At 40.2% G+C, this 283,982-nt stretch overlaps 24 protein-coding genes across 36 annotated transcripts in view; 16 read left to right on the top strand and 8 right to left on the bottom strand.

Moving 5' to 3' along the window:
* Nucleotides 1–2,425, top strand: part of LOC147181700 (parvalbumin beta-like) — a 5,219-nt gene extending 2,794 nt beyond the window's left edge. Inside the window, exons 3-5 of one of the 2 annotated variants that reach the window (XR_015096783.1) lie at nt 1,028–1,168; nt 1,369–1,478; nt 2,169–2,425. Coding sequence is in view for 1 of the 2 variants with exons in the window: in XM_086092205.1 (XP_085948331.1) it covers nt 1,028–1,160; nt 1,369–1,478; nt 2,169–2,191 (266 nt within the window). In the remaining variant the exon portion in view is untranslated. The remainder of the gene's footprint in view (nt 1–1,027; nt 1,169–1,368; nt 1,479–2,168) is intronic. The other variant, XM_086092205.1, reaches the window with a different exon arrangement.
* Nucleotides 2,426–5,558: 3,133 nt separating this feature from the next.
* Nucleotides 5,559–9,464, top strand: LOC147181699 (parvalbumin beta-like). Its single transcript, XM_086092219.1, has 5 exons — nt 5,559–5,695; nt 6,093–6,165; nt 7,161–7,293; nt 8,751–8,860; nt 9,202–9,464. Exons 2-5 carry the CDS (start codon nt 6,105–6,107, stop codon nt 9,225–9,227), a joined length of 330 nt encoding a protein of 109 aa, XP_085948345.1. The 5' UTR covers nt 5,559–5,695; nt 6,093–6,104; the 3' UTR covers nt 9,228–9,464.
* Nucleotides 9,465–10,317: 853 nt separating this feature from the next.
* On the top strand, nt 10,318–12,994 carry LOC147181698 (parvalbumin beta-like). The gene is made up of 5 exons (XM_086092192.1): nt 10,318–10,437; nt 10,988–11,057; nt 11,155–11,287; nt 12,412–12,521; nt 12,626–12,994. The coding sequence occupies exons 2-5, from the start codon at nt 10,997–10,999 to the stop codon at nt 12,649–12,651; spliced, it is 330 nt and encodes a 109-aa protein (XP_085948318.1). The 5' UTR covers nt 10,318–10,437; nt 10,988–10,996; the 3' UTR covers nt 12,652–12,994.
* Nucleotides 12,995–18,593: 5,599 nt separating this feature from the next.
* On the top strand, nt 18,594–20,875 carry pvalb8 (parvalbumin 8). The gene is made up of 5 exons (XM_086073353.1): nt 18,594–18,678; nt 18,860–18,932; nt 20,159–20,291; nt 20,374–20,483; nt 20,723–20,875. The coding sequence occupies exons 2-5, from the start codon at nt 18,872–18,874 to the stop codon at nt 20,746–20,748; spliced, it is 330 nt and encodes a 109-aa protein (XP_085929479.1). The 5' UTR covers nt 18,594–18,678; nt 18,860–18,871; the 3' UTR covers nt 20,749–20,875.
* Nucleotides 20,876–29,202: 8,327 nt separating this feature from the next.
* aimp2 (aminoacyl tRNA synthetase complex interacting multifunctional protein 2) lies at nt 29,203–32,079 on the top strand. The gene is made up of 4 exons (XM_086092179.1): nt 29,203–29,467; nt 30,827–31,051; nt 31,118–31,352; nt 31,437–32,079. Exons 1-4 carry the CDS (start codon nt 29,345–29,347, stop codon nt 31,823–31,825), a joined length of 972 nt encoding a protein of 323 aa, XP_085948305.1. The 5' UTR covers nt 29,203–29,344; the 3' UTR covers nt 31,826–32,079.
* Nucleotides 32,080–32,856: 777 nt separating this feature from the next.
* Nucleotides 32,857–40,034, bottom strand: zbedx (zinc finger BED-type containing X). The gene is made up of 3 exons (XM_086092171.1): nt 39,660–40,034; nt 36,383–37,723; nt 32,857–35,199 (listed from the first exon to the last, which is right to left on the bottom strand). Exons 1-3 carry the CDS (start codon nt 39,849–39,851, stop codon nt 34,831–34,833), a joined length of 1,902 nt encoding a protein of 633 aa, XP_085948297.1. The 5' UTR covers nt 39,852–40,034; the 3' UTR covers nt 32,857–34,830.
* A 3,820-nt stretch (nt 40,035–43,854) lies between these two features.
* cacng4b (calcium channel, voltage-dependent, gamma subunit 4b) lies at nt 43,855–64,394 on the top strand. The gene is made up of 4 exons (XM_086074395.1): nt 43,855–44,372; nt 58,577–58,660; nt 61,303–61,443; nt 62,028–64,394. The coding sequence occupies exons 1-4, from the start codon at nt 44,147–44,149 to the stop codon at nt 62,558–62,560; spliced, it is 984 nt and encodes a 327-aa protein (XP_085930521.1). The 5' UTR covers nt 43,855–44,146; the 3' UTR covers nt 62,561–64,394.
* Nucleotides 64,395–69,744: 5,350 nt separating this feature from the next.
* cacng1b (calcium channel, voltage-dependent, gamma subunit 1b) lies at nt 69,745–80,506 on the top strand. The gene is made up of 4 exons (XM_086083547.1): nt 69,745–70,049; nt 75,089–75,163; nt 75,985–76,122; nt 80,098–80,506. Exons 1-4 carry the CDS (start codon nt 69,809–69,811, stop codon nt 80,328–80,330), a joined length of 687 nt encoding a protein of 228 aa, XP_085939673.1. The 5' UTR covers nt 69,745–69,808; the 3' UTR covers nt 80,331–80,506.
* Nucleotides 80,507–110,363: 29,857 nt separating this feature from the next.
* On the top strand, nt 110,364–162,202 carry pitpnc1a (phosphatidylinositol transfer protein cytoplasmic 1a). Its single transcript, XM_086092143.1, has 9 exons — nt 110,364–110,783; nt 143,093–143,241; nt 149,568–149,656; nt 150,160–150,167; nt 152,564–152,635; nt 156,894–156,989; nt 158,767–158,922; nt 159,121–159,184; nt 160,225–162,202. The coding sequence occupies exons 1-9, from the start codon at nt 110,736–110,738 to the stop codon at nt 160,536–160,538; spliced, it is 996 nt and encodes a 331-aa protein (XP_085948269.1). The 5' UTR covers nt 110,364–110,735; the 3' UTR covers nt 160,539–162,202.
* A 581-nt stretch (nt 162,203–162,783) lies between these two features.
* Nucleotides 162,784–168,950, bottom strand: slc25a19 (solute carrier family 25 member 19). Its single transcript, XM_086080411.1, has 7 exons — nt 168,827–168,950; nt 168,151–168,311; nt 167,803–167,958; nt 167,008–167,178; nt 166,254–166,434; nt 166,026–166,156; nt 162,784–163,743 (listed from the first exon to the last, which is right to left on the bottom strand). Exons 2-7 carry the CDS (start codon nt 168,280–168,282, stop codon nt 163,525–163,527), a joined length of 990 nt encoding a protein of 329 aa, XP_085936537.1. The 5' UTR covers nt 168,283–168,311; nt 168,827–168,950; the 3' UTR covers nt 162,784–163,524.
* Nucleotides 168,951–169,214: 264 nt separating this feature from the next.
* On the top strand, nt 169,215–172,465 carry mif4gdb (MIF4G domain containing b). Its single transcript, XM_086081046.1, has 6 exons — nt 169,215–169,311; nt 169,792–169,872; nt 169,936–170,045; nt 170,258–170,413; nt 171,446–171,538; nt 171,824–172,465. The coding sequence occupies exons 2-6, from the start codon at nt 169,794–169,796 to the stop codon at nt 172,049–172,051; spliced, it is 666 nt and encodes a 221-aa protein (XP_085937172.1). The 5' UTR covers nt 169,215–169,311; nt 169,792–169,793; the 3' UTR covers nt 172,052–172,465.
* Nucleotides 172,466–173,193: 728 nt separating this feature from the next.
* mrps7 (mitochondrial ribosomal protein S7) lies at nt 173,194–176,354 on the bottom strand. The gene is made up of 5 exons (XM_086092097.1): nt 176,189–176,354; nt 175,203–175,394; nt 174,548–174,611; nt 174,240–174,407; nt 173,194–173,830 (listed from the first exon to the last, which is right to left on the bottom strand). The coding sequence occupies exons 1-5, from the start codon at nt 176,263–176,265 to the stop codon at nt 173,609–173,611; spliced, it is 723 nt and encodes a 240-aa protein (XP_085948223.1). The 5' UTR covers nt 176,266–176,354; the 3' UTR covers nt 173,194–173,608.
* A 95-nt stretch (nt 176,355–176,449) lies between these two features.
* Nucleotides 176,450–187,118, top strand: gga3b (golgi associated, gamma adaptin ear containing, ARF binding protein 3b). 2 transcript variants are annotated; one of them, XM_086092074.1, is made up of 18 exons: nt 176,450–176,498; nt 176,771–176,855; nt 176,933–177,008; nt 177,093–177,191; nt 178,996–179,119; nt 179,194–179,297; nt 179,457–179,537; nt 180,410–180,547; nt 180,618–180,699; nt 180,855–180,971; nt 181,117–181,380; nt 181,449–181,534; nt 182,721–182,854; nt 184,267–184,541; nt 184,651–184,820; nt 184,999–185,109; nt 185,202–185,261; nt 185,505–187,118. In XM_086092074.1, exons 1-18 carry the CDS (start codon nt 176,459–176,461, stop codon nt 185,511–185,513), a joined length of 2,055 nt encoding a protein of 684 aa, XP_085948200.1. In that variant the 5' UTR covers nt 176,450–176,458; the 3' UTR covers nt 185,514–187,118. The 2 variants fall into 2 exon arrangements, with proteins under 2 accessions (XP_085948200.1, XP_085948192.1); XM_086092066.1 differs by having other exon boundaries at nt 185,202–187,118.
* A 36-nt stretch (nt 187,119–187,154) lies between these two features.
* On the bottom strand, nt 187,155–196,021 carry nup85 (nucleoporin 85). The gene is made up of 19 exons (XM_086092087.1): nt 195,479–196,021; nt 195,209–195,299; nt 194,308–194,464; nt 194,168–194,238; nt 194,042–194,085; nt 193,849–193,912; nt 193,642–193,763; nt 193,443–193,577; nt 192,246–192,368; nt 191,973–192,104; nt 191,788–191,894; nt 191,536–191,619; nt 191,391–191,456; nt 190,641–190,792; nt 190,280–190,397; nt 190,082–190,182; nt 189,729–189,880; nt 189,204–189,314; nt 187,155–187,327 (listed from the first exon to the last, which is right to left on the bottom strand). Exons 1-19 carry the CDS (start codon nt 195,509–195,511, stop codon nt 187,229–187,231), a joined length of 1,962 nt encoding a protein of 653 aa, XP_085948213.1. The 5' UTR covers nt 195,512–196,021; the 3' UTR covers nt 187,155–187,228.
* Nucleotides 196,022–196,054: 33 nt separating this feature from the next.
* LOC147181686 (small ubiquitin-related modifier 2) lies at nt 196,055–202,022 on the top strand. Its single transcript, XM_086092108.1, has 4 exons — nt 196,055–196,247; nt 197,961–198,092; nt 198,794–198,865; nt 201,310–202,022. Exons 1-4 carry the CDS (start codon nt 196,227–196,229, stop codon nt 201,370–201,372), a joined length of 288 nt encoding a protein of 95 aa, XP_085948234.1. The 5' UTR covers nt 196,055–196,226; the 3' UTR covers nt 201,373–202,022.
* A 956-nt stretch (nt 202,023–202,978) lies between these two features.
* On the top strand, nt 202,979–213,215 carry LOC147181685 (jupiter microtubule associated homolog 1-like). The gene is made up of 5 exons (XM_086092041.1): nt 202,979–203,187; nt 206,237–206,379; nt 211,271–211,425; nt 212,274–212,304; nt 212,682–213,215. Exons 1-5 carry the CDS (start codon nt 203,129–203,131, stop codon nt 212,816–212,818), a joined length of 525 nt encoding a protein of 174 aa, XP_085948167.1. The 5' UTR covers nt 202,979–203,128; the 3' UTR covers nt 212,819–213,215.
* Nucleotides 213,216–217,864: 4,649 nt separating this feature from the next.
* LOC147181684 (uncharacterized) lies at nt 217,865–219,756 on the bottom strand. Its single transcript, XM_086085178.1, has 2 exons — nt 219,597–219,756; nt 217,865–219,107 (listed from the first exon to the last, which is right to left on the bottom strand). The coding sequence occupies exons 1-2, from the start codon at nt 219,688–219,690 to the stop codon at nt 218,518–218,520; spliced, it is 684 nt and encodes a 227-aa protein (XP_085941304.1). The 5' UTR covers nt 219,691–219,756; the 3' UTR covers nt 217,865–218,517.
* Nucleotides 219,757–220,063: 307 nt separating this feature from the next.
* On the top strand, nt 220,064–229,955 carry armc5 (armadillo repeat containing 5). 2 transcript variants are annotated; one of them, XM_086058848.1, is made up of 8 exons: nt 220,064–220,326; nt 220,594–220,930; nt 221,339–221,369; nt 221,489–221,599; nt 221,932–222,820; nt 223,734–224,437; nt 225,662–225,794; nt 227,780–229,955. In XM_086058848.1, exons 1-8 carry the CDS (start codon nt 220,307–220,309, stop codon nt 229,041–229,043), a joined length of 3,489 nt encoding a protein of 1,162 aa, XP_085914974.1. In that variant the 5' UTR covers nt 220,064–220,306; the 3' UTR covers nt 229,044–229,955. The 2 variants fall into 2 exon arrangements, with proteins under 2 accessions (XP_085914974.1, XP_085914965.1); XM_086058839.1 differs by having other exon boundaries at nt 220,422–220,930.
* A 166-nt stretch (nt 229,956–230,121) lies between these two features.
* Nucleotides 230,122–242,097, bottom strand: cox6a2 (cytochrome c oxidase subunit 6A2). The gene is made up of 3 exons (XM_086093337.1): nt 242,010–242,097; nt 231,871–232,013; nt 230,122–231,761 (listed from the first exon to the last, which is right to left on the bottom strand). Exons 1-3 carry the CDS (start codon nt 242,095–242,097, stop codon nt 231,672–231,674), a joined length of 321 nt encoding a protein of 106 aa, XP_085949463.1. The 3' UTR covers nt 230,122–231,671.
* Nucleotides 230,750–251,393, top strand: LOC147181681 (uncharacterized). Of its 10 annotated transcripts, none has more exons than XM_086092005.1 (27): nt 230,769–230,821; nt 231,646–231,777; nt 234,578–234,689; nt 234,915–235,138; nt 241,985–242,202; nt 242,867–242,914; nt 243,948–243,971; nt 244,054–244,113; nt 244,227–244,262; nt 244,649–244,720; nt 244,798–244,875; nt 244,975–244,998; nt 245,071–245,115; nt 245,483–246,211; nt 246,619–246,681; nt 246,769–246,807; nt 246,900–246,956; nt 247,050–247,085; nt 247,163–247,198; nt 247,608–247,652; nt 247,749–247,790; nt 247,873–247,944; nt 248,018–248,080; nt 248,710–248,736; nt 248,932–248,973; nt 249,338–249,394; nt 251,056–251,393. In XM_086092005.1, the coding sequence occupies exons 5-27, from the start codon at nt 242,136–242,138 to the stop codon at nt 251,079–251,081; spliced, it is 1,788 nt and encodes a 595-aa protein (XP_085948131.1). In that variant the 5' UTR covers nt 230,769–230,821; nt 231,646–231,777; nt 234,578–234,689; nt 234,915–235,138; nt 241,985–242,135; the 3' UTR covers nt 251,082–251,393. The 10 variants fall into 10 exon arrangements, with proteins under 10 accessions (XP_085948124.1, XP_085948096.1, XP_085948117.1 ...); XM_086091952.1 differs by having other exon boundaries at nt 247,032–247,085; nt 251,056–251,391; XM_086092013.1 differs by lacking the exon at nt 251,056–251,393 and adding an exon at nt 249,543–249,735 and having other exon boundaries at nt 247,032–247,085.
* LOC147181680 (perforin-1-like) lies at nt 249,740–254,117 on the bottom strand. Its single transcript, XM_086092031.1, has 5 exons — nt 254,034–254,117; nt 252,192–252,754; nt 251,971–252,109; nt 251,697–251,908; nt 249,740–250,876 (listed from the first exon to the last, which is right to left on the bottom strand). Exons 2-5 carry the CDS (start codon nt 252,716–252,718, stop codon nt 250,018–250,020), a joined length of 1,737 nt encoding a protein of 578 aa, XP_085948157.1. The 5' UTR covers nt 252,719–252,754; nt 254,034–254,117; the 3' UTR covers nt 249,740–250,017.
* Nucleotides 254,118–255,939: 1,822 nt separating this feature from the next.
* On the top strand, nt 255,940–265,237 carry paqr4a (progestin and adipoQ receptor family member IVa). The gene is made up of 3 exons (XM_086095928.1): nt 255,940–256,920; nt 259,067–259,285; nt 260,954–265,237. Exons 1-3 carry the CDS (start codon nt 256,647–256,649, stop codon nt 261,385–261,387), a joined length of 927 nt encoding a protein of 308 aa, XP_085952054.1. The 5' UTR covers nt 255,940–256,646; the 3' UTR covers nt 261,388–265,237.
* A 1,924-nt stretch (nt 265,238–267,161) lies between these two features.
* coro1a (coronin, actin binding protein, 1A) lies at nt 267,162–274,626 on the top strand. The gene is made up of 11 exons (XM_086091873.1): nt 267,162–267,325; nt 268,259–268,465; nt 270,125–270,247; nt 270,325–270,454; nt 271,620–271,801; nt 271,873–271,992; nt 272,085–272,189; nt 273,404–273,549; nt 273,622–273,679; nt 273,921–274,142; nt 274,333–274,626. The coding sequence occupies exons 2-11, from the start codon at nt 268,268–268,270 to the stop codon at nt 274,423–274,425; spliced, it is 1,377 nt and encodes a 458-aa protein (XP_085947999.1). The 5' UTR covers nt 267,162–267,325; nt 268,259–268,267; the 3' UTR covers nt 274,426–274,626.
* A 42-nt stretch (nt 274,627–274,668) lies between these two features.
* On the bottom strand, nt 274,669–281,794 carry cldni (claudin i). Its single transcript, XM_086091885.1, has 3 exons — nt 281,638–281,794; nt 280,188–280,320; nt 274,669–276,064 (listed from the first exon to the last, which is right to left on the bottom strand). The coding sequence occupies exons 2-3, from the start codon at nt 280,317–280,319 to the stop codon at nt 275,561–275,563; spliced, it is 636 nt and encodes a 211-aa protein (XP_085948011.1). The 5' UTR covers nt 280,320; nt 281,638–281,794; the 3' UTR covers nt 274,669–275,560.
* Between the last annotated feature and the right edge of the window lie 2,188 nt (nt 281,795–283,982).

Raw genomic sequence — 283,982 nt, 5'->3', positions numbered from 1 at the left:
TACAGTAGGCCTATGTATAGTGGTGCCCAAAGTTCAAAGTAAACATGGTGAAGCTGCATTTAGCTGTTATGCTGTACACAAATGGAATAAGCTGCCAACAGAAGTGAAGTCAGCCCCGAATGTAAATGCTTTTAAATCCAGGTTAAAATGTTTGCTTTTCCCCCCCGATACCTTTGATTAAGGCCTTCTAAACATGTTTAAATAATGTTTTTCTTTACATTATTTTAGAAAATGAATCATTTCTTTACTCTTAAATATTTTTTTCAAAGCGTTCTATTAATGTTTTTCAACATTGTCAAGGCATGTTCTTTTTGTAATTTTTGTAAGCTGCTTTTGTTTTCTCTGTTTTTCTTCCAAATGTCGTTAACTGTTGTGTTTGTTGATGCTCGTAGGTGTTGTGTCTTTACTTGTGTAAAACACATTGTGTTGCCTTGTGTATGGAATGTGCTATAGAAAAAAATATATATAAAAAAAAACGTTGCCTTGCCAGCAAGCATCTCTTATGTAACATGCATTATCTTACAGCCTGAATTGTGTAATTATATACAAACTAAAAATAAAGAGAACTATATGATGACAGTAAATCCAACTTTGATTAAACTTTGCAGCATGTAGCAAAATTCCTTCTACCTCAATTGAAGGTGATACCGTGGCCTTAACAATTTTAGCTGTAAATGTTTGATGCATTTTAAAATGCAACCAAAAACTATACTTTTTCACACACTTAGGAAAATTCACTACAGAAAACTAAAATAAACACTTGTGTTGGTGTTAATGTTTTTTATTTATTTAACTTTAACCTTTATCCAAAACGTTTTGTTTTGCTCCAATAATAAGCTTAATTTAAAAAAGTAAACTGATCTACACAATTACAATGAGTTATGCATGTGATGTTTCACATGAGAAAAAAAACTAAAACATTAATTACTGGAAAGAATAGGATGAGGAACAAATGTGTTTTTTGCACTACAGTGTAGTCTAATCTTGTCTTTATTTTTTATTTTTTTATTTTTTAACTATTTCACAGCTCCTGGCACATTCAACTACAAAACTTTCTTCTCACAAGTGGGACTGGCTGCCTTGCCGGAAGCAAGTTGGAAAAATGTGTTCACAGTCCTGGACCAGGATTGCAGCGGATTCATTGAGGAGAAGGAGCTAAAGTATGGCTGTGCGTGTTTCGTTTGAGTGGCTTAAAGTTTTAAATAAGCATGGAGGGTGTCTGAGTTAGATGCATTTAAGAGCCCTCAAGCAGAATGTTACAACTGTTAATTATTGCACAAAGGCTGACTAAAGGCAATCAGATAAACCTGTAGCATAAAAGGTCAAATGTCAACAGTACAAACTGACTCAATTTTGTTCATCCATCAGACTATTACTTCAGAATTTCTCCCCTAATGCAAGGGAGCTGACGGTGGCTGAAACCAAGACGCTGATGGCGGCAGGAGACAGAGATGGTGATGGCAAGATCGGGCTCAAAGGTATGGAAAATGTGGACATTAAAGAGGTATAGAGCTTGATTGAGCGCGTTCTTCCGCCAAGGCTGAGCAGGAATCCTAATTTGGACACCTACTTCCTGTATACATTGGGTATAAAAAGTATACACACTCCTATTCAAATGCCATTTCTACCAGTGTACTCAATTGAAAAAAAATTATAGAGAGAAAATGAAAATAAACAATTCAATAATATGATGGTACATACCCTCTTCTACGTGGAGATGTGGCTGCGTTCAAAATTAACTAGAGCTGCAGCTAACGATTATTCTAAAATCTGTCGATTATTTTTTTAATTAATCAATAAACCCAATAAAAACACAACCCCCCCACCCCCACCCCAGAATAAAATACTTTTTCACTGTATGTCAGAAGGTACAACAAGCCTGTTTATCCACCTATTACTATTGCAAAGAATCCCTTTATGCTCAAATAAACAGGTCCTAATTTTATATTATGCTGCTATGGCCAGTCAAGGCATTCACTTCAATGGCCAACTACTTATCTGTTTATTCTGCTTACAGCTTATTAAAAAAAAAAAAGTAAACGTGGAGGGGCTAGAAGGAGCTATCCACTATCTAGTGCTGAACTCACACACTACATTATGTTCCATTTACTCAAGCCGTCTGCCCACCCATGTTGTGTTTAAACTCTTCTCATTTCTTTTTCTATCAGAGTTCTACAATCTCCTGAAATGAAGAGAACTGCATGCACTAGCCTTGACTGTCTTCCCCTGTGAAATAATACCAGATGGAGAATCATAACTTTCCAGATTTGTTGAAGCAAAGACCAGAGAACTCAGATAATCCAAACCTGCTTGTCTACCTGCTGCTCTCCTTGTTGGTTTGATGGATTGTGGATTGTGGAAGCCCATGAGTGTTACGATGAATCAAGAACGTTTCTGGAAATAATCAATAAATGATTTGATGAAATTCTCTGGAGTGTTTAATTACCCGACATTAGACAGTGGATAAGACGAATGATCTAAAAGTAAACCATGAAGCTTTTTAAATTCATGAAAATCAAGCTATTTACAGTAGTTGCTGTAATTGTCTAGCCTGGCAAGCCACACACACTTTCTAAATAGAACGTGGGTCTGGTCAGGCGGCCATAGACAGCGATTCGGCTCTGTCCGAAAACAGGACGGCCCAATCAAAATCATCTATTTGCGTGACGTCGTCTTCGTGAGCAACTCTTCAGTCATCAAGTTTTTCCCGCAACGACGACGTTCAACAACGACGTCATTCACTACTGTCTCTCTTCGGCTAGTAGCCATGTTGGATTTTAACTCCGTCTTCGCAAAAAAAAAAAAGAGACTTCAACGAGTCGCTTTTCTGACGTCACGTCCGCTCTTTGCTTGGTTCATTCCACTGTCTGTTAGCTGCGGTTTGCCCCGCCTCAGAAATGCGACTGATAGGGCGGTTGACCAGACTCACTCTCCGGCAAAGTCGCGAGTGAGTCTGTATTGCCAGGCTAGTAATTGTCCATACCACATACTGTATGTCTGGACCCTTGCTTTAATACATAATTGAATTTGTACCGCATGATATAATGTGGTTATAACTTAGCGTAATGGAGCAGAATACAGTATATCCACATTTTGTCCAGCTATTGGGATTGGAGAGGTATGGAACATTTCCCGTTAATTTCCAGAAAATTTCCGATAAATTTTCGTGGCAGATCAGGCTGAGGAATTTTGGATTATTTACAGATTGAAAACTTTCTATGGCAATTATGGGGAATAATAACTGGGGATTGTTTACTAGCAAGGAAACTATCAATATATTGAAAGTAGTTTTGGATGAAGTTATGATAAAGATGTAAAGAGCACCAAGCTGTCAGCCTTCCCGAAACCCACATGACTGATGGATGGAGAAACTACAAGCCCACTGGGTTATTTCAGAGCAAACTGCCTGTTTATGAATGAAATACACAACAAGTGATGACTTTTACTTGCAGGTGTTAATCTCATGTGCTAGAGCGAGGACAGCACCCAGACTGGAAGCAGCACATCATCTGAAGGTGTCGAGGGGCCAATCCCCTCACATACGAGAATAGATTGACAGCCACATGAGCCTGACTACACACATTCTAACCAACAAATATGCATGCATAATGAAGAACATGGACAGATGTGAGCATGAAGTCATCTGTTCGATTAGTAGCTATTATAAAGTCTTCCATTCCAATTAGATGTATGACAGGCATGTTCATGCAACTTCATATTCGTGTTTCTTAACCATGTTTAAGAGCTATCCATACTACAACTTTATAACATTTGATTTGAAATAGGTAGGCATATATTTTTTTGTACTTCACTTTATTCAGCTACATCATTACATATCTTACTTTTTGACAAGGCGAGGCAGGGAAGACTCAGGCGCAGGGATTTGGTTAGCTTCAACGGCTGCAGTTTAATTAACACAAATCAACTCTGGACTGAGGGGAAAACAACTGAACAAAAGACGCTCCAAACTGGAGGAAAAACTGGATACAAAAACACACGGGAGCAAGACTAGACAAGGCAAGAGCTGTGGCTATTACAGAACGTGACACTTCGGCAACAAGACAAGGGAGACGCAGACTATTTGACACATGAGGGTGATTGGGAACAGGTGGACACAATCAAGGAATGGGGCGGACACAGACACCACATGAGGAAGGGCAAGTGACCTGAAACGGGAGGAGTTAGACTTTCAAAATAAAACCTGAAATGACAAGTAAAAAAAAACAACCACCCCATTGCGACATGACACTTTCTACACTGTAAAAAAATGGGAGTAATATTTACTTGAAAATAAAAAACTAGTAAAGTAACAAGGAGAGTTTTTAGTACATTCTACTAGTTTATTAAAAAAAAATAAAGCTATGTAATCATTGAGGAACGAACTCATGACCTTCAGCTTAGTAGACACATGCAAAACCGCTGGGGGGGGGTTACGTGCAAGGATTCCATCTGATACCACAAATATACTAATAAACATACAGAAGGAGTGGCATGGCTTAGGTGGTAGAGCGGCTATCACCCAAGCTTAAGGTCATGAGTTATTTCCTCAACGCTTACATAGTTTAAATAAATAGATAAATAAATAAAATGTGCTCAAAACTTTCCTTTCGAATTTCTGAGCGAAAAAAACTTTACTAGTTTTTCCCCCAAATAAATATGACTCATTTTGTCGATCAATTGTTGTTTTTCGTCTTAAAAAAAGAAAGAAAAGATTATTAAAAATTTGGGGCGTCAGGCGATTAAAGTTTTTAATGGTAATTAATCGCATGACTTCACTAGTTAACTCGCGATTAATCACAAATTTCTTATTTGTTCTAAATGTACGATAAAAAAATTCTAGGTTTTCATACTCTTGTTAGCAAAAGTGGAAAAAAATGTTAAACTAATAGAAATAGTTACAATACATTTTTGACATTTATAGCCATTTATTCCATGTGGAATCAAACAAATGAGTGACTGGGTCTGCCTGTTTGTGGGCCAATCAGAAGTCCGCTCTTGGTTGCAAATGACAGCATCCAGGATGTGTTTATATATACATATATATATATATATATATATATATATATATATAATTGTCATAATTGTCATAATTGTCATAATATATATATATATATAATTGTCATAATTTTCCTATAGTTTGGGGGGAAAAATATATATAATGCTGACATGCATAGCAATAAAGTTGCCCTGACTTTTTGCACTGTCCTTTGAGCCCCGATATAAAAGTGTCAATGAGCATGTGGCTGTAATATGAAGATAGAAGTCATTATCACAGCGCTAAACACATCCTGGATGCTGTCATTTGCAACCAAGAGCGGACTTCTGATTGGCCCACAAACAGGCAGATCCAGTCACTCATTTGTTTGATTCCACATGGCGAATGACGCTTGAATCATCTCCAAAATCACACGTTTGCAATTTGTCTCGTGAAGTAAGCGGAAGTCGATTAATTTGCCTTTTTCGGGTCCTTCATTAGCTTACGAGCACATGGAAGCCCGATCATTTGTTGCCCTAAAAATAGACTGGACTAGTTGACACATTTTTTCGAGAGCCAGTGCATCTTGGCACCCGATACCAGACCCCAAAGCTCCGTAAGCTCTGGAGGATAGGCTATATAAGAGGCATCCAAAGCTCTATTGGGACATTCACTCGGAATCCGCCTTGGTGTTTTCACTCGCCTCAACGCAGGGCAAAGGTGAGTGCGCACTTCCCAAAAAGCTCCACAAAACTGAGGATTCACACAAGGACACTTGTTGCGCCCTGGCCTGGACGACAATGATAATGAGAAGGAGGCGAATGTTCCAATTTGGATCACAAGACACAAGAGGACTTGTGGATGATGAGCATTTGTGCAAGGGATGGTGTCATCCAATGCGCTCGCTCAAGATGTATCTTGTTGGGAAGACTCACTTGATAACATATGTTTGGCATAAACTAAGTTATTCTCACGATTTGTTGTGTTTACATTGGAACGTCTGTGGCAGGTTGAGTTGGATTGAACAGACATGGAAGAAGATACTTTGAAGTTTTGAATAATGTCACTAATTCATGTTTTTTAACAATTGTTGATCTTGTTTATCCTTCTCTTGTAGATAAGAAAAAAAATGGCCTTCGCTGGTTTGCTCAATGAAGGTGACATAAAAGCCGCTCTGAATGGCTGTGCAGGTAATCTATCTATACATCATCTATATTTGTCTTTCAACATTGGCTATATCTGTACGGGCCATTCCGCTGAATTGGTTCCTCGCTCGTTGTAGCACTGCCTCTTTTCAACTCAATATCTGATACTGACTCATAATATGTAGTAGCCATCTCAGATAACATTATTTCATTAAGTCATTTTTTATTGTATTGAAAGTCAGAGCAAGTTTGAGCATAGAATTAGAAAATATGGATGAAATGTAACAACGCGGCATTTATGCAAGGAGCATGTTGATACTATATGATGAGCTCATTGACATGATTCAACAAAAAGTTTGATTTTAAAAATTAATAACAAGAAAAAATGATTTCGGTAACAGGAATGAACCAAAATTGTATCTCCTGAGTCATTGGGATTGACTATTCTGAACATCTGAGCATTTCTTATATTTCAACAATGCAACAATTATATTTCCACGGCGTATTGTACTGCTTTTGTCTGTGACTAGCATACTCACCGGGCATAATGACATTTGATCACATTTTCAAATCCAAATAATCATCACAAATCAAATTACAACTGATTTGCTTTCCAATGCTTATCAATGATTATATTTTCACCGAGGATAAATGTTGCATTTGGGGAAAGAGGGAAATCGGATTTTAAGTCAATCCAAGGATTGTCAGTTACGACCTCAAAGCATTTGAGGCATATCTATCTATCTATCTATCTATCTATCTATCTATCTATCTATCTATCTATCTATCTATCTATCTATCTATCTATCTATCTATCTATCTATCTATCTATCTATCTATCTATCTATCTATCTATCTATCTATCTATCTATCTATCTATCTATCTATCTATCTATCTATCTATCTATCTATCTATCTATCTATCTATCTATCTATCTATCTATCTATCTATCTATCTGTTTTGTCTAGTGTTTAACAGTTGTTAGTGTAGTTGTCTTTTTTTTTCTTTTTTTTTTTTCACTTGACTGTTTGCTTTGCAGCCGCCGACTCGTTCAACTTCAAGTCTTTCTTCAAGGTGTGTGGTCTGGCCACCAAATCTGCCGATGATGTGAAGAAAGCCTTCAAGATCATCGACCAGGACAACAGCGGCTTCATTGAGGAGGAGGAGCTCAAGTAAGATGTCCAAACATGTGTGAAACATGCATTTCGATAGCATAGTTCCTAAGTCACGTTTGAAAGTTAGCGGAAAATAACAGTGCAAAATCAACAAACAAAAATAGTTCAGTTGCCTCGATTCAACGTTTGCGGATTACAATGACCTGGATGAGTGACAAGCAAACATAAAGTAAACAAAACCTTTTTTGTTTTGTTTAGCAAGCATATGGGTGTTCTTTGTTGCTATTGGGACAATAAGTTAAAAATGACCGGTATCTGGGAAATTATGCGATAGGCTAACCCCGTGATACTCACTTTTTATATTTTATTTATTTAATTTATTTTTTACACAAGAGCCATATTATCAGAGCAAATATAGAATTACTCCCGCCCGTATACATGGTCGTTTGTGCTCAATTGGAATACCCCGTTCGTAAGCGCGACGTGCGGACGACGTAATTACCTAAAACGACTTTATTTCTGCTTTTAGCTTTCTACGATCAATAAAAGTCATTACATGTATTTTCATTTCATCACCACGCTAAATAAAGTAGTCGGTTTCCTGCTCGCTTACATACAAACTAATATACATTTCCAGGAAATGATTAGCCTAATGATAATTAACGGTAATTAATGGTAATTAACCATATTTTCAAATTTAAAAAAAATAATGTAAATGGGGGCAACATGCATAGAAAGGTAATGAAATGAAATTTGTAAATGTATCTTACACATTTTATAAATTGTGTTTTTGCATATTTTTTTGTTGTTCTGTTTTTTTTATTTTTATTAAATTAATCTAATGGTGATGAATAATTTGTAAGTAAATATGGTGGAAGGTTCAGAATGCAACACTGTGAGAAGTGAGAGTATAAAACTGATTTCCCCCATACAAAGCAGAGAATGAATATTCTTTTAACAATAAAAAAACAAAACGTTAGGATTAAAAAAAATAATAATAAAAAATAAAAACCTAGGCGGCACGGTGGGTTACTGGTTAGCCCGTCCGCCTCCCAGTGCTGAGGACATGAGTTCAAGTCCGGGCTTCGGCCTTCCTAGGTGGAGTTTGCATGCTCTCCCCGTGCCTGTGTGGGTTTTCTCCAGGTTCTCTGGTTTCCTCCCACGTTCCTAAAAACATGCATGGTTGGTAGGTTAATTAAAGTGCCTAAATTGTCCCTAGGTGTGACTGTGAGTGTGGTTGGTTGGTTGTCTATGTGTACCCTGCGATCGGCTGGCAACCAGCTCAGGGTGTAAACCGCCTAATGCCTGAAGCCAACTGGGATAGGCTCTAGCACCCCTGCGACCCTTGTGAGGAATAAGCTGTTCAGGAAATGGATGGATGGATGGATTGAAAAAAGACACAAACGTAAACATCAAATTTAAATCTTTCAGTCAGTGATAAACTACTTCAAAGTCAATTACATTTGCATATATATTATTTTTTTAAATGTGCCAATTGATTTCCTGGTTTGCAGGCTCTTTCTGCAGAACTTCTCTGCATCTGCCAGAGTGCTCACCGACAAGGAAACCAAAGCCTTCCTCGCCGCCGCTGACGATGATGGCGATGGCATGATCGGAATTGAGGGTAAGCTGTCGTTCAGTACTTCGATGGACACTTATACAACAATAGATTTTGGTCCCAATACTGAATTTCCTCCGCAAAATTTAATTGGGAATGTAATGTTTGTGGAGTTTTGATCATGTCCTTGATATTTAATAAGAATTGAGGTTCCATAATTAATCAATATCATACTGAAGTGAAGTGAATCGAATAGAATCGGGAATGGAACTGAACTCTAGTGAATCAAAGTCGAATAAATTCAGGAAATTAGAATTGATACCTAGCCCTAATGAGAGACGAACATAACTTGCAATTAGTCAGCCACCAAAGCACTCCCTAACATCTGTTCCTTTCTGCTTCTACAGAATTTACTGTCATCGTCAAAGCATAAATTCCCCCTGGCCAAGATCCTCTTGATTTCACGGACGTCTTCGCGGGATCATCAACTGAAAGAATATTTTTTATAGCTTAATTATGAGTCTCCTGCGGACTATTCCTCAACATTGGAGCGCATGCTTTCACTGCTGTGTGTGAATGTTCTGAAACTTGTGCAAGTTGTACACCATCTGCACTTTTGAGGCAGAGTGAAAAAAAATGGGAATAAATACTCTTTTGGTGTAAAAAATCATCCGTCTTGTGGCCCGCTTGTTTAAGCACCGAGAGACGGTCGACACATACAGACAGTGATGATGTCACTGGAATGGGCTCTGGAATTTGGCAGGGAAAAACAGCGACTACACCTGCCAAGCTTTTTGAATACAAGAGCAAGTGACCTCGCCAGTGCTTGTTTTCTTAATTGGTTTGTGCTGCCACACATATTGGATACAGTTCCAGTGGCATGGAGATTTCCATTGAGGCTGGTCAGTTCAATTCAAAACATATTTTCTGTTTGTACTCTCATTGTGTAAACCCTGCAGTGCAACCTTGCACGAAAATAATCTTGGGACAGCTCAGCCCCTATCAAATTCAGACTCTCTTTGGGGCTTGTTAGCGTTAAATGTGACAGCTGCCAAGTGAGACCCCCAACATGGGACAGTAGTGCCACCTAGATGTGAATAATAATCTCCAATGTCAAGGCCAAAATCGTTGTCGGTCCATGACTTTCCGTTTATTTCTACCAGGGGTGCAAAATCAGCTATTCACAGTGCAGTTCAATTCTGCTCTAATCTGCAAAGTTGTTGCCATTTACAATTTAACGCTGGCCTGCCCATTCAAAATCAAAGCTCCACTTGTTGAATATGGCTGAGTGTTGCCAGCACCACTTCCAATTCGTCCCCCTCCCCATAGCCTGGCGTCGCACTATTCTTAGCAAGGAAAGGGTGAAGGGGGGTGACCACAGACTTCTTCAAACGCACCTTTTAAGCGTCTTCGGTTGTGAAACTTTAAAAATAGAGCGTTCCCTGGCTACGGGACAAAATGTACACCCCCCACCTCCCCACCTCCCCTCGCCCCCTCCCCATTTCAGCGGTGTCAATTATCTCGTGGCTCCGATTTCGATGGGGTGAACCTATAAAAGGTCAGCGGTGACACCGGGGCGATCACTGCAGTCCGACTCCTGTCCCGCATCATCCGTACCGTCCAAAACAAAGACCCCCTCAGAGGTGAGTTTGATTCAGCAAGATGTTAAATGTTGAAGGAGATTTTTTTTAAACATACCATGAAATTTGGGAAGGATAAGCGTCAGCTGCTTTAGGAAGACTCGTCGCTTTTGACACCTTTTGAGTTATAAACTCAAATGGGACCTGTCATTCACGACGTCCATTTGATGAAAATAGAATTGAAAATGATAGCATGTTTAGTATTGAGTCCTTCTAATTTGGGTGATTAAGAAGTTCTGTGATTTTTTTTTCTTTTTAAACTTCCTCTGAGTGGATATGTGCATGATAGGCTGGATCAATTGATGTGGTCGTCCATTAATGGGGACCCCCCCTCACCAGCAACCGCATTCCAAAAAAATTAATACAAAATAAGTCAATCTATATAACTGACTGTAATAGTTATATTTTACTGTATGCTGCTGCAAACCCTAATTATAGGAACATCTCATTTACACAGCACATGGCATATCCATGTTGATTTGTTTTAAATGGAACATCACTATGGCTCATTTGCAATATGCGTCCCTAATGCTACATTTTGTTTGGAAAACAGCACATTACAATGGCCCTGCACGGTAAACTGAATGATGCTGAGGTCTCTGCAGCCCTGGATGGATGCAAAGGTGGCAAGACAACTCACCTTGACACACACAAACCATTTTCTGTTTGCACACGAAATACTCTGGTCTTGATGATGTTGACATCCTACTTGAAATTCAGACGCCGGATCGTTCGACCACAAGAAGTTCTTTAAGGTCTGCGGCCTGGCTGGCAAGTCCAAGGAAGACTTGAAGGCGGCTTTTGACATCATTGACCAGGACAGGAGTGGTTTCATTGAGGAGGATGAGCTCAAGTAAGATAACAGACACAAAATAAAGGACATACTCATATGTGATAAGAGTCTTGCAATAAACCCACATTTAATGTTCATGACATTTAAAAGCGCTTTTCTGATGTTTAATTGACCCACAAATGACTGATTGACATATTTCAAATGGCTCAAAATTGTATTGGGCAGGGTTACCATACTGCATGTTTTTCATACTTTAAGGTTAGCTGTGGTGCTGTTACTGACACCCATATACTATCGGCTACACTTATACAATACAATTTTGCTAATCCTAAATGGCACAACATATCAAATAGAATTGATTGATATTATGTATTTATTTATTTTTGAAACAATGCAGTAATTAAAAAAAGAAAGAAAAATATGTACCCTTAAAACTGATGGGTCAAAAATTGGACCGACGCGTGGGTCAATTTCACCCAATATTGGGGTGTTTTCTGTTTAGGTTGCAAAACAACCCAGAAAGGTCAAATTGGGTCAAATGGATCCAAGTTAGCAGATCAGTCAATTTTTTTTACCTACCGTAAGTTTTAAGTATCACGTATCACGTCTTAGCTTATGCTGATATTGCAAAAATAGCTCATACACAGAATCAAAAGGAACCAATCAATTTAAACACATTAATCAATAAATAATAATATCTTTAAGAATACATTAGTTATAAATTAGAGAATGATATGATAAAATGCTTAACAATAATAAAATCAAAAATAAATAGATAAGTAAATTGCAAATAAAAAAATCACATTAAAGAAAAATAGAATACAATTCATTATAAATTACGAGCATGAGAAAATGCTTATTAAAGTAAAAAAATAATAGTAGATTTTTTTAGGTATGAAAAAATAAATATAAAAAAAGGAAATGAAAAATATTGAAAATAAAAAATGAAAAAAGATTAACATTAAAGCATAAATAATGAAATAAATTCATATACAAATTGAATATGTTTGATATCATATATTTATATAATATCATGAAAACAAGTAAAGAACAATTAAAACAAACAATAAGAATAAAATAAAAATAAAAATAACGAAAAAAATAGCAATGACGCAAACTAAAGAATGAGGCAGCAGCTGAGACGTCATTGATTACGTAATGACCGACGATGCGCGTGTCCCCAGGCTGTTCCTGCAGAACTTCAAGCACGGCGCGCGCGCCCTGAATGACGCGGAGACCAAGGCTTTCCTCAAGGCCGGTGACACCGACGGCGACGGCAAGATTGGCGTTGATGGTACGACAAACATTCTGCGCATGCGCTCGCTGTGGGCTAATTAACGCTGACTTTTTGTTCTCCTATGTGCACCCCCCCCCCCCCCCCCCCTCACCTGCCCGCAGAGTTCACCACCTTGGTTAAGGCGTAAGGTGGCAAGTGACCAACAGCACCCGCTCTCATGGAACAACAACGCCCACCTCCCCCCTTTTCATCTGAATACAAATCATTTTTATACATTTGCTCCAGAGATGTTTCCTCCTACGCAACACACACTGTCCAACAAAATGATGATAGTGATTGTCGTTCGGTTGTGTCCATGTCTTAAATATGAATTTTGCTTCTTGTAAAATCTATGCACTTTCCAGGAACGTACGGTAGGAAAGAATAAATATTATTTTGCTACGGTCGCTCGGTCTTATCGGAGATTCATCATGTGTATGTGACAATCTGACTGAAAAAGCACCGAATAAACTTGAGGACAGGAAAACTAACACGTTACTCGCCATTCAATCATGCTATGAGAAAGAATTTTGCACATCAACTCAAAACACTTTACACTTGACCACCAGGTGGCGCCATCTTTGCTGAATTGGAAAGGATGCGCCTGACAAAGTCAAGTGATAAAAAAAAGAGTCCTCTTAAAACAAGGTATCCAGGCCTATATTTAGCTTCGAATTTTTTCGACACAAAAAGTCATTATGATAGTAATCAAATAAACTAAATAATCAAGCAATGTCATGGACCCTCCAACTAAAACAATGACACATTTTAAAAATATTAAAGGCCAAAATAAAGCTTGTCCTTCCACTGCACCTACCAATTTTTTTGTTGCTGCGCAGATGCAGCTCACATTTCTCATATTCATTCTCATATATATATATATATATAAAAAAAATTTTTTTTAAAGGGTTGTCAAAGTTGTAATATCCAAATTACTCCACTAGGTGACGCAACATGTTTATGTTTTTTTCGCTGCATATTGAAATGCATGAAAACAATTCTTAATGCAAAATCCAGGGGAATACAAAGTCATTGTAATTAAGCCTCCTCATTATGTGGCCTGTAAATTTAATTTTTAGTGCAACTGTAACATTATGCACACTTTGAACATTAACACTCCACTTAAATATAAGGGGGGGGGGGGGAAACTTACTTAAATGATTTAATTGAAATTTATTGCACATGAAAGTTAAACAAAAATGTACCCAAATAAATGTATCGAAACAAACCTTAAATCAGGGGTGCTCAAGTTCGGTCCTCGAGAACCCCTATCCAGCCTGTTTTCCATCTTTCCTTCCTGCAGCACAGCTGAATCTAATGATCAGCTCATCAGCAAGCTTTGCAGAAGCCTGATAACGATCCTGATCATAAATCAGGTGTGTTAGTGGAGAGAAACATGAAAAAAACCAGGCTGGATATTGGCTCTCGAGGACCGAACTTGAGCACCCCTGCATTAAATGCACACATGAACCACAACCAAACTGCACTCAAGCAGGGATTCTTTCACGTAGCACTAGAGGAAGCCCATGTAACACTAGTGGTTCTGCAATACATAAGTGGAGTCTCAATAAATTTGAATATTTTAGAATAGTTTATTTATTTTATAGTAAACGTGTTAGTAATAAATTATTAATTTCACATAAATGCACTCTAACGATTTCAACATAATGTCTATGGTAAATATTGTTCATCTTATACCTTATAGCATGCAATAAAAAAAAAATTCCATCCATCCATTTTCCAAACCGCTTATTCCTCACTAAGGTCGCGTGCATGCTGGAGCCTATCCCAGCTGTCAATGAGCAGGAAGCGGGGTACACCCTTAACCGGTCGCCAGCCAATTACAGGGCACACATAGACAAACAACTATTTGTACCAACAATCGCATCTACGGAAAATTCGGAGTGGTCAATCGGCTTACCATGCATGTTTTTTGGAATGTGGGAGGAAACGAAATGCCCGGAGAAAACCAACGCAAACACGGGAAAAACATGCAAACTTCACACAGGAAAGCCGGAGCCGGAATCGAAACCTGCACCTCAGAACTGTGAGGCGGACATAATAATAATAATAATAATATTATTATTATTTAATTATTATTATTATTATTATTGTCATTATTATTATTATTATTATTTATTATTATTATTATTATTATTATTATTATTATTATTGTCATTATTATTATTATTACTATTATTATTATTATTATTATTATTATTATTATTATTATTATTATTATTATGGAGAATTTGGCATTTTCATCAGCAAAGCTACAATCATAATTATATTGCAAAAATATCAATATACTGTGTAGTTTACTCTTATATAATTCAGGGCTAAGAAAAATTCAGAGACCGTTCATACTGACCATTTTTCATTTTCTATGAATTAACGTCATTAATTACTAGAGTTGTCAAACGATGAAATGTTTTAATCAGATTAATCACGTCTCAGAATTTTGATTAATCACGATTAATCGCTTAATTAAAAAGACTTTTTATCAAAAAAATTTGCCCGCCAAATTCAAAGAGCACTTGTTATGTGTTAATTATTTTGACATTTAATGTTATGATGACGTTTTCAACGTTTTTTGATCCATTGCACACGTTCATCTTCCTCTTTTTCTAATCAGTTAATTACTTGCATAATTTAAAATGGAAACAAATTACCCCGATAGTTTGACATGAACAAATATTCTGAATGTCATCCGCAAACATTTATTAAAGTATCTTTGCGCAGTTTGTCCCTTTTTTACTATTTAATTAATTAGTTAACGCTTGAACTTTGACAGTACTATTAATTACTTCATGACTACATTTGCTTTTAAAGTCCTAATAAATAGCCAACAGTCTGTCTGAGAGTATGAACAGAGGACGGGCCGCGCATTTGGCCTAAGGTTCCAGAAGCCAACACGATGTGGGAGAGCATTAGCAAATGTAAATAAATAAATGATCGTGGGTAACAGAATAGCGTGCAAAGGTATCTCCTTGGCACATGACATCATGCAGCGACTGCACTGCGGCGGGTTGAGTCCAGCTGTCGATCCGGTGTCCACTCCGCCGCTCGTCTCTTTTCTGAGGGACACGATTGAGTTTCTCCCTCAGCTTCCTCCGCACTCACGAAACAAGGAGGCAAAGGCGAAGGATATGAACTTATTTTCAGTCATGTGTCGTGTTCCCTGTTATGTGTTCCAGTTAAGATTAAGTTAAGTTTAGTTTGTACCAAAAAGTATAGGTCATAAGTAGTGAGTAAGTTAGAGTTGAATTCATTCTCTGACAAATCCCATACCGATAATACCGGATAATAGGCACACAATTTTCAGATTTCTTCTTTTCACAAACAAAAAATGTATTTGGAGGCTCTCAGGTCTTTGAGTAACGTTTAGTGCGAACGTAATGACACCTCCGATTCCTGACTTCCCCAGCTGCAGGTCAGCTGCTGCAAGCATGACAGGCGTCCATGCGCAAACAATTAAAGTAATCCTTCCACCCACAGGTTTGTATACTCTTTCTGTAACACCACAAGAAAACCCTCGTAGAAAAGCAGAATGCTCTGTTTGTATGCTTTGCTCCATGTGTGATTAAAAATAGCCGTAGTTCGAAGGTTTAGCATGACCACAACGTCGATGCTAATTTCACATTAGCATTATTAAGCTAGCTGGCTTTCATTAGACAAAATGATATGGTGAAAAAATGGTTGCAAAAATGACATTTGGAAAAGGAAAGGATGCATATGCACACGTTTGCCAAACTGTTTATCTCTTGTTGTCGCCACTATGCTCAACCCCGGGGCCCCCCCTGTGAACGAGAGGGATCCATTCCATTATGCATCATCATCATCATCATCATCATCAGCAGCAGCAGCAGCAGCAGCATCAGCAGCAGCATGCGAGGGGTGACTTTTCATCCCTTAATCAGCACAGATGACAAAGCTATTCTGCGACAGGCTGAAAAAAGGCGACGCAGCAGTTGTCATATGTATTTGGGGATTACTTGGGATCAGAAAAAGACATGTTATAGCTATGTTATTACGCTTAAATATAGGAAAAATAAATAATAAGTAATAAATATGGACTGTATGTTGTATGTCAAAGGTGGTTTAATTATGTATCATTCACAGTTTCATTATTATGATGAACTTATTCTGATTTCTGATTGGCTAGCTTTTTGTAAATAGTTCTACCACTTTTCTGTATCCATTTTTGTTTAAAAATGAAGTCATAAAAAAAAAATTGATTGCCTTATAAAGCACAGCACATTTGTTAAATAAATAATAAATCTCTATCGATACCAGCAATTCAGGGATTTTAAAATGCAAAGTAGAAAATGTGGAAATCAGCTTTTGAAGGGAGATTTTGACGTGTGTATTACACTCAAGAAATTATGGCATATTTATCGATACTGCTATACTGGATATCATCAGGCAAATTCACACTTGGCTACAAGCTGGTGCTTAAGCTTGAACTGCCCTTTTGCTTGAGACGGAAAAGAAAAATGTCCATTTTTCTATAGCCCACTTTTTTTCATTCATTAAAATAAAATAAAATAAAAAAATCCAAACCTCTTCATTCTTCCATCCATTCAATTGCTGAACTGCTTACAGAGCTTGCTGATTAGCTGATCATTTGAGTCAGCTGTGTTGGAGGAGGGAGACATGGAAAACCGGCAGGACAGTGGCTCTCGAAGACCAGGGTTCCCAATCCCTGATTCAAAGTGTTCAATGAACCTGCCATGCATGTCTTTGGAATGTGGGTGGAGACCAGAGCACCCAGGGGAAACCCACACAGGCACTGGGAGAACATACAAACTCCACCCAGGAAGGCCGAAGCCCAGACTTGATCTCACGCACTCTGCACTGGGAGGTGGACGTGCTAACCAGTCAGCTACTGTGCCGCCCCTCTTCATTCTCCCCTACAAAATAAACAAATAAATAAAACACATGCATACATACATACATACATTACTGGCTGCTTGCAGAGTTGAGTAAATGAGTCACCTCTTTAAAGTTATTTGCCTTTGAACATTTTTGTCCCCTTTTCGGCGAGCAGAGGCATGAGAAGCTACGCAAAGAGGAGGGAGGGAGGGTTGGGAGCAAGACGAAAAACATTGTCTTTTTGGTTTGTTGATGAATGTGCATTATCCTAAAAAAATGAAAAAAATGGTCCAAGCGGGTACTTGTTAGCCCCAAGGAAAACATAAGTAACCCACAAGTCTATTTTAATTTTTGACTCACTAAGAAGAATTAAAATAGAAGCGGAATGCTAGATGGTGCACGTTTCTTCTGCATCAATTGTGCATTTTGTTAAAAAAAATTTTTTTGGTTACCCACTGTTTTTCAAATATTTATTTAGTAATAATAATAATAATGACTTATATATAAAGGTATATATATTAATATAAAATAATTGATCTTGGTCACATTTTTTTTAACTTGCCATCAATTAAACAGGGGTCAGTTGATTTCACTGTAGATTCCCTTCACCTCTTTGGTAGATAGTTGTATTATTGTCAGTTGTGTTAACAGAAATAAATATAAATACATACGTTAAATATGTATGACTGTTTTTACTTAAGCGTACGAATCATTTTGGTGAGGTTTGAGCACCTGCTGCTCAAAAAAAGTCTGTGCAAGTCTGTACTGTACCTTGGAGAGGAGAATATATTTACATGAAATAAGTCCAATTTTAACCAAAGATGCAATTCGTATTACCATTCTGTGTTTAAATTGTCCATAAAGAGACATTGTGTAATCTGTTCTGGTGCTGGGACTGCTGCCTGTAAAAGGATATTTCCATGAATTGATATGGTGGTGGTGGTGGGGGGGGGGGGGGGGGGGCTTACTCAGGACCAGCAGAAAGAAAGACAAAAAAAAAAGTTTTTTTTTTTTTTTTGCATTGTGTCTTCATAAAGTAGACAGGCAAGGGCGTTCCACATGTCCACGGGTCCCATCTCTTTGGCCGTGGGCGTTTATAAATAGTAAAGGTTAATTAGGTAGCTGGGAAACTGGATCGGGGCGGCCAGTTCGAATTTGATCCACGGACAGGTAACTCAAGTGAAGCCCATTGTCAGTGCAGCCGGGCCTATATAAGCCACCTTGACGGACGGCAGTCACCACTCAGCCCAACATCCTCTCGCTGCTGCATCACCAACTGGCCCTCCAGCCTCCACACCTGGTAAGTTGGACACTGGTGTTGTATGGTGAAGTTGAATATGATTTTTTACCCTATAGCTTATTATTTGAGTATCAGCGCAAGAAGGACATTTCCATAGCTTTCTGACGATTGACACTTCTTGCCCCTGCAGCGAAATATGGTAATGATTCAATAATGATTCAAGGTTTGCATGCACCTGCAGGTAAAAAAAAACATGTCGCTGTCATCTATCCTATCTGCTGATGCCATCGCCACTGCGATCAAGGACTGCCAAGGTATCAGCTTGCACCTCATCATCGCTGTCGTTTTCATTTATGTGTATCTGTCTCACTCGGTGTTTGTGTAATTTTGTCCTGCTCTACATTTGGGCTTTCCTTTTAGCAATACTATCATCGTTATGAGTAAATATTAGTCGTCAAGCCAGATTCTATAAGGATTTAACTGAAGGAAAGTACTTAAATAGATCAGGTCAATCTTAATGCAAGTTTCTCTTCTTAACAGGTTAAAATGCACATTCCACGTGGTTGCTTTTGTACAAATAATGCAAATTTGACAGGACAGGAGAAGTCAGAGTACATATCCTGCAGGGAAGGCAAATGCAAGCCACACTTGTCACCTGATTGCGACACTAGAACATTCATATAACTCATTGTACCGTACAACATGTATAATACAATACAGCACAATAATGTACATTACAAGCACTGTACCAAAAATGAGACTACTTATTGTTATGGTTGCAGTTCATGCTATTCACAGACTTGACCGCAAATAGCAAAAACTAAATATGAATAGTAAATAACAAATACTTAAATAATTGTTGCTCTCTTATAAATAAATGCATCTGAAAAAAAAATTGGGAGGGGGAGGGTTGGTGAGGGGCTTAGGTCATAAAAACTTGATAAATAGCAGGGGATCATGTAAAAAACAAAATGGCAAAGTGGGGTGATCAGGTATAGAAACGTTAATAAGCTGGGCAATGGTTTTAAATAAAAATGCTAATAAGCGGGGACCAATTAAAAGCAAAAATGAGAATACGCGGCAGATTGGGTAAAAAAAAAGCGTGGTTTCTGTGATTAACAGGAGACAGGTTCCTACCCAAAAAAAAACTGTGAATAGATGAATTATAGAAATCATAAAATAGGTGAAAGTTTTAAAACGTGTTTTCATTTTTTCCCCAACTCAATTACTGTAAGACTGTAACCGAGCTTTGCTTGTGAATAGCAAAACTCTGCAAGTAACTCACACGCCTTAAAATGGCTCCCTAAGATGGCGGCCTCGGACGACCATTGTCTAAATGATGCTCCTCGACTCACGTCAACATAGTTCCTTGGCAACAAAATGCCACCAGATTGGCCAAATGAATAACTTACTACTGGCCTGAGCGCAAAAGTCTGCAAATATTGCAAATAATCACAATAAAGTGATTTGACAGAATGATGCGGACTTCAAAGACAATGTTGTTAACACTGCTCTGTGTTCATCAACTTCTTGGCTTTAGCACCAGAGTCTTTCTGCCCCAAGAAGTTCTTCCAGGTGTGCGGCCTCGCCAAGAAGAGCCCGCAGGATGTGAAGAAGGTTTTCAGCATCCTGGACAACGATGGGAGCGGCTACATTGAGGAGGAGGAGCTCAAGTGAGTCGGATGCCAAATAGCAACATCGAACCCTTCCAGATGGGATTTGCATCTAGACCGTTTGGATGTCTGCTCTTTCCAGGTTTTTCCTTCAGAGGTTTTCTCCAGCCGCCCGGGTCTTGACAGACACAGAGACCAAGGCCTTCCTCAACGCCGCCGATGATGACAGCGACGGGCGCATTGGGGTCGAAGGTACGAGCGATACGCAGCTTTCATTTTCTGCAAATAAATGCTGTAAAGGAAAATACATTTCTGTTTGGAATATGGATGTTATGTTGCCAAATGAAATAAAACCTTAATAGTAAAATTGATGAAACTGATCATTTTGATAGGTTTATATTTTCAATAAGAATGCCAGTGGATTGCATTGCACTTTAATTGTCAGCCTAATCAACAGTTCTTTCTATTTGATTGTTTCTGTTTCTCCACAGAGTTTCAAGCTATGGCCCTGTCCTAAACATGCTTTTCTCAGCTGGCTCTCATTTTCCACGGCGTCAAGAACTCCCTTCATTTAGGCATCTGGTGCACATCATCATCACGGTTTCCACCCCCTTTTGTCATCATAATTTACTGCCCAAAGAAATGTAAAAGTCATCTAATATACCCATAATAATAAAACTGATGAAACCCATGTATTGTGGCTTGTTCCAATTTTTCCCAGTGTGTGTTTTTTCTTATAAAAGACAGCAATTACAATATTACTTGGAATTGCACAACTCACGGTGGAAGTCAACACATTCCTGTACTAAAATTTCAAATGCACAATTGATAAGCGTATGCCGTGTGTGTGTTTGAATGTGAGTGGAGGAGGTGACCTTGATGACCACTGTAGTCCACACTTGGGCTGGATCAAATGTCACCAGATCTCAGCTTTGTGAAATAAAGCCAACCCAAGCTGCTGCGCACTAAGGCAGCAAAACCACCAACAATGAACACATAAACACACTTGAAATAAAATTAATCAAAGTCGTATCTCGAAGAAGCACAGTTGTCCGGATTTGTGATGGGGAGCTAAAATTAAAAAAAATAATAATAATAATTTTCAATAAAAAAATGGGCAAGCAAGGTCTTTGGAAAACTCCAAATACTGAGTCAGCAAAAAACAAGACTTAAAATCACATAAAAAAATCACAAATAACAAACCGTAACAGGAGACAGCAATGAACCAGCACAAACTGAAAGAAAGCAAAGCGATTCAATACGATTAATCCCGATACGAATTTATAAATTGATTATTGCGATTTTTTTAAAACTCAAATTTAGAAAATACAAATCAGTAAACTTGCACATGTACACTGTAAGATTTGTATGAAAATGTATTTATTTATCGGAAACTTCAGGCTTATAACTGAGCCACTGCATTTAACAAACAGGTTGCAGTCTGTTTCATGTTTGAACAGCACTGAAATTAAATATTAAGGCTTAATGTTCCATTAATATAACATTCTTCCATGCTTAATGTGTGAATCCTAACCCTAAGTAAGACATTTTGTTGAATATTCCCAAAGAAAATTGATGTTTAAAAATCAATTCGGCCGCATATTGAATCGATTCGAGAATTGTGCGCTGTAATAACGCGATATATTGCCGAATCGATTTTTTCTAACAACCCTAATAAAAACAATAAATGAAGGCAAGTTTGCTGGAGGTCAAAATGTGTTTTGAGGACCAAAATAAAAAACTATTTATCACTATCCACCATTTTGGTTGTTTACTTTCTCCTCAAACGCTTTGAGGTCAGAACTGGGAAAAGCCAACTGGGATAAATCTGATTTCCGACCATCCTCAAATGCAGCATTATTAGTTGACACAAAGAACAGGTGGAGACGAAAAACACACACATAGACAAAACATGAAAAAAGGACACGGGAAATTGTGAGACAACATGAAAGAAAACTAAATGGAATCAAAACCATTGATATGTCTGTTTGCCTGGCAGGCTACTTCCTGGTTTGCTGATAACGACGTACACTTGAACATTTCTGGTTGAAACGTGCAGTGCTTTATCATCTTCAGGTTTAGTGGGATTTGAACTAACAACCACCACGACACTCATCCGCCAGGTGGAGGAGGCCAAATAGAACAAGATCTTTCACTGATCCTTGATCATAGCTCCATCATGGCTATTACAGCAAATCCCTGATATTGAAATTAGTTTATTTTTGACACTTGACTAAGGTGCCCAATTTAATAATAGTGTTTCCTTCTTTGGACATGCTCCAACTAGAAGGGCATTCATTAGAGCAGAGGTTGCTTATATGAATGAAAAACTACCACAAACAGCTTTTGTTTTCACCACATCCGACTTCAATGGAGAAAACGTTCCACAAATGTGTCAAAATGACAATGGTTGTGTGGTTAGTAGAGCCGAGTGAGAAACAGGAAGGAAATGTGAGCCAACAGGTCAACATTGAATGACTGCATGCAGGACAGCACAAGGTTCAAGTGTCTTTCTTCAAACAGGTAAAGCAGACCTGTAACAGGATGGTCCAATCCAGGGGTGTGCAGACTTTTGCTTTGCATAGTCACATACAGAAAAATCGAAGGACGCCGGGGCCGCTTTGACGTTCGTCATCTTGGAGTTATGAAACACACGAAAATCAATCCATCAAGTATTTATACAGTGTGGTTTGTCAAGAACAGATCCTGTTTAAAGAAACGTGTATAGTGTTAATTGTACTACACGCCATAGAGATTCTTAAAGTGGCACTGAACAGCAGTTGGAGACTGAAAAACTTCCTGCCAAGTGGCAATACAGCAATGTCCTTTTTCTGCGGCCGAATCTCATAGTAAAATAACAATCTGTAGAGGTAATGTTTACATGACGATCATTAACTCATTCACTGCCATTGATGGCCAAAAACGTCAAAAATTAATTTGAACTATTTTTAGTTTTATTATTAGTTTAACATTTTTCCCCACTTTTGTTAACAAAAGTTTAAAAAATTAACTATAAAAAACATTTAGTGTACATTTAGAACAGATATAAAATCTGTGATTAATCGTGAGTTAACTAGTGAAGTCATGCGATTAATTACAATTAAAAAATTGAACCACCTCTGAAGCCCCAAATTTTTAATAAACTTTTCCTTTCTTTTCTTTTTAAATTAATTCACTGCCATTGACGACTATAAAAGTCAAAAATTCATTTGAACTATTTCTATTAGTTTAACATTTTTTGTCACTTTTGTTGACAAGAGTATGAAAACCTAGAATTTTTTTTATTGTACATTTAGAACAGATATATAATTTGTGATTAATCGTTAGTTAACTAGTGAAGTCATGTGATTAATTACGATTAAAAAAATTAACCGCCTGAATCCCCGAATTTTTAATAATCTTTTCTTTTTTTTTAAAAGAATTTATGGCAGTCAATGAGTTCATGTGTTATACCCACACATTGGGGAAAAAGGAAGGATATTTTACACAGCAAAATCACCAGTGTTAGATTAACACAGAGCGTGTTAAATCTAACACTAGAAAAGTGTTTATATGTGTCCTCACCAATGAGTGTAAATCTGACACTTTACAAAGTGTTACTTTTTTCACACGTAAGCAGTGTTACTCCAACACTGTATAGTGTTAAAAATCTACTGGTTAACACTGAGCAGTGTTGAAAGTACTCTACATTAGTATGAGTGTTGGTTAAACATTTAATTCTGCCAAACTACACATAAAAACTCTGGTGTTTAAATAATGATGAATTAATTGCACTAGTGTCAGTGTTAAAATTCAAACTACACTTTACTCTGGTAAGCCCTCAAAGTGCTTTACATTTTGACTACTGATGACACGGCACCAGGAGCTCAAAGGATACTTTGTCATAGTCACACTGGCCTGGGATCAAACCCACGCTCTCAGGGTTGCGAGACAACCACTCTATCACTGCCCAGGCTTAAAGGGGGCACATGAAATGCATGGGGGTTCCAATTATTATGATTACCCTAGAGACAGCATTAACTTGCCCCATATAGTTGGATAAATTCACGTAGCACTGCCGTGCATCCATCCATTGAATGGCGCCCGCTGACAAGTATTACCATTGACAGCAATTACAGTACATACACATACAGTAGACGGCAACGCCGTTGTAGTACATTGACGCTGAAGCCATATTGGATGAGGCAAAGTGAAGCTATTTGTTAAGATGCCTCGTTCACTTTCATCAACAATTGCCACATCCAATATGGCGGATGCGCTGACATATCGCTTTAAATGGGCCACCCGTTTGAACGGTGTCTGCAGCAGAATGAAAAGAAAAAAGGAAAGCAAAATCCGACCTCATTTTAGATACCCAAACGATATGTGGCTCCCGTGGTTACTTTTTTCTAGTGGCTCTTTAGTTGCTGACACGAATGTAGTATGTCCCTCCTCACTTGCCGTACGCCGGTATTGTGCGCCAGCGTCCTCGGAACGCCTTATTTAAAAAAGACGTACATGTTATACAGACATGTCTTGCAATACCAAACCAAAAAACTTGCAGCTTCACTTGAAAAAATGTACATGACTCTCGCACGCCAACATTGACGTATTTGTCGCGTATAAGCCAGCGTACCTAACATTATTTTCAGTTAAGGGCCATCAATCAAACAAAATCACTCCACTGTTTCTTCATATGTTTTAATGTCTTAGAGATAAACAACTCAACATTTGTATTTTAAAACACAAAATTAGCTACTATAAAAAATATAATAATAGAAATTTATATTTTTAGAGATCAACAATCATCTTGGTGGGCGGGCACGGACCCCTATGGCCCGCCCATGGCGACGGGTGTGCCTGCAACAACAACTGGATGTATCGCTATTGAAATGTCGACAGCGCGCTGGAAAATTGGAAGGTTTCTCCTTCATTGGAAATTAGGGTGCGGTCAATTGAACACTCAAGGTAGTGCTATTCAGGTTACACTCCACATTCACCCCAACATTCAAGGACACTTACTGTGACAGTGTAACTTTTTATCCTAACAGTGTTAAGATGACACATATCTGCATATCTGATCCAACACTGGAAATTTAACACTGACCGATTTGCTGTTTAGGTATTGTTTCTTCTAAAGGATCAGCTGTTCACAGAATGAACGAATGAATGATTTATTTTCTTTTTTTACGGATAAGCCTAGTAGACACTTGAAATTATGTCTTGAATCATGTTATTAGTAAAATAAAATAAAATAAAATAAAATAAAATAAAGTGGTGTGCATTTTATTTGATTGGTCTAATCCCCAACCCAATGCGCTGGGTATAAATAACCCAGCATTGACTGACCCTTTAGGACGCAGTGCTGGGTTAGCTATTTGACCTGATATGGGTTACTATAGACCCAGTGTACCAATTATATTACATGCATTTATGTAAATTAGATTTATTTTACGTTTGACGACTGGCCACAATTGCTCATCCAATTTTTAATGCTCCAGTGTGTCACTTGCTGTGATCCACTTTTTATCTACACGCCTCACCTTAAATATTCTTTGTGTGTAAGAGTGAGCTGGTCTGAATAGGCCGCATGCGGGATGGCCTGCTTATCTGCTTAGGTCATCAATTATTGATGCGCTCATCACATTGTCTCCAAAAAGAAAAGAAAAAAGTCATATCAAGAAAGGTGGGCCAAGCTCATCTTACTTATTAAGGCCGTTTAAAAGTTTAATGTGCGTCCCATCTTCAAGTGTTATCAAACAAAGAGGGAAGGGATCCCCGCACACAACTTGCTCTTCGACCACAAACGGCAAAATTCACATTGTGTTACATTTACAAGGATGCCTTTCTGTGACTCTTCCAGTCTCTCTGATGCAATCTTCTGAGGACATATAAACCAGGGGTCTGCCAACTGCGGCTCAAGAAAAAGCATTTCATTTAAATGTAAACAATTTCCTTCCTCGTCGATGTGCACCTTGCGCCGAGATTTACTGAGCTATTCGAACCATGGATAAATTCAAGAAAAGAAAATAATTCTGGAGAAAACATGTCATGCTACTCGCTACATGAACTAGATTAAAAACAAACATGACTCAGGCCTCACAGATGACAGTTTACAAACGTGTGTGGAAATCAAGGAAACAGCTACAGCCTGATGTGCCGACACTGTATGCTCATTAACCAGGTGAATATTTTGAATGGCTATTATTTTGCAAATATACCGTATATTTTACATTCTTAATAAAGTCAAATAGTGCTTTCTAATTCGAGTCGACAGCTGCATGATCCACACACGACAAAATGACACAATTACATCAGACTCTCCCTTTAAGCTCACCTGGAAAGGTCATATAGTACATTTTAGTTTCATGTGGAAATTTCACCCAACAGCCCAACTTTTTGTGAGTACTGTATATTGAATCCTTTCCAGGCTTTGCAATGACGGTGGTTGCCATCCTATACGTCGTGAAAGATTGAAGCGGCTGTGTGACTGAATGTCTTTGTGGGCCCCGCACAGGAAGGCCATTCATTATGTACGAGACCACAGCCCGGCCTGCCGATACGACAACTCCTGACCATCTATTGAATGAATGACAGTCATGTGCATATATGACATATTTACAACACAGTAGAAGGACAGACGGATTATGTAGCTTGTAAATGGGCCTTTTGGGGGATTGTTTTCTTTTTTTACTTTTAACACTGAATTTTGATTGGTATTTATAAAATGCATGTTGGTTGATGACATCATATACTTTTTTCTTTGTAGTATTCCTCCTATTTTGAATTCCTACCATTTTGCCCCTCCTAAGTAGAGTTGTATACACTGCTACATCACTATGAATATGAATATCATAGAAAATATCATTTGTTTCTTCAGTTAAATTCAAAAAGTGAAACTCGTCAAATTCAAGTTTTTCATTTTCACCTTAAAAGGCTTACCTTAACCAGAAACCATGTTACAAATGTCGCAAAAGGTCACAAATGAAAATTTGCGAATAACCGAACTACAAAGTAGTGAGGGGGCACTGTTTTACAAAATACACATTTAGGACACAAGTACACAGAGTCTTTAAGGCATTAAAAACACAATAAAGAATGCATTATTAAATGGATACCTTTCTGATTGTGTCCATCAAAAATGAGCATGATTAACTTTTTGGCATTCAATATTTGCATCATTCAGAAAATGTTAAGAACTTTCCTCATTCCAAAATTTGCCGCTTTTCCCACAATTCTATATTTCCCCACACATATACAAATAAAGTGAATGAGATATCTACCGAAGAAGAAGAAAAAGACGTAGTCAATCTTTCCCATTCAGAACCACACGGGAACTATTTTATACATTACAATAACTCCCATATTTCCAAAAATTACACTCACAGCCAAATTTCGAGTTAGTTTCATGTTTGCATTTCAAACTTTTCCTCCTCTTTCCATATGCATGCCTTAAATGGTTCAAAGCATTTCCACTTCAAAATATGAATTAATTCAAAATCAAACACAATCAGGATGTCATAAGAACAATTTAAAATTCTCCATTTTCTCAATAAAAGTCTAAAATAAAGAGACAATGTGCCCTTAATTATTTCAATATTGATTTTCATGGTTTCAATATCATTGCACTAAATATTGAGCGAGGGATATTGACAACTGTTAAAACTGTTTGACAAGCTTAAGGCTTCCTTACTAGACCGACCACGCAAGCTAGCCACCGGCAGCATATGCACCAGTGTAACTTGCTTTATTCATCATTAATTGTTCGCACGTGTCTTTGAGATAGCAAACCAACAGGCTCGTTACCCAGAATCAACATGACACACTTCATCAGTGTCTTACGTACGCAAGCTTTTAACAAGGCCCACGTCGCCTCAATCGTCCACCTTTGTGACCCGGCGGGCCTTCACAAAGTCTGTATTCCTTGTTCCTGCATCATTTAAAGCTCCTGCTCGTCACTGTCAGGTTTCAGCAGTCCTCAAGTTTCACGTGCGAGCATTATGTGCCAGAGAGTGGATGTAGCTCAGGTGTAAAGCAGTGACGGGAGGCCACCACAAGGGGCCATGTCAATGTAGACGACTAGGCCAAGTGGAGGCCTCTTGAATTGCTTCCTGGTGCAGGATTGTGTTGCCGTGTCTGATCAGGTCAAAAGACCACTCGTGATTGAAACGTTAGCCTCGCACAGACTTATTGTAAAACTGCTTTGTTGATCTACAAGACATCACTCAGTGGTCAAGGCTAGCAAGATGAGAACTGCTGGTCTAACCTAACCACTATCAGAAGCACCTGACCTACATTTAAAAATTGACGTATATTTGTTCCATGAAACTGTATTAATTTATTCCCAATAATTTATTGTCTTCAGTTGGTAGCATTTCTCTTAGCTGCACTCCTTTCAGGACATTAATGTGGAGGATGGATTTTTGTTGTTGTTGCCCAATCAGATTTCATCCATCATGTGCTGCCATGTCAATCTAATCTGCCCAGTGCCTTCACAGCCAGTAGTGGATCTATCTAGCCATCCATCTATCTATCTATCTATCTATCTATCTATCTATCTATCCATCCATCCATCCATCCATCTATCTATCTATCTATCTATCTATCTATCTATCTATCTATCTATCTATCTATCTATCTATCTATCTATCTATCTATGCATCTGTCTGTCCGTCCGTCCCTCCCTCCCTCCATCCATCCTTCCATCCATCCATCCATAGTGTGAGTACTTGCTCTCTTAGTCAGACGTCCTCTTTTGACTTGTGACTTCAAACAAAAGTGAAGTGACGTTCGAGCGCCCTCTGTCGTGTATAGAATACATTACCAAATCCAATTTGTAATATGGTACAATCATTTTCGAATTATCGCAGTGTAAAATAAAATTAATGGAAAAATATATATTTAAACGCGTACTATATTCGAACTATTTAATAAAAAATAATAAAGTAACAAAAATAAATATAACGGGATGTGACGTCAGTTGTTCTTTTCGGTCTCTTCCGGTGTGTGGGCTCAGGCTGTTTCCTGCTGGCTGTCAACCTCACGCTTCTTCCATTTCAGACCTACGTCCCCGATTGCTTATTTTTCCGTCTGTTTGTTTGTTTTTGCCGTGTGAAACACTTGTGCCCTCCAGCATGTACCAGGTAAAGCCGATGTGCGGGGGTGACATCAAGGTTGATTTGCCCACCTGCATGTACAAGCTAGCAAATATCCACGCGCGTCCGGGGAACAGCTGCAACTTCGAGCACGCGCTTCAGGTAAACGACAAGTCATTTATTATCAACGAGATTATTTTTACTTCCGCTTTGCTTTCATATACGCCGTCACGTATGTTTTACCTACGTAGTAAATTTAGAGCCAGCCCTGCCAGTTACTTGCGGTGTGGAGATAGCTTTCGGGCTGCTGATGCAAGTCACGTTTACTTTCACCGCCGTCTTCAAAATGGTTCTCATCAGCACGTAATATTAATTAGAAGCAAGCATCTCGTTGAAGGTTCTTTTGCAGCCGCCTTGCTTAAACAAAAAACACTAACGTCTCGAGTCTCGACTTTAAACACTTAATTTTAAAGTTCAATTCATTTTGTGACCAATTTAACGTCTAATTTCTGCTTTGAAATGAATTGAAATCCCATGAATCCTTTCCAGACAGCCCCAAAACATTGGTTTGATTAAGATTTTTTTTTTATTGAATGAAAATGTAATAATGGATAGGGCCTTGCAATTTATCGAAATTCAATTACAATTATTCACTCCACAATTACAAAATCAGCATAATCGTAAAAAAAGACAATTTTTTTGTGTACATTTATACATTTGCACCATTATTACATTTTATAATAACTAATTTAATAATATTTGTTTTCATTCAAAAGGAACTTACATAATTCTAGTGTTTAAAATAATTTTATTTGTCTTAATATTTATATATTAAAAAAAAATAATCAGTTTTTAACATTTTCTTGTTTTGTACCCCCCAAAAAATCAACGATCGTCCGACTGCACAGTGCACATGCTGCACCCCAACTTCAAGTTTTTTTCCAACATAAATAAATATATATTATTATAAATTCTGTTTGATCCAAAAGTAACTTACATAATTATAGTGTTTATATATTTCGATTATTGCCAAAATAATTGTGATTACTAGTCTTTCCGTAATCGAGCAGTTCTACTAATAGAGAATGTAAAGAAATAAACTGGTTTCATAAAGTGCTACTACTGTAGTAGTGACATGTTGGATGTTTGCCTTTAAGGAGTAGAGTTAGAGCTGGAGTCATTGGCGTTTGAGCGTTGAGAAAAGTACCATATAATTTTGATTTGTATTTTGTGTTGGTCAGCGGCACGGTGAGTGAGTGGATAGTTAGTGGTCGGTCACAGTTCTGAGATTCGGGGGTTTGAATCTCAGCGTTTGTGTGTGGGGTTTGCATGTTCTCTTTGCGCTTGCTTTGGTTTTTCTCAGTGTGCTCCTGCTGCCTCTCACCTTCCAAAAACATGCTTCTTAAATGTGCGTGTGATTTGTTTGACGATATGCGCTCTTTGATTGGATGGCGACCAGTCCAGGGTGTATCTCGCCTCTCTCAAATTTAAGTTGCGGGAATTATTATTTCCTGTATGCAGAATGGCGAGGTGGACCCGGCTGTCAGAGCCCTGGAGGCCCGTCAGGACGAGATCATGCGCAAACTCTACGAGCTGAAGGCGGCCGTGGAGGGCCTGGCCAAGACGGTGACCACGCCAGACGCAGACGCAGACATGGACCTGACAGTCAGCGGCAGCCTCTCGTCCCAAAGCTCCAGCTCTGCCGCCTTCCGGGGCGCGGCCGACCTAGACACGCTACTGGGAAAGGTAGGACGTTTGAAATGAGATATCTTGTTAAACGTGTATTAAATTGAAGTCACCTCCTCCCTCAAGGACCTCGGCGCTCTCCGTGACATCGTCATCAACGCCAACCCGGCGCAGCCCCCGCTCACCCTCCTGGTTCTCCACAACCTGCTGTGCCAGCGCTATCGGGTGCTCTCCACCGTCCACGTCCACTCGTCGGTCAGCGGCGTGCCACCTCAGCTCCTCTCCTGCCTCGGCCCGCGCCATCCCGACAGCTACGCCCGACATCTCTTCCAGCTAGGCTTCACCCTCATATGGAAAGACGGTAAGGCGCCCCTGGAGAGGTCAAACGTGTAAACTCAGTTGAGGCAAAGTGTGTAACCGCCAGATGTCCTATTTCCCTCCGCAGTCCCCAAACTGCAGATGAAGTTCAGCGTTCAGAACATGTGCCCCATTGAAGGCGAGGCTAACGTGGCTCGCTTCCTCTTCAAGCTGCTTGCGCCGTACCCGTCCGATGCCGCGTCGGCCACCCTGGTGGACAGCTGGGTGGACACGGCCTTCCTCCAGCTGGCCGAAGGCGGCGCCAAAGAGCGCGCCGCCGTCCTGCGCGCTCTCAACTCGGCCCTGGGTCGCGGACCCTGGCTGGCCGGGCGCGACGTCTCCCTGGCCGACGTGGCGTGCTACTGCTGCTTGCTGCTCGCCGGCCCCGCCTCCTCGTTGCCCGCCAACGTCCAGCGTTGGCTGGAGTCCTGCGAAAACCTGGGCCACTTCGGCCCCGCCAAGGTACTCCTACAGTGACCCCGGCCTCTGGCGAGGAGGACAAAGTGAGAGAAAATGGGCCAGCCATGTCAGGAACACCTTCTCATGCTTACCTCTTGAATAAAATCACTCTCCTGACAGTGAGGCACACGTTGGTCTCTTTCTGCCATGCTGCTTTTGTATAACAGATTCGAAAAGGGAGGAAGCACGAGAGGACTGTGAGGACAAGGATGTGCAAACACCTTTTACCCACTTTGTGCCTACAAAATAAATGCCACTTGGGAAAAAAAAAAGGTTGTGTGGTCACGTGGTATTACTAGTTGTTCTCAAAGGTAGCGACACACTGATTATCGGCGCCAGTGTTTGGTAGGGTTGTGCAGATCGATCCAAGTATCGATACTAAAGTAAATATTGTATTGATACCAATGAGCTAGTGTCGATCCTTTACATTTATGTATTTGTTTTACTAGTTACAATTTTATTTTTCATTTATATTTTGAATAAAATATTGATACTGAAGGTGTCCAATGGTACGATGTCATCAGAATGGCGGCCTGTACATTTTGCTACCTGAATCTCAAGTGGGAATGATCCTTTTAATACCACAATTATCGAAACCAACAATACTCTACTGAAGAGCCAATAGGCTTTGACAATAAGATGGCGTGGTAGGTACTACGATACAATGAAGCATAAAATGTATGTCATCCAAATTTTGCATTATCATCTTTGGCAAACCAGCTGTGCTAATGTGCGAGTATATAATGTATGCGATGAAACAGGAAGAGATTTCCTACTCTTGGGATTAGGCTTTCAGATATGTCACATTGTGAAATACAATCTTGGTTGTTGCTCTCGAGGCCACTACGTGACGAGATGAATGCTCTTGACAGGCGTCGAACACAAAGGCCAGGCAGCACACTTGGGAGCAAAGCGTACGGGAATTCTGCTGTTTGTTTTCTCACAAAGACACACAGCATTAAAAATGTGACTTACTATCTGCTGATGTAGGCAGCGCATGCTAATGCAACATTTTTGTTGTCCAAAGGGCAAAGAGAGGACATTAAATGATCTTTTGTCTGATCCCTGTATTTTATAAAACATACACGATATTCTCATTCAACAGCCATAGGAAGGGGGGGAAAAAAGGGAGTGGCTACTTGTGAAATCCTAATCTCACTGTGTTTTCATCATTGGCTTGATTGTCAATTGAATATTTATATATACATGTTTGATTAGAAAAGGCTTGAATCACATTTTACATTGATCAGGAAGACCGTATTTCCTCAGATAGTGCTCACTTTTTGTTGACGCTATTGTGGAATGGTGCCGTGTGTTCGCTATGGAGTGATGTGGAGAGGACAACGACAACGCTTGACATGATCACTCCATCATGTTGTGTGCTTTGTCAGAGGAGCTACATGACTTGCCGTTTCGCCGCATTTCCCTTTTTTTTGTTTTAAATTGCAGTTTCACGTGCCAGATAGCGTTTCCCTAAAAATAATAATACAAAAAATATTTAATGAAAGATGTTGTTTACCAACTGATTTGAATGACATTGCGTTCAATCTATTTTGATAATCAATTGTTAAGAGACCTTGTTTAAAGGGGAAGGCAACCTTAAAAGGAACCCCGACTGGCATGACAAGTTTGCTCTCGTCTATGTTAGTAACATAACTATGATATTCAGTTTTCAAACACTATTTCCAGTTTAATGCGTTTTGTAGAAACTTGATTTGGACGCCGCAACGCATCCAGTGCGTAGTAACGTAGAATGGCGGCTGGCTCTCTGCCGAGCAATGTGAAATTGAAGAAAGCAAGGTAAGCCTCCGTAGCGTTCCTAAAGGGACGATCAAAACTCTTGAATGCGTCTGGTGAATAACGAGAGCACAGCGCGAGGGACGGTGACGCTCCCGATCGCATCTTGTTTCTTTTTGCTTTCTTTGTAGGCATTTTACACACACCGCCATTTTACGTCACTATGCACTGAATGCTTTGCGACGTAAATAACAATGGCGGCGTACGTCCAAATAAAGTTTCTACAAAATGTATTAAACTGGAAATGATTTTTGAAAAATGAATCTCATAGTTATGTTAGTAACAACCAAATAAATAATATAGAGCAAACTTGTCATGACAGTCGGGAATCATTTTAAACATTTCTTGACAATATGTTGTATGTGACCTCACTATTTGTGGAATATGAGATACGCAGCAAAATCCAGCTGTTTTATCCATCTCCGGGGGCTGCCATTTTGCCACTTGCTGTCAACTTAAGATGATATCATAGTTGCTCAGCTCAGGTAACGACCAATAACAGCTCACCTGTTTTCTGAAGCGATGCTGTGATTGGTTGTACCTGAGACCTGAAAAACTGTGATGTCATTTTCACTTGACAGCAAGTGGCAAAATGGCTGCCATCCAACCAACAATTTCCTGAACCGCTTATTCCTCACAAGGGTCGCGGAGGGTGCTGGAGCCTATCCCAGCTGGCTTCAGGCAGTAGGCAGGGTTGCTAACCAATCGCTGGACAATGGCCGCCATCTAATATTGATAAAAACTGCTGGATTTTGCTGCTGAACTCATATTCCACTAACACAATATTAGCCAAAATACTGTAATTAGACAAGTGGGGCTGCATAGAACATATTACTGTCAATATTTTTTTTGAGGGGGGGTTAACCTCCCCCCTTTAACTTAAAATGATCCAAATCCTCCAATTCCAGCCTCTCAACAGTTAATATTAGATTTATTTAGTCCTCCATGAAAGCAGACTGATTATCTTTGTGTTGAATAAAAATAAGACACTGGCAAACATATTTTACTCTGGAAAACAATGATCAACATTTTTGCCCATTTCCCTAAATGTTACCAAATTAAATCATTATAGTGATTATTGATATGAATAATCGTTAGTCGCTGCCCTACTTTCAATATTCCACCAATGCCATTGCGACCTCCCGCCCAACTAAAGAGCCACTACATGAGGAAGTACGGTATGTTGTGATGAGGATTGTTTTTGAACACCATCAATGCAAACGCGTTCAGCTGTTGAGCACAGAGCACACGTTGATGTTGTATCTCAGCAGCTGAATGCGTTCAAAGTAGTCGTCGGTCAGAAAGTTTCTTTGCGAGGTGGCCAGGTTGCCTTTCTGGCTGAAGAGCCTCTGGATGGGCGCGGTGGACGGCAAGGTCGTGTTGTACTTGAGGAACAGCTGCTTCACCCTGGGGAAGTCCTGCAAGCACTCCAGGCTCTTGCCGGTTCCTTCCACGTACTTGCGGATCTCCTCGGTGACACCGCGCTCCTGGATGCCAGCCGTGAGCTTGGCCGAGCCGTAGCTGAAGAAGTCGTCTTCGGATTTGATGGTGATGTTTTGGCTGGTGGTGATCTCGATCAAGTCGCAGGGGTCCACCTGGGAGTAGTGTTTATTTGATCAGCCTTTTTTTTTTTGTCCAGTTTCAATCACGCGTGTTAGTTTTTAACATAGTCAACCTTGTCCCGTTTTTATTTAGTCGACAATAAATCTAGCATTTTTGTCTTTATTTTAGTGAAAGAAAACGGAATTTTATTTGTCAATAAAAAACGTCAACATTTTAGTCTAGTCATTTTTTCAGATTTGTCAGCAGATAATGTTGAACATTTCAGATCTAAAACGATTTCACATAAACTTTTTGATGACTTGACACACAATTATAAGTGGCTACAATGACTCCATGCTATGAGCTAGTCGGATAATCAGTCGGATTAACATTATTGTTGGAACGTTATAGCCGTTGGATTAATGTTACATTAAAGTTATAAGTGACTTCTTTTTTTGGTAACCTTTCACCGTAAATCCACTTCCGGTCTGTCCCATGTGTTTGTGCATGTTGCACTCGCTAGCTGCAGATTTGAAAGGGTGTAACGATATCCAAACATCACGATACGATAACTATCACAATATGAACCTCATCACAATATTGTGGGAATGTTGGAGATATAAAAAAGCCCACGATAATGTGTAAAAACTCACAATATTGTAAAAATATATATATATATATAACTCATTCACTCGCAGCCATTTCACTGAAGCAGCCCCCTTTGCTCCTGGCTGTTTTAGTGGATTTTGACTGATTTTGCAAGGCCCACAGAATATTGTGTTCCGTTGCTAAAAAAGCATGGAACCTACAAAAAGAAACATTAGAGTCTTCTTTCATCAGGAAAAGTATATTTTCCATCTGTTTCTATAAGTTTTCGTCATTATTCACAAATCTCTTTAAAACATTGAGGAAACATAGCTCTGGTTGATCTCGTATACTCCGCTTCCACCTGCTGGCCGTTTTTGTAATAATTACCATTGCTTCATGCATTCTCTTCAGTTCAGAGGCTGCATCAAAGCCTTCTGTATGCTCTAGTATAAAAAAAAACATAATAAAAAACATATAAATACGTCTTTTGGAGCATGGTCATATTTAAAATAGAATATATTTATACGTTGTTGGGAGCAAATGAGTTAATGAGGGTTTTAGTACAATCTAGTCTAGTCCAAATTTAAAAATGTGTGTTGACAAAATTGTTTTTGTTTAGTATTCGTTAACGACATTAACACCTACTACCTGTGAGGCCTCGGTGGCCAGCAGGGAGCACATCTCCTCCCGCTCGGAGGCGGCCAGCCACCACAGGCGGAACTGGGGAGTGGTGGCCGTGGCGAACTTGGCCTCGTCGCTGGTGAACAACTCGCGGAAGCGCACTTCGATGGCGCTCACCATGGCCACGATGACGTCGCCAAAGTACTTGGCGGAATCCTTGTGCTCGTTCAGCTTGTTTTTCAGACTGAGGACGGTCGGGATGACCAGGCCCAGGTAGCATTTCTGTTCGGCTTGGAAAAGCTCCAGCGCGAACGCCAGCGGGTGGAACACGGTGACGTATTCCTTGAGGAAGTCCATCTCCTCGGGCTGCAGGCGGCCAACGTCCAGGCGGGCCGACAGCTCCGTCAGCTCCCGTTCTGTGAGGGAGACGATCTTCTGCAGGGCGCAGTACTCCACGTTCCAGCGGATGACGGCCGGGACGAACAAGGCCATCTTCTTGATCTCCTCCGCCGCTTCCATGCCGACCTGAAGGTGGTGGCATTTGGTCCAAATGGAGTAGACCTTGGACATTGTGCTGTAATACAGCTGGCACATGGGTCCCTGCGACACGGCGCGCCAAAAGTCCTCCGTGACTATCTGCTCTAAGGTGTGCGAGGCGCAACGTTGGATGGTGGGCAGGAACAGGAGCATGTCCTGCTCCGGCTCGCCCTCCAGCACGGCGCAGACGTTTTCAAAAACGCCGACGTCGTCGCCGCAATCCGTGCCGTCCAGCGCAAACTCTTTGAAGACGTTGACAAAGGGGCTGGCGTTGTCAGTGACGGTGGTCTGAACTTTACTTTCGATGCCGTACGCCACGTGGATGTCGTGTATCCTGGCGGCCACCGAGTCGTACGTGAGCCGGCCCTGCATCCTGGCGAAGCCCAGAGCCGCCGACTTGCGCTCCAGCGAGCCGCTGTCGATCCAGTGGCACGTCATGCCGAAGAAGCTGCCGCTGCCGAGGGTCCACAAGTCGGCCGTGGTGCACACGTACTGGACGCCGGCGAGCTTGGCGATCAGCTCCTCGCGCATCCCGGTGAAGCTGACGATCACCTTGGAGAACAAGGTCCCACTGTCCATGGGGTGGAGACCCTCGGTCAGGCCCACGATCAGCTTCTTGAAGCCGGGCTGCTCCAGCACATGAAAAGGCTGGCAGTCCTCCACGATGTAGTTGAAGATGAGGTCGTCGATCTTCTCTTGCGTCACACATTTGGAGAGGATCTCCGCTTTGATCTTTTTCAGTTGACCGTGGCTACTTTCCTCGCCGTTGTAGTCCTCCTTCTTCCTCCCTCGCTTTGGATCGGGCCTGGCGTCACATCCTACATGTGCTCTCTGAAAGACATCATAGTTTAAAGCTTTGGGTATGTTCCTTCAACTCGATGTTGACATGACACCACCACTAGGCGGGATTGGACATTTGCTACCTACACCTTTGTATGAATTTACCAAACCGAATCCACCCTATAGAAACCATTAATACTAAACAAAAAAAATAAAATAATACAGTGAACCCCCACATATTTGCATTTCTGCCGTGACAATTTTGGGGGGGGGGGGGGGGGGGGGAACTTAGCTACCTTTTTATGACATTTTGTTGCCAAAGAACTATGTTGTATTGAGTTGAGGAGCTTCAAGTAGCGCTTTGTCACCATCTTATGGCATCTATAGGCAATTATAAACCTTTTTAGAGGGGTGCCAATTAATTGTGGATTTTGGCTATTTGTGGCAGCGTTTTATACCAATCCACCGCAAATAGTGGACGGTCTAATATTAACTGTGGCCTGGGGGTCACCATGTGACTGTGTCAGGTCACCTAACCAGGCCACCAGTACAATTTTTATAAATAAATGTAATTAAATCTGCATATTGTTGGGGGTTTTTTCATAGTAATATTAATAACTAATATTCAAAATTCTAAGTTTTATCCGCTTAAAGTGGAAAGTCAACCTTAAACATTTATTGACAATAATATGTTATATGTGACCTCACTAGTCCAAACATGACATTCTGATTAATATTACATTTGTGGAATAAGAGTTATGAACCAAAATCCAGGCATTTTTATCCATCTCAGGGGGCGGCCATTTTGTCACTTGCTGTCAACAGAAGATGACATCAATGTTGCTCAGGACGACCAATCCCAGCTCATCTGTTTTCTGAAGCTACGCTATAATTGGTTGTTACCTGAGACCTGAGCAACTGCGAACATCTTCAGTCGACAGCAAGTGGCAAAATGGCCGCCCCCTGAGATGGATAAAAACAGCTGGATTTTGCTGCTTAACTCATATTCCACTAAGGCAATATTAACCAGAATACCATATTTAGACCATTGGGGTGGCATAGAAAATATTATTGTCAAAAAATAAAAGGAAAAAAAGGTTGACTTCCCCTTTAAATGGATCAATCATCTGTGCTCTTTTTACTCCCACTGTGCAAATTAGATCGCCCCCAAGACTACACGCTTCTCTACTTCATCCACTGGTAGACAATATATATAATTATGAATTTCATTAAGTATTATTTTAAATCACCATGATCTATATAATGGGGAGTGGGGATATTTATTTAAGCATGAAAAGTGCTATATAAATCTGATGATTATTATTAATTTAATTGTCTTTTCTATATAAAAGTATTTTATAAACAAATACAGAAAATATAAAACATACATTTCATGCAATGTTAAGGGAAAATAACCTTCATGGGAATGTTAAGTTTTGTCCACATTGCACAGCGCGAATGGGCTGTAACAAGTTTTACTGTGAGCAACCAATAAGATGTTGGAAAAATGCAACTTCACTGGCTAGTGAGGACGAATTAGAAATCGGATTGGTGAAAGAAACAATCCCATTGCTAATAGAATTGAAAGTTATGTGGCCAGCAATGCTGCTGATTGTGAAGGCTATGGGAAGATTCCATTGACAAGTCAACACTTATTTAGACTGAAATCTAGTCGGATGAGAACATCTAACATCAACACTCAAGTACTGGAAGCAGTCAGCCAAGAGAAAAAACAACGAAAGAAAATGGAACAAAATAAAAGAATGCATTGGAATACATATTTCAAAAGAGATTGTAAATGTAGGCGAGCGCTTCCGGTACTGATGAGGCCAGTCGAGCAGACCTTGTTGATCCTGACCGCCCACCACTGATAGTTAGCATGCAACCACAGTCGTGATGATTAAATGGACAGTGTTTATTTTCAAACATTAACCTGGCGACGAGTGAAAGCAACGTTTTAAAACTTCATGACGGACGCGCAACTTACGTCCAAGTGCTTCTTTAGGTTTGACGTGGACGTCTTGGACGTGGACAGCAGGTTTACCCTCGGCAGACACAGATTACATTGCACGATGACATTTTTTCCTTGATCTGCCTTGTACGAGAAATGGTGGCGATAACGCCAAGAATGTATGGCCGATTTGGTCTCGCCACAGCTTGCATTGAACTCCAGGTCCATTTGGGAAGCCGCGTGTGAGCGCCAAAACCACTTAAAACACAATATAGGAGTCGTAATCCGATTTAGTAATCGTGATTACACGTAAAAGTAACGACGGGCGACGGAGAAATCCTCATGGAGGAAAAAAAAAAAGGGGGCAGGTCTTTGTTTAGACGGAACCAGGCAGGAGTGGACAATAAGATACGTTCCGCCAATGGCGGCTCGGAGAGGCGACGCGCGTGCGCAGTGTGGGGGGTTCACGTGATGCGAGTCAACAAATCAACTGTAGTGCGCATGCGCAGTCATGTTGCCTTTTCCCAGCCACAGCAGCGAGCTAGCCCCACCTTTTGGAAAATCAAAGGTAATGCAACTTTATTCAACATTTTGATTTTAATTTCCAAGTATTTCGAACGAATCCCGAGCATAAGAAAAGAAGCAAGCAGTGAGCACGTTTATAATTTTAGTGATATTGTGACAGTAATTTAGAAATTACTAAAGCATCTAAGGGAGTTTACTTTCATTCAATGCTTTCCGACCTTTATTGACCCAATGCATATAATTTACATGAGAAAAATCTCACAGCACACCACCCAAAAAAGTCACAAAAAGCGAATACACATGTTAATTATGTACCTGGTGCAGTGGTTGTGAATTTATTTATTTATTTATTTATTTATTTATTTATGTTTGCAAAGTAAGACTAAATGTTAATCAAAAACAAAGCCTGTGAAGTATATTTAATGTTATATTATATGCACTTTATTTATTTATTTATTCATGTTCACATTGTAGGACTAAATGTTAATCAAAAACAAAGCCTGTGAAGTATATTTAATGTTATATTATGCCCAGTTTGAATATTAACTTTGTGCTTCAATTTTCATTTAAAAATATATTGCATATATAAGTTTAATTTGATAAAATACCTAAATAAATGTTTTAAAACAAGCAATTCTTAAAAATGAAATGCAGTACAAATGCACTGAGCAAAAAAAGTTAAATACAACTGAACTGTTCTTTGTTGATTCTTCATACCACTTGAGGTCCCATAGTAATCAGGTTGGGAATCACTAACGAAACAAGGATCCCCAAAGAAGCAGCGACACAAATCAGAAGGCTATACATGGCCATTACTAGGTGCATTCATTGTTCATAATTCATAAATAATGCAGTTTGCAGGTGTACTTCGTAGGGTTCAATGCATGCACAATTGCACATGCCTTTTCTCTGTTTCTGGGATATTTTGTTTATAAACAGATATTGCTTGGGATGGGGGAGGGTGGGTAATCACAATGAGCATTTGTGATGAATGGTCTGTTAGGTGGAGACATGCTTCCTCCCAACCAGCATGCTGCCTTTTAATGGGCGGTCCCAAAGGGACTTATTGGTGATTTTGGTATCCACGGTGATTAGTTCCTGCAGCAGCTGCCACAAGTCTTCCCATGATACAAGAGATGCATCACAAATTTTGCTTCACCAAGATAATAATGCTCACATTGCTCAGGTTTGATGATTATGTAGTTTAATTTAACACTTGATGTATTGTTGTGGTTGTAGTTTGCAGTGGCCAAAAAATGACAGGCATGATTTCTTATTATTGTAACATCTGATTGCACATTTAGTACAGCATGTGACAAACAAATCATGTTATTCCAATTCCATTATTGATATTTCTTGTCGAGCCGATTCCTGGTTGATTCTCTTATCAATTGTCATTGGGTGATCAAATAAAATAATACAATTGATATATTATGTTTGATTTTATATATTATATGATCTGAATCATCTGATAATACAGAAGATGTTCTCTTGGAAGTATTCCCACACTTAGATGAAATTATCTTTTCATATAGCCAAATTTTAGATTGCTTCTGCCTTGACACCATGTCGAGAAAGTTCAGAATCAGAACCAAAATGCATTTCTGGCGCATGACGTCATTCATTTGCGTAAGAGGAATCGATACGCAGCATTGTCAGGCAAGCAAACAAATTATTCAGATCCTAGGAATCAAATTATAATTATTGTCTTGGAATACAAGTGACACAACTCACCAGTTTTTTTCAAATCAATTTTATGCTGTGATTGACTTTGAGTGCTATAAGACAAAGTGAATTATACTTTGTGTATTTAAAACAACCATGTAGTCTAGCCTTTCAGTCTGCTAGCTTAATGCTAACGCCAAATAGCATCTGTGTTGTGGTGTTTTAACCTTTTAGGCACCAGGCTGAACACAAGCAGTGCAGCAGAACATGTACAAAAAATATAACAGTACTCACTGTCATATATTCTTGATCCACTGTGTAGAGTGATTAATATTAGTGCTGTATTGATGAGTGAGAGGGGAGTTGAGATGTCTCCAGGACCTCTATGTGGCCAAGGGGAGCACAATGGCCATTCAATTGATAATGTCATGACTAAATATTTTTTATTATATTAAACAATCCACATTATAATATTATGGAGTGCTACTTTTCATCATTAATGTTACAACAATTTTATGTTTTTTCTTCTTTAAAAAAAAAAAACTTTTAAAGAGGCAGTTTTCAATCCCAATCCCTAACTATCATTATTATAGTAAATAAAATAGAGAAACTATTTTGTGTGCAGTTTCCCCCCAAGTTGAGCCAAAATAAAGCTTCATGGACCACTTACTATATATATATATATATATATATATAGATAGATAGATATGTATATATACAGTGGAACCTCGGAGTTTGAACGTCTCGGAACTCGTACAATTCGGACTTCAGCCAAAAAATCTGTGTAAAAAATGCCTCGGAGTTTGAACTCATTTTCGGAGTTCGAACATTCAAGCTAAGCCAAACATACCTTGAAAACGGGTAGCCGAGGGAAGTTGAGCGAAGCCGAGCAATGCCAAATAGTCACGTTGCGGTAGTTGAGGTGATGCACTGCTCATTTCCCGTCAGATCGTGAATGCTCCCGGAGGTGCTCCATACTCGCGAGTACATTTTGATTTTTCCACGACAATTTTCTTCGCCATGGGCCCAAAGAAAGACAACAGTGCCAGTGGCAGCAAAGAAAAACATACAGTGCTACGAACCACAGTGGAATTAGGAAGGAGATTATCGCGCCGTTGTAACTACCGTGACTACTTCTGTAAATAGTGGCAGGAGGACCCCCCTTAGCTGTTCAACAACGTGCCTGACGTTAAACAACGCACGCAGACCGCTTAGTAGTCTAACAATATGCCCAATGTAAACTACACAAACTCAGCACTGAACTAAAGCTAACATTAACATAGCATTTATCATCCACTGATGCCATCACACCACAACAAAAAAGGTAAGGTATTTTTATTGTTTAAATATTGTACTGTACTGTAAATGTAAAAAACATAAATATAAATTAAAATATGAATTTTCTATTTTTAGACCCTGGGGAACGGATTAATTGCATTTACATTATTTCCTATAAGAAAAAATGTTTTGGAGGTTGAACAATTCGGACTTTGAACATTCCGCAGGAACGAATTATGTTCGAACACAGAGGTACCACTGTGTGTGTGTGTGTGTGTGTGTGTGTGTGTGTGTGTGTGTGTGTGTGTGTGTGTGTGTGTGTGTGTGTGTGTGTGTGTGTGTGTGTATATATATATATATATATATATATATATATATATATATATATATATATATATATATATATATATATATATTACTCCTCTAGATGGTGCTATTGATTTAAAGATGCAGCGGAAATCATTTTCTAAATCTAAATCTAGAGGAGTAAAAATAGTAAAAATATATATCGCAAGTGGTTCATAAAGCTTTTGTTTTCATTACTAATTGACAGTGAACATGTATATTTTTTTACTTCTATATTTGGGTACATTTAAGTCTGTATTTTTTAAATTAAGCAGTCAAATCTGTATACTTCTACCATAGGTTTTTTTATTGTGACAAGTAGCCTATCTTTACTTTAGTGTGAGTACTTGTACCACCTCTGACTATCTCTCCTCCATTGGTTCCATTTTGATGAGGGTGGGGTCTGTTTTAAAAGATATTGACGTGCTCCACACTGGAGTCGTCAAGAGGATTCTTTCCGACAATTGAGATGTTTTTTTGTTTTGTTTTTGTGGAGGACTTGACACATGAATGCTTTAAGAGCATTTCTGCGTCTGTGGCCATTACTGTCGCTTCTGTTGCAAAATAAGTGAGCGCACGCCTTAACAAGTAGGCGCATGGCCCCCTCGCATTGACGCGCTCCGGTGCGCGCGCGCGCGGCTCGGTGTCCGGACTGTGCTGTAGGCTACACCGTATACCGTACTGTGTATTTCCGTATAGCATGAGGAAACATGGCTTGGTGTGAGCGCGGGGTTCAGACGCTCTTGGCCACCGTGGGGGCTTTCGCCGCCTTCAGCCTCATGAGCATCGCCATCGGCACGGACTATTGGCTCTATTCGCGGGCGTACATCTGCAACGTAACCAACACCACGGCCGACGAGTCCCAGCCGCCGCCGCCCAGGAGCAGGAAGGGGGACCTCACGCACTCGGGACTCTGGAGGATCTGCTGTATTGAGGGTGAGTATGGAACAGCGTGGCACTTTTCTCCAGTATGTTCCAACTGGCATTTTACGCACGCGAAATGGTTTCATTGCGCTTTGGGGGCGTCTGCTCAAGTGGTAAAAGTGATCGTCTCCCGATCTAAAGGTTCTGGGCTCGATCCTAAGCCCCCGTGACAATGTTGAAGTGTCTTTGAGCAAGACACGGATCCCTCTGTTGCCCAGTAAACACGGCTAAAGCGCTTTGAATGTACAGAAAAGCACCAAGTTAAATGTCTTGTTGTCATTTTATGACAGATGCTTTCAATCACATTATTTTCAGACAGGAAAATCCCTCACCTTTCGGCGAAATTCGCCGTTTTGAATCCAAAATCGGTCACCTACGTGAATCGTACATATGCGATGAGAAAATCTTTCAAAAGGAGGGGGGATAACCAGAGAGTCAGTGCATCAGTGAACTTCGGGTGGGATGGGTACCGAAGAAGGCACCGATTCACGTTAAATCAAACGGTGCCATGTTCCGAAGCGCGTCTTAAATTGTGTCTGTCCACATTGGGATGTGTTAGAAATGTTCTATGGCTCACTCGAACGCAGTAGTGTACCCACAGCCAACGTGCTGACGTCACTCGTTCGCGCGAGATTTAATCTATGATAAAATGCATTTCCGGGATTGGGATTTGGGTTAATAAACAAGTGTACACCGGCAAGACAAAGGAGAGTGAAGCTTCGCGGTTCTTAGTATGATTTGCTTGAGGGTGGTGCCCCACACCTGAGTGGACTTCTTGGGGCTAAAGGCCGAGCGGCGGCTGGGAAGTCCCCGTCATCGGCTCGCCATATGCGGGTAGCACCGCCTCGACGCCTGCCTTTTCTTGGCGCGAACCACAACGCGGACATAGCAGATGTCCGTCTTCACCCACCGATTTGAATCATGTTATATAAGGTGTGCGGCTTTACCATCGTTACAATATATTACTTATGCCATATTTATAATTTCATGAGTAACGATAAAACTGCAAAATCTTGTGGCCAACCTGTAGCACTAGCAAACATTATGGGCCGCGTGGGATACAGTCTACATTGAGTTTGCTCCCAAATCCCAATTATTTTCTTCATTGTTGTTTATGTCCTTTTCCAACTGTCATTTTATTTTTTTGCGAGATTTCACTCCAAGTTGTGTTTGAATTCATCGGGCTATATGTGCGCATGCACGTTCTTGAAAAACAACTGCACAAGGAACCAGAAAAAAACACGTAATACAATTATTTATCTTCTGTTCTTGTATTACTGTTTAATTTTGTTCTTTATGTTGTTCATTGAAAATAACTTCACTTTGTTATTTGTAATATTAATTTATGGTATTATTTATACTTTATTAATGTTATATCTTGATTATTATTATTTTTTACTCCTTCCTCTCTGGCTCATGTTTTAAATTCATTATGTTTTATTATTTGTCAGAAAATCTCACATATAGTAAAACATCATGAATCTGACTTTGATTTTATTTAATGAAAAATTACTTTTTAAATGATTTTTTTTTTTTAAATACTATTTTATTGCTAAATAAATTAACATTTATTACCACAAACAACAGAACAAAAGTACCGAAAATTGGTATTGTTCAGTAAAGGAATCGATACCCCAACACTGACAATTGGAACCAAACCGGTTTTAATGCGAAATGTACCCATCCCTACTTGAATGCAGCACGTACTGTTTTTTTCAACATCCATCCACGGTCCCAAAAATGTAGCAAAGACGTTCGTATTTTCGCAAACTGTTTTTCTTGACGCCATAAAATCTTGAACATTAAAACTCAAAAGCCAAAAATATTGGTGCTAGTCCTTCTCACCTTCTTCACCCCTAACCCGTTTTCATGCCTGTATTTTCCCTCCAGGGGTTCAGTGGATTGTCACTGGGGTGGAACACCTCCTATGGACACAGCTTTTGTACCAAATTGTCACTCGACTTTTACAAATTGGAAACAAGAAGGGACTCCTGTTGGACTGTTAGAGTATGGGCACAATTTACAGTTGGGTTTAATGTGTCATATATTGAGCAATGAAATAATTATGACTGGCATGCACACCTCAGAGTTCTGTTGTCATGAGATCCTAATGAGCATTAGAGCTATTAAAAATGGATGGATAGACCTTTTCACAGCTGTACAAAACAAACAACAACAACACAAAACCTAAAGTTACACTGGAGCCCAATCATTAATTTAATTTCATAATTTAATTAATTAATTCTAGAGAAGGACAGTTCCATGCAGTGTCGCTGGACTGCATCTGAAATTCATCAGTATTTCACATCTCCCTTCAAAAGCTCATCAAAACTTGTTGTCTGGTAGCATTGAGAAGTTTAACATTGTTTTATGCTGCCTTTGCCTATGATTAACTCATAATGGCCTTAAATAAAGGCTTTTAGAGAGAGAGAAGCACTCAAAATTGACTTGCTTTATACATGCACCCCTTAAAAGCTCCACACCTCGATTTATGTCGTTGTTATGCATTCCTTGTCAAAAGACCGACAACACAGTAGAATAGTTCGTCTTGTACTATTGAGAAGTTCAGCATTGTTTTTTGCAGCTTTTGGTTGTAAGTGACCCTGATGCCCTGAAAGACAGTGAGACTATTGGGGCTTAATTGCGCTTTAATCCTTTAATATTTTCAAAACCTTGGTCCTCATCAATGCACACAGTTGTCTTTTCAAAACAAAAGACTATGCAAGATAAACTGTGTGAATGGGAGACCTGGTGCTATGAAAGTTTAAATATGCTGTACAGTAACAAAGGAAAGCAAATGTCAACAGATTGCGTCCTGCTGTGCTTGTTAAAAAGCTGTGACATCGCCTTGTGCACAAGTGGGTGCGCACAATAGCAGCCAAATTATTCTCGTTAACCAGAGAGAGAGAGAGAGAAAAGAAAACTAAAGTGGCGTGTCCATTCACTCTGAGCAAAGTGCCCACTGATTGTCAACTTTCATTCACGTCTTCCGTGATGCTGTTGCTTGGCAACATCCCTGGAATTGCTATGGAAACATGCCCGCTGATTTAAAAATAGATGACTCGGAGACATGTCATGTCCGAGCACAACGTGAAAATAAATATTAAAAATGTGCCATGTTGTGCTTAAGCTACTTTTATACACAGTATGTGTCTTTGTGGAATTGTGAGAAAACGGAGGTGTGCTTATGTTGATGTCTCATTTTACCTGCAGACAGACGCTCATTCATTGACCGGCCTTCACTCCTTCACTCTTTCCTTCCTTCAGGCCGTCACTTGATTTGTCGTCTCCCATTGATGAGGTTGATGGGATGTATTCGCTCACATCATCAAATGTATGTGATGACACATAATTAAAATAAGTGGCAAATAATCACGTGTGGCACAGGAGATAACCTCCCCAGTCAGTGGGTTGCACATCTGTTCTACTGTAATGTTACACTCTAGCCTCAAGCTTGGGTCCTCTACCAGAGGCCTGGGAGCTTGAGGGTTCTGCACAGGATCTAAATAGCTGTTCCACCAGCTTGGGGGTAACTGCCCCCAGTGCTCTGATCACGAATGGCACCACTGTTGCCTTTACCATCCAAATTTTCTCTAGTTCTTCCTTCAGTCATTGGCCTTTTTTCATGTTTCTTTTTCCTTATGTTGCTATCAATGATGATTCCTACATCTGTCACGACTGCTGTCTTCTGATATTTGTCCACCACCACTATGTCAGGCTGGTTGGCGATCACCAGTTTGTCAGCCTGGATCTGAAAGTCCCACAGGAACTTGTGCCTCTGATGGTGTCTGCCATCTTAATTCTGGGACCTCTATTCCATATTTGGTACAGAGGCTCCGGTACACTATTCCTGCTACCTCATTATGTTTAGCGCCTATTATTGTGCTGCCTTGATTAGCGCCTCTGAACTGTCTCAGTCCAGCCTTTTCCAGCCACTGATGTTTTCTCAATGTCAGCCACTTCTTCAATTTGTCAGTGGTACATGTCTTTCCATGACAGTCCATCTGGCTCCTTCTCCTTACAGGGCTTCTGTTTCCTGAGGCATTCACTCAGCAGTTTGTCCCCGGGGGCCATCATCTTAATGTATTCTTGGAGGCCTGTTTTTTCCTCCTGGATAGTGACTCCTGATACATCCTCCTCCTGATATATGGTATATGATCTTTACTGCTGGCCAAAGCGCACACACCAAAAGGAGTAGCACAATGTCCGTTAATTGAGGCAAAAACATTTAAAAAAAAGCATAATCTCTTTAGATTTTATTTAACTATGCCATCACTGTATGTTTTTTTTATTTTTTGCCACACTTAAGTTTTTACAGCACATTTTTTCAACATCACGCTCCACTGGGTCCTTCGGCTCTCTAAAAAGAAGCTATGACAAATGACCAAACACGACACATTTAAATGCCACACATGTTTCTGCTTTTAGTGACAAGAAGTAAATGAACAAAAGTTGATGAACAGCTGCAGCAATAGAGATTGAATTGTGATGAGTTTCGTGACGAGAATTGTTTTTTAAAATTATTTATTATTAAGTCTGCAAACAAATGCTGCTTATTAGCACATCACTCTATTCGATGCTTCTGCCTTAAAGCTAGTGGACGTTGGCTCCGTTGTCATGGTGACTTATAAGTATAGAGGAGAGGACATGGAAGGAGGACCCACCCCGTCTGCACGCCCGCACACACACACACGCACGCACGCACGCACGCACGCACGCACGCACGCACGCACACACACACACACACACACACACACACACACACACACACACACACTTGTCTTTGTATCATCGTGGGGACATCTCATTGACATGATGCATTTCCTAGCCCCTCCCCCTAATCCCAACCATCAAAACTGATTGCCTACCTCCATTCCTTACCCTAACCTCAACTATAACCTAGTCCAAACCTAAACTAAATCTAAACAAACCAAATTTTGACCCCCCAAAAGAGGTCTGAACTTGTGGGGACCACCAAAATGTCCCCACAATTTCAAGTCGGTAGTTAAACCTGAAAAACTTGCGTGTATGGGCCCCACAATGTAGCAAAGACAAAGGCACATTCACATACACGCACACCTGCGGTCAATATGAGCAACACGCAGATTATTGACAGTGATGCCTGTGTGTGTTTTACCGCTTCTGAGGACGACATCATTGCTTTAATATACTGTTTGCGTCAAATTTGACCCGTTTTGACATTTGACAGCAAAAAAAAACAAAAAAACATCATGTCATACTTTTAACCTGAATTTTGATGTTGTTGTAACTTTTGGCCAGTTTCTGCAAAAGTTTGTGTGCGGTGAGAGTCCACTAAAATAGCTTGAGTTTTGCCACAGTGTGTTAAATCAAGAAAAATGGTGTTGTGCAGGCTGCCAGTCTCCCTCAAGTGGTACTTGAAAAGTTTACTCAATCAAGTGTATAAACAGTGCACAATTGTTGCGGCTGTTTTATTGAAAATCCATCACAGTATGCATTAATGTGCAAAACATTTGAACTGATTTATTATTTATGTCATGTTTTTTTTAATTGTCCTATAGAGCCATGTGTTTAGAATGTTACAGTGGCCTAAACGTTGGCATTTAATAGGGAGGGAGAGAGAGACTTTAATGCAATGTATGTCCCTCATCACAAAACAAACTGAACTTAGTGGAAAATTCATTATTCAGCTAGTCACACACACTGTAAACTACAAACAAGGCATACACTCTAAAAAACCAAGATACGAACAAGACGTGGCAACGTGTAACTATTCTAGAAAAACGTCACCCACAATTACGTATGTACTACCAAGTCACTTAACTTGATTTTATAAAAAGCCACCATGTGATACAAGTGTCAATATACATACCTTTTTTGTTAAAATGTTTTGTTAAAATTGTTGTAGAAATGTCAGAAAATCCCGCCGTTTCTCTCTGCACTCTTTCGTCATGACTCTCTTCCCTGGCTTCCGTGAGGGGAGGGTTGAAATTACCATAATGACAGTAGTTTTGCTGTAAGGTGCAAGGGCTTAGCTTTCAGACGCCATTGGAATTTTTCAGATAGCACAAACGGTGCCAGAGTTACGGTAATCCAAAGTGTGTCGCTGGCAGCACGCTCGGTAACAAAGCGTTCCACAGTAGCACAGGGGACATTTTTAGACTGCAGAATTAAGGATATCAAATTAGCTTTTGGCATTCTTCCTAAAAAAAAATGGGACAAATTGTGTCCCGGGAGACATTTTTATTTTCCCAGCACAGCTTGTAAAAAAATAGAACAATTCTGGGAAAAACAGGATGGGTGGCAACTCTATCGTTGAGTCCTGTGATTCGGGCTCCTGGCGCGTGTCTCCCTCTGCTTTGTGCTCGCTAGCTTTTGTTAGCTTCTCCCGCTAGCCACTCTTGTTAGCCGCTCCAACTAGTTCTTGCTAGCCACTCTTGCTTGCACTGTTTTTGTATAAGTTGGGATGAGTCCAGAATGAGGACACATTTAGGAACAACTGCTGATTCAGTGGGGTCCTTTATGACTTCAGAAATTTCTGAATAAATCTCTTGCAAGAAAGCCTCTTCTCAGATCTCAACTTTGGGTTTTATTTTAACACGCAAGAAAACAAAGAACGTTTTCTATCACTAGCTGGTTCACTAGGTGTGCGGAGTGTGGTCTCTCTGAGGTACTGTAGTGCAAGTGCTTCAAAATGTTCAAACTGCATGTTTTATGTTGGTTGTGATGGTGGTACTAGTAGAGCGAAGAATTGTCTTAGGTGGTAGTTGATGTGAAAAGCTGTATATGCATGATAAATGAACAGCGTGTAAGGGTTCAGACAGACGGCTTACACTGACTCATCCTCAACCTATAGTGCATGTGTGTCTCAGTATCCCTAAACGCCCTGTTCAACAAGCATCACCTCTTCACCCGCAGGCCTGCTGTGACATTTAGCCAGCAGCGGCGCCAATGATAAGCTTGCTTTATGAAGTGCCGTGCTTTACTTAACAGCTTTTTTACTGCTTATTAATCCACACTCAGGCCAATTAGGTCCCCGCCCGCTTCCTTTCAGCGCACCGCAGTCAGGTCGAGGCTCACGCATGCCACCACGGTAAATAAAGATGACTCTGAGATGGAGGAATAATGGAATGAATCAAGCAATTAGCAGTTTTCGATAAACATCCCACGCCGTGTTGGCTTGTGACGGAGCGGATGTGTTTGTAGTGAGAAGGCGGTGTAAGTGCACATTTGCAGGGGTTGTGGGTGTGTAGGTAGAGCCGGCCACACGATTGTGTCCTTTGAGCATGTGGGCGCTAATTAGTCAGCAGACTCTTCTTTTACTGGTTAATTAGGGTACAGTATTTGCATATAGTGAGCTGCGAGTATTACCGGCTCCCTCCCTAAAAATTCTTAAACACATTTCACAGTTCACATTTGAATGAACATACACAATTTTACAGTTTGTGTATCAATGTCGAATAGACGATGAGCATTCCCTTCAACGATATTCAAATTGCATTTGATCAAAAATGTAATTTACAATTGAATGCTCTTACAAGAGCACAATCATTGTTTATTTGAAATTGTATGTGAACATAAAATGGACAAAAAGAAACCAATAAGCAAATGTACATTAAAAGGGATAATACACTTTACAAGACACACTTACCAAATTAAGTTAAACCAGCAACATTAAGGCAGCTAACACTGTACTCTTATTTTTGAAATGTATTCTCACCACTTCTGGTGCACTACTGAGCTGACTGACCCTAACTTGAAGAGAGCAACAGTAATCGTAGGAGGCTTTCCTATCATGTTTTGTTGCTTTTAGTAACACTTGTGATTGTGTTTGGCCTCTTTCATGTGTTATTTTTGTACAGTCAAGGTTTAATATAGTTATATTGTTATTGTTTCTATTCGTGGATTCAAGTTTTGCTACTTTTGACATTAAATTATTGTAACTCGGTGACAACCTTATCAACAAAGGCAATCAGTCAGTGCTATATATAATATAATGACCTGGAAGGCGGCTTGTAGTTACAGTCTATTGACAATGAAACAGTCAGTTTAAGATGACGTGTTTACTCTTTTTTACGGGCTGATTTCAAAACGACATGTATAATTTTTACCGAACTTTAACGTCACCTAAATATTTTGCCCTAGTGTTGTTGCCGTACTTATTGACCTTGTGCGCATGCGCCGCAGGTCGTGCGTGGGCCGCAAATAAATGCTTCGCAAATCCAGGCGTGGAACCATAGCTGCCATTGACTGGGGTTTTTACTTTAAGTAACTACTTTACTACAATTTAGATTTTAAGCAGAAAAATTGTCAAAACAACAAACGCGGTCAATGTTTGATGATGTGACACAATCTGTCCCAAGTCTACAATTTTCTCACACTCGTAACCCGCGCTCTCCAACACTTCGTGCACCTCTATTAAGTAAAGATGTCATTGAAGAGCGTTGGGCAGGGTTCACCATTTCCGGTCCTCGAGGTCCGGAGTCCTACAGATTTGAGATATTTCCACCTACCAGCACACCTGATACTAAAGATCAGGATCGTTATCAGGCATGCTGATAAGCTGGACTCCGGATCTCAATGACTGGAATTGGTGACTCCTGGCATAGGGTGTGGTGTGGGTATTGAGACTGGGCCAAGGACCGAATAGAAACCAGGAACTAAATACAAGCAAAGTAACGAGACAATGACAAACACCTGGGCATGACACAAGTGGCTGGGGGATCTGATTGGTAGACACAAGCGACAGGGGCTGATAAACAGGTGGACACGAAGCCTTAACGAGAAAGACAAGAACCACAAGACATTACATGAAGCAAAAACAAATATGAAACTAAACAAATAAGGATCACGACAATCTCTTTGCAAAATTGTTTTTCTTCATCATGACATGCAAAATGCAGATTTATAGACACCCGATGATGTATTTCTATTGTTCCTCTGCCTTTGTAGAATCAAATGACAGTCTTGCGATATGCACAGTACGTCTGCAATTGATTTACGGCCCCGGCGACACCGTTTAATCTGTTTACAGCTTTATAAAACCTCCTCATTCCACAAGCTGTAAAAGCCGGCCGCGGCCTCCCTAGCCAGTCTTCACGCTATCCTCACAGCAGCTTGTTTTCTGCTCCCGTTTGGCGTAAACGTGTTAGATGAAGCCAGAGCCGCCGGTGGAACAATATCACCCGGCGGAGGCTAAGCTGACGAGGCTTTCTTCACACTCACTCTATTTGCAAAAGTGAGTGTGAAGGCTTTTGACAGACAGTTTACTGTCCGTCCAAGACATACATACATACAGTCACTACGACAAAAACATCACAAACAATATTACCAAACATCTCCTGTGTTAGTTTGCTGATACAACACTCAACTTGGAAAAAGGAACATCAGCAAAACAACAAGTGTCCGTTGAGAATGCTTTTGAACACATTACCATTTCACTGAAGATAAACACAAACAAAAATTGCAAAAACCCACTATGATCGCCAGACCCACACCAAATTCAACTGTGGTTCTCTGTTGATATGTTTGTATGGTTTGATTTGTTTGGATCCCTGCTGCATATTCATGGTTTGGTATTCACTGATTGTTTTAGGGAACCTATTCTCATATATTCCCCCACTTTTTCCCGTGTTTTGATCCGATCCCCAGTTTATTCATGTTTTATTTGGGGAAAACATTTTTGGGACAATGTACTGCCCCACCCCAGCACATACAGATAAATAAATGTTGGTGTGTGAAAAGTAATTAATACAGTCTAATTATGTTACAATGTGCCCGTCCACATGTTAGGGATAAAGAAAAACTCATGCGCACATTGAAACTACACTTTGTGCTAGACTTGCTCTGGGCACGAAAATAAGGCCCTATATGTTCATTTGCACCCAACTGAAGCTTTGGGCGCATGGAGCAACAATAATGACAATGTTCCTGTCAACAGCATCCTGTTGCTATTGGCAACACAGCTGTTTCCAACATGTCTGGCGTGTGCTGTGTATTTAGGTGCGTCCGTGTGGGTTTGTGTTTGGATGTGCCTCGTCCACGTGTCGTGTTTGCCGGCTAACAAACAATAAGCAAAATGTCAGAGGCATCCTACTGTCACGTAAATGAGCTTTTTTAAAGATTAACGGGGCGTTGTCATGGAAAAAGAGGCAGAGTTGCGTAGTCGGGAGGCTTTGCAACTCCACTTAAGATCTTGTTGCATCTTCAATATTACGTTTTCATTTGTTAGTTTAACATACGACTTTATATTATCTGTTGACCTTTTTCCTCTTGTTTACATTACTGCTCCAGAGGCAAAAAATTTAAAAAAATACCCACTTGCTGCTCGACAGAGTTCATAAGGGTCATTGACAACTGCCCAGTGGCCAAAGGAATCAGTCAACGTGTTGCTAGGCAGAGTTCATAGTGGCCAATTACATCTGCCCAAGGAGATTAATACACAATGTCCACTTGTTGCTAGGTAGAGTTTATGGGCTCAGTCATAATTCCCCCCAGAGGCCAATGAAAAAAGGGCCAAACTGCCCCTGAAGGCCAATAACAAATACTTACTATGTTGCTAGGCAGAGTTTATCGGGATTTATCATAAATGCCACATAGGACATTTAAGAATATCTATTTGTTGCTTGGCAGAATCCATTAGCCTCAATCGCACCTTTTGTTCGATGGAGGAGCCCCCTAATTAAGGTAACACTGTCATTTGCGTTTTAAATAATGGCCGGATTTCTCTGAATGTTACAAACTCTTCCGTGCAAGTAATTTTTTTGTTTTTGATGGAGCTTAATTTACTCTAGCAGATACCCTGTTATTATTACTGACAAGTGACAAACATAAGTATTTGGACACTTTTTTCCCCATTATCTGCCAGGATGGAGCCATGTACTGTATCTATTTTTTTTTTCTTTCTTCCAGCAGGTACAAATTGTCACATCACATCTTAAAATAGAGCAGCCTTGTTTTCACATCTGCGGCTAGACACAGAAACTTGTGCTCCATTTCTGATATGACACTAATTCATTTGGATGTCCCCCATTAAGCAGCAGACCTATTTAATAGCCCCTGAAAGATTTTAACAATGACATGGTTGCTAAGCATCTCACCTTGCCTTGTACTGATGTACTTTGTGTTTGCTATAAAAGTCCAAGCAAATGTTTTCTAAATGAGATTTTCATCATCTCTTATGCATCCAAGAGGACAACAAGTAATGAGTTCATACATAAGCTCAACAAATTAAAGCTGGTTCCAATTCATGTGACTGACCTGATTTATATTGATGTCATGTCACAACATGAATCACATTCACACAAAATTTGCTTGAACAGCTTCTGTATAGACTTTTGTTGCAATTTATGCTCATACATTTTTTTTTATTTAATATGACATCAGTGTGTAGAGTCTAACCAATATAAATTGTCATAGTGCTGTCAAAGTTAAAGCGTTCATAAAATCATGTATTAATGCAGATTTATCGCACTATTAATTTTGTCCGCAGAGGATCCTTTAGCTTGACAGCGAATGGTTATGTTATGGATAGCACAGGTTGTGTTTAAACAATAAACATAACTACATGCAATAAAGTAAAGCATTTAATAAATGTTTGTGAAGGACATTCAGAATATTTGTTCATGTCAAACTACTGGGGTCATTTGTTTTTCATTTTAAATGATGCAAGTAATTGACTAATTAGAAAATGAGGCTGAGAGTGTGCAGTGAATCAAAAAATGTTGAAGCTGTCCTCATAACATTAAATGTCGAAATAATTAACATATAACAGGTGCTCTTCAAATCAGGTGAGCAAAATGTTTTGATAGAAAGCCTTTTTAATTAAGTGATAAATTGTGATTAATCAAAATTCTAAAATGTGATTAATCTGATTTAAAAATATCGTTAATAAAATACACTTAAATGAACGCACCACTATTAGTTTTTTTACGTAAAAAAACATGATGAAAATTGAAAAACATGAGGCCACTGCAAAACATAAAAAAAAAAATAAAAAAAAAGAGATAAAAAAACAATATAGCCTATAACCGCTACGATCAAATAAAAAAACTTAATAAGTAAAATAAAGGCAAAGCAAAGTAATTCGCTGACCTAATAGAATCCTACACATACTTAACAATTGGGGGTCCCAGGATTGACCCCTGGGGAACCCCACTTGTCATCTTCATTTGGTCTTAGACACAGTTGCCAATTTCAACAAAGTGTAGTACATCCTGCCCTCGAAATAAGAATTGAACAAGTACAACATACAGCCAGCAGAGTGTAACTTGAACTTCCACTACAGAGATTGGAAGCAAAATAAAATAAATCTGTTTGCGAGAAAACAAAAAAAAGCTGGGACACACTAAAGTGCTGTACACATCTAAAACTTTTCTTGTACTTTTATAAGAAAAAGTCATGGTATGAGGAAAAAAATACATTCAAAGTCATTCAGTTTTGAGACTGAAGTTTAATTTTTCCAACTAAAAAACATTAGGGGGGAAAAAAGAAGCATTGTTTCTGTCATAAAATCGTACTGTGGTTGCAGTGGATTGCAGGCAAGAGGCGAAACCAAATGCAAGGATGCAAGGAAGCAAGGCAGGGGAACAGGTGTACGGTAAAACCAAAAAAAAATGCAAATAAGGTTCATTCGTGAAAAAAATCAAATTTAACAACAACAAAAATACTGTCATCAAAATTCAGAGTAACACAAAATAAAAACAGACAGCAGGCAAGACATGAACATTGGACACAAACAAGCCATAACATGAAACAATGTGTATCAAAATAAAGTCAACAAAAACAAATCTTGACAAAAAGTATTTCTCCTTTGAGAATCAAATCATAACTTTGTTGAGGTTTCGGTGTCCAAATGTTCCTCCAGAATACAAAAACTGCACATGAACAAATGCTAACATGACCACCTTCTTGGTAGACGTAGCAATTGAAATGCTCTATGCAAATTAGATGCTAACACACCTTTAATCAAGTGTGGCTGGTATTTACAGCTACACGGGAGCTTGTAGCATTATTCCAGCACCTCCATTAACCCTACCAACCCCCTTCCCTTCTTCTTAGACAAATTGTTTTTGTTTTTTTAACTCTCCTGTTCGACTACAGCTACAAACTGGCACTCCCACTCAACGTCCACTCTATTGTCCAATTACGATTCACCTATAGAGTTAAAAGCTTTCGACGTGAGCTTTTGTGTTCATGTTCCTTCAGCCACAATGCACCATTGTGCATAGGAGGGCACCAGAAAAAAAGCATTGGTACTTGTCAACGAGGTCTGTGATCTATCGATTGGGGTTTTTATAGGGCATTGACTTGCTTTGTCAGCGAAAGGTGCTTTTTAAAGTCAAATGTCACCTTCTCAAGTACTCACAGACTTTTTTTCTTTAAAATTTATAATAGACATTGTCAGCAAATTTAATGTTGCTAAGATAAATCAGTTTTGGGAGCTGAATTTGGAAAATATTCAAAGAAAGTTTGAAAATGTCCAAAATTGGCCTAAAATGGACGCTTCAAACCAACATGGTAGCTTCATGTGTATTTTTTGGTATATTTATTGAGACTTTTGTTGTGGATCTACTCACGATAGACATGCATGCTTTATTTGATATTGCTAATTCAAACTAGCTTTGGGAGCTGAATCTTGAGAATATTCAAAGAAAGGTTGAAAATGACCATAATTGCCCTAAAACGGACAATTCAAACCAGAATGGCCGACTTGCTGTGTGATTTCAAGCAGGGATTTTTTAGGCTTTTTTTGCGTGTACAGTCATTGTAGACATGTTTACCAAATTTCATATTGCTACGTTAAACAGGCTTTGGGACTGAGCTTTTAAACATTCAACGAAAATCTCAAAATTTATATAAAATGGATGCTGAAACCAAAATAATTTTTCAAATAGACTCTTTGAAATAAATTAATAGAATTCATGGAACAAATATTAAAATTTGGGATGTAAATGTAGGTGAGTGATTCTGAAATTGTTTAGGCCAGCAGAGAACGCCTTCTGTTTTCTCACAGACTGACATTTTGCTGGACAAATTTGTCTTGTATTGGCTCTCAATAGATGTGTACCTAATCAAGTGTCCATTGATTGCTACCTACTCCAAAATGTCCTTGACGCTGATTATTAACGAGACAAACAGGCTTTGTTATGTTTATGTTACATCATATCACCTCAATAAATGCTGAAAGTCTTTTCTGTCTGTCAGTTTTTGTTTGTTTTTTTGTCTTTGTCATGCAGGCATCAATCAAGGCAGCTGTTACAGAATCAACCATTTCCCCGACGACAACGACTACGACACGGACAGCTCAGAATACCTGTTGCGTAAGTGCACCCAGCACCCGCATAGAACACCCTCTTATTTATCATCTTCATCATCATGGCTCATTCCTCAATCAACGCAACATTTAGGCACGTTATTTCTGAAAAAAAAGGACCTTTTTTGATTATTCTTTTTTCATGTTTGCTGGAAAAACAGCTGTTAAGTCTCATATAGCCTAATGTGATTTCAAAATGATGGCCAGCCCAATTATCATTGGTACGCTTTTTAATGAGATATTTTATTTTGGTGCAACTGTTTTACAGGTACCCAAGCGCCTGAGAAACATATTTCAAATGTGATATGTACTGAAAAAATGTGTTACATAGTTACATTTTTATTTGAATCTATCGAAATCGCTAGCTAGTTAGCGATCTACCTTTATAGCTTGCGATCTAGTTAGCTATTTAATTTAGTGTTAGTACTATTTTAATTAGAGTAGCAAACTTGATCAAGAGTATATGCTAAGCTGTGCTAGCTGCTATGCTAACTGGTCAACACAAACTTAGATTTATGATAAAAACAAGAAAAACTGACATGATAAATATGTATTTTTTTGATGAGCTTGATTATGTCATTGAACAGTTTTTTTTCTTTTTAATCTAGATCATGGGTGTCAAACGTACGGCCCGTGGGCCGGATCAGGCCCGCGAAGGGGTTCAATCTGGCCCGTGAGATTTTGTAAAAACAAAAAAAACAAAAAAGTAAAAAAATTAGTAATGTAAACTAATTAACCAGTCAGCTGCAATCAAAACATATAAATTTGTAATTCCACAAGCAATCCTCAGATACGCAATGCAACTTGTACATTGAATTGCCGTGGATGTCATTATTTTACACATAACCTAAAGTTACGGTTTGTTAAAAAAAAAAATGTTAACAGACCAACATAAATCAAACTTAAACATGCTAAATACACATTCAACTATTGGTAACACAAACACATATAACAAGGATTAACATCCTTATAACTTCATTAACTGCGCCCCACAATGCATTCTGGGAACAATATATATGCAAAACAGGTAGATATAACATGGCCGAAACTCATACGGACAAAGTGTTGCCGTGTACCATTTGCATTTGTGTTATTTTTTGGAACAATATGTTTACAGTTGAGTCCCGCAATTTAAGGCTTGCCAGCAAATAGCAAAAAACGGTGGATAACTGATGCCAATTGTTTTTAAGTTATATTCTATGATTTTTATTTATCCGGCTTACTTGGTAATATATTTTCCTCCATGTGGCCCCTGAGCTAGTCTGAGTTTGACATCCCTGATATAGATGGTAAAAATTAGGGGTGTGAATTGCCTAGTACCTGGCGATTCGATTTATATCACGAGTCATAGGTCACGAATCGATTCGATACCGATTAATCCCGATACAAATCTATAAATTGAGTATTGCGACTCAAATTTAGAAAATACTAATCAGTAAACTTGTACACGTACACTGTAAGATTTGTATGAACATTTATTTTTTTATCTGAAAATTCCGGCTTATAACTGAGCCACTGCATTTACAGGTTGCAGTCTGTTTCATGTTTGAACAGCCCTGAAATAAAATATTAAGGCTTAATGTTCCATTAATATAACATTCTTCCATGCTTAATGTGTGAATCCTAACCCTAAGTAAGACGTTTTGTTGAATATTCCCATAAAAAAAAGATGTTTAAAAATCGATTCGGCCGCATATCGAATCGATTCGAGAATTGCGCGCTGTAATATCGCGATATATTGCCAAATCGATTTTTTTCTAACACCCCTTGTAAAAATACAAGTATTTTAGTCACTGACATGAGTGCATGTTGAGGGACAACTATGGAGCATTCAAATTTTGGAATGAGCCATATATTTGACTTAATCTTGCTACTGTGGGGAAGATCCTGTAAACAGTTTTCTTGATTTTTTATTTTTTTTAATCAAGTGAACAACAATCAGTAATGTGGGAGTTTACAAAAATAACTAACTAAAAATAAATACACCACACCAGAAGCAAGATGTTTATTTCTTAATTATACTCCGGTGCAGTATTTGCAGCATTGTTGTTTTCCCTATCAAGGGAAAATTATTCAGTAAGATATTAAAATGATATGGGCTTTGCAGATGGAAAAACAACTACTGTGCTGGGAGAGTAGACTATTCAAAATATTTGAAAAGCACCAATGTGAATTTACAAAGCATCACGAAGTGAAAAATAGCTCAAAGTTACACACTGGTACACTCAATCACTAAATCACGTTGCTGAGCTAACCCAGGGTATGAATATAAAGGACCACTCACAAGTTTGACAAATTTCAAATCCATTAGCCAGACAAAGTAAAATGCGGCTTGCCAATCGATGTCAAGACTGAATGGATTCATCCATTCTCACAAACATGCACAATGGATGATGTCGTGATTAATTTCAGGGCCTCCATTTGTTACCTACCCCTCACACGTGGGGACTCCCAAGTACTTAAAGATAACGCTAACAATATCAAGTGCACTTAAGTTAAGAGCTTGCTTAGTCACCAGCAGATATTTTTGAAGCAAATGACTCAAATGTAAGAAAAAAAAAAGATTTCTTGGTGAAAATTCACGCAAATAAATGGCGCTTTATTTGACGTGAAGCGTACGACTGAGTGCGTATTTGGTCTGCATGACAGGCATCGTGCGAGCCTCCAGCGTGTTCCCCATCCTCAGCACGGTACTGCTCATGCTGGGCGGCTTGTGTGTGGGAGCGGGCCGAGTCTACAGCAAAACCAACAACATCCTCCTCAGCGCAGGGATTCTCTTTGTGGCCGCAGGTGAGGCGTCACACTCCAGGAGCTAACCGCCATTTATGAGGCGGGTTAGAATGAAGATTGGTGTCACGCTTTATGGCAGGGCTGGCAAAACCGTTGTGTGTCATTTCATTTTGAAACTGGAGAGAGCTCATTTATATCAAGTACATACAAATGTGTCTATATAAATAAATGTAACCCAGGAGAAAATTGTTAAACACAGCGAGTTATGGAGGACCGAAACTGCCAAAATTAAAAATAAATATATATATTTTTAAATGGAAATTCATTTTAAAAAACTATTAAATTTTTTTATTATATTTTTTACATCCGTTTTTATTTTCACATTCGTTTGTTTATTTATTTATTTAGTCATTTATTTACTTTTCATTTGAGCAGTTTTGGTCCTCCATACCCGTGACATCATGCACCTCTTGACTTGCTCGTGGCCGCCATGTTGGAGTGGGCGCCTTGTTTTATTGCAGCTGTTTGAATTGATGGAAGAGAAAAGGTCTCAACGCAAAGAGGCAGCACTAGGCATCTATCCGCGCATGCTCTCTTCCCACCGCTCATTTGATATCTGCCCCTTGTCTCGCTTCATCTACCAGGTCTGAGCAACATCATCGGCATCATCGTTTACATCTCCAGCAACGCGGGAGACCCCAACGACAAACGGGACGACGACAAGAAGTACACGTACTCCTACGGTTGGTCCTTTTATTTCGGCGCCCTGTCCTTCATCGTGGCCGAAACGGTGGCCGTCCTGGCCATCAACATCTACATCGAAAAGAACAAGGAAGTGCGCTGGAGGGCGCGGCGCGAATTCATACGCTCCCTCTCGTCATCGTCCCCGTACTCCCGCATCCCCAGCTTCCGCTACCGCCGGCGGACGTCTCACACCAGCTCCCATTCCACTGAGGCGTCGCGGGAGAACTCGCCCGTGGCGGGCCTGAAGGGGGGCGGGGGGGCGTCTCTCGGCGGGCCCCTGGACGAGCTGTCCATGTACGCCCTGGCGAGGGACAGCGTGACAGACAACGCGTACAGCCCCGAACACGAGGCGGCCGCCGACTTCTTGCAGGTGCATAACTGCTTCCCCAATGATTTAAAGGACGGTGTGAATCGCAGGACCACGCCCGTGTGAGACGCACGACGAGGAGACGACGGGGAAATGAGGACAACCCGGCGGCTTGACCCGCTGGAGCCCGACAGCTTTGCCAGCTCGCCGAAGGATTTCCACAGACACAAATGCTCAGCTGGACACCACAGATGGAAAAAGTGACTCATCATCTGTACTTAAGTAGATCTGTGTAAAAAAAAGTAGAAGTACTGATTTGACTCTTGTACTTAAGTACAAGTACAGACTGAAATGTATTCAAGTACAAAAGTAAAAGTGAACGTTTACTGTCTCGTGTGATCACTTGGCACAATGAAGAAGAACGTTTTTCCTCTACTACCACTTTTCACCCACTAGCACGCAAATGAACCTTACTAGCTGCGCTAGTTACACTACTATACCCAACTAGTAGGAATGCATCACACACTTCCTTATCAAGAATATCAAATGAATGCTCAAACAGCTTTCTGGCCTTGTCATCCATCATAAGGTCCATGTGCTAGTACTCGTAAGCAAAACAATTCCGTGCACTAGTACAACTAGACTCCACTGGTAGAACAACACTTTCTTACAGACAAAGGCTTTTTCCACTACTAGTGCCATTTTTGACCTACTAGTACACAAATAAGCCTTACTAATAACTACTGTGTTTACAGTGTAACACTACTACACTAGTATGCTCTTTGACCTCAAAAGAAAGATAACTGGAAGAATGACAAGGGCGCACTAGTAGAACAGCTGTGTCTACTGCTAGTTACACATTTGTTCTAGCAACTCTTGCTGCACTAGTAACATTACTACACTACTACTACCAGTGCACTAGTAACATCTAGAGTGCACTACAATAAGTAAACTACTGTCCTGTACTAGAAACACTACTAGGCCCAATTAGTGGGTATGTGTCACACACTAGTAGCCTCTTACACCCGTTTAGTCCCAACAAAATGTCCACCACTGTAACTGATTCCAGTGTAGCTAGTATGCAGAAATGTGTAAACTGTCAGACACAATTGTTCTACCAGGGGCCCTACTTTTTTTCCCAACTGTGCCTTGCCAGTGAGGACAAAGTGCATACTAGTACATGGACCTTAAACGTTTGAAATAAAAGCTCCAAGGACTTTCCATTATTATAAGCCTGTCACCTGCATTCCAAAAATGATTTTTACAAGTGCATCCTTGAAGCGTGCACAAAGCAAACATTAGCGCTCCTCCTCCTCCTCCTCCTCCTCCTCCTTCTTCTTCTTCTTCTTCCAAGGAATGGTGATTTCAAAATCAAAATGACCTCCTCTCTCTGTGTTATGTCCACTTGACAAAACAAAGACAGCACCTCAAATAGAAAATAGCTTTTTGCCCTGTGACTAAACTGTAACTGAACAATATATGCCATTTTTTTGAGTCACTTGTGGAAATGTTTGATATGATTTAATATCATCAAAGTGCATTCTGACAAATAAGGGCCTAGCCTCAAACACGCGCCTTACACTTAATTCTTGCTAGATGCCTTGTGCTTCGTCCATTTGAGGGAATAAATGCCTTCAGCCATTACATGTTGAAGCAGTTTATAAAATGGACACCTCACTATGAAGCCATAGGTCCACAATAGTGAACAATTTCATATCAATATGAATGTATTATCAAATATCAATTACATATACAAAATATGAGGATTATACAAATAGCATATACACAAATTTGTGTTTTTGAGTTGGACTTATTTTAGCGCCCTTTAAAAATATGTTTAGGGCATCATTTGATTTCCTCGTGGTTTTTAGAAAAAAAATTGTATTTGATTGTAATTCATGTGTCCGATAGAGATTCAAAACTGTCAATCCTGCTGATCTCAAGTCAGAGAAAGCCATGTGTATGTACTTTATTATTACAATGTGTGTGTGTGGGGGGGGGGGGGGGTGAAGTTATGGCTTATGATTGCAATGAAAGTTGCAGAAATAAATGTGGACAAAAGACTTGTACAGGATTGTGAGCATCATTTATTGAAAAATGTCACACAACGTATTCAAAAAAATATTATTTTGTTTTTGCCAGATAGGAGAAACAGCTGTCAAGTGTGTCCATTTCATAGCCTACTTTTACCGTGAAATAAGCACATTCACATTTAAGGCCTGATTAGATAAGCAGAAGAACAATATGTGCACAAAGTGATGACGCTTCCCTATTCAGAGAGCATTTCTACATTGAGTTAAGTAGTGAAGTGGCTCTCCCATCTTGCAGCCGGCTTCACACTTGAGTTTCGTGTTTATTGAATGTGGGCTCATTAGCGCACAGCGCTCGGCACTCCAAAGGAGATTGATGAACCAAAACAGGTCAAACGGGCGAGGACGCCGCCAAAACAAACAAGCGCTGTGCTTTGTGTCGCGGCGACGAGTATCCATCTAACGGGACTCGAGAGTGGCCCGTAGGGCCACGGCTAATCTAATTTAGCTGGAGAGATGTTGTCTGTCATTAGCAAATGAATCGCCTCCGAAGGCTGAGCAATCTATTCCGCTACGGGGTAAAATTTGCCACCAATTAAAAGTGTTTTTCAACCCCGGTGTAAAAAAAATAAATCTTCACAGGATGGCTGGCAGCTGTAATTGAAGTTAATCACGGCGCGGTTTTGTGGCGTCAATCATTGATGCTCGTTTTCCTCACTTGAGTCTAAAAAATCTGGATAGCTTTTGCACTTGATTGGTGGTGATGATGCGTCACCATGGTGACCTTGTTGCTTAGAGACCATGCCAATGTTGATTTGGTCTCATAAGCCATGCACAGAATGAAAAAGTTCCAAAGGGTCATGAGGCCAAAAGCAGTGATGGACAGTCAGGGGCAGAAAGGCCTTCTCTGCTAGTCAGGTTGCCATCCAAATGTTTCGACATTTGTATGCAAATTTTGTGAAAATGCACAAAACGGACGTGCGACTAATGCCCGTTTCCATCCGCTCTTCTTTTGCGAATATGCGCCGCGAGATGACGTTGCAGTGACGGAACTTTGGGACAATGGAGAGTTCCAGGTGGGAATGTTGGTTTTGACGGACTGAACGGAAGTAGTTTGTCTTGTTGGCTTCCCTCCCGCATGGAAGTGAAGTGTGTCGTTACATTGAGAGCTGATGTTAATAAAGCCGGCTAAAATTGCATTCATGTTTTTTTACTTTAATTAAATATAAAAAGAATCGTGTTTCTTCGTATCCCCAAACATATCTTACTTTATCATCCGTCATTTATTGTGACTACAAACGTGTAGTATCGGTCAAAATGTGTGACGTATATCCGCTCTTGTAGTCGCTTATTGGCAAAACCTGTTTCCATCGCCAAAATGCGCATTTTCCTTTTTTCGATACGCTTCAAAAACCACCACCTCCAAGCGTAAAAACTTTTTTTGCGAATTTTGGGCCTTTTTTTTTTACAGATTTCTGGTGTTTCCATTCAGTTTCTTGAAAATTTGAATACAAATAGGTAGATGGAAACCCACCTACAGACACTCGTCTCCATTTACAGGTTAAATTCTAATACAGCAGCACCTTGACGAACAAGTTTAATTTCAAAATTCCGTTTTTCCAATTGAAATGAATCCATTCTAGTTCCCCACCTGGCACACAACATAAATCCCAAAACTCAACCAACTGGAAACATAATTAGCATCTCTGCTAAGAGCAATGGTTTTAATTTTATTTTTGAAGTGTTTTGTCATGTTATTAGATAAATATTGATTGTAAACTGCTCCAGATTGTGTTTTCTATAGAATGATGGTTTCTATAATTGTGACATGATGGCGGTTGCATGAAAAAGGCAGTTAAAGTCATCTAAATCCTCACTGAAGTTGCAGCTACCAAATATATGACACAAAATGAAAGGGTTCACCGGGTCACAGGTCCAAAAGACACCATTATTACGCACTTATCAGTCTCATGTTCCAGGGAGGAACAGTGATTCAGCCGCAAACACACTCAGGTGGAACGTGACAATGAAACAAACGCCTCTCTGCCGCCTGCTTCCCCCTCTTTAAAAGCCATCTGATTTATCTGTGATGATCAATTTTCCGCTTCGCTTAGCTAGTGATGGTGTTTACAGAGAGCACTTTCACAGCACGCTCGCTTTTAAAATAGTATGACGTGTCCGAATCGAATGGCACAGCTGGGATACACAAGAAATGGCTGGCTGCATGTTACACCTGCAAAATGGAGGAAAGCTGACTTGGTCTCACAACCACACGCATATCGTGACAATTTTTATTAATAAAAAAAAAAAGAGTATTTTTTATTAGTATTTTTGGGGGTGAGGCTGGAACAGATTAACTCATTCACTGCCATATATTCATAAAAAAAAAAAGATTATTAAAAATTAGGGGCGACAGGCAATTACATTTTTTAATTGTAATTAATCGTATGACTTCACTAGTTAACTCACGATTAATCGCAAATTTGATATCTGTTCTAAATTAACAATGAAAAAAAATTCTAGGTTTTCATGCTCTTGTTAACAAAAGTGGAAAAAACTAATAGAAATAGTTAAAATGAAGTTTTTAACGTTTATAGCCGTCAATGGCAGTGAATGAATAAAGAAAAAGAAAAGAAAAGATTATTACAATTTTGGGGTGTCAGGTGATTACATTTTTTAATTGTAATTAATCGTATGACTTCACTAGTTAACTCACGATTAATCACAAATTTCATATCTGTCCTAAATGTACAATAAAAAAAAATTCTAGTTTTCATACTCGTGTTAACAAAAGAGGAAAAATTGTTAAACTAATAGAAATTGTTCAAATGAATTTTTTACGTTTTTAGCTGTCAATGGCAGTGAATGAGTTAATGGCATTTCCATTCATTTCAAATGTGATTTGAGATGTGTGTTTTGCGTTAAGAAATAAATCAACGGCACCAATGTATCTTTAACGTCTTCTTTCCAGAAAGTGTCTTCTTTAAGTTTGACAAACACAAGCGGCTTCGACTGTTGACTGTTGCTTCCAAAGATAAGTAAGTAACTGATTTCATGACTTGTGACTTGCTTGGCAAAAAAACTTCTGAAAGTCTAGACCTGACTTTGACTTGAACTCAATAACATTATAATGAGGCTGCCTCATTAAGCAAGTGGCAACATTTGGGTTCAATTATCATTTTTGATGGAACAGGGGAAAAGACAATTGCAACATTCAAGGTTTGCAACTCAAGGATAAGAAACACAACATCTACGACTACGATGTTTGCCAGACGTGGTCACGTAGGTAAGCTCGCTGTGTGAACTGTGGTTCTGTGAAACAAAGCTAGCTAGCTTAGCTTGACAGTTTAGCTTACCAATAGCTGACCAAATTAAACTAAACTTCATGTCAGTTGTGCATTTAAATGAGAAGACAATAAAGTGCTAGATTAGACATTACGTAGACTGTTATCTTAAAACGCTACAACATACAACAAACATACAAAGTGCGCAACGTTAATGCTCCTCATTCGCCTATTGATTCACACAATTACATTGGCACAAAAAACAACATAATTATGTAGCTTCTAATTCTGATTATTGCAGGACATGTTTACTCCCATATGTAGTAAAATATGTCAATATTTATCGACACAGTCAGTGTTTGATACATTTGAAGTTCTAAACGCAATGCAAACGAAAAAAAAAAAATTCTTCTAAATAAGAATACATAAATTAATCTGTACCCTTAAGTCGTTTTTTAAATTCCTAGAGCTCAAATGTATATTTTGTGTGTGTATAATGATCAGTGAAATATATTTTTATCCCACCAATGATATATTTTGAGACTGTATGACTTGACTTACGACTTGCTTAAACTACGTAAAAACTTGAGTGTGCCGAAAGTGAAGCGCATTGCTTTAAAAATAAAGAGCATGACCATTCACAGGAACCTTTCATATGGATGAAAAGTATGATTGTGCCTGTGAGATTAGTCATTTATTTCAGTGCAGTGAGCCTCTCTTCTTTGAGAATTTTCAATATTACATTTTGAGTTGGTTTCATTGGCGCGATGAAAAGCAGCTACAGCAGAACCCCGGTCGTTCTAATTTCAATTTCTTTATTTTTTTTAACAAAACAAATCATCCATTTTCAAAGTTGGAGTCTATCCGCAGCTGCCTGAAAGGTGGGGTACAAGCAGGACTGGTCGCCAACCACTCGTTGGAGACATCTACTTTTCACTTCACCAGGGTAACTCCGCTTCATTCTCACAACCGTGCCAACAAGTACATTTTGCTATCTTCTTCCTGTTTGAAAATTAAATACATTACATAGTCAATTACTTAAAAGAAAAAGCAGTAAAAACGATTAAGACAGATTAAGCATTTTTAATGGGTTTTCAAGAATTTAGACAATTAGTAATTACTTCAAATGGACAAAAACTTTATTAATAATCAGGTTTCATGAGACGTTTCGAAATTGCCCCAACAACCCCCCCCCCCCCCCCCCCCCCCCCACCGCAATTGCCTGCACTTCTTTGCCTAATGGTAAGTTAGCCCCTGCTTGTGCCCTCTATAGTGGTATCACACACTAAAAACACAACAAAACCAAAGACAAAAAAAACTGTCAGTTGTGGAGTTAATCTTTTAGATATTCACAAAATGTTCTTGTACTTTTCCAGAAAATGTTGGCCGAAATTGCAAATCATACCTCATTTAGGCTTAGCTCAAACATGTGAATACTATACAATTTTTGTTAACCACATAAAACCAAACACACAAAAAACGATTTAATATTCCTCGCTTTCTATTGTGCTATGTTGCATTATATACAGTAAACTCATTGAGCGTTTATTTTACATGTCTCTAAATGTGGATCATCTCCTGCCATCAGGTGGGACCCTCTTCTGAAACTGTGACTCCTGATTGGCTGGGTAAGTGGATCAGCTCATCTGACAACTAATAAAGGAAATCTCCCCCCCAGGGATCCCCTGACACGCAAATGAGTTTTGAAGCTACTAAGAATATGAGAATGTTCCACATAAATGACAACATTCTTCTGCATGTGTCAAAACGGGAGTGCGGAGGGGGAAGAGAAACAGGATAAGGTGACCTTACGTTGACTTTAGATTGCTTCTATATGAGGTGTAAGAAGTACATCATTTAGCGCACGGCTTCCACTCACCAAACAGAAAGTGGTGAGGGAGAGCAAGAGTGGAGAGGTAGAAAGTAGGGCGCTCCTTTCAGGTCCCCCCTTTTTTTCTCCGGAACGAAACAGCAGGCATAAGACTGAGGGCGAGAAAGAGTCGTAGACAGGGACCGGAGGAGCACGGCGACTTAGGAACTCGAGGCTTCCACTGCGCAGCATGTTCGAGGAGCAGGCCACCAAGGTGAAGATCACGTCGGTGGTGATTTTGGCGGGCATGGCGGCCATGCTGGCCGCCGTGGTGACGGACCACTGGGCCGTCCTCAGCCCCCGCGTGGACAAGCTCAATGTCACCTGCCAGGCCGCCCACTTCGGCCTCTGGAGGCTATGCAAGAAAAATATCTTCATGGTGGAGGAGGACCCGCAAGGCAAAGGCTGCGGCCCCATCGGCTTACCTGGAGGTAGGATTAAAAGTGTGATTGTAGGTCAGTCAGTTGATCTGTAGGCAGATAAGTCCGTCAGGAGTTGGTCCGATTTGTCGGGCGAATGGCCAGTTGGTTGGGCGGACCGGTCGGTCAGTCCATCGACTGTATTTGTTGATGATGCGAAAGTCGGACGGTGAATCGGTCCATCGCTCAGACGGTCGATAGATACAAGAACTGGTAAAACTTTATATCAACAATATGAAGTAATATTTTAACACTGATCATTTTAACATCATCAAGCTTTTCATGCAGCTTGAAGGTCAAAGCGGAGGAAGCGTAGAAAATGAAAGCCCCCTTTCACATTGGCATCTCCTTTGGATGCCTTTGCGCCAGAAATAGAGGCGACAAAAGTACTCACAATCTGTACTTGAGTAGAAGTACGGATACTTGGAAATGGAAGGAAAAACTGACCACCATTCTGATGCAAACTGAGAAGAGCGAGGTCGGTTCTCAGGTTGCCCAGTTTCTAGGATTGGAGTCGATCTGGCAACACCAAACTACTAGAGCAGGAAATTGCACGATGATCGGGAAAGTCTCTCCAGACGACTGAACAAAAAGTCCACAAGGTGAATCCTTTTTAAAGTGATAATGTACGGACGTCAGGCTTTAAAAAAAAAAGATTTTGATGCTCAACAATCTGAAGTCGATGAAGATTTATCACTCTTCGAAGCGTCCACTGACTCAAGCTCTTCTTGATGCTGTCAAATGCGGGCAAACAGGAATGACAGGCAATGTGAGGAACATTATTAACACACAGTGGGAAAGGTAAGCAGACAAACATGACAGAACATGGACTGGACGCCTTGAGTGGACTAGTCACCATGACTGGAGAGTGACGTAACAGTGACGACTGGGTTAGCTGCGGCGATGAAGATGATTTGGCAGTGACGAAGACTTCTTAGCGGTGACGATGAAGGTGGCTTGGCGGTGAGGACGAAGAAGACTTAACTGAGACGAAGGGGACTCAACTTTGCCGAGACAAACCCGCACAACTTCTACATATGGCTTCGACAATGCTCCCACACGGACTGGACCAACACAACAGACTAAATACATCAATACTAATGAGACACACCTGGGGACCACTGATTGGTCACACACAGTGAATGGGAAGGAAAGAAACACACAGGAGGACGTAGTCAGACATAACGAGACACGGGAATAAATCAGGAACACGTGACGAACAACAACCACCGACAAAAACAACAAGAAAACACCCAAAACTAAACAAAAAGTACAAATTGTGAGTACTTTTACCACTTGTAGCTCTTGGACTACAGCTGGCCTTATGGGAAGCTTATCTTTTTTTAAAGCCTCTGGCTGTGTGTGCGTGCCTGGCCACTTCGGTTTTGAGATTTCATTCATTGACTTTTAGCCCGGCGGCTCCTGCTGCGCCACATCAGGACGAGCCTTAATAAAGTGTGCCTTAGCGCTTCAACTCGCCACTTAAAAGCACACCTGGGAGACCAACATTGGAGGGAGTGGGAGGTGGAGAGGATTGATGGGTGGCGGGGAAGGTGGGGGGGCTGGGATGAAGTTTAAGAATGTTCAAAACGTCCAATGGGAGCTTTTAAGTGGGTCTTGAATGTTCATTTTGAATGTCTCCGGATCGTCTTATTGGATGATAATGGAGGCAGAATTTTCTGTCAAAGTACATGCCCAACCAGTACGACGCATGCTTTCTTTAAATGGATTTTATTGGACAGAGCTGAGCGTGAGAAAAACAACAGGCAGAATCTTGTAAATTCACTGGGAGAATATTTACGTTAATCTGTTAGATCAAGTCTAGTTCTGCTGTCTGTGGACAGCTTTTATAACTGTGTCGATTAGCTGCCATTAATATTTAAATGGATGGCGACAAAAGTGAGCACACCCCTTAGTGAAATGTATTCTGTGTTGTCCCATTAAACGATCTAATAAAATATTTGCATAAATGTGATGATTGCTCACTTGATACTTAAAATGCTGTTTATTTTGCCTCGGCGTACTCTTATTAGCAAGTAAAATTACGAACTTTAACTCATTCACTGCCATTGACGTCTGTAGACGTCAAAAATTCATTTTAACTATTTCTATTACTTCTAAAACTTACTAAAAATCCACTTTTGTTAACTAGAGTATGAAAACCTAGAAAAAAATATTGTACATTTAGAACAGATATAAAATTTGTGATTAATCGTGAATTAACTAAGTCTTTTCTTAAAAAAATTGCGTCAGGCGATGACAATTTTTTATTGTAATTAATCGCATGACTTCAATAGTTAACTCACGATTAATCACAAATGTAATATCTATTCTAAATGTACAATAAAAAAATTCTAGGTTTTCATACTTTTGTTAACAAAAGAGGAAAAAATTTGTTAAACTAATAGAAATAGTTCAAATTAATTTTTGACATTTTTAGCCGTCAATGGCAGTGAAGGAGTTAAATGGCAACTACACCCAATGAGTCTGACTGACTTGAAACTTCGCACCAATCTCTCCGTCCGTCAGTCCTTGACAAAAGAACTTCTGGAATTTGTTTTGAAATAAGTTTCCGGATATTGTACTTCACAAACAAACGCAACAATAACAATTTAAAAAATGTTTTTCCACCTTTTCGTTTTGTCACTCGTATCTTAAGCCCACACTGTATATAATACCTATTACGTATAAAATGCAGCAAAGAACAGCGGATACTTTTTTTTAAAGTCCACACATCTCACCACCGGCACCCGCAGGATATGAATGAAGTCTCTGAAGGCTCTGTTGTGTCCCACTTTATCCGAGCTCCATGGCCATTTAAACACCAGCGGCAACCCTCATTCACATTGACCCAGAATTAAGCTGTCATTCCACACCAAACATGGCTGACGACACTGAGACGGATAACAGACTGCTATACGGAGCGTGAACTGCACCGAAAAAAATCCCTTTGAGTGACAGGTGCTCCCCCGCAACTAAAATGTCTGTATCTGTTGGATGAAAGGTCAATGATGTGGTCGAACGTCCTTCAATTGGTTTCACCTTCGCTCGTTACAAATCGGCAGCTTACGTTTAATGAGCGCCACATTTCATATGGGACACACTCAACGACAAGCGTGAGCGTGTTGGCATGAAGATAACGTACTGATGCAATCTTGCAACCTTTATTGCATTATTGGCAAGTTTCCCCATGGGGAAGTCAGCTAGCATGGTCATAATGGTTTGCTATCACAAGAAACACAAAAATAAATAAGAAGACTTTCTCAGTGGCCCTGTGAGGACAAATCTGAAGTTTTCAGTGTACCGACGCTGTTTCCTTTGACTAAACATCACGCCTGCTGAAACCACATCTAAGTATTGGCACAGGTAACGTAACCCAATTTTGGTGAATTTTATTGAAGTGCATCATAATAATATAATCAGCATTATATATATATATATATATATATTGTTTAAAATCATCCCACTGGCCACCACATAGCCACGGAGCTCCTTTGACTTTCGCAGGGACTTCAGCAAATCAATTTCTTCTTCGACCGTGTGAGTGCTGATTTTAAAGAGAATAAGAGGGGCCACGTCTATTGGCAGATGTGTTCACACCCACAACGGTGCCCATTTAAAAAAATAAAGAAATACCACAACAAAGTCTAACCTGCCCCTGTGCATGTTTATGTCACACTTCGTGTCCGACTTGTGATGGTAATAATAATGATTATGATAATAATTATAGTGATAATAATAATAATAACAATAATAATAATAATAGGGGTGTTAGAAAAAAATCGATTCGGCAGTATATCGCGATATTACAGAACGCAATTCTCGAATCGATTCGATATGCGGCCGAATCGATTTTTAAACATAATTTTTTTTATGGAAATATTCAACAAAACGTCTTATTTAGGGTTAGGATTCACACATTAAGCATGGAAGAATGTTATATTAATGGAACATTAAGCCTTAATATTTTATTTCAGTGCTGTTCAAACTTGAAACAGACTGCAACCTGTTTGTTAAATGCAGTGGCTCACAGTTATAAGCCTGAAGTACATTTTGTATTTTCTAAATTTGAGTTTTAAAAAAATCGCAATAATAAATGTATAGATTTGTATTGGAATTAATCGTATTGAATCGAATCGAATCGTGACGTGACCTATGAATCGTGATACGAATCGAATCGCCAGGTACGAGGCAATTCACGGCCCTAAATAATAATAATAATAATAATAATAAATTTGTATTTGTAATGCACTTCACGTTTCAAGAGAAATCTCAAAGTGGTCAAGAAACAAAAGCCCATAAAGGCCAAAATCTGACAAGTAAGTAAATAAGTAAGTAAATAAATACATAAATAAACACACGCACACACACATACAGACACACACATGCAATCATGTCTACAGTCCTCTTGCTATGCCTTAACATGTGGCTGAATTGGACCAGGCAGAACCGGCAGCAGCCTGTTGCTAGGTAACCTCTTTAGTGATTCTTTCTCATCCGGAGTAACAAACGGCTCCTCTGTTGCCTGGTGTGTACACACACACGCACACACGTACACACACTCATACGCGCTCACGCACGCACCAATATTGTCCATGGATGCGAAAGCAAGCACCCGTGTGCCTTCTGGTTTGAATCTGAGGGAGTCAAGATGGTTAAAAGTGGTGATGTTTGGCTTTTCTAAGGCTCCTTTCAACTGGGCTGTCCTGAGAGACAGCAAACACAAGATAGATGGGAGGGATGTGACTTGCATTTTCTTTTCAATTCCTTGGGGATGCACATTGTGATGAAAAGAAGGTTTGTCAAAATCTGCAAATGTGACATTTACATCACTGGGCAAGAGGTCTGCAATGCTATAATGAACTTGGATTGTTGTTTTCTCACTGTTTTTATTAGAATATTACAAATTGGAGTTTACTAGAGACACAAAAAAGACAACAAAAACAAGTCATCAAATTACAACAATACAGTTAAAATAATACGAGGATTAAGAGGAATGTCACTCCAAGTATGTCACCTACTACTTGTCTTTCCTGTTTGTTCCGCTGCAGCCAAGAACTGCTCCTACTTCAAACACTTCACGTCAGGAGAAGAAGCAGAAGTTTTTGAAGTGAAGACCCAGAAAGGTAAAAGTTGCATCACCTCCTCCACGACATTATAGAGCTGAGTGTATCGTGCATGTATGCATTGTATATATTCATAAGAGCACGTCTGCAAATACAAACATGCACTTTCTGCTCATGATGAACAACAATCAAATATGATGCCGTACATCCCTGCAGTAATATGCTTTTCACCTCAGGCGAGACTTTTATTCCCGCTTTAATTTATTGCAAGACCAAGGCCAACAAGGCCACAACATTAGGTACACCTGCACATATCTAATGAGATCGACGAGAGGAGCCCTTTGGGGAGAAAATCTGCATTTCGTTACAAAGATTATACAGGTAGTTAATATATTTAATGATATGTTTATCATTGTGGTTGTGTTTTGCAGTGCTTACACATTTAGGCACAGAAGTATTTGGACAGTGTTTTTAGGAGTTTGCCTTATTCACCAACAAAATGGATTTAAAATAAAGCAATCAGTGTGTAGCTTTAATTTGTATTGTTTCCCACACCTCGGCTAAGGAACCTCAACATACTGACAAAAGTGTCATTCAGTAACTCACGCGAGGGTAATGCGCAATTCTAAATGACAGAATAAAGGCTTATATGACAAAATAAGCGTCACAAATACTGAAGCTAAAATACAGGACCACAGTCATAACACATAGCATTGTGTGTGTGTTTTTAATGTGACAAATGTGTCATGCAAATTGAATCACGGTATCTTTGCAGAAGCGCCGCTTGTTTTCAGCTGCAAGCTAATTAAGTGTGGCGTAAGTCAATTATGCGAGTCGCTCAGCCGCCACAAGGACTTTTCACTGTTTTTTTTTATTGTCAGAATACAACATCTCGGCGGCGGCCATCGCCATTTTCAGCCTGTTCTTCATGATCCTGGGAACCTTGTGCGTCATCTTCTCTTTCGGGAAGGGCCGCGACTATCTTCTGAGGCCTGCTGGGATGTTCTTTGCCTTTGCAGGTGCTAGTCGCTTCATTTTCTGTTTTTAATGGTGAAATGTTTGAAGGGGGGGAAGGGGGGGGGGTCAAATCAGTTTTTTTCCACAAGTTTTATTTGTACTTCTTGTATCTAAGTATTAATTTTTCAGACAACTTTTAATTTTTACTCTCTACATTTGAAAACTAAACTGAAACTGTATTTTGAACACCTTACTTTGTCAAAATAGGTTTGCGGTTTTTGTTGTTGTCGACAGTAATATGTTCTATGCAGCCCCACTGGTCTAAATATGTTATTTTGTTTAATATTGCGTTTGTGGAATATGAGTTAAGCAGCAAAATCCAGCTGTTTTTATTGATCTCAGGGGGCGGCCATTTTGCCACTTGCTGATGACTGAATAGGACATCAATGTTGCTCAGGTCTCAGGCAACGACCAATCACAGCTCACCCTGAGACCTGAGCAACATTGATGCCATCTTCAGTTGACAGCAAATGGAAAAATGGCCGCCCCCTAAGATTAAAAAACAAAACAAAAAAAACACGGCTGCATTTGGCTGTTTAACTCATATTCCGCAAATGTAGTATTAATCAAAATATCATGTTTAGACTAGTGTGGTCACATATACCATAATATTGTCAAAACATGTTTAAGGTTTACTTTCCCTTTAAGAGAATTGTTTTGCGTTGTCAGCCACAAGAATAGAATGTGGTGAAAACTACCAGCTTAATAGATAAATTCTTCATTTAAATTAAAACAAGAAAAAAATAAAATACAAATTTTCACTTGACATGAACTAATTTATGTCATGCGTTGCAGGAAATATTTAGCTCAGTATACATTAACCAGTCCTAACAGATAAAACAGATGAAGCTGGATTTTAGTAATGAGGAAGGGGGTGTACCTAATGAAGTGACCTGGACGTAATGTGAATGTGCCGATTTGAAAACATGGCGCCCTCATGTGGTGACATGCTGTATATCAAATTACGTCAACCAAATGTTTTCTTGTTCATATTACTGCAGGATTTATGTTGGTTTGAAAAATTACACTTAACCACATTTCATCCATATTTACCCAATTTGTGAAAATATTGGATTTAAATGTGAACCTATTTAAGTTGTCTTAAGATCAAATGTACTGTAGGCACTATGCAAGCTATTCATCAATCAAAATTATTTGAAAGCATAGTTTGTACACACACAACACACTTAATTCATTACACGAGAAAAGATCCCTACTAGCAATAATGCTGAGCTGCCCCCACAGAGTGTATTTGTCGTCATACCTCGAGAAAGAGTACGACAGAGCAAAAAAAAAAGAAGACTATCTGCATGACTGTAGTTCAGCTCTGGTACTTGAGAAAATAGAAACATTTTATAGTTACAGTTGCATCCAGCCTACATGTAAATGTTATAGTTATAGTTTGCAACCAGCCTGCAGGTGTAACGTGTTATACACCAGTTTCTGTATTGTAAAACCAGAGAAACGGATATTTCAAGTGTATGTACTTTCATTAAGTATTATTTAAGTAACCAGTTATCATTCTTATGTTGAGGGAGCACAGGGCGGAAATTGGTAAAAAAAGTAACTGATAAGTTACTTTGACAATAAAGTAATCATAAATAAATAAAGTAAATAGATTACTTTTTTGAGCAGTAATCAGTAATCACATTACTTTTTCATGTAATCGGTGACAACCAGTGTTGGGAATGTTACTTTAAAAAGTAATTAGTTATAGTTACTCATTACTTGCTTAAAAAAGTAACTGAGTTAGTAATTGAATTACTTCATAATAAAAGTAACTTGCTACCAGGCAAAGTAACTATTTTCACTGCTTTTTTTTTTAAATATCAAACAATTTGGATTTTGGGATTTTATTATTATTATTATAATTATTATAATTATTATAATTATTATAATTATAATTATTATTATATTTTTATACAAGGAATTCAAATTATGTCTAGGCTATCTAGGGTGTTTTCATTTTATTTTGTGAGTATTTATGTTACACAAATGTCTCACTCCATAATATGACACATCATACAACAACAACAACAACAACAACAACAATAATAATAATAATAATAATAATAATAATAATTCATTAAATTTTGAATGGTAATGAATGTTCTCCCACAGCCAGTTACTACAGCAATCAGAATAATAATAGAAATAAAATAAATAATGGATAGATGGTGATTTGTGGCACATATGTCATCTATAGGTAAATTGTAGACAATCCTAGCCAGTCCCTCCAGGATTGTTGCGGGCTAAAATAATCAATAATAGATCAAAGAAATTGCCAATGCTATTAAAATATACAGTGCTTAATGCTATCATGGCCAAAATCATAGCCATAACTATTACTAAATTTACTCCTCAGAATCATCAACTTCCACTTGATCTCTCTGGAAAAACATGGTGATATATCTTCAGTTTATAATTCCACACATATAAAGACGTGTTTAATGATTGATTTACGTCAGAAAACTGCCCAACTCAAGGCTTAAAATGCATCATTCACATACAAATGTCGCCTCCATGAGTGTGAGCATATTTCTTTCAACACTTTTCACATGTTTAGCACTCGTGAAATAAGAGAAATACAATTGTTGGTGCTATTAATTACACTAGCCGAGCGTGTCGCTATGATTTACCGGTATCTTTATCGCTGTTATGGTGCTTGTGGATTCGCAATATGTCACTCAGTAGCTAAGTTGTCAAACCAGTTCCAGGCGAGGACGTGGACTCTTTGCTAAAATGCTAAAGTATGCTAAGCCTTAAGGTCCAGAAGGAAGAAAGATGACACGTCCGTCACGTCGTGACACGCTTCCTGCGGCACCTCCAAAATAAAAGTCACTCTACATTTCGGCTGTCAAGACACTTTTATTGTGACGAGGTCCAACGACAACAACAGTGCCTCTAATTGTGCGCAACTGACATTTTCAGAGCTAGTTACCGCACAATGTCTTGTAAGCTTACTTCGAGCCTTGAATCTAATAAATAAATTGTAACGCAACACATTTCTCATACAATAACGATAACGCCGTTTCAAATATGGGGAGAATATTTAGTTAGATTAGTCCGTTTATGAAAAAAAAATGGAGTTACCTAACGCCGTTAGTTTAAACGCCGTTATTCCCAACACTGGTGACAACACTGTTCATCATGAATGTCAAATTTGTGTGGTTTCAATGTGGTTGAGTGTACGCAAGAGATGGACCCAAATGCCGGGATGTGGGAGAAGCAAAACAGGGGAGCGGGCTAAATATGCCCCCAACAGCAAACAAGATTTTTGGTCAAATATACTGCTAAATCCACAAAGAAGGAAAACGCCATTGCAGTCTATGGCCAGGGTTGGGAGGGTTACTTTTAAAATGTAATCCGTTACAGTTACAAGTTACCTGCTAAAAAATTTAGTTAGTAACGTAATCCAAGTACCATAATATTAAAGTAATGTAACTGGATTACTTTTGGATTACTCCAACATTGAGTATGCTCATGAAGACAAAATAAAAATAAATATCACCACAATATATATTCTATACAATGTGCTCCTGCTATTTGCGGGTGATAGGGACCCGGGCAGCCTACAAATAGCAAAAATCCTTGTGTAATTAAAAAGCATGTAGACTATAGATAGATAGTTAGATTGATTGATTGTTTGATTGATTGATTGTTTGATTGATTGATTGATTGATTGATTGATTGATTGATTGATTGATTGATTGATTGATTGATTGATTGATTGATTGATTGATTGATTGATTGATTGATTGATTGATTGATTGATTGATTGATTGATTGATTGATTGATTGATTGAAGGCCATATGCTGTTTTCGAACTGTCACTGAAAGCAACCACACCTCACAGTTAGATAGATAGATAGATAGCTGTTTCCAAATGTAGGGAGCAAAAGTCATCAGAAAAATAAATCCTTGAGTAAAGTACAGACTTTAGTATGGGGTTGAAGTATGTGTTATCTTGCCCGCAGGCCTCTGCATCATCATCTCGGTGGAAGTCATGCGTCAGTCGGTCAAGAGGATGATCGCCAGCGACGAGACCATCTGGATCGAGTACTACTACTCGTGGTCCTTCACGTGCGCCTGCGCCTCCTTCACCCTCCTCATCCTCAGCGGCGTCGCTCTCCTCCTCATCTCCATGCCGCACATGCCCAGAAACCCCTGGGAGACCTGCATGGACGCCGAGCCCGACACCTTAGATTAGCTTTACACCTGCTCGCATACGGTGCAAGCAAGAAAAACAGTTTGACAGAGAGTATGCAGAAAAACTAGTGAAAAATTATTAGAAATTTCCAGGAAATCTGATTTAAAGGGAAAGCCAACGCCCCCAAAAAATTATTGACAAAAATGTGTTCTATGCAGCCCTTAATAGTCTAAAAATGGGATTCTGGTTAATATTGTGTTAGTGGAATATAAATTAAGCAGCAAAATCCAGCCGTTTTTATCCATCTCAGGCGGCGGCCATTTTGTCACTTGCTGTCGATTGCAGATAACATCACAGTTGCTCAGGTCTCAGGTAACAACCAATCACAGCTCAGCTTTAAAAAAAAAAACAAGTGAGCTGTGATTGGTCCTTGCCTGAGCTTTGAGCAACATTGATGTAATCTGCAGTCGACAGCAAGTGGCAAAATGGCCGCCCCCTGAGATGGATAAAAACGGCTGGGTTTTGCTTCATAACTCATATTCCACAAATGTAATATTCATCAGAATGTCATGTTTAGATATAACATATTATTGTCAAGAAATGTTTAAGGTTGACTTCTATTTTAAAAATGTTTGAACTTTATTAGCACTATATTTAGCAGTTTTGTGGACCACACTGTAAAAACTATCATTTGGATCATTATTAAATACAGTGATAACATCACTTAGAGTGCCGTGAAAAAGTATTAACCCTCTCAAATGTAATAATTTTTTTAATGTTTTTAATAATAATGGCTCTCACCGTGGTTCACTGGAATCTGAAAGCTGAACAGTTTGGAAGTTTGTACAGACTAATAGATGTCAATGACTTAATTTCACATTCAAATTTCTTTGATGGCATTTTGTTGCAGACTTTGATTTGATTTTTGAGACATTTTGGTCAACTTCATTTTGTCAGACAGTTTCTGTTGAAGCAATTACTTGATTAAATACGTGTGGGCGTAATCAGGCTTGGGTGTGGTCAAATTACATAAAAAATGTAATTAGCCACAGTTCATTTATGATTTAACTGGATGGCAACTTTTTTCACCCAGGGCAAAGTAGCTTTGAATAGTTATATAAATCAGCATTTAACTCATTCACTGCCATTGACAGCTATAGACGTAAAAAAAAATAATTGTAACTATTTCTATTAGTTAAAAAAAATTAAATTCAAGAGTATGAAAACTGTTTTTTTTAATTGTACATTTAGAACACATGTAAAATTTGTTATTAATTGTGAGTTAACTTGTGAAGTCATGCGATTAATTACGATTAAAAATGTTAATCGCCTGACGCCGCAAATTTTTGATAATCTTTAAGTCGCGTCAGTCGATCACATTTTTTAATTTAAATAATTAATCACACATTTTATATCTGCATTAAAAAAAATCTAGGTTTTCATACTCTTGTTAACAAAATTGGAAAAAAAAGTGAAACTAATAGAAATAGTTCAAATGAATTTTTGACGTCTATAGCCGTCAATGGCAGTGAATGAGTTAAAAACTGAACTTAATGTTTGTTTGATGATCTTTGGCATTAAAGTGGAGGATCTTTACAAATAAATAAGAGGGCATAGAAGGCATGTATATATATTTTTTAAATTCCATTAATGTGTTCCACAACCCCCCTCCCCCCCCAATAGAAAAAAAATAGTTTGCTAAATTTTTAGTAAAGAAACAAATACCACTGAGTGTTGTATAAAAACACAATCAATCAATAAATTGGTTTTATAACATGTGATTACAGTATGTGCCACAGTAGAAATAAAGACATGAGAAATCACTTTAATAGGAGGGGAAAAAATATGAGAAATTAGTTCTCATGTTAGAGAACTAAATTGGCAATGTTATAATATTAGGAGAAAATATAAGAATATTTGTTTAGAAATATGTCATATTACATACAAGAAAGAAAGAAAGAAAGAAAGAAAGAACGAAAGAAAGAAAGAAAGAAAGAAAATGATCCTAAAACCACAATATTAGGAGCTGCTGTCTGCCACTGCTCACATCCAGACACTCATGCTTTCACTAGGCACCGCCTCTTAAAGGCGCATGCATGTATCTAACGCAGACACTACGATGTACAGTATTTTCTATGCATTTTATTCTTTTTTTGTCTTCAATTTACGTTTACAATCTGTTAAAAGTGTCTTTTAATAACTTTGAAACGTTTTAATATGTGTGAATGTGTTCAAAGCATTTCGGCATTTCAAAAGAGTATTCTCGCGACATGAGTAGTGAATGGTGATCATGGCCCACCTCCACCGCAGTATTTTCTCTTCTCGAAAGACTTTCTCCAAACAATGGGACTCAAAGAAAGAGGCAACACTGAGCTGGTTCTCAACACCTGTCTCGTCCGAAAGTCATTGATTCTGCAACACCCCCGCTGACTCGAATCCCGAAGGCGCCGTCCATAATATTGGCCTTATCAGTCATTCATCCTGCGCATTGAACTTCATGTGCTCCTCAAAGCCACACTGCGTGCAAAATCAGCAGGGAGTTAAAAAAGTCTACACACCCCTAGTCAAATGCTAGGTTTTTGTGATATTAGAAATATAATTTACACCAATAATGTGACCAATAACCTGTACAACTCAACTGAACAACAAAATGTATCTTTTAGACAGGAAAAGCCTATTAGAACATCTAAACATTATTTGGTGCTCTTTTTTTGCTCTTTGAAATGTTTTAAGTGTCCCAAAGACGTATTTATATGTTTTGGGTAGTTTTTTTTATTATTATTCTAGAGCATACAGAAGGTTTTGATGCAGCCTCTCAACTGCAAAGAACGGTTAAAGAAATGGTAGTTATTACACAAAAGACCAGCAGGTGGCAGAAGAGTATAAGAGATCAACCGGGGCCATGTTGCAAACAAGCTGATTTGCCCACAGTTCTAACCAGATTTGTGAATAATGATTGCCAATTGCTATAAAACGGAAAAAGATACAACTATACCTTTTTATTCTGTTGAAAAAAAAAAATCTAATCTTTCTTTTGGTATGTTCCATGTTTTTATAGCAATAGAACACAATATTCTGTGGGCCTTGCAAAATCAGTCAAAATCCAGTAAAACAGCCGGGAGTGAAGGGGATTGCTTCAGTGAAAATGGCTGGGAGTGAATGAGTTAAACAGCGGCAGGTGTGAGCTTACTGACTCGCATTTAACATGAGTTTGAATGGGATTGCTTGATCATTGACACAGTCCCATACCCAGTTATGAGAGGGTGTGAACATTTATGCAACCACATTATGTCAGAAAATGATTTGAAACGATCACACAAAAAAAGGCAATTAAAGAGTAGTGTGCAGATGTTTTGTATCCGCTGTAAAAGTTCAATTTCCACCTGATAAACTTCTAAATGAGCTCATCATTTTGTTTATTGTATCGCCCATTGCTTTAAGACATATGAAAAATATTTTCGTAATTTCATTGCTTTTGTGAAGTGTTAAAGGATTTTTTTTCCTGGCGAACCATTTTAATCATTGCCAATTGTAATAAATAAGCAAATTTTTGTGTACACATTATTAAATTAGCAATTGAACATGATTTTGGGGTGTTGTGTTTTGCTGTGTTTGATGTTGGTGCGTAACTGTATGATAAAAAAAAGCATGATTGTGTTTTCCGACAGCTATGACATTCAACCCTATCATATTTAAGTGACTTAAAGCGCCTTCTACCAATAAAAAGAGATTTCTCGTTCCTTTAATAAACCCATGTGGATATCTCGGGGTCGTTGCCCACACACTTGCGTCAAGCAAGAAAATCTTCGTTGAAGCGAGAAGACGCAAGCTGAAATCTCCAGGGACGTCACACACTGCTGACGGCAGCTCTGGAGGAAATGTATGCAAGGAGCTGCCTTAATCTTTCATGAGACCTTTACCTTTGGAGTGATGGATGCAGCCCGTCTCGTATTTACTCACTGTCATGTTTCATCCCAGGAATTCACGCACACGCCGCGGGGCTCCTGCTGCTTCCGATAAATACGTGGCAACATTTTGCGGTACCTTAACATGCATGGGAAGGATTCCGTGCGATGACAACAAATGTGTTAGTGTGTCCGTTTCAAAAAGGTTGTGCTCATGCGCGTGTCGCTGTGTAAACAATAGTAATTATCTGTCTGCTATTGCAGCATGGAGCATCGCTATTGGTTTTTCTGCTTGCTGGTTGGAAAGGTCACTTAGTAGGATTGCTTTGGTGCCTAATTGGCTTGTGGAGGAAACAACTCATTCATTATGTGAAAAAACAAAAACAGACTTCATTTCACTTCTCATATGCTACAGTTGACCTGCATTTACAACGTGAATTCTAATGTTTGTTCGATTAAATTGTTTCAATTCGTTTGCAGCAATCTATTTGTAAATCTGTTTCTCTTTGGCTGTACTGCTGTCCAATCAGATTTCAGTGTCTATGTGTTCACATTTAAGTCTAATCTGCCTTCACAGTCAACTATATGTAAACTATATTAGCAATGAGACGTTTTGATGATGTCCGTTTTTTCCCGTGTCTTGATTGGTCGTCTAAAGCAAAACTGTTCGATACAAATAAAGCCTAGCAAAACACATCAATAGCGATCCGCAAGTCCTTGTGAATTGAAAAAAACGTTTTGTTGATTTCACACAGCACACCGGAGAGTGTTGTTAACATCCGCCACAGAGAGCGCCCTCTGAAGGAATAATGAAAAAAAATAAAAATAAAATATTAAAGCAATCATTCTTTTAAAAACATAGCAGAGATCAAACTATTCAGCTAAAAATACTAAAGCATAAATTATAGGAATGTCAGGTGATTTTTATTTATTATTATTATTATTATTATTAATATATATATTCTTATATTATTATTGATTCTTTTTTAAATCATAATTAATCGCATGACTTCAAATGTTAACTCACGATTAATCGCAAATTTTATACTTGTTTTAAATGTACAATAAAATATTTAATATTATTTGATAAAGTTTTCATACTCTTGTTAACATAAAAGTGGGGGGAAATTTTTAACTAATATAAATATGGCTGCACTTTTAGTCATTGAGACAGTCATTTCATAATAATTGATAAAATTTAGTTAAAATTAAAAAGATGTACTGGACTGTAAAGAAACGAGTGTGATATTGATTTGTGTTGAGGTCATTTTTCTGCCACTAGATGGCATAATTGCATTTTTAAAACGTTGGTGACAACAAATGCATTTTTCTTTTTGTATTAAGAGCTAACTAGTCTTTAACATGAAGTAAATTCTGCCCATTTTTAAAATTGTAAAACACATCTTGACCCCAGTCTCCACAAATATATGCATTATTATTACATTTATTACTGCAAAATTTTGACATGGACGTGTTTGCTATGTTGCGAGTCCGCGACTGGAATTCCCCCAGCACAGGCTTTCCAAGTAAGGGGCAGTCATTAATCACGCATTAAAAAAAATAAGGAATAAGGTAAATACAAAATGAAAGAACGCAAATAAAATAGAAATTCAAAAAAATTAAGCAGACAATATTAAAAGCTGCATTAAGAGGTCGGCATAGATCCTGGCCTTAAAAACACAAACATTGTCTGCAGCCCGGAGGTTCTCCAGCAGGTTATTCCACAAACGGGGGCCGTAAAACTGAAACGATGCTTCAGCGTAAATGCGTGTTCTGACTTTCGGAATGATTAAAAGGACGGTGCTGGAGGACCTCAGAGCTTGCAAGTGTTCATTCTGTAAAACTAGTTCTGAAATATAAGAAGGCCCTCTTAGACAATTAAGCCATTTAAAGACCTGTAATAAAAGCTTAAATCAACCCTGGAACACATGGGGAGCCAATGCAGGGATTTTAAAATTGGTGCTGTTGAATTCTGGAGAAACTTGAAACGCTCTTTTTTAGAAAGACCAGAGAGCAAGCATTACAGTAATCAATTCAGTTAGTGATAAAAGCATGCATTAGTGTCTCCGTGTTGACCCGAGAGAGAAAGGGGCAGACTCTGCCTGTAAATTTCCACATGTGAGCTCAGAGTCCAAAATAACATGCAGGTGTTTCGCCTCATGTGAGGGATGTAGAGACAGTTTATATACTTTAGCTCAATGTTTCTCTCTGGGCCTCGGGAACGATGAATAAACTAGTCTTTCTTGTCCTGGTTAATCAGAAAGTTCTCTCTCTCTCTCTCTCTCTCTCTCTCTCTCTCTCTCTCTCTCTCTCTCTCTCTCTCTCTCTCTCTCTCTCTCTCTCTCTCTCTCTCTCTCTCTCTCTCTCTCTCTCTCCCTCTCTCTCTCTCTCTCTCTCTCTCTCATTCTCTCTATATATATATATATATATAATATTTTTTTATATGTATATATTTTTGGACACATTGGCTGGGGCATTTTGTTGGAATATATATATTTATCATCTATATTAATGTAATTATTTCTACCACCGACTGGCTGGGCCAATTTATAATCATATGTAATTCTTTAACATTTCAATTGTATTCATTATTTGGCCGCTGACTGAGTGGGTGAAGTTGTTTTAATCATGAATTTATCCATTTTTAATTATCATCCTTATTTTTGCCATTGTTAGGCTGACATTTCCATATAATTGTAATTATTGTAATCATTTTTGCCATGACTGGGTGTGACAAATTGTTTAGAAAATGTTGATTTCTATTATTTTTCCTGTGGATTGGCTTGGATTTAGTCATTGTTGTAATCATCTGGCCTATGATTGGGTGAAGCAATAATTATTTATTTAACATTTTAGTGCTGCAGGTATCATTGTCGCTTTTGTGTCACCTTGGTGTCCAGTATTGATATAGGAACAATTTCCGGAGTCGTGCTGTCATCAGTCTGACTGGAAGCTGTCACCAATCCTTTCCTGACCTCTGATTGAAAACTGCCAGACGTGTTATTCCTCTCAAACGCACAGGCCAAGCCGTCATGCATTTTCCATCCCCCTGAGAGAGTGTGAGCTGGCTGAAAGGGTGGTGAAGAAAAAAATCACAGGGTTCTTACCAGTCTGCTGGATAGAAGAAATTAATCTGAAATGAGAAGAGTTTGCACTCGCTGAGGGGTGAAGGACTAAAGATTTCTTGTAGTCGACTATAATGTGACGAAAGTCTAGTCAAAGTTGATTCATCAATTATCTCACTGGTATTTTTTAAGCACAGTACAGTCATGCCCAGACTTTTATTTTTTTATTTTTTTTTCATTTATTTAACCAGGTTGGTCCCATTGAGATTAAAAGCCTATTTTTCTGGCCAAGACAGGCAGCAGCAAAAAAACACAAATTTACAGACATACAGTACAGAGTGGGAGAAACTGAAAACATGTAAAAAATTTACAAAGTACACATTTTGGATTAAATAATCAATAAAATTGTTCAAACAGCTAAGCTAAAATCATGGACATTCTGGAAGCGGTTTCCACGTCTTTGATAAAATTTAGTTAAAATTAAAAAGATGTACTGGACTGTAAAGAAACGAGTGTGATATTGATTTGATTTTTTAAAAACATTTAAGGAAACCAATTCCTTGAGCTTTAAGTCATTCTGCTGAAGATCCCAAGCTGAGGCTGCTGAGTAGCCAAAAGCCTTTTCCCCAATTTCTGTCCGTTGGGCTTGGAGCCCAGGGGTTGTGCCCTGGCGCTGCCGCGGCCTGGGGGTGTGTGCTTGCCCTGTCCTGGCCGGCGTTGACGGCTCCCTTCTTTGGTGGAGGTCCTCATGCATGCCAAATCCACCACACCAGCATCTACTGAAATTCAAACACAATCTGCTTCTTCCTCTTGTCGCTGAATCGGTGGAGGCTGATGTCTCTGGATCTCACTCTGCTTCATCTCTACTTCCTTCCTTTCTTTAGTCTTTCCTTTGGTCTCTTGAGGTCTCCCTAATAGGAGGATGCTGTGTGACGTATTGTTTATGTTTCGCGCGTCGCATCACGGAAAACTGTGTGGCAAGAAACGGGTTTTACATGGAGTTTGATGGTTTTGCACATTTGGAGGAGGATAAAGAGAAGAAGATGGTTCATTCTTGTTATGCCATCAATTGTACGGCCTGTCGGGAGCCTGATAAAAAATTTTTTTTTATCGCATTCCCACCAAAAGGGGCTGCGAAAAATGAAAGAATTGGCTGTGAGCCGGGAGGGTATAACTTGACGATCAAAGCCTGGATTCCAACTGATGCTGACGGGTTTGTGAGGCTCACTTTATTGCCGGTAAGTACTTGTGACTATATATTTGTTATTTGGAGAGGATTTAAAGAAATAATAAATCAAGTTTGTGCATTATAAAATTCGCTGAGTCATATTGTTTTGCGGTCTTATTCGGGTGTTCCAAAGCACGATCGACAACCACCCTGACTGGTTCCTCGTCTTGAAATGGGTTATCCTTGATCGCTAAACCTGAAGGCTAAAGAAAAAGCCGTCCAGCGTCACGAATGAAGTATCAAAAGGCAACAAGTATCAGAATTTTCCTATGGACAAAATATATTTTTGTGCCTAGTTTTTCACTTGAGTGTCCACATATCGTTTATCTTATCCTCATAAATATTGCATTCTGCATCTGTGTTTTGATACCTGCCGACCTCACTTGTGTACGCAGTAGCTATAGTTGTTAAGTCCTATCCTGACAGCTGCATTAAAGGTGCCACAATGCTAGTATGCTAATGCTACGTAACATGACTGCATGTTTGTCCAAGACTGGATTTGAAAAGAAGAATTGTGTAAGCTGTGATATTTAGTTGTTAACTGGAGACCAGATGCCATTTCTCAATTCTCACATCACCGGACAAGTGACACTGTACTAAAGTCACTGCATTTTCAAAAATAAATAAAGAATAAGGTGTGCTGCTTGTTGACATAATTCCTACTAATGATTGTTGAGTGTGTTGGGGGGAAGGCTTTGGAGTGACGTACTTCCACAAACTTAACTGTAATGCGATAGACCCTCCTTCCCTTTGGCACCACAAAGAACACTTCAATGAAGAATAATTACCCAGCTTTGGACAGGACTTTGTATTAAATAAGAGTAAATGTCACCAAAGCAGATGTGTGGCCAGGAAACAGGTGAGTTGGACCAAATTTGGTCATCATCCCCCGTCTCATATGGGCCTTCAATAGTTTCAGTTTTGTCGCTAATACATACATTAAGCTTCTCCGAAAACCCCCTTGGCCCTTCGGCCGTTAAAGTGCTGAACTGCCGGCAATTTTGCCCCCTAACTTTCTTCGTATACGCTGTGTCTATACAGCCAGCCATGTTTTCTGTCAATCAACCATCGCGCATGCGCTAAAAAAATGTCAACAAGGGATCCTCCTATTTGTTGGAATTTAGATGTTTCTGGGGTTGGTGAAAGATCTGGTTTGTAACCCTGTGGGTAGTAGGTGGTGTCTGGTCGGTGCTGGATTTCACTTTTCTTCCTTTTTCTTTGATCCTTCCTCTGGTCTCCTGACAACTTCACGACTAGCGGGATTCTGAAGTCTTCGGTTTAGGTGAAGGGTATGGGATTTTTAATGGGTTTCAGGGGAATTAATGAGCACAAACTCGCACGCGCGCACATATGCACACACACACACGCACATATCACGCACACACAAAAAGAGAGAGAGAGAGCGAGAGCAATGATGATGACATGTGGAATCGGTAGGACTACCGAATGAACAATACTGAGCTCTCTCTCTCTCTCTCTCTCTCTCTCTCTCTCTCTCTCTCTCTCTCTCTCTCTCTCTCTATATATATATATATATGTATATATATATACTAGAGGGCCCCATAAAAGTCCTCATGCACTGATAGCCAATATAGCTTTTACTTATATTACACACATTAATTATGTTTTTGATCAAAATCATTTTGCTAAAATGCCAACAGAAGGCTTCTTGTATCGTATGTCTCTTAGCCCCCTCAAATGTCAATATTTATTACTATGTGAATGAAAAGGTATCATTTTTCTCTTAAGTATTTTTTTGTTTTGTTTTTGAGAAATGAAATAACCCTCACTCCTAAAGCCAGTCATTTTGAAATAGTGGTAACATCTAAAATGTTTCCTTCCATTGCAGGTATAATTTCCGTACTTAATCATTACAGTACTCAGTGTATCATGTTTAGACCCTGAAAAAGACAGATTTGTTACTGGGTTAGACAGAGAAGTAATCAACAATGATGCACTTTAAAATCTAATGAAATAATTGACATAAATAGAGATGAGAACATAAGGGGCCCTGGGACACAACCTTGAAGGAGGCCACAATAGTGATGATTACCCGACTACATTAAAGTTGCAGTCGCACGGAGGGAGTTTACCAAGATGCTAGATCATCTTTCCAAAATGAGCTTTTTGACTGAACTGAAGTTAGCGTCACATGCTGCTAATTGCCACATCTTTTTCTGTATGTTCTCATCACTTGCCATCTTTACATCCTCATCCCCATATGGATGATAAGATTTAAAAGGCACCTTCATAATAAAATCCTGTCGTCTTCTTTAACACTGAACATCTTTTATTGATATGGCACCTCTTTTGCTTCCACCGCTTATAAATCTTCTTCACATTCCGATTGTTTTTGTTCGTTTTGTTCCATCACTGCTGCGCTGCTTTCTCGATCTGTTTTTCTTTTATCTGTTTTTTTTTTTTGCCCATCTCCCTCGGTGTATCTTTTTTGCTCACTCAAGCAGGCACTCGGCTGTCTAATGGCTCAGATCGGCTGAGACAGATGTGTAAGAAGGCAATCCAACCATGCATTCCGCCAGCACTTCACATGTACAAGGGATATGCCGCAAAATGCACTCTGGCTTGGAGGGTGAGGAGCGATGGACGTGAAGATAACTTGAGTGTGCTTGACTAATTCTGCCATGATAGTGGACAGAAAAGAGAAGGTCTGTGTTTTTTTGTTTCTTTTTTCTTTTTTTAATCAAGAAGCAAGAGCATCTATAATATCTTACAAGTGAAGCACTTGTTGATGGTATAAGGACTTTGGCCAATGGCGAGTATGGCTTCAGTTTCCACAAGGGGCAGAACACTTCAACGCCCAGTCTGAAAAAGCAAGTCCAATCGGTGGAGCCACATTAACTCATTCACTGCCATTGACGGCTATAGACGTCAAAAATTAATTTGAACTATTTCTATTAGTTTCACATTTTTTTCCACTTTTGTTAACAAGAGTATGAAAACCTAAAAATATATATTTATATATTGTACATTTAGAACATATAAAATTTGTGATTAATCTTGAGTTAACTAGTCAAGTCATGTGGTTAATTACAATTTTTAAAAAAAGATCGCCTGATTAAAAAGAAGAAGAAGAAAAGATTATTAAAAATTGGGGGTGTCAGACGTTTAAATGTTTTAATTGTAATTAATCGCATGACTTCAACAGTTAACTCACGATTAATTACAAATTTTATATCTGTTCTATATGTACAATATATATATATATTTTTTGAAGGTTTTCATACTCGGCTATAGACGTCAAAATTCATTTGAACTATTTCTATTAGTTTCACTTTTTTTCCCAATTTTTTTAACAAGAGTATGAAAACCTACAAAAATATATATATATTGTACATATAAAACAGATATAAAATGTGTAATTAATCGTGAGTTAACTATTGAAGTCATGCGATTAATTACAATTAAAACATTTAATTGTCTGACACCCCCAATTTTTAATAATCTTTTCTTCTTCTTCTTTTTAATTAGGGGCATCAGGCGATCTTTTTTTTTTAATTGTAATTAACCACATGACTTGACTAGTTAACTCAAGATTAATCACAAATTTTATATGTTCTAAATGTACAATATATAAATATATATTTTTAGGTTTTCACACTCTTGTTAACAAAATTGGGAAAAAAAGTGAAACTAATAGAAATAGTTCAAATAAATTTTTGACGTCTATAGCCGTCAATGGCAGGGAATGAGTTAAAGACCGTAAAAGCTTGGATCTGTCAATTAGTATAGCAAATCAGTGGACAAAGCATACTACATAATACAGTGGATGCTTTCGTCAACCAGAGTATCCACAATATGGAGTAGTGGAGCTGGCACTTGAAAGTGGCTATGGACCTTCCCCCAGCCTACAAGTAATGGTAATAGAAACTTACAAATAGTATTATGTATATTACCCAAGTATTATTGATGCAACAGTAGGGCAAAATTCAGAACAGCTTTAGAATTTGCAGAAATATGCAGCTCACAGAGGATTTATTTGGTCGTACTATTTGGACACAAAAAAATCCATAATATGTTCCCTGCACAACCTAAAGTCACCAAATCAGTTTCAGTATTTCAGTAGTAGTTTTAAATATCTTGTCTAGCAGTCAATACACAAACTTATAATTCAGCCACTTTTACAGAAGTCAAACCAAATTCACACAAGCTACAACAAATACTAACCATAATAATATCTATAACATGAGCAATTTTGTTCAAACGGCGGACCAAAATACAGGTTCACTCATCATGTTGCTGCCAGGGGCAACTAGACAAGCGTAAATGTTCAATGCTTTTGTTGTAAATTACTGATCCAAGTCTGTTTTTACAATCAACGGAAGGGCGGAGGAAAAGGTCAGGAAATCATTGCGCAAACACACACAGACGCACAAACGCAAAGGAAACAATTGTTAAGAATGACGGGCGCGGAGGCGTTATTTTGCTCCACTCTTGTGGAAAATAGATTTTAGCTGCGCCATTATGTTTTTGTGTGTGTGTGTAATTACATAATGGCAAAGCACACAAGGCAGCAAGGCAAACATGATTAGAGGTCACACAGGCTGCTGCATTTTGGAAAAGTTCATCTCTGGTCAACTATTTTCTCTATTGTTTGAAATGAAAAAGAAAGACAAGTCAAAAATCTGCTTTGCAGATGCGTTTGATGCGCCCGCAGTACGCTAAACATGGTATTGTGATTGATTAATTGCATTTGTAGAAAATGAAGCGGCAAAATCCACTCATTTCTATCCATCTCAGACGGTGGCCATTTTGCCGAAATGACATCACAGTGCCTATGGGCTCAGCTTGCAAATGTCACATGACCAAACCCAGCAAGCTGGAGAGCCGTGATTGGTCGTTATCTGAACCTTTAGCCTGAGGTGGGTAGTACGAGTTACATTTACTCCGTTACATTTACTTCTGTGAGCAGTTTTACCACACAATACTTTTTACTTTTACTTGAAAAGATGTGTGAAGAAGAAACGCTACGCTTACTCCGCTATATTGGGCTACACTAGAGTCATTACCCCCCATTTCATATATTAGATCTACCGTATTCGTATGGCCATAAAGCACACTTTAAAGTCTTACATTTTCTCAAAAATCAACGGCATGCCTAATAATCAGATGCGCATTTTGTGTGCACCGCGTTCCAAAATCTGTAAATATTGTTGTGCGACTTTGGTAAGCGATCCGCTTGACAGACTGTGGGAGCATTTCTGCGGATACATTGCTTATATGCAGGAAATGCGGCCCTGGTTGAGGACTGGCAGGCATGATGAGAACCCGAAAAAGTCAACTCAAAGATGACCTCTTGGTGCTAAATAGAATTCTTTGCACTTCACTGTATTCCTTAAAAGGAAGTTGTACAACCACATATTTTGATTGGGACTTTTTTTCTGACCACTGGATTATTGCCATTAATTTCATTCAATTTTAAGACAATTTGCTATAGTTGGGATATATATATGTTATTTAGAAAAAAATTGTCATTGTTTTTTGGGAAATTGTATGTGTCATAAGTACTAATGGTATCGGTGAGTACTGAAGGTTTGAGTATCGGTATCAGTATCGGTTTAAAAAAAGTGGTATCGAACATCCCTATTTTTTTTATTTAATGATTTGAAGATGCCAGAATTAGCGCATCATTTTATTGGGGGTTTTCTGTCTGATGACATTGTTTTAAATCAGACTTCATGTTCAAGTAGTTACTCAGTACTTGAGTATTCTTTTCAGCAAATACTTTTTTCACTTGTACTTGAGTGATTTTTTTTATGACTACTTTTTACTTTTACTTGAGTAATATTTTGAAGTAACACTACTCTTACTTGAGCGCAATTTGTGGCCACTCTACCCACCTTTGCCCTTAGCACTGTGATGTCATTGATTTGATTTCACGTTTGGTGGATGTCATCACATTTCATTCATAAATGTGACAACGGCATGGGGCAATCAATCAATTAATTGAACAAATAATTGTCATTACCATCTTAAAAATGTTTTAATTTGCCTTTTTGCTGACTTTGTTTTGAATGATTGATAAGTATAGTTTTGCTTAAAAAAAAGAATTCCTTGGAATTGAATTACTGGGAGCTGGTTCTCAAAAATAAATGTTAAGAATTTATCTTTAACTGCATGCAAACATTTCTATAAAGTTATACAGATATTGAAGAATTGATAATTACCAATATTTATAATCAGGATGTATTCATTTATTTCTCCTTTGTCAAAATGCCAAGACCGGAGTTGGCCCACTCGAGATCTCAGTGGCTCATTCAATTTGAACTCACGTAAATTGAGGCGACGGAACCAATTAAACTCATCAAGGTACCACTGTGTTGCCATGGAGGCAAAAATGACATTAAACAAGTAAAAAAAAACGAAAGCACCAGAAGTGTTTTGCATTCAGGTTGGACTACCAAATAGAAAAATAAAGCTGATGCTAATTGCCCTTTTTTGAATGACGCCTGCGGAATATTTTCTCACTCGCTGGCTGACTAAAAGCGCTCATCTCCATCATGCAGGCCTGTTGTGGCTCATTCATGGGCAAAACGTGGGAGGAAAGAACATACTGTAAGTACAGGCAGTTTTTGCAATCTTCATTTGAAAATATTATCTCCATACACTGCTTCCTCTTTGGAAAAGCATCTCTTTTTTCGGTCGCTATGGTAACGGCGCGGGAGCGAGACCCGACGGTAGCGAAAGAAGGAGCGCTGGGTGAAAAGGTCGCGCTGGCTGGGTGACTTCTGGCGTACGTTCCTCCACAGAGGATCCACTAAAGTTATTCTGGATTTCCAGGATTTAGTTGCCCGTGTGGTGCCAAACTAAATGATTTCAAAACTCCTCAAACTGTGTGGAAAGTCCTGGCAGCACAACATGTAAATAGGTAGAGAGGCAGTTTACCTGCACATGTTGTAGATGCACTTTATATTTAATACAGAGTACACTGTTCCTCTGATATATTATTATTATTATATGCTCAGCTCCATCACAGTTTTGTTTTGCTTGTTTGTTAGATTTTTGAGTGGGGTGGGGCAGGGATTTAATCTGGAGTAGACATTGTTACCCTGTAATAATTTTGCACTTTATAAAAATGTACAGTAATGAAGAATAATTTAAGTTGTTGTTTTTTTGGGACACACTGTATCAATTGAATAGCCACTTGCTATTTCTGGTGTGCCCACTTGGGCTCAGTATAAGACAGACTGTGATACAGTTCACTGAGACGTTTCTCATCTCAACTCTCAGTGCAGCACTAATATTAGTAGTTCTTCACAGAAGATAAAGAATATGACTAGGAGTACAGTTTAGTGTCTGTCAACATTTGTTGCCATTACGCATTAGGACTGAGCTAGCTATTAAAGTCTCAGCTATGTGGTCGTTTTAAATACACAAATGTGACATGACAAGGAACAAGATTGAGCAGTTTTGGTATGCCGCTGTCATGTCTGCCTCATAGTCATGAGTTTTGGGTTTGAATCTCCGCTACGGCTTTCCTGTGTGGCGTTTGTATGTTCTCCCCGTGCCTTCCTATTTTGTTTTATACTCCCACATTCCATAAACATGAATGACATAATCGCAACCAGAGCAAGCATGGATCCGGTCTATTTTCCTCTGAGTGCTTCAAGGTGGACAACTGATGTCAGAGTCCAAATAATGTCAGACATCTAATCAAATGGAGACAAATGAAATTAACTCTATATCCCAATCCCAATCTCCTGTTTTAATTTACTTTGTCCCCGAGTCACAGGCGTGAGCAGAATAGCCTTTCTCGTAACATATTTACACAATGATTTATTCATTGAGTCTGGTGCCACTTCATTACACTTTACGTCTGAATCCTTCACAAAAAGATTCAATAGAAATGTGATCTTCTCTAAGCATATTTATGCATTCACTCCTTCCACGTGAACTCCAAGTGATTTAAGCAGACAGTCAGCAGGTCATGGTTCACTTCAATGCACTTAGAAATATAACTATGATAGTACAGCGAATGTGTTATAAATGCGAGAGGAGCATAAAGCATCGGGGCCATGCTTGTAGCATGCACACAATCAGGAACCCATGTTACATTAAAAGACCAATCTCACTGGCGGCTCAGGAGACCAAAGTACTGCCGTTTCCTCACCAGGGTGATGTCTTTCGTAGACCACTTTGACCAGAAGTCATCTCAGCGATGTCACAGAGACCTTGCAGAGAACTTTCCTCAGATGTGGAGACAATGAATTTGTCTGCAAGATGTTGCTGAGGCCTGCTAAAGATTTGAAAAAGTCGAATCAGCGTGTGAATTTACCGCGACTCCCTGATGATGACCAACAGAGACTCGTGTCACCATCAGGTGGCCAACTGCAGTATTCCAGACAATAGCTAGCGTGCTAGCCTGCAGGGTTGGGAGGGTTACTTTTAAAATGTATTCCTTTAAGGTTACAAGTTACTTTCTAAAAAATGTAGTTAGTAGCGTAATCCAAGTGCCATGATATTAAAGTAATGTAACTTGATTACTTTTGAATTACTCCAATACCAAGTATGCTAATGAAGACAAAATAAAAATAAATATCACCACAATATATATTTCCATACAGTGCGCCCCTGCTATTTGCAGGTGATAGGGACCCGGGCAGCCTATAAATAGCAAAAATCCTTGTGTAATTGACACACATTAAAATGTATGAATAGATGCGTTGGTTGGTTGATTGATTGATTGATTGATTGATTGATTGATTGATTGATTGATTGATTGATTCAAGGCCATACGCTGTTTTGAACTGTCACTAAAAGCAACCACACCTCACAGATAGATAGATAGATGGATAGATGTTGTTTGAATGAGGAGACGAGGGGAAATTATGCTTTTGAAAGCAACATTTCTAATTGTAGCTTATTTCACCCACACATGCACTAATACTGATATGAGGATGACCATGTGTGATATCAACTGTAAAACCTTTCTCCCAGTCACGAGTTTAGCCGTGTATATTGTGTATGGGCGTTTAAATAGTGAATAACTCACATTAAGCCTATGGTTAGCAAGAAGCTCAGCGTAGCATGCCGCAGAACTCTCAGCTCAAATATTTTCTTTGTTAAAGATAAATCGGTCCTTCAGCAAGTTTCCAAACAGTGAATAATGGTCGCAACTTCCTCCTTTCGTCCGTGAAGCTTTTTAAACAGGTGTGGAAGACACGACATCAACTCAAACACAACAGCAGTGTCTCTCTCCCCCTCTCTCTCTCTTTCTCTCTCTCTCGCTCTCTCTGGCTCTCTCACTCTCTCCCTCTTTCTCTTTCTCTCTCTCTCTCTCTGGCTCTCTCACTCTCTCTCGCTCTCTCCCTCTTTCTCTTTCTTTCTCTCTCTCTCTTTCTCTCTCTGGCTCTCTCTCTCTCTTTCTCTCGCTCTCTCGCTGGCTCGCTCGCTCACTTGCTCTCATTGTAGAAAATTGTAATCCCTCGAAGTAATCCCCATTTTAAATAAATGTACCTAAAATCTGATTACATGTTGTTGTTTTTCTGTACTGTAATGGAATTAGTGATGGGCATGACAGTTATTTTAAGTGGATTGAATCTTTAGAATCAGTTCATTAAAAAGAACCTTTCAAAAAATGTGTTCATCGAATCGTTCGTCTACGCAGCAAAATGCTTTGGCAATAGCAACCAGCAAGAACAATAACTTGGCAATCTTCCTCCCGTGAGTCCTGTGTTTAAATAGCCTGCTGATTAGGATTGTGTGCAGATGAGAATCAGGAACTTCGCCCATTTACACTCCAGAGTAACGTTTTAAAAAGACAGGAAACAAATGACCAGCAGAGGACAGAACGAAACAAGACATTGAAAATAAAGTGGCAAATTGGCGAGAACATTTTTTTTTTTGCAAGAAATTGCTAGAAAAAAAAACCCTCAGAAACTTACAAGAAATACACGTAAGAGATAGTAATTGCTTTAGCAGAGGTTAAATATACAATTTGACATTTACATTTACTTGTACATTTATGTTTCCAGAATGATTATTTAAGCATTTATACCGGCACATTTTGGATTTTTTTTGTACAAGTAGCTAAATTGATGTGTCAAGTCTGCCGTTCTCCGCTGTTGCATTTACTTCAAGTATGCTCACTTCTGATTGGTTAGTATTAGTCAGCGGATAAGGTGTCAGGAAGTGTTGTCACTCTAGTTGCCACCCATCCATCAATTTTTTAAACCTCTTATTCCTCACAAGGGTCGTGGGGGTGCCGGGACCTATCCCAACTGGCTTCAGGCGGCAGGCAGGGCACACCCCAAACTGGTTGTCAGCCAACCCAGGGCTCTAGCTGCCGTGTATGACAAATAAAGTTTAAGAAATCCGTCTCTATCCTGCCTGTTCATTTTATAAAGAGTGTTTCATTAACCACTAAGGAATCCTCACGTTAGCTCCTGGTGGACAAAAGCCAGCACCTCGTCCAGACTATAGCTACGCTACATGCATTTCTTGCAAGTTTCTGAGTTTATTTCTCGTGAATTTACAAGTTTTTTCTTGTAAATTTGCCACTTAATAAAATCGCAAATTTGCCACTTTATTATTGACTTTATTGATCACTGAGTGGAGCTGGGGCAGGTAAATGAGTTTGGCTGGCTACAAAGACAACAAAGTGGTTGGAATGCGGAGATGGATGCTAACGCCCCCACCGCATGCAAGCACGCACAAACCATCATCACCATCACCTCCACCCACCTGCCGACACTCTGCATGACAACTCGGCACATGCAAATGTAATTTCAGACTTCAGAAGCAATTTGAATTGAAAAGAGGAAAGTCAGCAACGTGTGTTGTTACATATATAACATTTCCTCACGCGAAAGTGTGTTATTTATGAAAACATCAAAGTGCATTTGTCAATAAAAGGGAAAATTCATCCAAAAATATGGAAATGAAGGACTAATTGAGGTGCACATCAGGTGCTCTCAATTAGATTGGCATCTCTTTTTTTTTAATACTGGAGAGCATTCTGTCAGAAAGAGGGCTTTCATTCTATTGCAATCAATTGCGTGGGTCGATCACTTTTGAATATTCACCGCACGCAAAGTTGTTTATGTGCTTTTGCACATTTTGAAAGGAGGGTGGCTGAACTTTCATCAGAAAAAAAAGATGATTACTGAGTCAGTTATGAAATTCTTCTTCATGTGTGTGTCGCTATATGTCTGTATTCGTGGCCCCAGGTGTCTATGACATGCACTCCAGAAGGAGCAGCACAGAGTCCATTAAATTGAAGCAAAAAAAATAAAATAAAAAGTGGAAAAAACTGTTTACATTCTATTAAATGGTGTCATATTGCATGTTTTTCCTAAAAGGCAATTTTGTTAAATTATTTTTGGGAGAGGCTGGAACGGATTAATGGTATTTCCATTCAATCCAATGGGCAAAGATGCTTTGATACGAGTGTTTTCAGTTACCCTTGTATCTGCATTTCTACTTAAGTCTGAGTACTTTTTACCCCCTCCGCAAGGCACCCTAATTATTGCACTGCGAAGTAACTGTTTGTCCATCACGCTCACAGCACCAAAAGTGCACAATAAACTTTAAAGGTCAGACTTGCAAAAGCGCGACCACTTCATTTCCCATTTTTTTACATTTTTGAGAACAAAAAGCTTTCTATTCCTGCTATGCTCTCAGTGTTTGCAGTGCGCTTGACTGATATTTGGACACATTTTGCAAGGCCCACATATTGTGTTCTATTGCTATGAAAACATGGAACCTACCAAAAGAAAGATTAGAGTCTCTTCTTTCATCGGGAGAAAAGTACATTTATATCTGTTCCCGTTTCGCAACAATTAGCATTAGAATACAGCTAAGTTTCATCATTATTTTCAAACCTGTTGAAAACCTTGGGGAAAAAAGCTTGTTGCAACATGGCCCTGGTTGATCTCTTATACTTTGCTGCCACCTGCTGCCCGTTTTTTGTAATAACCACCATTGCTTTAAGCGAACTCTTCAGGTCAGAGGCTGCAGCAAAGCCTTCTATATGCTCTAGTATAAAAACAAAAAACGTAGAAATATGTCTTTGGGAAATATAAAATATAACGTTTTTATACGTTTTTGGGGGCAAATGAGTTAAAGTGTAGGATCCTGAGCTTTAAGGTTCATTTGAGGTCAAAGATTCACCACCCATGTTGGAGCTGTTTAACAAAAAATTTACTGTTTATGCTAAAACATACGATCCATGAATTTTAACATTACCATAAAAGGTGCATTGTACCATTTAAAAAGGTAATGTTAAAGTTTTTTCTACATCATGCATGTTCCACTAATGCCCAGATGAGTACGAAGAGCCCTGACTGTTTTACTCTGATTGCACTTAACAGCTTTTATATTCCCTTTATAGTAGAGTGTGCGGACCCTCACACTCCACAGTTTCTTTGGGGAGGGGCGGAGTTTTTCTTACCTCGTTTGAAGTCATGTCTTTGTTTGTCAACTGTGGCTGTCGCTTTAAGATCGCGCACGTACTCGCACGCGCACCATGAAGGAGCCTGACACAGGTATTGCAGTTACGCTTTGAGCCAGAGGTGGCAGTTGCGAGTAAAACAGTGACAAACTGCACAGAGATACTTTAAAAGGAAAGAAAAAACAGAAAGTATTGTAAAGCACAATAATATTCCAGGATTAAAGCGGAAGTCAATTAATATTGCGTTACGAGCCCAAGGGCACACTGACATCAATCTCAGTCAACAGCAGGGGGCAGTGCTGTATAAAATGTCAGCCTTTTTGGATGGCTGAAAATGGGTGGATTTAGCCGTGCAGCAGTCATGTCATCCGTTCTTTGCAGAGGATAAAAAATATCTGACTGTGAGTATTGTTATATTGTCTGCTCAAATATCCACTGCTTAAAGGGTTAGAACACTGCCACAGATGCTATTTGTAAGCTCGTCTATAGCCTTTCTCTTATTAGCATTAATTTACCAGCGTTAAAGGCTAAGTTATGTGGTTGTTTTACACGCACTCTTTAAGTTTGGTTGATTTGACAGTAAACTTAACTGGGACTGACAGCCTCTTTTTGGAAGAATTGTTCACTAATTCTATGCGCCAAAGTGCTACTTGTTGTGAAGTGATGTGCCACTGTCTCCATAGTGACGAGAAGGCGGCAGATTTGAGGGGCGTAGAACTGGGGAGGGTAGTGAAGGGATGATAAGCACACCGAAATGTGTTATGACCACTGTGACGCTCTGTGGTAGACGCCACTCACACCCCCACACACACGTTTGCGCACATTTTCAGCACACCCTCACACTTGTGTTACTGAGCAGTTGTCATTTAAGTGGAAATGCAAGCTGAGCCACAAGATGGGATAGATAGCCTCAAATAAATAAATGAATAAATAAATAAATAAAAGCAAAAACTTTTTACTGGCAATAAAGTGAGATTTGATCATCCATTATGCAAGAGACAATCTTCCGCAGTCAGATCCGTCTGAGAAAACGGGAAATGACCCGCATCCAAACACATCGGAGCCGGCTCATCTGTTCAACTTCACTTCCTGCATGTTTGAGTGTAAGTGAGTGGATTGCGTTGCCATGGTAACGGCACGGATGACAACGCGTCCGTCGCCACTTTGCTGAAGGATAAGCATGCAGAAATAAAATAAGCCTCTGCTGCTTTATTTTCTTGGCTGGGTGTTTATTAAATATTTATCTTGCACATTTTGGACTCAAAGTGCAATTTGCAAATAAACCTCGTGCAAACCCTGACAGTTTTTGGGTGTTACACTTGATGGTGCAGATTGTTGGCCTTGTGTTTTTGGCAGCATTTCATCAATGGTTTTTTTGTCCATTTGAGAGTCAAAAATTGTATGAAAGGAAGCTCAAAAATGTCAGTGGAAACCATCTCAAATCTGGAATGCTGATTGGCTCTACTATGCAAAAAGACCCACCCTCAACCTGTTGCATTAGCAATGGGGAATAACAAAATTTGTTTTTGTGAGAGAGAGGTTTTTATTGGTCTGTGTGTGAGACGTTTGCTGTGTGTGTGTGTGCGTGTGGGTGCGTGTGGGTGGGGGGGGGGGCGTGCGCATGCGTGCGTGCGTGTGTGTGTGACAGGAAGGTTTTTTGGTGTGTGAATGAGTTTTTAGGTGAGGAATTTTTTGTAAGTGGGAGTTGTTTTTTTGTCCTGATTTTGGTGCTAGTGATTTTTTTTTTGTCCTTAAGAGATTTTTTGGCGAGCCAGTAATGTTTTGTTATGTGTGATTGTCTTTTTGTTTTTTTAAGTTAGTGTGAGGGTTTAGTGTGAGTGACTTTTTTTTATTAATTAATTAATTTATTGGTCCATGTGAGTGGGTTGTTTGTTTGTGAGAGAGGTGTATTGTGTGTGTCAGAGGTTTTTTTTTGTTTAGTTTTTTTAGGGGGGGGGGGGTTAGTGAATGTGAGTTTTTTGGGGCTGTGAGTTTTTTTTAATTTGTGAGAAATGTTTGGGGTAAATATGAGTTTTTAGTGTGAGTTTTTTTTCGTGTGACGGTTTTGTGTGTGAGAGGTTGTTTGATGTGTATGGGGTTTTGTTGTGTGTTTTTGGGTGTGTCTGAGTGGTTTTGTGGCAAGTGTGAAAAAATGTATTGTTGGTGCATGTGAGTGGGTTTAACGTGTGAGTGAGAGTTTTTATAGTGACTTGGGAGATTTTTTTATGTATGTGGGGGAGTTTCATGAGTAAGGGGGCTTTGATTTGTGTATTTTTTTGGTGGGGGGGTGTGACAGCGGCTTTGGTGAGTGTGACATTATTATTTTTTTATATATATATATATAATGTGGGTGTGAGGTTTTTAGTGATCAGACAGGTTTGCTGGTTGAGGATTAAGATTGATTGAGATTGATTTTTTTGTTTTGTTCAGAATGACAGTTTTGTTAGCGTGTGAGTTTTTCTGGCTTTTAAAGAGACACAGAGAGAAATGGTTTCACTTCACACTGACTTGCGCTGCAAATCCCATTCAAAAGACCCATGCACAAATGCTGAGCGGCTCAACATGTGAGTCTCCGCTAAGACAGCCGTTTCCAAATGATGAGGAAAGCGGCGCACTTTTTTTTTTAAACACCTGCTTTCACACAATAGACAGCGACCTATCAGACACGTCATTAGTTGCACCTGAACAAATTAATGAGATCCAATACAAGAGCAAAAGAGTGTGATTAATTTCATGATTGGAAGTCTTACTGTCATTTTTGTACACTTTAATAGGTTGCATATGCAAGCTGTATACAGAGAGACAGTATTACAAGTAACGCAATATTTTGTTTTTGTTAGTATGCACACTTGAGTGTGCTGTGAGAGATCATCAGGGTTTTATTTTATTTGTCCAAAAACGAGTTGCTATTACACATAATATCTTTGTCCGGCTATTTATGCCAGAAATTAATAATTACTGTCAGAACAATATTTGTAAAACCACGCCCAAATTTCAATGATTAAAAAAACGGATATAAAATGGCACTTAAAAATCGTGAAAAATCACGTCTCTCCATCTCTCCTCTCCTTTAAAAAGAAAAACAAGATTTGTATTTTATTTTATTTTTTTGCTGTGGGCGTGTGCTGAAACCACAATCCTGTCAGCTGTCAATCAAAACAGACTTTATACTACAACCTGAAAATGGTTGCTACATTGTCTAGCATGACTTGTGCTTACATAACTACATATGTGAGCCACAAAAAATATATCTGTTGGCAGCCTCTGGTGACTGGCGCATACGGCATCCCTCCGGGTCATTGTGGCCACAACATGAGGCACTCACTCTAACACGGCCATGCCAACCTGAACCCCTGGTCCACATGCTGGCTGTCAAGTTGGACTTAAAAAGATAAATAAAATAAAAACTCACCAGTGCCCACTCTTCTGCGCACACTCACAGCAGACAATGAGGCGCTCTAAAGTAGCCACGCCAGCCCAAAGATCCTACCTACACATGGGCTGTCACATTGTACATGAAAAATGTTTCTACCCTCCTCGCACTTCTGTGTGCACTGACGGCCTACAACGAGGCGCTCTAAAGATGTATTTCTGGGGTGTTGGCATAGCTAGCTATACAATGTTATCATGAAAATCATGTCAAGTAAAATGTATAGTATTTCTACAATACATCCAGTAATTCTCAGTCTTGATTTCTGTTATTGTCCTATTAGGGTGACATCAAAAGAAACATAAAGAGCTGCACAACTCAAAGCAAGCCTCACACGCCTCTTCTACTGGAAGTCATGCCAACATTAAGCTGCCACCACACCCGACTTCCACTAGTCTTTTTTTCCCCCCTCCCCCTTTTGACTGATGCCTCCAATAAGGCCCCTTATGAATATTGTCCCCGCTGCTATGGAACGTGCTGAGAAAGGAGGCGCTTTCTGCACGGTAACAGAGCGGCTGCGAGGAAGTGACGGGCGCTAAAGGCCAGCTAATGATGTTGAGAGGCGAGGAAGGCGGGTCTCTTAGCAACAGCTTCTCCTCGCCGCCACCAGCTGGAACACACGCTGTTTGTTTGCGCGTGTGCGTGCGTGTGTGTGTGTGTGTGTGTGTGTGTGTGTGTGTGTGTGTGTGTGTGTGTGTGTGTGTGTGTGTGTGTGTGTGTGTGTGTGTGTGTGTGTGTGTGTGTGTGTGTGTGTGTGTGTGTGTGTGTGACAGCAGATCGGAATGTGCCGGACGAACTCTTGCAGGTATCATCAGTGACAACGGTGAGAGAAAGAGCATGAAACAGATCCTGGTTATCTGCTCTCAATCCAATTAGAGATGTTGCCTTGAGGTAACTAAGGACATTGTGCAACATTTCTATTCGTCGCACTTTAATTTGCCTTGTGCCTTTGTGTGGGAGTCAGATGATCAAAAGTATCAATTCAATCTAGTGAAACGGTAATGCGTGATAAACTTGATTGCAGCTGCACAGTAATTGTTACAGAGAAATGCCTTTTTTTAACATGATGCAAATGTGACTCATTCATTTTTCTTGCTAAATCCACCCATTATAAATGAATGAGGGATTATTTATTTGTTTCAAACTGCCAAGCTGTTTACTGCCACTCCCGTTTCAAGTTTTTTGTCAAACCAAACATCAGAGAAATACACATGTATTTGAAACAACCACACAATTTTGCTTTCTGCCAAGCGGAAGGGGGTGGGGGGGAATGCAAAACGCCATAGATGACTAACCAATCACATCAACACAGACAATGCAACAGCACCCACATACATATATTCTTTATCTTCTAATAGTGGCTATTAGCTACTGCGTCTTACTGGGTGAGATACTTTTTCCTTTCAACTATATTAAACTGCCCCCTGGTGGCCAAGTCTCAAAGACACCAGAAAGAGTCACAGTGAAGTAATCATGATGCTCCGACTGTTTCATTCTTTACAGTCTTTTTAAATTATATTATTGATGTTGTTATAAAATATAACGTAGTTATAATGTTTTTCCATTCATTTGAATGGAGAAAGATGATTGTATCTCAAGGCACCATTGTTTAAGGTTTTACAGTCTTAACGACCCTCTGGGGGACGCCATAATTACAATGTGACCAGTCACAAAATGAGTTTGGCAGTTATTACTCAATAGGTCTTTTATTTCAAGTCTTTTAAAATAAAAACTTTAATTCTATTTATGATGGTAAAGTATATGAGACTTAATACTTTTACTTTAATACGATTAAGAACTTTATATCGTTGCAAAAACGTCCATCAGCTACAGCAGCACATTTGTGAGAGCATGGCGCCCTCATGCGTTCAAATCTCGAAAATGCCAGTCACCTGCCAGAAATATGTTGTCTTCTTATCGTTATCATCAGATTTTAAAGCAGTTCCACATGAAAAGAGATTATATGTATCTGTTACTTTGTGTGTACCAGCCTATCAAATCAGAGCCTCCTGTTGGTTTGATGTGCTTTAGTACTATTTAATTATGTAAAGGTTTGTGAATTCATTGCTATGCATATGCATACATACAAATGTGTTGGGCATGAGTCTACCTCAAAGGTTTGATGTTCTGGGTTTGAATTTTAACTCTGAACATCCTGCGTGTAGTTAGGGTTAGGGCTAGGGATTCCCGCTGCCGGCCGCTGCTTTTGTGAGTTTTTACTCTCACGTTCCAAAAATATGCAAAAACACTCGGATACATTTGTTGCTAGAGCAAATTGTCATATAAGGTCACTGGTTGGGAAACTAACAAAATAAGGAAATAAAGTTTTGAACTAATACTATCAAAATGACAGATGAACAAAAATGATGCAAGTAGCTTCTTTCCCTGCCTCAGCCCTGAAATCTGAATGTTGGCCTGTTTTACTGCCACTTCTCCTCTTGACTTTTTGTTGCTTTTTCAATGCATGAAAATCTTGACCATGGTGGACATTTCTATCATCTCATTTGTGCAAGGTGCAACAACACACATTCATTTGAGTTCTACAATAGCAAAAAAAGTTGTAAATGTAAAGTCATTCCTTTAAAGACCTGGCCTACCTTTTTTTTTTTTTTATCTGGCTTCTATGTTCCTTCAAATCAATGATTTGCTTCTTTAGTGTGCTCCATTCAAGCATTAAGAGGAGGTTAAGGGGATAAACCTTTTGACAGTATTGTCAAGAACATATTTCCACATGTACTTGAAATGTGACTTTTGCTTCCAACTCATCAATGCATTGGGCAGTATGTCAATGTTCAGGGAGCAACTGACGGGAATTAAGGGGCTCAAGGGCACCACACACCCCGACAACCAACACCACCTATCTGTATGATTGTAGCTCTGTGTTTAGTAGACTGCATGTACAGCATGTACCTGTTTCTGGAAGAGAATTGAATACGCCTTATTAAGGATGTTTTAAACTCTTCTAATAAAAGTACAAATTAAAGCTTATCAAGTGACTGGGATTTGCATCAATGAGGCGACCGACTGAAGTATTCTGTTGGATGCACAGGTTGCTTAGCAACGGATTGTTGCGGACAAGATGCAGCTTGAATTTGTCCAAAGGCCAACAGAGCAGAAAATCCATCCATCCATCCATCCATTTTCTGTACCGCTTGTCCTCACAAGGGTCGCGGGGGTTGCTGGAGCCTATCCCAGCTGGCTTCGGGCAGTAGGCGGGGTACACCCTGAACTGGTTGCCAGCCAATCGCAGGGCCAGAGCAGAACATAATGTCCAAAGTTGGAATGGATCAACATTACTAGAAGGAACAAACCTGTCATCATTTGCTTGTTTATTGACAAATACCTAACATGGATTTGAAAAGCGATCACATCGTCCACTTTGAGACTGATAACAACACCAGAAGCGTATTTATTATTATATCATTAGCCGAAGAACATAATTGGTTAGGCCATTTTTAACTCATTCACTGCCATTGACGGTTATAGACGTCAAATATTCATTTGAACTATTTCTATTAGTTTAACATTTGTTTCCATTTTTATTAACAAGAGTATGAAAACCTAGAATTTTTTATTGTACATTTAGAACAGATACAAAATTTGTGATTAATCGTGAGTTAACTCGTGAAGTCATGCAATTAATTACAATTAAAATTTTGAATCGCCTAACACTCCTAATTTTTTAATAATCGTTTCTTTTTTTTAATCACGTCAGGCGATTAAAATTTTAAAATTGTATTAATCGCATGACTTCTTCCTCTTCATCCCTGGGCTACCCTCCAAACTGGACATACTGTACATTACATCTGAGCGTCTTCCAGCCTTTTCCCCTTTTTGCACGGGAAGCCTGAAGAACATCACTTGACTACCTCCTACCTTTCCTTCTTTTTTGTCAATAACTTTGTATCGTTTCATTATCTACTTTTTATTATTTTTTCCTTGGTTGCGTGACCCAACACTACATGCAAGCGTGAACATCACCAAAGGTCAACCCAAGTTTGGCCTTCCAGGTGCGCTCCTCTAAAACCAGCAGCTCAGATTCCATCTCGTCATTATTATTATTATTTTTTTAAGTTTTACCATGTTTATTTAGAAACGTTTTCAATGAACAACATGCAACCAACAGAGACTCAATTTCTGTCAATTGTTGGCTCACAGTTTGACATACAGGAGACAATATATACACACACATAAAAAACACACACACAACAAAAAACACACTTAAGGAGAAAAAAAATCACAACATGAAAAAATATATATCAAACTATACATCTGTATACTCTGCACGTGTACATTTCCCCAAAAATGTGCACTAGATACACAAAAACTTAAACACCTACTTATCCCATAAAAAAAAATACACGTATACATCAACTGATGACAGAAGGAGAGGAGTAGGGGTCTACTATAATTTCAAAGAGATTCCATAATCGTCATTAACTGGCCTGTCTGCCTGCGAGACCCTATTCAGGGCAAACTTCCCAACTTTGCCCAACCTGCAACGTTGTACAAATCGGTGCTTTAAATTGGGTTGATGAGTGGTCAGATAAACTTTTCCAGTCCCCTGTTTGCCTGATTAGGGAAATTCCATCATCTCCTATCACGATAGTTGGTGTTTTGCCCCACCCCCTTTAAGTTCCCAAGTAGATTAGAAAATAAACGGGCACATAATTAGAACTTGATTGCCATGCAACAACTGTCTGACCTATGTACCTTATCTTTATCTTACTCAATACATTTTATTGTATGAGATATTAGTTTTGAGTAAATGGGAACATGTATTTATTTTATTTTTATAAAGTGTTCCGTCAGGCTTATAAAGTACAATTGAGAAGAGCGGAAGAATGAGATGCAATTGCGAACAGTGCTCTAGTGACATCTACCATTATAAAGGAGAACTGCATACAAAATATCCTAAAAGCTTTGACGTACAAGAATGTGTTTACTACCATACATTCAGGAGATGCAATCATGCAAGTATTAAAATGTTATTATAACAACTATCAAGCATATACAGATTTTGTTTCCATAGTTGCACGCAGGCAAAGCTACGTGTTGCATATAACCTACAAGGTATATACATTTAGTTGTTTTCACTGATTTATTTACCACTGCTGTGCTGACACTGCTGATGTAGTTTTGTGTGTGTGTTTTTTAACTTGCATTTAAGCAACCATTTAGTACAGATGAGATTTTTGACCTTCACTGTAAGAGCTAAGGAACATCTGGAATTTGATTAATATTTAGATTGATGTGAAACCTTGAAGGTTATTGCGGTCAGTTTTTTTTTCTTTTCTTTAATGGATGACAGTTAGCATATTGGCAATCCATTTTAAAATCTTTTAGTTGTTTTTTATTTTTTTTAATTTTTTTATTTTTTTTAACTACAGTAGTTGGTTATTAGGCTATGGCTAAAGTTCAGGACCAAGGTCAGCTCCCTTTAAATTCATTTGATACAGCCGATGTCATAGCAGTAGAGAATAAGAACAATCGTCACAATGTACATACTTATTATTAGCACTATGTATTTGTTTTGGAACACACACACACACACACACACACACACACACACACACACACACACACACACACTCATTATGTAACATTATTGTTCTTTTTATTAATATTTTATTTACAGTTTAGGTATTGTGTAGTGAGATTTTAGAACGCCTCGAAGTGTATTTCAGTTGTTTAATTTGTTGCGTTTTCCGCTCAGTTATAATCTCGTTTGTGACTTTTAAATCATTGAGGTCATAAAGCCTTATCTGCAGTTCTATTTAGGAAAAAAACAAACACTATCAAAGAATCCTGTTTAGGATTCCAAAATAAGCTCTAACAGACTATTTCATAATTCGACTACTAAAACAGAAACACAGATTTAAAGACGTATGTGATTAATTCTGAGACTAAGAAAAACCGCTACTTCAACACGAGTTAAGTTGTTTTAGCTAGCATTTAAAAGCACTATGACGTTTTTTTATTGCGAAATCCCCATTGCTGTACTTCCTGTTCCGCCTCTTCACTAACTTCCACTTGACTGCGTCGCTTCAGTTCAGACTGCCGTGTTCTTTCGCTGCTCGAAGCTGCTTGAACCAACTGGGGAGTGGAGTTCTTGAAACGCGGTGTTGGCGAGTCACCGTTGGGTTCGGCTACTGTTCTCATCTTCTTCTTTTTTTTGGGACATATTATCCTCACTTTGAAACTTCCCACTCGACTGATCCCAAGCGAGAGAGCATAAAAAAGTGAGCGTAATCAAGGTGGCATCTGTGAACTTTACAGCATCTTTGGGAGTGGAGGAGGGTAAACGGGGGGGTCAAATGGCTGTCATTCCTCTCAATGAATGATTTCAACCGAAAGCCTCACTTGAAGTTCCACGAGTGAGACGGAAGTGTGCTTGTATACGAGAAGAACATTTTGGGCTCAAGACTATGTTGATGAAGGAGTACCGCATCTGCATGCCCCTCACCGTGGAGGAGGTAAGGCACATTTATGTGGAATTAGCCACAAAAGCTTAATACATTGTTGTCTTTTAAAAAAAAGTATTTATATTCATTAAAAAAAAAACACTCATATGTTAAATCTTTTTTCCCCACTGTATGAATGAAAATTAGTCCATTCCCGCAACCCAAAACAACAACAAAATTACTAATGTGCTAAAACAACAACAACTATATAGTACTTTATACAAACATACGGTAAGTAAAGAGATGTAAATGATTAAACAGCATCTTGTTTTAATGCTTCAATTCATTGTTGATTGTGCCGCTCCTTCTGGTGTGCCTGCCTTGGCCATTTACTGAGAAACATGAAGTAGACGCACTTGATTCGCGTTAGTGGGTCACCTGAAAGGATATGTCTGATCTAATTTGGCCCCTAAACATTGAGTTTGATACATTTCACTATTGTTGTGTTCATTTGGAGATTGTGAGGCCTCTGGCACCAGGGGGCGCTGCTATCCTCTCCAAACCCTCTGTTTTGGCTTCAGTATATGAGATTAGAGGGGGATTTTGCTCAACATCAGCAGTGTTGGAATCATTTGGTTCAATATAAGGCTTTAAGTACATCGAATCATTTGGACTGACGGTTTTGTTTCGCTCACTGCACCATGGTTGCATGTCTTTTCCTGATCTGGGTTACTATTGGAATGCAGCGGTACAATGATGCTTATGAAACACATGCTCTTTTTGATCTAAAGCCTTGTAACCAAAAATCGACACAGTTGATCACGAGTTCCTGTAGGATGGATAATATCAGATGTTTGTATTTTGTGCTCATGCTTGGCCTAAAAAATGACGTACATGCACATCTTAAATTTCTCCAACCAGTTTAACATAGTGTCTTGACACCAACATGCCACAAGATGGCGCCAAAGCAGTAATTTTATATAAAATATGGCTTTGGCCTGAGCACAAAAACAACTACAGCAGTCAACTATATAGTCCACCATATAAAAATCCCTATGCTGTATAGTGATTATGTATGGAATGGTAGGGAGTGTTTATTTCCTACGCCCGACCACAATACAGCATGACGATGATGATGATGAATTTTCACTGCGCCTGAAAGTGAACTCCGTTTCCTCCACAAGTGGTTTATTGAGCGCAGCACTTGGCCTAAAGGTTTTAACGGTTTATGGTGCGAGGTAACCTTCCACCTTATGGAATCATTGCGTCTATAAATAAGCGCGTTGCCATAGAGGCTCATGGTCGTTAGCTTGAAATCGCATCGTTGTGAGGCTATTGACTTTGTTTTATTGTCTTTGCATTGGCTTGAGTTTGAAATTGAACTCATCCATATGTTGGGCCCGCACCTTGAAGTCTATTGTTCCTAATCTTGCGTGACGGTGACGTTTTAAAGCCTTAAGTGGTTTCTCCGAGTTTGATGTTTGTAATTAACGGTAGGCAACTTTATCACATCGTAAGTTTCACTCAAGTAAAAGTGGGGGATACAAATGTTCTTAGACCAGCTAAAGGCAATCACAGTTTTGTTTCCTAAAAACAAAAATGTGTGTGCATATGCTGACCTGAAATTAAACTTGAATTGCTAATCAACTACAGCTTTCGATAGGTTACTCAGCTCAATTTATCCCATGTTCCAAAAACATGCATTTTAGCCTTGAAGTCTTCATAGGTTTGAATGGTTGTTTGTCTATTTGTGCCCTGTGATTGGTTGGCAACTCCAATGAGGATGAGTGGTGCTGCTTTGAGTGAGTCGTGGAACTTGCTGCCAAATTTAGTATAAAGGAGACAAAATATCAGCAAGTAGTTTGTCTTTGAAGGACCCCGGGAGATATCCAGAATTGAACCTTAAAGGAGGGGTCTTAAGTTTACACACTTCATAAACACTGGATGCCATGGGAGGAGTCCGTTTTGAGTTGTTTGTTTACAAACACAAACTTTAAATGAAAGTGGCAGGCTTCCTGCATCTTTTCAGGCATGGCTTCCTTTATGGGTAAGCTCATGATATACATTTTAACCAATTTTCATGTTTGCTTTGGGGGTTGAATTTTCAACAATGCAAGAGATGACGTTTGTGTTTTATGGCACAATTTCAAAATTTTGCAATGCCAACCCATCTGGTAAATCAAAATTTCTAAGAAATTTGTCTGTGAAGGACTGTTGCAAACAACCAGAATGGAACCCAGATGTTCACTTCAAACCAAAATGGCGGACTTCCTGTGTCTTTTCAGGTATGGGTTCTTGAGATAATTTTTTGGGTGCGTTTAAGCTACGCATGATAAATATGTCTACTAAATTTCATGTTGCTAAGTCAAAATGGTTTTGAGGACTGCATTTTCAAAAATAGAAAAAAAACTTGATGTGTTTTATGGCAAGTCATCATACCTTTCCAGCTAGCACCACCCACACACGATGTCGAAAACTCAAATTATTCACAGTTTAGTGTTGCTAATCTGTCTATAAATGTGAATCAAGTCTCATAGTAATTGGACAAATTATTGAGAAGCAAGTATGTTTATGAAGTCACCTTGCTGAATTCTCGCGGCATTTGTGAGCTCACTAATGCTGCATTTGGGGACGGTCGGAAGTCGGACTTTTCCGAGTTCAAACCAGGAAGTGGGTACGGGAACTCTCCCGTGAACTCCGAAATTCCAAGACGAAGTCGGGAAATAAAAGTAACCCAGACTTCATCGACGGACTACAATGTGACGTCACTCTACAATGGCGACCCCTTTGGAAACACAAACCGTGAATGGTAAAACACAATTTACTCGAGTATAAAACTAGATGGCTTTCTTCAATCATAAATATTCAACATAACTTCACGTAACACAACGTACGTGACAGTATGCCGCTATCTCCCTTCATGAAAATTGTATGGCGAGCTACTGAATTGGATGACGTGCTTATGAAATAAGATAAAAACAACAAAAGAAGCAACATTTAAACTAGTTTTGAGGACCAATATAAAAAACAATTCATCACTATCCGCTATTTTGGTTGTTTACTATCGCCTCGAGCGCTTTTCAGGTCGGAACTGGGAAAAAACAACTCGGATATATGCGACTTCCGACCACCCTTGAAGGCAGCATAACTCCAGAGAATACATCTGGTACCAAGCCCGCTGATTTTTACCGGTGGTTCGGACCAATCACAAAGCGGTATTGTGTTTGGGGGAGGGATATGCAGCTGTGACGAAACCAGGAAGTGCCGACGCCATGGGAAACAAACAAACCTAACATGGACGCTGCAATTAATTCTGTTCTTGCAGAATTACTCATTGTTTTCTTGTTAAATGTTGAACAGCGAGAGGCACTTCGTGCATTTTAAGCTGGTAAAGATGTTCGTGCTTCCACTCCCGACGAGAGCGAAGACGACATTTTCATCCGTTGCCGTGATTGGTCAAAACCAATGTTAGGTAGACGTACACAAGATGCCTAATCGTCCAATCAGCTCGAAATATTGTACAGAATGTCCCGCCTTTCCCGAGCAAATCACCATAGAGCCAGTCCCGGATTGATATTGTGGAGGACTCCAGTGAGTGAAATAATCACAATTGAGCCTAAAATGTCCGCTTCAAACCAAAATGGCCGATTTCCAAACCAAAATGGCCGATTTATTGTGTCTTTTTGTGTATGGCTTCTTATGTTGTACTAGCATTAATACTGTGTTTAACTAATGAGATCGTTTTGTAGAACCAGAAGAAAATAGTTGTCAGTCTTGTTCCATATGTTTGGTAGGGAAACATTTTCAAAAATATGTTTTCAAATACATACTAATTGAAGAAACTATTAATTATTGATTGTTGCTATATAGTTGATTCACGAAAGGTCGTCGATTCCTTGTTTGTAAGTAATTCATTGAGTGTTTTCTTTTTTTAAGTGGCTGAATAAGGTTTAAAAACATAAACAGTCCATCCATTTTTCATCGGGCACATGTTGAGTCATGACTCGGGCTGCGCGTCACTAATCAGAGCCTTGTTGAATGGCCCCCTCTGCCAACTGTAAAGTGGTGTGCTTTGTAAAAGCAGCTGAATGCGCCCCCATCACTATCAGTCTTCAAACAGACCTCCGTAATACGTTTTTTAAATGGAAGCACTGCGGGCAATCGTGAGAATGTCAAGAGGCGCAAACAAATTAGGGTCATTATTATACATAATTGTGGTTTAAGTTACGTGGTTTAAGTCTACAATGTAGTCACTTTGTATTGTGGTCGTGACGATTATGTTGCATGTTGAACGACAGCTTGTCATGTGAGGCCAGTTTTGCTTTATTTCTGGAGTGTGAGTGTGCGTGAACTTAGATATAACAAGTTTTGCTTTGAGCGAAGGGGGTTGCTTCAGTGAAAATGGCTGCGAGGGAATGAGTTAATCGATTCTAATAAATATTCAACATACAACAACAACAATATTCGACAGTGACAACACTAGTTTATTGTATTCATTTTGCAATGTTGTATATCAGCAGGTGACACCCTCTTGTCGAGTAAGGTCAGTTTTGTTTTTATTTATCCTGCCAGTGTGTACATATGTAGACGCTCCATGTCTGGGCCGCGACCCAAAAGGTTGCGTTAGTGCCTCTCGCTGTGTTTTGGCTCAGCGACCTGACTAATGAGAGTTCTGCTCCCTTATTGTTCCCGCAGGAGGTCGTGTAGCTCGTGAACTGGCTCACACAAACACACACATATCAAGCACACGCAGCAGATGGATACAGTGTTGATAGGCCAGATGTCGTAGGATGAGGCATTTGGGAGACGACAGGTGTGCGTCAATAAGGTGCTGGATGACTTGAAGTGACTCAAGTCAGCGCAATTTGCTTGCGTTTTCACATATGAGCAGTTTCAAACGGCGTGCGGCTTCCCCTGTAATTAAACAGGCGCTAAAGAAGAAAAGAAAAAAAACAGGCGCTCATCAAAGAGCCTTTGGAGATGGTTGAGAGCTTTGATTTGATTTCCACTTTTGGCATGATCATCTCCCTTGGTGAAAAGATGAGTAAATGGGCTGTGAGTTAAGAGCAAAAGCAGAGCCCTTTCAAATCAATCATTATTTCAGATTGTTAAAAAATGGCAGTTTAGTCTATAAATCGATCCATACAGCCGTTATTGTTGACGCAAATCATTTTGGGTACATGCACATGCACACATCTGTTCAAATCTCAGCTTGTCGTGATATAAAAGTAAGACCGAGGTAAGTCATTTGAACTTTTTCTCCTTTTCATTTTCCCACAATACGGCTCATCAGCAAATGAAAAAAAAAAAAGCATTGTGGTGGTAGCATCATGCTTTGGGGCTGTTTTTCTTCTGTGACCTGAGGCCATAGACACCGTGGATGAAATTATCAAAAGTTCTAAAGAGCAGTCAGGCTTCTGCTAGAAAGCAAAAAAAAAAGAACATCTGAACTTTATTTGAAGTTACTTAAAGACAGTTTAAATGGCGGAGGGTGTGTGCTGACTCACATTTAATGAATTTGATTGAGTACTCGTGACTGCCACATCACAGTTATGAGGGTGTGCATACTTGTGCAAGCCCATTATCTCAGTCATTTTGTTTTAATTCCCTTCTCAAAAAGATGACTATTTGTTTCAGTTGAGTTGTAAAGATTATAGGCCAATTTAATGTTGGAAAAAGTTTCTCTTGGTCTTACGCATTTTTTACAGACTTTTTACTGTCTCCTCTGTAGTTAGAATAATATAACCTGACGACTGAAGAGCAATTGTCTTTTTAACTGTTGTGGAGTGACTTATTTGTGTTGAGACTCTTTCCATTAAACAGTTTTATGATTAATCACAAAGAAGCTTTTTTTAATTAGTCATAATCATGTAGTTGAAAAAGTTGTTATTTTACGAGCATCAAGATGTGATATTGCAATCTATAAACATTCCAAACTGGTGTAAGTTTCTCAAACAATTAAACAAGCAATGTTTTAGAAGGAAATGTGCAGAATTACCGAGAGATGCACTTTCCGGACAGAGCATGAGTACTTGCTTGCATGCAAGCATGAGGCCTGAAAAAAGCATTTTAAGCATGCAACATGATCTGCCTGTAATTTATGTCTTTGTTGTTGTAATCATTAAGAGACCAAAAAACAAGTCGGCCCTATGTGTAAGCATGAGATTTTACTCCAAGTAAAGAACCCACCAGTGGTTGTTGCCAATAGCAATCAAGCAGTTTTTCAACATTACATAATTTCAATCACATCCATTTTTCATGGCCTTTGATAAAAATTTAAAATAAATCGCACTGACATCCGCTGTTCCAGCTCTTATGCTCGTTTTCTCTCTAATATTTGATTTGCTGCCCTGGCGTCCCTTCAATCCAGCAGCAGGTCGCTTCTTTTTCGGAGCAACAACAAGTCATTAATACAGAACAATTTGTCACCCGGCTGTGGAATGATTCATTTTAATGGTGTTATGTGATGCTCCCTTTTTGATGCGCTCCGATCTGTTGCGAACTTGCAAGCAGAGAACCTGTCACACGACCGCGTTGTTACATATGCATTGTTTACACACGAAGCCACCCAGAAGTTTCTTACTTTCTGTTTTGATGTATGTCATATATTTCAATAACTGTTGAGTGTTTTCTTGACCTGATCTTTTAAGTGAACGATGGGCAAATCATGAAAGCGGCTTCTATGAATTATTTATGAGTTTGCCAGGATGGAAGCAAAGATGAAGAAGCGGTGCCTTGAAATAAGAGTTGAATTTGTTCGGTGTCCACGCTTGTAAAATAAAACACTCATAAATTGCTAAACAGTTTTTCAATTGCCACATTTTTTGCTTCAATTCAATCGGCTACTCCTCTTGATATACAGGCCTCGGCCACCTGGGGGCAATATAATACCGACGTAGCAATACACACAAAGAAGAGTAATATTGTAATATTTTCTGTCTACATGTTGCTGAATCACCATTGCTTATAGCTTTATAACACTGTGACAGAGATGCTATTGGTTTGCCCATCTATGGTGTTTTGTATTCTTTGTTAGCATTAAGCTAAACAGACTTTACTAGGCTTCTTGTTGTTGTTGTTGTTTCATGTTCTGACAGCAAACTTCATGTAGGAGCTGCCATCAACAACCTCCTTTTTGATTAATTGTTTACTATCCACCAAACTGCTGCTTGTTGAGAAAAGCACTTAACATTTTTGCTCATGAGTCAAAGAAAAAAAATCCACTGATCGTATATTATCATTTGTATCTCAAGGCACCACTGCATCTGAACTTCTTATCTCCATAATGTGACCACTTGAGCCACCTGTGAAAGTTCCATACATGTCAGTGCTACAATAGCAACGCAAATGTCCGGGCAAATGCAAAGGGTCAAGCTATACTATTAATAGCAGAGAGCTGACGGCTAAATTTAAAGCTGGTCATTTGGTCAGGTGACGGAATCAAAAGTGGCCGAGTCACCGTGACACATGCTAAGCATTTTAACAAGAACAGCCACTCGAACCCGCAACACAGTAACCATGTAGATAAAGTTGATGCTAAAAACAACCATAGCTGAGAAGAAAGCAAATAGAATCTGCTCAGTTTTTTGTTCATGGTAATGGCGAACCCTAAATTGATGTTTGAAAATAGCTTTAAAGATTAAATGCAAAAAAAAAAAAGGAGCCTCTCAGCTGTGTTCGAGGAGGGAGACATCAAAAACATGTAGGACTGCGGCTCTCTAGGACCCCTGCACTCGAGGGACCCCACATACCACCACCTTGACAATCACCCGTCTAAATGTTTTTTCTATGGAGGACTGTTGTTGAGTCATGACAGTAGTTTAGTAGTTTGTTCAGCGGGAATTCTTCAATCAAGTCATCTAGTCAATCATGGAGTTATGTGCTTGGCTTATCAAACTTTGCATCTATCTATCTATCCATCCATCCATCCATTCATCCATTTATTTTAGGACATTAATGGTGGGGTCTTTAGTTATGTCCGCTTGTGTTTGTAAACAACCAATTCCAAACTGACTCCTCCCATGGCTCAGCCCCCACTCTTCTCGTCAACACTGCGCCTGAACAAAAGGCGCTCCAAACTGGAGGGAAAAAAAGAGGCACTCAAAAAGGGTAGCAAAGGGCGCTCCAAACAGGAGGTAAAAACTGGATAAAAAAAAAAAACACGTGAGCAAGACTCGACAAGGCAAGAGCTGTGGATATTAGCTGTGGGAACGCTTCCATGCACAGAACGTGACACTTCGGCAACAAGACAAGGGAGACACAGACTATTTAACACTTGAGGGTGATTGGGAACAGGTGGACACAATCAAGGAATGGGGCGGACACAGACACCACATGAGGAAGGGCAATTGACCTGAAACGAGAGGAGAGTTAGACTTTCAAAATAAAATCGGAAATGACAAGACAAAAAACCCCAAACCACCCCATTGCGACATTAAATTTACCAAGTTTAGGGCATGGTACCTTGAGGTGCAGATTCCTCGCTGACAGCCAGACTCGTTGGCCCGGCCGGTAGGTGGGTGCGGGCCTTCTCTTCCGATCAGCCGCTTTCTTGACACGGTCCCCTCGGAGTTGTAAGGCATGTCGAGCTGCTGACCATATCCGGCGACATCGGCGGATCATGGCATGGACGGATGGGGCAGACGCTTCCTCCTCTAGGTCGGCGAAGTAAGGTGGGTCGTAGCCATAAATGCTCTTGGCCCCGGTCCGACACAATGTTAACGGGGGAGTGTGCCCAATGGATCACCTGAGGGCGCAGAGACTCCTTCTTTGCAGGCTCGGGGTCGTGGAGACGAGATAGGGCGTCCGCCTTGGTGTTACGGTACACCGGTCTGTAGGTGAGAGTAAAGGAAAAGCGGTTGGAAAAAAGCGACCATCTGATTTGGCCTGTCGTGAGTTGAGTCTTTTAGATTTGCGAAGGTATTCCAGATTTCGATGATCAGTCCGGACCACAAAGGGTTGCTCCGCTCCATCGACCCAGTGTCTCCACTACTCCAAGGCCACCTTCACAGCCAGAAGTTCCCTGTCGGCGACGCTGTAGTTCTGTTCTGATTTGGAAAGCCACCGGGACAGGAATGCACAAGGATGGACCTTACCATCCTCAGGGGATCGCTGTGACAAAACGGCCCCAATCCCGACGCTGGAAGAACTGCCGCTTGGGGTCTGGGACTCTCAGGACCGGAGCCGCTGTGAAACGTTGCTTGAGCGAATTGAACGCCATCTCAGGCTCGGGAGACCAATGGAACCCTACCTGGGGAGAGGTTAAGGCATGCAACGGCGAGGCAATGGTACTAAAGTTCCTAATGAACCGCCTGTAAAAATTGGCAAAGCCCAGAAACTGTTGGACCTTTTTACGGGACTCAGGTGAAGGCCAATCCTTTACTGCACTAACCTTGTTGGCCTCCATTTGTACCCTTCCTGGAGCCACCACGAACCTGAAAAAGACTCTTTTCGGCCTTGACATACAGTTTGTGGTCTAGCAGCCGTTGGAGTATTTGAGTGACATGATTCTGGTGAGTGGCTAGGTCAGGTGAGTGGCTAGGTCAGGTGAGTATATCCCGATGTCATCTAGATATACAGACACAAAATAGTCAATAAAGTATTTTAGCACATCGTTAATCATGGCTTGAAAAACCGCAGGTGCATTGGTGAGACCGAAGGGCATAACCAGGTATTCATAGTGTCCACGAGGAGTGTTGAAGCCCGTTTTCCACTCGTCCCCTTTCCCGATCTTGACCAGTTGGTAAGCGTTTCGAAGGTCTAGTTTGGTGAATACTTTTGCTTGTTGCAGCTGATCGAACGCGGTTTACATCAAGGGAAGAGGGTAAAGTTTTTTTTAACGTTTTAACATTTTGTACTGTGATGATTTAGCGGGCTGTAGTCCATGCATGGTCTAAGCGATCCGTCCTTCTTGTCAACAAAAAAAAGCCGGAGACGAGGAGGGCCGAATAAGTCCGGCTTTCAAGGATGTGTCTATATAGTCATGAAAAGCTTTAGTACAATCGACCTTTGGGAAAAGTGGACGCTGGGATCAGGTCGATGGCACAATCATAGTCCCAATGTGGTGGAAGAAACAGGGCTTTGGTTTTGCTGAAGACCTCGCGGAGGTGATGATAGCACGATGGAACCGAGTTCAAGTCCGGGTATTTATTGTCTGTGGATGGACACAAGGTTAACAGCAGCAGAGTTTTTACTGTCAGCCGGCTTGCCCACCCCATTGTCAATGCAGTCCCTTCCCCAGTCCATAACCTCTCCAGAGAGCCAGTCTACACGCGGGTTGTGCTTGCACAACCAGGGATGACCCAAAATCAGGGTGTGAGATAGGGACTGGAACGCGTAGAATCAAAAGTATTCTTTATGCCCCCCCATGCACATTTTGAGTGGTAAGTGACCAGAAACGAGAGGAGAGTTAGACTTTCAAAATAAAACCGAAAATGACAAGACAAAAAACCCCAAACCACGCCATTGCGATATGACAGTTTCTACCTTTCCTACTACCTATCAGCAGTAGAACATGGGTTGGTTCCATCATAAACACCTGTTTCGGACCACAAAGCAGAGAACATAAGCGTTTTGTGAAGGGAAAAATAACAGTAAACGCCACTTACCTAATGGCTTGAGTTGCACGTCAGCAAAGTTTGTACATGGTGTTTGCCATTTAGTCCATGAACTGTGTCGTCTTTTCTCACAACTGTGAGAGTCCACAATCAAAGCAAAGAAAAACATAAAAAGAGTAAATACAATACATCATACTCACCATAGATGCTGATTAATGCTGAAATGTATTGTGTGCAGATTTCTACACATATACTTGTATCCGTCGAACATGGCTGGAACACGTTTTGCTCTGCTTGACCAATCAGCATACACATTCTCAGAGAGTGCATCCAAGAGAAATGTTACAAAATCAATTGCTCTCCTGCTGGTCACTGCTGATGGTGCATTCAACCACAGTGCTCAGCACGGCAATTTAAAAACAACTTTGCTTTTTGCATGTAAATGATTTTTACCATTTCCAAATGCATTCACGCTTTGATTGGTTTCCCCACTGTACGTCTCACCAGAAGTGATATTCCATTTAATACGTTAAAAGAATTCCTCGCTGCCAATAATGTGTCGCTGCAAAGCTCGAACACCTGTTGGGCCGCGCTGATGCTGCCTGTGGCGATGCGTTTTAAAATGCACACGCTGTGGCGCTCAGCTTCAAGCAGAGAGGCGTCAGAGGAAGTAAGGCCAGTGGTGGGTAATAATCAAGTACAAATGAATTTTTTACGTATCTACACTTTATTTCAGTCTTTAGTGTTCTGACAACTTTTTACTTTTAGTCCTTACATTTAAAAGCATAAAGAGCACATTTTGCTGTGCAGCTGCAAGCAAAAATCTGACTTGAAATCTGAAGTCCGATTTTGTATTTTTATTTATTTATTTTTTTACCGTATTGTCCATTCTGCCTTTTCTTGAGTGAGCCAGCTGCAACTAGGCATTTATTTTCATTTCAAAGGGAAAAGTTGAATTTAGATACTATACTCCAATGTATTACTTTTTCAAAATAGGCTTGTTGCTTTTGACACTACATAAAACAGGCATAAAGTCAAGAGCGGTTGCAAGCTTGATTGACTGAGGTCTTAAGGGTTACTGTATTTTAAAATTAAGTGTAAAAAGCAGTAACAGCAGCAACATGGAGGAACGTGAACGAGGGAACATTAATGCAACAGATTCAACGAAGTTGCTGTTATATCATTTGGTATCAATAGTTAATTTTGCCTCTTTTCAGTTAGCTATCGGTACTGTTAATGCTAATGGGGGCTATTTTACAAGTTGAGCCAACGCTAGCAAGTACTTGGTTTAAAAACAACAACATCATGCGACGTAATCATATTATTTTTGTTCACAATACAAACACTAGGCTATGGAAACGTGGAACTATCAATGTGGCTTGTGGAGTAATAATTTTTGACCAGCAAATACGATTAAACCTATTTGCAAGTGTATTTAAACATATTTGCAAGTATGTTCAAACATAATTGCGAATACGTTAAAACGTATTTGCACATACGTTCAAACACATTTGTAAGTACGTTCAAATGTACTTGTAGGCTAAATGCTCAAAACTTGCCACAGGGTATGAAAAATGTTTTTTTTTTTTTTTTTTAGCATAGCCTACATTATATCAATACATTTGAAAATTAAACATTGTTTATTTGTAATATTTATGATTTAATATGTCTGCAGTGCATGATTTCTGTTGGTCATTTTCCCCCATAATGCTACGGTGTATGCACATACGGATGTCAATACCCTTTGGAATTATGGGAAAAATGCTAAGTTTATAGCATTTAGCCTACAAGTACATTCAAATGTACTAGCAAAATTTTCTGTACTGGCAAATACGTTATATCGTACTTGCAAATGCGTTTGAATTTATTTGCATATGATTAAACGTATTTGCAAATGAACTAGGACTTGTGCACGAATCGGTTGGGACTCAAATTAAGCCGATTTATAATTTTCACATTCAAGTCATAATGCAAACCAACCTGTTGTGGAAATGGATGATTTTACCTCAGTATCATCTTTGACGCAATGCACGCCTCAGTTTACTTGGTCATGTGACCATATGCTCCAATAAGAGCTGCATATATACGGTGGAGCGGAAGTGGACGCCAGGGAAGGAATGTGTCTTTGCTGCTTAAGCTACACCGATGGATTTAAAGGGACAGTAACGTGAAAAAATCAAAAAAAATTGAGCTTTTAGCCAAGTTAAAATGCAAATTCCTCACCAAAAACATCACCAAAGTGGTGTTTACCTCCATTCGCCCTGAGAAATTCTAGGTCATTCTGCTCTCCAAGCACCAGCTTCTCCCAACCTGAGAAAACGAGCGGGTGCTCACTTTGTGACGTCATTAGGTGCGGAACTGACCGCCGCACGGCCTCTGTGGACTAAACGCACGCCCACTTTCTCTGAGACCTCCATGCTCGTAGGACAGTGATAAAAGTAGCCTTTATCAGTAAACATTCTGTCCAAATGAATTCAAAGCAATCAATTATCCTTCACATTTGCAATGCCAAAGTTTCAATGACAATTGGCCGTGTTAAATTCCCAAAGCTTGTGGTTGACACAAGTAACATTTCTGCACTGTTGAACTTAACTGAATGAATGGTTTAGTGTTTAGCATACTTCTTAAGTACAGAGTGTGTGAGTACCTTTGCCTAAAGAACACACACACATTGGATATTGATTGGGCATGGTGCCGATTAACTAATCTTTATTAGTCGTGGAATGCGTATTTGCCAGCTCATTTTGCTGGAGATCATCCATTATAAATTGATCAATTCCCACTTGTAAAGAGTCCCCGAAAATTCCCTGCAGTTTACTTAGAAGAATGGGTTTAATAACCGGAAATGGAGTTGTGACAATCTGTTAGGCCGCTATGTTTGTCTCTCTCGAATTAAAAACATCAATCAATAATGCTGCAGGCTGCTAATCACAAATAAAACCCAGCTTTAAAGCCCCTAAAGTTGCTGCTGATGTGTCGTTTCAATTAACATTGAAGTCATATGGCACTTGTTATTACTTGGACCTGCTCGGCCCTGGCCTTCATTACCTTCAAAATGTTCTGACATTCACTGCAGACCTTAGCTGTGCAGGCATGCTCGATGGGGGAGTTTTAAATTGGCCCTCTCTCACTCACTGAATTTGTGCCCATGCAGCTGTGAAGACAACACTGCATTCATCCTTCACACAAACACACACAAACACACACACACACAAGCCTGGAAGGGCTGACACACTGGAAATAAATCCCACACGGGTGAATCATGAATAAATCATTCCTGCTGTGATCTCCGAGATCTCAGGATTCACTTTAAATCTGCCATCTGTTGCTCTTATTTTCCTCCACAGAACACATTTCCCTTGACAAGTGCTTTTGTAACACTTGCTCTCAATTCACGAGATCTTGAAATGTTCATTATCACTTTTCTTGTTCTTGTCTGCACAGTGTGAAAGCTCGGAATAAAGATGAGGCTTCCTTTGGAGGGTGTGCAAAAGCATGCAATGATCCACTAAAGTTAAATCTCACCTCCGTCATCTCAGCCGATGTGTTGAGGATGTCAAAAACAAAAAAAGCCGTTGCTTGTCATATACACGTCTTAGGAGACCAATTTAGGGAATTGTGTTGGGGGGGTGGGGGGTGGTTATCTACAGTAAGGAGGAAAAAGAGAGATCAAGGGGGAGACGTTGTCTACCTCCATTATTTATGAAATTATTCAAATGCAACTCTTTCAAATGATAAACCACCTCTTACTTTTGACTAATTGTATACAAGTCACGTTAGTATTAAATATGAACAACAAAAGTTCAAAAATATACCCGAAAACACAACTTGTGGAACAGTTGTAGTCATCATAGGAGGCATGACCAATCGACCCACGTTTAGTCCCACAGTTCAATTTAACGTAGGTTGAGCGACGTTCCCAAAGCAAACATCTTGGTCCACAGAAAAGGGCTGCAAATGTTTCAAGCAACGTGTGCAGACAGTGAAATGTCTGCCAATAATAGTTTTCACTCACTCATCATTGTCTTCAACAGTGAAATCCTAAAATCCTTTACTATGTCCATGAGCTGCCGGACACAATTACAACTGTGAGTCAGTGAACGCTCAACAGGTACGCCAAATTCCACATTGTGCATTCGACCAGGGTACATTTGTTACCTGGGCCTTCAATGGAGACTTAACGGACTGAATACCACCACTATTACGTTGCACTTATCGAACCACCAATAACTCTTGCTAGCCGTAATACGTTTTGTTCTGACCAACCAATCAAAATTGCTGAAATCATTGAAAGCCAGGTCGCTGAATTTAAAAAATGGTTGGTTCAAGACAGAGTCTCATTGTTAATGTACGCATACTTGACGTTACATGGTCCAGCACGACTGCTCGTGAAGATAACTGGCAAATCATCTTAACATAGCAACACACACAGGCTGAAATCTGATTGGACAAGAAAGGCTTGCGTCCACATACGCAAACTGGCAGCAGTGCAGCCAATAGGAAGACTACCAAATTTCATGTGACAAATACTAGAATGTACCTCAAATGTCTCTAAAGACTGACGGACTTAGTTTGAAGGTACAGGACTGAAGTCTGAAAGACAGAAGTAGCTAGAGGAGACACAGGTGGCTAAACACGGCAACAGGAAATCAACGAGAAGACTCGGCAGGAAACTCTTAATAATCTATCGTCGCTTCAAGCCTCACTTTGTGTCAACACGCTGTCTTAAACAAGAGGCGATAGCGGCCGCTCAGAATAGAAACGAGGCGGCCAGATTAACGGGACAGGTGGTGGCTGCGATGTGGCGTGGTGGGCGGTAGGAGCAGCTGGCCGTGTCACAGCGTGCGACCATCACAATGTATCAGGACGCATTGTGTGCTCTGATAAGTGAACACACTCAGAAATGCCTTCCAAAGTGGCGTTCATCACTACTCATCTCTTTGGATGTGTCATTGAAGGTTTATTTTTGTTCCCTGGCGCCCACAGCTGCGCTAATCCGCTTTTATGTCACTGATGTGAATACAAAACAAGAACAGTGGCAATGTGTGTTTTTTTTTTTTTATACATGATATTAGATAGACGCTGTTGCTGCTGGCTGTGCATTTGGTACCTGGGTCATTTGCAGGGACTTTGGCCCGCAATACACAAAAAGTTGAGTTGTCTTTCTTCAGGTATTTTTCAGGAGTCGAAAGGGGCATTTGCACCATTGTGGGAGCCGACTTTCTTCCTAGCCAATGGAAGTGATCCACTCAATCCCTTTAAATTCATTCTTGGGCTATGTTCACCCCGCAGGGTGTAATTCCAAATTCTTTTTTTTTGTTTTTGTTTAAACCGATCTTTTTATATACTCTTTCATATCACAAAAGCAAACACAACTTCTAATGTCAACGGAACACGTCCGACGCCATCCGTGACGTGACACGCATGCACACGGACAGAATGATGTCACGTAGCACAATGTTTACGGAAGTAAATATGGTTCCAGGTGTAGGCGCTCATCATCTTTTTGGCACATAAGGTGACGCTCCTATCGCCTCCTGATACACCAGGCATAACTAATCATAATAATAATAGCAATGTCCAATTTATGCTTCATGTTCTACTGCTATTTATTAAAGAAACGGAAAAAGCGACAACAAAAATGTTGGTGAAAGACAGGTGTCTACTACTCTTTCTTATGTTAGTATCAGTGCTTATAGTGACTACGTTTACATGCAGTCAATATTCGGGTCAGAATTCCGGTTCATGACTGTGGTGTTTTGTTTGAAACGGGAGCTTAGTTTAACCCGAGGATATTCGATGCCCAGCATATAGCAAGCAGCCAGCCTCGTCCTCGATGTGCATTCCAACGGATTTTCCGACTTCCGACATCGGATTGGGGTATCGAGACTTGGGAGGCAAATGTCGACCGTACCGCAAATCCCCTCAAAATAAAGGTGGAAGTCTGTAATTAAAGCACATCTTGTCCATTTCATTTGAAATTCAGTGTGGTGGTGTTAAAGAACATAAATTAAGAGATGACTAAAAGATTCCGTAGCTACTTAGAGCATGAGTTCAGCTCATTCACACATCATTTAGTAAGAGCAATAATACATAAGATCATCATTACTCTATCTCTATTAGATATGAATTATGACACATCTTTGTCTTATGTCCATCAAATAAAACGTATATAATAGCATAATTGTAATTTGATCTGAGAGTAATTCTAAGATCAGGAACCTGTGGCGCCAAGGCACTTATGTTGCATAAGAAAAACCTCATGCTAGACCAGAAAAAAAATGAAAAGTTTGCATCGTGAAATAATTATCTTAACTCAATTTAGTCACAAATGTACTTCGTGTGTAATCTGATCTTGTATCGTTGAACACAAAGCTGATATATTTGTCTGTTGTATGAATGGCAACAGTAGGTTGTACCTTTTTCCATCCAACTGCACAGTTATTTGTTATGCCTGCCACTATATGCCACGAGCCTAAATGGAATAATAATAATAATTTAAATGATAATACAACAATAATAAAAGTAATTAGCTGTGAAAAATATACACTTTCACTTTTAACTCCAATACATAATAGATTTTTCTAAAACTGCAAACCGAACTGAACCGAAAACCGTGAGCACAAAACCGAACCGAACCGTGGAATTTGTGAACCCTTCCACCGCTAGGCACAAACTGTGGGGTTTTCGCCGTAGAGACACAAAATAACGTGAAAATGCAACAGAGAAATCAATGTATTCAATGTAGTTAGCGAACAGGACAGCGCTGCGCACACAAGTCGTGACTACGTAGAACCTTGATAGATTCCATAGATTCCTTGCAAATCAGCGAGCATGCGCACAGCGAAAAACAATGTCCCGATCGATCGAGGTATTCCGAATGCGTTTATATGAGCAAGAATTCCGGTTATGGATCCAGAGGTCTTATTCAGGTTTTTAGAGCATATTCATGTTATTGCGTGTGTTTACATGGTCTTCCAACACCTGAATATTGCCAATATTCCGATTTAAAAGGGTTATTGCCTGCATGTAAGCATAGTCATTGTCACAGACAATATTCTGTGGGTCTAAAAGATCCGTCAGAATGCTCTAAAATGGCTGGCAACATTAAAAAGCAAATGCTTTCATGTGCTAAACTCTTAACAATAATCATCCACTTAATTACAAACAAGTATACAAAGTTTGTTTAGTTTTTTGTGCCAGGCTTTTTTTTTTTAAATATGCAAACCATTATTGCATCCAAGTGGAAAAAGCAATTTAATTGTACACAACCCCAGAGTACCAGTAATCAGACAGCGGAGGGCCTGCTGCTAGCACCACTGCTGAGAGCACCAAACGTCTAGAGTAGGCAATCATGCAAAGCCAGGGAAGGTTCCACTGGAACTCAACAAAAACTCCAATTTCAGGATTATGATACGCAACAACCTGAAGTTGGTACGGGTTAGTGTTAATTGTATCCGCCATTTTTAAATTCAGTCTCAGTTTTAGTCCAGTTTCAATCACGCTTGTTAGTTTTTCAACATAGTCAATCTTGTCCCGTTTTTATTTAGTCCATTTTTAGTCGACAATAAATCTAGCATTTTAATCTTTATTATAGTGAAAGAAAACATAATTTTATTAGTCTAGTTTTAGTCAACAAAAACTGTCAACATTTTAGTCTAGTTTTAGTCAGGACAATCATTCTACCCTTGTATATTTTTTTGTCAGCAGATAATGTTGAATATTTCCGATCTAAAACTATTTCACATTAAAAAAAAATTCTCATCTGTTTGATGAAAAACAACTCGACACACAATTATAGTATATCAACAAGTGGCTACTATGGCTCCATGCTATGAGCTAGTAAATTAGTCAGCATTAGTTAACGGTTGGATTAACATTATTGTTGGAACGTTAAAGATGTTGGATTAATGTAAAAAAAATGTTTAATTTTTTTTAACCGTTCACAGTGAATCCACCTCCTGTCTGTGCCATGCGTTTGTGCATGTTGCACTCGCTAGCTGCAGATTTGAAAGGGGGTGTGTCACTGTGTGTCACATGACAGTGTCACAGTGAAGGATTAGCAGAGACAAGATTTTACAAAATCATCTCATTTTCATCTCATTTTTGTTCATGAACTAAAATGTCCATAGATTTTAGTCCAGTTTTTATTAAGTGAGTACATTTTCCTCTCATCTTCATTAGTCGACGAAAATGCATACTGATTTGGTCCCAGTTATTGTTTATTAATTCGACTTTTATTCCAGTCCAGTTTAGTTTTAGTCCGGTGAACATTGTATGTTGACGAAATTATTTTTGTTTCGTTTTCGTTGACGAAATTAACACTAGTACGGGTAAAGCTTTATCACACACCAACGCATCCTCCGAATCAAGTTTTTGTTGATGCCGTGCATGTGTGACTTTCTGTGCCGTAATCGACTGAATCGGTGACGTTAGCACGTTGGCGTATCTGAAGCTCACCCGTTGAGTGAATTTTGATTCCCAACACAAAGAAAAAAAAAAAGACTGCACAATAGACTTGTAGTCAAGGTTCTGCTTGTGTATGTGTGAAAAGAAAGTTGTTTTCCCGGCCAGCCCCAGACTGATCAATTAAGTCTTGTGTAATGTCCACTTGTGTCACACAAGTTGTGTGCCTTCAAATAATCCTCACTCCAACTGACAGAAAAGATGCGAACACTTGTAGTTGCATCTTCTCCACTCCATTCTTTTGCATTTCTATACTTTCCCAACTCATTCCTCGCCATCTGTCTCCATCTGACGCAAGAAGTACACTGTGTGCTCCGTATGCATAATAAATAAATCAGATGGATTCCCCCAAGCAGGCTGAAATTCAGCTCGTACCAAAACACCCCAGAGTGGAACCGGCAGGAGACGCGAGGGTTTACGTAACTGGCTGAGAGTCTTGTTTATCAAGACGCTCAATGAGCCTTGTGAAGATGGAGTCACCTGCTTCTTGGCTCCAGGCTTCCGGAATGGAAATGAGAAATTCCATAAACGCAGAAATGTGGAGTCTTGCCGTTAGTTACAGTCGGTGTGAATGTAAAAGCACTCTCACCCCACACCTCTTTGTCATTATGTGACATGTTTCTGAGGACAAAAAAAGATTGACAAAATGGTGGGACGTGTGGATGTGAACAAGGAAATGAGAAATAGTTTGAGTCCCAAAGAAAATCTATTCCTTCACCATAAACTAAGAAACTATCCATCCAGGGAAAGCAGGTTGAAGTGTCTTTTGTCTGAAGGAGAAAAGAAAAGGCAAATAGTCAAATCCTATTATGTAATGGCTCCCCAATCTGCCTGCTCCCTCTGCAGTGCTTTACCTTTTTCTACGCTCACAGTCCTTCTGATCTTCTCTACCTCAAACTACCTCCCTTCTCATCTTTGCCATCTTCTCCCGTTCGAAAGAACGGGCCACCCAGTGTGCGGCGAGGCAGGGAGTCAAAAAAAAAAAAAGGAGAAAAAAAAGCGAGGATCCGTAGTGATTGATCTTGACGTTATGCAATGGGTGGTTGAGTGACCTCAGACACTGCAGAGATGCGGGATGAAAACACAAAAGGAGGAGGATGAGTCTCCACCTGCAAAGGCGGTGTACATCTGCAGTATATAAGCAATGGTGCCTTGAGGATAAAAATGGCACTACATATCGTTGTATTTTAGAAAAACAGTAATTCACAGCATTTAATAGAATTTAAAAAAGTGGAACGGTTTATGTCACACAGGATCAATTGAACGGTGCAAGACAGACAGATGGATACTGAACACCTTTCGATTCATCAGTACGGCACTAATATTAGTCATTCTTCACACGGGTTCAATGGGCTCTTTGCACAAATCCACTACTTCCTGAACTGCACCACTCCTTCATTTCCTGTCTTTCGTGATTGGACGAACTGATTAATCCAGGTGTGCCTGACCTCAGTAACCACGACGACAATGGCCAGACACACCACGTTGTGTGCCGTTCCACGGGTTCATGGAATGTCAAATGTTAACGGACAAAGAAGTGTCCGGAATTGCACAAATAAATCGAAAGGATTTCCAACTAACAAAGTCTACCAATGTGTGTTCTGACCATTTTAATTAACGTAAGTGTAATTGTATGGATGGTAAACATGCTTTTACCATAATGCGATCGTGATATATGTGAGCCGCTAGCTCTGGCTAAAAATAGATCTGGTGGTCAAGATGTTCGATTTTAAGATCTTTCCAAATACCCTCCTTAAGGTCTCTTATTTTCCTTTCGCAATAGTCCAAAAGTTGAAATTGTTGTTAAAGTGTATGAAAATAAGTGATGAATGTTGTTGTAGTATTTGTTGTGACATGCTAGCGTAGTAGCTAGCGCTGTCGGGGAACTAGCTAACTTGGTTTAAAAATAACCCGAGATTCTTCACCTCGAATTCACAAATGATCAATGCACATAGCAACCAATAAAAGCCAAAAGTACAGAAGACGCAAGAATGTCCGTGGTTTGGGAGCCATCCTACGTCAGGGCATACGTTGCTATGTCGTCCGGCCTGGGCGGTAACATCGGCAAATGTTTGTAATCCCATCGATTCAACCAATCAAACGTTTCAACGTGTTGCAAGGAGTGTTGAGCAAAATCTTCCGCATACGTCTTGCTTATACAAAGTAACGTTAGAGGAAGCTGTGGGTGACATCCACCAATAACAAAAGAACAAGAAAAAGATTATTAAAAATTAGGGGCAAGAGGCGATTAAATGTTTTTAATTGTAATTAATCACATGACTTCACTAGTTCACTCACGATTAATCACAAATTCTATATGTTCTAAATTTTTAAGCTAATAGAAATAGTTCAAATGAATTTTTGACATTTATAGCCGTCAACGGCAGTGAATGAATTTTAAAAGAAAAAGAAAGAAAGAAAATATCATTAAAAATTCGGGGCATCAGGCGATTAAAGTCTTTAATCGTAATTAATCGCATGACTTCACTAGTTAACTCGCGTTTAATCACAAATTTTATGTACAAAACTAAATGTATAACTAAAAAAATCTAGATTTTCAACAAAAGTGGAAAAAAAATTTAAACTAATACAAAAAGTTCAAATGAATTTTTGACGTTTATAGCCGTCAACAGCAGTGAATGAATAAAACAAATTTTAAAAAGAGCAAATATAAAAAATTCGGGGCGTCAGGCGATTAAAGTTTTTAATCGTAATTAATCGCATAACTTCACTAGTTAACTCGCGATTAGTCACAAATAGTATGTACACAACTAAATGTACAATAAAAAAAATCTAGATTTTCAACAAAAGTGGAAAAAAAATTAAACTTAATAGAAATAGTTCAAATGAATTTTTGACGTTTATAGCCGTCAACGGCAGTGAATGAATAAAAACCTTTTTAAAAAGAAAATATACAAAATTCGGGGCATCAGGCGATTAAAGTTTTAAATCGTAATTAATCGCATGACTTCACTAGTTAACTCGCGTTTAATCACAAATTTTATGTACAAAACTAAATGTATAACTAAAAAAATCTAGATTTTCAACAAAAGTGGAAAAAAAAATTAAACTAATACAAAAAGTTCAAATGAATTTTTGACGTTTATAGCCGTCAACAGCAGTGAATGAATAAAACAAATTTTAAAAAGAGCAAATATAAAAAATTCGGGGCGTCAGGCGATTAAAGTTTTTAATCGTAATTAATCGCATAACTTCACTAGTTAACTCGCGATTAGTCACAAATAGTATGTACACAACTAAATGTACAATAAAAAAAATCTAGATTTTCAACAAAAGTGGAAAAAAAATTAAACTTAATAGAAATAGTTCAAATGAATTTTTGACGTTTATAGCCGTCAACGGCAGTGAATGAATAACCTTTTTAAAAAGAAAATATACAAAATTCGGGGCATCAGGCGATTAAAGTTTTAAATCGTAATTAATCGCATGACTTCACTAGTTAACTCGCGATTAATCACAAATTGTATGTACACAACTAAATGTACAACAAAAAAAATCTAGATTTTCAACAAAAGTGGAAAAAAAATTAAACTAATAGAAATAGTTCAAATTAATTTTTGACGTTTATAGCCGTCAACGGCAGTGAATGAATAAAAAAAAAATTAAAAAGAAAATATACAAAATTCGGGGCGTCAGGCGATTAAAGTTTTTAATCGTAATTAATCGCATGACTTCACTAGTTAACTCGCGATTAATCACAAATTGTATGTACACAACTAAATGTACAATAAAAACAATCTAGATTTTCAACAAAAGTGGAAAAAAAATTAAACTAATAGAAATAGTTCAAATGAATTTTTGACGTTTATAGCCGTCAACAGCAGTGAATGAATAAAAAAAAAATCAAAAGAAAATATACAAAATTCGGGGCGTCGGGCGATTAAAGTTTTTAATCGTAATTAATCGCATGACTTCACTAGTTAACTCGCGATTAATCACAAATTGTATGTACACAACTAAATGTACAATTAAAAAAATCTAGATTTTCAACAAAAGTGGATTTTTTTTTTTAACTAATTCAAATTCAAATCAATTTTTGACGTTTATCGCCGTCAATGGCAGTTAATGAGTTAAAAAGGCACGTCGTGTGGGCCTCTACTAGTCAGCGCTTCCTGTTTCCTCCTGAATCAAACGTCATTGCATTTGTGTTGACAGCTTTATTACTCTTGGATTTATCTTGTAATCGAGCACTTGAGTACGGCGGTGAAATTAGAAAGAAGGCAGCTTGCCTGCTCGCGTACGGGCTGCCGGAGCTCGGCCATTCCCTGCCGCCGTCGTCCTCTAGTGCGCATGCGGCTCAATCAGATTGGATCAAACTATTACAGGGAGCTTGGCTTTTTGCTGAATGGTACAAATTCAGTCAGCCGCGCGCTCGCTCTCAATTGCAGCGACACTTGGGGTTGTGCTGAAGCAGCAAAGGACATACACTGATGCTATTCGGCTCAAGTCCTTGAGGAAAGGAGGAAGTAGCGGGACATGGAATGAAGCTTCCTCATGGAGTACAACTTACAATTGCTGTGCTCGAAAAGGAGTCAAAAGAACTGCTTTGTGTTTCAGACTATCAGCAAGGCTAGAAATACATTTTTGTTGTTGCGGAGCAGTTTTGCTAAACAATGATTTCATTTGGAGAACACATTTCTAATTTTGGGGGCCAATTTTTTTTATTCAACAATAAAAGTACGACAATGCAACAAATAATTAAGAATTGCTTTTCTTCTTTTTTAAATCTAATCTAAACAACTGTCTTTATTTTTTTAAATCCACATTATGTATGCGGCAGCAAAGTGATTTTCTTGTCTAGAAACATTTTCAGTGTGGCCATTTAAAATGAATATTACTGAATAGGTTATAAGGACTCAAAAAGAAAAAAGGCTCCCCTCTTTGGTGGAGATTTTCATGCATGCCAGATCCACCACACCAGCATCTATCGAAACTCAGACACAATCTGCTTCTTCATTGAATCGGTGGAGGCTGGTGTCTGTGGATCTCACTCTGCTTCGTCTGTCCTTCCTTCCTTCCTTTCCTCAGTCTCTCCTTTGGTCTCTTGGAGTCTCCCTGATTTGTTGGAGTTTGGATGTTTCTGGGGTTGGTGAAGGACTCTGGTTGGTGGCCGGGGGGTGGTGGGTGTTGTCTGGTTGTTGCTGGATTTCGCTTTCCTTTCTTTTCTTTGGTCCTTCCTCGGGTCTCCTGACGGCCTCACGACTCTGGCTGGAAGTGTTCGGTTTAGGTGAACGGTATGGGATTTTTTAATAGGTTTTTGGTGAACTAATGAATACACACACACTCACACGCACGCACGCACATACACATACTCACCCACATACAAAATAAAAAAAATAATAATAAGAGAGCAATGATGATGACATGTCAAATCGGTAAAATTACCGAATGAACAATACTGAGCTCTAAAAAAAAATTAAAAAATTAAATAAAAAAAATTAAATAAAAAAACATGGAAGTGTTGGTCACTTTTTAGCTTTTATAAGTGAATTTTTGGCCAATTGCTTAATTAGCGTTTAACTTTGCAACAAGTCTCGCGGGGGTTTTAATTGGATGCCCCTTATGACAGTGCATGCTTTGAGGTGCTATTGTTAATCATGCTGCTTGCAGTACGTTACTGTCAAACTCAACATAAAACCAAGAGAGCTAGACAAGCTATCTTATCTCTTTGGTACAGTCAATTATATGAGAGTACAGCGTGCTCAAAGCAGTAATGATATCGTCTGGTCTGTGGCTGAATTTTAATTACATGTTAGCACCGTGCCCACTACTGTCTTCAGTACAGAAAGTCTGTGCGCGCTGACACTAACACACTCCTTGGCTTCGGCACAATGACCAGCACTGCCCTCGCTCCCACAACCCCCCCCCCCCCCTGCTGTTGTGAGAGAACAGAGCGGCAGAGAAGAAGACGGTGTGATCGCAAAATAGTGTCCGTGTCTTTATCTTGACGTGTTATATGTGCACATGTTGCCACGGCGGCCTCAGTGTGATGTTCCCGCAGCCGTTCGTGTCGCTTTAATTGAAAAACACAAGTGTTCCCACCGAGTGCTAAATTTGACCGTAACCATAGCAACCATCACACTGTCCAATCATTTTAATTATCACATTGTCATAGCATTTGTTTATGGCCCTCATTTGCATTTTCACTCACCGTTTTTCAGACGTTAGGCCTATAGATCTGAGTCATAACCACTCATTGTGACATCAAAGAGTCGGCGCGTGCCGAAGCGTAGCCGTTTGTCACTTTACAGTTGTTCGGTGCGGCGGCACTCAGCTGTGAAAGCCGGATACTGTATATGGGTCCAATTATGGCACACAGAGCGGCTTTCCAGATTCAATATTTGCATATAGTGTCACAGCGGAAAGACACGAGACGACACGGCGGGTGAGTTATCAAGTGAAAAAGAGAGCTCGGTAGGAGATTGGGTGCTAAAGTAGGTTAGTAGGGTGGATAGTTGGGTTATTATTAGGGGTTTAACAAAAACCAAAAAATTCAAGTGAGAAAATCTGTTTTGATTTGACGAACCAAATCGGATCGTTGCATTTTCAAATCGTTGCATCCTCGAATTGTATCCTAGCCCATGTATCGAGATACGTATCAAATGGTCTGTTATGAGAGATGTAAACCATAGGGGTGGGAATCTTTGAATGTCTCACGATTCGATTCGATTCTGATTTTTGTGATCACACCGTCTTCTTCTCTGCCGCTCTGTTCTCTCACAACAGCAGGTGGGGGTGGGGGTGGGGGGGGGAGCGAGGGAAGTGCTGGTCATTGTGCTGAAGCCAAGGAGTGTGTTAGTGTCAGCGCGCACACACTTTCTGTACTGAAGACAGTAGTGGCCACGGTGCTAACATGTAATTAAAATTCAGCCACAGACCAGACGATATCATTACTGCTTTGAGCACGCTGTACTCTCGTATAATTGACTGTACCAAAGAGATAGCTTGTCTACCTCTCTTGGTTTTATGTTGAGTTTGACAGTAACGTACTGCAATTATCAATTAAGAACAATTTTTAATTCAAAGTGATTTGATTGACAATGATTTTTGCTTCAATCTATAGATGTGCAAGGAATTGTAATGATCTACTCCAGTCTGACTCGCTAATGCTAATTAGCGCGCTACTCGCGACACTTTTATCACTCAAAAGAACAGCTCCACGCTTCAAAAAAACGACTTTTATTTGAATAACTTGATCGTGACTTTTTCCTTCTACTCTCTAATGTGGCTACAACTTAACAGTGTATCAGACCGTGTGGAACCACACTGCCCCTAAGTGGCCAAATCGGGTACAACATGAACAGCGCTCCCAATAAAGGCACACACAAACAAAGGGAAGACAGTATAAAATAATTTAAATAGAATCGGTTTGGGGACATTTAAAATTGATTCTGAATCGTACTAAATGAGAATCAATTTTTTGTTTGGGCTTTGGGGAGCTTTTACAGTTCAGTAGACGTTGCATGTTAATAAACATGACAAAAGCTACAGCCATACCATATCAATTCAAATTGGAATCCCACTGAATCAAGCCAAATCCAATCGTTATAATTTGAAAATCATTATATCCCTGAATCGTATCGTACCTCGTGCATCCAGAATAGTAGTTGGTGTGAATTGCCTCATACCTGGCGATTCGATCCGTATCACGATTCATAGGTCACGATTCGATTAGATACCGATTATACATGATACGAATCTATGAATCGATTGACAAATGAAGCTTCATAAAACACTTGTGATATTGTTTGACTCCTCTAGATGGCACTCTTGGTTTAAATGGGCCAGCTAGCTAAACAGCTAACCAGACAAACAGACAGACAGACATTTGAAGCTTTATGAAGCACCTGTGATATTTTTTTACTCCGCTAGATGGCACTTTTGATTTGAATTGATGTTGAAAAATTGATTTGGCCGCATATTGAATCGATATGATTTTTTAACACCTCTAGAGAATAGTATGGAATAATCTTTCGTGGAAAGACGCACGCCCCTAATAGTGTACGTAGGAACGCAACAGTGGCAGGCTGTGCCTTTTCGTTCCCGGGCCTTCAGACTTAATCCATCAGTATCACTTCACTGTTACAAACCACCAATACTATACAAAAAACAAAGTTAACAGCACATATAATGGCAAAAATCAGCAAAACACCAGATTATTAATTGTATTAAAGATCACTACCGATGTTTTGGCTGTTACAATCAAAAGACAGAAAATTGCTGACATCAAATTTGGCTGTAATGATTTTTGCTCAGACCAACTATTCCAAGGACAGAAAAATGCTGACGCCAAATTTGGTAGTAACAAGTTTTGGTCTGACAAACCAATCAGAGGACAGAAAAATGGTGATTGGTAAAAGAAGAGTCCCTGTTGCGATTTGAGTTTGGTTAGTCTATTTGTTTTGGTGTCTCATGATTCGTGTTTTGTTTTGTTTGCTTTTGGTTAGTTCTTAGGCCCCCGTCCAGACGAAAGCAAAACCGGCTTCGTTCCTCAATCAAATCTCGTACACACAGAAGAATTTCAACACTCGAGTGTGTCCAAAAGAGGACGCTGAGGACGTTTAATAATTGACATCCCCATTTCCTCCATTTGGGTCCTCAACCCCCTCGCACCTGACAGTCCCTTTGCTAATACAGTTGAAGTGGGCCAGGGCTATTGATTGCGAAGACCTTGGGCAGATATTAGACCAGGGGTGCCCAAGTCCTGCCCTTGAGAACCCCTATCCAGCCTGTTTTCCATGTTTCCCTCCTGCAGCACAGCTGAATCTAATGATCAGCTAATCGGCAAGCTTTGCAGAAGCCTGATAACGATCCTGATCATGAATCAGGTGTGTTAGTGGAGAGAAACATGGAAAACAGGCTGGATAGGGGCTCTCGAGGACCGAACTTGAGCACCCCTGTTTCAGACTGACTTGGCAATTAAAAAAAATCTATTAATTTTTTTAATTATACATTTTTATTAAATTTAAAAAAAAAGAGCAATGATGATGACATGTCAAATCGGTAAAATTACTGAATGAACTGAGCTCTCCAGAAAAAGAAAAAAAAAAGACAGACATGGCAAAATAGAGATTGAAATCATTTCATGAAACAAGTATTTGATTTAGATTAGATTAGATTAGATTATCATGTAGGAAGGTAAGTAGAGGGGTAGGTAAAATGGTTGGATAGGTGATAGGGACAATGTGTACAGGTTGGTAGTGACAGTAGCTAGGTAAGTAAGATGACGTTCATTTTATGATTGTGCAGGTAGAAAAAAATGCCTTAGTTCAATCTTATCTTGGCTGTAAGTAGCAAAAGAATGTGAATAAGAACACGAGTGTATTTTTGCTTAAGGGCAACATCTTGACTGGCTTGCATCATATCGTGATCGCGCCTAGTGCCTCTTCTATCTTCCCAGAGAAGGTGAGAGAGATGATAACAACACATTGAGTCTGCTCAAAACAGCCACTTCTTCATCCTATTACGGAAAGAAAAACAAGTCTCCTGTTTGTCAAGTCTACACAGAGGAAGGAGCCTGGATAGCAAACAAACTGGCAACTGCAGATGAAAAAATGAAACCAGGAGAAAAATGATCAAAAATGTTGATGTTTTAATACACCGCCGTTAGTCATCATCCGAGTAGCACTCTTGATGATTTCGAGGTCGTGATAATGTTCACCTTCCAGGGAGTTTAATGAGCAATGTCAACAGTCTCTCATCTTTGTTTTGTATTTTCTCCACACACTGGCAAATTGTGAGCACATTACCTGAGTACATGCTATCTGCTCATTCTTCACATACATCAGCGGTTCTCATACTTTTTACACCAACTACCACCTAAAGTACTACCATCATGGCTATATTAAAATACTGTAGTGTATGTAGCACAGTGGGAAGTTTATTGTCAAGCCAAACTTGAAAAGTCTCATAGTCACATAGTCTCAGTCACATAGTTTTGCCATAGAAAAATCCACTTAGCTTAATGCTAACAAACAGAGGTGGGCAGAGTAGCCAAAAATGGTACTCAAGTAAGAGTAGCGTGACTTCAAAAATGATATTACTCAAGTTAAAGTAAAAAGTAGTCATAAAAAAAAATCACACAAGTACAAGTAAAAAAGTATTCGCTGAAATTAATAGTCAAGTACTGAGTAACTGCTTGAACATGAAGTCTGATTTATTTTTAAAAACAATGTCATCAGACAGACAAAAACATAAAATTGTGTGGAAATGCTGGCATCTTCAAATCATAAAATATATATATTTTTTAAATTAAAACGTTTTGAGCTCGAACAACAGTGAACAACGTGAAAATACGGTAAATCTAATACATGAATGGGTTGGCGGGTAACGACTCTAGTGAGCCTAGAGTAGTGGAGTAAGAGTAGCGTTTAAGTAAGTAAGTAAAAAGTAGCTACTCGAGTAAATGTAACTGAGTAAATGTAACTCGTTACTACCCACCTCTGCTAACAAACAATGCAAAATGCCATAGACAGGCTCAAAAATAGCATCTGTGTCATACTGTTAGAATGCTGTAAGCAACAAATATATGAACACAGAGAGTGGACCACAACTTTTAGAAAGACGTAACGAAACTCACAGGCATGTACATTGTTTATCTTCTGTGAAGAAGAATGACTATGATTGAGTGACAATAACACAAGTCTAATTTGCTTCCCACCATTTGAGAATTACTGCCCCCCCCCCCCAAATAAACATGTTCCCTTTTCCCTCACTTTATTTTATCCAGCCAGAATGCAATAGATTTTTTGATAAAGTCTGTGGTTGTCTTCTTTGAACACAATTTGCAGTTTTCTATATTTGATTTCACGTCTTTTGCTGGCACATCATTAATTCTGGCAGCTTATTTTGCCATTCTGGCTATGCTAATGTGAACATGTATTTATTTGAGTGACAACAAACACAAGCTCCTTTTTTAATCACCTTCCTTGCGAGTGACTTTGTCATCCCAAGTGAAAAACGATTCCACGGTCCAACAGCTGCTGAGTGAGAAACACACCGCCTTCCACATTCCAGCTTCACTTTCCTCACCTGACAGTCAGATGGAAAATTGTGCCGGCATTGTGATATACGAACTTACACCCCCGGGGCTTCTTGGCCGGATTGATTTTCCGCCGCGCGATCACATTTACATTCTGTCTGTTCCTGACTTTTTGTAGTTGTTGTGGAGTAGTTACACAAGCTTGCTAATGTACAGTAACCCCCTTCTCCTCGTGGCCGTTACAAGACCACCCTCACAATATAGTGAAATTCGTAATACATCAGAAATACTCTTTAAGCTTTTATAGCATTGGCAGCCATTTTGCCACTTGCTGTCGACTGAAAATTACATCACAGCTGCTCAGGGCTCAGGTAACAACCAATCACGGCTCAGCTTGTGAACGTCACATGGCCAAATTCAGAAAACAGGTGAGCCGTGATTGGTCGTTACCTGAGCGAGCAGCTGTGATGTCATTTTCTGCCGACAGCAAGTGACAAAATGTCCCCTGAAATGAATAAAAACAGGCGGATTTTGATGCTCAACTATATTACAGTGTTTAGATAGACATAGACATGGAACATATTGCAAAGAAAATGGGGTTGACATTATATATATATATATATGTATATATATATATATATATATATATGTATATATATATATATATATATATATATATACATATATATATATATATATATATTAGAGCTGTCAAACGATTACTATTTTTTATCCGATTAATCACATCTTACAATTTTGATCAATCACAACTAATCGCTTAATGAATTAAAAAGGGGTTTTTTTCCAACATTTTTTAATCTCCAAATTTAAAGAGCACCTGTTATGTGTTAATTATTTTGACATTTAATGTTATGAGGGTGTCTCCAACATCCACTGCACACTCTCATCCTCCTCTTTTTCTAATCAGTTAATTACTTGCATAATTTAAAATGAAAAGTAGTTTGACATGAACAAAATATTCTGATTGTCATACGCAAACATTTCATCAAATGCTTTACTTTAATGCATGTAGTTATGTTTATTGCTCAAACACAACCTGTGCCACCTTTAATGTAACATATATATATATATAGAGAGAGAGAGTATATATATATATATAGATAGAGAGAGAGAGAGAGTATGAGAGGCTACGAGTAATGGGTAACACAAAACAATTGTGCAAATTGCAATGGGTTTCCACTTACTAAAACCCTTTATTTTTTCCAAACTAACAAATTAACGTATCATATCACAATATACATCAATAATGCTGCCCAAAGATGTACCTTTATGAAATGAACCTATAGCTGTTGCTTTCTGTAGGTGTAAAAAGCAGGATGGCATTAAAAAATGTTTAAGTAGACTGTGCTGAAATACTTCCTGTTTAACTGTACAAAAAATATGTGAGCTAGCGGGACCGTGAAACTGGAACCCGCAATGGAGGGGGGGTTGACTGGACTTTTTTGCCATTAGCTTAACAAAGCAATCCTCAATTGGCACTCTGTATGTGTATATGTGTGTCTATATGACCCTTTGGCATTCCTGCTGAGTGGCATAAGTCATCATGAGTGCTGTATCCATTTCTCAGGCCTGGAAATAGGCGTACTAGCAGTCGGAATTCTCCATCCCACAGCAACACTTGCTCCAAATGTATGGAAAATAGTTGCCGCCTGACTCCCCATTCCGGCCTGTCATGAGGTCTAATATGAGTTTGTCACGTGGCCAAGTGGGTCAGTGAGCGATGAACGAAAGGTGAGAGGGCTGCATGGGATAGGGCTCATCCAAATGAAGGTTACTATTGTGTCGTCTGGTCAGGGTTGAGCGCTTTGTAGTTATGATGGAGACAGCTGCTAATCTGCATGGCTTTCCTTTGCTGTGGTGGCACTCGTGGCATGAACATAAAATAGTTCCTACACTTTTTCCTCTGTTGTATCTTTATGACAGTTCTAAAATTACAGTGGTACCTCCACTTGCAAGTGTCACAAATTATTTTATTTTTTTGGGCTTCATGTTCCCAAATTTTGTTGAAAAGTTTAAATAATATGTCCGAAAGGAAAATAAATAAATAATAATCAAATAAATAAAAAAAATATGGATTCACTATATGAATAAATTGAATTACGACCTTGTTTCCAGACCTCTTTAAACTTGTAATTTAAGGTAACACTTTAATACTGCTACACCTTTGGACAAGAACTTTTTGCTTCCATCCGGAGCGGCATCATTTGAATTGAATCCAAGGTGGCTTGCTCTTATCGCAACGCCACTCAATCAGGATGACCTTCACCAACCTAACTCGACTGAATGATGAATCTCATAATTATATCTAATTCTTTGTCCGCTGTCCTGTCTTTCAGTACCGCATCGGCCAGCTGTACATGATCAGTAAGCACAGCAACGAACAGAGTGAACGCGGCGAGGGGGTGGAGGTGGTACAGAATGAGCCCTACGAGAACCCCGAGCACGGATCGGGCCAGTTCACGGAGAAACGGATCTACCTCAACAAGTGAGTCTCCTCTACTTGTCATTCGGTTTCACACTAGAATTTATTTAGATCATCAACTGACATGCCTGCGGACAATTAAATATTCTTCGCACCTCAACCTTTCTCGGTTGTACCGGAGTCGCTTTTCCGGGATTCCCGATGAAACCAACGGTTGCCATTTACAATTGAAATCTACTGAAATTGAATCTTGTTTCACTGAAATAAACAGCCTAGCATAGACGGTCACATATAGAACATGATTATATAGGCTTTGCCCGTTGTACCAAGCGTGTTTTTAGCATTTCGGGAATGAGTAAGGGATTAAGCGGACTGCCAAGGCAACGCTGCGCTCTTGAGCTTCCCCGGTGTGAAATGGACTGTTTTAAATGATTGACTCAATCAAATGCCGCATGTACCGTAATAATAATGGTCTCCTTCGAAAGAAATGGTTTGTTTGTTGGAAATACGTTTGAGAATTGTGCTGTTCCTGACTTGAGTCCAGAGATTTAACCCAGGGGACAGTGCCAATTCACTTCCTTGATTTGTTTACTGTATCTCCCAACGATTGCTGACGTCCAACTGAACACTGCAGATGGCCACGAGATGTAATCATCAAAGGCCCGTCACACATTGAGCAATCGTCGCAACGAAATAGTTGCAAACAAATCAGGCTGAGTTAGTTTTTATTTCATTTTGTACTTTTTTTTTCAATTCAGTTTTTAGAACGAGTTTATTATTTTTGTATTGGTCTTTTAATGTTTTGTTTTATTTATTTATTTTTTAAATATATCGAGTATAACTACAATTCTCACCTTCCGTCTTCTGTACAGATGTACAGCAACACTGAAATAAACAGAGATGGGAAATTCAGGTCCAGAAAGTCAAAACCCTTCAGGAGTTTGGCTGTAGCCCACAGGTGTTTCTAATCACCTGAGCTCCTTTACCTGCCAGAGTAGAAGCACTTTTGGCTACAGCCAAACCCCTGAAGGGTTTTTACTTTCTTCATCAATATTTCGGTACCTTTATGAATGTAGGCTGTACAGGTAGTTTCAGTTAGTTTTCAATATTTTAAAAGTATTTTCATTATTTGTTAATATAAAAAAAAATCTTATTGTTATTTTTCCATTATTTTTTGCTATAATAAGCTTGAAACAAATTAGTAGGCTGCTTACTGCAACGAACTACTGCGACCTCATTGTTTTTAAGTGTCACATGCATTATTGAACCAAAACCAAGATGGTGCAATTGTCAAGGAAATAAGTTGATTGCCCTGGCTGCTATTTGAAAATCTGTTGGACCTCATCATGCCTCTCATTAATGATGAAGACATTTTAGCCACAGGTACATATTAAAAAGGAAGTATTATAGTAAAGCTCATTATGTTTCGTACTGTATTAATACAGTTTTGCGGCGGACATCTGCACACTCAGAAACGTCATTTAGCATCATGTGACACAACATGACATTTGGATTGGCCATTACATCCATGAGGTGGTGAGGTCATTAACTTTTCAAATTCCAGCAAACAATTTTGGCAGGCATGGTTATTATCAAGTGTATAGCAAAAAATAGTGAAATAATCCGAATTTTATGCCTAATTGACTCAAATCCCAAATAGCTGCTAAATTGTGTGTTCACGCTAGCAGTTAGCGCACACTGATGGTTGCTGTGTTGCCGATGATCTACTAAGACTGCGATATTTTACCAAGTTCCAAAAATTGTTGTGCATTTGCTCACGCTAACAGATTGACTGCACTTTTGGCAACAGGCGCCCCAAGCATGAAATGAAGTTTGAAGTAATGGCATTGGAAGTGTAAGCGGAAGACAACCAAACGTATTACTGAATTACAAGATCCCCCCCGATAATTTTGCTAATGCTTGACTCCTTCTTGTGACTGGCAAAGAAGATCACTCGGCAGCTCCAAAATTGTCTTGAGAATTTTTGCTCTCGCAGTTCAAAAAACGCTTACAAGAGCAGAAATGACCACTTCTCCCTGTTACCTCTCATTTTGTCCGTACTTCCTTGGCACGACTTTTAACACATAAAATCAGTCACAGCAATTTCGCTCGTGTATGATAATTCACATTGTAGGCCTATGTGCTAAATTAATCTTATTTGTATATGCTCCTCCCCAAATGCACAAAATGAACTCAGCGGTAATTGGCAGGCATTTTGTATTGCATGCTCTCATAGGAATGATCATACTGAAGTGTGGCCTCTCTTATACAGCAGACATCGCCATTTGTGACATGATAAGTAGATTTGAGTTTTACAAAGTGGAACATTTTCTCACTTTGCTCCCTTCATCCCCAATTCTTTAATGACTTCACCCTGGACTTGTGCTTTTTTTAATGAGCTGTTTAAATTCAGATTGTGAGGGAAATACTTGCACAGACAGCTCGCCAGTCGTCACTCAACTCTTCTACCAAAAAGCTTTTTTAGACAGAGATGAAAAGATAGCCATACGGGAGAAGACAAACGCGACAAGATTTTGTGGCCGTGGACAACAAGTAAATGGACCTCTGGGAAATTTCAAGTGAAGTGCTTTGGACAGACTGTGTGTGTGCGTGTGTGTGTGGGGGGGGGGGGGGGGGGGGTGGAGAGAGATAAAGTCAGTCTAAGTAAGGGACAATTTAATCTTTCTTCAAAATGACTGTCCACTTAGGTTTGTGTCCAAAATGTAATTTTACTAATTATATTGTAAATAGCTATTGTCAATTTTAAGATTTGGGGTTTTTCCTGGCTCAAATTGAGAAAGAGGTGGTACCATCCTGACTATGATGGGTGACTACCGATACCAGGTATCGGTATCTGTGCCAAGACCAGTCTTATTTTAAGGTAATGGTACTCACGGCGGTGACCGATACATATATATATGTATCGGTATAATATATATAATTATAAAGATATAATTATTCCATGTTTCAATAATAAGAATAATAGTTCCAATAAGAATATGACTATTATCATGTTTAAGCATTCATTCATTATCAGTCACTTAGGCTGGAGGTGGTAAGCAAATAAGGTGGAGGTGGCCGCCTCTGAATTTTGTACACAGAAAAAACCTTGGTACTCCTTAACTTCTACTTCTGTATTTTTCTGGTACCCCAGCTGCCGGAAAATGTAAGTTTATTTACGAGGAAGTAATTTTTTGTTATTTCACGGTATTTTTCTGGCGCCCCAGCTGCTGGAAAATTAGTTGTTTGTTTTTTTAGTTTTTTTTCAGTCTATATCTCATTAGATGTCCTTTCAGAATAAATGTTAATACAATGAATGCTACAATCTGTAGGACATAACAGAAATTGCCATTATTTTCACTTTTTTTTTTTAATTGTCAATTCACAAAGAAATTATGGTAAAATTACACATTTTTAATGTTAATTTCTTAGTATATATAATTTGTTTTATGTTTTAGGGTTTTAAAGGTGAATTTTATGTTTTATCCCATTAAATAACAAACAAATATATGTGAAATTACGATACATTTGTGAACATATTTTAACAATCAATATATGTAGCAATTTTTTTGTTTAGTTTTTTTGTAAAAGAACTTAAATCTTGTGTGTTTTTACAGTTACAGTGATTTCATGTTATTTTACATTTGACATGTAAAATCTGAGTCTATTTTTGTAAATTAAATGATTATTTTTTTAAACTGTAAAATAAAAAGTCTAATTCTGTTATATTACAGGTTGGTTTTTTTTACAGTGTAGATGAAACTTTCACTCATGACAATGGCTAGAAAGCACCACAACAGTGTCTTCCTCTGTGGTTTCTGTAAGAGCTGAAGAGTTAGCCATCTCTGGTTTATGTCTCGTGGTTGTGCCAACCATCTGCCACTTTTCTCCTGAGGGGTTGCTCTCCCCAGGTTAAAGAAGTTGTCACACAAGACAGCGTGTCCTTGGAGCCCTTCTGTCAGTTGGAGTGTGAGCATAGCGGTACGAGGGGCGCCAAATATGGCCAATCCTCTCTCGGCATCCCACAGTCCATGTGTTGCCGTAATCGGTGGACATAATCAGAATCCAATGGAACAAAAATGGCCAGCATTGAGCCCAAATTTTCAACCCTTGATAATTGTTGGATTACATTACACAATTAGGTAGTTGTATAATCATGGTACACTTTTCTTTATTATCATTATTTTTCTTCTCTTATGGGCTGGGTGTTGAAGGGGAGTTTTGTGTCCGCTTGAAAGGGCCACTTATGTTTGGAAATGTGGTTCCCTGTTCAACAAAGGGTTCAACGCTTCTTGATGCAAGCCTCTCTGGATAATTGCACTTGTTAAATGATGCAATGAAGTGTGTGTCAGTGTGTGAGGTGTCTTGGCCGCACGTAAAGCTGCATAATGACATGGAACAAGTCGACTATGTCTGGAGAATTGCTTCACTAGCCCAGTCTCTGGTTTTCATTTCTATAAAACTATTAGGATTCTTGAGAACAACTGTTACGTCCTATAAGTATCTCCCTTATTTTCGAATGTTCTTCTTCTTTTTTTAGGCTGTGACTTGAACACTTCTCATTGTAACGCTAAAGTCCTACTGTGTCCTTGTTTAACCTTCTGACAGTATCCATGTCAATTTTACTGGGATGCTCAATGAGGTGCCTGCAACCATCAGAATTAAGAGTCCGTCATGTAGTTTTTATGTGCAAGAGCACTGCAGGGTGTTGGGTGTAATCAACATTAACAGGGGCTGTCATGAATGAATGACCTCTGGTAAGACTTTACGCTGCTGGATGCTTTGCAGTGCCTCTTCCTGGTGACTGGGACTCCAAAATAGCGGACCTCCATATAGTATTCATGGTTCATCTTATTTGCAGAAAAACCGGCCTAGTCTGAATTTTCATGTCTACAATATGTCTATAATTCTTTCAAATGCAAAGAGCTTCTCCTCAAGTGTTTTGGGATCATCGTTTGTGTCATATTTAAACGATTACTTAGGCAATTAGAATCACATTTAGGGGACCGTCAATTATTTGTGGATTTTTGCTATTCACGGTTGAACTCGGTCCCTATCCACGATCCAATGAATTTTAACTAGACAGAAACAGTTGAGAAACGTGTGTTTGATAGATTAACTCATTCACTGCCATTGACGGCTACAGACGTCAAAAAATTCATTTGAACTATTTCTATTAGTTTAACATTTTTCCCACTTTTGTTAACAAAAATAAATAAATAAATTGTATTGTACATTTAGAACAGATATAAAATTTGTGATTAATCATGAGTTAACTAGTGGAATCATGCGATTAATTACAATTAAAAAATGTAATCGCCTGACGTGATTTAAAAAAAAAAATAAGTAAAGATTATTAAAAATTAGGGGCGTCAGGCGATTAAAAATTCTAATCGTAATTAATTGCATGATTCCACCAGTTAACTCATGATTAATCACAAATTGTATATCTGTTCTAAATGTACAATACAATTTTTTTCTAGGTTTTCATACTTTTGTTAAATTTTATACCTGTTCGAAATGTACAATAAAAAAAATCTAGATTTTCGTATTCTTGTTAACTAAAGTGGGAAAAAAATGTAACTAATAAAAATAGTTCAAATTAATTTTTGGACGTCTATAGCCGTCAATGGCAGTGAATGAGTTAAGAACAACCATGAAAAAAACCGTGCCCAACATTTTTGCTAACAACATGACAAAGACATAAAAACTGCAAAACATCAAACTCACCAGAAATGTGTGCAGATTTTAACAGACAGGTTTACCTGGTCGAAAATTTTTGCTAACCAATCAGAGGATGGGAAAGTGCTGATGTCATCAAGGGCCAGTGCTCTGGCCCTATGAGGATGAATTTGAAATCGGATTGCTTAAAGAAACATTGACAATAAATCACTAACAGATGGTGAAGGCCCAGGGCAGATTAGATTGACATGGAAACACGTGGAGGCTGAAATCTGATTGGACAAAAAATAATAATAATAAATTACATCCACATAAATGTACTGGAAGCAGTGTCGCCAAGAGAAATGCTATGAATGGACAGTTTGGAATAAACTAATACCATTTTACTAAATAAAAGTAGTAAGTGAGTGCTTCTGATGGCATTTTTGGCTAGCAGAGCACCACCAGAAAACACTAAACGCGAGTCTGCAGCTATAGCAGAATGAATTGCTTGGCACAGGCAGTCAGCATTTGGCACATTTTGCCTTCGTCCGCAGTTGCTGCATTGTTCTTTACAAATGGGGTATCATTTAAAAATATATATATATTTAAAGAGCTTTCCAGCTGAACAAATTGTATTGCCAAGTTTAATTGTTCCCAGCAGAAAAATAAAAACACAAATGGTGAAATGTTTTTCACCCTGTTGTCATGTTTTTTGTGGGTTACAGCAAGCTACCAAATTGGGCCAAAGCGGTGGTGCCCAAGATTTTCTACGTGACAGAGAAGGCTTGGAACTACTACCCATACACCATCACCGGTACTCCTCATCAGTTTGCTTACTAAGCATTAACATCCAATACAAATTATTGGGAAAATGAAGAAGAAATATTACACTAAAATTGCATCCGAGGTAAATGTGACGGAATAGGAATTTGATTTTCTTTTTTTGTACTGCATATTAGGGAAAAAAAAGTTTCAATCAATCGCATCAACATATTCCTATCAAAGTAGTCTTGTATGCTGCAAGGATTTAAATGTCACTCCAAAAAATGTGTAGAGTAAAAGGTAAGCTTTTGATTACGTGGAACATGTCAGCTGCACGCTGATGTGAGCGTGGCCTCGAGTGCGGCTGCCTTATAGATTTGTTCCATGTTCTGTCACATGGAACTGACGTGATATCAGGACGCCGAATGCTTTTTCATCCAAATGCTGTTTTTCTCTTCATCACTCACACATTTACTCCTTTGTTCTCTTCCTGCCCCCCCCCCCCCCACACGTTCTGTTCATTACACCTACAACCACCACTGGGAATGTGATCAGAGTATACGGTGAGTAGTTTCAATGTCTGCACACACGAAGCCATACAAATGAGAGGTTCATGAATGACATGAAATAGCAGCAGCGGTTTTGAGTAAGCTGTACAAATACTTGGACGAAGATGAAGGTTATTTTTCATTCTGTAGACGTAAAAGTGGGTTGTAATTGTGTGTAGATGCCACAAAATGGCAGCAAAGCACTTACAACGGAGAAGATCATAAAACACCAACGCCCCTGAGTTTAGCACGTAACACCATCATGAACCAACAAGATCTTCATGTGTTGGGGCCCAAATGTAAGATCGGCAAGTCGATAGGAACGAATGAAGGGCATAAAAACATTCCAGCCCGCCCCTCTCGGCTATATCGTAACTTGTTAATTGATTTGAGCTGAGATGAAGCGCTAATGATTTGCTCTTAGACCTAAGATGGACGAGCCTGTCCACCGGAGGCGGCCAGAAAACATCAATAGGGGGGAGAAAACAACAGCTGCTTGATCTTCTCACTTCAGGCTGTTGGCTTTACACCAAAATCCATCGGAATGATGTCCAGGAGACTTGTGAACGGCTGCAGCGTACATATGAGCACGCTGTTTACAGTTTGGTGCAAATCCAATGGGAAAAAATTAATGTTGTAATTAAAGTTGGCCTTGGCAGAGGTCTGGCGTTCGCCACAAAGGGTTAAGGATGCTTTGGGTCAAGTGTTTTTCAGTTGCTCATTAAAGCTGGAGTGGCTGCGAAGTTGTGCAAATCTGCAATGAACGCTGTGTTTTATCAAACAAAGGTTGTCGTGCAATTATTGTTTTCCATTATACAGGTCGATTTAAAAGCTTTTCAGCAGCAGGAAACCAAAAAATACAAACTTGCCTTGTATGCGACGTGCCCAACTGATGCAATGCCAACCCAGCAAATACGTACAGTTGGGGCCCAAATGGGCACCGCTTGGTCTAGTTGGGCTTTGGCTGGGCATGGGCATAGAGTGGGCTTTGTTGTTGGGCCCCACTTGGGCAGTGGGTGAGCGAAACAAAGAAATGGCAATAAGTGGGCTCTGGCTGGACTTCACTCAAATTTTGCACAATAACAGCAATGAGCAATGGAGCTTACTCCCTGGCCTAAAATATACTTTTTGAATGAAAAATGCACACACAAAAATCTGTATTTCAACTTAATATGTATTATTTGGATTATTAACCATTCAAACAAGTTTGATGGCACAAGATTAACTCATTCACTGCCATTGACGGCTATAGACGTCAAAAATTAATTTGAACTATTTCTATTAGTTTCACTTTTTTTTTGAGTCTGACAACCTAGAAATGTTTTTATTGTACATTTAGAACGGATATAAAATGTGTGATTTATCATGAGTTAACTATTGAAGTCATGTGATTATTTACAATTAAAAAATGTAATCGTTTGACGCCCCTAATTTTTAATAATCTTTCCTTTTCTTTTTTTTATTAGGGGCATCAGGCAATTAATTTGTTTTAATTGTAATTAATCACATGACTTCACTAGTTAACTCAAGATTAATCACAAATTTTACATCTGTTCTAAATGTACAATACATTTTTTTTCTAGGTTTTCATACTCTTGTTAACAAAAGCTCAAAAAGGGAAACTAATAGAAATAGTTCAAATGAATTTTTGACATCTATAGCCGTCAATGGCAGTGAATGAGTTAATATTAAAATCTAGCACAGCATTCCGAAAAAAGATGTAGGAAAATCCCTCCCCCTTTGAGCCAATTAAAGGAAGCAACATTTTGCCACCTCAACAAGTACTTCAGGCTCCAGGTTCATTTGAGTTGGAAAATGAATAATTTTGTTTGGCAGTGAGGGAACACTGACCATTTGTTGTTCTATGGCTTTTAATAATAATAAAAAGGTAATTGATTGTATTATTGGTCTCCTTGTTATTAAAATAACAGGGTGGCATGAGTGTGAAAGGAGCCCTTGTGGGTACAATCAGGAACACCATAATCAGCCCAGTGAGCCCCAAATTGTTATGTTTTGGTTCTGTGGGGTTGGGATTTTGTTTGATTGTGGGTGTTCTTGTTGTCTGTGTGATCAGTGCTTTGTTTTTGTGTTCCATGTCTTTCGCCTCGTTTCGTAAAGTTGAGTTCAGTTGTATTTAACAATTTAGCACAAGACATTTGCATTTTATATTTTAAAATGGCTTGGTTTTTAATTTTACTCTACATTTTTGTTTATTTCCTGTGCAATACATTTTGATTGAATAATTCTTTAAGTATGAATTAAACTTGCACTACTGTGCTGATACTTACGGATTGATGTCATGTTTTCGATGAGCACTTTTAATGTCGGTTACGATGGTGCTACTTGGAGAGCTACTTATTTTTTTCGGTGGTAACTTAATGGTGTAACATTTTAATTGTGTGTCTCACTAGTGCTCTTTCCTGCCCAAGTTCTCCATCCACATAGAGAGCAAATACGAAGACAACAAAGGGAGCAATGATAACGTGAGTACAAAAGTTGCCGCAACCAACGCTTGCGTGATCTTGCCCACTATTTGATTGCCTTTTCTCATCATATTCTCTGCTATCTTTCTCTTTAAAAGCATCTTAGAGAGGGCTTGACTAATTCCGTGCTGAAATATGGTACATATTAGCTAGAGCAGGTAATGGCTTGGCAGAAAAAGTGGGAAAGAGGCTTCGAAATGTGAGTGCCAACGAGAGCCGGTAAAGTGTCTGGAGGTGAATATGAAATGGGCCATGATGCGAAGAGGAGGATGGGAGTCCTAATTTAATCATAAATCGGGATTTTAAAAGTGAGGAAGACGAGTGGCAGCCCTTGCAATGTGCCACCTTTCATTTATTTCCGTATGTGACGAGGACATGATTGCTTCTTACTTGATTATTTATGCGGCCAGCAAAAAATAGGAGCAAAAAGAAAATATTTCAATGAAATCTGAATAATAGTACTTAATACTCTTTGCGGTTTTTAACTCTCATTACCAGTGGTAGTAAGTAACTAAGTACAAATACTTCATTAACAACAAATTTTGTACAGTCTGTACTTTTTTTGGTTACTTTAACTTAAAGAGATAAATCCATACTTCTACATATACTAGGGTCTTTTACTCAAATATCTGTTCTTCTACTTAAGTACAGAGTGTCATTATTACGTTTTACTCATATCCAGTACGATGAGTTTGTTTTATTGTGTCACTTTGAAAAACACATTACGCAATGCTGAGCGTCAGTTCAGAAAAGAGGCCACAGCACCACCCAGTGGCCAAAGAGGAGGCATTGCAGTCTCGTCATTCTCGCAGTGTCACAGATGGTCCGCGTTTCACATTTGAGGGTGTTGTAGAAGACTACAGCGAGCAAGGTAGTTTGACCCCCCTCCACCCAATTCTCAAGTTTGCAGTGCAACTGTCGGATGACACCTGGCCCACCAAAATCTGTCCAAGTGCCAAATTAAAGTAATAATAATAATAATGAGCAATTTCACTTGTAGCTGATCTTTCATCTTTCTATCACAGTAAATTCTACATAGTACAATAGATTATTTTTGTATTATTGTGGGAAAAGGAATCACGCTACAAAACACAGGCACCAAAAAAAGAAGATTTTATAAAAATAATCTCACAACATTTTTGACATTCTTCTTCCACATTTCTCAACTGATTGACACCAAAATTCAGGACATGCAGGGAACAATTTCTCACATTCCAAAAATTGCCACTTTTACCCAACAGTTCCTCATTTTCCAAACAAAATAAAGTGTGATATTCATTAAGAATATTTTCCATTCTGAATTCAAACTGTTCATTGTAGTGGCTTATTTTAACTATGTGAAGAACTTTGTGAGGCCTCTCTATGAAAAGCGCGAAATAAATAATCCTTACCTTCTTACTTGTTACTACTCAATTTACAGTAAATACTTTCTTCCCTCCCGCCTCTTTGGCCAACAAAACGCCCTCAGGCGGCACTGCGCTAAAGCCGCTATATTGCTAGCATGATTTATTCATAAAGGACTCAGCACTATTGCCAAAAACAAAATGTTGCCACTTGGTTGTTACATTTTTGGGAATGTACAATCAATTGAAATATAAGAAAGGCGATCGATCAACTTACCTGACCACCTGATGCTAACGGCGACGTTGGCGCTGGTGGTTGCAGCTGTCCACGTTGAGCCATTCACGCTTCAACAACACAGAGAACTCGAGAACTTTCTAATTCCTTCTTTTTAATTTGTTTTACGAACCATAGTTAAATAACTGGCGAAGAAACCCGAATGGTCTGCTTTTCGTGTGAGGGCCGATGCATGTGAGCAAATGATTGACAGATCCCTTGGTCCCGCCTTCTGTCTCTGCCATTTGTGATTGGTTAGTTTTATTCACGCTGCGATAAGTTAAGAAATAATGATCAAAAAAATACATTTGAGCTATAAGGTGGTGCCAGAGAGGAATGATTTTTGCATAAAACATTTTAATAATATGCCATGTCATACAGACAGTTCTAACATACATGACAAAAAGTGTTTGTTTTTTATATCACTACAAACTCCAACCTCAGAAAAAAAGTGTATCATTGTGTGTGTTTTTTATGTTTGCTTATTAACATATTTACACATTTTAAATATCCATCCATCCATTTACTATTGCTTATCCGGGGTCGAGTCACGAGGGCAGCAGCTTTAGCAGTGAAACCCAGACTTCCCTCTCCCCAGCCACTTCAACCAGCTCCGCCAGCGGGATCCCAAGGCGTTCCCAGGCTAGCCGAGAGACATTGTCTCTCCAGCGTGTCCTGGGTTGTCCCTGGGGCCTCCTGCTGGTGGGACATGCCTGGAACACCTCCCCAGGGAGGCGTCCAGGAGGCAATCCGAACCAGATGCCCGAGCCACCTCAACTGGCTCCTCTCAACGTGGAGGAATAGCAGTTTGACCATGAATCCCTCCCGGATGACCGAGCTTCTCACCCTATTTCTAAGGGAGAGCCCGGACACCCTGCGGAGGAAACTCATTTCGGCCGCTTGTATCCGGGAACTTGTTCTTTCGGTCACGGCACAGCTCGTGGCCATAGGTGAGGGTAGGAAAGTAGATCGACCAGTAAATCGAGAGCTTCGCCTTTTGGCTCAGTTCCTTCTTCACCACAACGGACTGATACAGACTCCGCATCACTGCAGACGCTGCACCGGTCAGCCAGTCGATCTCCCGCTCCAACCTACCCTCACTCATGAACAAGACCCCAAGATACTTGAACTCCTCCACTTGGGGCAGGACCTCATCCCCGACCCGAAGAGAGCACACCATCCTTTTCCGACTGAGGACCATGGCGTCGGATTTAGAGGTGCTGATCTTCATTCTAAGCGCTTCACACTTGTTGGAGTTGGAGATTACGGCTTGATAAAGCCAACAGCACCACATCATCTGCAAAAAGCAGAGATGCTATAATGAGGCCACCAAATCGGACCCCCTCAACGCTTCGGGTGCGCCTAGAAATTCTGTCCATGAAAGTTATAAATCGGTGACAAAGGGCAGCCTTGGCGTAGTCCAACCCTCACTGAGAACGAATCCCACTTACTGCCGGCAATGCGGACCAAACTCTGACATCGGTCGTACAGGGACCAAACAGCCCGTATCAGGGGGCTCGGTACCCCGTACTCCCAAAGCACCCCCCACAGGACTCCCAGGGGGACACGGTCAAACGCCTTCTCCAAATCCACAAAGCACATGTAGACTGGTTGGGCGAACTCCCATGCACCCTCAAGGACCCTGCCGAGGGTGTAGAGCTGGTCCACTGATCCTCGGCCGGGGCGAAAACCTCACTGCTCCTCCTGAATCCCGGATTCGACTACCCTCCCCTCCAGCACCCCTGAAAAGACGTTATCAGGGAGGCTGAAGAGTGTGATCCCTCTATATTTGGAGCACACCCTCTGGGGGGGACCACCACCCTGGTCTGCCAATCCAGGGGCACTGTACCCGATGTCCACGCAATGTTGTAGAGGTGTGTCGGGCTGTGCCTGGCCGGGACCCATGGGCATAGGCCCTGCCACCAGACGCTCGCCTTTGAGCCCCGCCTCCAGGCTTGGCTCCAGGGGGGGGGGGGGCGGTGACCTGCGTCCTGGCAAGGGAAACCAAGATCCAATATTTGTACTCATCATAAGGCGTCTGTTTGACCAATGCTCTGTCTGGTCCCTCACGTAGGACCTGTTTGCCATGGGTGACCCTGCCAGGGGCATAAAGCCCCAGACAACATTTTGTATTCCACATTTTAAATATGGAATAAAAAAAATGTGCTGGCACATCTCACCTTCCCATGATTTCACCTGTGTAAATAATTACGAGTATTTTTCCTCTCAATTCTTATATTGTCTTATAAACTAAAAACTCAAATTTCACTATTTGCGATGGACAACCAGTTTAAAAATTTCACTTCATAATTCATATGCTGAGAAGTGTCAGGAGCAATTTGTTTGTTATTGTGTGTGAGATGAAAATCGCATTCCATCACACACTCAAAGGGCCGCTGGGAAGTTCTCATCGAATCTGAGCTGTACTTTGAGGAAATTATTGTATCATTCTGCCTCCTTTATGTACCTCAGTCTGGCTCTTCTTTGATTTGACTTTCAAGATACCCCTGCAACACCCAACACACACACACACACACATAGCCTGTGGCTGGGGAAATCACAGCCGACACTTTGTCAATGGCCGAAAGCGCATTATTGATCGGGCTGTCGCCACTTGTTTGAATTGTGCCTTCCTATGCAGATATTTTGCAGCGAGCCCAAAGATGAGGAAACGGAGGTGTGTTTTGTGGACATCGTCTATGATGAGGTTCCTGAACGCCACTGCAAGGATTCAGAGGTGACGACGATGCTGCCTCTTATCATTTTGAAATTCAGATTTAAAAATTTTTTTAAGAATATGCAAATAGGTGTATTTTTCCTGTAATGAGGCTGTATAGGTTAAAAATAAATTAGGGGAAAGGTGAATTTGTGAGTAGCAAAACACAAGCCATGGTGTTTTCCCGACTTATTGAAGGAGTCCTTTCTCTCACTTTTTTTTTTTTTTTTTCCTCTCACTTTAACATAGTTCCTTGGCACCAAGATGGCGTCAAAGCACTCGTTTTCTATTATTTCTATTGCCGTCTTAGGACCTTTCAGAAAGAACACAAGTGAACAGTGAATAGGTGGAGTTTTTTCAGCAAATAGAGGATAGGTTAACAAAAAACACTGTCGATGCCACAAGACAACGCCAAAGCACTACTTTTATACTAGCCAGGGTTTTGTCCTGTCCTCACTTCAACATCGATTATCTGTTACTTGCTGAAAACCCCGCTAATTTGCTAATTCTGCGCTCATTCTGAAACACCCAAAGATGCCACAAGATGGCGCCAGAGCACTAATTTTAGAGCACTTATTTGCTGTTGACTAGTCTTTAGCCGACGCTTTTCTTGAAATGATTCAGCATTTTGCACTGTGCTCCATTCCTAGGGAGAGTCGGTCGGGGTGCGGCGCCACATCTTGGATCTTCTTAGGAATAGCGAACTCTAGACTGATGTGGTAGGGCAGCTTTAACCAACACCGGGCCCCAATCTCAATTGGACCCTAGTAACACTGGCACTTTTGGCATACGCGGCAGGCCTGGCGCGCCACCGGTGCAACATGTGCTCGCAGCTCCGCCACAGCTCACTCTCCCTGCGCGAACGGAACGTTTAAGCCACAGTCCAACACGGCAGCCCGACAAATGAACGCAACAGCATAATGAGTCCGGCGGGACCACTGATTAACGAACGTAAACGTGATAATGGGGGCACTCCCGTCCAGCAGCTTGTCTGTGTTCATGCGCTTGAGGACTTTTACACGCACGTTCCTGCAGATGCAAGTGCGTGTGTGTTTGCTACAAGTTAGGAATTAGAATTGATTGAATGGTGAGAGACGCAGCAAAGCCAGTCAGTAGGACTGACCTACATTTACAACCTAAATTATTCATATTTGTTGCATGAAACTGGATTAATTTATTCCAAACAGCCGATTATATTCAGTTTTACTGCTTCCAGTTCATATGTGGATGTTGTTTTGTTTTTTGTTTTTTTGACCAATAAAATTTCAGTCTTTAGTAGATAAAAAAGTTTTTTTAAACAATATGTGGCACAGTTGTTTGTTCTATTGCGTTTTTGTGTAGTAGTGGTTTTAGGAGGTGGATTAAGGAAGGCATCGAGTGACGCAACGTGTGCTGGGTACGACAACGTCATACCAAATTGTATCAATGGTTGAACGGCTTTGTAACGTTGCACAGTTCAGAAATCAAAACATACTGTACGTTTCAATTATAACCACAATTTTCCAAACAAATAAAAAGTATAATCCATATTTTGTGTTTTAGAAATTCATATGATGTACTCGATGTACTGTACTTATGCTTTGCTCGATAAGAAAGCGAAGCGTGGGGAGTCACAGAAATACACGAGTGCAGTCAATGAATAGAACCAACAGCCTCTGAAAAAAACCCTATACTTTTTATACTTGCCAGGGTGATCATCTTTCTAATGGAAGCCCAGCACCATAATGTGAACATAGTTAAACAAGGTGGCGCTAAAGCACTACTTTTATCTATTTATCTCTACTTTTGTCTCGCGTAGGATTTGCGCTATTTCAAGTCCAAGAAGACGGAGCGTGGCCCTCTGCAGGAAGGCTGGATGGACACCCAGGACCCCATCATGTGCTCCTACAAGCTGGTCAGCGTCAAATTTGAAGTGTGGGGCCTGCAGACACGCGTGGAGCAATTTGTACACAAGGTCTGGATGAGAACATTTAAAAAAAAGGAATTAATTGGGAGCTTGAACTCATGAATCATCGCTCTTCTCGGGAGTGAATACAAAATATTGAGGACATGACGTACTTTGAAACTGTCAATGGAGAGCACTCAATCCTTGATTCCTACCTCGCATCCTTGAAACGCCCCTTGACACTTTTCTTCTTTTGTGCTCATGCAGGTCATACGAGACGTTCTGCTGTTGGGACACAAGCAAGCCTTTGCCTGGGTGGACGAGTGGATTGGTGAGTCGCAAACCTTTCAGTAACTGACTGACACCATTGCCGTACAGGAAAGAAAGGGCCAGCTATGGAAATTCGGCATTTCTTTTCAGGGAGCGACCGCAGTTCGCAAGATACTAATCAGCTCAAATCACTTCATTGGCCCCAATTTGTTGCACCTTTAACTCATTTGCTCCCAAAAACGCATAAATACGTTCTGTTTTAAATATAACCATGGTCCCAAAATCGTATTTATACATTTGTTGTGTTTTTTTTATGCTAAAGCATAAAGAAGGCTTTGATGCAGCCTCTGACCTGAAGAGGGCGCTTAAAGCAATGGTCGTCATTACCAAAAAAAAAAAGGCCAAAGAGGTTTTTTTAATAATGATGAAACATTAACAATTAATTAAGCATTTAAAATTTGTTCTAAATGTACAATAAAATGTATATTAAAATATTTTTTCTAAGTTTTCATACTCTTGTTAACATAAAAGTGTGTGTGTGGGGGGGGGGGATTAAACTAATAGAAATATGGCTGCATCTTTTAGTCATTGATATCGAAATTTCATAATAATTCATAAAATTGAGTTGAAATTACAAAGATGAGTGTGATATTGATTTGTCTTGAGGTAATTATTCTGCCACTAGATGGCATTATTGCATTTGTAATACGTTGGTGACAGCTCAGTGCATTGTTCTTTTCATATTAAGAGCTATCCAATCTTTAACATGAAGTAACTTGTGAAATTCTGCACATTTTTAAAATTGTAAAATACAATTTGATCCCCAAATATATGCATTATTTTTAAATCTATTACTGCTCAATTTTGACATGGACGTGTCTGCTGTGTTGCGACTGGAATTCCCCCAGTTTCAATTCCAAGTAAGGGGCCGTTTATTAATTGTGTGTTTAAGAAATTAATGGCGTTAAAGGAAGTTTAAAATTAAACTCAACATTAACGCACAAATTTTGACACCCCTAATATTTTTTTTTCGTTTTTTGTTTGTGTAAAAAAAACTTTTAACAGTGTCAATTGACCCCCTCCTTGTGTCCTCAACACCAGACATGAGCATGGAGGAGGTCCGAGAGTACGAGCGCGCCACGCAGGAAGCCACCAACCTGAAGATCGGCACCTTCCCGCCGGCCATCGCCATCACCGAGACGCTGCTGCCCGCCAACGCTCGCAGCGGGACCAACAGCGCCCCGTCTACGCCCCTGTCCACAGAGGCCCCCGAATTCCTGACCGTGCCCAAGGACCGCCCCCGCAAGAAGTCGGCCCCGGAGACCCTGACCCTGCCCGACCCGCAGGGCCGGCGGGATTCCATTTTCAAACTTCCCAGCTTCTTCTCCTGGAACTCCGACCCGCAGCCCAAATGATGAGCCCGGCGCATCCCGTAATAGCCCCTCGGCCGGTTTTCGGCGTGACGGCGGTCCGAGCTCCCATACCCGCCGCAGAACATGCGGACAAGCAGCCTGACGGGACATCCGGGAGGTTCCCAAGACGGAGACACACCAGCCAGAAGCACCGGGCAGCACTCTTGGCCCCGTTCAGTGTAGCATACATTCCTTACAAAAAAAAATCACATTACAGAAGACGAGCTTCGGTGTGGATGCTTACGTATGTTGTGATGGAGTCACATGACGCACATATGGCGTACACTTGTTTTGCTTCATGAGCTGGCGTCGTGCTTGGCACGTGTGTGTGTCTGTATCACTTGACTCATATGACTTGGGGGGGGGGGGGGGCTGTAAATATGCTTCAGTAATAAACAAGATTACATCTTCACAAATAAATTGGGACCGAGCAAAAATAGACCCCACACTACTTTTGTCCAATTGAAGCGCCATAACCCACTGCAACTTAATTCCTTGGCACCGAGATGCCACAAGATGGTAGCAAATCGCTGCTTTTGTCGAAGTGAAGCTCTTCAACTCACTTCAACATAGTTCCTCAGCAACAAGATGGCGGCCAAGAAGTTTCAACTCACCTCAACATGGTTCCTCGACACCAAACTAGTGGCAAAGCGCCAAACTCAATTCAACATAGTTCCCTGGTACCAAAATGCCAAAAGATGTTGTTAATGCACTACTTTTGTCCAAACACATCAACTCACTTCAACAGTTCTTTGGCACTAAATGTGCCAAAAATACAGCGTAAAATCTCTAGACTTTTGTCTCAAAACTCAATTCAACATGCATTCCTTAGCATTTTGATACAAGATGGTGGTCAAGCACTACTTTTGTCTAAATAAGGCTCATCAACTCACATGAACATAATTCTGTGGCAAGACACTAGGCGGCGGCAAAGCACTCCTTTTATTGCCGGTGATATGTTCCAAACCCACTTCACAAAATCTGTGTCGTAGAATAAAAAATAAAAATAAATAAAATATTTTAATACTACTACCACACACTTGAAAATATTAAAACACAACTTTTTAAACACATTGTAAGTATATTTGAACCCCAAAAAAACTTCTGGCCTAAAATGCCTAGAAAATACTGTACATATTGTAGTGTCTGTCCGTGCGTGTGCCTTTAAGAGGCGGGGCTGGCTAGGCATATGTGTGACAGCAAGCCTATGTGAGTGTCTGGGCATGAGCTGCGGCCGACAGCAGCTTCTGTGTGGCAGTGCTATTGTGTTTAACTGTGCTCCTGATGTCCGACAAACAGCTGAAAAGTGCATCAGTGAGCGTGGCTCTCCTTTCCCACATGCGAGGGCATTGCAGGACTAAACTTTAAAAAAAAGAAGAAAAAAAACGCAATATAACGTAGGAACACTGTATCCTCTGGTGGCGTCATGCTAATTGCCTGTTGTGTATTTGAATGGACGCACGATCTGCCTATTTTGTGTGCGTGTCAATCACAGTACTTGTGTACTTGCATGACTTTTGAATTTGGGCAAATTGAATGTTAAGTGTTTTTCCCATATTCTTTGACGTGATTGCAACTTTTCTGTGTACTTGTACTATTTTAATCATTTCAGCAGCTTCGTTACATCCCATTCTGTTTATGGGGTTCCTATTCTGTCAAGTCAATGAAATAAAATATTGTTGCATTAATATAAATGACTTGTGATTAATTTTGTTGCGCTAACACAACAAAAGCAACAAACAAACAAAAAAGATACATGATGATCGTGTGCAGAGTTTTGCACGCCAAATGAACATGTTTTGCTCTGTCTAACCAGAGAACAGAAAAATGCTGATGTCATCTTGGACAAATTTGATTGGAATCTAGCTGAGGTTTGATGAGCCAGCACTACTGATTGGGAAAGGCAGATTTGACAGACATGGCAACACGCTGAGGCTGGAATCTGATTGGACAAAAAATCCAACATCCAAATCCACGTACTAGAAGCAGGCACAGCCATGGGAAATGCTAGTGAATGAGTAAATGTTGCAAATTCATAAAATTTGATTGAAACAAATATTCAGTTGTAAAAGTAGATCACGGTTTAGCCCACTACTGGCTTGCTGACCTGCTACACACAAAAAAAAATTGTTTTTAATTGTTTAAAAAAAAATGACTACTCACTAGATGACTGAACCACAAACCACCACTTTTCACATGATAAATATATCAATATAGTTGTTTATTGTGCAATTGAGTACAGTACACAACACACAGTGTATAACAAAACAGTGGTGCCTTGATTTAGAAATGTAATCCTTCTGTCACCATGCTTGTATCACAAATCAACTTTTAGTCATGCTACTAATCCATTCCAACCTGCCTAAAACAGCAACAACAAAACATAATTCCTTAATTGATGCATTTTTCACTTTACTTTTATCCAAATTAATGGGGTTTTTTTGTGTCTTTTTCTTCACTTTGAGCAGGTTTACCATATTTTCATTGGCAGAGATGGACATCTTTGAACTTATTCTTAGCATTTAGCGACACTTTCTGCTTAGTACATAGTATATTACGCTCATACTGCTTCGGTAAGAATAAAATATAATTTGGAAAACATAAACACAACCACAAAAAGCACCAAATACCTGCACGACCTGCGAGGTAACCATGTGAACAGATGTTGAGAACACTGCTGCCATCTAGTGGCGGATTGCCTGAAACCCACACATGTGTAAACACAAAGCAAATATTTTTCTTTATTTTTTTACAAACTTGTAAATAAAGGTTTCACTGTTTTGATGCAAATAAATAAACACTCAGATTGCAAAACAACAGTCAATGGTTGTCAGTTTAATATTCATAATAACCCCATGATAGTATACTTTTCATTTAAAGACATGACAAAAGAATATGATAAATACATGTTTTCAGTGTACCACCCTACTGCACTGTCCTGTAAAGAGTCCTGCCACCACACCTCCATTTTGTAAACTCCCCACCTTCGCTATCTTCCCACCGCACGTTTGTTGAGGTCGCCGTCGTTTCTCGGCACGTCTTTGAGGTCTCGGAGCATGTTGAGGAACAATTCATACCAGAAAAAGATGAAGCCGGTGGACAGGGCCGCCTTGACCAGGCTGGGAGAGAGGCCTTTAAAGAAGCCTCGCACGCCCTCCTCTTTGGCCATCTGCGACACACAGTCCGCTAACCCTCGGTAACGCCGCACCTACGGGACATATTTTGGGAAAATTTACTTTTGGTGCCTTGATTTACAAGCTTAACGAACATATTTCTGTTTCCGTTTTGCAGCAATTAGCATTAGAATATACCTAAGTTTCATCATTATTCACAAATCATCATCACAATCATCAAGGACGCATCTGTCGAGGAAGGACGCATCTGTACTTGCTCGTGACTTCTAACTTTTTTGTTGACGTTGGGATTTTTAACTACATTGTTGCAATATGCCTGGCGGAAAAAGAGTTTACAAAATTGAGGAGATAAAATCTTCTCTTGCAAAACTCAAATGGTCACCGAAATAGTTGAAATGAAAAAGAGCATCGAGCCACTTCTGCAGGAAACTCAGCAGTTGAAGAAAGAGACTCAAGAAAAAGATCTTTGAACAAAAAGTGAATGATTTGGAACAGAATCTCCCAATCAACGATGTGATAGTTACAGGTATCCAGATTAGACCGCGCCACGGCCCTCAGGCGAGAGCTGCGGCCAGTACAAGTGCAGTTGATTCTGAGACTGTCAAACAGCAAATGACAACTCAACTCAGAGATTTGGGATTAATTGTGGATCCAGCGCACATCCAGATATGCTTTTGGCTTCCAACTGGGGGGACACGCCCACCGGCAGTTCTGATCAGGTTTGTTGACAAGAAGAAAAAGATTGCTTTTTTGAGAGACAGCTACAAGCTTAAAGATAAACATGTCTACGTCAATAAAAATCTCACAAAACGAAATTCTGACATTGCCAGAAGGGCGCGACAATTGGTTAGCTCTTGTTTATACACCTGCATTGATAACATGTATTGCTGTTCCTGTAAGAATGTAAACACTGTTTGGCTCTATTTGGACATGTATTGTAACATGCAAGGCTGTCATGATAAGGTTGTATTGTGGCTGCAATGTATCTGCTGTAAATAGTTACAATGGGTTGGTAGACATATTTCCAGGATGCGGCTAGCAGGGGCTACTCCGCTGGGTGGGCTGACCTTGGTGGGCGCTCAGGAGTATCAAGATCTAAGCATCATCGGATGCTGGCAACAGTGGTGGCTGAAGTGACCAGAATGGAGTGAACACTGCTGTGGACGCAATGGGCAGAATGCAAGCCCATCTACTCTTCTGGAAGCCACAACATGTGTGAAAACTTATCCAAGGTCAGCGAAGACATTACTGGTGAACGGCCATGCGCTCGCCTTGGCTGCTCGCCTGGTTGGGTGGGCCCTGTTGGTGGCGTCCGGGAACCGATTTACCAATTCTTAATGATTGGTACTAGCTGCAACTTACACACAGACGTTACTTAAGATGAACTGAGCAAGGAGTGTGCAGACTTAAGTCTGGGATTGATAACGATATGAATCAATGACTATCATAATCAATGTATATGACTGATGCGTATAGTAAGAATCGCTGGAGACGGGTTACTAATAAGCCATGGATGTCAATATTGCAAATGAGATGATGTGTTTGATGTAACCTGTAAAAATGTGTCCGAAAGGAAAAAAATTAATAAAACAAACAAACAAAACAAAACAAAACAAAACAAATCTGTTTAAAACAGTTGGGGAAAGAGCTTTTTTGCAATATGGCCCTGGCTGATCTCTTAAACTCTGCTGCCACCTGCTGGCCATTTTTTGTAAGAACTACCATTGCTTTAAGCGTTCTTTACAGTTGAGAGGCTGCATCAAAGCCTTCTGTATGCGCTAGCATAATAATAATAAAAACGCATAAATACGTTTTTTGGGACACTAGTAATATTTAAAATAGAATGTATTTCTATGTTTTGGGAGCAAATGAGTTAACTAATTTCACTACCACTTAAAACAGTTCAATCAACTTTACCCATTGAAATGAATGGGAATGACAATCCATTTCAGTCACCCAAAATCCATCCAAACATCCAAAATTTAATTATTATTATTATTATTTATTTTTTTAACTGTGTTCAAATATCTGTCGCTTAAAGGGTTAGAATACCACATATTGATGCTAATCATATTAACCCATTTATGGCATTTTTCTATATGTGTGAGCATTAAGCTACAAACAAAGTTACAGTATGTGCATGGTTTGGTTAAATGCACAACATGGAATTCTCTCCGTTTGATGTTTAGTTATACAGCAAACTTTCACTAGGAGGAGAAATGAACAGCTTGAAGCAAGCACACCACCTTACACTCAAATATGTTGCTTGCAAGTCAATACAAATTAGTCAAACTTTAGACTTGAAAATAGGGTGGAAAGAGAAGTTACAATAAAAATTTAAAATAAAGCAGCTGACCTGTCCAAAGTGGACTCTAGCCTCCTCGAAGCCTCCAACTTGAAGTCTCTTCTTGAAGAGGTCAAACGGATATGTGACTGTTTTGCTAATCATTCCGGCTCCACTGCCGCACACCAGACTCCTGAGGTTCTCTTAAACAGCAAAAAAAGCCGACATGGTCAGGCCACCGCCGCCTCAAGAAAAAGACAAACTTATACTAAAATCGCGATATGACCAGAGTGTACTGACCTCCCGATTTCCCAGCGGAAGGAGGCGGCGCCAGAAGCCTTTTGAAGACGTTGTAGAAGAAGAACTGCATGCCGGCGTAAGGAAAGACGGCAATGAGCACTGGAGAGAGGCCGCGGTAGAACGTCAGCGCGCCCTCTGAACTCCACATCGTACGCACGCCATCTGTCAGGTTCTTGTACAACTGCAAACACGCAATTTGATCACATAGCATGCACATTTCAATATTTGATAACATAACATATTCTAAGAGATGCTGTATTAATAATCATAATATTTAGCATTTATAAGTGTTTTGTTTTTTTTATCCTCTGCTATTTGGTGCTCAGACCAAATTGTTGTCTAAAAGAATTGAGTAGAGAAGCTTCATTTAGCGTAAAGTAACGTCTTGGTGCCAACAAACTAGGTCAAAGTGAGTTGAGGAGCTTCATGTAGACAGAAGTAGCGCCTTACCGCAATCTTGTGGCAAATTTGTGCCAAGTTAACTATGTCAATAAGTGAGTTGAGGACCTGAATATAGATAAAAGTGGCGATTTGGTGCCATCTTATGGCCGCTTGCTACAAAGGAACTATGTTAGAGTGAGTTGAGGATTTTCAATTTAGATGATATTTTATATGATTCAGGTGTGTTAGAGGAGGGGCTGGATAGGTGCTCTCGAGGGCCAAACTTCCACTCAGGTGAGTCTGCGACATATCCCCCCGTGCTAAATGTAATCACAACGGTTGGCCATGATTGAGTGTTGTGACCATCTCGCACCTTGGGCTCGCCCTGGGCGGCAAAGCGCGTCCTGAGCGTGTCCAGAGGCTGACACACCACCGTGGCCGAGCAGGCCGCCAAGCCTCCGCACAGGAAGTGCACCCCGGACGTCTGGCTGTCGAACGCCGTCGTGTCGTGCACCGCCTTGGTCAGAAACTCAAAAGTGGCAAACTGCAAAGGGAAAAAAATGCACTTTAAAAAAATAATAATAATTCTACGCACACAAAATGTGTTCAAACAAATTACACGACAATTTTTTCTGAGTATTTTTTTATAGGTTTTTACTGTATATGGGTCAGTCCAAATTTATAGTTGGGCACCCTTAGTGTAGAACATATTGCTAGCCTCGTTGGATAATTGCCTATATAATTTTTTACGTCCTGTAAAAAAAAATTATTAAATAAATGCCAATGTTTTTATCTGCTTTTCCAACTATGCTAGTAGGCTAAGGATATGCCTGTGATTATTTTTGTAAGATTTGTTTGTATATGTGGCTGCTCTGTGAGTGATTAGCAGCGGTTTGAAGGTTAATAGTTAGCAAAACATTCATGCTAATTTCCATTAGCCCCTCTACGGCATTTCATATTGTATATATTAGCATGCGGCTAGTGAATTTAGATAAAATGGTATGGTTTGTTTGTCGTCTTAAAACTTAAAATGTTTAACACTTTTTTTCCATATGCACTAGTTTTTCTTTTTCTTTTTTTTGCATGGTTTCTCTATATCACGGATATTCATCCATCACAAATGGGTCTTGACATGATTCCTTGGCGGCAGTCAGGGGGTTGATTGTACCTGCACTGCTCCATAGCAGATGGAGAGCAGCTGTGCGGGGACGTGACCCTTCCAAAAAGCAGGGAGGCCTTCTTCTGTGTGAATGCAACGTGCCGCCTGAAATAATCCCCAGTACTTCCCTCTATGCCCGGTCGAGGACAAACTCTCAATCTGAAGCTGGAAGGGAAAATAATATTTACATCATAAACACAATATTCATGTAATAATAGCCCTAAATTGTCCATATGTGCCATGGGATTGACTGGCGACCAGTCCACCATATCAGATGGGATGGGCTCCAAGACAGAACAGGACAAGCACTATAGACAACAGATGGAAGGCTAATGTAACGGCTACATGTGACGCTACCTGAAATCGTATTTTAATGACGTCCAAAGGGTTGATGAGGGCTCGGGTGACCATGCCGGCAGCGGACCCCGCCAGGGCTGCCTCCTGGGCGCTGACCCGTACGCCCTGTACCCTGGGGTCATAGCCCACCATGTCTCCAATGCCCCTGTTACCTGTTAAAGCTAACACATTTTTAAAAAAAGAAAAGAAAAAAAAGAATCATAACTTTGGTGTGCTTGTGTCATCAAACAATACCAGTTGTGGACAAACTGATATTGATTTCCTTTGAAATAATTCGTATTTAAGAATTTACAAGAATAAACGTGTGCTGGGTCGTTCATCGAAAATCAAGCAAGAATTTTCCTTTAGCCTCTCGGATTTTGAAATCTAGAGCAGCAGTCTTTTCCTTCCATTCCCAACCACACCTTAAATCGAGAGGAAAATGTAAAACACTTGGTTGATTCAACACGAAGTCAACTTCCTTTTCACAATAATCAAACGGAGAGATAAACTAAAGTGAAATAGGTAAAATTATTTAACAAAGAATCTGAGTTCTGACAGTTGTAATGTGAGAAATATGTAAACAAACCCGACAGTAGAGGGCATGTTGTAGGACTTGGCGAAAAGCTAAGCTAACAACGAGAGCATTTTGGAAAGAAGGATGCAACGATAATAACCAGAGTAGTCAATAACTTACTTGGCTAAATGTGTCGGTCTTTACAAAAATATCCGCAACATTGAGACTTGGAAAATCTGACAAGAACAAGTTAAATGAATGCAGCTTCCACCATCAACTGTTACAACTACTTCCGGGAGGTGACGTTTCCTACTGCTTAAAAACACTTCTCATAACACCGTAAATAACAAATGTATTTCATAATACAACTTTTAGCGCCATAAAAGAATGATTAAAATGTAAATTCATACAAAAAAAGATCAAATTAAAAATGATTTTAAAAACCTCTCGCCACGACAATCAAGGTAGTTTGTCTCTCGGGTGTTTATCTTGACTTGTACTGATCGTGTATCTTTGAAAGACTACACTTACAAATGCGAGTGTTAACGTGAACTCTCTTGTAGATATATTTAATCTTTGAATGCCTCCAGTACAAGTACCTCAATGCGAGTGAAGACGCGAAGAATCTTCAATTAACTTTACGATTCACGTAGCATTTTCCAAATGTAAGTAATGAAATATTAACCCGTGTTTTCATAAATTGACATTAAACTCTTCTTGCGTTAATCTAAATTCCTACTTGTTGAGCACTAGTAAACAAGCTAGTTTGTTAGCATCATGTTCGATTTGAACGTTAAACTCTTTTGTTTTTCACACACGAATGTTAAGAGGGATGGGAGGGAATTAAAAGAGACAAAAGGGTGTGTGGTGATGAGGAAGTTATAGGATTGGGCTTTATTTAGTAATTCATTTCTGAAAAGAAACGTGTTAAATGTGACCCGAGTTAATCCTTGTTCTGGACTCTGAAGCCAACTTGATGACACCACAGGATTTTGGAGCTATTGTTGTCTCTGCCTTGCCTGCTAAATAGTTTAGGTAGGAGTTAGAATTTAGAAGAAAAAAAATCGAATTTAAAATCCCCATACAATCTAGGTGTTAGTAAGTAAGAATGAGTGAATGATTCTGTTTGTCGCTGATCTCTGCAGCTATGGAAAACTCTCCCGAGGACTACAGGATCCAGTCGTTTGATCTGGAAACACAAATGTTGCTCAAGACAGCCTTGAAAGGTGAGATCAACGCATAAATAGTCCCAACAGATTGTCAATGGACTGAAAAATATTCTCTTCCAGATCCAGGGTCAGTGAATCTGGAGAAAGTGTCCAACATCATCGTGGACCAGTCGCTGAAGGACCAAGTGTTCAGCAAAGAAGCAGGGCGCATCTGCTACACTATCGTTCAGGTGATTGCAATATCGGGAGATGTTGTACATGTACAAATGGCCTGCATTTCCTCATATAAGTGGCCAGGAGTGTGTTTATTTGCACAGTTGTGAGGAACACATTTTTGTGATAAAACTGTTTCCAAAATTCAATGGCTGAGCGTACCATGTATCTACTAGGCACGAGGCATTTTGATTCACATTCTTGCGTGAAAATCTAATCTGTGGCGCAGGCAGAGGCCAAGCAGAACAATGGCAGCATGTTTAGGAGGAATTTGCTGAACAGGCTTCAGCAGGAGTTCAAGGAACGCGAGGGTACCCGAGCTCGTTCCCAGCAGGAGTGGATCTGCTTCGTCACCTTCATCTGCAACATCTACGACTACCTCAAAGTGAGTGTGCAAACTGAATCGCTCCTCTTTCATCTATAACCGCTTCAATCACCAAAGCATATGAAGGAATGGGGGGGGGAAATGTTGGTTTGTTATAATTGTTAATGTTTTATGTTGTTTGTTTCTGTAAAGCACTTTGTGACAGCTGCGGCTGTTTAAAAGCGTGACATGAATAAAGATGACTTGACTTAAGTGAGAGTCAGCACATATAGTAGCGGCCACCATTTAAAGCTACCTAATGTAGCAAGACTCAAACATCTCCTAATTAGCAGATTAACACCTTCGCTATTCACAATGTCTTGCAGGCTTTTGGTCAATAGTTTTCAGATTGGACCGGGGTTCGAATTTCCTACCCTGTTTGCGGATGTAACGGCATGTACTGAGTGTGCCGTTTCCTTTTTTGGCCACACGTGGCAGTAGCGATTTGAAATTCAATTTCCTGCATTGAGCAGCTTTAAAGTGCACCATAAACACAAATAACGTTCAACTGTTTTTTTTTGTTTTTTTTTCAACGGTGTTGTACGGGATATAGCAAAAAAACAACAACATTTGAACAGGGGTGTGTAGACTTTTTATATCCAATGTATCAACTCAATTTCTAGAGCACTTAACAAAAACTGCAGCTGTAACAAAATGCATGTACATAAAGCGTGAAACACAAAATAATTGCACTTGGTACAAGTATAATCACAAAACATTATTCAACTGTGCATTACTGTTATTTAGTGCATCGTCTAGTCTTGTTTGGTCTACTTTTAAGCAGTGATCATTTGGCTTACCATAAACACTAGCATCAGGCTGAAACCTCACATCGCAATTTGAAAAAAACAAAAGAAACAAAACTATACTATTGGTCAATCTACATGTGTGGGTGTTGTTTTTGCAAATTATTGAACAATCTCAGGTTTTAAAAATGGCTTGCTCTTATTGATGATGAAATGTTAATCCTCCTTGACCAAAATTGCCATTTTTGTGATCTCCAGAAAAGTGATGTTAGCATGCACTTGTTTCCATTTTTGTGATGCCGCTCAGGTGAACAACGTGCCCATAGTGGCGCTGGTTCACCCCGTGTACGACTGTCTGATGAGGCTGGGGCAACCCGACGCTCTGATGAATGAAGAGGAGGTGAGCAAGACCACATTGTATTTAGACCAGCATGCTAGCTAATACTATTGATCAGGCCTCAATGGTGGCTTGTGTTGAATAATTTAACTACTGAATGAATACAGGTGTTTAGCTAACATGGCTTCATGATTGCCTCGATGTTTGATTGATGCTATATTATCCTGTCGTAGTTGCTTTACTGCCATCTTGTGGCATCTATATGCAATTACAAACCTAGATTCACAGATGTTTGCATTTCGCAGCACTGTACTCACATCCACCTTCCTTCCATCCATCCTCTCTCAGGTGGACTGTCTGGTGCTGCAGCTCCATCGCATCGGGGAGCAGCTGGAGAAGTCGAACGGCCAACGTATGGACGAGCTTTTCTACCTGCTACGCGACGGCTTCCTGCTCCAGGAGGGCCTCAGCTCCATGTCCCGCCTCCTGCTGTTGGAGATCCTGGAATTCAGGGCGGGGGGCTGGGTGCTCAGTGGCACAGCGCACAGATACTACTACAGCGAAATTGCAGACTGAAGGCGGCAAAAGGGGCATTGTGATTGGAGGGAGATACACCAGCAGTTTTCATGGACATAAGGAATGTGCAATAGATCCCAAAGTTCATTTCCTGAGGTTCAGTCACACAGCCCCCTTAGTTATTCATCTATTTATTTATTGTAGTTTTATATATATCTTGAAGGCATTTCTTTTCATGAGAAAATATTTCAAGGTTCCACCAGATACAAGCTGGTTTGACACTTTTTATGTGTGACAAATAGTTAAGAAAATAGAATATCTGTTGGAGTTTCAACATTTTTTTATTTTTAAAGATTTTTATTGCACTTATTCTTGCATGTTTTCTTTACCAGCTGGTAAAAAGGAGTGTTAAGGGTTTATTCAGGGAGATTGTTTTGTGTATGTTTTTTTTTTTTGATCCAATAAAACAGATACAAAAAAACAAAAAAATTTGGATATTAGCCTGACTTTGTCAAAATTATGTACGTTCCCTTCTACTGTGTTCAGATGCATCTCAGTGATGAATAGTGTCATTTATTCTCCAAATTGTAAAAAAAATATATATATATTTCAGTATTTCAATGCAATAAGTGAAACTCACCCATTATCCGGACCGCTTATCGTCACGAGGGTGACTGGCATGCTGGAGCCTATCCCACTGTAGGCAGCGTACCGCTTGAACTGGTTGCCTGACAATTGCAGGGCACACATAAACAAGTTGCAACCATTCACACACAATCACCTTGGGTAGAGGGTTCAATCAAACTACCATACATGTGTTTTGAACGTGGGAGGAAACTCACAGGCACGGGATAGGGAGAACATTCAATCTCCATTCACAAAAGGTAAATACCTTTGAAGATAAATGTGGCGAGCATGTGGACCAGGTCTTTGGGCTGGCTTGGACACTGCATTGTGGAGTTTAAAATGTTTATGCAAAATAATTTTCTACGTCATGCATGCTCCACCAAAGCCCAGATGTGTACAAAGTGCCCCGACTTTAACTGTGACTGCGCCTATCACCTTGTATCTTCTCTTCGGGGAGGGGAGTGTTGGGGCACACTCTTGTTTCTTGGGGGGGACATATCTGTTATTGAGCATATGAAAAATGGGCTGGAGGAAACAAAAGAAAGAAAGAGGCAGTTTTTGAGCACAGCCCAAACTCCAAGAAAAATCGAAAAACTTAAGTTTATTCGAGCGCATAGTCGCACGCACATCATGCACAAGCTTGATACAGAGGCTGAAGATACACTTTAGGCCAGAGGTGGCAGTCATGAGTAAAAATTTGACCAATTCCACAATTAAATTTTCAAGTGCCTCGCTGTCGGCCATGAGTACACACGTTACAAAGATAAGGTAGAACGGGGGAACTTGACAACTTGAAAATGATTCAAAACAGATTTTATTTTTTGTTTACTGAATACTGTATACTAAGTCATTTGAAAACAATTCTACACTACTGTATACTGTAGTTCATAATTCTTCAGCCCTCCAGTTTTCTGATGCACTATTTACAAAAGGTGCGACACATGTCACCTTTCAATATTAAGAAGACATTTTTTTGAGTCCCGCGCACTTCTACCACCAGCGGTAATGTGCGTATGCTCTGTTTGCTTCAGCCATCTTGTGCATATCGACCTTCCTCTTGAAGACATTTCCTTCCTTAACGAAAGCCGCCATCAGCTCCTGGGAGAGTTTTTCGTACATGCGTGTGCGCCGGTGCTTGTTTTCCCTGCACTCCGTTGTCATCCATTTCATGGCAAGGAAGCACCGCCTGTTTTCTGTAAGCGGCACTGGCACCTGTGTGACGAGAGGGTGTTGATAGATATATATATATATATATATATATAGATATATAGATATATAGATATATATATATATATCTATATATATATATAGATATATCTATATATATATAGATATATCTATATATAGATATATCTATATATATATATATATATATATATATATATATATATATAGATATATATATATATATATAGATATATCTATATATATATAGATATATCTATATATAGATATATCTATATATATATATATATATATATATATATATATATATATATATATATATATATATATATATATATATATATATATAGATATATATATATATATATATATTTTTTTTTATTTATTTGAGATTTCATGAGTTACTTCTAATACGTTTTATGCAATCAAAACTGACCTGGTAATACTTTCCACCTTTCTGGATGCTGGAAAGACCAACGACAGGCTTACAGTTGTCTAAAGCTTGATGGAAGATGGCGTAAGGGTTGCACTCTATCTCCTGTCTCTTCCCCTCTGGAGCTTTGTGGTACTTCTCTACCTGTTGCCTTTTTAAATGCTCCAATGTCTGGGAAAGGAAGAGACAAATGTTCAACGAACTTGAACAAAAAAAAAAAAAAGATGCCACAGCTAAAGGCCTCCTCTCGAATACAGTTTGTCGTCTAATAACGTCTTTGACGTTGTGAGTAAATATAAGTGTGTTCATACCTCTGTCATGATGCTCCGTGCCAAAACTTTGTCTCCATGCTTCATCATCAAGTTGACGAACTTGCTGCAAAACCAAAACCAAAATCATCAGCTAACAGTGGTGGGAAGAAACCAAGTATAAAAACTTCATTACTGTACTTCAGTAGATTTTTTTCAGGTACTTGAGTAATTACTTTTTTGGTGACTTTTTACTTTTACTACTAATAGGCATGGACCGATTATTCACGGAGGAGGAGGGGGGGGAGCAAAATGAAAAAGATACTAACATGGATGCCTTTTTAATCTGTTTATATATGTGCATTGTCCTTAAATTAAAGAAAAAGAAATCATGGCAGTGGGTACTAGTTAACCCAAAGGAACACAAGTAGCTCATGAGTCTGTTTCAAAAATAGATCACCAATGATGGGAACACACTGTGACTTACTGTGCTAAGGACAATTTTTTAATAATTAGAATGTTATTTCAACTTAACTCAGAACGTTTCTTAATGTACCAAATATTCTATATTTTGTTGAAATCAAACAGATTGTGTTCAATGAGGGGTGGGCGGATTATAGCCATTTACCCATGTTTTAAAGATGTGATATTAATAACGTGATCAGTTATCAATCAGAATCTGTGGTTATTAAAGCATTCTAGAAAGTATGTGAGGTACCCGATGACAGGATCATAGAAAACAGAGCTGGTGACGCCCTTTGTGGCCGCCTTGATTGGCCTCAATGCTTTCAGCGCCTTCTCTTCCTTCTCTTCATCGCTGAGTTCTGTCTCTGGTTTGTCATAGGCCTCCTTCCTCACCTCTGGCTCCAGGTAGTATGGATTGTATCTGCTCCATCGCATCGCCACCACCCTGCAAACGCAAAACATTCATAGTCGTCAAATCGTCATATCAGGCAGTCATGACAATTTCTAATGCATTTCAGTTTGAAGAATGCTACCAATGTCATAATAAGGTTGACAATGCTTTAAATGCGTATGTGTAAGAGAATATTAAATTATCGACACACACATGAGTAGGTAGCGCCATTGAGCTAACAAAACGATGATTTTCAAACATAGGGTGAGAAGCTCGGTCATCCTGCGAGGGACGGCTACTCCTCTGCGTTGAGAGAAACTAGCTGAGGTGGCTCGGGCATCTTGTCTGGATGCCTCCCTGGAGAGATGTTCCGGGCATGTCCCACCGGCGAGAGGCCCCGGGGACGACCCAGGACACGCTGGAGAGACTATGTCTCTCGGCTAGCCTGGGAACGCCTTGGGATCCCGCTGGAGGAGCTGGTTGATGTTGCTGGGGAGAGGGAAGTCTGGGCTTCCCTGCTAAAGCTGCTGCCCCCGCGACCCGACCCCGGATATGCAGTAGATGATAGATGGATGGATGAATTTCAAACAAATGTGCAAAAAGTAAGTGCAGATAGAGAGCGGGAGAGCGAAACAAAACGATCATGCACAATGCACATGCATAATGGCCATTCTAGATCGTACAGTCACAGTCAGGTATTTAAGAACAGAAGTTTGACGATACAACGGAATTTCTCTAGTCTGTACATTTAATTTTCCTTAATTTTTTAAGAAAACACAGTAAAATTACATTCAATAAAATGTTAGAGGTACAACTTATCTAGTTATAGTTTAACAATGCGACGTTACCTGGGCGTCCAAGGTTTCAAGAGTCCTGGGATGGAAGTCGCCATGTTGTAAATGTCTATCAGGACCCCGACACACATTTTAGTAGCCCGTGCAGATGCCTTCTGAAAACAAAATTATTTAGATATATGTTTTCAAAATATGAGTAAAATGAAACTGTACTTTAAAATTGCATTGCAATTTTATTTTATTGTCAAATTGCTAAGAATGCCATTTTTTCGCGACTCTCGTTCACGCGCTTGTGACATCTCGTCTCGCGATGCTTTGATTGCTATGGCGTACCAGGAAGGGGAGACGCTTGAATCCTGGCTCAGTGAGTGATTATTATAATTTTATAAATTAAAAGACAACAGTAGTCATGCAAATTCCAATGCCAGCGTTACGAAACAGTAATTCATTTAATACAGTCGTTGTCAGAACTGTTTTCCGTCACTTTCGGTGCCGTTGTAGTCGTGTCTAGTGGATGTGTGCATCATTTCAATCATCAGGGTGGAGATGTTTGAATGTGGTGTCTTTTCAGTGTATGATTGGACCGATGATCATTATGTAATTATGTGAAAATGTGTGCGTGTGTGTTTGTATCAGATAAAGCCACCCATCCAACAAACAGACAAGAGGACTGGGAGTACATAATTGGTTTCTGTGATCAAGTCAACAAGGAACTGGAAGGGTTTGTTTAACATTTACAACACATATTTGTTCATTATTATCCTCGTCTAGAAAAAAAAAAGGACTTTTCTTTTGCAGCCCCCAAATTGCAATACCACTACTGGTCCACAAAATCCATTCACCACAAGAATGGGAATCTCTTCAGGCACTTACAGTAAGAAGAAGAAGAAGAAGAACAAAATCTTCAGTGCAGCAGAAACAAACTTGATTAAATTGGATTTATTGATTGTGTGCGCAGGTGTTAGAGGCATGCATGAAGAACTGTGGGAGGAGGTTTCATAACGAAGTTGGGAAATACCGATTTTTAAACGAGCTGATTAAAGTTGTGTCTCCAAAGGTAAGTTGTCTTACGTCTAAAGCCGGGTACACACATAAAGACAATTGGGCTGTTTTTGTCACAAATTTGCCCCTTCCCAACCAAGAACGTCAAACTCCTGACAATTTTATGTTTTATAAGATTATCTTTATGTGTGAGCTGTGTTAAGATTGGGTTTGTCCCGATAATCGGGTCTAAATCCAGTCAAATCGACAATTTTAAATAATGAACGTGTTCATTATTTACGATGAAAATCTTCATGTGAGGTGGTGAAGCAGAGTCGCTGACATCTCCTGACGCCGCAGACTGTGACGTGAACGGAATGTAGCCAATCAAAGAAGCTCTCTGACATGACGAACTAGTAAGCGCGCCAGTAAATAAAACAAATGAATATCCTACCTGAAGTGCATCCATCCATTTTGTGAATATGGAGTGGTTACAACAAGCCACAAGCACCTTTTCTGTGAGCTGGGTGATAACGACAAGTAGCAATTCTGCGCATGGAAAGTTGTCTGACCTACTTTTACCCCGCAAGCGCGTGGTCACGGGTTTGAATCCCGCTGTATCTGTTTCTATTTCTTTCTTCTTCTTTTTTTTATAACTACAATTTCTTGACAACAACCTATATACTGAGGGTGGCCTACCCAATGTCATTTTTGTATAAACGTAGGTTCCCCAGGCGGAAGAAATTACTTTCCAAAGCAATTATTTCCTTGCAGAGGTAAACACCTTACTGCTCCGGTCTCGTGTCCCCTTCGGAAACATTCGGCAATCGCGATTCTCATTTAGTACGATTCAGAATCGATTTTAAATGTCCCAAAATCGATTTTATTTGAATTATTTTATACAGTCTTGCCTTGTCTTGTCTGTGTGTGCCTTTATTTGGAGCGCTGTTCATGTTGTACCCGGTTTGGCCACTGAGGGGCAGTGTGGTTCCACGCGGTCTAATACACTGTTATGTTGTAGCCACATTAGAGAGTAGAAGAAAAAAGTCACGATCAACTTATTCCAATAAAAGTTTGGGTTTTTTTCAGCGTGGAGCTGTTCTTTTGAGTGATAAAAGTGTCGCGAGTAGCGCACTAATTAGCATTAGCGAGTCAGACTGGAGTAGATCATTACAATTCCTTGCACATCTATAAATTGAAGCAAAAATCATTGTCAATCAAATCATTTTGAATAAAATAAGGTTCTTAATCGAAAATCGATTCTGAATCAAATCGCAGACCCAAAAATCGGAATCGAATTGAATCGTGAGACATTCAGAAATTCCCACCCCTATAAAGTAAACACAAAAAGTTTAATCAAACCATATCATTTCATCTAGCCAAAGTCTAGCCAAAAAATTAAGAGACCAAAGAAAGCACAAGACCTTTTGGTTTGTTTTTGTATATATTATTTTTTGCAAATAAATGCGCAACAATAATATTGTATTTGGGAGTAGTGTTGTCAGTAGACATAAACAGCCAAATCAGAGAAATTGTTAATTGCGCAGTGGACTGTTAATTTTCTCGGAACTGTATAATTTGAAACACCACCGACGGGACAACAGATATTAGCCTGGGTGTTACAGTAATTCTAAACCTTCAACCAAACACCTGGAGGAGCAACACATACAAACAGAGCACACTACAATACTCACAGATATTCTCTCTACTGTATGGGTCATGATGACTACCAATGCAACTAGGATGGTGACCTTCACTGCCTCCTCTTCTTGCTTCCTAATTATGTTGTAACTAAATCCTGATTCACCTCTATACTATTAAAACCTATTACAAAAAAATGAACCGTAGCTGGATGTGTGCTCCATTTTGTTGATTTCCAGTACATGGGCGACAGTGCACCTGAGAAGGTGAAGACAAAGATTGTTGAAATGCTGTACAGCTGGACCGTTGCATTCTCCAACGAGCCCAAGATCAACGAAGCCTACCAAACACTGAGAAGACAAGGTTTGCGCTGACACCATTTGGGTCAGCCTTTTTCCTCTCCCGTTCTTTGCTTATTCTAACACTCTTCCCCTCAGGGTTGGTGATGCAGGATCCAGAGTTACCGCTGGACCGGACTTTGATTCCCTCTCCACCCACGCGGCCCAAACATCCAGTGTTTGACAATGAAGACATGGGGAAGGTTTTTGTCATGTTATTAGATACGTTTTGATTGCGAACTGCTCCAGATGATTATACATATACCACAGTTGCCAACTTTTTGATAGCGTTTTTTTGTACAGTGGTGATGGTTTCGACATGCAGTAAACTAGTGTGCCTTTGACCGTGTGCGTGTCCACAGCTCCTTGCTGAGCTTCTCCGCAGCAAAAATCCCGAAGACCTGCAGGAGGCCAACAGGTTAATCAAAAATATGGTGAAAGAGGTGAGACGCTTCAGTCATGTTGTGTTGCATTTTCAAATATAAAATATTATTTTTTAAATATTTAACACAATTGTCTTGTTACTTAACATTTACTGCCAAATTGGACTTGAAACCTTGTTGCCATGATAACCGCCAGGGATGGAAAGGCTTGTGATACTCTAAGTAATTGTCTTTCAAATCTATACTTGGTTAGATTTTGTACTTTTGTCTTCAATTAACTCGTTTGCTCCCAAAAACATATAAATACGTTTTATTTTTAATATTACCATTCTCCCGAAGACGCATTTATACGTTTAAAAAAAGTTTTTTTTTTTTTTTTATGCTAGAGCATGCAAAAGGATTTGATGCAGCTTCTGAGATGAAGAGAATGCTTGAAGCAATGGTAGTGATTACAAAAAACGGCCAGCAGGTGGCAGCAGAGTATAAGAGATCAATCAGGGCCATATTGCAACCAACTAATTTCCCCAGTGTTTTAAACAGATTTGTGAATAATGATGAAACTTAGCTATATTCTGATGCTAATTTCAGCAAAACGGAAACAAACACAAATATACTTTTTTTCCTGATGAAAGAAGACACTCTAATCTCTCTTTTGGTAGGTTCCATGTTTTTATAGCAATAGAACACAATATTCTGTGGGCCAAATCCAGTAAAACAGCCGAGAGCAAAGGGGGTTGCTTCAGTGAAAATGGCTGCGAGTGAATGAGTTAAAGAGGCCCAGATCTCACAAGATCATGACGTATTATTTCACTATTCATCCCTTTTGTGAGATTTTTCTAATGTAAAATGGCAGCTTTGGTTGACCAAAGGTTGGGAAAAACAGTTTTGTTATTATTACGCCGGGTTGTGAGCATCGTATTTCTTTTCCCCAGGATGAAGTGCGGGTGCAGAAGGCGTCAAAGCGCAACAACACACTGGAAGAGGTGAGCATCAACGTCAAGCTCTTATCTGAGATGCTCTCCCACTACGACAAAGACGCCTCGTCAGAATCCGACAAGGAGATTATTAAGGTTTGTGTTCAAATACGTCGTCAGTTACACCGAACCGATACTTGACAAACTTGTTCTTCGCCGCCTTTAGGAACTGTACGAGCGCTGTGATAAGCTGAGGCGGGCCACTTTCAAAATGGCCACCGAGGCTGAGGACAATGACGCCAATTTAGGTTAGTCGATTTATTTATTTATTTTTAAGGAACTGCAAAAAAACTAGCTGAGACTTAAGTATTGCAATCCATTTAGCCTCAGGCTCTTCCACATGATCAATCAATAATCAATTACACTTCATTCTTAACGAGGAATTAATGGTTGTTATGCTCAGGTGACATCCTGCAGGCTAGCGACGACCTCTCCAGAGTCATCAACTCCTACAAGAAAATAGTCGAGGGATTGCCCATCAATGGAGACAGCCAGGAGCCTCGTGGACACGCCCACAGCGGTCAGATGCTCACAATACACAAACAAAATGCTCACTAACATCACACAAAATGAACACGACTCAAAAAAACGTGTTCACAAAACACAATCCCTCACAAAGATGATCCTGTATGGCGCGTCATCGTCTTGCCTTGTTTGTCCCCCAGACTCGCCAGAGACAACGGACACATTAATCGACCTGGCCGGCATGGACCCCCCGAGTCCTCCTCGGCCGGTGGCCCCCGCGGCCCCCGTCCAGCTCTGCGCCGATCTGTCCGACATCTTGGGAAACTCGTCCTTCCCCGCCCTGCCCCCGCCTCCCAAACACCCGCCGGGCTCGCTGGCTAGTCAGAGCGACAGCCCAGGTCACCCCCCGCCCGAAAAGGCCTCCGACGCGCTCTCGCTTCTTGATCATGAGCTGCTGTCGTTAGGTACTCAGTCAACTGCTTTACTTAAGTCAAAAGGACAGAAGCAAGAATGAATTTTGTCCATCTCACAGGACTAAATGATGACCAACCAGCATTACTGAGCGACCAATCCAAACCAAAGTTGAACGACGCATCCAATCAGTGGAGTTCCTTGCAGGTACACTAAGTACTCATTGGTTAAGTTAAGCGCACAATAGGAGGTGCCGGTGCTCTCTGTCCTCACTAATAAGACAATTCAGCGCACTAGTAGAACAACCATGATTTACTTGGAAATGTTTTTCCAAATGGTGGGAATCTTTGACTGTCTCACAATTTGATTCGATTCACAATCGATTTTCAATTCAAAACGATTCGATCGACTTTTGCTTCAATCTATAGATACGTAAAGAATTGTCATGATCTTTGCGAGACAAAATGACAAATGAAGACATTAAAGTGCCTTTTTATTTTTATTTGTTAAGTTTTGAATTGTAAGGAAAGTGCCTTTTTCCACAAAAACAGCATGTGGACCACAATTGCTACAACTGAAGCTAACTATAAATTGTATAGCTTTTATATATTCTGCCCTCCCTGAGCAGTCTGAGTTTGGCAGATAGCTTACAGTCTCTCAAAAACAGTCCAATGTGACTAGTTTCAAGCCGTTTATTAAACTCCAATTGAGGTTAACTGTAAAACTAAAAACACAAATCGAAAAGAATTACACACAGCGCACTCTTTGTTTCCCGAACGTAGCTAGCGCAAAGCTAATGCACAATAGAAAGCGCCATTGACTTGCTAACGCTAATTAGCGCGCAACTCGCAGCACTTTTTTCACTCAAAAGAACAGCTATCCCTATAAAACGCCGCAAGAATGTATAAAGAGAAGCATCTTAACATTACTTACAGGCGCATGCTCTTCCTACGCTGCAAAAAAAACAACTTGTATTCACAAAACTTGATCGTAGCTTTTCTCTCCTACTCTTAAATGTGGCTACTGGCTACGAGACAGTGTCTGAACGCCTGGAACCACACTCTACCTACGTGGCCAAATTGTGGACAACATGAACAGCGCTCCCAATAAAGGCTCACATAAACAAGGGCAATACTGTTTAAATAGAATCGATTTTAAGACATTTTATATCAATTCTGAATCATAGTAAGTGAGAATTGTGATTCTTAATGAGCCACTTTTGCCTTTCTAGTACACATTCTATTACAGTAATAATCTACGAGGTTGAACTAGTAACAATACTAGGTCTGTGTCTTGCACTCGTAACCTCTTGTACCACTAGTGAGCTGAATTGTCTTACTAGTAAGGAATAAGGATATGGAACAAATGCTCAGAGGGCTTTCTTTATCTCCAGAACCCTGCTTCGAATACAGATTTATTCGGAAGTGCAGTGTGTCCGGGTCCACTCTTGCCCCCAGCAGAACCCGACTTTACCTCGCTCCAAAACCTTCAAGACTTGGCTATGATGGGCTTCCCCAATCATAAAAGGTGCCAATTACTGCTTGACCATGTTTATTTGTTAACCACCTAATATTATATACTTATTCGGAGGATATTACAGCTTTGTTGTACAAATGGAAATTTTCCCCTTTTACAATTACAACTTTATTCTCATAAAATGACGTCTTTTTTTCCTTTTAAGTCGTAAAGTAACATGCTTCTGGTAATATTGTTACTTCATAGTGTAAATAATGCATGATCAATTATAAGCATAATATCAGCATTCTAATATAGTTTTAGTAAACGTATGTGTAACTTTAAATGAGTGCTGTCAAAGTTAAAGCGTTAACTGATTAATTAATCACAAGAAATGATCGCATTAATCATGAATTAACGCAGATTAATGGCACTATTAATTTTGACCAAAGATTATCCTTTAGCGTGACAGCGGATGGCTACGTTTAAGGTAGCACACGCAGTTTGAGCAATAAAAATAATTACATGCATTTAATAAATGTTTGCGGATCACCTTTAGAATATTTGAGGGAGGAGGAGGATGAGCGTGTGCAGTGGATCAAAAAATGTTGAAGACGTCCTCTTAACATTAAATGTCAAAAGAGTGAACACATAACCCGGTGCTCTTCAAATTTGGCGAGAATTCTTTTGGGATAAGAAAGCCTTTTTTATTAAGCGATTAATCGTGATTAATCAAAATTCGAAGATGTGATTAATCTGATTTAAAAAATGAATCGTTTGACAGCTCTACTTTAAAGTTAACAATAGGCTCGTTTAGAAGAAAGAAGCACCCAATTTTAATAAAGACAGAAAATGTGTTCAGTCACATTTCTTGAAGACTAGTAGATTAATTTGAGTCCGTTTACTTGTTATGTAGAGGCCATTCATGATTCATAAAACGTAGCATCAAAAAAATGGAAATCAACAAATTTTTACTACCTTGTCATGAAAGCAAAACAATTTGTATATTAGCTCATTTACTGCCATTGACGGCTATAGACGTCAAAAATTCATTTGAACTATTTCTGTTAGTTTCACATTTTTTTCCACTTTTGTCAACAAGAGTATGAAAACCTAGACATTTTTTTATTGTACATATAGAACAGATATAAAATGTGTGATTAATCTTGAGTTTAATAATTAAGTAATCAAACAAAAAAGAAAATATTATAAAAAAAAATAGGGGCGTGAGACGATAATTTTTTAAAATTGTAATTAATCGCATGACTAGTTAACTCACGATTAATCACAAATTTGATATCTGTTCTAAACGTACAATACATTTTTTTCTAGGTTTTCATACTCTTGTTAACAAGAGTGGGACAAAATGTGAAACTAATAGAAATAGTTCAAATGAATTTTTGACGTCTATAGCCGTCAATGGCAGTGAATGAGTTAAATGCTGGCAATGTTGAATAAAAAGTGTGACTTTATACTTTTTCCAGTCACATGATGGTGGGAAGCGGTTTCGGGGCACCCGCAGTCGTTCCAACCCCCGCACCCGTGTCAAGCTCCCCGTCTCCAGCATCTCTCTTTCAGGGCGTTGTGCACGGCTCTCCAGCCCTGACCCACACCACGGCCCAGAACCTGGCCTCCGACCCGGGAAGCCCGCTGTTCCGCTCCCTGTCCCCGGCCCACCCTGCAGTCCAGGGAAGCCCCGCCAGAGCTGCACAGGTGTCCCTAAGCAACGTACACGTTCCTCTGGAGGCCATCAGACCCAGTAAGACAAACAAAATACTTAGACAGCCTGTTAAGTGGCACCATTCAGTTTGGTAAATTCCTGCTTTCTTTATGGCTTCTGATTGGCTAACGTGTCCTTCCTGTTGTAGGTAAAGTGCTGCCGGTCACCGCCTACGACAAGGACGGCGTTCGGGTTCTGCTCAATTTTGCTTCCGACTCTCCTCCCGGCAGGCCCGACGTCTTGGTCATGGTGGTGTCCATGCTTAACACAGCGCCACTCCCTGTTCATGGGGTGGTACTGCAAGCTGCTGTACCAAAGGTAGACTAGTGTAAGCCCTAATATAAAAGTAGTGATTTGGCATCATCTAATCAATATACACTTCTAAACATGTGAGGGCGTGGTGCAATTTCACTTTTCAACATTTCTAAAGCCCTATGTACGGAGTCTGTAAGTGTTTCTTTGTTGTTGTTGTTCCTTTTTTCCCATCTTGTCCCAGTCAATGAAGGTGAAGCTGCAACCTCCTTCGGGAACGGAATTGGCCGCGTTTAACCCCATCCTGCCCCCAGCCTCAATCACGCAGATCATGCTGCTGGCCAATCCAACAAAGGCGAGTCACACTCATACACACAAATGTCCCGTTACTCTACGTTACATTAACTTTTTAGCCACTCGCGGTGTTTGTTGTTTGCATATTTTCAGGAGAAGGTGCGGCTGCGCTACAAGCTGGCGTTCACGCTTGGGGATGTACAGCGCAACGAGGTGGGGGAGGTGGACCAGTTCCCATCGCCTGAGGCATGGGGACACCTATAAACACACGCACCTACACTATCCAACACATACAAATGCACTTACGCACACATACAGTTTACATGAAGGAGATCTATCATCACTGCATTAGTGCAGTTGTAACAACTCATTTTTCATTGGTTTAAGTGACACTTTAGGTTTTATTTATATACTATATAGCTAAGCTTATATGTTTGTTTTTTGTTTTTTTTGCAGGTAGCTTAAGATAAACACTGGTGAAGACAGTCATATTTAAAGGGGACATACTACAGAAAATTGACATTTTAATTGTTTGTATGCAAATAGTGAACCTTGACTTAAGTTCTGAGTGCCCCAACTTCAGTTAGCTATTGCTTGTTTTGTTTTTTTGTGGCTTTTTGTTTGCTTTTTTTCTCCAAACCATGTTTTGCAGCGAGGAAGCACATTCCTCGGTTCGGGGTGAATACTACCTTCTACAACTTAAGTGTATAAATGTCATATATGTTAAGTGTGATTGACTTAGTGGTTGCCTTCCACTGGGCAACTTTCATAATCATGTACAAAAAACAATTTGAAAAATATTCCATAAATTTTGGCATGGATATATAAATAATAATAATTTAAATTTTAAAAAATCACTAGAGTGGTTGGGAAAGTAGTTACATATACCGACCAAATTGCTTATTTGGCACCTCTGGCTGTACTTTTGTCAACTACCACTTCCTTGTTGGTGGCCATGGTTGTTAGCTGATGTTGTGCACATCAGTGGGGACGCGCTTGGAACTATAGAAGCAAAGCAATTAAACAGACTATGGCAGGAGTGAATATTTCAGTCTCCAAAAGGTTGCCGCTACATTTGTTGCTATTCACTTGCTAGAAATAGTTGCTGTAGGAATACTCTGAAAATATAGCAAGAATATCACTACACTGGCAACCCAGTAGCATTGGCAGTAGAGAGGAGTGTCCACAGTGGCTCATTTGCATAAAACTGGCACACCCACTCAAAACTGGTCAATTTCAGCAAGGCTTAAAATAGTATCAGTCTTAAAGCTTTGGGGTATTGTGACAAAATGTGTAATATGTCTCCTTTAACGTAAAGATCCAAGTTAATATCCCCCCATGACTAAAATTCTGACTGAATCGCAGCTTAACAGAAAAAATGTGTACATTTTCAGGTTTGTAACTAGAAAATGAATTTGATAAATGTGACAAATCCTCAGTATTTTAACATTTACTGTTTGCACAAAATGTCTAAGCAAATAATATTTTTGCTTTAAAATATTGTTTGTTGAAGGGTTATAATTTCTGACGACCAAATAACTTGTGTAACGCAGTTTTTATTTCATTTGATGCCGGTTATCATTTGGATTATAGTTTTTCTTCAACTATTCCCAGATTGCGGAGTACAGGACAATGAACTCGCGCATATTTGCATTTTGTTTTGCTATTTTGTGGCATCTTGGTGCCAAGGAACTATGTTGAAGTGAGTTGATGAGATTCATTAGACAAAAGTTGTGCTTTGCTGCCATCTTATGGCATCTATAAGCAATTACAAATCATCATTAATGTATTTCTTAGGGTTTACTATACGTTGGCTGCATTTTATTGTCAGTTAGCATTGAACCTTGAAAATGTGAAATAAAATATATGGATGTGAATTAAAACAAATATTCAGCAGTGGAATTGTTATGGTGACTATAATAGCCTCATTTGCATATGAGATGTACAGAAATGCGTGTTAAGTGTACATAAATCCAATCTGTCTTGTCGTTTGTGAATATGTGACATGTTTAGAGTTTTACATTTGTACATTCAGTTTGTTTGCTGCATGAAATAAATATTTCTGCGTGAGTGGAAGCTGATTTTCATTGAAGAAGTAACACCAGGTTGGTTATCAAACACAGGATTTTACTTGAAAATGTATATAAACAATAGAAAAGAGTTGTTGTGTATGCTGAGGTTCACACTTCTACTGTGGCTTCCTTGATGATGGCCATGGCCAAGTTCCTCGCCAGGGCGAGTCTCAGGAGCTCCACTTTGGCCACCTCCAAATCTTCCTCCTTCAACAGCAAACAATGGTCAAGTTCATGTTTGGTTTTGGGGGGGTTTCCCCACAAATCAATACAACTGGTGTTTCCCCACGTTGGTCTTTTTTTTTATTTAAGAAATTAATTTAAAAAGAGTTGAAAATAGTTTGAGAACAAATCTGTCAGCTGTACACTTAAACTCAAGTGTAAAAAAATAAATAAAAATAGTGGACTCTTTCTCACGCTGTCGTGCACAAGTAGACTTCCTCGTGGTGCTCACACCCTTGCCCCCTCTCAAAAAAGTGCCCTTTGGAAAGTTCGTCTTTTTGTTTTTAAATAAACACTTTACTGAGGACAGGTCAATGTTGACACAATCTTTTAGAAAAGCTGCATGATTAATTGCGTGTGGGAAAAAAACCCAATATGCGTCCCCTGCTGCTCCACCCCAGCCAGCTAACTGTGTTATGAATCCAGTGAAATTGTATTGTTTGTTTGCCCTCTATTCCCTACCTATGATCGTTTTATTGTGAAGTAGCATTTCTCATACAGCACAAACAACTGAGCATAAATAAGCCGATATTAGCTATTTAGTTTAAAATGCTATATGCTAATTCAACAATAGATAACGTGATAGCCACCACATAGTAAGACTAATGACGGTAAAAGGAAGTTCTCTGTGATCCGTGCATTGAAAAGCATTGGACTTTGGATCATTGTAATTTGATTTGTGGGGATTATTTTTGACTTAAAAATGTGATGAACCGTTTGTGTCTGGTTTGTATCATGCTAGTAGTCACAGGCAAAAGCAATCCAATAAGTCATTGGTGGTCGAAGCATTTGCATTGAGTTGCATTGTGGAAATATCAGAAATGCCCGGATGTTTGAAATTGTCAATTGCCTGTGAAAAATACCCTTTTGCCTTCTTGTAATGACAACAGTCAGTCTTATTCCTTCTCGTGCCTTTGACCTGTTTGGTTACAATTGGTCTATTTATTTAGTAATTGTAGCATATTGCCGAGAAAGGAGAAACTGAAAAGGGGAAAAGAAAAGGAGCTACAGCAAGCAGTCAAGGGAAGCATCTCTCTGCTCTCTTGGATGAAATCAAAGACGCATGAAGATGAAAGGTCAGGCTCAGAGTCAAGGACGGAACGAGTCATGTTAACGAGAGTTTAGCACCTTTTAAAGATTCCATTTTAATATTGATTTGCTCCTTAAGGTTAATTGTATTGAAAATTCTTTTTTTAAGTAGTGTGTACTAAATCAGCAGGCATAAAGCTATTATTAGCTAAATTATTAGCTATTATTTAATACAGATCATAACTGTAAGTTACTTCTATGCTACAAGTCTTGAAGTCATGTTGCCCTAATAGGCTGTTATTAAAACTAGCTGTGGGGTACCATTAATTAGTATGTGTGTATAATGTTTATTTAAAAACTTCTATTGACATTTCCGAACATCCGGGAATTTCTGATATGTCCCCAATGCAAATGCTTCCTTTATACGGTGAAAACAAACGGCAGATTATAATGCTTTTTCCTGTGACTATCATACAAACGACTCATCACATTTTGAAATCAAAAATAATCCTCACAAATCAAATTACAACCATCCAAAGTCCAACGCTTTTCGCCCACCAAAATTGACAGCCATCTTGACTTGTGACGTCATCTCGGAATTGTCAGTAAGGTATATCCACCACCACCACCACCACCACCACCACCCCCGGAGCACCCCAGAATCTCTGTGCACTCTGCTTCCTCACAATGTGGGAGCCGTGCCGGATAATGTCCCCTCAAAATTGAAAGTCTGAATGCTTTTTAGTCACTACCAAGTGAAAATCAGATACATTTGAGTTACATTTTGTTAGGCATGGATCGGTGTGATGCTTCAATGCATTGAGATGTGTACCTGCATGGAAGTGTCGGTCCTGGAAACAGCGGCGGTGGTGTCGCAGGAAGAGGAGGTGAGTTCCTCCAAACAGTAGATGAGCTCATAGGTTTGCTCTGATGTGAAAACGACCTGAAATGCAGCAATAAAAAGCAATACGCAATTGAGTTTAGTTCCCCGGGCTTGCACGAGTGAGACGAGTTTGTCTGCCGCCATCTATACCGGCTGCGTTTCTAAAGCTCGCTCATACCAAGGTTGCAAAATTCCCGGAATTTCCAATGTCGGAAACTTTCAATGGGAACTAATATATAATAATATATTTTCTATATAGAAAATTGGGAAAAGCAAATTGCTGGCGTGTTCTGTGTGTATGTGTTATTTTTACAAATGAGTGTTAAAAATAGCTTGCAACGCAATGTTAGTTGGTTGAATACTTTTTTTTTTGGTCTCCTGAAAAGTGAGGATTTTGCAGGTACCATGATTCCGTCCGACAGCGGTGATACGTTTCCACCCAACCTGTATCTAAAATGCTTTTGCCTTACTGACCTCTTTTTGCTCGAGCAGCGGCAGGGCATCGGTCAGTAAAGTCATCCAGAAGCTTCTTGGGGCAATCTTGGCAGTCATCAAGGAGAGGAGAAGCTTGGCTGCCTCCCTGAAGCGCTTCTCTCCATACAACCTGTGGAACTCACGGTACTTCCCTAAGATAAAAGAATGAAAAAACTAATGAAAATTCTCTATGGCGGTCAAGCAAATTCCAGAGCAACAGGAGGCATTTTCAGAAAGCTTGAAGAAAGTTATTTGGGGGGGGGGGGGGAAAGGTGCAATAAGAAAAGAGAAAATATGCATGTGGACTGATTGTTATGCTCATCAAAAGCAAGGTGTGCATTCTTGTTGCATACCGAGGAATGTGAGTCTGTCACTGAGCAGCATGGCCGAACCTAAATTGTCTATGAGGTCCAAATCTGAAAAGGTCCCCCTGGCGCAGTAATCCTGTAAATACCTGAACACAAACGCATAGGTTGATTGTCGAGTAGGTAACGCAACACGCAATCTCGGCCTTTTTCCCCCCCATGAGTCATCTCTAGGCACAGACAAACCTTTCAGAAATTAAGGTGGCAAAGCCCGCGTCTTTGGCTCTGATGCTCCAGGAGAGGGCGGAGCCAAGTCTGTTGTTCCTCAGAGTGCGCATGGCCATTATCTTACAAATACTGCGCACTGTGTAAGAAAAGAGGGAGGGGGTGGGGGGGCATTCAATGCAAATGTAATGTACTCAACAGTTAAATAGAATTGAACTGTGCATAGAAAATGTGCAAGCCACTGTAACATTACACACAATTTGGACATTTAATTCAGTGATTCTTCCACATACCAATCGAGGAAGTCAATGTACTACTGAGAATCACTGCTGTTGTGCATTAAAAACAACAACAGCACCTTGTAGAAGAGAGAAGGAGCTACCTTGTTCAGACATCTGCCTTTGCTCACAGATCCTGAGCACCTTGAGGGCTTTGCGTTCCGTGTCTAAGGGGATGCGCTCCATTTGCAGTTCCAGGTAGACGCGGCCAAACTCTGGACAATGGTCAAAGTAGTCCACAGCCAACTGCCACAGACTGAACACAAGCATGAACTCTGGTAAGACTGGAGTTGTAGAATATTTGTCTTTACGTGAAAATATAATGGATAGCTGACTTTCTAATCCGTTTGGTTAATTGTTTGCTTTGTGCTGCTAGCCAAAATGTAAGTTTCAAGCAATCTTCAGATACGCAGCTGCTTTATTGAAGTGCGGATTAAAGAGGAAGAGTAACTAACAGACTAATGGTGAGCTTTTTGGTTGTATATCAGTAAATCAATTATACAAACAAAAGCCCTTTCTCGGTCTTGTTTTTGTTTTACAGTTTGAAGCATCCCAAAAAGCTTATTTTCTCCACCTTTTTGGCCAGGAACCAGTGTTTTTAGTTAAACCAAGCCAAGTTTTACTGCTGATTTCTAAAGAACCGAAAATGCTATAAGCTTCTTTTTTTCTTGGTGAAGGAAGAGTCGACGCTTTCTTTTGGTAGGTTCAATGCTTGTCTTGCGACAGACCACAGTATTCTGCAATATGCATGTCTTAAAAGATCAGTCAATATGTTCTAAAACGGCCGGCAATATGGGGAACTCGGCTTTGAAAATAGCTGGCAGTCAATGAGTTAATAATGAAAAAGCCTATACCTGTGGTGAGTGAAGAGACCAGATGCATATTCCAACAGCAGAAACTCTCTCAAATTGGATCCAAAGCTAAAAAGACAAAAAGAAGGATCTGCTGCATCTCTGTGTAAAATGTCCATTGATGTGACTTGCCTCGTCCGGTGCTTACTGCAGATTGTGAGACTGGAGGAGCTGGCAGTGATCGAGCAGATCTGTCAGATGAGCCACGAACCACCAATTGTTGAGAGCAATGCTGAGGGGACACACATGGGGGGGTTACCAAAAAAACCATAGCTGTATCCAGTTTGTTACTTTTCAAGCTGCATCGTGAGACAAAGTGATGGCTCTCACTGCGGAGGATGATATGTAGTGAATAAGGAATGATTCCCAACACAGTGTGAATTCCATGACGCTACACTACCTGCATTCCTTGATGACCTGATGGATGTCAAACTCAAAAGCAGCTAATAAGATGCTGTCCAGGGCTTCAGGAGCGCTCCTGGGGTCCAGAAACATGGTCATGCATGACTGCAAAGAGCACACAAACACATTAGGCAACAAATGAAGCGGCATGAACAGCAAACGGTGCTGCTGTAGTGATCGAACCTGGGCGTAGAAATGCAGCTCTGTGGATTTGACTGTGGGGTGGCAATAGAGCAGTCTTGTGACCAGGAAGTGGTACCAGGTGCCCACAAGCTCTTTCTGTTCCAACAAAGTGTCTTCATCTCCCACTAAGATCTAAAAGGACAGGAAATGGGGGTGGGGGGCAAGGAATTGACTTTTAATAGCTTAAACGCCTTAAAGGCACACCACCAAAACACAGATACCATAGTAATTAATTACACTTTATGAAATGTTCTGTGCTGAGGGTGGTCCGACCTTGCATATGAGTTCCAGGTGTGGGATGCTGGCAAAAGAATTGTCCTGGAGGCAGTGGTCCACTTCCTCGTGCCAGTGTCTCCACTTGACGTCAAACTCTGTCGCCGTCTGAGTACCACCAGGCTGAAGGAAGAGTAAACAATTGTGGGGTTTATTTCAGTTTTTGCTTATGCTGCAATACAGCCTGGTGGCCAAATTCAGTCCAACACAATACATTTTCTGGCTTAATTATGTAGTTATGGTTTAAACCATGGAAGGCCAGATCCAGTCCTTGAGGGCCGGAGTCCTGCAGGTCTTGGATATTTCCCTTCTTCAACACAGCTGATTCATGATCAGCTCATCAGCAAGCTCTGCATAAGCCGGATAATGATCCTGTTAATTGGAATCAGCTGCAGTTCGAGTAGGTCAACCTCTAAAACCTGCAGGACTCTGGCCCCTCGAAAACCGCAGTTTGCCATCCCTGGTTTAAACGATTAATATAGGCACTTTTAAACAGGCATGGGGAGTAAAAAAAATATATTCAGGATACACTTTTTTTCTTTAACTGTAATCCAAAAAACCGCAATTAGATTACTGGTACATTGATTAAAACTTTGAATTATTTTGCAGGATTACATTTTGTATGCAGGGAGAGACTGGCTGCTGAATTGGGGCTTTGTCCGCTTTCAAACAAGTGGGTCAACTAAACTTCCCAAGAGTTGAGCGGATAACTAGTCACAGCATATATATAGCTCAATGGTCCACCATTACTCGTCGTCAGGTAAAGTTTTTGTTGGTCATTCAAGCAAATGACATTCCACTGAATTTGTTGAGAATGAACAGTGACTGTTTGGATCATATTCACTGGAGAACTTACCATTTTTAAAATAACACCATATTACCAATATCAACAGCTAAACTTGTCACCAGGAATGGAAAAAATATAAATATTAGTTTTTCCAAATTATCAGTCATCGTATTGATGCACACATGCGTCTGTGGCCTTTTTGTGCATGCACGTGGTAGTAAAGCTAACCACAACAGTTGCATAAGATAAATTAGTCTTTTTTACTCAATTTTCCCTCATACAACCGGTCATGTGGAAAGGTTTGAAAAGATGTGTTATGAAACTAGAAAATCTCATTTCCCACACACCACGAATTGAAGTTATCCATCTATAGCACCGTGAACATAACAAGACACAAAACAAGGTTTTACATTATAGAAGGGCATCTTGCTGAGCAGGTTGTCCATCAGCTTGAACATGCTCCTGGCAGCGGGCTGGAGGATGGCCTGCTTAGCTAGCAACTGTCTGACTTCTTCCAAACGGCCCTGCAGCACGTAGCTCACCACCTGTACAAGGAAAGACCATCATTAATGTACTTGAATTCACAGACAGCGTGTGCACATTACTTACCACGTCCCAGTAACTGAGGTGTTCAGCGGGACTCTCGCTTTGCAGCACGTGCGTCGCCTTCTCGTCCACGTCGCCCTTGTGTAACCTCACCCAGTCCAGCAGATGAAGCAACAGGGCATCCGCTAAGGGCACAAACAAAAACGAGAGAAAGGTTAGCCGCAAACACAGAAAAAAGGAGAAAATAAACCAGTGCACAGTGACACTGACCTGCATCAATGAAGAGCACTTCACAAAGATTCCAGATCAGTTCAATGGCCAACAGGATGGACACCTGATCATACAGAACAATAAGGTAGGGTGAGATGCAAATAGTAATTATGTTTTTGAAAACCAGTTTATTTCTTCTGTTATTTTATTAGAAAACAAGTTTTGAATGATTCTAAATGAAAAAAATACCAACCTGATTTCCATATTGTGTACACACCACTGAGTCTTTGGTATTAACTAATAAGAAAGGAAAATAAAACAAATCATATATTACTGAGTAAGTGGTAACAATCTATAAGTGTAGTAAGTAAATGCAAACCTGCAACTTGTTGAAGCTCTTCTATACAGGCCCGTATTACAGATCTATAATTTTTACTGATGCTGACAAATCTAAGGAGGAAAAAAAAACATGTTTGAAAGGGTTGAAAGTTAACTGGATAAGTCTTGAGTTGATCTTACTGGGAATTCTTGTTCTTGCCGGGGATTTCCTCTCGGATTGTCTGCAGGCCAACAAAAATGTAGTGCGACTCGTTGAAGAGTTTGCGTAATATGGGGGCGTAAATGTCCTCGTCCTTCCTGACCTTGTGGATGAAGGGGCTGCATGGCCCTGAAGTGCCTGCAAACAGAGGGCACAAGCAAGTATGCATGGATTACGTGTGAGCTAGGCGAATTATGGCTGATAGAGGAGTGTCTGTGCCGATCGACCACCTAGTGTGGGAGCCATCACAGCTATCTGATGTGTGTGCCCGTGTCAAACAAAAGGGTTATGTCTCTGATGTTTGGAACTGACAAAAACCGAGTAGGATAAATCAGATTTTCCACTTTTCTCGAACGCTGCATTTTTTACGGCGAAAGGACACTCTCCGCTCATTGAAAACATTTAAATTGCAGAAAGATCAGAAATGCCCGGATGTTTGGAATTGTCGATATATTTAAACGTTTACGCCACATTTGTGTGGCAGAATTATGTTGTGGTGAGTATTTAGTAAGTTTACACCTGGAATTGTTTCAATCTGTCTTTCATATTACTTAATAATTCATTTGCCTTTTGCTTATTAATATCCTATAATGCAAAAATCATTCTGATATTGTAATTATTTTTGAATCATTGCTTTTGTTTATTAAAAAAATAATAATTGAAAAAAACCTTGGGGGAAAATTATTGCATATTTGATCAGAATTTTTTAGGTTAAAAAATAAAATAAATCGCAATTACTTTATTTTCCAAAATAATCAGCCCTAATCAAGAACACCATAATATTTGTTTAATTGATTTATCCGTTTTTAGTAACTTCTATTAAACATGAGTTTGAATGTGATTCGGGTGTGTAGACTTTTATATCCACTAAATAGTACACACCAGATTGTTTGTAAAGAGTCTCATACACGAGGATATCTCCTGGACCCCAAGCAAAACCCAAATGTTTCCCATGACTGGATGTTGGAATTTTCTGCAAGAAATAAAACAGAGAGAGAGAGAGAGAGAGACATGACAAGAACACAACAGCAATCGACACTTGTCATCTCTTAACCTGAACCTGTACTCAACAAACTACATTTTGTGACGTGTATAGTTTGAAATTTTTGGCGAGAAAATAGCGAGAGAAACTTAGCGACTGAAGTCTCTTACTGTAGTTGTCGGGTCAACGTCAACCTCCTCCATCAGGGAATATCACCAATATAATACAATGGGGAGAAAGAAGCAAATATAGAGATAAATACATGTAGATGAAGTACAAATGTGATATTTTAGCGCGCGCCAGCTATACAGTAAAAGGCCCCCGCAGTGCCGCCTGATGACGTCAAGACACGACTGCCCGCTTTCATGCCTGATTTTCCATTTGTCCTCGCTTCGTAGTTAATCTGCATTGCTTTACCGATAATGACCGAAATTACACTACGAAATTATACTATTTGACAATGAACACACAAAGAATCGTGTGGCATTCAATTTTGTACGAAAGTAAAGGAATTTGGAACACAAAAATGACGAACGTACGGTGGCTATTTTTACGTAGGCGGTTGACAAAGAGAGTATTACAGGGGACACTCGTTAGAAGATAGTCGGTTTTGTTTTTATTTATGCTTTGATTCGGTGCATTTACCCCAATCAAAAAGCCAACAAAGGAAAAACAACGACATGCGCGCTCACGTTGGGCTAAGAGTCTCCTCTGTAACGCGCATCTTTCTTCTCCCGCCCACGCCCGGGCTGGCGTCCAACCGCGTGACAGCCGGCGGCCAATCGGAGCTCACCGTATCGTGCGCGCACCGTCTCGGGGCCGCGCACGCAGGGTTTGGAAACTTTTAGCGGGAACGAGCACGTGCGCGCGCCCGTGTTCTTTGTGTGGCAGCAAAGAGAAACCGCCAAAAGAGTGACCATGGCTGATGAGAAACCTAAGGTGAGTGCTACTACACCACATCGCCTTTCAATCCGATTTTAATCCACAACGTGGGAGGCGCAGGGGCTCAGATAAAACGTGAATTTCCACGTGCTTTGTTGAATCTTGTCTAAGTTTGCAAGCTACAACTGAAGTCGTTGAACCGACTTGGATAGACCGGAAGGCTTGTGCACGCGCATTGAGCGGCGCGCGGCCGGCATTTTGTGCATGCATGAGCACACGGCGCAGCCAACCAGCTGGTGTCACCCTCAGTTCACGTCTTCGTTCAACAATGTTTCCATCCTTTCACTTGTCGAATTGCTTGAAATGTTGAGAAATACTCCCATGGTGTCCAGTGATGAAAAGTAACAGAGTACAAATACTATTTACATTAAGTATTCTGTACTTGAGTAACGAAGTACAAATATTGTGTTACTGTACGTAAGTATATTTTTCAGTCATCTGCACTCTGATTAATGATGAACTTGACAAATACTTTTTTGTAAACACTAGAAATTCATTTAAAAAGTGTATATATTGAAAACCTATTATTGACAATTCCAAACTTACGTCACAGGGTCAAGTCAAAATGGCGGTCTTCTTCGGTGAAATGACGATCTTCGTCCATTGAAAAGCATTGGAATTTGGATCCTTGTAATTTGATTTGGGGTAATTTTATGTGACTCATGGGACTGTAAACAATCGTCAATAATAAGCCTGGTGCTGAAAGTTCAGTGCGGGGCTGCCACTTTTACAGTCCAACTGTTAGTACAGTATTGACATTTGACAATTTCGAACATCTAGGCATTTCTCATATTTCTGCAGTGCAACGCAATGCAAATTCTTCCTTTACACGGTGAAAACAAACAGCGTATTCAATTGCTTTTGCTTATTACTATCATACAAATCAAGCAGATTGTTATAATAGTCAAATGACATTTCATCACACTTTTAAATCAAATTAATCCTCAAAAATCAAATTGCAATGATCCTAAGTCCAATTCTTTTCGCTGAGCATTTTTTACTTGTGACGTAAACTCAGAATTGTCAATATCTGAAGTTACGTGGACCAGTGCTGCTGATTCTTAAGGCCCCCTCTGCAGTTAATTCACATGGCAACACATAGAGGCTGAAATCTGACATCCACATACAGGACACTTACGGTGTTACTGTGCTACAAAACAAAGAGATTTCACAAACCAAATACTGAAATTTAGGATGGCGTCAAGCACAATCCTTATACCTTAAAAAAAATATCATCGCTTTTCAGGCGACCCCAAAAACAGTATGTTTGTTCAGTCATTATAATTGCATCATCACACTTAAGATAAATGAATACTTTATTTTCGGCTCCATACACAACGCAGGAAAGAAAACACAAACATCCCTTTGAATAAATAAATTAACCGAAAAAGTTATAGGCTGAACTTTCAGCACCAGGCTTATTATTGACGATTGTTTACAGTCCCATGAGTCACATAAAATTACACTCACAATGTAATTCCTATATGTTTTGCAGTTTATCAATGGCACTATAGGCTCAGCATTAATTATTTGTGGACTGATCAATAGTATAATTTTGTGGGGGGGGGAAGTGAAATATACTAGATTGTGATGTAGGAAGGAACGCCAGTGATATGTAGGATGCCAACAGAGAACGCCTCACTGACTCCGACCTCCCACAACCGCAACGTTAACTTCTGGTTTGTGTTTTTCCCTGCTTCTGTCCCATAGGAAGGCGTAAAGACTGAAGGTAATGAACACATCAACCTGAAGGTGGCAGGCCAGGATGGATCCGTCGTGCAGTTCAAGATCAAAAGACACACGGCGCTCAGTAAACTCATGAAGGCCTACTGCGATAGACAGGTAGCTCTACTTGACGCCTGACAGTCGGCCTTTGATTTACAAGAGCCGCATCTTACAAGCTTTTCCAGTTGCTTGATCAGATACACCATTGCTCGATTAAAGCGGGCAAGGAAACGTTTTCACTTTTAATGCAGCGTCTTTGGCAAATAGTCTATGTTGAAATTATGGATCCTAAAAGTATTTCTTTCCATCTGTGTAGTGGTGCAAATAGAGTATTTGGTGTGTGGGGCATTATATGAAAATAATTGAATGACTTTATGATTCAGAAGGGGAACACCTGTTTGTACTTTGCAAGTTTGTTTTCTTTTATGTGTGGGCAACTGAAAAATCATGTGATTAACTAATTACTGTTGTCACACTTCCACATTATGCACCGTAACTCATTATTAACCAGGAACAAAGTGGTATTTACTGCACTCTGTGTTTTGGTAATTTACCTTTTAAGCAGTTATAATAAGTTGATAATTGATCATCTTTGTTTATAATGTTAGGTATCTTTTCGTTTTATACAATTCACTATTCATTTATAGCAACCCAAACGTATTGAGTGATTGCAACTGTGTTCCGAAATCACTGGTCATTTCCCATTCTCTAACCACTATATATGAATTTTTAGTTGACCTTTTAGTGAACTAGACTCCCCTTTAATATATCTCTATCTACAGTAAAGATGTACGCTGACAATGTGCATGTTCTTCCAGGGATTGTCCATGAGGCAAATCCGGTTCAGATTTGATGGACAGCCAATAAACGAGACAGACACACCATCACAAGTAAGTTTAAGACATTTACAAACCAACAACGTACATACCATTGGAAGAGGATCTGATCAAGTTCACCCTTGTGCTTATGGTATCATATTCACGTGATTGCTGTTGATGCATTCGCAGCTTTCGTGTCAAGTCTTGGTCAAGGGTTGTCCAGGATTTCATGCATTCTTTGCCATCTGCGCGCATGGGGACGCTTAACTGACTATTTCGTGATATGATATTCACTTTTTTCCCTTGGGCAAAATGTATCCAGTGTTTCTCCAAGACCCATGATTTGCAAACATGCAGAATCTCAGATATTCTTAAACGGACAAAAGCGGGTCTGTTGACAAGTAGGGCATGGAAGAAGAAGAAGGCGTGTAATTATAGTGCAGATCAAGACATTAGTTTGTACTTTTTTCCCCCAACAGCATGTTTCCTTAACTTCTTAGTGAATAATGGAAAAATACCATAACTCCTCAGATCACCTATCTGTTTACTGATACTCAATTGCAGTGATTACCTTGACTTTATTAAGGAATAAGATGCTTGTTATATGCCCTGCGATTGGCTGGCAACCAGTTCAGGGTGTACCCTGCTTACTGCCCGAAGCTGGCTGGGATAGGGTCCAGCGCCCCCCGCGACCCATGTGAGGACAAGCGATTAAGAAAATAGATTGATGGATGGAGGGATGCTTGTTATAGGGAAGTCTTTATATCTGCATTTGTATTTCTATGATGACAGTGATAGGCCGTCGTCGCGCCACGTTGTTTCCCAAATTTTTAAGCAGTAGTTCTTTAGTTTTTAAAGTATACAGACAAGTCTGAATTTTGAGTTGCAGGCCTTTGGTGTAGTACCACATTGTGCCACAACAATGCCAGGCGGCACAGAGCACTAATGGAAGAGATGAAGAAGCTAGCCTGGCAATCCAGACTCACTCGCGACTTTGCCGGAGAGTGAGTCTGGTCAGTCGCATTTCTGAGGCGGGGCAAACCTCAGCTAACAGACAGTGGAATGACCCAAGCAAAGAGCGGACATGGCGTCAGAAAAAAGACTTGTTGAAGTCTCTTTTTTTTTGGGCGGAGACGGAGTAAAAATCCAACATGGCTACTAGCCGAAGGGAGATAGTAGTGAATGACGCCGTTGTTGAATGTCGTCGTTGCAGGAAAAACTTCAAGAGTGACGTTGCTCACGAAGACAACGTCACGCAAATAGACGAATTTGATTGGCCTGGCCTGGTTTCGGACGGTGCCGAATCGCTGTCTATGGACGCCTCTCCAGACCCACTTTCTCTTTTAAGGCTAAGAAGAAGCGGCAGAGAATGTCCCACAAAGCTCTAGTGATGACTACCGTAACATCTCCACTAATTCCCACTAGGCCATCTTTGACTTTTCACATTTAGTGTTCTCTCACTACTTTGTGGTTTGCTTATTGCAGATTCACTCCATTGCGTTTTTTTAAAATTGTGACAATTTGTGACATAACCCAGTTAAAGCCATTTTAAGATTTTTTTTTTTTTAAAGAGTTGTTGAGTTATATTTGTCGTTGTCCTCATTGCTGCCGGTGTGCAGGGAGTGCATCCGCGCACATTTATTTCTGAACACAGCCTGTAATTATAATATTTATTCTACATGTAGAATTTTAAAAGTAAATTAACAAGGGTTTTAAAGTGTGGGAACCATGTTGGTGGTTTCTAATGGCTTAATAGAGGTGTAAGTTCCCCGCCAAATATTAGTATTATTATTTTTTTTATATAATTTAAAAAGTCAACCTTTATGCAGAAATTCACCTATTCCATTGGGGCTTGGAACATATAAACAGCAAAAAGTGAGGGAACACTGTGTATGTTAGCATTAACTTAGCAGAATTTTATTAGGTGAAATATGGGTTGATAGGAATCTTTGGTGTTTAAAATGCACACTTTTTTTTTTAACTCATTCGCTGCTGTGGACATTTATATTTGTCAACTAGAAACCAACCATTTCTTGCCTCTGATGAATCTATTTGTCAAGAACTTTTTTTTCAAGGGGTGGGCATAGAAGAGAGTCTAGCCTAGTTTGTCTGTGAAATTCAAGTTTGTCAACCACTGTAATGTAACGGTGTTTGTACACCAGCCGGGAGTATCTAACACAAACAGCTTGAAACAAGCAGACGTTGCCTCTTATGTGGAGAACCGTGCGATCAAGAGTCTTTTCGTTTCCTCAAAGTGATGTTTTACAGTAATCTCTCATTTCTTGACAGAGAGTGAGAACAGGTGTTAGCAGATTTTCACCTATTTCAAACTTATAAACGGGAAACTTGGACTTTCCAAATGCCATCTCTGCTCCACAAGTGACTTATGGTGGTGTAAATGAACAAAAAAAACAGGAATATCCTCAACACAGCAGTGCTGCAAAGCAGATGTGCAATGTTTTTGTAAGTTTCTAAAACAAATTAAAATAGTTTTTGTTCTTGTTCTTTTTTTACAGTTGGAAATGGAAGATGAAGACACGATTGATGTGTTCCAACAACAGACAGGAGGAGTGATTTAATCAAGCGTCCCCATATGCCATCTTTCCTCATTTAACAGAGCCGCAGCCTGGTATACACATCATTCACATCTTGTCCTATCGAGGTTTAAATGACTCTACTGTACAGTGTTTTCAATATTGGCCCTGTTACTTCTATACCTTTTGTACATAAACCAATCCAGATCAATGTTCAGGTGTAGGTCGTCAAATTGGACTGATTCTTAAATGAGAAATATTAGAAGTTTTCCAACCGCCAGGCTAGGTCAAGAGTTTTGCTTGTAAATTAGTTCTAAAGGTGAGCTGTCTGACGTTCACACTACTTAAACAATGTCACAAGGGGCCAAACCACCCCCAAAATAGATTTGTGTGAACAGGTCACTGTTCATGTTGCCCACTTAAGAGGTGGCCACTTGGAGCACGTCCATAAATGTCAGGGCTTTATCAAACTATTGAAATGGGCTTAAAATCTCATTTGGTGACTGTATGAAAATTTATTTGATTTTTACCGTTATATGGTGGTGAATGTGTGGACAATTGCTTTGATTAATCCGTTAACCAGACCAAATGTCATTTTTGGGAAAAGGGGAGGAGGATATTTTGCCATCATGCAAACAATCTGTATTGTATGTTAAGATACCTGTTGAAATAAAGCTATTGTTGTTTTTCCAATACTCTTATTTTGTGATTGTTTGCGAAACTAGGTGGCAACGTTTTTAATCGCAGTTGTGTGTTTCAGTTACTTACTTGATGAATTGGGTAACTTGCATTGATAAACCCCTAAAGTATGGCTACTTCTTAAGAAAAGGCACAATATTCATTGTGGTTTATTAAAACAACATAAGATCCAAACAGTGCTGGATAAAGGCTGGTCATACAGAAGTGTATTCATCCTCCTGTTATCTTCAAATTTAATAACTATTGGGTTAAACTTAAACCTCCAGAAAGGGATTATAATTAAAACAAATGTCTGCGTTTATTTACTTGATGTTTGTTAACAGGGTTGGGGTATCCAGATCCAGAAAGTAAAAACCTTGTCACAGATTGGCTTGAGCCACAGGTGCTTCTTCGCAACAGACAGGCACACGAGCTCATCTCCACCTGTTGAGTAGAAGCAACTGTGGCTAAAGCCAAAGTGTTTTAGGATTTTTACCTTCTGGACCTGGATTCCCCAACCCTGTTTGTTAACTATATAACTATTTTAGAAGTTTTTAAAAAAAATTACATCCATCCATCCATCACTTTTCTACACCCATTATTCTCATTAGCGTCGCCGAATAAATCTAACATGCATGTTTTAGGAGAACATACATAGACCACAGGCTCAGACTCAAACCCCCAACCCTGTGAGGCAGATATCCCAGAGCAGTTTAGTATTAAATCTACTCCTTAAAACGAAAACCACAGACCTCTGGAAGCTGTATGGACACCCTTGTATAATGAATTAAAAATAATAATAATACTGTAATCAAAAAACAAACAGAAAATGGCCTTGGGTTCACTGGGAAGAAGCTGCCACCAACAACAGAGGTGAGTTCCGTGTTTTTCATCCAATGATGATGAAGAATAAAGTTGAGTTACACGAGGTGCCGTCCAATCAGAGCCAGGCGAATGACAGTGGGCGGAGTCGATTCTTTGCAGTTACCGAAGCAGTTCTCCGTGGACGGACGGCTTCGCTTCAAGCTTTCCACGGCGTCGGGTGGAGACCACCGCATTTGATCCCCCTCGGCTGTTGACTTTTTTTGTATTCGTCGCTTCGAATTCCCTGAAATACCCTTCGATGATGACGACGACCACCACCTTCCAAGGAGTGGAACCCGGTGCCAAAAGCAGTTCCAGGTAAACGGCAGCTTTTCAGTCCATTTGGCGGCGGTGAACAAAAGGAGTGGATGCGGCTAACAAAAACGCCTCTTTTTCTTCTCTCGAAGCTAACTCCTTAGCCACCGCTAGCCTGCTGGTGGATTCCTGTGGCTTGAGCTAAACTGTCACACAATCTTGCTAATTAAATTAATCTGATGCGCCGTTTAGACTTTAGCTGCTCTGCATGGGGTCATTCTGTCTAGTCTTTGTTCAACAATTAGGTGGCTGATCTTAAAACCTTGAGAAAAATAATATTAATGGGTTTTTTTTAATCTGAAGTAGCTAGGCCTAATAACTTAATACCCCCTCTTACAGTTACTCTTCCTTCTATACTTACAGTTTTAATGCCTTACAAGAGTTTGACAGTGCTCTAAAAAACAGGAAGTCTTCTGAATCTGTAAATGTCATCTAACGCAGGAATAGTTCATTATCGGTTGGTGCCAGTTTAAGTGAAATACCTCAGTGTGTGTTTAAAACCTCAATTTGTGAGTAAACCCCACTGCAGGACTATTCATCCAAAAGGTATGCAGTCATATCATAGCTGGAAGTCATGAATCTCGCCTTCTCGCCTCCCACTTGGCCCACAAAACAATGCAAAGAAAATGTGCTGTCTCAGTGCATGGGTGGGGAGGGGGGCTATGAATCAGGGAATATTAATCAGATTTTAGGAGAGGAGACCTGTTTTTTTTTTTTTTGCTTAACAAATCTGTCAGTCGTCAAGCATTTTGATCTGGCATGTGGAGGAGGGGGGTGGGGTGTGCTCGGGCGGGGGCTTTGGGTTCGCTAAGCCTCCCAAATCTCTCCTTCAGATCTTTGCTCTCGCTCCTTTAAAGTCTCATTTACTGCTCATCTCTGCGCCTGGTTGGTCTGTAGGGCTCCTTCCAGATGCAATCGGGCAGCCCGAATGTGGCTCAGATCTCACCAGGCCACCAAAATAAAGCACATGCCTTATCAGACTTGCTGTCTTTGGCCCCTTAAACACTCCAACCATCCGCTCGCTGCCCCTCCACCCCACGCAGCCTCTGTCTGTCTGCTAAAGCCGTTTCACATCGATGTCATTTGCAGTGTGATTCTAGGGTGGGGTCCGCTGCCAGGCCGCTTAAAGCCTCCCTCTCGCTCTCTCTGTGTCTGTGTGGAAAGCATGAGCTCATCTCCTGCTCTGCTTTAGCTTTTCCCACACAAGCCAAGCGGGACAGACACGGATGTGCAAGCACCGGTTGATAGACGACGCACATTTGCTGGCCAATGTGGAAAGATAGCAGAGCCTTGGACAGCTGCTAAGTGTGTCAGCTGGTGGCTTCATTGACTCCAGAGAAGAGAGATAGTTGGAAAAAAAGAGGGAGGGGTCCAGTTCCTCTTTTTGTCCTTTGGTACAACAAGGAAAAAGCCTTCTTCCTTATTATTGTCTTCCTTTTGTTCAATTTGCGGTGTGATGATACTTTGCTTACCAAGTCTATTCATCCATTGACATACATAACGTCGACTTTTGACCTCGGTTGAGTAATATTAACCCAGAAGACCGCATTGGATTCAATGGAGACATTCAATAATTGAGATAACCGCCCTGGCGTGTCTGTCACTGCAAAAATAATCCGACGGATGGTAGCGGCTAGCTGGATTCAGCTGCAGCGTAGACATTCTGTGGCAGAATGACTGCCAGCTGAGAGAATGAAGAGATCATTTTAATGTGACTCACATTTTTCACATGTTACAGACTCTGCGATACTGAGAAATCATAATGTCACTGATTACTTTTCAGGAAAATGAAAGTTAGTGTGAAGTTGGACAGAATGCTTTTGAAGCTGAATTATTCCATGCGATAGACTTGTGATCAGACAATAAGAAAGTGACAGTCAAAATGTGGGGAAATGAATCTAATATTAAAGAACTGCATTATATATATATATAAAAATCAAGGCATACCCCTTAATAATAGTCTTCTTACACCTAATAGATGCCCAGTGCTCTCTGCGATCCACTGCTGCATATGAGGAAATGAGATGCATGCCTGCCAGCATACATTACAGTAGCGGGCGATGCATTTGCTACCCGTGCCTTCAGTGGGTAGTGGTGCACTTACCTGACTTAATCCACCACTCACATCGCAATTATACAAACCATCTTTACGGGACATAGGACTGGGCGATATGGGGGGGGTTGGGGGAGTGGGTTCCCAGTCATGTTACCTGCGTCTCCTGTAGCCTCAAGATCCACAAGTGAATGACGGCGAACTAACGTTACATACGGTATGTCTGCTCGCAACACGTTTTTTGTTTTTAATATATTTTTATTAAATTTTCTTGAAAACTTCTTGGGTGGTGGCCAGTTTACTTGGGTGGCCCGCCCAAGTATTAACATGGTGTGGTGCATTTTCAGTCGACAACAAGTAGCAAAATGGTCACCCTCTGAGATGGATAAAAACGTGGATTTTGCTACTTAACTCATATTCCACAAACACAATATTAATCTGAATGCTGTGTTTAGAGTACTGGGGGCACATGCAACGTGTTATTGTCAAGAACCTTTTGGGGTTGTTTTCCCCTTTAAGAAATTATTTACATCATACAAGATATGCTGTTCAGTAAATATATTAATGTGCATATATCGTGACAGATGTGTTTTGCTAGTCAGTGTTCACTTCTGCTCCTTCTCAAACTTGCATCTTATCATATTGTGGCATTTTCTTTCCTCTGTCATGTTTTTATTCTTGTGCTTGTAGGAAACAAATCAAATCAAAGTGATTGTTGGCCGAACGTTTTGCTCTGGCCAACCAATCGGGAAAAAAATGAGGGCCAGCTTGGTGATATCTGATTGGTTAAATAAATGGTCTCATTGCTATTATGGTAGTTTAGGACAAGACCCATGGGTTAGCACTACTGATTAGGAAGGCCCTAGGTAGATTATGTTGACATGGCAACAGAAAGAGGATGAAATCTGATTGGTCTAATTCTCCTTCTGGTAGCGTTTAGACCAGCAGGGACCTCCCACCAGTTCAGCATTAAAACTTGAATAACTTGCTCTTCCCAAGGGTACTGCGACCACCAGGCGGCGCCTCCAGCTTCACCTTCGGCACGGACGAGAACGCCACCCCACAGCGCAAGAACAAGATGGCCTCCAGCATCTTTGCAGAACCCGATGACCCCCATGCTCATCGGAGGAACAATCCGCCCAGTCAGTTCCTTTTTCATATATTTTCGCATTCATCTGCTCTGCAATGTGCTGTACTTTCAAGCACTTCACTCCATGTTGGAAGAGTTACAAACGACAAGGATCACTTAGGATTTTTCCGTTGAAGTAGTCAGAACATTCCATTGGTCTAATATACAAGAAAAGCAACTCGGCAGTGCTGGGATACGAGTAATTTGACCCGGGGGCTTTGTTATTGGGGTGGGATTAGATCAGCCCACAATGGAAAGAAATGAGTCAGTTTAAGTATGGGCCTCGTATAGACATGAGCAAGACTTGAATAACAAAGGCGACGTAAGCTCCCGCGATAGTTAGTACCTGCCTGTATGCTTCAAAAAACCCAGGTAAGCCTTGTTCCGATGAGCTACATTGTTTGTTTAGCATAATCTTTAGGCAAGGCAAGTTTATTTCTATAGCACATTTTATACACAAGGCGACTCAATGTACTTTACACGAGGAAAGACACAATATCTGCAAGCATCAACAAACAACAGTTAACAACAAAGCAGAGAAAACAAAAGTAGCTGAAAAAATTACAAAAAGAACATACATTAACAATGTTAAAACGCATCAACAGCAAACTTTAAAACATTTAGGGTAAAGAAATAAGTAGTTTTCTAAAGTAATTAAAAGAAAAACATGATTTAAAAGTGTTTCGAAGACACAAATCAAAGGTATGTGGGAAAAAAGCAAAGCAAAGTTTTTAACCTGGATTTAACAGCATTTACACTCGGGGCTAACTTCACTTCTGTTGGCAGCTTATTCTATTTGTGTGCAGCATAACCGCTAAATGCAGCTTCACCGTGTTTAGTTAGAACTCTGGGTTCCACTAATTGACCAAAGTCTACAGATCTCAAGGCCCTACTGGGTTTATATTGAGTCAGCATTTCTTGAACAAATTCAGGACCAAGACCATACAGTGATTGATTTATAGACCAGCAGCACAATTTTAAAATCTGTTCTACAGCTGACTGGGAGCCAGTGTAAAGCCTTACGGACTGGAATGATATGTTCTGCTCTCTTTGTTTTGGTCAGAATTTGAGCTGCAGCGTTCCGAATGAGCTGCAATTGTCCGATGTTCTTTTGGGAGAGTCCAGTCAGAAGACGGTTACAGTGATCCGGTCTACTGGAGATAAAAGCGTGGATAAGTTTCTCTTGGTCTGCTCGGAGCATGCAGTCCTTCAGTCTGGAGATGTTTTTCAGCTCCAAAGAGGCTGTTTTAGTGATTGATTTGATATGATTGCTGAAAGTCAGGTCTTACTCTATCAGCACCCCAAGATTATCGGACTTGGTCTGGTTCTAAAGACAGTAGCTCGGGGTGTTTTCTAACAACAATCCTCTTTTCTTTATTGCCGTACAACAATGACCGCCGTTTTGTTTTGGTTTAGCTGGTTTAAGTGGGACGCTGTTGTTTTTCCAGTTTGCCAAAGTACTTCATGTTTCTTCGCAGCATCACATGTTTTCACTCTAACCCATTTGCAGAAAGGCATCTATCTGCATGCTGTGTCTGTTTATTTGGTATAGAATTACCATGATTTAGAATTTTAATTTGTTCTAGCGTCTCTTTATTTGTTTCTGACTGTTTGTCCCAGACTTACTCAAACATATTTTTACTATTTTCACTCTTCCTCGTCTAAGAATCATCCAGATTTTCAGTCTCGAAGTGACCAGTTGAGCATTGAAGAAACTTTTAAAGATTTAAGCTTGAGCTATTTTCACTACTTTAAATGGGTTGCTAATGCATACAAATAACATATGGCATGGGTGCAGACCAATAGTATTATAACCTTAAATTGACCATATTTGGACATATGAGGTTTCCCTTGACAGCAACTATATGCTACCCATGGAATGGTCCTTCTTCCTGCTCGCATTCTTCGACAAGGGTGAAGGCCAAGTTCAGGCCAGCCTTCCTGTACTACTTCCTATTGACGAGAACATGTGGGAGATGCTTATTTGTTTGAAAGTGTTTGCCTTGGCTTTTCTCTGTGTATAAAATCTTGTAACGAGCAAGATGCGAGTGACCCCCTCTTTGTGTCAAACAGCTTGACTGTGTATACTTGGCTCACATGGATTTCATTTTGTTAAATACTTTAAGACACACATTTTTTCCTCATTATGAACAACAGCCAGCCAGCAATTGTAGTCTATTGCTTTCAAGAACAGTGTGTACGATACATTGTGTTTCCAAAATTAACGCACAGCCTCGCACGGTGGGTGTGACAATCAGTGGTACTTTAACTTTAACACTGTACCGCACAAGAATGCTTCACCACCCCTGGCTACGAAGCAGTTTAACGTTGTTGCTGATGCACGTCGTAGCTTGTATTCATAAGTGACTTGTGTGTTGACTGTTGCTAACTTTAGACCAGCTGTTGGGTTCAGCTGCTCAGCTGAGGCAAATGTCCTCGGGACGCACATTCTCACAACCTTCATCAGACTAGAAAGCAGAGACGTACACTACACACAAAAAGTTTGGGATCTTGGTAAGGATGCACCGATACCCTTTTTTTTCTTCTTCTTTAGACCGAGAACAAGTACTTCCATTTGAATGCTCGCCCATGACAAGTAAATATAATTCATAATGCCATTGCAACTTAAAATTGTGATGGAAATGTGTTTCTTGGTTAGAAAATGCTTGTTGGCATTAGCATAGCAGCCAGCTGCCTCTTTGTTGGTAATTAATCAAATCTAATCTAATCATGTCAAAGTCGTCGGTAAATGAGCGAATCCGTTTTGATCAGCTGCTCCAATTGAGCAAAGTTGAATGGTCTTGCATGCTGTCATTAAATCGCAAGGCATCCCCTGGCTGGTCGGAAAAGTATAGAGCATTTGTGTTTTTTGTTTGCTTTTGGGCGTTTTGCCTCTAATGGACAGGACAGCTGAAGGAGAGAGAGGAAGCAGAAGAGAGAGGGAATGACATGCAGGAAAGAGCCGCTTGGCACGGGGTTTGAACCAGGGTTACCTTCTCCAAAGGAAAGGCCTCAACACATGATGCAGATGGTCTACCAGTGAGATTAACACCGCCAGGTCTAGTGCATTTGGCACAATACAATAATGTTGACTCATTCAAGTCTCAAAAGGATTAATTGATTGGAAAACTGTCATGTCGTCAGCATTTCAGTACTATGATGTTGATGTTTTCCTGTCTCCAAGCTTGTGGATGATACACACTTGACTTAATGCACCCAGGGGATCTGTAAATTTAAGTTGAAAGACATTGATGTCATCACGTTGCGTTATATTTGATTAATTTCCTCTTCTTTCCATTTGATGTTTGCGTTGCACTGTCCAGAGAATGCCGCAGACTCATAAACACGGCGCCGGTAATGAAGGAACCGTTGTTGTCGAGGGGCCGATGCGGAAGCTCTTCACTCCATTAACCAGAGTGGCCACTCCTCTGATTCTTTAGCATCCATTGTTCCCCGCGTGACAAAGACGCTCTGTGCTGGTTTTCAGGTCGGCCGCCTGGAGATATTCCATAGCATTTGCTGAGTCACAACCCTTTCCAGTTAGGAGTTACTTCTGTATGTATGGTCGTTTCCGTAAAGTTCAGGTTTTGTGTCAGACCTGAGGATGGAGAGATGTGCAACAGGGGGGAGGGGAAACTGTTGAGTATGTTTGTGGTTGGATGATGAAGTCAGACAAGACCACACCTTCCTGGGATAAGAGACACAAATGATGATATTCCGATAGAATACAGTCCATGTTTAGTGAAGAGGGAGGGATGGGACTTAACAACTGACAATTTGACAACACCCCAAAAGAAGAAGTCCTTTGAGATGAAGTCTATTTATTTTAGTGGCCAATCATTCAACTGGCCTTCATGAAATATATATATATTTTAAATACATTGATTCAAAAAGGTAAATAAAGAACTCTGTGTGTATGAGTCTTACAACCGTGTACCTGCTGTGTATAGCTTGCCTCACTCATGGTTTACAGCACATGAGTCTGGGGGTGACTGTGACTAATTGCATTAGGCTCCATATTGGAGGACATCTGCTCGGAAGCCTGAATCACTGTGGGTCATCTGTCTCAGCGGTTTCCTGTCTAATCCTTCTGTCATCCGATCCAAAAACCATACATTTGGATTAAATATGACACTTTGTGTCTGATTTGCTAAGGGTTGTGCAAACCTGATTGCTTATGCAAAAAAAGATGGATGCGCTAACCAACCGGGTTCACCCAGGACTGTGATTTGGCAAATTGGTCAAATTTCATACTGGGCACAATAAAGGCAATTGGATTACTTTAACACGAGCAATTGTGATCTATTAAACGTGAGGTTAATTGCGATGTCTGGATACTGCTGTGCGTAACCATGACTACGGTAACTGTTATTGTGATGTGAATGAGAGGCCACGGGGAGAATGAAATGTTTTCCTCTGGTTGTAGACATTAGTGAAATGCCAGAAACAAAAATGTGTGACATCTTGAATGATATGTTTGAGAAGCTGACTTAGAGCCAGTTAAAGGAAGGAGTCATGCCATTTTGTCTGACAAAACTGCCTCTCTGTGGGTCATTTCAGTGCACTGTGACAATTGACTGTTGCAGGCCTATGCAAGAGTAGTTTTTGTTGTTGTTTTTTATGATGCCCAAAGTCTTTAAACGTATTAAATGTTACACATGATGGGCACTCGGGATGAGTTAAGTCAAACAAAGTATGGCTTTCATGCAGTTGCTGATTTCTCCAAAAATGTTCGGAGCAATAGATTGCTTTTCTGTAACTCTGTAATGTTTGTTTGTCTTCCACAAACACTTCGTGTTCCATCAATTAAAACCAAATTTTCCACTTGCGGTAATTTCCCATCGTGAAAACCATCAAAGCACGCTTGCCCTTTTGTCTGAAGACTTGCTGGTTAACTTTCCCAGGTGCCAGTGATGCCGCCGTGGGGACCCTGTGCGGGGAGCCTTCGGCCCCACTGAGACGGTGCCAGCAGCCTATTCTGTTCCCCAAGAACCCTCAGCCGGAGCTCACCACCATCCACAACTCTGGAGCCGCTTTGGTGTGGAACCAAAGACAAGAGGTAACGACACTCGCGCCGTTGTCTTTCTGAATCAGTGTTGCCACGGATGAGATGTGACAGCTCTGGGAAAACTTCACAGAGTGAAGGAGGACTATGTTCATTGGATAGGATCCAACCCAATGTACTGTTGGCATTTAATGTTACACTGCTGGGAATGAGACAGTTTTGACACAAACATTAAGGACCAAACCTCAAATAGTGGCCATCTCTTGAATGGGCACTGTGTCCCAGTTAGTTGCAGGGTGCGACACCTCGACCAGGCGTGTCAAAATCATTTACATAGCAGGCAAAGTGGTGACAAAGCACAACTTGAGTCAACTAAATGAAGCTCCTCAACTCGCTTCATTATAGTACCTAGGTAACAAAATGGTGCCAAAGCAATACTCCAACGGTATACAAGGATGTTCCGTTTATGTTTAGAAGAGATTTTTTTTATCGATCTGCTAACCAAAACAGCAGTACCGAGGTCAGAAACAGATGAGATAGTCATTAGTCAATGTATTGTGTGCAGATTGTCACAGATATGTTTTAATTATGAATTTCTATGAAAAATTCAAGTTTTATTTTGTTTTTGTTTTTTAATGGCTGAGTTTTTCTGATGATGAGAACCTGCCAAAATGCAAGTTGACTGTAGAAGACGACCTGTTTGTTGCGTTACTCTAATCTCTCTCCCCACCCCCCCTTTCTGAGTTGAAAGGACGGCTTCAGCTGTCCTGCTAATTATGTCACATGATGACAGGGTGTTGTCCCAAGTCTGAATGAACGGGCCGTAGTTAGAAGGGTCACTTTGGTTCAGCAGGGCATGTTTACTTTGTTTCTTCATGTTTTCTCATGTTTTTTTATGACAGGACGAGAATGGCCAAGAACCAGCAAACGCTGGTGAGTATCTTGACGTTCACAGCACTTTCATGTATAAAAGAGGATTTATCAGTTTTCTTTATAGATTGCTTGTGTACTTCCCTTTTTGTGGTGTGATGGTTGGTTTGTTCTTTTTTTATTTTTTAAAGAGCAAGCATCCCCTCAAATTAAAAGGCTCTCAAGGGTTTTGTAAAGGGGAGGCCCTTGTAACAATGTTGCTCAGTTAGAAGGGCAGCCAGAAGGCAAGAGTGATGATGCATGGGATTTAATTTCTCTGCAAATGTGATTGGTCAAGCATGGTAGCAACCACTATGTTTCGAAGAGAACGTCATTGGTTAGAAACACAGGTGGAAAGTAAGAAAGGACAAATGGTAACGGGTGTCTGCTTCACTTGGCAGAGTGTCCCGACAACGGGGAGACGGAGCAGGAGGAGCAGGAGGAGCCACAGCCCTCCGCCCCGTCGGGAAGTGCCAACTCCACTCCGGGAAGCCGAAGAAACCCACCTGGTGGCAAGTCCAGCCTCATCCTGGGTTGAGAAGAGACCCTTCTCCTTCTTTTTTTTGTTCTTCCATTTGAACACTTTTTTTATTTTTGAAAGATAAATCCCCCGTCACTCTCTTCCTCTCCATCAACCAGTCACCTGTGACGCGTGTCCTCCACACGGTCAAGTCCGCCTCCTTTCTAACACCAACATGTCCTTTTAATCCTTTTTTCTATTATAGAACTGTCAATAAAAGCACTTTACGTATCTCTGTGCCCTCCTTCCCGCCCGTTGAAGCTCATCCTGTAGTGCATCGCGCCTGCCGGGGAAGTCGAAACATTTAGCTCATCTCCATCCCTGTTCATCCATGTTGTAAATGCTTAAAAAAAAGAAAAACAAAACTGAATTGTTGCGTGAATTTCTAAATACAATAAAGATTGATATGAATTTGCTGGGGCTCCTTTTGTATTTCTTCATGAATATTAAATTCCCACATTTCTTCAATCGTGTATTGTATTTCAATGGAGGCCCCATTTTGTGCCTCAGTCACTCGGTCCTTTGACTTGAAAAAAATACACACCTGAGGAAATACAGTCCCCTCCTGAACGATTACAACAGCAAGGTTGATTCCTTTGTATTTGTTGTATACAGAATACTTTTGGGTTTCAGATGAATGTCAGACAAAAGTTCTGAATTTCAGCTTTTATTTCATGGTATTCACATCTTACATGTGTTAAATAATTCTGGACATGCAAGCCCAAGCCCTGACCTCCACCATGCTCCACAGATGACTTTGTATGTTTTGGACCACATGAATTTTGCAAAGAAGTGCGGAGATAAGCCACAAAAGTTTTGGAACAAAGTTTTATGGACTGATGAGACTAAGATTAACATCTATCAAAATGATGGGAAAGGCCAAAGTATGGAGAAAGGGTCTGCTTATGATCCAATATAAAAAAAATTTTTTTTATTAAAAATGATGAAAAGAAAAGAAATACTTGGCTCGCTAACCAAAATTATGATTGCTTTAGTTTAGATAAGTTATCAATTTTTTAGATAGTGTTTTTCTTTATAAAAGGCTATAATTAATACGTTTTGTTCTCTAGACAAGTTTCTTTTTTTACTCAACAAAAAATAATGTTTTGAATATAACGTTCCAGATAAGGTGTCATTTTTCTAGAAAGTTGTAGTTTGAGGGGTCTTTTTTTATTTTATTTATGAAGAAAAAAAAGTTGTAGATGGATTTTTCCTAGATTAAAAGTTCTATATTTTTCTCTCCGAATTTTCTAGATAATCATAAAATGTTACCTTGAGTAGATGAAAGCCTCTTTTCTAGTAATTAATCACTAATAAACAACTATTACTCTTTACTTACTAACTATTACTATTTCAACAATGATTCAAAAATATTTGTAAAGATAAAATGTTTGTACTATATGCATTTCATTCTATCATCATATGCTAAAATGTTGGATTAAGGCACAAAGGTAGCGTTTATCTCGCGTTCCCATCTTGTGTCCAGAGACGACATCATTTGACAGGCTTGTGAATCTCCTTGACCTGATTTATGTGCTGCGAGTGTGTGTTTTATTGCGGTGCTGATGTGGCTTGTGCGACATGCAATGAATATACAGCACTCTTCAGGGCTTTGCTTTATTTGGAAGTGCTCGCCTTGGCCTCGATTCTTTGGCTTCTGTAGCACGGTTTGGGAAAAGTCGGATCCAGAACACGATTGGACCTTTATGTGACATCAAATCTTATCCAGCTTACTCTCTTTTTTACATTTTATATTTGGTGAAAATTGACTTTACACTTGAGATTGATGAGGTGTGTCAGAAAGGTTCCAGGACTGGTGTCACAAAAGTTTTCCTCTTTACTCTTTACTCACTTTCCCAACCTTCTCCATTAACCAATAAATGAATACAGTACATCATAAGTCACCAAAAATGTGCACTGATTGCTTCAGACTTGCTTTGATACTTGTTAGTCTTGCTCAGACCCACCAATGCGGAGGGCGGGAAAAAACTGATGTTATTGGTGGGCCAAAATTTTTATCTGATTGGCTGAAGACAAAGTCTGATTTTTTTATATACTGACAAGATTGATAGACGGACAAGATTATCATGGCGGCACATTGAGAATGCTGAAATCACCCAACACTGCTATGTTCTTTTTAAGAATGGGAGTGACTCATGATGAGTAATTGAGCATGCCTTTCTGATGAGTCACACATTTTTGTAGTCCAAAGAAACAAAAAGTCTACATTAGTGTTTGGAGAATTTATTTCTGGCATTATTCTTCAACTTTCTATAACTCCAATTCCAAAGTTGGGACACTATACAAATAGTGAATAAAAACTGAATGTAATTATGTGGAAATGCCCAATTTCAATATTTTGTTCAGAATAAAACATAGATGACAGGTCAAAGGTTTAAACTGAGAAAATGTATAATTTTAAGGGGAAAATATGTTGATTGTAAATTTCATGGTGCCAACAAATCTCCAAAAAGTTGAGACAGGTAGCAATAAGAGGCTGGAAAAGTCAATTGCACTTATAAAAAAAAAACAGCTGGATGACCAGTTACCACTAATGAGGTTCATTGGCAACATGATTGGAATATAAAAAGAGCTTCTTGGAGTGGCAGTGTCTCTCAGAAGCCAAGATGGGTAGAGAATTATCAATTCCTCCAATTTTGCGCAGAAAGAAACATTGCAAAAAAGGTTGAAGTAATCATCATCCAAAGATTGAGAGAATCTGGAACAATCTGTGTGTAAGGGTCAAGGCCGAAAAATCCTACTGGATGACCTTCGGGCCCTTAAACGGCACTGCGCCGCAAACATCAATGCTAACTGTAAGGGAAATCACAGAAAGGGCTCAGCAATACTTCCAGAAAACATTGTGGGTGAACACAATCCACCGTGCCAGCCACCGTTGCCAGATGAAACTCCACAGTACAAAGAAGAAGCCATTTCTAAAGCAGACCAAGAAGCGCAGGCGTTTCTCTGGGCCAGGGCTTATTTAAAATGGAGTGTGGCAAAGTGGAAAGCTGTTTTGTGGTCAGACCAATCACGATTTGAAGAAAAAAATTGGGGCGCTATATCATACTGACTAAAGAGGACAAGGACATTATAACAGACATTACGAACATTTTTACACCAAATGTCTGACCTAAGTGTAGCTAAAATAATCGGACTGTTAATTTGATGCTGGATAATCTCCTTTTAGGGATCAAATGAATGAAGTAGATCATCCCAGTGGGATGATATATTTGAAGATAAGACGGGTAATCTTTGTTGCAGTTACCCTTAGTTTTAAGCTGTGTTAGAGTGTTGCGTTTGTGCCAAAACATAACATACCTTTTGGCATTTTGGCCAAAAACCTCAACTATGGTTTCTTTGGACTCGGACCATAACGTGTTTTGCTCCTCCCATTACATAAACATTGGCCCAGATAGTGCAAAAGCTAACCCTACCCCCCATTTGACATTGATTTATCCCCCAAAAGCCACAAAAACAGTAACAGGTGTTGTGCATTGTATAAAGGAGGTTAAGGCTCCAAGGCAAACACAAATAGGGAATTTACAAATGTTGAACTATGAAAATGTGGGCACCAGTCACTACATATTTGAACAGCACTACAAAATGGCCACTGACTTAATAGGTCAGTGATTGCCAACATAACTTTAAAGAAACGGAGTTTTGAGTCTGACATTACCCAGCCAGCGCTTGCTATCTGAAGACATATGGCCACAAAAAGTCAAACGGATCTTCCCTCACTACCTGGAATTACAATTGGAACCTAAGAAGACTGACAGGAGAGTTGCAGTTTCCAAGCTGAGAGGCATGTGGAGGTCACTCGGGATCGAGACAGGCACTTCCTATCCTGGAGACACGCCAGGATGTTGGAGCCAAGTCGATGATTTTTACTCAGTCGGAGGGTTTGATGAATATTTAAGTGCAACAGGATACCAGACCTGGAGACATTGTTACCTCTCACATGATGCTTTTTATTACAGCAAATATGTATTTTCCTATGATTATCTTGGTGTATCTATATCAATTTAGATTTTGTTGGTGCACATTGCGTTTGTCCATGTCTGGACCTCCAGTCTGTAAATAAAGCGAATGGGGTAGTTGCCACCGACTTTCGACTTCCGGGTTTTACACATCAGCGCCGTTTCCGGCCACTGCTGGTCGCGTTCCAACACTCGCACCCCCATGCCCCACAACCGCGCGCTCCCCGCTCATTGGCGGGAGGGCGTCTCGGCTATCTGAAATGCTTCGGACACTGAGACAAACACTACATACTCGCAGCCTCGCACCCGTCGACTGGAACGCGCACGTATTGGGACGCGGCCCACATGACGCAAACCGGAAACGGAAACAAAGTTGATGGGTGAAAACCCGGAAGTCCCACCTCCTCCGTGGCATATAGTCCATTGAGTGATTGATTAAATGCAGAGTGTAGTGTAACTACTTTATTTTATTTTTTTAATTCAGATTTTTGTCTTTAGTCATGCTCAACAAAACTGAATCTTCTTCTCCAACCACAAGTCATCTTTCTGAAAAAAGGCAAGCTTCGTCCTGTTCTCCCCCACAGGCAGCAGCCACATTGCTGACTGTGAATAATCAGCCTGGGTCAACCTTTTACGGCGTGCTGGCCAGATGAGGCCCTGTGTGTGTACTGTTAACTCTCGGGAGTTCCATGACCAGACCCCCAAAGCAAAGTGGAGCTGTAAACGTGGGGAGGAAATGAGATGAGTTATCCCTAATTGACACAAAACTTGGTACTTGGATAGAAGTGCAGATACTAAGCTAACCTGAAAAGTTAACTTAAGTACAGTAATAAAGTATTTGTACCATTACTGCCAATCAATACCCTCGTTGAGTCATAAGAGCGCTGACTCGGCAAACTGGCCTTTGGCTCAGCGGAAGTTGTAAACAGGATGTGATGATTGCTAAATGGCAGCGCAGCTGTGGTTCTTTTTGCTACACTACAGTCAGCTTGCCACAGGAAGCAGGAAATAATGTGACTTTAATTGGTCTCCAAAGAGCCTTCATTTGAAGGGGAAATGTCTTCATACCAGTGGCGGTCCTTGAATTTGGTACCTGGGCTCAACATATCCCCCCCACACTGTACTTTTTCAAATTGTGGCAAGGGATATTAATTAGAGAGGAGGCCTTTAAAATAAATAAATAATAATATAATTTTTATTATTGAAGTCAAGTGCGGTTTTCCTGGCATGTTTTTGCTTTGTAGTCTGTAGAGGGCACTCTTGCTTCAAACGGTGTGATTCCACAAGTCTATTCCATAAATCATTTTCCCTTATTTGTGCAATTTGAGAAATCCTGAATCTAGTGTGTGTTTTCTTTTTATGTATCTTGTAACCAAACTGTTTAATATACATACAGTATGAAACGGCAACGCCTAATAGAGGTTTGTGTTAAAACTAGCAAAAAAAATCCTTAATGTTGGAAGTTGGAACAGAATGTTACAAGAATAAAGTTGCATGACTATTAGGCTAAAACTATTTTGAGGGGAAAAGAAAGTCCTTTTAATATGAGAATGTAGCTATTTATTTAGAATGTATATTTCCAAGGGAAAAGACATAACATACTAGAGTAAAGTTTTTTTTTTTAATAAGTCATAATAGCATGAGATAAAATTGCATTTATTTTAAGACAATAAAAGTCATAATTTTGTGTTATCTTGATAACTACAGTTTTATACGCACGTGAGTCCATCTCTCTGTTTAATGGCTTTCTTTGTCCTTTTGCGCCAGGCTGGCGATGGCGTGTGCCAGGTTGTTAATGGCCTCAATCTTCCTCTCCTCCAGCGCCTTCTGCTGGGCCCACATGTTCAGCTTCCTCTCCTGCAACTCCATGTACAGCTGAAGGACATCCTGCGGCGGCCTCAGGGCGCACGACATTGTGGACATTGAGCATACCGCGGGAGGAGGCGACGGCAGAATGGGCGTAAACCTCTTGCTGCTGGTCTTGATCCCGCCCATCTTGACGCCCCGCCCAGCCTGCGCCTCTTTACCCAGGACGCGCTGCATGGCCCCGAAAAACTCCCAGTGGACGGCGGCGGCCCCCAGCCTCTTAGCCCGCTCTGTGTTCTTCCTGTAGGTGGTCAACATGTTTCTCCACTTCAGGTCGCACTCGTGGGCCTTGACGCCCACGTCGGCTGCATCCTGCGCATCCTCCCTGAGCCGGGCGTTGACCCTCTCGGCCACCGTCTCCCAAAGTTTCTTCTTTTTGCACACTGGCTGCTCAAAAGCCTGGTCCATTTCCAGACGGGTGTTGACAAGGTGCCACGTGGCCTGGAGGGTCCATATGAACTCTATAAGGGGCAAGAAAGTTTAAAATTAGTTTCCTCTCCCTAGCCACTTCATCTGAATCTTCCAGTGGGATAGCAAGATGTTCCCAGGCCAGCCGAGAGGTGTCTTTAGGATGCATGTCTTTCGTCTTCCCCTGGTGGGACATGACTGGAAAACCTCATCAGGCAGGAGGAGTTCAGGAGGCATCTTCAACTGATGCCCAAGCCATCTCATTGGGTGAAAATGTTTAAAAGCTTGTTTGGTATCAGGAGAAATCACGCAAATTCTAGATGGCGGAAATTTTATTCCAAACCCATATCATTCAGCCCTAATTTAATAATTTAAAAAAAGAGTAATAATTTCAATAATAACTAAAATTGTTGTTGTCAAACCTAATATCAGTCATATCCAATCATTTTATTCGCCTGCCTACCCATCCACTAATCGTGAGGCCCTCCTCCTCTTCAGCGATGCCTCGATGAAATATAAACCAAACTTTAACAAATACAAACCCGCTTTAGTTTCTTCTGCTTCCACTATGGGCACCGCCGCTTCCTTCTCCTTCATTTCCGTTCTTTGTATAACAATTGTTTCGATGACCTCCATATTTTTGCAAAATCACAAGTATTTCGGTGAATGCGATGTCTCCATCGTGGAGATTAACAACACTATAAAAAGTCCTTCTCGCATTGGACAAAAGGGTTCCACAACAAAACACTTGGAAGTTTAGGGAAATGTAGTTCATTTTATCCCACACAACAGTAGACTGTAATGATATGTTTGTCAGTAAAACTACAATCCCGAAAGGCCGCGCGCCATATTGTACTAGTACTACCACTCGGATTGTAGTTTTCTCGAGCAGGAAGCGTACAATAGAAAGCTTCTCGGCCTGAAAGTTGGACTACAACTCCCAGCATTTATTAAACCGAGTCCTCCTATACGCTCCCTGCTTCTTTCGCCGAGCGCCCCTGTTTTTCTTGTTTGGCTAAAGATGGCGTTAGCGGCTAACACAGGCGATTGCTTTTTGTGTCACACAAACTATTTGGACGGTTGCGGCACTGCAGCGAGTAATCATAGCTTTGCCTCGTCACTCGGTGTGTGAAATTATGTTACATTGGACAAACACGCGTCAGGGAGCAGGAAAAACGATTGGCTGGCCTTCGACACGACATAGGCCTGTCTTGCGGGGAGCGGAGGGGAAGCAGCCGAAACTCCATTTCCCATGAGCAACCGCGGCATCAGGTGATAGAAGCTTCTTTTTCTTTTTTTTGTCATACCGGAGATTGTAGTTTTCTAAGCATGTGAGAGTGTTTTCTTTCTTTCTTTTTTAAATACAGTATGAATTAACAGTCCACTCTCTAATGGATCGCAAAAGTCAATGAATTGCTGTTAAAAGTCTCCAGGCAGTGGAATAAAATGTAAATTAATAAATATCAAACAAAAGGTAAAGACCAATGAGCCAGTAGGCTACCTGGTAAAAGGAACCATGACTGCTTTACCCATGCCAAGGGGCCGAAAGCCATCTCGAGCCCCTTCCAGCAGGGAAGGGTCTCCATCAGCGCCAGAGTACTCATTGACCTGGTGCCTGGCACACCTGAACAAGCCCCCACCTGACTCGGGAGGTGAACTGGACAAGAGGTCCAGATTGTCCCAGTGGCGAGCGTTGGTTGCTATCCGAACCCAACACATAAAGGGCGACAAGGACGGCATCAGCCGCTTCCGCACTCAGGGGGGTCTGCGGCCCTTGCTGGACCTGCTCGGCCACCCAGAGTGCTCCCGGAAGTTTCAGGACCTGGCCCTCAGCATCTTGGCCAACTGCTGCACCGAACTGGAGACACGCATTGAAGTAAGATAAAAGAACCACTCACACTGCAGTTATTTATACTGTTGCAAGAAAAAGTTTGTGAACCCTTCGTTAGGATTTGGTCATAAAAATGCGTTCTGAACTAGAGAGTACTATTAAAGTACCGCTGTTAAAGTACCGTGATAACTCACCATCACAAAAATATTTTGAGTACATTGGTGACGTGTGACTCGAGTGACCTGAGCTGTTGTTAGTTCGTTTTCCTTTTTTTGTTTGTTTGTTTTTCTTTCACTTGCAAGCACGTGATTGAGATATGAGTGCCCTATGGTGGCTGTGAACTTAACTTCACAATTTATGCAGAAATGCAGGTCATTCCAAAGGGTTTACATACTTTTTCTTTCACCTGGATCTTTCTTTCGAATATTAAATCTTTATACATTTCCAATATAGGTTCGCAAGCTTGACGGAATAAATGTTGTGGGTGAGTTTCCTTTTTAGACATTTTGATACAATGTTTATGTAGCGTAAATCAGCAACTGTGGTTGTGCCGTGTACTGTACACACATCACAGCATCTTGACAAATGTCCTTGTTGTCTCAGTGGATGTGATGAAGAGGAACGTGGCCCAGGAGACCATCCAGAACCGAGCCGCGCGGGCTTTGGGGAATCTGGCCATGGACTCGCAGAGCTCGGCGCTCATTCACTCGACTGGTGAGTCCCCGTGCCCACTGCACATTGCGGGTTGGAAACTGATTTCACATTAGGAATAAATGGCTTAAATTATTTTCCCAGTTAGGCAGAATTTGTGGGTCCCTTTAATGCAGAATCACAACCAAACTTTTATTAGGTTGTATAAAATAATGAACAATGATGAAATAATCTTCCAAGGATTAAGAGCAGAAAACAAAATTTTATGAGAATAAATTGATTTTAACTTGCTGCTATGGCTGCCTTGTCACTTATTGCTAGGCAGAATTCCGCCACTTCACATGATAACATTTTTTTTAATTTCAATTGTTACTTTGTCATTTTTCTCCACTCAGGTGGCGTACCTCTCCTCCTTCTGTGTTTGTCTCTGTCACCCGCCCCGTCCTCCCCCACCGCCGCGCTGCCCAACGACGCCTGCCCCAAGCTGGAGTGCGCCCAGTCGGCCTCGCGGGCGCTCCTCTACCTGTCGGACACGCCCAACAACCGCCTGTCTCTTCTCACTCAGGGTGCCTTGTCGGCCCTCGCCCCTCTCATCTCCCCAGACTACCCCCAAGGCCTACGGAGGGCGGCCCTCAGGACCGTCCACGAGCTCACCCGAGGCTGTGGTCCCGAATGCGCCAGGGAGTTGTCACGCTCAGGGGTCCTGGCCCAGCTGGGCGTCATGGCGTCCGGAGAGGCTGGCAAGCCGTTTGAGGAGTTGGCACTCAAGACTCTGGCCAACCTGTGCTCTCAAGGATGCCTGCGCCCCTTGGTGGGCTCCCTGGGGGTCATCCCCAGGTTCACGGCGGAGGCGAAGAAGGACCCCCTCAAGTCGGGGGTCTTCCTCAAGGCGCTGTGCCTGTGCTGCAAGGAGGCGGTCAACCGCGCCAAGGTGAAGGAGAGTGGCGGGCTAGAGGCGCTCGTGGGCTTTCTGGCGGCGCACCCGAGTCACCCCCTGGCGCGGCTGGCCATCCTGGCCTGTGTGGACTTTGTCTTTGACGAGTCGGCTGTGGAGCAGCTGCAGGAGTTTGGGCTGGTACCCCTGCTAGTTGCCCGGCTGGTGGCGATCACTGCGGGTGATAAGACAGACACGACCGGCAGCAGCCCGGGCACCTCGTCGGGTTCATGTCACAGCGAGCTTCTTTCGCCGCCAGGCTTGGACTCCTTTGACTTTGCGCCTTTCGTGGGTTGCAAGAAGGAGGAGGGCGGCAGGGAACAGGGCTCGTCAAGCTTTTTAAGTCTCAGGTATGACAAATTCAGCCCAGCACCATTTACATTAACAAGAATCCTGTATTATTTGTGTTAATTAATTAATTTGTTTATTATTATTAATTTTATTTTATTCTATTTTTACTCAAAATTGGTTAAAATGCACTTATTCACTTTTTTTTTTAAATTATAATTTACTGTCATTTAAGAATTTGTCAATTGATTTATTGTAAATAATTAAATATGTTTTTACATATTTAAATATACAATGAAAATGAAGTATTTCATAAATAAATGAATGACATATACATTAAAAAAATTATGTAATGAATTTTATATTGCACATTATTATGTGTATTAAGTAAACAGTTTTCCATACACATATAATTTACTGCAACTTCTATAAATGTATTGATGTTTAATCGTATTTAAATTAATTAGCATAATAAAAATTAAAAGGAGAAGTCATGATTTAATCAGAAAACTATTTTACAAGCACATTTAATATATGGCTGAATTAACTGTATTTAAATTAGTTATCTAATACACATTTTAAAACACAAAATCTATTATTTGTATCATATAAATTATTTTTGCATGCACGTATGTTTAATTATTAAAATTAAATGTACTTATTAAATAATTAGTTAATTATAAAGAGATTGTATATAATATATTTTTTAATCACTATTAATGTACATTACACATTTAACGTTTATTGAATTATTTGTTGATCATTATAATTCATTTAATTATGTATAATAAAGAATCAAAATTACATGTATTTTTAATATGAAACTAATGCACAATTTAAAAAAATCATATTTGATTATGCAATTAAAATAATTATGAATACAATAAAAAAAAATGAAGCCTGTATAAAAATTTGTCATTTAGTTATGATTCAACTATTTGACAAATTTAAATAAGTAACTTGTGTTGCATCTAGGTCCTGGCTGTTGTCTGAGGGTATGATCTCCTCCGAAGAAGACTTGCTGGATTCCTCGAGCAGTGCCGACGGGGAGTGGGCGGCATCACCCCCTCAAAGCTCCCCGAACCCCGACTGCCTCGCCCCACTTAAAACCTGCTCTTCTTTCAACGCAGCTACCTCAAAGAAAGACGCTCCGAACTCCTCGTCATCGCGGTGGAAAGCGGGAGATCCGCCACCCTGCAGCCCTCCCACCGTGTCCCCCGCCTTAAAAGCCACAAACCCGCCCTCCCCTTCCAAGTTCTCATCGCCCAACAGAAGGCATCAGCGGGCGCACTCTGCGCTTTCTTCCGCAGCGAAGCTCACCGTTGACGCGCCTCCGTCCACGCCACGGCGCTTCGCTTACCAGCACCCGTACCACCCCGAACCTTGGACGGCCGAGTCGCCCGTCCTGCTGCTGCTGTCGCGCTTTTCCCACGTCGCCGACCCTAGCCCCGCACTGGTCACCTCGAGCACTGTGCTGGGCCTGCTGCGCTACCTCAGTCAGCACCAGGACCCCAGCAGCCGCTGTTTCCGCCTCCTCTGCCGCCTCAGCTGCAATCCCAGCTGCCTTCGAGCGCTCCTTCGAACCGGGGCCGTGGCACTCATCTACCACCACCTCTGCCAGAGAGACCGCGGGGCCAGGCGACAGCATGACCGGGTGAAAGCCAAGGTCAAACAGCTTGGTAAGATGTTGATTAATTTGTCAGCTTAATTTTCAAGCTCGGAGACATGCAAATCAAACGTATGAAGCATGATACTTAAATCTAAATTGCTTATTTTTGTATATACACAGTATTTTCTATTTATTTTCCTTCTGCTCTAATTTATTTTAACAGAGTATGCACAGTTGTCTAAATGTGTAGTTCACCACAGTTTGAACATTGCCAAAACAAGTAGAAATCTATTTATTCCACAAGTAGTTGAAAAGTATCTATTAGGGTCCGGGATTAGGTCTTTAAATTTGTGTAAATTTTTGATATAATGTTAAATTGTATTTCCCCAAAAATTAACCCGGTGTTTAAAAATAAGTTTAATACTGAGAATCTGCAGAAATCATGACTTGGTGGAGCTAAAAAGTTATGTAAAACCATTAAACACTGAAATACACACAACATTGTGGAGCGACCACATCAGTCTATTGGCACAACATTGCATATAGAACACGTCAATCTATTGGTACGCAATATTGTGACCCCATGTCACCTTTGACTGGCACACAGCATTGTGGAGTGACCATGTTAGAATTGTCTGTCACAAAATTAAGGAGCAACCGCATGACAGGGTCTACTCAAACACAACATTACGGAGCGACCATGTTGAAATCAACTGGTGTAAAACATTGCAGAGCAACACCATGTCAAAGTTTTTGGGCACACATTGCCTAGCGATCACTACTGGCACACAACATTGCGTAGCAACCCCATCAATCCACTTGAATACAATATTTCAAAGTGAATATGTTAGTGGCCTTGAACGCAACATTGTCGAGGGACCACATGTCTGACTCTACTGGCACAGCATTGTGGAGGGTACTCATGGCAGTTTACTGGCACAACATTGTGGAGTGGCCACGTTATCTACTGACACACAACATTATGGAGTGCCCACATGTTAGTATACTTGCACACAACATGGCAGAAAGACTGCATGTTCATCCACTGGCACACAACATAATGAGCGGTCATCTGCAGTCTACTGGCACACAACATTGTAGAGTGACCATATTAGTATATTCGCACACAACATCGCTGTAAGACTGCATGTCTATCCACTGGCACACAACATAATGAGCGGTCACATCAGTCTACTGGAACTCAACATTGTGGAGTGACTTGTCTTGTCTGGTACACAAGGTTTGGTGCATTATTTAAACACGGGTGATTTGTAACGTTTTCTCTTTTGTGCAGGTGTGACTGTCCTCAACAATCTTCACGTCCAGTGCGAGTCGGCTTTTGGCGCGGGGGTCCTCGCACACGTCATGCTGTCGGGCTCCGAGTCGGACCGAGTCAACTGCGCACTGTCCCTGCCTTTAATCAGCAGGTGAGTCCTTTTTTCAGTCTCAATCTCAATCTCATTTCGATTTCAGGCATTCTGTTAGCTTCGTGTCTCTGTGCGGCATCGCCAGGGAGACAAACACAACAAACATCTTGTTTTGTGCTTTCTCAGGCACAGCAATAATGATCCCGGCTCAGTTTGATCCGGGCATGTTTATCAAACCAAAAGTGCAGGATTGAAAAATTACAATAATATATATATATTTTTTAATCTATTAAGTCAACTTTCAAATATGAACCATTTTCATTGGACATGTTAAGAACTACTTAACCTGATTTACTTGTAAATGGATCAGTTTGACCCAGCCACGACCAGGATTAAAAAGGAGGGGGGGGGGTCACTGTTTTCTTACTGAAGAAACAATATTCACTATAAATGTTTAGATTACTTAAAAAATGTACTTCATGCAAACGAGCCATTTAAATTGTATAATATTATACCAAAGAATAATTTGTGTTTGTTTTTTCCGCAAAGTGAGAACAAATGTTCAGTCAAAGCCAAATATGACGTCACAATAGTTTTATTGTTATCGACTATTGAACAGTGGCAAAATCTTAACAGTCTCCAGTTGCACAAGAAACAGACTTAAGAAAAAAAACTTAGATCAACTTAACCCCCCCGCCCCCCTCTTTTCCTACTTTGATAAACAGAAGATCTAACCTTGGCTAATACTTGTCTATCGCACTCCCCACATATAACGTGATTTTGTTGCTCATCTTATACTTTAAAACCAAACCATCTGTAAATTACTGAGCCACTGCTTCTTTTTTTACATCCCAATTCTTCTTTTGCTCTCTCCGCAGCCATTGTTGCTTCCTCCATGCTTGTTGATGAGTGCTGTTGTGTCTCTTCCCGGCCCCTCCCACTTGTTTGCACAAGAGAGGAGGGGCGGAGGCACGCGGCAGCGCTGTAGACTGCTCCCAGTCAAGAGCACAGCAACGGCGCAAATTTGAAATATATCGATATATATATATACGAAATAGTCTATAATTCCATATCCCATTTAAAAATACAGTGGTACCTCTGAGTTTGAACATAATTCGTTCCTGCGGAATGTTCAAAGTCTGAATTGTTCAACCTCTGAAACATTTTTGCCCATAGGAAATAATGTAAATGCAATTAATCCGTTCCCAAGCTCCAAAAACAGAAAATTCTTATTTTAATTTCTATTTATGTTTTTTTACATTATTTGAACAATAAATAATACCTTACCTTTTTTGTTGTGGTGCGATGGCATCAGTGGATGATAAACGCTATGTTAATGCTAGCTTTAGTTCAGTGCTGAGTTTGTGTATTTTACATTGGGCATATTGTTAGACTACTAAGCGGTCCTTGCGTGCGTTGTTTAACGTCCGGCACGTTGTTGAACTGCTAAGGGGGGTCCTCGTGCCAGTATTTACAGAAGTAGTCACGGTAGTTACAACGGCGCGATAATCTCCTTTCTAATTCCACTGTGGTTCGTAGCACTGTATGTTTTTCTTTGCTGCCACTGGCACTGTTGTCTTTCTTTGGCCCCATGGTGAAAAAAATTGTCATGGAAAATTCAAAAGTATGGATGGAGCACCTCCGGGAGTATTGACGATCTGACTGGAAATGAGCAGTGCATCGTCTCAACTACCGCAACGTGAGCATTCGGCATTGCTCGGCTTAGCTCGGCTTCACTCGGCTACCCGTTTTCAAGGTACGTTCGGCTTAGCTTGCTTTGCTTGGGTGTTCGAACTCCGAAAATGAGTTCAAACTCCGAGGCATTTTTTACTCAGAATTTTTGGTTGAAGTCCGAATTGTACTAGTTCCAAGACGTTCAAACTCCGAGGTTCCACTGTTTATCCAAATTATTTATGTATCGATAAATCGCCCAGCTGTACTTTGTACTGATGGGTTTAAAAAATACATGATTTTGTGCCTTATATATATATTTTAAGCTTTTAAGTCAAGGTTCCACAGTAATCCTAATTTCCTTTTTCTGACAGCAACAAGCCTCAGTTGCGGAAACTCCTCTTGGACTCCGGCGGCCTTCTCTTGGCCCTGCAGCCTCTCGATTGCCGCGACGACATGGACGCCCACACCGCCGATTGTAGGCGCCTGCTTTCCACCTGGCCGGACGTGTCCCTCCACTCGCTCTACTTCTCCCTTCTGATTGGCTGCTTGTCTCCCCTGGTGTCCAGCATCAAATCGCACCCTGATGCCGGACGCCTCATTAAACTTTGTCAAGCTGACTCAGCGGCGCCACCTCCCTCTAAGAAGCCTCGCCACGCTTATGTCTGCCCGTATGCCACATCTGACTTTGACTTGCTGCTGCTTCTGGATGATGGGGCGAAGGTCCCGGCCAACAAGGAGACCGTGGCTGGCTCGGGCTCGGAGTACTTCAGGGCTCTGCTGAAAGGCGGCTTCGGGGAAGCTAAATCCGGAGAAGCTGTCCGCATTAAAGACGTTACTGAAGGCATGTTGGTACCGGTGTTGCACCACCTGCACGGGTGCCGGCTGGCAGCATCGAACCAGGCGGAGGAGTGCCAGTTTTTGGACTCGTTGAAACTTGAGGGGCTCGCTTCCTCTCATTCAGAGGAGCCGTCCTTCCAGAAATCTCCGTTAGGCGAGGCCATGATGGGAGCGTGCAGATTCTTGGCCACGGAGCTTCAGAGAGAGCTGGAGGACCTTTGCGTGGCTTGTCTCCTGTCTGGTGACGATCGTACTGCAGCGCCCCCCTCAGGAGGAGACCAGGACAACACCGAAGAGCACCTGGCCAGCAGGACATCAGAGTTGGACCTGACGTGCGTTCACCTGCGATTAGAGACTCTTTTGGAGACCAGCATGAAAACAACAACTTCCTTTAACAAGAAAGAGAGCAAAAACATCCCAGGAAGGAAAGTCGACAGTATTTGTCAAATTAAAAGTTTGAAACCCTGTGCAGAAAAGTCAGAGGTAAAAAGCTCGGCTCAGCTCCTCAAAGCAGAACTTCCGGACTCCCTCAAACCCCCGGAGGAGGAACGATACGGTACGAAAGTGGTCCCGGCTGGCCTTCTGCCAGAAGTGTACTGCTTTGCGCAGCGCTACAATTACCCGGCGCTGCGTCGGGCCTGCCTGACGCTGATGCTGGGCTGTCGGGATACGGGGCAGCGGCCCTGCTTCTCGGCCAACGAGGCCGCCGACTGCCTGCGAGAGGCTGCCGGGCAGGCCGACTGCGTTGACACGCTAAGGCAGGATCTTCTCAGTCTGGCTGCAGACACGCTAAACTGAGAACCGTTTGAAAGCCTGTATGCATGCGTTGTTTATTTTGGGGGACTGCATCCTTTTTTCCCCCTCTACACATATGTTCAAGGTGTATAAAAAAATATATGCTTTGACTGACCATTTGTCATATTTGGTTTTGATTTTGGCTTTTATTGTCATAGATATACAAGAGGTGAATTAAAAAAATTAAGATAAATTAATAACTTAAAAGAAAACATTACTACATTCAATCCAGCATATTTGTGGTTTGTCATTGGAAAATTCACTGACTCACAATTTTTTTTTGAGGGGGGGGTTATCAGATCTGTTATTCACTGAAGAAGAAAAAAGCTAAGCTTTTGCCATTATTTCAAAAAATTTCATTTGGAATTGCGAGACATTGTCACCTCATCAACTGTTGCTGTTTTTGTGACATGAACATTCTTTGGGGTATTGCGTGAGGTTTGGGGAATGTGCAGTGAATTCAACCCTACCTTTTTGTGCGAGCCACCTGCATAATTTAGTGATGTACTTGTAATTCCAGTAAAATGTTATGGCAACATTTCTTTCATCTTAAGTTAATTGTATATTAATATTTGCATTAGGTTTAGTTGCACCCAAAACAAAATTATGAGTAATGGGCAGTCAAAGGTGTAAGTTTTTTCACCGTGTTGATGAATTCAAACCCGTCTCATCATATCATAATTGTTTATGATATACAGTACTTCCGTTTGTTTTGGATTTTCTTACTTTTTTTTTTTGTAATGAGACATCTGTTGCTGTCGCCTTTTTTCAAGTGGTTTTACTGGAAGTACTGAGACAATCAGGGTCATGTCTTGTTTATTTTGTACATAGAGATCAATTGGAGACGTAGGTGTAGAATTCACCTGCCCGATATCAACTCCATGCCACTGAAATATAAAGATTTATGACACGCGCTATGCAGTGTTGCTTGTTTTATTTACATAAACTAGTCCAAGTGCATTTGATCATTCCTGTGGACCAGCAATACAATACATGGGATGCTAACTTGTCGAGTCATTTAAATTTGATGGCGTCCTTTATTGCAGTGCTTCTCAACTCTTTTCTATTATGCCATAGGTGAAAGGAAGAAAATATTTTTGCACCACACCAGCTCTCTGCCATGACTATACTATAAATAGTATCATTTGTCTCTAAAATTATTAAAAGCACACCTATGCATAATATCGTGTTATATTATTAATATTATGAAAGCAAAGGAAAAAATATATAAACTTACAACAAACAATGAGAGAAAAGGGGAAAAAAAACGTCCGTCGGGTCACATGCATGAATCTATATCACGCTCGAAAAGGGAAATCTATTCGATATTGGTTATTCGTTTTTTTTAAACCCAGCCTTAATCAGACAGCTGTGATGCCCGTGACCCACGTGATGATTGATAAGCGGTTCATATAATGAAATTATGAATGGATGGAATGGATACATAAATAGCAATAAAATTATATTTTTAAAATCCCGAAATTGGGACGCAAATGTTAAGTAAATCAGGAGACATATGAGCTAGACTTGTTATAATTTGATTCCATCAATGCACCTACTGCAGTTTAGTAACTTAATGAATGCCACTTGTAGGGAAATAAAAATAACACATTTGTGGTAGGTTAACAACAACTAAATTGCCATTCTCGAAGGACATTATCTTCGCGTGGAGTTACCGTTACATAAGACGTTACTCTAAAAGTACGCACACAACTTCCACAAGATGGCGCCATCTTCTCCTGTCAGAAGGAAGTTACAGGCGTAGCGGTTACTCCAAGCCGGTAAGACATTCCCCTGCAAAAAACTTTCTAAAGTTCATGTTAGCTCAGTTTCGGTAGTTTTAAAAGCTCCGGTGGCAAACAATACAACATTTTCATGTGACTAATTTATACAGCTCTATGACGTATCTTTGAGGTATCGCTGGCTAACCATCTTAAGCCGATTTGCTAATGTTAGCATTGTGTTGTGTACAGTACTACCAATATATATTTTTAATTTTAGCCTGTGTTATTTGAGTCAATATAGTTAGTATGATAAGTAAGTATATTCCGGGCAGAAGGTTTCTGTTCATTCAGTGTGCACGGTGTTTGAAACAAGGACTATAAGTTATTTGCATTCGAAAATGCCTTTAAAACTACAAAAATGCTTTTAAAACAAAGAAATCACAAGTTAGAAATGTAACACATGTTACTTGTGTTAAATGTGTATTTTTGTGCTGATAGGGTGATTTAAACCTTCTGTTCATAAATCATGTCCATTGTTTAAAAGTAAAAGTAGCAAACTGTAGAAGTAAATGTAGACAAACTATGGATGAATGGGCATATTTACAGCAAAAATATTGCTATATAATCGTTGTTAGTTGCTTTTAAGCAGTCCAAATTTCGGAACTAGTAGTTACAGTAAGTCACTGACCAAGGAAATGATTCTAAAATCATTGCTTTTTTTGGTCTTTTGTTTGACCAGCCCACCTGCTTGAAGCAGATTTCTTGGTTATTTTTAGTCCACTCTCCTAGTACTGCTGTCATTATTTCTTATTTAAAAAAACAAAAAACGATGACACTTGAATTCGTGCATAAGATGATGATGATCCTTATTTCAATGCAAGACATCACTGTGTGGATGGAAGACCCCTCAGTGGTGGGAGTTCTCGTAGTCATCGGGCAAAGGGTTGGTGTGAGAATTGTGGAACAGCGTGTGGTTGCCATCGCCCCATGGGAATTTCTGTCAGGAGACAGCGGTGAGTGATGTCTGAGTATTCCCATAAATTTTGGCCTAGGTACGGAGCAATGGAATACAAATAATGCCGAGGGAGTGTCAAGAAGCCGCTCACCTTGGTGCGGATGCGGAGGTGTTCGTAGGGCACAAATTCCGGCTGCTCGTGTGATTGCGCCTGCATCTTCATGTAGGCGTTGAACGTGCACACGCCCACGCCGGGCAACGCCAGCACATAGGTCAGAATCTCCCAGGTCCTCGCTGTGGAAAGTTTGGCAGAATTAATGAAATGTTTTTATTAGGGATGGGCGAGTACCGATACCAGGCCAATTTCATGGTATCGGTACTTGCGACGGTTCTTGATACTGGTATCGGCCCCTGCTCTTGTGGCCATTTTTTGGTCAGGAACTGTCGGAAAGACTGGGGGGAACGAAAGTTTTGTTCCGTCTCCTTCGTTTCCTGTGTATCTCCTTATGAGGTAATACTTATTAATTTTATTACTTCTTGCAGCGCCGTTTCGGTGTGCATTACTGAGAATGAGTAAGTACTCTTGCTGTGAGTAATATCACCTCTATCTGTGGTTCATATATGTTTGTAGCTTACGTAACTTCGCCGTGTTTAATTGCCTCTTGCCTTGCTCTTAACTCATTCAAACCCAAAAACATAATGTTTTTTGATAGTTTGTCCTTCACTCCCAAAAACATATTTTTATGCAAGAGCATACTTAGAAGGCTTTGGTGCAGCTTCTGACATGAAGAGGTGGCTTAAAGCAATGGTAGTTATTACAAAAACGGCCAGCAGGTGGCAGCAGAGTATAAGAGCTCAGCCAGGGCCATGTTGCAACAAGGTCTTTTTGACAGTGTTTTCAACAGGAATGTGAATAATAATGACATTTTCTAATGCTAACAGAAACAGATACAAATATACTTTTTTTTTCCTGATGAAAGAAGAGACTCTAATCTGTCTTTTGGTAGGTTCCATGTTTTTTTTTTTTTATAGCAATACAACACAATATTCTGTGGGACTTGCAAAATCTGTGAAAATCCAGTAACACAGCCGGGAGCCAAGGGGGTTGCTTTCATGAAAATGGCTGGGAGTGAATTAGTTAATTGCCTTGTTAATGTCGTTGCAGTGCTAAAAATAGAACGGTGTCGTTACGGCCCTCGCAGATGCTAATTATAGCTCTTATAACACTACATTATATTTGTAATGTGGCTTTTCGTTTCCCTTTGGGTTTTATATATACTAATTCATATACAGAGCAGCCTTCCAAATTAAAAGCATGGGTTTTGTTAAGTTAGTAACATTGTTTTTCAGTTTCAATTGATATTTTAGCCGTTTTGGATTTAGTTATAGCTGTGGAGCTCAATGAATGGGATTGTCTATTGTATCTGTCTCACACTCCTGAGAAAATAAGGGAGTGTATGTGTCTGGTACCTGTCTCTGTCGGAAGGGGGGCACAGGCTGATTATTGTTTTTCTCTAATCTGATTTATAGCTATGGGAACTTGCAGAAGGGAGGAGAGAGGAATTCTCTTGTTTTTACTGAGTTGTAAACAAATGTATTGTGGGCTGATGGGAGGAGACTTATTCACCCACTTTTCAATAAATAATGATGTGCCGGAGAGCCCGAGACACAATCTGATGGAACACGGCTTCAGTGTAGTCAATTGTTGTCATCAGAAGCTTCTGATAATTATAATACCTTTGCAAAGGGACTTCTTCACCAGGATCTCACCATTCAGTTAATTGAACACGCAAAGAGTACAATACTTAATATTGTCTACTCTAACCGTTTCAAAACAAGATATAATTAAACATCACACCAAACAGCTCGAGAAAGTCTTACAATTCTAACACCACTGTATTGAATTGAATTATTTGCACTTCACTGTATTCCTTAAAAAGAAGTTGTACAATCACATGTTTTGATTGGGACTTTTTTTTCTGGCCACTGGATTATTAGTTTCATTTTATATATGGATTTTTAAAAATTCATTATATTATGTGCTTTATGCAAAATTACTTTTATGAGAACATTGAAAACATATAATTGCCATACATTTCATTAAATTTTAAGGAAATTTGCTATCGTTGGGATATGTATGTCTTTTTTTAAAAAAAATTATGTGTCTTTTTTTGTGTGTGTGCAAATTTTATGTATCATAGGTACTAATGGTATTGGCACTTGGTATCGGTGAGTACTGAAGATTTGAGTATCGTATCGGTCTAAAAAAAAGTGGTATCGAACAGCCCTAGTTTTTATGGTGTTCCACAATGGGTTGCAAGACTGCCTGCCAAGGAGCAAGAATATATATATGCTGGCTACCAGCTTTAAAGTTCATCTTGAGCTATAATAAATATATTATACATAATTGTGAGGATAAGCGGTATGGTTAATGGATGGATGGGTGACACGCTATATACACTGTGAGAAATCCTACTTGTGTAAATCCACAGTTGCTGTGTATAGGGCTAATTATTACTAGTGGCAGGTGAGTCGCAAGGCAGACGTGCTGCAAACATCAAATTTGTATGCATTCTTAACTGCCATAGAAAGACGTTAACCACTGTTAAGAGTAAAAACAATAACAGTCTACCTTAATTTTCTTTGACAGCAATTGACGACACATATGATACTGAACTTCCAGTGTTTATTCTCCCCATGTCGGCACTTATTGAGGCTGTGTGTTATTTTGAAATAAATGCCAAAGAATCTGTTGACGCTTTGGTGAGGACATGTCCTGCTATGTCACGTTTTGTCTTTTAAAGGCATATACTGTATTTCACAAAAACATTTTGTTCAAATTCTGATTTGTATGCCAGTGTTTTGTTTTTGTGAGTGTGAAGACGTTCTGACTTCCTCCCTTGTGGCTCGAATGCGATGCGGCTGACGACGACATCTGTGTATAGGCAGACCACAGACACAGTTTGCAGGGTAAGACATAACACAGTCTTGTTTACTTGTGTGTTATGCAGACGCCGATGAACAATCATTTCTTTCGTATTTTAAACATGCATATCAGTAAAGAGAGGTTTGCATGGCTCATTTGCAGAACTTACTGTTATTCGGGCAAGCGATAGGTCAATAAGTCTTTATTTTCTTAGCACGCCTGTTGCTGGCTTTACCTTTCGTCTCCTTCTTTCTTGTTTTGTCCTTCAGTCTGTCCCGAGCTTCACTCACCTCCGCAGGCTCCTCCCTACTCTCAGTCTGTCACTGTGCCTGGGAACATCAAGTTTATATTAAACCAAGTGCAGTAGGCCCGTTGATATGTGACTGAGAAGCAATGGAGGAGGCGTGTCTTCATGAAAAGATCTACGGGATTTCCATTTTTTAACTCTCACGTGACTGTAAATCCTTGGCGGGACGCAAAGGCACACATATAGGTGAGAAAGTAAGTCAGTGGAAAAATGTTTAGTACCCTACCACATGTGTTACTTAGACTGGATTTACACTGCAGGGCCATTTAATCCCTATATCAACAACACAAAAGTAGACAATAAATAAATAATTGAAATACTACACCTTGCATAGTTTCCCCGGTGTTTTTAAATGAGAGTAAACTCCAAATCTATATCATTAGTATTATTTGAGAAAGAATTGGACTCTTTGGACTACAAAATTATGTAAATTTTTCGGGGACGCTATATGTTAACGTTGTATTTTCTGTCTCTACGCTAGAAAATGGTAATCATCGCTTGAGTTTTCCAAAATGTTAGTAGTAAAAATATCATGAGTTACTGTTCATATGGACAAGGACGTGTACGTCCTTAGTTTACAAGACGTAAGTTCTTTTTTAGTACGTCATGACTTGAACTTATGTGGCAGGACAAAATCTTGATTTTATACATTTCACGAGTTGGAAATAACACAGATTTCAAACAAAAATATATGAAGGAGTACAATATTATACTGCTGAAATAACCATCCATTTTATGGGAACAAAAACCGCCAACCAGATGGTGTAGCGCTGCACAGGGGTGTTGCTTGGCTCAGGCTTTATGTTGAGTTGACGAAATTAGATTACATTAGGTTTGATTAAATTAGATTATTAATTATATTTGACTTAAAACAATTATCGTGTGGAAAATGAATGACTAAAGTCATGATTATTTTTTAATTAAAAAAATATGCTCCAAACCCCTGTTTATATGCCTCATGTTGTTTTAAGCAAGAAATACTAATGTTGCCTGGGGTAGTTGCTACCATATTGTGGACATTGCTCCATTGTTCACAGCTGACAAAGATGTTGTTTTCTAAACTGAAACCTATTTGAGGTGAGCTGTGACGTTTGCGATGCGAGCCTGAGGGTACTTTGATGTGTCAAATCGTAGTAATGTCAAAATGGCAGCGCCCTGAGATGGATAAAATGGATGCTGTTTAATTCTTATTCCACTAACACAATATTAATTAGAATACCGTTTTGAGTAAGTTAAGGCATGTAGAATATAATTTATTACAAATTTGCCTTGGAGTTCCCCTCTAAGTACAACAGCCAAAGAACAACCCTTTAAAACGTCAACATTGAATTGATCCAAATAACGATGCGGTTTGTGCAAATTTGCTCAATTTATTGTCTGTGGATAACCATGGCGTAATTGGAGCAGTTCATCCACGAATCAAAATCATCCGCCTGTTCATCTTACATTATCTTCCATAAATCAGGAAGTAGCCTTACAACTACGGACAATCAAATGCAAACAGGACCACACATTCCACTTCAAACTGCTTAGTGTGTGGCATGTGCCTGTCCATTTGAGTATAAAGACAGATGGCAAGTCTGATGGCTGTCTGTATTTCAGTGTTTTTTTCACATTGTTAGCACTACTTTTGTTGCCTGCACCTGGCCACTCAGACCGCCTGAGTCAACCAGTAGTGATGTCATACAAACAGTCAGTCTGACTGCCTTGTGAGTGGTATTGTGGGAAGCCTGTACTCGCCATCTTGGCACATGCCCACGTTTTCCGTTTGCTGCAGGTTTTCTGCAAGAGTTGCTTGCTCGTATCGTCTTTTTCTGTATGTAAACCTTAGTAAGATTAATCCACTTCTTTAAGAAAACCCATGATCAACTATTTCACTTGAAAATCACAAGGTCTTATTTGGTCATAAATCACTCTCTGTGAACCAATGTTGCGTTTTTACACAGTTTACCAGTCCAACTACGCTACAATAAGCGCAACACTAATATTGATCTCGCGCAGCAGGTGGTCAACGTTGACTAACACAAGCATGAAACTGCCTCTAAATTCTCAACAGAAGCAAAGAAAAGACACCAGCAGGTGATTTTCTTCTGTCCCCGTTTCAGTGTTAGGCCTAATTCGTTTGCTGCCTAAATAGCTATTGAAACAAACAAAAAGTGCGTCAGTAACTTTTTTTTTAAACATTTGTTGGACTGCTTTCACATGTCCATTCTTCCCAACAACAATCATCTCTTTAGTTTGTTGCACTTCTTCTATGCTAGCAGGCTTAACAGGTTTTATCTGCACGACCAGGTGCCAGCTCCATCTCCAAAGACCCCATACATACACCCTGGCCACAAACTGTTTACTTCCCTCCCTTCTGGAAGAAGATACAAGAAGACACTGGGCGTGCGCTCAAATAGACTACTGCATAGTTTCAATTCACAAGTAGTTAAATGCATAAAACGCACTTGCGCATTACCACTTTTAAATGGATTTATATTGGCATTAGGGCTTATTTTATTATTTGTTGTGTATATGTATGTCATTGTTGATCATTTATGTTGCTGCTAAAATAAGTTTAATTGTGTACATAATGACACATAAAGTTCTATTCTATTCTTCATCCATTTGAAAGTGAAGCCATTTATCTAGCTCGGAATCTTTTTCTTCCTCCCCCAGAACATACAGAAACTCTAGAGCTATTTTCTGTGGCCAGGCATTCCGTGACCCGAGTTAGGGACGCGCTCGTGTGCGAGGTAGAGAAGTTTCGACTAGAGTCTAAACATACTCTGACTCGCCTCTCGAGAGGGGTGGGACTCTTTTCCACTCTGGAGTTGCCCATGGTGAGAGGCGCAGCGCAGGTGTGGGCATACTTATTGCCCCCTGGCTTGGCGCGTGCATGTTGGGGTTCATCCTTGTGGACGAAAGCCTCCCTCCATCATCGGGTGGGTAACGGGTCCTGACTGTTGTTTGTATCTATGCACCAAACAGCAGCTCAGAGCACCCCCTATGGAGTCCTTGGAGGGTGTGTTGGAGAGCGATTGTGGCCATAAAGTGGTCGGTGCCTGTCGTGGCAGCAATCCCTGAACCCGCTGGTGGAGACCGGCGGTAAAGGGTTGCCGCCAGGCTGAAAGAGTTAGGGAATTTGGTCTGTGGCACTCAGGAGGCAGCTCATGGGTTCCACCTGGCCAAGCGGAACACAGCTTCAACCGTCACCGAGGCAAATACTGAAGCATGGGAGGAGTTTCGGCGAAGCCATGGAAAACAACTAAAGAAATTCTCAGGAGGGGGAAGCAATGCACCATTAACACTTTGTACAGTGAAGATGATTTGTCGCTGACTTTGACTCGGGACATTGTTAATCAGTAGGAAAAATACTTCAAAGACCTACTCAATTCCACCGACACCTTCCTTTGAGGAAGCACAATCTGGGGACTCTGAGATGGGCACTCCTATAAGTGAAAAAAAAACAACTTGATATCAAACAAAGCCGTCATTTGAATGGCGGCGAATGGAGCGCTAAAAGTGTTTGCGTAACTGCACACCTTAAAGCTTGCAAGCATTGTTTAAACCAGAGGTGGGCAATCTCGGTCCTCGAGGGCCGGAGTCCTGCAGGTTTTGGAGATTTCTCACTTCCAACACAAGCTGATTCCAATCAACAGGATCGTTATCAGGCTTATGCAGAGCTTGCTGATGAGCTGATCATATATCAGATGTGTTGGAGAAGGGCAACATGCAAAGCCTGCAGGACTCCGGCCCTCAATGCCCACCTCTGGTTTAAACGGTTGTCAGCCTTAAGTAACAAAACGACAGGTGCACTTGGTGCCATTTTTAACTGTCCTAATGGAGTTTATAGGCAAAAAACACCATTGAAAGCTCGAGAAGACGGAAGTGTATGTTTGTAAACCTCCGTTCACTCTTCCCAATTTTCAGACGGAAAAGAAAGATCCAAACAGACGTAAAAGAGGCTAAAATGGAAAATTTCTTTAACACATTTATTTTGTCAATATCCTGAAACCGAGGGAACAGATGGAAGCATCACGAAGCTTGCCAGCTGACGTACGTGCGGTCCAAGATGCGCACTTCATTTATTCCTGGGGTAGTATGACATCCACCCAGAGTTCCTCTGGATTGACAGACCGGAGTGGTAGTCTCCCTTCTTGAGAAGGGTCCCGGAGGGTGTGTTCCAACTACAGAAGAGTCACACTGCTCAGCTTCCCTGGTAAGATCTATCCAAGGGTTCTGAAGAGGAGGGTCTGTTGGGAAGTCGAATCTCAGATTCAGGAGTAGTATGGTTTTCATCCTGGCCGTGGAACAGTGGACCAGCTTTACACCCTTGGCAGGGTTCTCGAGGGTGAATGTGGGTTCATCCAACCATCATGTGTGTGTTTTGTGGACTTGGAGAAGGCGTTCGACCGTGTTCTGTGGAGGGTGCTTCAGGAGTACAGGGTACCAAACCACCAATACGGGCTGTTCGGTCCCTGTTCCAGTGATGTCAGAGATGGTATTACATCCAGTTGGATTAGTTTTCAGTGAGGGTTGGACTCCGCCACGGCTGCCCTTCTTTTTTTTTTTTTTTACCAATTCTGTTCATAACTTTTATGGACAGAATTGCATAATACATCTAAGCTTTATGCAGATGATGTGGTACTGTTGGCTTCTTCAGCCGCAATCTCCAACTGTCACTGTAGCGGTTCACAGTCAAGTCTGTCAAGTCTGAAGCCGTTGGGATGAGACCATTGTCCTCTGTCAGAAAAGGGTGGAGGAGTTCAAGTATCTTGGGGTCTTGTTTAAGAGTGAGGGCAGGATGAAGGGGGAGATCAACAGGCGGATTGGTGCAGTGTCTGCTGTGATGCGGACTCTCTATCGGTCTGTCGTAGTGAAGAAGGAGCTGAGCCGAAAGGCTAATCTTTTGATTTACCGGTCGATCTATGTTCTTACCCTCACCTATGGTCACGAGCTGTGGGTCGCGACCGAAAGAACGAGATTCCGACCGAAAGAACGAGATTCCGGATACTTGGTTTTCCTCTGGAGGGTGTCCGGACTCTCCCTTAGAGAGGGATTCTAATTGAGCCGCTCTTCTCCCTGTTGAGAGGAGCCAGTGGTGTGGGTCTCCCGGGCGTGTCCCACTGGCAGGAAGCCCTGGCTGGGGACAACAAAGGACACGCTGGAAAGACTATGGCTGGGCAGAGGGAAGTCTCGGCTTCCCCGCTAAAGCTACTGCCACCGCAACCCGCCTATGGATGGATGGATGGATATTAAATAATAAAACCAATAACAAGGAATAATTTGTGATTATGAATTAATACAAATACCTATTTTCAGGGGACAGGAAGTATCTTAATTACAGTAAGTAAAATCATCATTACTAAAATAACAGTAAACTAGAGGATGGATTGATGACGCCTTATGATACAATATCGATATTTTGACCCACAATATTTTGATGACACCACGAGTTGTACGATGACAAGGCGTTAACCCGCTCTTTTATGATTGCCTAATACCTCTAAGGCAGTGGTGGGAAAACTCGGTCCTCGAGGGCCGGAGTCCTGCAGGTTTTGGATATTTGCTGCTCCAACGCAGCTGATTGATCAACAGTATCATTATCAGGCTTATGCAGAGCTTGCCGGTGAGCTGATCTTATATCAGTTGTGTTGGAGAAGGGAAACATACATCCAAAACCTTCAGGACTCTGGCCCTCGAGGACTGAGTTTGCCCATCCCTGCTCTAAGGGCACATCAGGACAGTTGTCATCTGTGTGTCTTCATTTTGGGCTGTATTTCTAATAGGACAGACCACCGTGAAACTAACATCCAGATGAGTGTCCAGACACCCTCACCTCGTTTCAATCTCCTCTGTAGCTAAATGAGCTGAGACAGTCTGCCTTTGTCCTACCGAGCCTCCCAAAAACAGTCGCCTCGCGCAGTAGGAAGAAGGCAGATGGTCCTTACGGATTGCAGAGTGGCTTTTATTGCCAAGCAAACGTGCACAGACAGACAAATGTTTAGAGGTGAACCGATGGCTGGTGAGTCAGCCGGGTTTTATGTTTTGGTCTTGAGCTCACTACCTCCAAGGAAGACGATGTGGTGGTCCAAAGTCAGCTGGACCAAAAAAACAAAAAAAAAAACCTAGAGTGCACTCTTTCGAGGCAGAACCGTCGTATGTGCTGATGTCTTTAGACAATGTAAATGTTACATAAATAATGAAATAAATGCCATCATGTGCATATGCTTCTTGTTCGTAGTCTCAACACTTGATCACAGCAACCGCTTGTTGCTATGGAAACTCGTTCACTATATTGTTTTTGAACAGATTGTCTTGGCATGGTCCCGCTCCCATCTTGTACACTGATGTGAGACCACCACCAAAACCTTTCTAACTCTCTTTTTATACTCTTCTATCGAATCCTGTGCTACTATGCTGCTCTTACTGGTGTGCTATTGATGAAGGTCTGTTTTGATGATTTTTTTTTGCTGTTTGGTATGCTTTGTATTTAACCAAATAACAAAACTTTATTTTCAGAAAGCCATCACACAATAGAAAATGCCATAGGTGAGCTAACTAGAATCAATGTCATGGTAGTTATAGCCTTTAAACAACTGACATCTGAACACAAAAGTTAAAGAAGCACATGCACACAGATAGTTAAACAATACACAAAAGCATATGGTAATATCAATAATCTACTAATGCACTAAATTATCCATGTACTAGTATGCCCTTCATCCCCACCAGTAAGACAATTCAGCGCACCAGTATAATGACTAGGGCGTATGAATAGAACCGCTACTTGTTACAACTAAGTAAAAGTGTGCCAGCTGACAACTACGTACTGCAAGTACTACTAATGACATAATAAAATTTTACTAGTTAACAATGCATGCAATGCATTGCTAGTGGTCCTAGTAGTACACAGATGACAACTATTGTACAGTTTAGCCTTACTAGTAAAATTACATTCTACTAGTGGGAAAAATATACAGTCTACAAAAGGTTCTGTGTGTGGTCAGATGTTTTATTGTGTGTCACAAATGCCCTGTATTTCAGCATAGTCACCAAACCTCGACGTTACCCTCTGATGCCAGCGCAGAGGGCGGGTACCATTCGGTGGGAGGAGTAGGAGCATGGATATAAAAGACATCAGAGGATGCCACATTCATGCATTGATTCATCCATCATTTGATTGCCCGCCTCCATCATGTGGTGTTCGGCTCTTCTTCGCACCTCGCTGCTTCTCTGCCTCGCCAGGCAAACTCTACAAAGAGGTAATCAAAAACTCAACTCAAAACAAAACAATCAGATCACAAAAACAGACAAATATTTATGCATTCTATATTTTATATTTTTTCATAGATATACTGTGGCCCTTGAAGGACTTAATATGGCTCCTCTTGATAGAACGAACATTTGTAATTCAACAACAACAAATATTCAAAATGTGAGCGTTAATTTGGCCGTTTTTAACAGCTTTTTAGAGTTTTTTCCTAGATGGATATATCTTAAAATCTCTTAAAAATGCCTACTTCTAAGCAGCAACGGTGCTTTGTAAATATAAACTATTGTTAATAATGTTGAAAGAAGCAAGTCTATTTCATAAGTAAACAGTGGAATGATTTATCTTCCAAAGCTGCCATGAATCGGCGCCTTCAGTAGCTGCCTCTCACCCACGTGTTAAAAATCGCTCCACTCTACCGCACTTTGAATCATTTATTATCACTTCAATCAAAGGATTGAGGTGAGCAGAAGGGATAAAATTTGGCGGCTGCACGCGAGAAGAAGCTGCAGGCTCCACACAGTCGCCTCTTTTATTTATTGTTTTAGTAGTTACTAGTTATCATCAGTGGATGCCTCTTTCAATATGACTGTTCAGTATTTAGGAGGTCAAGTGTAAAACGTTTGATGTGGTTATTTAGTATTTTTATTTTTCAGGGGTTACAGCTCAGGGCATGTCTTGGAGGAGAATCATGCCAGCCAGAGGTACAGTAAATGGGATCACTGCTAATCAAATATCTTTAAATACTGTATTTATTTGTTTGTTTACTAAGAACAGAGAAGGCTTATACACAAGTGAAAGTGGAATTTAAAAAAAAAAAACTACAGTGAATGTACTGCAAAAACGTTACACACCTGTTCAACTGACAGGTCTCTGTGATAAAAAAAAGAAAGAAAAGAAAAGAATAAAAGGCTAAGATAAATCATTTTAACAGTACCACAATTAATGTGGCCTATAACCTGTCCAGCTAAAAAAAAAGAAGTTTTTTTTTAGGGGAAAGTAAAAACAAACAACTGAGACAATGTTGCATAAGTATATAAGTATAACAAAATCCTCAAACGTGGTAAAATCTGTTTTGGGCCGATGAAACCAAGGTTGAACTATTTTACAATAATTTAAAATATATTTTTATGCAAACACAACTGTTCATCACCAAAAGAACATCATACCTGCAGTGAAGTATGAAACTGCCTTTATCGTGAACTATTTATCATGAACTGGGGCATTGCTTAAGGTGGAGGGAATTATGAACAGTTTCAAGTAGCAGTCAGTGTTGGCACAAAACCTATCTGCACCTAATTTGTGATAAATGGAGGCTTTTAAAATCCTGGCACTTGTCTGCTGACTCTTATTTAACATGAGTTTGATGCACACCTCGTTATAAGAGGGTGTGCACACTTGTGTAACCACATGTTTTCAGTTTATTTTTACTTACTTTTACTTAGGGTTTTTTTCTGTAAGTTGTACAGGTTACAGGTCACATTGTTTTTTGTTTTTTTCCCCACAATAATTCATTCAGTGCTTACTGTTTTAATTTGCAATAGAATTCAGCATTTGTCTATGAACTGAGAGAAATACTTTGCTATAACTTTTTTCCCCTGGTGGGAAAAGTGAGACGTCTACTCTTAAATGAAGAAAGAAGCAATATTTATGTACTATTTGAGGAAATACAATATCTTGTTTAAATTACCCCTGTTGAACTTGAAAGTGATGAAAATGCTTCCATCTGCTCTCCAGGTGTCGGCATCGGAACTAAAGGCGGTTAGTGCTTTCTGTTTAGCACATTATCATCTACACTCAAAATTGTGAGAGATGTCTGTAATATTTTGATATTGTGTCATAGTGAATGGTGTCCACAGAGCTCTTGGGAACAGATATGTCAACAAACCATTGAAAGCTGGAAGTATGTTTCATTTTCATTGTGACTGATGATTATTTCTATTATAAGAATGAGGTTAACTGAGAGTTGCGGTTACAAAAAGTCATACTCATGTTTAAATGCTTTTCTTTGTTCAGTTGGACATTATCCTGTTCCCAGTCCACTAGGTGTTGGTAAGTTGTCATCATCATAAAACAAACAGAATATACAGGGAAATCCTCCTCAAAATTATATCATTTCATAGTCTAATAACATAGCCAAATCTTGCTCAAATGATCTCAGATTCTCACAATGTGTAAAAGCAAAATTGTGTGTGAACTGAAGCTCAAGGTTTTTTTTGTTGTTGTTGTGTTTTTTTTTCCATATTTGTTTTGCCTTTTATTTGTTTCCAGGGGGAATAATGACATTTACTAGCAATGAAAATGTTTTGATACATCAGTGGTTCACAAACCTTTTACACAGACACTCTAATAATTAGGCCTAAACCCATGCAAGATAAGTCAAACTCACAGGACTGGCATAAATAGAAAGTCCATCAAATAAATCCTTGTTTTCATAGGGGGCTACCAACCTCTTGGGCGAGGGGTTGTACCTGGACGATTCCCTGCCTTTGGAAACCATGGACACTATGGTATTAAAGCCTATACTTAGTAGAGCTATTAACTTCTCTTGGTTACTGTGTGAGATGACTAGAAATATTTATTTTAGGTGGCAATCTTGGCACTGGCTTGCCACTGGGTCTCACGCCTGCAAATGGCCTGGGCTTGGGCCACGGAGGCAAACGCGGTAAGAGGAACAACTCTCTCTAGTGTCATCTATAGTGAATTATGCTAAGTCATTCTATGTTGTGAGTAAAATTGTTGTTTTTGTTGTGTGTCTTTATAGTTTATGGTGTCGGCCCTGTTGCAGGTACGCATCCATTCACTTTTGTCCCAAGTTTATCCACGTCAGACTGTGTCAATATTTATAACTTCTTTCCAGGATATGCTCCGTACACCAACATGGGCTACCCCGCCGTCCAACCAGGTACTAGAAACCACATTGTCTGAACCCTGGGACATTGTGTAAGATTTATTGAGGTTAGATGCAGAGCAATGCTTTTACTGTGGAAATGTGTTGTTGTTTTTTTTACCATCTTGAATGTATAGACCCATGGGAATGCTTGGTTTTCAGCTCATTTAACCCAACAACATGGAACATATCCATACTTTATATTATCCCCTTTTCTGCAGTTTATTTTACATCAGGGACTACTTTGGGTTTGAGATGGCCCAAATGCTCTCTGGCAACATGGATGCCAGATGGATGACGGTTGAAAGGTGCATGTGATGAACGGCGTTGTTTTGACGCCGTGGGATGAACACATTTCGTATGATGGTATGTCCTCCGTCAGGTGTTTCTGCGGCGGAATTGGGAGGATTGGAGGAGTCTGCCCGTGGCCAGGCTGCTCAGGATCTGAAAACAGCAAAAACCGGAACACTTGGTGTCTTGTTTGGAGGACCAGAAGAAACAGGAAGATTCACCATGGGGAGAGGAAATGGAAATAGTTTTAGAACTGAAGTGGTATCAACTGGAAGTGAACTTAAAATCTTTGACCCAACATCAAAGGTGTCAAGCCTTGGACTGACCACAGGGGATCCAAATCTTGCTCAGGCTGCCGGAGGTAGTGTTGAGCCTTCAGTCCTCAGTCATGGCGCAAGACAGCCGCAGTCTGTTGGTAAAGACAAGCTCCAAAAACTGGCTTCTGCTGCTTCACCAGTACAGAATGCCAGAAACCGAGGATCTGCTCGTTCACAACGCCGCAAAAACAAAAAGTGTGGATCCTTGTATTTGCCAAACAATCACCGTGAGCCGTCTGGAATGACGCCGAGATTAGCGCCTAATCTTGCTCCTCAAGACCCAAGACCGGATCAGTATCAACTTCTACCATCCCAAGATACACGCTTACAAGCTCCCATATCCAGAATCTTTTTAGCTCCTGAACAGAGGAGTCCAAATGTCTCAAATGGGCAAATCGGTGGAAGCCAGCAAGTGTCAAATTCTCAAGTACGAGAAGTGCAGAGAACTATACCTTTGTCTCCGGAGACAGGTTTAAGTCTTGCCCGGGCAGGTGTGCAAGAAGGTAAAATAAAATAAAAAATTTAAAAAAGCTTTAATCTCCCCAGGTGTCCTCTAACGTATCCTCACGCTTTCACAAATCATAAAAATGTTACTCAAATTTTTCATTGGATTCAAGCTAAACAATGAGGTATTTCAGAATAGCACAATTAGCAAAGACAATACTCAACTGTATAATGTTGAACTGTGAATATGCAGGTGCAATATAAGGCTGAGCTCCCATTGTGTACTTCTTTTGGTCTTATTTAGTTAAGTCTTCATTTCTATCAAAGTTAACTTAAAAATGTCCATATTGCATTTGCCATTTATTTACCTAGTTCTGTGCTTATTATGTTATTTCTCATCCATGCTGCTAATTTGTAGGTTTGTTGTGGTGTGGTCTTGTGTTCAACCAGTTCATTTGTTCCACAGGTTATATTGGTGGTGCAGGGAACTATCTGGGAGGAAACTTGGCCCCAGGGGCTTACGGACCAGGTAACGCTGGCCCACTAACATGAAAAGCAACATTACTTCTAAAGCATTAGGATGTAAATGATGTTTATGCACTGGCCATAAATTTAGGACAGGGAGGATACCTGGGAGCAGCAGGGAAACTTGGAGGTAAATCCGTCATCATCAAATCATCCTAAATTTGTACTTTTGTGTGTGTGTCTTATTTATCTAATTCACACCTTTTATGTCAAACATGTCAGCTCCAGCTGCTGTCGGTCAGGGAGGATACACAAAAGGTCCTGCAGGTGTATCAACAGGTCTGGATGATTATTTTTGGCAAATTTCTTTGAAGCGTTTTCCTACAAATGTAGTGTGAGTGTGTTGAATAACAGGTTATGGTAACGGTGCAGGAGGATACGGGGGTGCTTTGGCGGGCAATGGCTTGGGTAAGAAAACGCCAAACTAAAGATGGATGTGTAAATGTATACAAATTACTACTAATACTTGCCACACCTTTTGACAGGTTATGGAAATGGTTACGCCAACCCGTACGGAGCTGGTAAGTACATAGAAAACAACTTTTAATTAGCTGAGGGAGTGAATTTAAATAAAGGAAATCAATAAATACATGTTGCGGCTGGAGCATTAAAGTTGCAGTATGTGCTTCTGTCCACTTGGTGTAGCTGTTGTAAAACTGTCCATTTGAGTTTTGTTATTGTTTAAATCCAGCCCACTAAGAGTTTACATTATCAAAAGTCCTGTAATATTTGTTACATTAATTGTAGTTTTTCCCTAAAATTAATGTCATGTCAAATATTTTCCATTGGCATTCCAAAACCATCACTTTTCAAGAAACAAAAGCCTGTTGAGCCAGTTTGACTAGAAAGGCACACAATAAAGTAATAAATGGTCATAAGTGATTAACTACCACGATTAACCGCACCCGCCCACCCTCCTGAATTTTGCAGCTCTGGGTACCGGTAGCTATGCTGGTCAGCCTCAGGCACCATATGGTAAGATATTAAGCAGTCCAATCATGTCTGCCCTGCCATCGAATTGTCTTATGTGTATAAAGTAATGTATGTTAAGGACCTTATATGTTTTTGCAGGAGGACTTGGTGCTGGACTGGACCCAGCTGCTGGAAAATATGGTGAGAATACTCAACTTGTTAAATCATAGAATAGCATCCACTCATGAAAATCCGTCCACAAGAGTTTGTTTTCATCCTGTAGGAGGTGCACCACCCGAAGCAGCATCTCAGGTTCCTTACGGCGGCGCTCCAGTTGCTCCCGGCAGACTCGATGGTAACTTTTGTTTTTACTTTAGAATGAACTTGTTACTTTCGCACAATAGCCATGAACATGTCTGTCCCTTTAGGAGATGGCGGGTATCCGTACGCCGCCCAGCCCATCGGCCTCAGCGGTGATGGCAGCAAACACGGTGAGAACAAGTTATGGTGTGTGTGTGTGTGTGGGGGGGGGCGCTTCTTCAATCTGACCCACTTTTATTCAGCTTGTCATCAACAATCGCTACGAATTGACGCCCCCTCTAAATATTTTATATCAGTGCTTCTCAAACTTTTTACACCAAGTACCACTTCAAAAAATACCACCATGACTCATAGCAATTTTTTTGTAAGCAATTGTAGCGCGTATATGCAGTTTGAGCATGAACACTGCACTGGATGGATAAAAATAACTTTACTGTTTCAATTCAAATCCACCTTAACAGTTCAATAAAAAAAAATTGCACCCTAATTAAATGTTTTTGAAAATGTCGTTGTACTTAAAAGTGAAATACAACTGAGCTGTACTGTGCTGTATTGAAGAATAAAAAACAAATTTGTATCAGTAAAACTGCAGAATTTAAACATTTTATTCTGTGATTCTTTTGTGTGCCACTAAAGAAGGTCTAAGTGTATTTCAATTAAAGCATGTCCCCCCAAAAAAAAATTTGTGTAGAAAAGGCATAATTGGCCTCATTTAAAATAGAGCGCAGTTTCCTGCTCATTTCAAGTCACCAGGAAATTGACGTTTTTGCCCAGAATCATATATTGTGTGTGCTTTCAGGTTCCACATATGGAGCTCCACAAGCAGGTGACTCTTTCCTCAAAGTTCTCTCAACCGACCACATTGTTAACTATGTCAAACATGTCATTGTTCTACAACGTTAATGCGCTTATAAAGCATTTTTATATCAAATATATATGAACTCATGAAAAGATTTCGAAGTCTGCTGTGTGTTTTCATTTATCCAAACATCCAAAAAGTGCTTTGTGTGTGTTTACCCAGGCTACCTTCCACAGCAGTTAGGCCCAAGTCAGGATGCGTTGGGTAAGCGAGACACCAGTCCAACTTTCTCCTTCACAAGCAACTTCCTGGCATTGTTGCAAAATGCCATAATCAACTCCCAAATTTTGAGGAGAGTAGCATAGCTCCAAATGAAGATATTTGGTTTTCTAGTACTCAATGGAAGAAAGAGGAAATGTGACTTTGTGTTGACTTTGTATGTAGTAAAAAAAATGTGTTTCTATATTCAGGATATATATGACTAAAATGTTGCATATTTACACATTTTCTTGTTTATATGCATTATTTGGGGCCTATTCATTCTTATTATTCTCGTGGGGTGTTTTTTTTAATATATATATATATATCCACATTTCTTACCTTTTCGAATGTGGCTCGTCCTTTACAGGAGCAAAAGCGGCCAAGTACGGTGCAGGAACTGGACCACTTGGAGGTGGATACAAAGGTGAGAATGAGGGTCGGTAGACAATGATCCAATAAAACCCTAATAAAGTTTAGAGTACGAGTTTCCTATTTACAGCAATACATGGAAGGTTTTGTTTGTCTCTTTAAAAATAGTCTTCAATTGTCCTGTTTATCTGTGTCTTTGTCAGGTTGATTGAAATGACATGCTGGTTTTCGAGTGGATCGTTTGTCATTCACTGATTTGTTTTTGTTTTTAATTCTCCATGTTTGTTGTATTTTTGGAATCTTTTTACGTTACATAGATCTTTTAAGTATTCACTCACTGGCGAAAGTGACACGACGAGTGGATGATGTATTTTAAAATAAATATGGAAAAAAGTACACATTGACTTTGTATTGATTTATTCCACCCTACCAATTGAATACAAGGCCTAGAGACTTAATAACATTTCCCACATTTGCTTTCACATGCCACTTATTGACGCCTCATTTGTTCACAGGAAATGTCACCACTTCCTGTCTTGTGATGTAAGCGATTTAGGTGTTAAATGTCGATTCCAATGAACTGAAAGCAGTAAATTAACCAGTGACACCAACACCGCAAATCAACTTTAATGCCAGCAAAACTCATTCAGACTCTCTTGGTTTCTCTTTCTTTGTTGTTTAAAATACATCAGCGAAACTTTGGTTTGTCTTTGTGCTCTGAGTGTGCACAAAGACACCCATCTTCAGCAGCGCAGCTTGTGGAACAGGGTGAGCATGGCGGGACACGTAAACGCTCATCAAACTCTGGCTCATGGGTGAAGCCTTGTAGTCGGTGCACGACATGCCGCCCAGACTGGGCGCACATTCCACATCCAACTTGTAGAAAAGCTTTCCGTGGCGCATGGCGCACACGTCCATCTTCACGCCTGCCGTAAGCACTCGCTCGCATTGTCCCAGAAGGTCGTCGTCCCAGCCACTGTCCTGGTCCCAAACTTCAAACCTGACTTTAGGAGCCGCCGACAAGTCCTGGGTACCCAAGTCCATGACGGTGGCCCAGCGAGGGTTGTTGTTATTGTAAATAACGGGCGAACGCTGCTCTTGCTTGTTGAAAATCACCTTGACGTAGCCGTCGCTGGCAGTGGTGTGATCCCCCCAGAGATCCGAGGCCCTTTGGACGGTGATGATGACCCGGGCGATGCCCCTACGGGTTGGGCAGCAGTCCGGGTTTACGGCGCGTTCGTTGTGGCACTGGCAGACACAGGGGTCACGGGAGTCGCTGTTGATGCCGGCCTGACAGCGCCCGCTGCAGTTCCTCATCAGAGCTCGTTCCAGGATGTAATGGCTTATGGCCAAGCGCAGGTTCTTCCAAGCAGGATTGTTAGTCGGCAGCAGCTCGTGCAGAGGCTCCAGGGAATACGATATGATGTCTGGATAGTGAGGCAGCGTGTTGAGCCATTCCTTGTAGGCAGATGGATCTTTGTCAGCAGAGAAGAGAAGGTCCATCTCTGTGGTGTGACCCCCCTTTATATCTGTCAACCTGTTGGGAAGATGAGCCAGGTTGGGGTTTTCTGATGAGTGCAAATCTATGCAAAGTCAATGTGATTTGTTTAGGCAAATAAGTGACAAAGCTTTTCTTAGGTTACTTAGGGTTCACAAGTTTTGGATAGTGACTCAATAGACAACATCACACCTGAAATTAGTTTTTTTTTTTTTCAGGGTGGTTGGGCTCACTTCAGATATAAGGTGAGGAGTTTGGTTATCCGGGAGCACAGCACATGAGGTGTCCCGGGCATGTGCAATCAGTAGGGGCAGACGTAGGACACTCTGGAGCAGGGATGTCCAAACCACGGCCCCGGGGGCCATTTGTGGCCCGCCGTCCATTTTCTAGCAGCCCTCAGCATATACAGGAAATAACTTTTGGCACAGCCTGCTTTTCTAGATAGGCAAAAAAACTATGTAAAACTAAAATAGAAATATTTATCTTTGTAATTTAATTGATGAAGTCAGATATTTCAGTCTCAGAAGCAAACATGTTCCGATTAACTAAGATCCTTAAGTAAACACTGCTTTAAAAATGGTCATTTTATTACCAATTACCTGTACTCTTTCTTTGAATCTGAATGTGGAGATTGGCTCAGGGCTGGGGCGGATCTATTCTCGTGGGATATAGGGGTGTGGGCCACCCCAAGATCATGAAAAATTCTAAACTGTTAATCTTGTTTAAAAAAAGCTAAAATAATATAATTGATTGACTTATTAGTTTTAGCGTATTATTAGTGGAATTGGAAGAGCATGACTTCATCGATACTTTTAGAAGACATCAGGCCAGGGATCTTCTGTAGAGAGAAAGCTCTTGCCTGTCGTTAAAGAGGCTGGAGAAGGCCGCCTTGCTCTCCGTCTTGTCAATGTCGTTCTTGCAGTGTTTGGCCTGAGTTTCTGCGGTCACTCTCGTGGTAATGGAGGCCTCGGCTTCCAGGCACATGTTCACCTCATCCACGCTGAGGCCCTGCAGGCTGGCCTGGCACTGTTTGATGCTGGTCACCGAGTGGACAGATCCTCCCAGTTTCACCTACATTCAAAGACAATTATTTCACATTTATTTCTGTCAGTCATATGCAACGGTTTTGGTACCTTTGTGATGTAATGGGTGCCAAAGTTGTCGATTAGTCTGTAAAAACGTTGCTTGTGCTGAGGGCTGTATGTCTTTGGAAGCTCCTTCAGTGCTTTTCGAAATTCACTGTGCAGTAGAGGCTTGTTGGACACTCGGTAGCTGTATACACCAAAATGCAAAGAAAGAATGTGATCAAAGTATTGCTTTGGGAAAACATTGGAATAAGTCTTAACCTTGCTACCTGTAGTACTCGCAGGACATTTTTTGGCTGGTAAAGCTGAACTTGTCGTTCTTTGATTTCTCCATTGAGTATTGGGCCACGTTTGACTGGGTGGCAGCCAGCATGACATTTGCCCCGTGGCCCTTAACAGTCAAGCCCAGACTGGACTTCCAGTTGTTTTCCACTAAAGAGCCGATGGAGTTGACGAGAGCCTCACTGGAGCGGTGAATGGTACTGGCCACCTTCAAACTGCAGGACTGCTTGGGCCTCCAGTCCACCACAGACAGGGGAAGCTTCTGCTTCTCTTTCTCCATGAAGGGGTTGCTACACAGGGTGCACGTTTTGTCCTTGCGTTTACACCGATTCATGTCCAGAACAAATGCTCCCTTGCGCTTCATCTCGGTGATATCGAAGCCTTCCCCGGCCAGATTGCTGCCTGGAGCCATAGCTGCCTGGAAACATTCCTTGGGGGAGCCCACGATGCAGGACTGATGTGAACGTTGAGGCAGGAACAGCGCAAGGGCAACACAAATATACAACAGAATCATGTTGAGGTTGCCTTGGAGGCACACTGATTGTTGGATCTGAAGAACAGACAAACGAGGAAACGCGTTGCTGACATTTCCAGACGGACACATTGAGGAGACTGTAAAATTAATAACTCATAAAGAGAGTTGTTTTGGAACCATTCAAAACAACGGTTACTACAGCTAACTAACGCTAGTATGGATCATTGGCGTGAAGTGGAAAACGTGCAAATATGTTGTGACTGAGCAAGACTTAATCCCAGTGATAATAATGAACAAACTTGTTTCAACTTGACTGGAAGACAGAAGCGACAGGAATGTTTTTTTTTTTTTAGTTAGCTCAAATTCTTTGGTGAGTTATCTTGGCCTGTCATTACCTGAAAACCCTGTCTTGAAAATCGTTGTATTATCGTGCCATGGGGTGTGTAATGCTTGGTCAAACTTTTAAGACTTGTGTGCACGTTATGTCAGGTTTTCTCAACTGTTTTCACAACTGCATGGAAATTGTTCTTCCTATAAGAGACATCTGAAATAATTGGTAAATGTTACTTCATTTATATAGTGCTTTTCCACCTTACAAGGCGTTCACCTATTGATCACGCAGAATCAGGAGCAACTGGGGGTTTAGTATCTCTTTAAGGATATAATTCGACATGGTCACAATGGCATAGGATCGAACCCACAACCTCTGGGTTGTGAGACGACCGCTCTACAACTGAGCCACGGCACTAAATATTTAAGGCTTCTTCCAAATAATCAATGTGAGTTACCAGTAATCAGAGCGTCAGATGAATCGTCAGGGTTTTAGTTTCGGCTTTGTGGTATGAGTGCAATTTCATGCACCAAGGTAGACTAAAGTATTGTGGTGCTTGGTTCTTCCACATCTTAAACAGATGAAAAATCGAAACTGAGATTCAATGATTGAGGTGTATTCTAAGACATTTGTCCTTATAGTAGTGATTCCCAACCAGCGTGCCGGAGCACAATGGTGTGCCACGGGAAATGATCAAATTTCACTTGATTGGTGAGAAAATGATTTTATGTATCTTTGTCCATCACACTATGCCAGCAGTGACAGACAGAACAAATAAATGCCCTTCCCATTAGATGGCAGAAAGTATGTACAATTTTATTTAGTGGTGTGCCGTGAGATTTTTTCATACTTAAAATATGTACCATAGTTCAATAAAGGTACGGAATCACTGCCTTATCAACTATGTTCAAAGAATTGAAACTGGTGTCAAGCATACTTGATAAAAGTTGCACGCCAAACTACAGCACACACAAAAAAATCCCTCACAATATGAAAGATCAATATCATACTTTGCAAACTTACCTTTTGTTGTCGTGTTTTTTTGTGCCGCTAACAGGTCTGTATAAAAGAGGGCTAGATGTGTCAAACTGTGCAACAGCATCTGACCTCATTGTTCTTAAGTAAAAAATTGGGGTGGGGGTTGGGGTGATAGTGGTTTTTAAAAACAGGTTGTGTGGTTTGACAGTTTTTTGATGAGAGGGGACTGGTGGTCCGCAGGGGGTTGGTGTTCCTGTCAACACAGAAACTGAGACATACACTCACGCACACTCTTTTTTTCTCTGAAGTTGTTATATTAATCTGATTTGTTAAAAGTTTGTAACCCATTAAGTTTCCAATTTCCTGAAGCGGAAGTGCAGGCTTTCATCATTGGCTTGTCTTTTGGAACGTCCCCCTGGGGTCCATGCTTGGTCACTATGAGTTTCATCCTTAAGCGTGTTGTGCTGTGTGATTGCGCACTGTGATCGTCCGCTTTTGGGGACCAAGTACAAATACTGTACCTATTAAGCAAAACTAAATGAACAACATTTTAAGCAATATCACATAGGAGAGTGGCAGACTTACATGCCAATTACAATACTAAGGAGATTAAACGGACTTGTTTTATCGATATATTGATTAATTTGCTGGTTTCCTCTGTAGCTTGTCAGAAAAAGGGAAACCATGTTGATCCTTGTTTTCCAAAGTGAAAGCAGTTGTTTGGAAAGGTCTTCTTTGCTTTCAGGAAGTACAACAGAAATCAGACAGTATTTACTTTTGTGAGGCTGAAATCAGAATTTGAACAATTTTAAGTCAAACAACTCTAAACGATTACTGTAATTGCTTGTTGATTCATTTGTCTATTGTCATTACTTTTGGCACCTCTATTGCTTATACTACATACGTCTGTCCCTGTGGTTTTAATACACAATATTAGGTCAATTTGAACTGTTCTTCGGACCAATCCACTCCAGCATCATCAGGCTTAATTAGGCCTTCACCTGGGTGTTCAACGTCTTGTTTCTCAGCTGGCGTTGTTAAAATGCGGTCCATTTACCTCTGAATCTTCTTTCATTTTAATCATATGTTTCCAACCGCAGTCTTTGCACTTCAACTGCGGGTAACATTGATGACACCCCTCCATTCTCACGCAAACAAACGTCTTTCATCCGGTCGGTTATGTGTCACGAGGCAGCAGAGTGGGGTGAGAGGGTGAGAGGGTGAGTGATTCATCCACAACCTCAGCGCTGCTCTTCCATTTAGACGATTACACTGTGTCACCCACCCGTGCTGCCTCAAGGGCTCTCTCACTTTCCCGTTACAAGAATCAATATTTACCTCAGTATGAATATTAACCTAAAGCATGCCATTCTATATGTTCGTGCCATATTCAATATAATCCAATCCAATGCGATTACGACTTTGCCTGTACTGACAATTACTACACAAACATCGATTGTACAAAAAGCAACTTTTGATGACCTGCATTTATTGTAACGATTGGTTATTATCTTGTTATTAGCTTTTATTCCAAGATTACTTCAAAGCTGCCTTCGTCGCTCATTTGCTTGAAATGTCTTTGTCGTGTCTGCGTGCATATGTTGATGTTTTTTGTCATTCACACGCACCCAGGCAGCACATGTCACGCTTCCCGCTGTGACTAAAGGACAACAATGGCTCTTTTCAGTGAGGCTATGTCAACTACAAGGTAAGCGGCAATGTCAAGGTAGCTGTCGTAACCACGCTAGACCGGAATGTGTGGAAAAAGGCCTTCAAAGTAAATGTCTTGGTCCTGCTGTTCGTGACGTAGCCTGATTAAACGTATATTCAGTCATTGTCACTGTTTATATGAAATATGAATGTTGAATGTATGTATGTTTTTAAGTTAATGAATCATTATTGTGTTCCAATAGCGTCAACGTTTTTTTTCTTTTTTTAAATAAGGGGCGGAAGTAAGCCGTTCGAGCTCGGACTTTCTGGTGCCGAGGCGTTGCAGCTGATTCAAGGCCGCCTTGCGGGGATTTCACCACAGCCTCCCATTCAGTTCCAAAAGAAAAGAAAAGCTTATATTAACCCCAGCGAGGATAATGATGGACATGTTCCGTGTAGAGAACCGGAGAAGCAGCGTCCCTCCACCTCGCGGCGTCAGGACGGCGGTAGCCCGGCGTTGCTAGCTCCAATCTCAGATCTGACAACCGCTCTTGGTGTGCCCGTTCAGACGTTGAGGGGGAGCACCAGGGACGGTTAGCTAAACGCCTCCACACGTCCGGGATGCTAACGCCGTGACTGGGGCTGGGGATCGATCGAGGCGAGGCGGCATCCTCCGGGAGCTGCATGGACGCGCGCCCTTGTCGGCCGCCGGCACCATCCGTGCCTGTGACGTGGCCGCCTGCCCGGCCGGAATGCTAGCGCCAAGGAAGTGTCTCTGACATGAAGACTAGGCGAGTCTTGGCATATGTCCTTTGGGTGCGACGCTGACTTTGTCCCCATGACTCACCCGTGCGGGCGTCGTCATGTACGCGGCCGGCCGTGCGGCGCCTCTGCCCGGCGGATGACACTCAGCCAGGTACCGGCGGGCCCGGCGCGGGGCCGCCTTCCCCGGTTGCGGGAATAGAGAGACAGACTGAGTGGAGCAGAACCCAGCAAGCGCATTCGGAAATGGTGTCCCACAAGGTTCTCGTGGCCGTCCTTTTGCTAAACGTGTACATCGGCGTGCAGTCGTTCATGTGCTTGTTCGGCGGCGTGCTGCTGTCGGTGGTGTTCGCCTTGGCCTTCCTGAACGGACCGCGGCTGCTGGACTGGGCCAGTTCGCCCCCTCACCTGCAGTTCAACAAGTATGTTCTGACCGGGTACCGGCCCGTCTCTTCTGTGCAAGACTGCATCCGGAGCCTCTTCTACCTGCACAACGAGCTGGGAAATATATACACTCACGGTGCGCACACATTGACTGAACTCATCTGCTCTACGCTTTTGCAGTATACACATTTAAAGTTATGGTTCCAAAGAAAGAGAAGTTAGAATATTTACTTCACTTTGAAGGTAAAAATTCCCATGGGAAGATAGGATGGGGACATTTTGAAATATTCAAAATTGGAAACTTTCTGTAGGAATTACAGTAACTAGTAGTAGTGAATTGCCTAGTACCTGGCGATTCGATTCGTATCACGATTCATAGGTCACGATTCAATTCGATACCGATTAATCCCGATGCGAATCTAGAAATTGATTATTGCAATTTTTTTCAACTCAAATTTAGAAAATACTAATCAATAAACTTGTACATGTACGCTGTAAGATTTGTATGAAAATGTATTTATTTATCTGAAAATTCAGGCTTATAACTGAGCCACTGCATTTAACAAACAGGTTGCTGTCTGTTTCATGTTTGAACAGCACTGAAATCAAATATTAAGGGTTAATGTCCCATTAATATAACATTATTCCATGCTTAATGTGTGAATCCTAACCCTAAGTAAGACATTTTGTTGAATATTCCCCAAAAAATGTATGTTTAAAAATAGATTTGGCCGCATATCGAATCGATTCGAGAATTGAGCGCTGTAATATCGCGATATATCGCAGAATCGATTTTTTCTAACACCCCTAGTAACTAGTGCTGAACAATTGATTAAATTCAAATAAAAGACATTGCAATATATAGTATAGTATATATAGTATAGTAAAATGCCGTTTTCAAATTGCACCGGCTGGTTTTTATAAAGAACAAAAAAAAACAGGTTATAAAGTCAGTAGGTTTTGTTTTTATATTCTGTATGTATCCGCTCTATAAATTTTAGTTGAGATAAAATAATATTAATAATGTTTAAATCACTGTAACATTAGGCACAATTAAAATATTTCAGACACCAATTCTATAGAGAGAGCCCATGTGCTATACTACACTCTAAAAACAGATTGGTCAAATCTACCACCAAAAAAAAGGTTAAATTTGACCAATCTTTCTGGTAGTTATGTGTCCGGCAGATCCTTTGGTTAAAACAACCATTCTAGAATGGTAGGTGTTTTCAACCAATATATATTGGCGATTAGACCAACCAATACAAATTGGTCATTCTGACCAAGAGATTGGTTAATCTGATTGGTTAATCTGTGTTAGAGGCTAAAAAAAAATTTCCGTGAATCCCGCGGGTCATAGGATTCCTGAAAAAAAGTACCACTGATTGGCACACTCACCTAAGTGGGGTGAAATTCGTTCTCCACATTTGACCCATCCCCTGAGGGATGAGGTGAGCAGCATCAGGGGTTGGTTTTGGGAATCATTTAATCATCGAGTAAGAGTTATGAAGCAAAATCCAGCCGTTTTTTATCCATTTCAGGGGGCGCTCATTTTGCCACTTGCTGTCGACTGAAGAATCACAGTTGCCCAGGCCTCAGAAAACGACCAATCAGGGTTCACCTGTTTTCTGAATCTGCACTGTGATTGGTTGTTACCTGAGACCTGAGCAACTGTGATGTCATTTTCACTCGACGGCAAGTGGCAAAATGGCCGCCTTCTGATATTGATAAAACCTGCTGGATTTTGCTGCTTAACTCATGTTCCACTAAGGCAATATTAACCGGAATACCGTATTGCAATTAGTGGGGCTGCATATAACATATTGTCAATAATTTTTTTAGGAGGGTTGACTTCCCCTTTAACTTTATTTGAAGTTGATAAACTATCCTTTTTATTAATTCATGATTCATTTGCCTTTATTTTAGCAATAGCCATACCTATAAGACCAACACATTTATTGATAATAAATCTCATATTCTTGATTGCAATACAGATGAATTCATTGCTTGTGTTTCTTAAAAAAAAATACAGGGGAAGAAGACCTTTAAAAAAAAAAAATCCTATTATAAAAAGCAATATTGAGGGGAAAGAAACCGCAATTGAGTTATTTTCAAAATCACTGAGCCCCCATGGTGGTATTTGAAATACTTGTTATATTTGGTTAAACAAGTCTGACAAGCACCGATCACATAGAGCAGAAGAGTGCCGATGACTGCAACTTTGTTTAATCAAAGTTCTTTGGGAGCATAACCGGTTTGTTGTGATGCCCCTCCCGCACCAGGCATCCCTCTGTTGTGCTTCCTGGTGCTGCTGCCGCTCAGCATCCCCTGGTCCCAGATCAGCGTGACCTGGCTGGGCGTGGTGCACTTCCTGGCCTGCCTGTCGCCGCAGCTGGGCTCGGTGCTCTACCACCTCTTCATGAACCACGAGGGCGGCGAGCCCGTCTACCACACCCTCCTCAAGCTCGACGTGTGCGGAATTTGCATGATCAACACTCTGGGTAGGCGCCGGCCTTTTCTCTCCATATGCAATCAAAACCTATGATGATAATCATCATCGTCATCATAAACTCAAGGGCCAAAACAGAAAGTCACAATCATAATGCATCATTTTATTAATCAAGTGGAATTTTCATTATAAATATTCAAGTATTCAAGGTTATGCTTGCGTCAGTAATAAAAGACTTAGCAGTTCAACCAAAAAGCTCATTGGTACCGCCCACCACCTCTTGACTAAGCTGGGCAACTGACAGCGCGTCCGCCCTGAGACCTGGAGGTTACGGGTTCAATACCAAAGATTATAAAAATGAGACCAATTTACCTCCCTGCTTGACACGCGTTGGAATTGGGGAGTTAGATCACCAAATGATTCCCGAGCGCAGCCCTTGCTGCTGTTCACCGCTCCCTCGGGATGGGTCAAATGCGGATAATGAATTTCACCCCACTTAGGTAGGTGGGACAATCAGTGATACTTGAACTTTTTTTTTACATTCAATTAAAGGGCATTAAATCTTTAAATAATTAAGAATGTTATTAATTAACATTTTTAAATAGTCATAAATTCTGTAAATCAATGAAAAGCCCGTCAAATAAAAATAGTCCATCAAATATGACAAATTCCATAAAATAGAAATTCAATTAAAGTACACATTTAATACAATAAATAAAATGTTCCTTTAACCAATAAAATGTTTAATTAACAACAAAGTTTTATTAAATAATAGAAAAAGAAGATCTTAAATGAAAATGTAAAAACATTTTGAAAAAGGTTAAAACACAACAAACAAAATTCTAGATCCATTAAAGAATAAATCTCAAAATATCATTAAATTGAAGTCTCATTAAATAAAAAAGTTTCATGTGATTATTGAAACATAGAAATTCCATTAGAAGTCCACTTAAAAGAACGCACAATAATTCCATTAAATAATTACAAATTCAATAAAATGAATAAATTGTCCTATTAACCAATAAAAACAATTAATGAATAAACAAAAATTAATTTACATCATTTATACGGCTATTAAATAAAAATTTAGTTAAATAAATACATAAAGTAAATTACAATTCTGTGACATAATAATACATCCTATGAAATATAAAATCCAATGAACAAATGGAATAAAAAAAAATAAAAAAAATTCTTCTAAAGATTATTTATTTTTTTCCAAAAATAATGAAAGAACTAGAGATCCCCAAATAATAGTTATTCTCTTAACTCATTCACTCCCAGCGATTTTTACTGAAGCAACCCCCTTCGCTCCCGGCTGTTTGTGACTGGTTTTGCAAGGCCCACAGAATATTGTGTTCGATTGCTATAAAAACATGGAATTTACCAAAAAAAAGATTAGAGTCACTTATTTAATTAGGAAAAACGTATATTGGTATCTGTTTCCGTTTTGCAGCAATTAGCATTAGAATATAGCTAAATGTCATCATTATTCACAAACCTGTTGAAAACACTGGGGGAAAAAACGTTTTGCAACAGGGCCCTGGTTGATCTCTTCTACTCTGCTGCCACCTGCTGGCCGTTTTTGTAATGACTACCATTGCTTCAAACATTCTCTTCAGTTCAGAGGCTGCCTCAAAGCCTTCTGTATGCTCTAGCATAAAAAACAACATATAAATACGTCTTTGGGAGCAGTGTACAATGAATGTTTGCATTTCAGGGGCACTGCCGATCCTGTACAGCACCCTGCTGTGCTACCCGCTGATCCGCACGGCGGCGCTGTCCGTCTACATCCTGCTGTCCAGCTACGGCATCTACTGCGCGGTGACGGCGCGCAGCAGCGTGCGGCGCCTGCGCTCCTTCGCCTGGCAGGCGCTCTTCCGCTTCTCCTTCTTCGTGCTGCGCTGGGTGGGCGTGGGCGGCGGCAGCCCCACCTCGCTGCGTCACTTCCTCACCATGGACGCGCTGGCCGTGCTGGGCGGCATCATCAACATCGCCCGCATCCCCGAGCGCTTCCGGCCGGGCCTCTTTGACTACTGGTGCAACAGCCACCAGATCATGCACGTGCTGGTGGTGGGCTCCATCCTCTACCTGCACTGGGGCGTCCTGGACGACCTGCTGTGGATCAACGGCTACAATTGTCCCTCCGACTGAGGCCCCAGCCCAACGCCCCCGTGAACGTCTGATTAGCAGGAGACGCTGTAAAGCAGAGGTGGGGGTGACTCGAGCCCGACTCAAGTCGGCTTGCTAAAACTTAGGAAAGACTCGACTTGACTTAGACTTGAACTAAAGGGAACCCATTTGTCACAGTATAGAGACAACCTTTAAAAAGGCATTTTTGGTATACTTGTATCCTTTCTAGCCATAAACGCATTCATTTTTAGACTGTTTTTCTGCTGAGATCAAAGAAGAAAGCATTCATTTGGTAGCATGTAACTATGTTGACATGAGCTCAAGGAATGTCATTTAGAGGAAAAACAGTGCTCGGCCGCCATCTTGTGGCATCTTAGTGTTAAAGGGGAAGCCTTTAATATGTTCTATGCAGCCCCACTGGTTTAAATATGCTATTCTGGTTAATATTGCATTAGTGGAATTCGAGTTCACTCATTCACTGCCATTGATGGCTATAAATGTCAAAAATTCATTTTAACTATTTATATTAGTTAAAAAAAAATCCCACTTTTGTTAACAAGAGTATGAAAACCAGTAATGAAATTTGTGATTAATTGTGAGTAAACCAGTGAAGTCATGTGATTAATTACGATTAAAAACGAATCGCCTGACGCCCCAAATATTTAATAATATTTTATTTAATTTTTTTTATTCATTCACTGCCATTGATGGCCATAAACGTCAAAAATTCATTTGAACTATTTCTAACAAGAGTAGGAAAACCTAGAATTTTTTATTGTACATTTCAGAAGAGATATACAATTTGTGATTAATCGTGAGTTAACTAGTGAAGTCATGCGATTAATTAAATAAAAAATGTAATCAACTCTTGCTAATTTTTAATAATCTTTTCTTTTTTTTTTAAAGAATTTATAGCAGTGAGTGAGTTAAGCAGCAGGGGGCGGCCATTTTGCTGTCGAGTGAAGATGACATCAATGTTGCTCAGAGCTCAGGTAACCAATCACAGCTCAGCTTCAGGAAACAGGTGAGCTGTGATTGGTCTTTGCTTGAGCTGAGCGACTGTGATGTCATCTTCAGTCAACAGCTAGTGGCAAAATGGCCGCCCCCTGAGATGGATAAGAATGGCTGGATTTTGCTTATTCCACAAACGTAATATTAATCAGAATGTCATGTTTAGACTAGTGAGGTCACATATGACATGTTATTGTCAAGAAATGTTTAAGGTTGACTTCCACTATAATGAACAATGTTGAAGTGCGTTAAAAAGTAGTGCTTTGCCACCACCCTGTGGCAGCTCAGTGCCAAGCAGCTATCTTAAAGTGAGTTGAGGAGCTTCATTTAGGCAAAAATAGTTATTTGCCGCAATCTTGTAGCATCTTGACATCAAGGACCTATGATGAACTGAGTTAGGAGTTTCATTCATGAAAAAAATAGTGCTTTGCGGCCATCTTCTGGAATTCTTTTATCAAGAAATGTTGTTCAAGTGAGTTGAGATTTTCATTAAGAGAAAAGTAGTGTTTTGCCGCAATCTTCAAACTTGCAAACTTCAACATTGCACCTCAGTGTTGAAGTGAGTTTAAGAGTTTCAACAAGACAAAACAATCGTGTTTTGCCGCCATCTTGTGGAATCAGGGAACTTTGTTGAAGTGAGTTGTGATGTCTCATCTAGACAAAAGTAGTGTTTTGCTGCTATCTTGCGGCTTCTTGATGTCAAGGAACTATTTTGCAGCGAGTTGAGGAGTATTTTAGGGGAGAAAAAAAAGTTTTTCTGCCATCTTGTGGCATCCAGTGGCAATTACAGTACATTAGATGTAAAGTGGCTAATGTGCGAACATATGCAACTTTCTATGACTCATGATTTGCTTCACCCAAGAAACGACTTGACTCAACTTGCCTCAAATTAAGTGGTGATTCCATTTAACGTGCTCATTTTTTTATTTTTTTTTGCAACAGAATCTTGGATCTTGCCTGAAACTGAAGGTTAAGACTTGAGACTTATGACTTGCATGTGACTTGCTCCCACCTCTGCTATAAAGTCTGCTGAAGGATGTTGTTCGATGAGGGTGGCAGACTGTAGGATGTTCATAATCAATGACGTCAAGCATCACCACTTAGTTTGGTTTGAAAGTTAGTGCATCGTATTATGTTGATTGTATCCATACAGCGCATGTTGGTCACACGCGTCCGAAAATGGGACAAAAATGCCCCACTAAACGGAGCCACTATAGCGGGAACCGCTGGAATCGAAATCGGGCTCTGGCTTTTCCTGTGTGGAGTTGAAGTTTACCACTGTTAAATAGTGAAAGACAAGGAAACAGTCCTGACTCACCTCACACGTGTGATTGGCGGTTTTGGTGAAAGATAACCTATCAAAACAGCAACAAAAAAAGGGGTTGTTTACATACTTCATTTTTATTTTCACGTTTTCGACTGTCATGAGTGTAAAAGACATGTTCACCACTGTTTAATAGTTAAAAACAAGAAAACAGTCCCAACCTGATGCGACTGGAGGTGTTGTTATAAAAACAGCACGAGAGGGTTTTCATACATTTTTGTATTTTAGATACTTATTTTTATTTTTTACATACTAGTTAAGTTAACCTCTGTTAAATAGTTGAAAACAAGAAAACGGTTTCAAACTTAGGGGATTCGCATTGCAGCTCCGCCTTACTCTTCCTGTTTGGTTTTTAAAATCATTTTTACAAGTGTAAAACACTTAACTGTTGTAAATTGTCAGGTCGCTCCTTTGGGAATGATTGTCACCAAAAAACCAAAGAAAAAGGCAAAAGAACGACTGTTTGACTTAAAAGGTTCCGCTGTCGTGCGCTTTTGTCTAGAAAAAGATCAGCACAGGTTTTTTCTTTCCCCGTGCTGGTCTTCGGCTGCAAAAGTACAACACAAACAGCCGAACCCTGGGTCACTCGACGGTCCGCTCTCGCAACATCCACGGCTGGTCGACATCACCTGGTTGGGCTACGGCAACATGCTGTGTCGCTTGGTTCAGTTGAGCGGATTGTCGAGTGACTGAAGGTTTTTAGGGGGGTTTTAGGAAGGAATTTTACGTGTGATTTTTATGTTAATTTATGCTTCTTCTTTTTTTTTTTTGATGCACATGATATTACACCGAAGCTACTTCACTGCACTTTTGTTTCGGGATGTACTCGCAAAAAAAGTCACCTTTTGTTTTGTGTCATGACCGTCACTCACGTCTCACTTTACCAAATTAGGACGCTAACACGCTAACGATTTATTTGTTGCTAGTGCATGAAAGTCGCTAGCAAGTTAGCTTGTGGTTAGCCTCGCCATTGTTTTGTTTTTTTCTCAAAGGGCTCTGAGTCCATAGACGTTATGTAAATATATCATGTATGTTGATCATGTATACATACGAGCAGCATATCACTTTTAGAGAGAAAATGGACGCTAGCGCAAGTAAATCTATGCATAAGTCAACAACAGGGAACATGGACACGCACGCTATGTTCTTTCCCGCCTCTCAGGGTGCCGTAACGGTAGCGGAAGGCCATGCCAATGCTTCAGTCTGGTTAAATAATTGACTCGCCGTGTATTTTGGCACATATTGGCGGCAGACGGGAAGTGGAACCCGTCCACAGAATGGCCTCTGGGCGGCACCGTGGGCCAACGCAGTTGGGCTTTTTAAAAATATAATTGGATTATGTCGCAGGTGTTGGATAGCCTGTTAGTATCTAAAGGGAAATGCTCTTGGAGGGACCCGGGTGAGGATGTGATGGACTGCTATGCCACTGAGGAGCTCAAGGTGGCGCCGTTTTTTGGTCTGAGTGGACCATCGCACCTATTAACTGTCTCTGCTCCAGTCTCGATTGTGCAATAAATTGAAGTCTATATTTGTAAATATTTGCTGATGTCTTCTATTCAGAGAATCCTATTGCTTTAAACAGTGTCATATTATTGTTTTTGAATCCTGGATCCTGGAGTTTAAATATCAAATTTACTCAATTGTAATGGTTTTATTATCCAGAATCAAGAGTCTAGAAAAAAAAAATAAGAGAGCCTTGTGTCAAGAGTCAAAAGTCCAGAATCGATAGTCTGGACTCAAAACATTATAATGTCTTGAGACAACAGTTGAGAATTAGAGTCTGGAGTCGATAGCGAAGAGCTTCTAGTCAAGCCTGAAGAGTCCAGAATCAAGAGTGAACTGTTCACAATCAAGAGCCTAATATCTACAGTTTATAGTCTAGAACCATGAATAAAAGAAATCTCGAGTCAAAATTGAACAAATTCATCAGTTCTGAATTAGGAGCTAATAGGTGAATATTCTGGAATCTAGAGCCAAAAATCTTGTGTGAAGGGTTAAAAATCCAGAATCAAAATCCTAAAGTTTAGTGTCCCAAAATGTTTTGAGACAAATTAATTAAAAATTTAAATAAGAGTCTGGAGTCTATTGTCAAGAGTGAACTGCTGACAATAAAAAGCATAATGTCAAGAGTTTATAGTCCACAAACAAGAATTTTAAAAAAAATACAAATTCAGAGTAAAAATTTAACAAATTCACAAATTCAACAGTTTAAAATCAAGAGTTAATAATCAATATTCTGGAGTTTTGAGTCTAAAGTTAAGAACCTTGTGTCAAGAGTTAAAAGTCCAGAATCAAATGTGTGAAATTTAAACTTTTAAGAGTTCAGTGTTCTGAATCTAAAGACAAAATTTTAGAATGTATAGTCTAAAGCAGGGTTAATCAATTCTGGTCCTCGAGGTACGGACTCCTGCAGGTTTTAGATGTTTTCGCCAACTCGCACACCTGATTCATATAATCAGCTCATCAGCATGCCTGATAAATATCCTGATCTTTAGAATCAGTTGTGTTGATAGGAGGAAACATCTCAAACCTGCAGGACTTCGGACCTCGAGGACTCGGGGAGAATTGGTGAACCTTGGTAAAGCCTTGAATCAAGAGCCCAGAATAAGGAGTTTGGTCAAGAGTCTTGGATCCAGAATCAAGACTCTGAAGCCAATATTCTTGAGTTTAGAGTCTGTAATCAATCAGTCAAGATTCAGAATCTAGGGTTTCAGATTCAGAAACAAGAGTCATGATTGAACCGTGTTTCCAGGGGTGGGCAAACTTGGTCCTCAAGGGCCGGAGTCCTGCACGTTTTGGATGTTTTCCTGCCCAAACGCAGCTGATTCCAATCAGCAGGATCGTTATCAGGCTTATGCAGAGCTTGCTGATGAGCTGATCATATATCAGCTTGTGTTGGAGAAGGAAAACATTCAAAACCTGCAGGAGTCCGGCCCTCCAGGACCGAGTTTGTCCACCCCTGAGTTAGCCTCTTGGTTCTCTAATCGGGACTTTAAAACCTCAAATCTTGAGAGAAGTGTCCGGAAGCATCAGTTTGAAGAAGGAAAGTTGAGAATCAAGAGGTACGAGTCAAGAACTTTGCTTTCAGAATCAAGAGTCTGCAGTTCATTTTATGAACAAGATTCAAGAAAGTGAGCTGCCGTGCTCAAGGTAGCGTACAGTTTGATTGTCACATTTCACTCCGATTTTCAGTCATTACGATTCAGTTTCAACACAAAAACTGATTTGGAATGAGAAATACCAGAAACGGACCCTTGCGATTTTAAAAGACTGATTCAAGTAACAAGCTCATATCAGAACAGGTTTGTCCACGCCTTCTTTCCACATCAGGTCTTTTTGACAGAATGCAACTCTCTTGATTATCTTCTTCTTTTTTTTTTTTACTTTTAGAGCTTTGTTCATTTTGACACCCTTTCGCCACCGACATCCTGATCGGGTCGCCGCGTGATCCCCCGCCTACTTCCTGCCGCACTTCCTAGCCCTCGGCTGGCCTTTTTTGGCGGCGTTCTTCAACCTTCTACAACTTCTTCTTTTTCTTCCTCCTCTCACTGCTCATTCCGGCGACTTCTCCACGACGACAACGACCAGCAGCCACCCTTCCTCGCCATCACCAGCAACCACCAGGTAGGCCTTCGTCATCGTCATCATCATCCTCACCCTCGTGCACCTGCCATTTCCATGTCAATGCACTTTAGTGTCATGTTTTGAATATGAGTGAGTCCATTTTAAGACCTAGAATGAGTGACCATACACAATTTCAGAACATTTGCAGAATTATTATATGTGATTAGCCTTTGGGGAGGTTTTTCGTGGGGTTTTAGAGTGAGACGAAGCAAACTCATTTAAGACAATCGATGAGCGCGAGAAGCTACTTTGTGATGCTGTGCATTTTTTTTTTTGAAGCTTGAAGTGCGTGTTTGCAGCCAATTTTGAAGGAGAACAAGTGTGTGTTTGTGTGGAGGAGGAAGTGTGGTAGCTCGCTGACAACACCTCACACAGTACTGACATCAGCCAGCACGGCATAGTTTGCATCACGTTGTGTTTGTTTTAGCCTCTTAAAAGTGTATTTTCACACTATGGTATGTGCATTTTCTTCGCTTTGTATTTTGGAATTTGACACAAGCGGCAAAAAGTAGTTACTGATGTATTACTCGGGTTTTAGGATGAGGCTGCCCATGCTCTCCTTAGGTTGCCCACCCATCATTTTGTGGGGTCATTTTAACCTCTTTTAAATCCATTTTATTTACACCAACACAAGCCCCTCATTTAAAACAAATACAATGAGAACAACCATTTTGTGGAGCCTTCACAAAGGATCATTTGCATCATTTTCGTGTCGCTAGAACTAAGTTCTCAAAGTGTCCTTTTTCCCCTGTGTGTGCATTTTATTTGTATTTTTTTACACACACGCTCGCAGGCAGCAAAAAGAAACGGAAGTAGTTGTGAAAGCTTGCCCGCTTCCTCTTTCACGTCGCTCATAAATGGCCTCATGCCTGCTGATTGGCTAAATAAGGATGCTGTTTTTTGTGTTTTTTGTTTTTTTTTCCCCCCCGCCAGGTCGGCACCATGTCCCGACAGGTGGTGCGGAGCAGCAAGTTCCGCCACGTCTTCGGCCAGGCGGCCAAGGCCGACCTCTGCTACGATGACATCCGCATCTCCCAGATGACCTGGGACAGCAACTTCTGCTCCGTCAACCCCAAGTTTGTGGCCATGATCGTGGACGCCAGTGGCGGCGGCGCGTTCATGGTGCTGCCCCTCGGCAAGGTGCGAGCAAGTGCCCCTTAATGGCCACTGTCGTTCCCGGGACATTGTGTCAAAACGCAAGTTTGAATGTGACATATACAGTAACTAACCATTCATATTTTGATATTACAACTATTTGTTTTGTAATATCGTGTGACCCACAAAACAAAATGTTCCTTCCTTATTAGCCACCATATTCCTAGTCTCTTGCAACAATAAATTATAGAAAACAATAATAGCTAATAGTCAGCTTACAATAAAAAAATATTATTATGATAAGTTTAGATGTAAAGGAAACAGTTTACACTATTGGTAACTCAATAATATTCATTTTAGAATGTTGCTTTTTACAAAATAATTTTTTTTATCACTTATAGGCCACTGTAGGAGATCCCAAACTAGATATTTTGGTGAGCAACAATATTGTATTTCACCTTAAAACTCTAACAATATCCAAAATTAACACTCAGGTCAGTTTGAAATTTGAATGATATAACTTAATTATCTATTGTTTCTTAGTGGCCTTCTTGCTACATTGTGCTTTGCAAACTAGCCTGCTTCCATAAACAATTTTTGGACAACACAATTTAAAGAACATATATTTATTCTGGATAAAATCGTAAACTTCTGCAAAATTAGCGACATGAACACTAAAAATGGACATAGCCGCTATTTTGGTGCATGCGGTATTGTAGCATTACTATCAAATGGAATCGTTTTCAAACTCATTTTGTCCCTTTATGGCCACCATAGTTGTGCTTGATAACAGCTTATGATATAAATAAAAAATGCCATTTTCTTTTAAACGAGTTTATCCCTGTTCCTTTTTGCTGTATTTGTGCTAGCAATTCGCGTAGCTCATGCTAAATTTTACCTTTAGAACTTTACTTTTTGTCCCCTCAAGACCTCCACTTTTTTTGGGGGGGGGGGGGGGGTACAAAAATGAACATAAACGAGCTACATGAACGCTAAGGACGGCGTTCTGGGACTTGTAGTGTATCAACTCGGGTTTACAGCAATTTGCAGTGTTCAAAAGTACAAAAACAAAAATGATCACAAGAAATGGTTATATGGTGGTATATAATAATAAATAAAATATCATAATAAAATGCCTTATCATTTCTACAATGAAGGTTGGGAGTTTTTAGAGGCATTAACATGTTCACCCTTTGAAACAAATGAGGAAGTTTGATGGCAACTTGGAGAGTTTTCACCATATTTGGAGGTTGACATTGTTCAGTCTGGGCCGGATGTGGCCTCCCCCCACCTTGCTTTTCTTGAAGACGACATACACGTGTGTGGGGGTGCACTCTTCCCTTAATGCATCTTATGAAACTAACTAACGCTGTAGTACATTTTCTAGTGAATTATTTCATAATCACAGCAATGTATGTACATCAAGAGGGGCCATCTGTTGCTAGGCAGATTTTGGCCCGCGACAAAATTGACAGGCACGTGATGACACACATAATGACAGTTTTACTAAGTAAAATGTTCACTTCAAAGCAAAATGGCTGACTTATTTTGTCTTTTCGGTCATAGGTCCTTGAGACTTTTTTGTAGGTCTGCTCATGATTAATTTTGTATCCCTATTTGAATTTCATGTTGCTACACGAAACTGCTAAATTGGCTTCTGGGGCAGAATTTTCAAAGCATGGCTACCATCTTGCATGTGTGCAGACTGGTCGTATCGACATGTCCTACCCGACGGTGTGCGGCCACACGGGTCCCGTGCTGGACATTGAGTTTTGCCCCCACAACGACAACATCATCGCCAGCGGCTCCGAGGACTGCAGCATCATGGTGAGTCCGGTGCCGGTGCCGGTGGCGGCGGCGGCGGTCTACGACGGCCTGTAACAGTAAATCCCCCTCCCGGGCAGATTTGGGCGATCCCGGACTCCGGGCTGAGCTCGCCGCTCACGCAGCCGGTGGTGAAGCTGGAGGGTCACTCTAAACGTGTGGGCATCCTCAACTGGCATCCCACCGCCCACAACGTCCTCATGAGTGCAGGTGAGCGCTGAACACAATCACGGACATACTAGACAAGTCATTTAAACGCTTCAAATCTTGTATGAAGGCCTTGGCATGATGTTGTCTGATAAAGATAACCCAAAAAAAAGACAGTAGACTATTTGTGTTTCATTAGCAAACTTCCATCCATCCACACATCCATTTTTCTACCACCCAAAACGAAAGTAAAATAGCACTTAACTTGACAAAACTTTGTCCCACAGGGCTAATTACACAAATCAAATAAAAACAGGGAAATGAAACGAATTAAACAAACAAAAAGATCAAATACAATCAATTTCATCTTTATTATGAAATAAAATAAGTAAAACTACAATAAATGAAGTAAATGTAAATCAAATGAATCAAAAAATCTAATGAATACAGCACACAAAATATAATAAAATCAAATGTATTACTTTTTTTTAAATTTAATTAATGCAATAAATTAGTCACAATGTAAAATAATACGACCTAAAATAAAACAAATAAAATCATGTATTAAAGCAAACTCAAATAAGTAAATAATACATATAAGTAAAAGAAAAAGAGCAATTATTATTATTTTTTTTTAAATAAAACACATTAAAATAAATACATAAACTATCAAATAAAACACAAAATAATACTAACTTAATTACAGTATGTAAAATACATTTTAAAAAGTGCTTAACACAAAATAAAATAACTAAAACACATTACATAAAAAAGGAGTTAAGGGGTTATATAATATAAAACAAAGTCAATTAAATACCATTTAAACAAAACAAACCTAAGCTAAAACAGAACAAACCACTCAAATAAAATTTAATAAATGACAATTAACACAATTTAAGTAAAAACAGTCTAAATGGAATAAAATAAAATGACATAATTTGCAAATTATATTACTGTACACACAGACAATATTTGTTATAACATTATTAATATTAATATTATTGACAGTTGAGGTCAATACATAGGCAATATAAATAAGTAGTATAGTGGCGGGCTTGTGTTTGACACGGAACACGAATCTGTATGAAATGCAAAATCCTACTTGGCAAAACGTTGCTTTAAAATCACTCGTGATGTCTATCGAGTGGCTCAACTCCACACGGGAAAGAAAGAAAAACTGCACCGCCCTTACAGTGTCTAACGCCAAACCCTCCCGCTTCTTGATCAGGCTGCGACAACGTGGTGATCCTGTGGAACGTCGCCCGCGGCGAAGCGGCCGTCAGGATAGACGACGTTCACTCGGACCTGATCTACAGCGCCTGCTGGAACCGCGACGGCTCCAAGATCCTGACCTCCTGCAAGGACAAAATGATACGGGTGATGGACCCTCGCAAGGGCAGCGTCCTCGCCGTACGTACGCTCAACCTCGCCGTCCCCGATGCGCCCACCCCCGCCAAGGTCCGACAGTTGCTTGCTTGCAGGAGAAGGAGAAACCTCACGAGGGCTCCCGGCCCGTCCGGGCTGTGTGGGTGTCGGACAGGAGGATCCTCACCACCGGCTTCAGTCGCATGAGCGAGAGGCAGGTGGCGCTGTGGGACCCGGTGAGTCCTAATGGACCTCCTTTTGAGTTTCTTGGAGGTCTCTTGCTGTTTTTTTTTTGTTTTGTTTTTAATCCATGAAGTTTTTGTTTCAGGAGGACTTTGGCTCACCGCTGACCTTGCAGGAACTGGACACCAGCAGTGGCGTCCTCCTGCCGTTCTTCGATCCGGACACTGGCGTGGTGTACCTGTGCGGCAAGGTCACAATCTCTCCCTCTGCAGTTGCACATGATTATGAATTTAATTAATTCCGTGGCTGGATTCGATTTAATCAATTTTCCCGTTTCTACATTCCAGTCTCCGCAAAAAACACCACTTTTTTTCCTTAAATGCTTTTAACCCATTCACTGCCATTGACGGCTATTTGAACTATTTCGATTAGTTTAGTTTTTTCCAATTTTTGTTAACAAGAGTATGAAAACCTATTATTTTTTTGTGTACATTTAGAACAGATATAAAATTTGTAATTAACTCTAAGTTAGTGAAGTCATGCGAATAATTCCGTTTGTAAATTTAAATCGCCTGATGCCCCAAATTTTTTAATAATAGTTTTTTTTTAAAGAAAAGATTATTAAAAATTAAAGGCGTCAGGCGAGTACTATTTTTAATCGTAATTAATCACATGACTTCACTAGTTAACTCACGATTAATCACACATTTTACATCTGTTCTAATAAAAAAAAATTTTTAAAACACTAGGTTTTCATACTCTTGTTAACAAAAGTGGGAAAAAATGTTAAACTAATACAAATAGTTCAAATAAATTTTTGACGTCTGTAGCCGTCAATGGCAGTAAATGAGTTAAAAACGAAAAATAGCACTATTGTAAGGACATCAGCTGGTGTTATTACCCTCTCACTATAGTACATTAGTGAAAATCTGCAAGTAATTGTCGACCCCCCAAAAATATGCCAAAAAGCTGGCAACAAAGCACAACTTTTGTTTAAACGAACCTCCTGAACTCATTTTGACATGGCACCAAAAAACCACAAGATGGCTCCAAAGCACATGTTTTTCCCTAAATGAAACTCCTCAGCTGACATCAACGTACTGCTATGGCACAAAGATGATACAAGATGCCAGCCAAGTGCTACGTCGTCATCACTTCAACGAGATGAAAAGCTACTTTTGTCTAAATGAATCTCCTCAACTAACATCAACGTAGTTCATTGGGATCAAGATGCCACAAGATGGCAGCAAAGTATTATATTTGGTTAAATGACGCTCCACGTCACTTCAACATAGTTCCTTGGCCCCCGGATGCTACAAGATGGCGGCAAAGTAATACTTTTTAATGCTTCGGCCATGGCACAAAAACAACAATAGAGGATTTTTTTTCTGATGCTCACTCATAATGAAAATTTTGGCTTGCAACACAAAGCAACAAAAGTGAGCTGTGAAGCTCCCCCTGCAGGGCGACAGCAGCATCCGCTACTTCGAGGTGACGGAAGAGGCGCCCTACGTGCACTACCTGTCCATGTACAGCAGCAAGGAGAGCCAGAAGGGCATGGGCTACATGACTAAGAGGGGCCTGGAGGTCAACAAGTGTGAGATTGCCAGGTAGCGTCATGTTAGCATGTTAGCATCACAGTCCAGGAATTCTTCTCCTGTACACTCGTTTGTCGCCGGCAGGTTCTATAAACTGCACGAGAGGAAGTGCGAGCCCATCGTCATGACGGTGCCCAGGAAGGTGAGGCAATTAAATGCATTCAAATTTACGACATGTTATCAATACACCAACCAAAATAACGATATCTTCATCCATCATATCTCATATCATGTCATATTCAAAAATATTGCTCTTGTGTGTGATGTCATTGGTGGGGGAGAAAATATCAATATCATAATGTGTTGTATCACTGGGTGGGTCTACATATCGATATCGTGATTTATCATGACAGCATTGATACCATTTTCTTCCTCCCGCACAGTCGGACCTGTTCCAGGAGGACCTGTACCCCGACACCATCGGCCCGGAACCTTCCGCGGAAGCCGACGACTGGTTTGGAGGCAAAGACGCGCCGCCCGTGCTCATCTCGCTCAAAGGCGGCTTTGTGGCCACCACCAAGGCCAAAGAGTTTAAAGTTCACAAGAGCCTCCTCAAGACCACCGTGGCCTCGGCTGGCGCCACTCACATAGACGGCGGCGAAGGGGTGAGAAGTTTGCCATTTTTAACCTCCACCATGGAGCTTTTATTTTCAAAATATTTGCGCTTTTTGTTTTATTTCAATACATGTTTTAGTTGTGTTTGCTTTCATCTATTTTAATTATTTAGTTGAACACATATTTCCTAAAATGATATCATAATTGTGTACTGTAGTTGAATTAAATTTTTATTTGCAGGATGTGTCTGCTTTGAGGCGGGAGTTGAAGGCTCTGAAAGCATCCCTGGAGGAACTTAGCAATCGTGTGAGCTTGCTGGAGAGCAAACATTAAACCACCAGGACGTTTGTTTGTTTGTTTTTAAACACAAGTAGTAATAAATAATATAAAGCAAAAATGACTAAAGAAAAGTGATGATAACTATTCCATGTAGAAGCATAAAGAGAAAACCATTCCAGGCTCAATTTGTTGGTCCAATTTTTTTTAAAATATATGCTACTAAGTTGTTTGAAATAAAAAATCAATATTTTCCCAGCATTTTTTTAAACTTTTTTTTCTGAATACAGAATCACAACAATCAGTTAAAAACATTTAATCACTTGCACTTGTCATTATACAAACCTCTTGCCTCGTAGTCAAGTACTTTTTGAATAAGAATGGATGAAATGCTAACATGCTAAAAAATAACTTCATGATAAGAGAGTACAGAAAGCGCTGAGGCAGATCTTCTTCTAATGAAAATGAATCAAATGCTTAATAAAAGCGCTCAGGCAGATTGCATTTTACATCTTGCTCTGCAGCTTGGTATTATTTTGAATGACAATGGAACAAATGCTAAAATGCTAGCAGTTGGTACACCACAAGATAGCAACTTGCATACAGAAAGGAGTCCGTTAATGCTACTTGGAATGGCTAAAATGCTAACAGTTGATATCAGTTAGATAAGAATTTTACATTTCCTTCTGTAGTTGATCCGAATTCTCAAAAGAATTGCTCAAATGCTAACATGTAGCAACATAGAAACCAAAAGTAGGGAAACTTGTTGATGAGGATTTAACCGCTTGCCCTGTTGGTTAAATATGTGAAATAATATCTAAAATGCTAACAGTTGATATGCTAACAAATGTGGCAAGATGAGCTTGGACCCTACTACTAAGGAGAATTGCTCAAATGCTAACAGTTGCTATGCTAACTAAAAAGGCAATGCAACAACCTGAGTACAGACAGCGCTAAAGAGAAGTGATGAAATGCTGAGCTGTTTTTATAATATGCTAATATGCTAGCAGTCTTTTACAGTTAATGTGATTGTATTTAAATGTACATTTTGATCCCCACACCACACAAAGAAACATTTGATGCTCTAGAGAAGAAGGAGTGTTAGTCGTTGACTATTTACAGAGAAAAGTGAAGGAGCTAAGCTAATGCGGTTAACGGACCACCGGCCAGAATCTGCCCGATTCTTCCCGGCTCACACGTAGTTCTTGTTGGGTGCGGAGGCGCTGTTGCTGTAGTACTTGGCCGTCCCCCCAGATCCCCCCGACTTGGGCCTACTGAAGCAGCACAGGAGCCCCCCGCCCAGGAGGAGCAGGACCCCGGCCCCCCAGCCCACGAAGATACACGCTCCCAACTCGCGCTTCTGTGAGGCGGCCAGCAAGGGGTTGTTGAAGTCCTGGACCACCGTGTGGGCCGACCAGCTGACGGGTATGATGACAATCAGGCCGGCCAATAGCAAGCCCACCCCGGCCACCAGGCTGAGCTTGGGCTTGGCGTCCTCGTTCTCCACGCAGGTGGTAAAGTCGGCCCCGCAGAACAGGATCAGGAGGCTGATGCTGGCCAGCATGCAGCTGATGATGGTCATGGCGCGGGCCGCCTGCAGGTCCGAGGCCAGGACCAGCAGCGAGTCGTAGTTCTTGCACTGCTGCTGGCCCGTACTCTGCACTGCACACGATTTCCACAGGCCCTCATGGTGGCTCTAAACGCGCACAAAAAAAAAACCCCATCTCAAGTCAGTCAAGTCAGTTCTGTTATTTCGTGCTAAAACGGACACAAGAATATTTTTAGTCTGTGATTCGCAAAGTTATTATGTTAGCTAAAATCAGACACAGCGCTCGGCATATGCTTATCTCGCACTGCGCTAGGGCATCAACTGACTGGGGGGGGCAACCAAAAAAAAATCAAGCTCATAAAAAATCATAATAATAGTAATTATAATAATAGCAGTATGTAATATTTAAAATACAAGTTTGTAAAGCATCATTTTGTGTTCCTCTTCTTTCGCCCATATTGAGTGAAATCAATTTTGTGGACGTAAGCGGGGCAGAGAGCGCCCAGTGATTGATGGTTCTCCCCTTGGGGTAAATTTTTGGGCCTCTTCTGGAGCCTATATTGGGTTTTTTTTGTGTTTGTTCATTTCTGTCAGGGGTGTTTGGGGCACCACAAAGCATTTATGCTTAGGGCACCAAAATGGCTAGCGCCTGGCTAAAACTAATGAAATGACTCAAATTAAAATGGAAAAACATTTTTGTTAAGATATAAAAACCCAATTCCTTTTACAAAATGGAAAACTAACTGAAACTACATGTTTTATTTTTAAATCTAACTATAACTATTAATTATAGCAAAAAAATAAAAATAATGCCTTCAACGAGCCTTCGAGGTTTATTTTAAATATATTTATTTCGGTCAGCTATTGCTGGATGTCCGTACAGAAGAAGGTAGATTAAACAGTTGTTTACTTTGTTACACAATGGGCTTTGTGACCTTTTGTTTGAATATCTTGCACTCAGTAAAGAGCCTTTATATTTAAAAAGAAAGAAAGAAGATAAAATAGATAAATAACTTACACTAAAACAAAACATTTTTGTAAAAATGAAAATGAACAAACCTCTAAATACTATTTAAAACTAATTTAATTAAAAAACAACAACTATAGGCCTACCTATAATAAGAAATTAAAAACCATAAACCCTGGTGATTCTCGATTTCTCGTCATTCTCGCCGTGATATGAAATCACTCGTGTCATAATGAAAGTCAACCCAAAAACGTGCTTTACAATAACATGTTGTAACCTGTGTGCCCCCTCCAGTCTAAACAGCATTCTGATTCATATTCAGCATTCATATTGTGTTTGTGGAATATGAGTTAAGCAGCAAATTCCACCTAATTTTATTCATCTCAGATGGCGGCCTTTTTGCCACTTGCTGCCAACCAAGGTTATTTGAGTTTACGAAAACTAACCAAAAAAAACTAAAACTAAAATTCAAAAGACAATTTCGTTAATGAAATAAAATAAAAACTAAAATACTTTTTAAAAAACAAAAAATAACTGAAACTACATTTTATGTTTACAAAACTAACTAAAACTAACTATAATTATTGCGAAAATGTCCTTTGACGTATCTAATCAATTGGCGAAGATGGCCGGCGCCCTGGGCGAGCGGAGTGGCGAGAATCCTGGGCGTACCTAATCAATTGGCCGAGATGGCCGCCGCCCCGGGTGGGCGGAGGGGAGAGAATCCTTGGTGTACCTAATTAATTGGCCAAGATGCCCGCCGCCCTGGGTGGGCGGAGTGGCAAGAATCCAGGGTGTACCTAATTAATTGACCAGAATCCTGGGTGTACCTAATCAATTGACCAAGATAGTAGTAGTAGTAATAGTATTTGCAATAGTAGTAGTCGTACCTAGGCCAAGCCTTGAGTACACCAAGAAAAAAAGGGGGTGAGTTGAGCTCAACAGCAAGAGAGATAATTGGCTGAGGCAGTTGCTATGCAAAAGTGAGAGAACAGGCAGTATAGCTAAAAAAGCACTATTTAAATAGCAGTCCATTCCATTTCATTTAAAAATAATAATAATAATAATGTGTGTCTTTTATTTATTTATGTATTTTTTTTAAATGTAAATTAGCTGAACAGTTTAAAAAGTAAACGATTGAAATTGGTCAAGAAATGTGGAAGTTAACCATAATCAACATAAACTAAAAGTATCTTACTGTCGCTTTAAGAAACATGCACATTCACGCACACACATTGGACTTTAACATGTTGGAGACAGTATTATTACATCCAGGGTGGAGGCCATCTTGGCCAATTAATTAGGTACACCAAGGATTCTCTCCCCTCCGCCCACACGGGGCGGCGGCCATCTTGGAAAAATTGATTAGGTACGCCTAGGATTCTCGCCACTCCGCTCGCCCAGGGCAGCGGCCATCTTGGCCAATTGATTAGGTACGTCAAGGACTCTCTCCCCCTCGCCCACTCGGGTCGGCGGCCATCTTGGCCATTTGACTATTACTAAAATTACTACAAACGACAAGTCCTACTAATAATACTGTCTCCAACATGTTAAAGTCCAATGTGTGTGCGTGAATGTGCATGTTTCTTAAAGCGACAGTAAGATACTTTTAGTTTATGTTGATTATGGTTAACTTCCACATTTCTTGACCAATTTCAATCGTTTACATTTTAAACTGTTCAGCTCATTTACATTTTTTAAAAATACATAAATAAATAAAAGACACACATTATTATTATTATTATTTTTAAATGAAATGGAATGGACTGCTATTTAAATAGTGCTTTTTTAGCTATACTGCCTGTTCTCTCACTTTTGCATAGCAACTGCCTCAGCCAATCATCTCTCTTACTGTTGAGCTCAACTCACCCCCTTTTTTTCTTGGTGTACTCAAGGCTTGGCCTAGGTACGACTACTACTATTGCAAATACTATTACTACTACTACTATCTTGGTCAATTGATTAGGTACACCCAGGATTCTGGTCAATTAATTAGGTACACCCTGGATTCTTGCCACTCCGCCCACCCAGGGCGGCGGCCATCTTGGCCAATTAATTAGGTACACCAAGGATTCTCTCCCCTCCGCCCACCCGGGGCGGCGGCCATCTTGGCCAATTGATTAGGTACGCCCAGGATTCTTGCCACTCCGCTCGCCCAGGGCGGCGGCCATCTTGGCCAATTGATTAGGTACGTCAAAGACTCTCTCCCCCTCGCCCACCCGGGTCGGTGGCCATCTTGGCCAATTTATTAGGTACGCCCAGGATTCTCGCCACTCCGCTCGCCCAGGGCGGCGGCCATCTTGGCCAATTAATTAGGTACACCAAGGATTCTCTCCCCTCCGCCCACCCAGGGCGGCGGCCATCTTGGCCAATTAATTAGGTACACCAAGAATTCTCTCCCCTCCGCTCGCGCAGGGCGGTGGCCATCTTGGCCAATTGATTAGGTACGCCCAGAATTCTCGCCACTCCGCCCACCCAGGGCGGCGGCCATCTTGGCCAATTGATTAGGTACGCCCAGGATTCTCGCCACTCCGCTCGCCCAGGGCGGCGGCCATCTTGGCCAATTGATTAGGTACGCCAAGGACTCTCTCCCACCTGGGTCGGCGGCCATCTTGGCCATTTGACTACTACTAAAATTACTACAACTACAAGTACTACTAATACTACTACTACTATGAGTACAAGTACTACTACTACTTACTACTACTACTACAAGTACTTGCTACTACTATACTACTACTACTATTGCTACAAGTACTACATGCGTCTGTCTTTCCACCTTGCAAGAGTCAGCAGGCACATTCAAAATTTCCGCGGAAATTTTTCTAGTTTTAAATGTGATTTTAAGTATAAGGACGTTTGAAAGTGTGTCACTCAGAAGTGATGTCATTTTAGCAGCAGCAGCAGCAGCAGCAGCAGTAATACACCTTAAAAAATAATAATTAATAACAAAAACTCATTAACTAATTAAAACTAACTACATTTAAAAAACAAAACTCAAAACGAAATCAAAACTAACTAAAATGAAAACTTCAAAACAATAATAACCCTGCTCTCAGGGCTCAGGCATCGACCAATCACGGCACAGCTTTAGAAGAAAACAGATGTGTCGTGATTTTGGCTGCTTAACTCATACTGTATTCCAGAAATGCAATATTAATCAGAAAATACCATATTTCAACTAGTGGGCTGCATAGCACATATTGTAAAGAAAAATTTGGGGTTGACTTCCCCTTAATAGAAACCTTTAGTTGGCATCTGAACTCTTGAAGGAGGTCAAGTGCGCAGGAGTGAAACGCGTACCTGGGCGGTGACGATGTTGGAGCCGGTGAAGGAGGAAACCTTCCAATTGGGAAGGACACAGCACACGATGGCCCCGATCAGGCCCAGGACCGCCAAGGCCACGCACACGATCTGAACGCCCAACGAGCCCATTCTGACAAAAGGAGGTCAAAGGTCACACAGAAGCTCAAACACACACACAAACTAATTCCAGGACCCAGAGGTATGTTTAGTCTTTTTTTTTTTTTTAAGATCAAAACTAAACAATTTCAAAATAGAGCCTTTTAGTAGTTTTTGCTTCAAATCGAAGAAAACTTTATTGATCTGTTTTTGTGAGACATTTGGGGGCGCCTGGAAATCTCTAATGGTATCAGTCCACGCGTGCTAGAAGCTAATTCTAGTGTTTTCCATTCAAAAATGTCCCCTGGATCACGATGGAATGTCAAGGGTGGTGCCACACACACAAAGAAAGACAAGAACACACACACACGCACACTGAGTTGAATGTCGCTTTGGGCTACGCTTTCAAATAATCACATGTCTGAACAGGCGCATTGGTGGTTGCTTCTCCACCCAGTAAGCACACAACCGCTCCCTAGCACGCGGAAGTCAAAAAACAAGCAGGCACGAGATCATTCTGTTTCAAGATTATATTCTTGATATGGTTCACCCACCGCCAACATTTTGCGTTTTGGAATCATTGTGGAAACGTGATGATAGAAGATGTAGGGAGAATTATTATTTTCTTTTTTTTGTTTGTGCTGAACTTTAGTTTCATTGTTTTCTGTTCAGAAGCACATGTTCTTTTTCTTCTGTTGGTTTCTATTAAGATTAAAAAAATTTAATCTTTATCATCGACGCGCAACTAACTCCAAGGATTAAGTACTTTACTTATTTGTTGTTTCTAGTTTCTTTGTATTCTTCATCTTGTTCAATTGCATTTGCATGTATTTTTTTCATTTTACTTTTAAAATATCATGTTTCCAATGTTTTGTTTTAAGTTTTTAGTTTTATTCAAAATTAAATGCCTTTTTCCAGTTAGTTTTTTAGTTTGAGGTTTTATTCCCCAATTTTAATAATTAAATTTTATGTATTTTTTTCAACTATTAATCTAATCTTAAACTAATAATCTTATCTATTTAGTTTTGTTTCTTATATATTTTTGTATAGGTTTTTTTACATTAGATTTTTTGTCTTAGTCGTCATTTTCTGTAATATAATGTTGTTGTTGTTGTTTTCCCTTTCTCTTTTTTATGAGCCAAATTAATTATTTTTCATTCATTTTGGGACAAAATATGAGACCCGCCTGGGGTGCATACATTTTTCCTTAAAAAGCAAAACGCTTATTTGATCGACCTACTTTGGATCTTGTCAGCATTCAAATCAATGCATTTCGCCAAAATAAATATACTATTAAAACATCCCTTTAAATGGATTTCCACTCAGTCTAAATGTAAAGAAATGGACTGACCTTGGATGTATTTCTTGGGTTTTTCTTTGTCTTCTTGTTGCTTGGTGTCCTACAGAGATTGTGTGGAGATGCTGGGACAAGATGGAGTATTTGTAGAGGAATGTGATGTGCAGGGTGGGGCCACCCCGACCACGTACCTGCAGACCAGACTGGACTTGTCCTCCCCTCTTCTTCTTCTTCTCTTTTTGACACCACAAAAAAAAGAAGAAGGGAAAAAACGCCCTTGGCTCCTGACAAACTTTAATGGCAAAAAGACGTCATACTATTTCTCCTTCAATACGCTTTTGTGATATCAACAAACCAGCAGAAAATCTTTGGGTCTCATGATGCTCATGATTCAGTTCCACTTGTCTTGTTTTTGTTGTTGCATAAAAACTTCCAAATACTACGCAGCCTGATTGTTGGGTACCTGAACCATGGTAAGTCGTCACACACACACGCGCGCACACACACACACAGCCACCCACTGTCGAAACTGATGACAAATAGAAGGCTGTGATGTCATCGAAAGACGGTCAGGGTTGCTGGAAGAGTCGAGATTATGAAAGTTCACTGGGAAGCAACATTTGATACGCCATCTCGTGATCCTTTTAAGGGGTCAGTATCGTGTGTCATTGCTATATTTTTTTCATCAAGACATTAACTCACTGACTCACCAGCCAGTTTCACTGAAGCAACCCCTTTCGCTACTGGCTGGTTTACTGGATTTTGACTGATTTTGCAAAGCCCACAGAATATTCTGTTCTATTGCTATAAAAACATAGAACCCACCAAAAGAAAGATTAGAATCTCTTCTTTCATCAGGAAAAAAAACATAGCAAAGTTTCATCATTATTCACAAATCTGTATAGAACTGTGGGGAAATCAGCTTGTTTTCAACATGGCCCTGATAGATCTATTCGACTCTGTTGCCACCTGCTGGCCGTTTTTGTAATTACTACCATTGCGTTCTCTGCAGTTCAGAGGCTGCATCAAAGCCTTCTGTATGCTCTAGCATAAAAATAAATAAATAAATACAACATATAAATACGTCTTTGGGACACTTAGAACATATTTATACCTTTTTGGGAGCAAATGAGTTAATGCACAAGCAAATTCAAAATACAAAATGTATGGAGTAATACGGTGGCTCTTGAAACTTTACACCAAAGACTATGCCTCAAAAAATATTTAGCTCTCTAATTATCATCTTAACAATTACCATAAAAAACAACAGCGTAGTATTCATTAAAAACAAGGCAGATGTTTTATTCCTAAAAGATTATTTTAAAATTTTGTAAGCTACTGTACCAATATGCACAATTTGAGCAGTAACGTTGCACTTGAATATTGCAAATCTGCACTTAAATAACAATTCCACTAGCATGTATTACACGTAAAACTTAAATAAAAAGTGTGCCTAGATAAATGATTTAAAGCAAACACCTCTAAAAGATTAAACGTAGATATATTACACTTAAAAGTTAAATATAACTGATCTGAATTTTATTTAATTTTAAGCCACTCCGACATACGAAGTTTTATCATTTAAGTCAGTGACTCTTTTGCATTCCACTAGAGGGAGTCCTCATACCTCTAGTGGCAGAGCCGTTGTCGGTACCAGATGTGATCGGGCTGCCAGATTGTATCGGGGTCACCTACCGATGAAGTCACGCTGCAGGATTGGTTGGAAATATACGTTTACAATTGTTCAATAAAGTTATATGGAAAAAAATCCGGTTGACGTCAAAACATTGGAAAGACAATATTAAAGATGTCATTTAAATAATAAAATGTATGGTATGAAAATTGTAAAAACATAAATAAATCTAAGAATCTAAAAGCAGGATCTTTAAGATTGACCGATGACATAAGTAAAGCAGCGCTAACAAAATGCACGAGTCTGATGTGTTCACTTTTGTTTGGTTTATTTTTTAGCAGTTCACAATTCACAATACTGTTATTTAAATGACATCTTTAATATTTTATTTCCGATGTTTGACGTCAACGCAAAAAAACTTAATTTCATAAACTAGGTGTACAGTTTCTTTTTTTTCCCGATTTTTGTTCTTTTTTTTAAATCAAGAGTTAAAATCGATAATAATTTTATTTTAAGTCCATTCACTTTGTACAGGCTTATAATAAAAATCAATTATATTTTTATTTTCAATTATAACTCTTTTTAAAAGGTCGAAGGCTGCATTGTGTCCATCCATCCATCCATCATCTACCGCTTATCCGGGGTTGGGTAACGGGGGCAGCAGCTTTAGCAGGGAAGCCCAGACTTCCCTCTCCCCAGCCACTTCAGCCAGTTCCTCCGACAGGATCCCAAGGCGTTCCCAGGCCAGCCGAGAGACATAGTCTCT

This window comes from Leptonotus elevatus, chromosome 1 (assembly GCF_054856555.1).
Source record: "Leptonotus elevatus isolate MCC_2025b chromosome 1, RoL_Lele_1.0, whole genome shotgun sequence".
Classification (NCBI taxonomy): domain Eukaryota; kingdom Metazoa; phylum Chordata; class Actinopteri; order Syngnathiformes; family Syngnathidae; genus Leptonotus; species Leptonotus elevatus.
This window is presented reverse-complemented; position numbering and strand designations above follow the sequence as displayed.

Excerpts from the sequence above, each read along its gene's own strand:
- slc25a19 (XM_086080411.1), bottom strand. The coding sequence starts at position 168,282 with ATGGTGGGCTATGACCCCAGGGTACAGGGCGTACGGGTCAGCGCCCAG. Across the intron at positions 167,179-167,802 it reads TCTGCTATGGAGCAGTGCAG|TTTGCCACTTTTGAGTTTCT; the intron begins GTACAATCAACC and ends TTCCCTTTGCAG. Across the intron at positions 166,435-167,007 it reads CCGCCCAGGGCGAGCCCAAG|TTGTACAAGAACCTGACAGA; the intron begins GTGCGAGATGGT and ends GCGTGTTTGCAG.
- LOC147181684 (XM_086085178.1), bottom strand. The coding sequence starts at position 219,690 with ATGGAGGTCATCGAAACAATTGTTATACAAAGAACGGAAATGAAGGAG. Across the intron at positions 219,108-219,596 it reads AGCAGAAGAAACTAAAGCGG|AGTTCATATGGACCCTCCAG; the intron begins GTTTGTATTTGT and ends TGCCCCTTATAG.
- mrps7 (XM_086092097.1), bottom strand. The coding sequence starts at position 176,265 with ATGTGTGTCGGGGTCCTGATAGACATTTACAACATGGCGACTTCCATC. Across the intron at positions 174,612-175,202 it reads TTCTATGATCCTGTCATCGG|CAAGTTCGTCAACTTGATGA; the intron begins GTACCTCACATA and ends TTGGTTTTGCAG. Across the intron at positions 174,408-174,547 it reads CACGGAGCATCATGACAGAG|ACATTGGAGCATTTAAAAAG; the intron begins GTATGAACACAC and ends TTCCTTTCCCAG.
- LOC147181699 (XM_086092219.1), top strand. The coding sequence starts at position 6,105 with ATGGCCTTCGCTGGTTTGCTCAATGAAGGTGACATAAAAGCCGCTCTG. Across the intron at positions 6,166-7,160 it reads CGCTCTGAATGGCTGTGCAG|CCGCCGACTCGTTCAACTTC; the intron begins GTAATCTATCTA and ends TTTGCTTTGCAG. Across the intron at positions 7,294-8,750 it reads ATTGAGGAGGAGGAGCTCAA|GCTCTTTCTGCAGAACTTCT; the intron begins GTAAGATGTCCA and ends CCTGGTTTGCAG.
- zbedx (XM_086092171.1), bottom strand. The coding sequence starts at position 39,851 with ATGGACCTGGAGTTCAATGCAAGCTGTGGCGAGACCAAATCGGCCATA. Across the intron at positions 37,724-39,659 it reads ACCTAAAGAAGCACTTGGAC|AGAGCACATGTAGGATGTGA; the intron begins GTAAGTTGCGCG and ends GATGTCTTTCAG. Across the intron at positions 35,200-36,382 it reads TGGCCACCGAGGCCTCACAG|GTGGACCCCTGCGACTTGAT; the intron begins GTAGTAGGTGTT and ends CACTACTCCCAG.
- armc5 (XM_086058839.1), top strand. The coding sequence starts at position 220,571 with ATGACTGCTTTACCCATGCCAAGGGGCCGAAAGCCATCTCGAGCCCCT. Across the intron at positions 221,370-221,488 it reads TGACGGAATAAATGTTGTGG|TGGATGTGATGAAGAGGAAC; the intron begins GTGAGTTTCCTT and ends TTGTTGTCTCAG. Across the intron at positions 224,438-225,661 it reads AGCCAAGGTCAAACAGCTTG|GTGTGACTGTCCTCAACAAT; the intron begins GTAAGATGTTGA and ends TCTTTTGTGCAG.
- coro1a (XM_086091873.1), top strand. The coding sequence starts at position 268,268 with ATGTCCCGACAGGTGGTGCGGAGCAGCAAGTTCCGCCACGTCTTCGGC. Across the intron at positions 271,993-272,084 it reads AGGTGGCGCTGTGGGACCCG|GAGGACTTTGGCTCACCGCT; the intron begins GTGAGTCCTAAT and ends TTTTTGTTTCAG. Across the intron at positions 272,190-273,403 it reads TGGTGTACCTGTGCGGCAAG|GGCGACAGCAGCATCCGCTA; the intron begins GTCACAATCTCT and ends CTCCCCCTGCAG.
- gga3b (XM_086092066.1), top strand. The coding sequence starts at position 176,459 with ATGGCGTACCAGGAAGGGGAGACGCTTGAATCCTGGCTCA. Across the intron at positions 184,542-184,650 it reads TCTGGAGGCCATCAGACCCA|GTAAAGTGCTGCCGGTCACC; the intron begins GTAAGACAAACA and ends TTCCTGTTGTAG. Across the intron at positions 184,821-184,998 it reads TGCAAGCTGCTGTACCAAAG|TCAATGAAGGTGAAGCTGCA; the intron begins GTAGACTAGTGT and ends ATCTTGTCCCAG.
- cacng4b (XM_086074395.1), top strand. The coding sequence starts at position 44,147 with ATGGCTTGGTGTGAGCGCGGGGTTCAGACGCTCTTGGCCACCGTGGGG. Across the intron at positions 58,661-61,302 it reads CAGCTCAGAATACCTGTTGC|GCATCGTGCGAGCCTCCAGC; the intron begins GTAAGTGCACCC and ends TCTGCATGACAG. Across the intron at positions 61,444-62,027 it reads GATTCTCTTTGTGGCCGCAG|GTCTGAGCAACATCATCGGC; the intron begins GTGAGGCGTCAC and ends TTCATCTACCAG.
- LOC147181685 (XM_086092041.1), top strand. The coding sequence starts at position 203,129 with ATGATGACGACGACCACCACCTTCCAAGGAGTGGAACCCGGTGCCAAA. Across the intron at positions 206,380-211,270 it reads TCGGAGGAACAATCCGCCCA|GTGCCAGTGATGCCGCCGTG; the intron begins GTCAGTTCCTTT and ends TAACTTTCCCAG. Across the intron at positions 211,426-212,273 it reads TGTGGAACCAAAGACAAGAG|GACGAGAATGGCCAAGAACC; the intron begins GTAACGACACTC and ends TTTTTATGACAG.
- LOC147181680 (XM_086092031.1), bottom strand. The coding sequence starts at position 252,718 with ATGATTCTGTTGTATATTTGTGTTGCCCTTGCGCTGTTCCTGCCTCAA. Across the intron at positions 252,110-252,191 it reads ATGTCCTGCGAGTACTACAG|CTACCGAGTGTCCAACAAGC; the intron begins GTAGCAAGGTTA and ends TGGTGTATACAG. Across the intron at positions 251,909-251,970 it reads GCACCCATTACATCACAAAG|GTGAAACTGGGAGGATCTGT; the intron begins GTACCAAAACCG and ends CTTTGAATGTAG.
- cox6a2 (XM_086093337.1), bottom strand. The coding sequence starts at position 242,097 with ATGAATGTGGCATCCTCTGATGTCTTTTATATCCATGCTCCTACTCCT. Across the intron at positions 232,014-242,009 it reads CTCTGCGCTGGCATCAGAGG|CGAGGACCTGGGAGATTCTG; the intron begins GTAACGTCGAGG and ends AACTTTCCACAG. Across the intron at positions 231,762-231,870 it reads ACCTCCGCATCCGCACCAAG|AAATTCCCATGGGGCGATGG; the intron begins GTGAGCGGCTTC and ends GTCTCCTGACAG.
- LOC147181681 (XM_086091998.1), top strand. The coding sequence starts at position 242,136 with ATGTGGTGTTCGGCTCTTCTTCGCACCTCGCTGCTTCTCTGCCTCGCC. Across the intron at positions 242,203-242,866 it reads CAGGCAAACTCTACAAAGAG|GGGTTACAGCTCAGGGCATG; the intron begins GTAATCAAAAAC and ends TTTATTTTTCAG. Across the intron at positions 247,653-247,748 it reads TCAGCCTCAGGCACCATATG|GAGGACTTGGTGCTGGACTG; the intron begins GTAAGATATTAA and ends ATGTTTTTGCAG.
- pitpnc1a (XM_086092143.1), top strand. The coding sequence starts at position 110,736 with ATGTTGATGAAGGAGTACCGCATCTGCATGCCCCTCACCGTGGAGGAG. Across the intron at positions 143,242-149,567 it reads AAACGGATCTACCTCAACAA|CAAGCTACCAAATTGGGCCA; the intron begins GTGAGTCTCCTC and ends TGTGGGTTACAG. Across the intron at positions 152,636-156,893 it reads ACAAAGGGAGCAATGATAAC|ATATTTTGCAGCGAGCCCAA; the intron begins GTGAGTACAAAA and ends CTTCCTATGCAG.
- LOC147181686 (XM_086092108.1), top strand. The coding sequence starts at position 196,227 with ATGGCTGATGAGAAACCTAAG. Across the intron at positions 198,093-198,793 it reads AGGCCTACTGCGATAGACAG|GGATTGTCCATGAGGCAAAT; the intron begins GTAGCTCTACTT and ends ATGTTCTTCCAG. Across the intron at positions 198,866-201,309 it reads AGACAGACACACCATCACAA|TTGGAAATGGAAGATGAAGA; the intron begins GTAAGTTTAAGA and ends CTTTTTTTACAG.
- pvalb8 (XM_086073353.1), top strand. The coding sequence starts at position 18,872 with ATGTCGCTGTCATCTATCCTATCTGCTGATGCCATCGCCACTGCGATC. Across the intron at positions 18,933-20,158 it reads TGCGATCAAGGACTGCCAAG|CACCAGAGTCTTTCTGCCCC; the intron begins GTATCAGCTTGC and ends TCTTGGCTTTAG. Across the intron at positions 20,292-20,373 it reads ATTGAGGAGGAGGAGCTCAA|GTTTTTCCTTCAGAGGTTTT; the intron begins GTGAGTCGGATG and ends TGCTCTTTCCAG.
- paqr4a (XM_086095928.1), top strand. The coding sequence starts at position 256,647 with ATGGTGTCCCACAAGGTTCTCGTGGCCGTCCTTTTGCTAAACGTGTAC. Across the intron at positions 256,921-259,066 it reads GGGAAATATATACACTCACG|GCATCCCTCTGTTGTGCTTC; the intron begins GTGCGCACACAT and ends CTCCCGCACCAG. Across the intron at positions 259,286-260,953 it reads TTGCATGATCAACACTCTGG|GGGCACTGCCGATCCTGTAC; the intron begins GTAGGCGCCGGC and ends TTTGCATTTCAG.
- cldni (XM_086091885.1), bottom strand. The coding sequence starts at position 280,319 with ATGGGCTCGTTGGGCGTTCAGATCGTGTGCGTGGCCTTGGCGGTCCTG. Across the intron at positions 276,065-280,187 it reads CCAACATCGTCACCGCCCAG|AGCCACCATGAGGGCCTGTG; the intron begins GTACGCGTTTCA and ends GTGCGCGTTTAG.
- aimp2 (XM_086092179.1), top strand. The coding sequence starts at position 29,345 with ATGTACCAGGTAAAGCCGATGTGCGGGGGTGACATCAAGGTTGATTTG. Across the intron at positions 29,468-30,826 it reads ACTTCGAGCACGCGCTTCAG|AATGGCGAGGTGGACCCGGC; the intron begins GTAAACGACAAG and ends TCCTGTATGCAG. Across the intron at positions 31,353-31,436 it reads CACCCTCATATGGAAAGACG|TCCCCAAACTGCAGATGAAG; the intron begins GTAAGGCGCCCC and ends TTCCCTCCGCAG.
- nup85 (XM_086092087.1), bottom strand. The coding sequence starts at position 195,511 with ATGGAGGAGGTTGACGTTGACCCGACAACTACA. Across the intron at positions 194,239-194,307 it reads GGCAAGAACAAGAATTCCCA|ATTTGTCAGCATCAGTAAAA; the intron begins GTAAGATCAACT and ends TTTCCTCCTTAG. Across the intron at positions 191,457-191,535 it reads CTCCAGTCTCACAATCTGCA|CTTTGGATCCAATTTGAGAG; the intron begins GTAAGCACCGGA and ends TTGTCTTTTTAG.
- cacng1b (XM_086083547.1), top strand. The coding sequence starts at position 69,809 with ATGTTCGAGGAGCAGGCCACCAAGGTGAAGATCACGTCGGTGGTGATT. Across the intron at positions 70,050-75,088 it reads CCCCATCGGCTTACCTGGAG|CCAAGAACTGCTCCTACTTC; the intron begins GTAGGATTAAAA and ends GTTCCGCTGCAG. Across the intron at positions 76,123-80,097 it reads GATGTTCTTTGCCTTTGCAG|GCCTCTGCATCATCATCTCG; the intron begins GTGCTAGTCGCT and ends TCTTGCCCGCAG.
- mif4gdb (XM_086081046.1), top strand. The coding sequence starts at position 169,794 with ATGGAAAACTCTCCCGAGGACTACAGGATCCAGTCGTTTGATCTGGAA. Across the intron at positions 169,873-169,935 it reads GCTCAAGACAGCCTTGAAAG|ATCCAGGGTCAGTGAATCTG; the intron begins GTGAGATCAACG and ends ATTCTCTTCCAG. Across the intron at positions 170,414-171,445 it reads ACATCTACGACTACCTCAAA|GTGAACAACGTGCCCATAGT; the intron begins GTGAGTGTGCAA and ends GATGCCGCTCAG.
- LOC147181698 (XM_086092192.1), top strand. The coding sequence starts at position 10,997 with ATGGCCCTGCACGGTAAACTGAATGATGCTGAGGTCTCTGCAGCCCTG. Across the intron at positions 11,058-11,154 it reads AGCCCTGGATGGATGCAAAG|ACGCCGGATCGTTCGACCAC; the intron begins GTGGCAAGACAA and ends CTTGAAATTCAG. Across the intron at positions 12,522-12,625 it reads CGGCAAGATTGGCGTTGATG|AGTTCACCACCTTGGTTAAG; the intron begins GTACGACAAACA and ends ACCTGCCCGCAG.